General features: G+C 42.3%; 5 protein-coding genes and 1 long non-coding RNA gene across 11 annotated transcripts in view; 3 read left to right on the top strand and 3 right to left on the bottom strand.

Moving 5' to 3' along the window:
• LOC140523462 (aldehyde dehydrogenase, dimeric NADP-preferring-like) overlaps positions 1-4,258 on the bottom strand; it is a 20,074-nt gene extending 15,816 nt beyond the window's left edge. Inside the window, exons 1-2 of the mRNA XM_072638325.1 lie at positions 4,096-4,258; positions 2,764-2,995 (exon numbers count right to left, since the gene is read on the bottom strand). Coding sequence (XP_072494426.1) covers positions 2,764-2,995; positions 4,096-4,257 — 394 coding nt within the window. The 5' untranslated portion in view covers position 4,258. The remainder of the gene's footprint in view (positions 1-2,763; positions 2,996-4,095) is intronic.
• A 59,809-nt stretch (positions 4,259-64,067) lies between these two features.
• Positions 64,068-136,851, bottom strand: ULK2 (unc-51 like autophagy activating kinase 2). 2 transcript variants are annotated; one of them, XM_072639997.1, is made up of 27 exons: positions 136,646-136,851; positions 134,892-134,984; positions 133,959-134,000; positions 116,201-116,233; positions 115,865-115,901; positions 113,147-113,320; positions 111,769-111,842; positions 110,484-110,585; positions 106,826-106,884; positions 106,315-106,397; positions 104,105-104,152; positions 103,661-103,749; positions 99,387-99,558; positions 93,666-93,729; positions 88,389-88,523; positions 85,742-85,887; positions 85,404-85,484; positions 84,289-84,575; positions 83,968-84,155; positions 83,705-83,814; positions 80,230-80,379; positions 79,402-79,610; positions 77,675-77,853; positions 72,918-73,036; positions 72,444-72,601; positions 66,574-66,709; positions 64,068-65,751 (listed from the first exon to the last, which is right to left on the bottom strand). In XM_072639997.1, exons 1-27 carry the CDS (start codon positions 136,733-136,735, stop codon positions 65,684-65,686), a joined length of 3,126 nt encoding a protein of 1,041 aa, XP_072496098.1. In that variant the 5' UTR covers positions 136,736-136,851; the 3' UTR covers positions 64,068-65,683. The 2 variants fall into 2 exon arrangements, with proteins under 2 accessions (XP_072496098.1, XP_072496099.1); XM_072639998.1 differs by having other exon boundaries at positions 84,289-84,431.
• Positions 136,852-178,693: 41,842 nt separating this feature from the next.
• Positions 178,694-185,585, top strand: LOC140525030 (uncharacterized). Its single transcript, XR_011973899.1, has 2 exons — positions 178,694-182,338; positions 182,431-185,585. It is a non-coding gene; the product is annotated as an uncharacterized lncRNA (long non-coding RNA).
• Positions 181,393-250,250, bottom strand: AKAP10 (A-kinase anchoring protein 10). 4 transcript variants are annotated; one of them, XR_011973897.1, is made up of 16 exons: positions 250,098-250,250; positions 238,784-238,831; positions 231,449-231,631; positions 229,488-230,042; positions 224,603-224,701; positions 222,618-222,702; positions 221,934-222,057; positions 220,517-220,653; positions 214,644-214,788; positions 214,380-214,553; positions 209,804-209,913; positions 208,225-208,307; positions 204,028-204,080; positions 203,034-203,129; positions 199,070-199,724; positions 181,393-183,304 (listed from the first exon to the last, which is right to left on the bottom strand). XR_011973897.1 is itself a non-coding variant. In XM_072639999.1 (15 exons), exons 1-15 carry the CDS (start codon positions 250,240-250,242, stop codon positions 199,719-199,721), a joined length of 2,043 nt encoding a protein of 680 aa, XP_072496100.1. In that variant the 5' UTR covers positions 250,243-250,250; the 3' UTR covers positions 198,166-199,718. The 4 variants fall into 4 exon arrangements, 1 of the variants encoding a protein (XP_072496100.1); XR_011973896.1 differs by lacking the exon at positions 181,393-183,304 and adding an exon at positions 196,051-196,333; XR_011973898.1 differs by lacking the exon at positions 181,393-183,304 and adding an exon at positions 196,051-196,333 and having other exon boundaries at positions 249,946-250,214.
• Positions 250,251-255,040: 4,790 nt separating this feature from the next.
• On the top strand, positions 255,041-274,502 carry EXO5 (exonuclease 5). Its single transcript, XM_072639996.1, has 6 exons — positions 255,041-255,202; positions 259,877-260,145; positions 262,743-262,847; positions 265,292-265,464; positions 271,024-271,314; positions 273,846-274,502. Exons 1-6 carry the CDS (start codon positions 255,111-255,113, stop codon positions 274,026-274,028), a joined length of 1,113 nt encoding a protein of 370 aa, XP_072496097.1. The 5' UTR covers positions 255,041-255,110; the 3' UTR covers positions 274,029-274,502.
• Positions 274,503-274,608: 106 nt separating this feature from the next.
• Positions 274,609-287,328, top strand: LOC140525024 (tapasin-related protein-like). 2 transcript variants are annotated; one of them, XM_072639995.1, is made up of 8 exons: positions 274,609-274,827; positions 278,594-278,810; positions 279,629-279,871; positions 280,104-280,442; positions 282,030-282,362; positions 284,603-284,689; positions 285,869-285,885; positions 285,978-287,328. In XM_072639995.1, exons 2-8 carry the CDS (start codon positions 278,705-278,707, stop codon positions 285,990-285,992), a joined length of 1,140 nt encoding a protein of 379 aa, XP_072496096.1. In that variant the 5' UTR covers positions 274,609-274,827; positions 278,594-278,704; the 3' UTR covers positions 285,993-287,328. The 2 variants fall into 2 exon arrangements, with proteins under 2 accessions (XP_072496096.1, XP_072496095.1); XM_072639994.1 differs by lacking the exon at positions 274,609-274,827 and adding an exon at positions 276,263-276,652.
• The last annotated feature ends 1,030 nt before the right edge of the window (positions 287,329-288,358 follow it).

The raw sequence follows: 288,358 nt of genomic DNA, 5'->3' as shown, positions 1-288,358 counted from the left end.
CCATGGTGAACACCATTCTATTCCCCAGGTTTCTGGTTTTCTCCTGACCTGAGCCTGCTGGCTCAGAGATCAGAGACCATACCAGACCACACAGACATCAGCATGTCTGTATGCATGTGCACAGACACTCACAAGCTTGTGCCACATCCATCTAATGCTTGGCTATGGTTTGCTCAGACCTAGATCTTGTCCTCCAACCCTGACCAAACCCCTATTCTGACCACAATCTCCCAACTCAGACCATGAGCCCCAATCTTTTCCCTATATCTCATTTCTTTTGAAAGATAAAGGGATAGTTAAAATTGTTGGAGGTGTAAGCTCAGTTCCATGTGGACAGTCTCGGGCGGGTAAAGGTGAGGACTTCTAAACCTTAGAGTTCTCATGAGGCCCCCCAGGGAACAGCAGGGAATTGAGGTGTGAAACCAGGCTATCTCGTGCATTTCCACCTCTTCCCCATGGGAAACGTGCTGGGAGAGAGCATCCCCGCCCTCGAGATTGGCCCGGATCTGAGCACACCTATTGTTGTCTAACAGGCACGGTATTCAGGTGCAAACTATGCGGCAGGAGAGCTTAAGTAGGGTCAGGAAAGCCTGAAGGTGCTCTTAGCGCTGAGGGGCCCTTAGAGGACAGAAGGCCCCTCTTCCTTCTCTCCTCTCTTCGCTCTTCCCTCTCCCCTCTCTCCCCCTCTTCCATTCTCCCATTCTCCCATTCTCCCACTTCCAGTCTCTTACTGAAAGATATTTGCCTCCTTGTGAGATTCCTCGCTCCCCAGGAAGAGTTCCCCCTGCACATGTAACCAAGACCCTGAATAAAGCCTAACCCTTGTTCGACTCTGGAAAGTCTCTTCTCTCATACGTTTATCCGGTTTGGCCAGCCGAAGACCTGCGATAGGTAAGGTAAGACTCGGGTAGCCCTCAGGCCTCTAGGCCTGGCATAAAATAATTTCTATACTCCCTACTAAGTGCCAGGCACTGTGCTAAGCCCTTTACAATCGTTATCTCATCTCATTGGTCATCACGACATCCCTAACAGCTAGGTTTCATTATTATTATATCCATATTATAGAAGAGCAAGCTGAAGCCAACAGGGGTCATTACTTGTCCAGGGTCACACAGCTAGTAAGTGTCTGAGGCCAGATTTGAATTCAAGGCTTCCTGACTCCAGGCCCTTCACTCTAACCACTGAATCACCTCAATAGTTGGGGATGAAAGAAAGGGGTCACAGTCTAAATGAGAGAAGACAAAGCTAACAGGGTGATATAGAATGTGGTTAATAATAATAATGTTGACCCTTTGGTCATAAGTTTAAATCGTGTCTCTCCTTCTCTACCTGTAAAACGGGAGACTTAGAAAGAATTGAAAGGTGCAGACCATCCTCCTTTGAGAGCCTAACAAACAGACCTAGAAGGCTCAAACCACTTGTCCAAGGACATATTTCTAATAACCAGATTTGAAATCAGATTCTAGAATCCAACTCTGGCTCAGCTACTTAAAGTCTGAGTGACTTAAACCAACCACTGTCTTATCTGAGATTCAGTCTCCTTATCTTCAAAATAAGGGGCTGGACAGTCATGGTGACCTAGGAGGTCCTTTCCAATTTTAAATCTTTGCTCTTAAAACTGCTGAGCAAGTGATCAGCCAGTAACCAAGCTGGATGGTCTCCTAAAACATTTAGGATGCTAGATAAGACTACAGATGAATTCGAACCCAAGAACTGAGTTACAGCATCCAGCTTGACCATGAAGCTTATGGCAGTTTGACTGATCTGGCCAGTTCTCTTAGTGAAGGAATCCAGTGAACTATCCTGAGGTTATTTCTAGAGAACATTACTAAAATCCACTATTAAGAGTCCCTCTTCCTTCCAGGACAAAACACAAGATATGGAGTGTAAGACCAGGATCTTTTGCTGGTTTTCTGGATTGAGTTTTAGCCAATCAGATGCACACATGTGGGCTCTAGTCAATCAGATGCTGAGTAGAACTGTACATAAAGAGAGTTGGCATTGAGAAAGCAGATGTGAAGAGAGCCAGTGATAAAGTGGTAAGAAGAAAACTGAGGAGACATCTCAGAACTGGGAGGAGACCTCTGATGGCAGAGACTTGTTGAAGGAGCCTCCTAACTTGAAAAGCGAAATAGAGTTGTGGGGCAGAAACCTGCCCATGGGAAGGAGGCTTAAGCCCCTTATGAGAGCTGTTATCACAGAACCTCGGAACTGTGGAGGTGAATTGAGATGATGGCCCTGATGGTGTCTGTCAATATTGTCACTGCCCTGTTGAGCTTTGTTTTCCCAGAGGTAGAAGCTACAGAGTGGAGCAGTCCCTATGAGCTGAGACATGGAGCAGGAGCTGCCTACATGTGAATCCAGGTGAGAGGCAGGAGGGGTCAGCCAACAGAGGATGAGTCAGGGGACCTGGAAGTCAACCTCAAGTTATGGTGAAAGAGAATTTCACTTGGACACTCGGTATTGATTAGAGATCCTGCTATAAATGTTATGTTTTACTTTTTGGAACAATGTTTAGTTTATTGCTGAACAGAGAGTTCATTGTACTATGCAATTAGATCCTTGAAATAATTCACAGCAGCAGTCCTCAAGCATGCTGCCCTGATTGGCTTTACATGGACTCACAGGACTTGAGTTCAAATCACTCAACCTCTCTGGTCCTCAGTTCCTCCTTTGTAAAATTGGCTAGATGGACTCTGAGAGCCTTTCCAGCTGTAAAACTGAAAGCCTCCCTATCATCCAGAAGAAAAACGTTTTCCTCACCTGCAGCAATGGCGCCCACCAATGGCTGGACCATCAGAATGAAGGGGTAATTCCAGGCCCCTATGATCAGAACCACACCCAGAGGTTCTGAGTGGATGTAGGGCTGTTCATCCTTTGTGTTATCATTCTTCTCCACAGGCTCATCTGGGATCCACTGGGGAAGATGGGTGAGTGCATACTTGACCTCTTCCAAGGCATAGATGCACTCTTCATAGAGTGCAGACCACTTACTCTGTAATGATAATGGTATTCTGGTTGACATCACAGTCTCTAAACCTCAGATCCCAGCTACCCCAACCTTCTTATTTTACACAATGATGGAATGGAGACCAAGGGAGGTGAAGGGATTGGCCCATCATCACACAGGGCACAATTACCAATGGCAGGGCTCAAACCCAGGTCTTCAGATTATAGACATTGTAACATTTTACCAAAAGATACCAGAATGCCCTCTCCCAAATTAGAGGCAGACAGCCAAGACAAAAACCCCTGAGAAGATTGCCTGTCTGTTGACAAGCCCCCTGAATGCCCTCTCTTTGTTAGCTAGGTCATGGCTCCTAACCACAAAGTCCCAGGAATAGATATCAACTATGTACAGCAGGTTATGAAGGGGCCTGTGAAGGTAGTGGGCTATCACTGCATGATAGGAAAACACGATTACAGTCATTGGGACAAGTCACTTGCTTTGGTCTCCTGTAAACTGGGGGCGGGGAGGGGGGCAGACTAGAGTATTCTGAAGTCTCTCCTAGCTCTACTCTTGGTTGGTTGGATGGAGGCTGGAAGACCACCCATAAGCCCAGGAAGCCAACATTTCTGAGTGCCCTCCTTGCTCCAGCTACAGTGAATCTATGCCTGCATTTGACTGCCCTCCCCTCTACAAGGTACAATCATGTCTCTCTCAAACCCTCCCCTCTGCTCAGGCCAAGCCCCAATCTGGGTTCATTCTGGTCCCCACTTCTTTGCTCTATTTCCTTTCTGTGTGGAATCCCCTTCCCACTCCTCTCCTGCCCCATTCTTTTGAGTCCTACCCTCCCTCACCCACTTCAGAGTCATCCCAAATTATTTCCCCCTACACTCTTCCCTCCATTCTGAATTTGCCCTGAAAGTCTACGCCCCTACCAGTGACAGAGCACTTTACCCCATGGCCTTGTATTTAGAGGGTCATAGGATTTCCAGCTGGAAGGGACCATTCTTTGAGTGTAAACTTTCTTTCCCTAGTTTAACACTAAGCTCTTTGAGGGCAGATGTGGCTTGCCCCTATCCCTCTGGAATATCTCATAGTCCTTCATATGAACTCCTGTTCAAGGCTGGACTCATGGACTGAATCACTACCTTGTGGAGATCAGCATACAGGGCTGCAACAATTTCATCTTCTCTCTCTTTCATCATCCTTTGGAGGTTTTCCAGCTGCTGGATCCGGAACTTCAAGGGCCGGGTTTTGCCAGAGTTGAAGGCAGCCCTGGCCCGCTTCACGGTCTCACTGATCTTACTCATGATCTCTGAGAAAACAGAAACATAATAGAGAGAGAGGGATTTTTATAAAATGAAAATGGTCATCTTTTCCATTCAGTTCAATCCAACAAACACTTCTCAGGAGGCTGTTATACACCAGGACCTGTATCAAATATTGGGATGTAAAGACAAAAACCAATAGCTAGTGCCTGACCTCAAGAGACTTATATTCTACTGAGGGTCTACAATATGTACAAAGATGGGTAAAAACAAAGTAATTTCGAGAGTGAGGAACACTAACAACTGGGAAAGGCCAGGTGTGGGAGGTGGCCACTGAGCTGTGATTTCATGGGAGCTACCCAAAGACATGGAGGTGAGGAAGGAGGGCATACTAGGGGTAAGGAAGAGCATGTGCAAATGCATGGAGGTGGGAAATAAGATAGCATGAATAGGGAACAGGTTGTAGGGGAGTTGGATTGAAACATAGAGTATAAGATGGCTTCCTGACCCCAAATCCAAAGCTCTCTCTCCTATTCCAAGGAGTATCTCAGAACAAGAAGGCAAGGCATGATCTGAACACCGATCTTGTAACTCCCAATCCAGGCTACATTCTAATATACCACATTAAAAAGAGCCAGTCCGATCTCCTTGTTTCTAGAATAAAAGACTGAAACCCAGAGAGGTGAAGCAATTTGTCCCAGATCACACAGCAAGTGTGATCTCTGCTCTCTGTCTGAGGCACTTTCTACCAGGTCATTGCCTCTTTCAGACCATCAACTAGAAAAGCTTAAGGAGAGACCCACATCCCTCCCTCAACATGTACATGCGCATGTCCATCCATGCCATCTACATGTGAAGGGAGACTCTTCAGAGAGAGGACAATGTTGAACTGAAAAGAATGCCTAATTGTGGGAATCCAGGCAAGGTGACAGTGAGTGGGGAAGAACTTTGAGGATGGGTCACCTTAGGATACTGCATCCTTGACATGGTTGCCCACTCTGATGCTTGCTGGCTGTGTGACCTTGGACAAGTCACTTCAATTCTCTATGATTCATATTTCCACATATCTAAAATGGGAACAATGTCACGCTAACATTATCTCTATCACAACATTATCGTGACACTAAAGTGCCAGAGAAATGGGACTTAATTGAAGGGCTCAATGGCAGAGGGTCAGAGATTGCTGAGAATCCCAGAACTGTGACCTCCCTTCCCAAGTTTTTCTTCCTCCTCTTTCTGTCTGCGAATCAGCAAGCACACTCTTATTCTTCAGGTGCGCAGAAGACAGTCAAGGGGTTGGGTTATCATATTATCCCACTCACTTTGGGGCCCAACAGGCCCAGCAGAAGATAGACCTTTACAAGAGTGAGAAAATGTGGTGGATGTAGGGCCAGAAGTCTTGAGTTCTAGTCCTCACCCTGAGTATAGTAACTTTTTTAAGTCCAGGAATCAAAAATTTTATCTCCTGTAAGATCAGCTTGAAGCTCAAACTGTGAAATTTTTTATTATTATTAGGAGCATAGCTTTTAAGTGAGAGGAAAACATAAGATTCTGAATTTAGAGCTAAAAGGATACTTCAAATCCATCCCTCTTATTTTATAGATAAGGAAACCAAGGCCCAGAAGAGAAGAATGACTTTCCCAAAGTTAAGCAGATAATAAGAGGCAGAGACAGGCTTTGAACCTGGGTCCTCTGATGCCAAACCCAGTTCTATACATCTCAGTGCTACACTGAGAAAACTCTGAGAAAACAAACAAAGTGGTTGGGATCAAGCTATGAGGCCGTTGCTTTCGAAACAATAAATTATTTGTAACTAAATCCAACTGTGTTTGTTTTTCAAAACTAGTTTGGTCTGGTAGAGATAAAAGCTATGTGAACGCTGGAAATTAGAGTCAACAAATGAGAAAATCAGCTAACTCAAAAGTACAGTTTCTATGTATCCCTGGAGCTAAAAAGTTCTCCATTGACTTAAATCAGAAATGCTTTTTGCACAACTTGAAGTGGACATCTCGTAGACATCTCCAACTGAGCTCATTATTAGCCATCTGCCTTGCTCCTAACTTGCCTATTCTGTGGAGAGCACCACCATCCTTCCAGTGACTTGGTATCCCAAACTTATAGTCACCCTGGACTCCTCATTCTCTCCCTCTCACCCTTCACATCCAATCAGTTGCTAAATCTGTCGATTTTATCTTTGTAATAATTTTCATAAACATCCCCTTCTTTCCTTTGACACTGCCACCACTCTTGTGTGGGCACAGACTGCACACTGGTAAGTCTTCTTTTCTCCCTATGCCAGTTCATTCTCCACTGAGCTATCAAAGAGATCTTGGAGCATCTGTCTGACCAAGTCAGCCTTTTATTCTATAAAATCCAGTGACTTTCTATTACCTTCCAAAATCTACTGTTTGGCTTTCAAAGCCCTTCCTGATCTGCCCTCTTCCTGCCTTTCTAGTCTTACACTTTAAAATACCCCCCATAGCATCTTTGATCGGGGAATCGGGCTCCCTTGTGTTCCTTACACATGGTGGATGGCTCCATCCATCCTCACTTGTCATCCCCTATGCCTGCAATTCTCTCCTTGCCTCTCTTTCTTAGCTTCCTTTGTTTGATATTTTAGTTAGAGGTTAATTGAAAAGAGATATTCCCTTTGACCCAGCAATATCGCTACTAGGACTGTATCCCCAAGAGATCATAAAAATGGGAAAGGGTCCCACATGTACAAAAATATTTATAGCAGCACTCTTTGTAGTTGCCAAAAACTGGAAATCAAGGGGATGCCCATCAGTTGAGGAATGGCTGAATAAGTTGTGGTATATGAATGTAATGGAGTACTATTGTGCTCTAAGAAATGATGAACAAGAAGACTTCAGAGAGGCCTGGAAGGACTTATATGATCTGATGCTGAGAGAAAGGAGCAGAACCAGGAGAACTTTGTGCACAACAATGACCACAGTGTGTGAGAGTTTTTTCTGGTAGACTTGGAACTTCGTAATAACGCAAGAACTTAAAAAAAAAAAATCCCAATGGTTTTCTAAGGCAAAACACCTTCCACACTCAGAGAAAGAACTATGGAATTCATTTGTAGAATGTAGCAGATCTTGTTTGTATATGTGTGTGTGTGTGTGTGTGTGTGTGTATGCGTGTATTATGTTTTGATTTGTTATATGATTTCTTCCATTTATTTTAGTTTGGGTATACAGAGTTGCTATAGTGAAAACGTATTCAATAGGAAAGTATATGTAGATCATATATAAAACTGTATGGCGTCTTGGGGAGGGAGAGGGGTGGTGGGGGTTAGGCAGGGGGGCAAAAATATAAGCTTTTTGATAGTAATTGTAGAACATTAAAAAATAAACAAATAAATTAATTTTAAAAAAGAAATATCAAAAACAAAAAAAAGAGATATTGTTTTCCATTCAATTTTTGAAACTCCCTTCAAATCTATCCACAACCATTTGGCACTCCATGGACTCTAGGTTAAGAACCCTGGAACTAAATGGTCTCCCACATACCTGCCAAAAAACGAATTGATTTCCTCAAACTTAAGATGGAAGGGGTGGTTTCCACCCATTCTTACCTTGGTGGTGTTCAGGTTTAAATATAGTTGTAATGAATCCAATACTCTCTCTGAAAGTACATCCTCAAAAGGCTGTGCATTTTTAGAGGCACTGAGTTTCAAAAGTCTCATAAAAAATGAGATACTGGGCTGGGAGGGGAGGTTAGAGCAAGAGATAAGAAAAAAAACAATAACTGCGTTCTGAGCTGGGGTGACTTCTTCTGCTTTCCAATGGCCTCTCTACAGCGGTACCCAGATGTCATTTCAAAAGAAAGCAGCAGGTCTATATTCCTACACTGATGGAAACCACAATGCTCCCTACCACACTACCACTTCCCATGCTAATACCCTGCCATGGCTGATTTGGAATATGAGAAATAAGAAATGTGGGGAAGGCAGGGCAGGGCAAAAGTGTGGCACTTTAATTTTTTGTCTTTGGCTTATCTTATTACTGTTTTAATTAAATGCCTCTTACTGATGGTTTCATATATGCAACCAATTACTTTGGTATGGGAGAAAATATATTGGATGTATCTGTTAGGGGTCTGGCTCAAAGGTACACTGTTGTATTAGAGTCCTAACAATCTTTCACATTTTCATGACACTTTTTGCTTTTAAAAGCATCTTTATATTTTTTTATCTCATTTGATTATACATAAAGCTCTAGGACATAGCCATATCAGAGATGATCGTTCCCATTTTACACTTGGGGGAAAGTGAGTCTAAGTGACAAGTAGGATAACGGCATTATGGAATCAAAGCTGAAAGAGTACTAGGAGATCACTTAATCCAACCTCATCCTTCATTTTTTACTAGAGGAAGCCAAGGCCCAGAGAGGGGAAGTTGACCCAGTGATGGACTTAGGACTAGAACCTAAAATTCCAGGGCTGTTTTTGACTAAAACATTTCTTTCTAGGGACTAGGTTGCATTCTACTAAAAAACATGAAAACAACTATAAGCACCACAACAGCAAACCAACAAGAGGGAACTTTTGCCCTCCTCATTCTCTTCTTCTCAATCATGATTCCAAAGAGGAAATATACCAGAAATATACCAACAAACCAGCCCCCCATCCATGCTTTCCACCTGGACCATTGAGACCCATCCATGATAAGAGGGATGCTAGAAGCCAGATATTCTAGCCTTCTTATTTCACATATGAAGAATCTGAGGCAGAGAAAGGGAAAGAAGTCTCCTCAAAGTCACACCTCTAGGCAGTGGCAGGATTGGGAAGAGCATCCAGGAATCCTGACCCCTGGGCCAGACTTCTTTCCATTAGAGCTCCAACCCTGGCATGTTTCTCATGGCTGTGCGTGAAGATCTTGACAACTGCGCAAATGGTGACATCCTGGGCAGTGGGGGTGGGGTGTGCCAACTTCCCACAGAAATCTTACCAATGGGCACAGAGCCAGCACAAGACCATAGTGGGGAAACACACCCTTCCCCTACTCTTCCCCCTCACTGGGGAAGGAAGCAGCCACCCATCCCAGCTCTAACCATCAATCCACTTGTATTGTAAAGCACCTACTATGTACCAGGTGGTAAAGGGGGTAGAGTACTAGGCTTGCAATCAGGAAGACTCATCTTCATGAGTTCAAGTCTGACCTCAGACACTTACTAGCTGGGTGACCTATTTGCCTCAATTTTCATCTGTAAAAATGAGCTGGAGAAGGAAATAGCAAGCCACTCCAGTATCTTTGCCAAGGAAAACGCAAATGGGGTCGCAGAGTCAGACACAACTGAAATGACTGAACAATACTATGGGCCAGGCACTTGTAATACAGAGACATAAAACAGCCCTTACCTTCAAGGGACTTACATTCTATTGGGAGACAGAATACAGACTATATAAGAATATACAAAATGAGTGCAATGTTTTTTTGGTTGTTTATTTGTTTTGGTTAGAAGACACCAGCAGCCCTGTGGACTGCTTTTCTTCATTAGCATGATTCCACCCAAGTTGGTCAGACTGCTAGGACACTACCTGAGCAGGTGAGATCAGCAAGGGATACCAACATTAGGGTACCCTGGGTGCCTCATTTGCCATACCTCTAAATCCTTCTCCTAGACCAAAATTTCCCCCTGTGGTTCTACTTTCCAGAACATACCAATAAGGTACATAAGAAAAAGAGAAATAAATCCATCTGCTGCCCACAGACCACCAAGGATCTACTAGCTCCCAGAATAAATTGTGTTCCACAAATCATAGGGTAGCTGAAAGACCTCTAGCTAAAAGAGACCTTCAAGCCACCTCGTCCAACTTCCTCATTTTACAGAGGAGGAAACTGAAGTCCAGGGAGGTTAAGCAACTTCAGAGCATGGGATCTTAGATTCAGAATTATAAGGATCCACTTAGCCTAAGCCTGTCATTTTACAGATGAGAAAACTGGAGGACACAGATGCTACACATAAGTCATAAAGGAAATTCACTCTTTCAATTCTAGTGACATTTTCCCCTCTTAAAACATAAACCATGAAATTAACACAAAATCATAGAAGCTCAGAGAGGAAAAGACTTCAGGGTCCATCTAGCCCAACCTATCCTTGAAACAAGAACCCCACTGTAACACATCGGACACATGATCCTCTCACTTTTACTTAGTAAGCTCCTGGGAGAGGAAACCCATTACATCCAGGGGTGGCCCATTCCACTTTTGGACAACTCTTGTGATGTTGTTTTTGGACCAAATACTGCTAATGTACAGCTATCTACGAGAATGACACCACACAGAAACACAGAATAAAGAACAGGGGAGACCTGAGCACTTATCTAGGCTTGAAGTTCTCAATTTTGCTACAAAGCTTCTCCAACCTACTTCTATTTCCATGGAACTTCATAGGCCAAAGGTGGTTATGGGTTTGGGCCGTAAACCAATCCCCACCTAACCAAATTAATTAGGGAAGTATCAGCTGGGGATTATGAACAGAGAGGCATCTAGTTTGGAAAATAAAGCTCCAAGGAACTTCAAGTCTAGAGAAATCTCACTTGGGAAGACAAGAAGTTGCACCATGGTCTGAGAGGTTGGCACAGAAGATACGTCTGCAAATCTCAACATCATGACATATTTGCCCCTAATTCTTTCCCCATAGTCTCAAACATTGGTTCTAGCACATGTTCATGAATTCAGTCATTCTTAATAAATTCAATTATTTGAATTATTCATTAATATATTGTAGAAACTATTAGATAAATATTTTTTAAAAAATCTACAGAACTAGAAAAACTAGAAAAATGAAGGTGAAGTGAATGAAGAAATTACCTTCTACAGCGTCTCTCAGAGACTGGGACTCCTTGAAATGGTTAGCCACTATCTCTCACTCCTCCCTATATAAAGGTTTTTCTTCCCTCCTTCCACATGACAAGTTGGCTCCAAACTCAAGAAGTTTCCCTGACAGAGCAAAACTGATATTTAAATGAAAGGGTGAAGCTTAATCCAGAACCCTACACTTTCTAAGAAGTCTTGGCTTTGAGGATTACTTGTTGGGTTGTCTCATCTGCTTTATTCTGAAATGTGGTCATGTGTCTTTAAAGGCATGGGCAGGGCTAAGATGCTGAGTTTGAAAAGGGAATTCTTGTTTGCCCATGGTGTGGTACCAACCTCTAACTGATTCAACCTGGTGGGGAAGATTTCCAGTTTTTCAAGGTACAACTTGCCAGAGCAGCGACTTTGCTTTTTTTCAAACCAGTTACATAAAATCTGAAAAATGCAAATCATGATGACTTGAAATTCAAATCACATTCCCTCTGCTCAAAACTTCATAGTCCCCAGCTAACCCATGAGGGTACATTTGTGTTTGGGGAACCTTTCAAAGTTAGGATGGACTCTGTTTTTATGCCTTGAAGATCCCAGATAATGGTCTTCTCCATGACCTCATTATCCCTTTCTTCTTCAGAACTAATGTGTTGATTAGATCTTTCCAGTTCCTGACCCAAGAGACCTTGGGGGTATCTCTCACTAACTCTACGTGACTTTTGCCAAAACCCAAAAGTTCTCGGTAGAATCATCAGAATTTTGGTTCTTATCCTCTCAAAATGGATTCTCCATTCCCCTGCAAGCATTCAGGCTTCCAAGATATGAGATATAGAATAGGTTCTATTTAGCTTGATAGAAAAATTCATGAAAGGGCTTATGCTCTGACCCGTTAACAATCAGGAAAATAGACTTCCTTCCTAGAGGACATTAGATCTTCTCTCTGCAAGATTACACCTTCTTCCTAGATTGATACAGTCCATACAATTCATAGTACCAAGGAAAAGCTAGGTTGTGCAGTGGCTAGAGTACCAGTGCAGGAGTCAAGAGGACCTGAGTTCAAATCTCACCTCAGATACTTGACACTCACTAGCTGTGTGACCTTGGGTAAGTCACTTAGCCCCAATTACCTCATCCTGGGTCATCTCCAGTCATTGTGATGAATATCTGGTCACTGGATTCAGATGGCTCTAGAGGAGAAGTGAGGCTGGTGACCTGCACAGCCCTCTCTCACTCAAAACAAAGTCAAGTGTAAGTCATGTCATTACTTCTCTGATGGCATGTTCTTCTTCAGCAACGAAGGATGAACACACACACACAATTTTGAGCTATGTCTTGGTGCATGTGATTTCCTTTGTCTTTGCATTCTCAGGGCCTGGCACATAGTTGGTGTTTAATCCATACTTCTGGATTGACTTATTGACTGAGGCTTCAAATCCCTTTCCTCTCATTGAGGTTCCATCTCTCTCCTCCATCTCCATTTGGCACCAACTCTTACATATGTTGCTATGGGAAAAACCCACGCTTTGACTGTACAGACCTTTATCAGCAAGGTGATGTCTCTGCATTTTAGTATGCTGTCCAGATTTGCCATAGCTTTCCTTCTAAGGAACAAGCATCCTTTGAAGTCATGGCTGCAGTCGCCATCTGCATTGATCTTTGAGTTTAAGAATATAAAATTTAGCAGTCCTTCTATTTCTTTTCCTCTATTTTCCAGGAGATAGTGGGGCTGGTTGCCAAGATCTGAGGGGTTTTATTTTTTTAATGTTAAGCTTCAATTCATCTTTTATACTCTCCTCTTTTACCCTCATCAAGAAGCTTCTTAACTCTTCATTTTCTGAAAACATTAATAACTACCATTTATAGAACACTTTTAGGTTTGCAAAACACATTACAAATATTTCTTCATTTGATCCCCACAACCACCCTGGGAGTAGGTGCTGCTATCATCCCCATTTTATAGATGGGGAAACTGAGGCAGATAGCGATTAATTGACTTGCCCAGGGTCACAAAGCTAGTAAGTGTCTGAGGCTAGATTTGAACTTGGTTCTTCCTAACTCCAGGTCTAGCACTTTATTGGGCCAGCTACTACTGGAAGAGACATCTAAAGGAATCTATTCTAATCCCTTTATTTTATAGATGAAAAATTTGAGATCCAGGATGAAAAAGGCAGATCTGAACTCATTTCATGACTTCAAATCTTCCATTCTTCCCACTGTGCCATGTTGTAAGCATTATGATAATAGCCCACACTATTATGTAATATACAACATAATCACATCATAACCCACATTATCTAAAAATAGTCCTTTATGGTTTGCAAAATGCTTTATATACATTAGTTCAGTTTTCACAACCTTATAAGATAGGTGCTTTATTATGCTCATCTTACAAATGTGGAAACTGAGGCTGTGTGTGGTTAAGTGCCTTGTCCATGTGACCATGGTTAGTTAATATTAGAAGATCCTCCTGGGGTGGAGCCAAGATGGTGGAGTAGAAAAACACACATACACTAGCTCCGAACCCACAGCCCATAAAATATCTGTAAAAAAGAACTCCTAACAAATTCTGGAGCAGCAGAAGCCACAGAACAATGGAGTGGACGAGATATCTCTTCCAGAGGGACCTGAAAACAGACAACAAAGGTCCGTCATGCCCCAGACTCGGAGCCAAGCCCAGCCTTGCCTTGGCCACACAGCACTGAGACGAGCAGATCCGAGCAGGTTTCAGGGACGGAATCTCCAGTGGCCGTGCGGGTCCCTCCACCCACGGGCCCCAAAGGTTGGTGAGAGGGTCTTCTCAGCTTGCCGAGAGGGGAGTGGGGTGCCCCCATAACTCAGGCCCCCTCAGGAGGCAGCAGCGGAGGTGAGAGCAGACCAGGGCTCCCCAAGCAGGCAGGAGCCTGGATCCATAGTTGAAGCCTGCATAAAGCCCCTGAGGGAACTGAGCCCCAAGTGGCAGCCCTGCCCCAACCTGAGCACCTGAACTTAATCTCACACTGAATAGCAGCCCTGCCCCTGCCAAAAGCCCTGAGGCTGGGAAGCAGCATTTGAATCTCAGGCCCCAAGCTCTGGCTGGGAGGATCTGGAGGCAAAGTAGGTGTGAAGAGAATATTCAGAAGTCAAGTCACTGGCTGGGAAAATGCCCAGAAAAGGGAAAAAAAATAAGACCATATAAGGCTACTTTCTTGGTGAACAGGTATTTCCTCCCTTCCTTTCTGATGAGGAAGAACAATGCTTACCATCAGGGAAAGACATAAAAGTCAAGGCTTCTGTATCCCAGCCCACCCAATGGCCTCAGGCCATGGAAGAGCTCAAAAAGGATTTTGAAAATCAAGTTAGAGAGGTGAAGGAAAAACTGGGAAGAGAAATGAGAGACATGCAAGTAAAGCATGAAAAGTAAGTAAACACCCTGCTAAAGGAGACCCAAAAACATGCTGAAGAAAATAACACCTTGAAAAATAGGCTAACTCAATTGGCAAAAGAGGTTCAAAAAGCCAATAAGGAGAAGAATGCTTTCAAGAGCAGAATTAACCAAATGGAAAACGAGGTTCAAAAGCTCACTGAAGAAAATAGTTCTTTCAAAATTAGAATGGAACAGATGGAGGCCAATGACTTTATGAGAAACCAAGAAATCACAAAACAAAACCAAAAGAATGAAAAAATGGAAGATAATGTGAAATATCTCATTGGAAAAACAACTGATCTGGAAAATAGATCCAGGAGAGACAATTTTAAAATTATGGGCCTACCTGAAAGCCATGATCAAAAAAAAGAGCTTAGACATCATCTTTCATGAAACTATCAAGGAAAACTGCCCTGAAATTCTAGAACCAGAGGGCAAAATAAGTATTCAAGGAATCCACAGATCACCACCTGAAAGAGATCCAAAAAGAGAAACTCCTAGGAACATTGTGGCCAAATTTCAGAATTCCCAGGTCAAGGAGAAAATATTGCAGCAGCTAGAAAGAAACAATTCAAGTATTGTGGAAATATGATCAGGATAACACAAGACCTAGCAGCTTCTATATTAAGGGATCAAAGGGCATGGAATAGGATATTCCAGAAGTCAAAGGAACTAGGACTAAAACCAAGAATCACCTACCCAGCAAAACTGAGTATAATACTTCAGGGGAAAAATTGGTCTTTCAATGAAATAGAGGACTTTCAAGCATTCTTGATGAAAAGACCAGAGCTGGAAAGAAAATTTGACTTTCTAACACAAGAATGAAGAGAAGCATGAAAAGGTAAACAACAAAGAGAAGTCATAAGAGACTTACTAAAGTTGAACTGTTTATATTCCTACATGGAAAGACAATATTTGTAACTCTTGAAACTTTTCAGTATCTGGGTATTGGGTGGGATTACACACACACACATGCACATGCACACGCTCACACATATAGAGACAGAGTGCACAGAGTGAATTGAAGAGGATGGGATCATATCTTTAAAAAATGAAATCAAGCAGTGAGAGAGAAATATATTGGGAGGAGAAAGGGAGAAATGGAATGGGGCAAATTATCTCTCATAAAAGAGGCAAGCTAAAGACTTATTAGTGGAGGGAAAAAGAGGGGAGGTGAGAGAAAAACATGAAGTTTACTCTCATCACATTCCAAAGGAAGGAATAAAATGCACACTCATTTTGGTATGAAAACCTATCTTACAATGCAGGAAAGTGGGGGATAAGGGGATAAGCAGGGTAGGGGGGATGATGGAAGGAAGAGCATGGGGAGGAGGGAGCAATTCGAGGTCAACACTCATGGGGAGGGACAGGATCAAAAGAGAGAATAGAAGTAATGGGGGACAGGATAGGATGGAGGGAAATATAGTTAGTCTTATACAACATGACTATTATGGAAGTCATTTGCAAAACTACACAGATTTGGCCCATATTGAATTGCTTGCCTTCCAAAGGGAAGGGGTGGGGAGGGAGGGAGGAAGAGAAGTTGGAACTCAAAGTTTTAGGAACCACTGTCGAGTACTGCTCTAGCCACTAGGAAATAAGAAATACAGGTAAAGGGGTATAGAAAGTTATTTGGCCCTACAGGACAAAAGAGAAGAAGGAGACAAGGGCAGAGAGGGATGATAGAAGAGAGGGAAGATTGGTGATGGGGCAATTAGAATGCTCGGTGTTTTGGGGTGGTGAGAGGGGACAAAAGGGGAGAAAATGTGGAACCCAAAATTTTGTGAAAATGAATGTTAAAAGTTAAATAAAAATAAAATTCTTCCTGTAAAAAAAAAAAAAAGATCCTCCTTACTCCATGTCCAGTGCTCTGTCCCTAAGTCACACTGCTTTTTTAATACCGAATAAGGTAAAAAAAAAAAAAAAAAAAAAAAAAAACGAGCCAGAATTCTCAGAAACTCTTCTTCCCCTTTGTCACCTAAGAATCTGGAGATGACTGGAAAGAATTTGGGAAAAGATTTTAATTTCTGTTTCTGAAGTTTCTTTGTTTGTGCCAAATCACTCCTTGGGTCACTTTCCCAATGGCAGCACCCTCCCTTCTATCTTTTCTTTGTGAAGGACTTAGCACAGAGTCTGGAACATAGTAGGTACTTAATATTTTTTCTTTCCCTGCCCTATTCTCCTAATTTTTCCCCACTTTTTAGCCCCTCTTGGACTTTGTGTTTGGACTTATCCAGACCTCTAGCATAGATCTTTGCCTTGCCAACAAGAGATCAGGCATAGTGAAGTGTTTGAAAGGCATGAAGCAAATGTACCTACATCCTAGGAGCACTCAAAAACAAAACGGTTTATTTATTTTTTTATTTTTAGGCTGCAGTTGCTCCCCAGAATACCTTCTCTATCACTGCCCCTTCTCCCTCCTACTCCACCATCACTGAACCCTCCCTTCTAACAAAGAAAAACAATTAAGCAAAACTGATCATCTTAGAAACTGTGCCTGATGGTATATGGAGAATTCCACACTTCTCTGTTCAGAGGAGGAAAGTGTATGCCATTCTCTGTTTCAAAGGACTGTGAGTAGTTATTATTACAAGGAATGTGGATCTGGCATCCTTTTCTTTTCTTCCAGTCCATTGTAATAGGCAGTCTGAATGCTGTTTTTCTGATTCCATTGCCTCCTCTCTGCATCAGTTCATACAAATCTTCCCAGGTTTCTCTGAATTCCTCATGTGTGACCTTACTTACATGACAATGCTATTTTCAAAACATATTTTATTGATGGCTTTTAGACCAGTGCCCAGTAATTAATAATTAATAAACATTAATAAATGTTTGTTGATTGACAGACTCTCCTCAAAGAATCCTCCCTAAAAAGGAAAAACAGTTAAACAATCATGTGTGAGGGCACATGTAGCATCCCACACCCATAGTCCTCCATCTCACTATTGAGAAGAGGGAAACATGTTGCAGTCCTCTGGGATCTCGCTTGATCACTTTATTAATCTAAATTTTGAAGTCTTATAGTATTGTTTGCCTTTGCATGACTGTGGTCATTATGGTTTTCTTGGTGTTGCTTCAGTTAGTTGCATCAAGCCATTAAAGTCTCCTAAGTTTCTCTAAATTCCCTATATGCATTTTTCTTATAGAATAACAAAATATATTACACTCATGTACCATAACTTGTTCAGTCATTGGGCAGCTCTGTTTCCAGTTTGGGGCTTCCCCAAAAGGTGTTGTTACAAATATTTTGTCACCCTTAAGATCTTTTCTTTTTTCTTTTTTTTTCAGTTTTTACTTCCATGAGCTGTATGCCTGGGTGTCAGATCTCTGGATCTAGGGGTCATAATTTTTCTTATATGATTCCATTTGCATTTCACAGCATCTGCACTGATCCACCACCTCTCCAGCATTGACTGCTTCCATGTGTCGCCACTTTTATGAAGTTCATGAGTATGAGTTGAAACCTCAGTCGTTTTCATTGTATTTCTCTTTTTACTAGGAATTTGGAGAATTTTGTGTATTTGTTGGTAGTTGACCTTTCTATGGATACATTAATGTGCTGTTAGTGGAGTCCACTCATTCTGGAAAACAATTTGGAACTTGTTAAATGGTGCATACCTGTTGACATGGGTTATCCTGACTTTTGTCTAGCCACTGGACTATGATGACTCTGGAGGAGACAGTGAGGCTGACAACTTTGTGCACTCCTTCACTTAAATTCAACAATACACCCTCATGATGTCACAGTCCTCTTTGAGAATGAAGAATGAACAACAAATGATTCTGCATGAGGCCTCTACCCATAGAGAAGGACTTCCAGAGCAGGTGTAGCAAGTTAAACCTTTGTCACACTTTTTTTCTTTCTTCCTTTCTTTCTTTCTATCAGGGTTAAGTGACTTGCCCAGGATCACACAGCTAGTAAGAGTCTGAGGCTGGATCTGAACACAGATCCTCTTTACTACAGGGCCAGTGCTCCATCACACATATTTCTAGCACTTTATTGGGTCAACTACTACTGGAAGAGACCTCCAAAAGAATCTATTCTAATTCCCTTATTTTATAGATGAAAAATTTGAGATCCAGGATGAAAAAGTGAGTCCCTCACTACTATTATGTAAGTTTAAACTTACTCTTCCCTTAGATGTTTTGTGTATTTGTGGGAAGGAATGAGCCAGGTTTTTAGGAGAACATTTTGTATTAACTGTCTTGACCATGTTATCTGTGTACAGCCACTCTCTGGGAACCCGACCTCCTAATTGGAGCAGAAGTGGGGGAATGCTGCCATTTTCTTCCTGCAATTGTCTTCTGTTCTGACTAGAAATTCTGAGGGCCTTCCACTCCCAGATTATTACTCTTGTGATGTTAAATTGCCATCTTTTGTCTCAATTCTTTCTCAACCCTTAATCATGGAATGGGTGTTGTCTCAGACATACTGAGACCTGGGAAAGATTGGTCCCTTTGACCTAGTGATACCACAACTAGGCCTATACTGCAAAGCAATCAAAAGAAGAGAGAAAGGTTCAAAACTATTTACAACAGCCCTTTTCATGGTATCAAAGAATTGGAAATGGAGGGGATGCCCATTGACTGGGGAATGGTTGAACAAGTTACAGCATATGAATGTGAGGAAACACTATTGTGTTGGAAGAAATAGTCAATAACCTCCATTGTTGCTGAAAACATAGGGAAGGGTGAGACTGGAGAAAAGATTGAGATTTGGCAGTTCAAGATCACTGGGAACTTTTCAGATAGCCATTTCATTTGAGTGAGAAAGTCAGTAACCAGATCTCAAATGTCTGAGAAGTGACTGCCTTCTTTCTCTTCCAATTGCCATGCTTATACTTACCAGAGAGAGAGAAAATAGAGAGAGAGAGAGAGAGAGAGAGAGAGAGAGAGAGAGAGAGAGAGAGAGAGAGAGAGAGAGAGAAGAAGAAGAAGGAGAAGAAGAAGAAGAAGAAGAAGAAGAAGAAGAAGAAGAAAAGAGAAGAGAAGAGAAGAGAAGAGAAAAGAAAGAAAGGAAGGTAGCATCTGAGCTCAGAGTCTCTGACTTCTGAACCAGTACTGTTAGAAACAAACTTGACACACAAAAAAGGATCAAGAAAAATTTATTAAAAATGGAGTTCAGAGTGAGGAAGGGCTTTTATGTTCCTTCCCCTGAAGGAACAAGTAGCTTCCAGCATGGCCACCAGAAGGACTATGACCAGGTCAGGATGAGGTAGGACCCTTATAGAATTCTGAACTTTGGATTTCCCTCATTACTGTCCCCTGGCCATGTGACTTCATGTTCTCCTGTGATAGGCTTTTCCTCAGACAACTTATTGAGCATGCGCAGCAGTCTTCTGATCTTCATCTCACTGTACTAGGTTATACCCCCCCCCCCCATCAAAGTGTGGAAATAAAACTTACTTTCTGTTTTCCCACAGTACTCTTCATCTTTGACTTCCATGAGGCATATGTGTGTGTGTGTGTGTGTGTGTGTGTGTGTGTGTGTGTGTGTGTGAAATCTCTGGATCAAGGGGTATGAACTAGTTAGTGATTTTTCTTGTATGACTTCAAAGTGCATTTCAGAGTGGCTTCAGTGATCTACCAGCATATTGGTGTGCCTAGCTTCCCACAACCTCTTCAGCATTGACTAATTCCTTGTATTCCACCTTGCCTCAGTCATTCATTAGAAGAGGAGGATGAGGGAGCCAAGATGGCAGAGTAGAAAGACACACATACGCAGGGTCTCCCTACATAGCCCATAAAATACCTGTAGAGAGGGACTCTCAACAAACTGTGGAGCAGCAGAAATGGAGAACAACAGAGTGGAGATTTCCAGCCCAGGGTGACCTGAAAGACCCACGGGAAACATCTGTTGCACTGGATATGGAGCAGAGCCCAGTCCAATCTTGGCCTCGTGGGGCGGTTCACAAACAGCCCTCAGGGGCAGAATCTCCAGTTGCAGAATCTCCACTCCCAGCAGCAGCAGGTTCAAAGATCCCTCAACCCACAGGCACCAAAGATCTGTGAGGGGTTTTTTCAGCTTGCCAGGTAGGGAGAAGGGCTTTCCATAGCTCTGGCAGCAGGCAGCCACCTCAGAGGCTACATGGCAGGCACAGCAGCTGCATACATTGTTGGAGCGTAAAAACCCTGGGGGCACTGAGGAGCTGATCCTTGCCTCCGCCCTGTGTGGAGGCCCTGGGGGAGTTGATCTTTGTCTCACACTGAATGATGGCCCTGTCCATCCAGCTTATCTGAAAATCAGCCCCCAGTGCTGACTTGGGAACTGGAGGCCAGGTGGCTGTGGAGAGGTAACTGCTAAGATTCTGGGCACAAAAATTCCTTTCTGCGCCCAGACCAGTACACACTTGATTGTGCCACCTTGGAGGAACTGAGATCTTACAGATTCCCAGAGTATACCCTACTCTTGACAAAGGACACAAAAGTCAAGTAACTGGTTGGGGGAAATGCCCAAAAAAGGGGAAAAAAAATAAGACTACAGAAGATTACTTTCTTGGTGAAGAGATAACTTCTCCCATCCTTTCAGATGAGGAAGAACAATGCTTACCATCAGGGAAAGACATAAAAGTCAAGGCTTCTATATCCCAAATATCTAAAATAAATATCCAGGGGGCTCAGGCCATGGAAGAGCTCAAAAAAGATTTTGAAAATAAAGTAAGAGAGGTGGAGGAAAAATTGGGAAGAGAAATGAGAGAGATGAAATAAAAACATGAAAAGTGGATCAACACCTTGCTAAAGGAGACCCAAAAACATGCTGAAGAAAATAACACCTTGAAAAATAGGCTAACTCAATTGGCAAAAGAGGTTCAAAAAGCCAATGAGGAGAAGAATGCTTTCAAAAGCAGAATTAGCCAAATGGAAAACGAGGTTGAAAAGCTCACTGAAGAAAATAGTTCTTTCAAAATTAGAATGGAACAGATGGAGGCTAATGACTTTATGAGAAACCAAGAAATCACAAAACAAAACCTAAAGAATGAAAAAATGGAAGATAATGTGAAATATCTCATTGGAAAAACAACTGACCTGGAAAATAGATCCAGGAGAGACAATTTAAAAATTATGGAACTGCCTGAAAGCCATGATCAAAAAAAGAGCTTAGACATCATCTTTCATGAAATTATCAAGGAAAACTACCCTGATATTCTAGAACCAGAGGGCAAAAATAAGTATCCAAGGAATCCACCAATCACCGCCTAAAAGAGATCCAAAAAGAGAAATTCCTAGGAACATTGTGGCCAAATTCCAGAGTTCCCTGGTCAAGGAAAAAATATTTCAAGCAGCTAGAGTATTGTGGAAATACAATCAGGATAACACAAGATCTAGCAGCTTCTACATTAAGGGATCAAAGGGCATGGAATATGATATTCCAGAAGTCAAAGGAACTAGGACTAAAACCAAGAATCACCTACCCAGCAAAACTGAGTATAATACTTCAGGGGAAAAAATGGTCTTTCAATGAAATAGAGGACTTTTTCAAGCATTCTTGGTGAAAAGACCAGAGCTGAAAAGAAAATTTGACTTTCAAACACAAGAATGAAGAGAAGCATGGAAAGGTAAACAGCAAAGAGAAGTCATAAGGGACTTTACTAAAGTTGAACTGTTTATATTCCTACATGGAAAGACAATATTTGTAACTCTTGAAACTTTTCAGTATCTGGGTAGTTGGTGGGATTACATACACACACACACGCGCGCGTGTGCACACGCATACACACACAGAGACAGAGAGCACAGAGTGAATTGAAGAGGATGGGATCATATCTTTAAAAAAAATGAAATTAAGTGGTGAGAGAAATATATTGGGAGGAAAAGGGAGAAATGGAATGGAGCAAATTATCTCTCATAAAAGAGGCAAGCAAAAGACTTTTTGGTGGAGGGAAAAAGAGGGGAGGTGAGAGAAAAACATGAAATTTACTCTCATCACATTCCACTAAAGGAAGGAATAAAATGCACACTCATTTTGGTATGAAAACCTATCTTACAATACAGGAAAGTGGGGGAGAAGCGGATAAGAAGGGTGGGGGGGATGATGGAAGGGAGGGCAATGGGAGGAGGGAGCAATCTGAAGTCAACACTCTTGGGGAGGGACAGGATCAAAAGACAGAATAGAAGCAATGGGGGGCAGGATAGGATGGAGGGATATATAGTTAGTCTTATACAACATGACTATTATGGAAGTCATTTGCAAAACTACACAGATATGGCCTATATTGAATTGCTTGCCTTCCCAAAGAGAATGGGTGGGGAGGGAGGGATGAAGAGAAGTTGGAACTCAAAGTTATAGGAACAACTTTCGAGTACTGTTCTTGCTACTAGGAAATAAGAAATACAGGTAATGGGGTACAGAAAATTATCTGGCCCTACAGGACAAAAGAGAAGATGGGGACAAGGGAAGGGAGGGATGATAGAAGAGAGGGCAGATTGGTGATAGGGGCAATCAGAATGCTCGGTGTTTTGGGGTGGGGGAAGGGGAGAAATGGGGAGAAAATTTGGAACCCAAAATTTTGTGAAAATGAATGTTAAAAGTTAAATAAATTTTAAAAAAATAAAAAATGAAAAAAAAGAAAAGGAGTGATGTCTGATGAGATTGGAAAGCAACATGGTTAGGGCCAATTATTTTAAAAGCTAAACAAAAGAATTTACATTTTATATGACAGTCAATAAGAAGACTTTGGTACTGATTGAGTAGGACAGCATCCTGGTCAGATCTGAGCTGTGGCAGCAAGGGGAGAGACCTGAGGCAGGAAGATTCATTAAAAGGCTGTTGAAAGAATCTAGGAAAGAGGTGATGAAAATAGGTGCTGCTTTTGACCGAAATAAGGAAGTTTGGAAGAGGAGAAGGTTTAAGGGGAAAGATAATGAGTTCATTTATGGCCATGTTGATGTTGAGATGTCTCATCTAGGTAAGCTAGATGATGCAGCCACTAGAGCATGAGGTCTGGAATTAGGAAGTCTCATCTTCCTGAGATCAAATCCAGCTTCAAAGACTTACTAGCTCTGTGACCCTGGGCAAGTCTGTTTGCCTCACTTTCCTCATCCGTAAAAAGAGCTGAAGAAGGAAATGGCAAACCACTCCAGTACATTTGCCAAGATGTTCCAAAATGGAGTCATGAAGAGTCAAACAGGACTGGAAAACAATTAAATAACAACTTGGGCATCTAGTTTGGAATGGCTAGTAGTCTGTGGGATTAAAGTTCTACATCCATCACTCTAGCTCCAGGTTGGCTTCAAAAAGACCAGCAGGACAGATCCATTCGCTGTAAAGGCAACTAGTCCCCCATTGTTCCATGGATCCAGGATAGAGATATCATTGTATTATAACCAATTGTATTATCAGTGGTAGTCTTGATGACTGTGCTTATCTTAAGTAGAACGTTAATTACCAGATCCCTCAGGAATAATTTAGTCCATCTCCCTCATTTTGTAGGCATTGAAACTGAAATCCAGAAAAGAGGAACAACTTGTCTAAGATTCCATTCAAATCAACAAATAAATATTAGCTGTGCCACCTATTTGTTAAGTGCCTGGCAGTGTGGTAGCATTGGACATACAAGGACAAAAACCCAAACAGCCCCTGCTTTCAGGGAGCTTCCAGTCTACTCACATAAGTAAATATAAAATTTATTAAAAAGGAAGATGAGAAGAAGAATGTGATCATCTTCTGGAGATGTGGGGTGTGGAGGAGCATCACAAAAAACTTTGGGGTGATCTGTGCTTTGTAAGAGGCTAGAAATTCTCTGACACAGAAGTGAGAAACTAGTATTCTCCCTCCTCAAGAAACTCCCATGGCTCTCTATTTCCTCCAAGATCAAATCCCTCTGCTTGACTTTCAACCCAGCTTCATAACCCAGCTTCTTCCCACTTTTGCAGTTTCCTTATAACTTATATACTTTATAAGGCAGTAATGCCCACTTCCCTGCCTTTGCTCCCATGAGACACCTCATGCCCCGAAATCTTGCATCTTCACTCACTGCCCCTCCTGTCTGGATCTCTCTCCCTCCTCACCCTGGCTCCCTGGTGTCCTTTAAATCTCAGCTAAAATCCCACTTTCTTCAAGAAGCCTTTCCTGGTCTTCCTTCATCTTAGGGCCTTCTCTCTGAGACCACCCCCAGTTTATCCTGTACATAAAGCACTCTCGTCTGCATTGTGTTTGTACACAGTTCTTTGCTTATTGTCTCCCCCATCAGACTGTGGGTTCCTTAGTGCAGGACACTTAGCTGGCTTTAATTAATTAACATTAATTAATTAACATTAATAAACGCTTGTTGACTAACAGCTCTTCAGATACTTGAAGACAACTCTCTTAGGGCAAAAGTGCTCTCCCTTTTTTGATCCTCCTTTCTTCTATTATAGGCTTTTAAAAATTCACTTTATTGTCCTTAACTTCTCTCACCAGCTAAATATCCCTCAACCTTTCAATCAAATCTCATACAGTATGGATTCAAGACCCTTCACAGTACTGATTGACCACTCTCCAACTTAACAATGTCCTTCCCAAACTGCAGAGCCCAGAATGAACACAGTACCCTGACGTGGGCAGGGCAGGACTGAGGACAGCAGCCTGATTATCTCCTCGTTGCCAGGAGGTTTGTTGTGTCATTTCAGTCGTATCTAACCCTTGATGATCCTATTTGGGGTTTTTTGGCAAAGATACCAGAGTGGTTTGCCATTTCCTTCTCCAGTTTATTTGACAGAAGAGGAAACTGAGGCAAACAGGGTCACAGCTAGGAGGTGTCTGAGGTCAGATTAGAACTTGGGAAGAGGAGTCTTCCTAACTTTTGGCCCCACGTTCCCTGCTCTATGGCACCACCTAGTTGCCCCTATTTTCCAAGGTTATTGCTAGAACCTGGGCCATAATAACATACATAATAACATATCAGCAACCAGAGATTCAGTTCATTAGTTTCTGACTGCCTTGTCACAGTCAAAATACTGACTCAAATTCACCTTGCAACCTCAATGAAGTAGACTTTAAATTGCCAGATCTTTTCCCTTTTTTCAGAACAGCCACTCTTTAAGCACGCCTCTCCAATTCTTTGTATGTCAGTGGAAGACTTGGCATTCACCCCTATTGAGTTTCATCTCATTAAGTTCAACTCAGTGCTCCAGCCTGTCAATATCTTCTTGGATGCTGATTCATCATCCAGTGTTTTCACTATCTTTCCTAGTTATTAACTTATTATCTTCCCCATTAGACTATAAAATTCTTGAGGGCAGGGGGTTTTTTTACCCTTCTTTGAATTCCTCATCTTAGTACCTGCCTGGCACAGTGCCATCATCCTCAGCCTTGGTAAGGAGACTTACTCTGATGAAAATGTTAAACAGAACAGACCAAACACAAAGCCCTGGGGTCACTGGTCCCATTGATATTGAACCATTAACAACTACATGTTAAATTCAACCAACTCTAAATCTGTCCAATTTTATTATCATCTAGCCCCCATCTCTCTATTTTTGCCCCAAGAATCATGAGGGAGACTTTATCCAATGCTTCACTAAAGTCCTAGCTAAAAGCATTCTGTTGATGTGCTAGGTTGGTATTAGCTCAGACTGGCACGGCTTGTTCTGGGTGGAGCAACACTGTATAATCCCTGCTACTTTTCTGTGTGTTTGCTATTAATCTTTTGGAGAATTCTAAAGAATTCTAAGAAAGCAGCATGATGTAGCATGTTATACTTAAAGTCAGAGGATCTGGGTTCACATTAGAGGTAGCTAGGGGGATTGGTCACTGGACCTGGAGTCAGGAAGACCAGAGTTCAAATCCAGCCTTAGAAACTTACTAGCTGTGTGTCCCTAACAGAGTCACTTTCTATCTGTCTCAGTTTCCTCCTCTGTAAAATGGGAGTGATAATATTCCCTATCTCCCAGGGTTATTGTGAGGATCAAAAGAGCTAATATTTGTAGAGTGCTTTGCAAACCTTAGCTTTGTTAGCTTTAACTATTATTATTATCATCATTATTAATTATAGGTCTGCTACTTTTTTCCTGTGTCACTTTGGGTAAATGCACCACTCATCTCTAGGGGTCAGTTTCCTTCTCCATCCTATGTGAGGATCCTATCTGTGTGACCTTGGACAAGTCACTTAATTCCTTTGGGCCTCAGTTTCCTCAATTATAAAATGAAGAGTTGAACTAGATGTCCAATCAACCAAAAGTCCCCTCTACTTCTAAGTCTATGATCCAATTATTTTCTCAAGAATCAGAGCCAAGCTCACTGCCTCGTAGTTTGTAGAGTCTTTGGAAAATCTAGGCAGCATTTGCCATTCTCTAGACCTATGATCCCCCTCCATTCCCCATGGACTTTCAAATGGTACTGATTTCTCTGTATTTATCAAAGGCAACTTTCCCTCTCTCTCTACCTCTCTACTTCTCTCTCTCTCTCTCTTTCTCTCTCTCTCTCTCTCCCTCTCTCTCTCCCTCCTCCTTCTTCTTCTTCTTCTTCTCCTTCTTCTCCTTCGTCTCCTTCTTCCTCTCCTTCTTCTTCTTCCTCTTCTTCTTCCTCTTCTTCTTCTTCTTCTTCTCCTCCTCCTCCTTCTTCTCCTTCCTTCTCCTTCCTTCTCCTTCTCCTTCTTCTCCTTCTCCTTCTCCTCCTTCTCCTTCTCCTCCTTCTCCTTCTCCTCCTTCTCCTCCTCCTCCTCCTCCTCCTCTTCTTCTTCTTCTTCTTCTTCTTCTTCTTCTTCTTCTTCTTCTTCTTCTTCTTCTTCTTCTCTTTCCCTTTCTCCATTTATCTTGAGTACCCACTCCCTGTTCTGTCATTTCCAGTGCAAAGTTCACTCTCATTGGCCAAGAGAAGCCATTTAAGACCTGAGCATCTCTGCTTCTTCTCTCTTTCAGTTGTCCTCACCCCACCCATCTCATGCCCCAGTGCCCTCCCTTCTTTAATCCTCCTTTCTCACATAATAGCTTTTTAAAAATTCGCTTTTTTGTCCTTAGCTTCCCTCACCAGCTTCAGCTCATTCAAATCTTTAGTCTTCTTGACCCTGTTTTTACAGGGCTTTCCCTACTCTGATCCAGCTTTTTTGCCCTGTCCTCATTTCTATCTCTTGTACATTTCTCTTTAAAATCAAAGTTGATTAGTGAGTTCCCTATGCATCCACATCAATCTCTAGACAATTCTCATTTTTCCTCTTTGCTGATGTGGCTTCCTTTTGTGTCTTCAAAATTTTATCTTTGAGAGTCATTCATGACTTCCCCTAGAAAGAGTTTTCATCTATGGGATCCTACCTGTCCTTCTTCTGAACCCTTTGAAATCTGCTTTCCCTGGATCTAGAGTAAACATCAGGCGATATTTGGCTTTCCTCTTATCCATCATGTTTCAGGAGGCAGAGGTCACTTTCCTCTAATGTTGCCATCATTTCAAACCCTTTGGTGATAACCAGTAGGGAGAATTTCACATCATTGGCTGCTCTGACTTTTGAAGGATGAAATTATTCTTAAGGCAATTCAAAAACAAATTAGCTGCTCTACTTTTGGGAAGGAGAGGCTGAGACGGGTACAGAGAGAGAGAGAGACAGAGAGAGAGGAGGAGGAGGTGGCAGACAGAGCTCCAGCAGGTATTTGGAAAATTAAAGTTTCCCATCACTACTACACATTTATATATCAATATACACAGCTGTAGAAAGAAGATACCTAACACTGGCCAGGTATATTACATTTCACCTTTATCCCCATGGTTCTCCAGTACCCTTAAGAAATTTGGGGATAGTTAGGTTCTGTGCATATGGTTCCAGCCCACAGCAATGGTATTCTCCCAACTATAGGGGGGTAGATCCCCTGTACTCCAATTCCATTTAGCCACTAAAAGTCAGATTAGCTTTTACAAAGAAATATTTACTTCAAAAGCATAATTACAAATATATAGACTTACTTCTCAACATATGGGGCTTAGTTCTCCCAACCTCTACCCTTTTGCAACACTTCAAAATTTGGGAGGGGAAAGGAAAGACTCATAACTTCCTGTAGAGCATAGACCTACGTTCCAAGTTCAAACCTTCACTTTGATCAAGTCCACAGCTCCCTGTCTGCTCTGGGCTTCCCTACTCAGCTGGTTGCACCATCTCACTTCAATTCTGGTTCCAAGATTGGCATGGCCTCAATTGTAGGATCAGGAGAGGTCACTCTGGCACCTGAAACCAACCAACAAAGAACAGAAATGAATACCTCCAGACTCATTTCTCAGGATAAAAAAGAAAGGAGGGGTTTAGTTCATAGTGTCACTATTGTGAGTGAACTGTGGGTGATCCTCAGCCCCCTGGAAAAAGCAGGAAAGAGAGATTATATGAGTCTGGCAGTTTTTAAAGAAACAACCAGTTCTAACTATCCAGCCAATCAAAGGAGGCCACTTCTGCCCATGTGGTAAGAGGTCCAGTTGGGACAGGACTCCCTCCAAGGAGCAGGGTTTCTCCAGGTTAAGAGATCAGGACATGTGCATACAAGTCATATGTTTTCCCTGGAAAGGATATCACAGCCTTCTCATGCTCAGGAACACTAGACAATATTTCAGCACAATGTGTGGGAGCCATTTTAAACAATAAAATTACCAAGAAAAAGAAAAAAATGCTCCAAAGCAGCACTAAATGGGTATTTGCTTAGGGTGAGAGAGCTGAAATAAGAAGGCAGAGGGCAGCCTCATTCATCCTCAGCTGGAAACGTAGGTGTCAGGCAACTCAAATGTCTTGCTTCTCTGAGCATGTCCAAGAGGACTGGACAAGAGTGGTGAATATTGGTTCAAGGGTTACAAACAAACTTTAATGAGTAAGCAAATTCTCAAATATGAAATCCATGAATAATTAGGATCAATCATATATATGATGTGTGGATGTGGGTATATATGTATGTATACACACACATGCACACATACACATACACACACGCACACACACATACACACACACATCTCTTACCAGCTGTGATCTATTTCCCAAACTCTTTATCTTTTCCCTCTCTCTGGGTGGTCTGCAGTATACTTCAATGCCTAAATCACTTCTGTTTCTCCCTCCATTCTCCTTCCTTTGATCTTTGCCCCACTGTTTTCCACCATGCTTTTCTCCTTTGATTCCTGGATTTTCTCATTGGAATATAACTTCTTAATATACAATGCTACCCCACCACCACCATCACATGCACACACACTCACACATATGCTTACACTGTTTGTTGTTGTATTTAGTCTAGTATGACCCCATTTGGGGGTTTTCTTGGCAAAGATACAGGAGTGGCTTGCCATTTCCTTCTCCAGATTATTTGACAGATGAAGAAACTGAGGCAAACAGTATTAAGTGACTTACCCAGGGTCACACAACTAGTAAGTATCTGAGGGCTGATTTGAACTCCTGACTCCAGCCAGGTCTGACTTCCTCTCTATTGCTCCACCTAGCTGCTCCTACAGTATGAACCACATCTTCATCATGAGTTTCGCTTCCACCAAGTCTTGGTGATACTTTCTTGTTGCCCTAAATTTTAGGCATTTGTGTACAGACATTTGAGGGCCTAGATTTTACTACTGGTTTCTTACTTGGGTGTTTTTCCCCTCATAAACTTCTCAGCATCTCACTGCTGTTCTTTCTCAAAACCAGGGAATTCCTCCCTTTTTATGTGTACCGTGGACTCTTTGATGTTGGTGAAGCTTATGGAACTCTTCTGAGAATAATGCTTTTGGGAAAGGAGGAAGAAAAGGGAATTCACATTTATTAAGTTCCTACTATGCGCCAAGAACTGTGATCCTCAAATGCATAAAATAAAATACATAGGATTATAAAGGACACCAATATTAAAACACTAATATTAAACATTACCACTAATATTAAAAGTTATATTTTTTTCAGTGTACAGATCCCAGATTAAGAAGCCTCATTTGGGGTATCACTTGTTAGTTTTACAGAGGTCATTTTTCCCTCTTCTATCCTTTTAAATCTAAAATGCTTTTGATAAGATTTACACGGCACCTGACAGATACATTCTGACCAGTCTTTGTTAGATGTGTTCTGTGCCTGGACAGGAATCTATCCTGAGATACTATGTTCTTAGCCAGCTGTTTACTTCCCAAATCCAGTTCTCTCTTTGGCATCCTTTACTTTCAATAGGGAAGAGAGCAGTAAACACTGTGTTTCTTTTGTCTTCAGTTTCTTGCACAAGACATTGTCATCTTTGGAAAATGCTTTTAAGGTTTCTTTTTTGATGTCATTTGTGTGCAGATGAATCATCAGAACTGGGTGGTAGCCAGCCTTTTTGATAAGTTTTGGGATGTTCTCAGGTACCTTTTGGATACTTGCCCTGGCAAGATGCTACACCTCTTTGTTGTTGTGAGAACAAATTATAAAGAGCAAGGCAGCCTGGGGAGGAGAGGTGGGCATTGAATGAATGAATGAATGAATGAAAAAAATCATATTAAGTACTTACCAAGCTTGATGCTAAATGCTAGGATGAAAATTTTTTTAAAAGAGAGGAAAAGAGATCTTTACCTCAAGAAACTTACAGTCTAGTAGGAAGAAGGAATACCCATGAGAGAGGGTGTTTTGGCTTGGAAATTCCCAGGGATAGTGAGTAGAACCATAGAGAAGTTGGTTGACATGGCTTTTCCAGTAGCAATGGCAGTATTGATTTGATTCCAGTTCTAAAGCTAGAAAGTTAGAAGTGAGGGACATGTGGAGGGTGACTGGAAAGAAGAAGGTCAGGGTGAAATGAGAAGCATGGCTGGGGTAAATGTATTAGGTCCTATGACACTCTCACCAGTGACAATTTAGCCCCTCCCAGAGGAGAGTTCCAGAGATGAAAAGGTTAAGTCCACTAGTGTAAAGTCTCTAGAGGTCCAGCGATTCAGAATAGTGGGTAGCAAGGCCCAGTGGTACAAAGGATGCTGTGCCAGGAAGAGTGTGGGGTAAGAAGATAGCTAAGGTAGAATCTACAGCACAGAGGAGGTAATGCAAGATACCACCAAAGCAGAGTGGCATATGGGAAAGAGTCCTAGACTTTGAATCAAGAGATCTGGGGTCAAATACCAACTTCACACCTCTGTAGCCATGTGGGAAAGTCAATGCTCCTTTGTGAACCTCAATTTCATCATATCCAATTCAGTTCATGACTTAGAACTTTACTGATTAGTAAGAGGTCTTTGAGACTATATCTGAACACTTGATCATTCCTAATCCAGTGATAGCATCTCTGGAAAATTAACTAGACTGGCTCTTGGAAAATGGGCTCACCCTCAAAGCCTTTCTAACTTGGTAACACCTGCAAAGAGTGCCCTGTGGGTACAACCTTCAGGAATTCAGCATTGCCTTCTCATCATGATGAGACACGGAATGGAGTTCCCAGGGGATTTATACTTAACCCTGTGATGTTTAACACTTTTCCTAGTGACCTGGATAAAGTTATAGGTACTTATCAAATTACTTATCAAATTTGTCAGTGACATTGAGGTGGGTTGGAGTAGTACACATACTGGATGATGGAGTCAGGACCCATAAAAAGTCTTGACAGACTGGAGCACTGGGCTGAATTGATAAGACAAATTCAAAAGGAATAAATACAAAGTCTTATGCCAGGATACATTTTATTAAAAACATCCTCACAAATATAGAATGGAAGAGGCATGGTTAGACAATTGTCTTAGAAAGGATTTGAGGGTCTTGGTGAACCACAAACTCAATATGAGTCAGAAGTGTGATATGGCAGCCAAAAATGCTCATATATCTTGGTCTGCATTAAGAGGACCATGATCTCCAGGAATCATGAGATGATAGTTCCACTATACTCTGCCCTCATCAGGTCTCATCTAATTATGCTTGGTTCTGGGGACCAGAGTCTAAGAAGGATGTTGATAAGCGTAAGAGTGTACAGAGGAGAGCAAGCCAACATGATGAAGGGTACTGAGTCTATGACATATGAGGGTCAATTGAAAGAACTAGGTGTGTTAACTCTGGAGAAAAGAATCGGAGTAGGGTAGCTAGGGGATGGTAACTGTCTACAATTATTTGAACGACTTGTCATATGCAAGAGGCATCAAACCCATTCTGTTTGGTCCTAGAAGACAGACCTAGAAGTAAACAGTGGACATTGCAAATGGGAAATGGGAAAGGTAGGTTTGGTTTTAGTAAATACTTCCCAACAAGTGGAGCTGTGCATGAGTGGAATGGGCCGCCAGAGAGAGGGAAGTAGGGGAACTCCTGCCTTCTTAGGGAGTCCATTTGTCAAGTATGTTAAAATGTTCATTCATCTCATGTGTGGGTTGGTTGAGATGGATGAAGAGATGTCTTTCAACTCTCAAATGCTGTGAGGAGGACTTCAGTGAAAATTTATCTTTCTTCCTTCCTTTTTCTTTCATTTACTAATTCATGCTTTTTCCCTTTCATCCTTTCCTTTCTTTCTCTCTTCTCTCCCTTCTTCCTCCTCCTCCTCCTCCTCCTCCTCCTTCTCCTTCTCCTTCTTCTTCTTCTTCTTCTTCTTCTTCTTCTTCTTCTTCCTTCCTTCCTTCCTTCCCTTCCTGCTTCTCTTATTTCTTTCTTTCCTTCCTTCCTTCCTTCTTTCCTTTCTTTCCTTATTTCCTTCCTTCCTTTCTTCTTGATACTGACCTTTTCTGGAGTTTCCACACTTCTTTGAACAGGCCTTCTCTGAGGGGCTAACAGCCCTGGGACAGGAAAGGGCACAACCCCAGATCTGATAGCACTCTGTGGCAAGTACTTAATCTTCAAGTAGGGCAGAAGACAAATGAAAATTGGAGCTGGTACTAGAGCTAGGCTATTTCTCCTGCCAGCCAAGGTAAACACCCTTCTCTGAAGGTATCCTACATGCCTGAGGAAGGCAGTCAGGAAGTGCCAAGTGAAGTAAGCTCAGAGAGCCTGAGGTTCCTCACCAGTGCCAACTGTTCACCATCTCCACCCCTCCTTTAGTTACCATTAGCCTGAATCATCACTCCCCTGGCAGGTTCTCCCTCTGCCAGAATATCCTCTGCTCCCTGCAGCCCCACCTCACTTGGGCGTTCAAGGTTCTATATACCTGGCTCTACCCTGACACTTGGGACTCCTGCCCAAAGACAAAGCAGAAATCAGCTTCTCAGCTCCAAGTGTCCTCTCCTTACCACTTTACCCTAGATTTTAAAGATGTCTCAGTCAATGTAGCTCCCTCCCAAATTCCTTTCCATTAGACTCCCTTGAACTCAGTCAATCCAGCAAATATTTATTTGGCAATTACTGTTTAGAAGGCTGCTGGCCAGGTTCTGTGGGGGGTAGGAGAGAAGGAGGAAAGGTCCCTGCTGGCCAGAACCTTCTAACAGACAAAGTTTAACTTCATGGGAAAGAAGGGGGTAGAGTATGGAAAAATACTGCTGGATTTGGAACCAAAGGAACTGAGTACAAGCCTTGTCCCCTACCCCTTACTTCTTATGTGACTTTAGATGGGTCACATGATCTCTTGGCCTCCACTTCCTCATCTGTAAAATGTGAGAGTTGGACCAGATGACCTCTGAGGATCCTTCCAACTCTGAAAGGGAGAAGAATCTACACCTGCACCTCAGTCAATCAATAGACAAGATTAAGACTATTAAATGTATAATCAAAATTGTCTATATCCAAAGATCCTTATTAGGCTAAGCAGGAAACAGAGTAATTAGCAAACCAAATAAGCTAAGTATGGCTCTGGCACTATTACATTGGCTGTTAGGTCAAGCAATGAATAAGTCTGATGGTGGAAGACCATTGGTTCAGAAGATTTGAGCCAAATCCCTAAGAGGAAAAAGAGGAAATAGTTTTTTCCTCTCTCTCTCTCTCTCTCTCTCTCTCTCTCTCTCTCTCTCTCTCTCTCTCTCTCTCCCCTCCTTCTCCCTCCCTCTCCCCCTAATACTATGAAAACAGTGGGGTAGCTAGGTGGTGCAGTGGAGTCAGGAGGACCTGAGTTCAAATCTCACCTCAGACACTTGACACTCACTAGCTGTGCGACCTTGAGCAAGTCACTTAACCCCAATTGCCTCAGGAAGGTTGCAGGATATAAAATAAACTCACATAAGTCCACAGCATTTCTATATATTACCAACAAAGTCCAGTAGCAAGTAGTAGAGAAATTTCATTTAAAACAACTACAGACAACAAAAAATACCTGGGGCCCTACCTGCCAAGACAAACCAAGTTGTTATATGAACACAATTACAAGGTACTTTTCATATAAATGAATACAAATCTAAACAATTTGAGAAATATTCATTGCTTGTGGATACAGTGAGTCAATATTACTAAAAATGACAATTCTACCTAAGTTAACTTACTTATTCAATGCCATACCAATCAAACTACCAAAGAATTATTTTATATTATTATCAAAAATAATAACAAAGTTCATCTGGAAGAACAAAATGTTAAGAATATCAAAGGAATCAACGAAAAAAATGTGAAGGAAAGTGACTTATCAGTAGCAGATCTCAAACTGTTTTACAAAGTGGTAAGCATGTAAACCATCTGGAACTGAGCTAGGAAATAGAGTGATAAATCAATGGAATAAGTTAGGTACACAACACATAGTCATAGATGGCCATAGTAACATAATGTTTGATAGACTCAAAGACCCAAGCTTTTGGAGATAAGAATTCATAATTTGACAAAAATTGCTTGGAAAACTGGAAATCAGTTTGACAGAAACTAGTATAGAGCAACATCTCATGTGACACCAGGATAAGGACAAAGTGGGTACATGATTTAGAAATAAAGGGTAAATCAGGGAAGCACAGAATATTTTACCTGTCAGATCTATGTTTAAGGAAAGAATTTATGACCAAACAAGAGAGAGATAATTACAGGATGTAAAAATAGAAATTTTTGATTACATTACATTAAAAAGGTTTCACGAAAATGGCGGAGTAGAAAGACGCACATACACATAGCTCCGAACCCACAACCCATAGAATATCTTTAAAAAAGAACTCCTGGCGAATTCTGGAGCAGCAGAAGCCACAGAACGGTGGAGCAGAGGAGATTTCTGTTCCAGAGAGCCCTGCAAACCTCTCACAAAAGGTCCGTGGCGCTACAGATGCAGAGTCGAGCCCAGCCCTGCCGTGGCCACGCAGGCGCCAAGAGGAGCAGATCAGAGCGGGCTTCAGGGACGGAATGCGTGGGTCCCTCCACCCACAGGTGACGGGGGTCGGTGGGAGGGTCTCTTTGGCGGGTCGAGAGGGGAGTGGGGTGCCTCCATAACTCAGGCCCCCTCGGGAGGCAGCAGCAGAGGCGGGAGCAGTCCACGGCTCCCCAAGCAGGCAGGAGCCTGGATCCATTGTTGAAGGTCCCTGCAAAAACCCCCTGAGGGAACTGAGCCCCAAGCGCCGGCCCTGCCCCCACCTGAGCACCTGAACTTGATCTCACACTGACTAGCAGTCCTGCCCCCGCCCAAAGCCCTGAGGCTGGGAAGCAGCATTTGAATCTCAGACCCCAAGTGCTGGCTGGGAGGACCTGGAGGTGGGTGTGAAGAGAATATTCAGAAGTCAAGTCACTGGCTGGGAAAATGCCCAGAAAAGGGAAAAGAAATAAGACTATAGAAGGTTACTTTCTTGGTGAACAGGCATTTCCTCCCTTCCTTTCTGATGAGGAGGTACAATGCTTACCATCAGGGAAAGATGCAGAAGTCAAGGCTTCCGTATCCCAGCCCACTCAATGGGCTCAGGCCATGGAAGAGCTCAAAAAGGATTTTGAAAATCAAGTTAGAGAGGTGGAGGAAAAGCTGGGAAGAGCAATGAAAGACATACAAGAGAAGCATGAACAGCAGGTCAGCACCCTGCTAAAGGAGACCCAAAAACATGCTGAAGAAAATAACACCTTGAAAAATAGGCTAACTCAATTGGCAAAAGAGGTTCAAAAAGCCAATGAGGAGAAGAATGCTTTCAAAAGCAGAATTAGCCAAATGGAAAAGGAGGTTCAAAAGCTCACTGAAGAAAATAGTTCTTTCAAAATTAGAATGGAACAGATGGAGGCTAATGACTTTATGAGAAACCAAGAAATCACAAAACAAAACCAAAAGAATGAAAAAATGGAAGATAATGTGAAATATCTCATTGGAAAAACAACTGATCTGGAAAATAGATCCAGGAGAGACAATTTTAAAATTATGGGCCTACCTGAAAGCCATGATCAAAAAAAGAGCCTAGACATCATCTTTCATGAAATTATCAAGGAAAACTGCCCTGAGATTCGAGAACCAGAGGGCAAAATAAATATTCAAGGAATCCACAGAACACTGCCTGAAAGAGATCCAAAAAGAGAAACTCCTAGGAACATTGTGGCCAAATTCCAGAGTTCCCTGGTCAAGGAGAAAATATTGCAAGCAGCTAGAAAGAAACAATTCAAGTATTGTGGAAATACAATCAGGATAACACAGGACCTAGCAGCTTCTATATTAAGGGATCAAAGGGCATGGAATAGGATATTCCAGAAGTCAAAGGAACTAGGACTAAAACCAAGAATCACCTACCCAGCAAAACTGAGTATAATACTTCAGGGGAAAAATTGGTCTTTCAATGAAATAGAGGACTTTCAAGCATTCTTGATGAAAAGAACAGAGCTGAAAAGAAAATTTGACTTACAAACACAAGAATGAAGAGAAGCATGAAAAGGTAAACAGCAAAGAGAAGTCCTAAAGGACTTTACTAAAGTTGAGCTGCTTACATTCCTACATGGAAAGACAGTATTTGTAACTCTTGAAACTTTTCAGTATCTGGGTACTGGGTGGGATTACACACGCACACATGCACACGCACACACACATAGAGACAGAGTGCACAGAGTGAATTGAAGAGGATGGGATCATATCTTCAAAAAAAATGAAATCAAGCAGTGAGAGAGAAATACATGGGAGGAGAAAGGGAGAAATGGAATGGGGCAAATTATCTCTCATAAAAGAGGTAAGCAAAAGACTTATTAGTGGAGGGATAAAGAGGGGAGGTAAGAGAAAAACATTCAAATTGACTTCTTCCACCCTGGGGCATGGGGTTAATATTAAACAGCTCATTAGGCATGAGTAGAAGCTTCTGACCTTTTATTTGATCAGAAGCCTGGTTCTGCTAGGTCACAGCTGTAGTTGGAACTTACATCTTGTTATCTTGGAATAGTATACTGGGAATGTATATGAGTCACTTCTATGGAAACAGAACTCCTTCCTCTGTTTCTCACATTTGGAACTCAAAAATCATTTTTAAAAATGTGAAAAGTTATTTTTATTTGTAATTGAGAAAAAATAAAAACATTCTTTAAAAAAAATTTTTTAATGATCACTAATAATGACATGTATGATTTCATCCAGAAATAAATTAATTTTATTTCCTTTTTCTGATGGATTAATAGATTGGCAGATCAGAGAAATGTCATAGAACAGTGATTATCAACCTTTTTGAGCATTCCAATCCCTCACTGACATATGTAATGGGGGGACAGACCAATGAAAGCCTAGCCCTTGTGATCATGTGCTGATATAATCCTCTATATGGACCAACATTGGGTAGGGAGGGTCCAAGTTGGCTACCAGAGAAACATCTTTTGTTTGTGAAGGTATTCTGTGAAGGTATTCTGTGACTTTTATTACAAAGAAAGGAAAGGTTTTTCAATGATCTTCTGAGCAGGATCTGAGCATACATACAAAAGGTTGAATTTTTTTTTTCTTTCTTCCCTGGCTGCATCAGTGAGGAGGTGGGAATTGCTAAGAGCAGGGGATAGTGTTGGCAAATGTTTAACAACTAACTCTTCCAAAATTTATGTATGGCACACACTTTAATCTGCATTATTAACATTTTTCCTTTACTTAAGTCTAGACAACCTACAAACAGTATTTGTTTTGTAACATTTGTTGATTTGCAAGGTGTAAATGGTCTCCCTGAAATGTTAATGATTAACTGATAAGAATGAGTTGGCAGCAGCACACCCCTGGGCTTGACTGCAATTAATGCTGAACATTCTAAGACTTGTCACAGGAAGGAAGGATAGGCTATTTTCCTTGGGTCAGAGGGAAGAACTCTAGCAAATGGGACAGAGGGAGAAAGCTAGCACCAGAAGCTGCCTCCCCCATGTGAAGTGATGAACACATAGCTCTGATGCTGATTCAGATTATACTGTGTCTGTAGATGAACAGTGGAGATAAACCCGACTTCTCTTGTGACTTTGTGAGATGCAGGAGGACAGCAGAGTAAGCTGTCAGAGGTCTAGTAATTGGCATACATGTCAGTGTTTATAGAGAGCCAAGACTAGTGAGGAGCAAAGCCCACTAATGACCAGCTTGACTCCATGTAGCAGTGAATGAAGGGCTGCCAAAAGAGAGTAACTCATCCTTCAGCTAGGCAGCATACAAGAATAACTGGGGAAGGTGGGGTGTGAATGCCTTGTGGCAGCTAATGGCTTAGTTGGGGTCCACTCTCCCAGTCAATTTTTCTTTTTGTAGCAAATGACCTCTTTGTTGTTCAGTTATTTCAGTCATGTCCACTCTTTGTGACCCCATTTGGGGTTTTCTTGACAAAGATACCGGAGTGGCTATCTGTATCCCAAAGAGATCATAAAAAATGGAAAAGGATGTACATGTACAAAAATATTTGTAGCAACACTTTTTGTGGTGGCAAAATATTGAAAACTGGAGGAATGTCCAACAATTGGAGGATGGCTGAACAAGCTGTGGTATATGTACGTAATGGAATTCTATTGTGTATTAAGAAATGATGAGCAGGCAGATTTCAGAAAAATCTGGAAAGACTTTTGCAAACTGATGAAAAATGAAATGAGTAGAACCAGGAAAACATTGTTGTACACAGTATCAGCAACACTATCTGATGATCAACTATGAAGGACTTATCTCCACAGCAGCATAATGATCCAAGACAAGTACAAAGGACTCGACAGAAAATGCTCTCCACATCCAGACAAAGAACTGACGGACTCAATGTAAATTGAAGCATATTTTTCTCACTTATTTTAGTTTTTCATGTTTTTGTACCTTTTGAACTGTTTCTTCTTTTACAACTGTGAGTAATAGGGAAATTTGTTTTACGGAATTGCACATACATAACCTATATCAAATTGCCTATCACTTTAGGAAGAAAGGGGGTGAGGGAGAAAAATTTGGAACTCAAAATCTTGTAAAAATGGATGCTTAAAAATTGTCTTGCTATGTAATTGGGGGTAAAATAAAGTACAATTTTTCAAAAGATACCGGAATGGTTTGCCATTTCCTTCTTCATTCTACAGATGAGGAAACTGAAGCAAACACAGTTAAGTAACTTGTCCAGGATCACTCAGCTAGTCAATGTGAGACCAGATTTGAACCCAGTCTTCCTGACTCCAAACCTGGTGCTCTATCCACTGCACAATTGAGTGGGGATTGTAGAATAATAAGATCCCCTGTGGTTTTGTTGTTTGTTGATTTTTTTTTTAATACGCTAAGTAGGACAAAAGTCCTTCTCCAAAGCCTTCCTCTAGCAGAGTGTCTCTGGTGCACATGATAGGATCATGCAAGAAGAGATCTTAACAAAAGGGGTTTTAAAAATTATCAATTGAACAGCAATATCACTGGTTCAGTCTCTAGGAACAAAATGAACAAACTGTAAAATGATTGATATGAACCACAAATGACTACTTTGAAAGCATGTTGTAGAGAAAAATCCATATTCAGGTCCACGTGGGACAACATGACCTCTGAGGTGCCGTCCAACACTGGAATTCTGTGGTGAGGGGCATAAAACAGAGAGTTGATGCTCACCAAAGGTACTAATCAGTGTCATGGAAGATTTTCTCACTCTACATAGTCTAAATAAAGAGAACCTAGTTAAATAGAGGGGGGTTCTTCAGATGGTGAGGTCTTCCAGAGGGTCTTGCTTGCAGATTGATATTAATGGAAAGCATTTTAATGGGAGCTCACAAGAGACAATGCTAGAATTTCAAGTTCTTAGGGTTAGCCAAAAGAGTCTGAGGAATAGTCAGAAACCCTCTGGGAACCCAATTTGCCAGTGTGAGTTCAGGTTAGGTAAGTTACCCCAGAGGATGAATAATGCTACAAAGGATTCACACACATTAAATTTATTCCTGAATGTTGCCTAGCATTTGTACCATGGAGACAATAATAAAATGCATCCTCAGTGAAATCTACATCTACACAAAAAACATGGGTCCAACAATCTACACAGGAAAAGCCAAGTGAATGAATGAACGAGCATTTATTAAGTACTTACTATTGAGCCATGGACTAAACACTAGCATACTGATAAAATCATTTAATATAAATTTTGGACTTTAATAAGGGCCAGAGCTTGAATTAAGAGGAGCCTGGACCTAATAATCTCTTTGTTCTCTGAAGTAAACTCAGAGAATTCCTCTTCCTAAGTCAACAAAGTTAGATGGGACTCACTTAGCATTCCTTATGAGACCCTTAACCCAAGACACTATCTTGAATAATGAGACTTTTTCCATATCTTAATATCTTGTGGACATATACTATGTTATGGTATGTTAATGGTAAAGAAAACACAGATATCCTGGGTCATAATTTCAATTGAAACTTTGTCAACTCTGTTATCTTATTGTATTTACAGCCTATGTAATTAAGAAACTCCTTTCTCATGATCTAGTTAATCACTCATGGAGATCATAAATCTGAAGGACACAGACCACCTTAGATTGTCCTAAACAGATTTAAGCCTGGTCATTCTTGTATTAGTCAGTCAGAATTTTATTCTGGCTCCATGATCATGTAACTGCTGGCTTTAAGGGAATAAACTGTATGCATTTAGCTTGTTACCTTTTCTTAACCAAACTTTCAGGTCAAAAACACAAACACATAAAGTAATGACTGTCCCTGCCATCATTCCAGTGGAGGAGCCAACGCACAAAGAGGAGTAGTGGCCAAGAAGGAGCACTTTGGTCTAAAAAGTTACATGGATGGTGAGCGAGCCATAGGAAAGTGGATTGACACAAGCCGTCCAAGAACAATGGGAGAGCTGATTTAATTATGGTTTGTAGTTCAGGGTTCAAGAGTAGAAAGTGGATGGAGAGGGAAGATTCAAAATGTAGACACTCTAAGAAAGGTAGCTGGCAAGACAGAGATGGCCAGATAGCATGGAATGAAGTGAGTAAAAAATGAGTATGATACAGCTTACAACATTTAGTGCAAGGTAGTTAGGTGGAGCAATAGATAGTGTGCCAAGCCTAGAATCAGGAAGACTCAAGTTCCCGAATTCAAATTTTGCCTCAGACACTTACTAGCTATGGAATCCTGGACAAGTCATTTAACCCTGTGTGCCTTAGTTTCCTCACTTGTAAAATGAGCTGGAGAAGGAAATAGCAAACCATTCCAGTATCTTTGCCAAGAAAACCCCAAAAGGCAGTAATGAAAAGTCAGACTTGTTTGAAACTATGTTTTACAAATAGCTGAGGAAAAAGGTAAAGGAGAAAGGGGAAGATATACCCAACTGAATGCAGAATTCCTGAGAAGAGCAAGGAGAGATAAGAAAGCTTTCTTAAATGAGTAATGCAAAGAAATAGAAGAAAACAATAGAATGGGAAAGACAAAATCTCAAAAAAAATTAGAGATATCAAGGGAACATTTCATGCAAAAATGGGTATGATAATGGTAGAGACTTAACAGAAGCAGAAGAAATTAAGAAAAAAGAAGAACTATGGAAGAAAGATCTTAACATCCCTGATAACCACGATGGCACAGTTACTGATCTAGAACTAGATATCCTGGAGAATGAACTCAGCTAGTGAAGGTGATGGAATTCTAATCCATTTATTGAAAATCCTAAAACATGATGCTGTTAAAGTGCTCCTCTCAAAATACCAGCAAATTTGGAAAACTCACAATGGTCACTGGATTTTAAAAGGTCAGTTTACATCCCAATCCTAAAGAAGGGCAATGTCAAAGAATGTCCAAATTACTCAACAATGGCACTCATTTCACAGGCCAGCAAAGTTATGCTTAAGTTTCTGCAAGCCAGGCTTCCACAATATGTGAACTGAAAATTACCAGAAGAGCAGGTTGGTCTTTGAAGAGGCAGAGGAACTAGAGACCAAATTGCCAACATTTAGGGTTAGGGTTAGGCTTCCAGAAAAAACATCTATTTCTGCTTCATTGACTATACTAAAACCTTCAACTGTGTGGATTGCAATAAAATGTAGCAAGTCCTCAAAGACAGGAGAATAGTAGATCACCTTACTTGTCTCCTGAGGATTCTGTATGTGTGCCAAGAAGCAACATGGAACAACTAATTAGTTTAAGATTGGAAAAGGAGTACAAGGCTACATGACATCACCTTATTTACCTTGTGTGCAGAATACATTTTGCAAAATGTCAAGCAGAATGAATCAATCAAAAGGCAGAATTAAGGTTGCCAGAGAAATGTCAGCGATCTCAGATATGCAACTGATATCACTGTGATGGCAGAAAGTGAAGAGGAATTAAAAAACCTCTTGATTAGGGTGAATAAGGAGGGTGTAAAAGCCGACTTGAAGCTTAACTTCAAAAAACCTAAGATCTTGGAAACTGGCAAACAGAAGAAGAAATGGAAATGATGTTGGATTTTATACTTTTGGGCTGAAAGATCACTGCAGACAGTGACTGCAGCCTTGAAATTAGAAGACTCTTGCTCCTTGGAAGGAGAGTTATGGCGAATCTGGACATCATTCTAAAAAGCAGAGACATTCCCTTGCCGACAAAGGTCTGTATAGTCAGACCTATGACTTTTTCCAGTAGCAGTATGCGACTATGAGAGTTGGGCAATAAGGAAAGCTGAGCACCACAGAATCAATGCTTTCAAATAGTGATGCTGGAGAAGACTTTTGATAGCTTGGACAGCTAAGAGGTCAGATCAGTCGATACTTAAATTAATTCTGAATATTCATTGGAAGGCCAAATACTAAACCTTAAATACTTTGGTCACATAATGAGAAAATGGGACTCATTGGAAAAGACCTGGATGTTGGGAGAGATTGAAGGCAAAAGGAAAAGGGGACATCAGATGATGAGACGCATAGATAATGTCATGGAAGCAACAAATGTGAGTTTGGATATACTTTGGGAGATAGTGAAGGATAGAAAGGCCTGGCGTGCTGTGATCCATGGGGTCACAAAGAATTGGACACAACTGTACAACTGAATAACAACAATGATATTCATTTGGATGTTTTCTCATAAAGACCTTCTTAAGCGGCAAAGGAAGGGGAATTATTCACATTTTGTAGATGAGGAAACTGACCCCAAACAGATGTAGTGGAGAAAGGGAAAAAGAGAGGGAGGAGACCCAAACTTCCTTACTCCTTCCCACCCCTTTCTTTTCCCTTTTTCCCCTTTTTCCTTAGAAAAGGAGAGCCAGAACTCGGGCAGTTGGAGCTTTAGAAGTTGCTGGTACCACCGAATTCAGCCCTTGGGAGCTCCGAGAGAACAGAATTCTCCTCCCCACCCATTTCTTTGCAGAGGTGAGGGATACACATACGCTGCATACTCTCAGGACCTTTTTTAATGTGTTGGCTAATTTTGCTAATTTTATTCTTTGTTCTAAGGGATGGCTCTTTGAGTGGAGGAAAGGGAGGGAAATATCAGGAAATGTAGGTGCTGTAAAAAAAAAACTGCTATCAATTAACATTTATTTTAGGAGGAAAAATTGTGGCCCCAGTTGAAGAGTTCCAAGAGTCAAAATAACCTTGACCTTGTAATGGCCAGTTCCCAAAATGCCTCAGTCGCTTCCCTTATAAAATTGGGATTTGGACAAGACAGTCCCTGTCAGCATAGGTATTTAGTCATGTCCATCTCTTTGTGTCCCCAGTTGGGGTTTTCTTGGCAGAGATACTGGAGTGCTTTGCCATTTTCTCCTCCAGTTCATTTTACAAATGAGGAGACTGAGGAAACAGTAAAGTGACTTGCCCAAGGTCACACATTTGAACTCAGGAAGATGTGTGCTCAGTGTACTATGGCTCCACCTAGTGGTCTTTCAACTTTAGTTATTATTATTAACATTGTATCTATGTAACAGTCACCATGCACACACACAGTCAGCAGGGTTTTGGAGCCCCCTTGTGGTTACTCCTAAACCAAAAACAGCAGACGCTGAGATAGCCAGAAGATCTTAACCCTGGACTCAACGACTCTAGCTAATGGCAAAGCCTATGGCAGCTGAACAGAAAAGGGCCTTCAGCCTCCAATCCCTTCATTTTAGGGAGTCAGAAACCAAGAGCCAAAGAGAAGTAATTTTCCTGGTCTCCTAACTCCCAGATCCAATATTCTTTCCCATGCATAGCCATACTCCCCACTCAGGGCACATTTAAATTCCAGGCCCCCAAGCCCGACTTTGCAAATGACACACCCATCCCAGGTCACCATTTCCTGGACTGCTCAGGTCTGGGACCCTGAATTCGTAGCCTGCCTCTTATGTTTCGTCCCCAGGGTGACTTCACCTCCCTGAGCCTCAGTTTACTCATCTGTAAAATGAAAGGGCTAGATTAGATGGTCTCTGAGGTCCCTTCCAGCTCTCAAGCAACAATCCTGACACAATAACCTGATAGCACCGAACTGTAGAGGCCCCTCAGCTGCCCACATCTCCTTTTCTCCACCTTCCTCTTGGTCCTTCTTAACCTATTAGTCCAGCTTCTGACTCATTATGGTCCTATGAGCCTGTGTCTGTCTTCTCCAAAGTTTCTTGGGCAGCAGTAGCCCTGTGATGCCCACACTTCCTCCCCCCAAGTCCTCCACCCTCCTTGTATACCCAGACTATTGCAATAGCTGCTGCTTGGACTCCGTACCCCAAACCTCCCCCTTCAGTCCAACCTACATTCAGCAGCCAAAGTGATTTTCCTAAAGCAGCTTCCTATCATCTCCAGGATCAAATATAAAATCTTGCTTGGCTTTCAGAGCCCTTCATAACAAACACACACACCATACACACCACATACCCATACAAAACACACACATACATACCCATACACATATGCACACCCCATACACACACATAGTCACACACCAACACACACCACATACACACATACTACGCATACATACACATACACATACCCATACACACATATACACACCAACACACATGCATACTCCACACATACCACACATACGTACACCCACACTCAAACACACACATACCATATACATACACAAACACATACAACACACCTACACATACCACATACATACCCATACACACACATACACACTTACACTATATACACACCAACACACATACATACACACCCCCCCACATACACACATATACAAACACACCCCTTTCCAATTTTCCTACCCTCTCTCCCCTCCCCCATAATCACACATTCTTCGATGCAGTCCCTGACTCCAGGCATTTTTCTCCATTCATGGAATGCTCCCCATCTCCATTTCTTGGCTTCCTTCAAGTCCCACTAAACTCCCACCTTCTCCAGAGAGCCTTCCCTGATCCCCTTTAATTCTTAGACCTTCCCTCTGTTGATTATTTCCAATATATCCCATACATTTCTTGTCTGTACATAATTATTTATATGATGTCTCCCCCTCTAGTCTATAAGCCCCTGAGAGCAGGGACTGTCTTGCCTTTCTTCCTATCCCCAGCACTTAGCACAGAATCTAGCACATAGTAGGTGCTTGGTGAATATTCATTGATTGACCCTCCAGGTAAATGACCTACCCTCCTTCCTCAACAAAAAGGTTGTGACTATTCATCCTCTACCCCTTCATCTGCTCTCCTCTACACCTAAAAACCTCCTGTACTGTCCCTCATGCTCACCTCCTTTTCGTGGTAAAAGGTGGCCCTCCTCCTTGCTGAGGCCAAGCCTCCACTGAAGGTGCCCCTGGTCCCCTTCCCTCCCATCTCCTCTGGCTGCTTGCCCTCCTGGATCATTCTCTATCTCCCATCATTCAACTCTCTTTATTGACTCTTTCTTCAATGCCTACAAACACACTCAGGTCTCTACTATCCTTAAAAACCATTTCCCCTGGGTCTTAGTATCTCACAAATTGTCTTCCTATCTTTTTTTCTTGTTTAAATTCATCATAAAAATCTCACTGTGACCCAGCTCTCTCACCACCCTCTCCCCAGTTTTTTGGTAGCCTAGCTTCTGACTGCACCAGTGGACTGACAAAGCTCTCTCAGAGGTAGGCAGTGGCTCCCTTACTGATGTCATGATTGGACCACCTTCCATTCTCCCCCCAATCTAGACCCCTCCCCAACCTCATTAGGCTCCCGCCAACCAACTTCAATCCTTCAGGATCTGACCCTTTCCAGAGGGTTGGTGTCTCTCTTTCTGACTTTGTCCCCAACACCCCTGCTCCCCAAAATCTCCCCATACACGGAGGTGCATTAGAAGGAAGTCCTATCCTGGGCACTCATGGGAGTGCCCATCTGGTGCCATGGGAAGCTTTGGACTTGAGCCTTTCGACACCATTTCATGACCTATAATCTCCTTGAGTTAAGGGGCTGGGGGGTAGCTAGAAAGACTCAGCAGAATGGCCAGAGACTCCCATGACCAATGCCCGTGACATGCCTAAATCTGAGAGTCTGCCTTATTCTCCTTGATGAGAGCATTTGACACCGTTACTGCCCCAGCGTATCCCATCTCTCGTTCCCTGGCTCCTCTCTCTCCTGGTTTTCCTTTCTGTCTAGTTCCCTAAGTGTGAATGTGCCCCAAGACCCTGTCCTTGTCTCCCTCCTCCTCTCTCCTCTCTTCCTTTCTCTTCTCCCTTCTCTCTTCTCCATTTCCCTTTTCTCCATTCCCCTGCCCTCTTCCCTTCCCTCTCCTCTCCCTCTTTTTCCACACCCTCTCCTTCCCTCTGACCTCCTTTTCCCTTTCCTCTGTCCTTTCTTCCCTCTCTTCTCTGTACCTTTCCTCCTCTTCCCTGCCCTCCTTCCTATGCTCCTTCTCCCAACTCTTCCCTCCCCTCTTCCAGGAGGCAACAGTGCATTAACTTTCAATTCAGAGGATCTGGGTTCAAATCCCACCTCTGAGGTTTACTACTGGATAAATCACTCCTTTGTGTGCTTCATTTTCCTCATCTGTAAAAATGAGGCTGTTGGATGAGGTGCCTCTGAGGTTCCTTCAGCTCTATCTAGATCACAGATCTTAACCTGGAGGGGAAGGCGGTCTATGAGCTTTGATGAGGAAAAAAATAAGGTAAACTGAGGCACAAAGTTCCAAGTATAATTTACTGGTAAAGCATGAATCTACCAACAAATGGGACCGTAGCTTCCTCAGTAAGCTAAAACCCTGACTGTGGGAGACAGGTTTCTTTTAAAGGTTTTAGGGAGTACAGAACAAAGAGCAGAACAGCATAAGCAACATCATGTAATAGCTGAGAAGTGGGGGAACCATATGATTGGTTAGAAATTTGGCAAAGGAGGGGCTGGCAACAAACCCCTTCTGGCTCCCTCCACCCCCACTAAGAAGTGTTCCTCATTACTGATAATGGCCCAGACTTTGCAACAGCAAACCAGACGTCTTTGAAGGAAGACTTGATGGTGTGAAGATATCAGAATGGGCTCCCTAGAGTTTACACACAGCCTCCAACCATTCTCAGCTGAAGTCGTTGAGGCAAGACTGGTCTTTACCAGGAGAGCTGGATTTCTGCATTAACCCATTACAGCTTGGCTGAAGACTGAATGCAGACCAGAAACAAAGGACTGTGACTTACATAAGCAGTTACTGGACAAAAATCAATTAACTGTATATAAGAAAATGATACAGGATCAATACGGATCATTTCACAGTTTGTTTTCACTGACTTCTCACTGAAATTTAACATATATGGATGTAGAAACACATGATTCTGAGAAGAGCCCACAAGCTTCTGCAGACTGATGCCAAAGGGGCTCCTTTATCAATATTTTAAATCCTAGTGGATAGAGCACTGGCCCTAGAGTCAGGAGGACCTGAGTTCAAATTCAACCTCAAATACTTGACATTTATTAGCTGTGTGACCCTGGGCAAGTCATTTAGCCCTATTGCCTTGCCAAAAGAAGGGTGTGTATGTGTGTGTAGGGGGGGGAGGGGGCACGGTATTCCTGCTTGGCAAAAAATGTGTCCTCTGATGCCCAAGAAGCAGAATAACGCCCTTGGGGAAAGCTTAGGGAATGATCTCAGAACTAAAAGAGGCTAGTCTGAAATTGGGTAAAAAAAAAAAAAACAGCAGGGCCTGAAAGCCAGAGGATGTCTTCAAAGATTGCTTACCTTGTTCGCAGCAGCGGCTGTTAGCAAAATTCCTTCCTTCCAATGAGACACTTGGGTGCAGTGGAAAGAGTACCAGCCTAGCAGTCAGAAGACCTGGGTTCAAGTCCAGCCTGAGAGATGGGCAAGCCCCTTCACCTTACAAGCCTCATTTTCCTCAGCTGTAAAATGGGGAGAACAGCTCCTCTCTGAGCAGTTGTGAAGAAAGCCCTCTTTAAAGTTTAAATATTCATAGAAATGTGCATAATTCATATTAAACATTTAATACAAAAGAGACACATGATGTTGTGGGCATGGGTCCCTCCTTCCATCAACACACATCCTCCACAGCCAGGCAAATGATTTTCAAGAGTCCAAAGTTTTCTCACCCAAATTCATGATGAATTTCTGGAGACTTACTTGGGCTGCTCCTTGAATGACCCATGAAGTATTCATCACTGGACACATACATTGTAACCAGGTGGTGCAATGGATAGAATGCTGAGTCTGGAATCAGGTAGACCTGAGATCAAATCTGGCCTCAGACACTTGCTAGCTGTGTGACCCTGGGCAAGTCACTTGACCTCTGCCTGCCTCAGTTTTCTCAGCTATAAAATAGGGATGATCATAATACCCACCTCACAGGGTTGTTTGAGGATGAAATAAGAATATCTATAATGCTCTTAGCATAGTGCCTGGCACATAGTAAATGTGTATAAATGTTTATTCCCTTCGTTCTCACCATAATCCAGTCCAAAATAAAACATGATTAGGGCACGGGACAAGTGGGAACAAAGTGCTGTGTGAGGCCCGAGGGGACAATCTGGGGAGGCTTCTTACCATGGCTCTCACATAGTAGGTCCTTGCCAATGATAATCGACTTGGTAGTATGAGTGAGACTCTGGAGGATGAACAGAATGTAAATAGGTTGGTACAGAGGATGCTTCCCATAGAGATCAGACAGAAGGGCAGGAAAGGATAGGCCATGGATTCAGCTCAGTTCAGTAAGAATGAAGCCCCTGCTATGTCCCAGACACTCTCTGGGGAAACTAAAGCAAAAATGAAGCCATGCCCACCCTCAAGGAGCTTACACACTATTGGGGGATACAACAGAGATGCAGAAAATAAGTGTATAAACAAAGTCAGTAGAGTCATTTAAGGTGGGGGAAGTGTTCATCCTGGGGGAATGGGGAGATCTTGGAGGAGCAGCCCTTGAGCTAAGCCTTGAAGGGAGGTAGGGGCTCCAGCAGACGTGAGGAAGGAGAGCACAGGGACAGCCTTCACAAAGGCTTGGAAGTCATGTATGCAGGACTTGAAGCCGGGAAATTTTGGCCAGAACGTAAAGTATGAGGAGAGAGAATAACGTGGAAAGTCTGTCAGGCTAGGCTGGAGCCACGCTGAGAAGGACTTTAAGCATCAAATGGAGGAGTTTATAGTTTATCTTAGAGACAAGCTGCTTGAGCAGAGCATGGACATCCTTGGACCCATGTTGAAGAAAAAACAGTATTTAAAAGGGCAAGTAAGAGATCAGTTTGGGAAATCAGGCTGGCGCCTCAAGGACGTGTAAGGGGTTTAAACTTGGTTCAGTAGGTTCTAGTACATCCTATATGTACTTAATCCATCTGCATTCCTTTGGCTCTTACATTTTATAGGTCTTGGGCTCTGGGTTTACAGGATGAGTTAGAGGGAATGGGAGGCAGAAAGGACAGTGGGGTACTTCCTTCTCATCCTTTCCTCCTCACCTAACAGCTCAGATTTCTAAGCATAGATGTTCCCTAAAGTCTAAGGCTTAGAACCAGTAGCCTCGAGGCCACAGGTGGACCTCTAGGTCCTCGAGTGCAGCATCCTTGGATTTTGTGGCTTCCAAGAGCCACACTTGAGAGAGGCCACAGCTTCCCCACCCCTGGTCTAAGCTTTAGGTGCTCATCAGTCTATAGTCCTCACAAGTCTAGTAGGATGCAAGTTCCTCAGGCGCGGGGACTGCTTCATTTTTGTCTTTGCACAATGCCTTAAGTAAAGGAGACCGATAATTAATACTTGTTTATTGAATTAGGCCTGGGATCACAGTAGGGAACTAAACAACATGGTGGGTGGCTGAGGGACTTCTTCCTTTCTTACATGGTTCCAGGGAACCAAAATGGGCTAGTCTAAGACTTGCAAAGTAGTTATCAAAGTGAGAGCCTTGGGCAAAAATTGTTGTGTTTGTCCTTCTTTCTTGAAGAGGACCATGACATCAAGATGATAACATGACTTTCAGTTGACTTTGATTTGAGTGAGGGAGGGGTGGGCAAGGTCACCAGTCTCACTTTCTTCTCCTGAGCCATCTGGATCCAGTGGCATGATATTCATCAGGACAACTGGAGATGGCCCTGGATGCAATATAGGCAAAAATACTTGAAAGGGAAATAGACAATATGTAGTCATTGGGCTGATTCCTGGCCCACCCACCAGCTGGGAATTTCCGACTCTCTAGCCGGAAGGTGGTGGAAGATCTCCAGTGCTATCTCGCCACCTAGTGGCCTGCTGGGGTACCAGATTCCATCCTTCCTTTGACTTTTCCTGATCAATGCAGACAAATCCCCTCCTCCTCCAGTCTTGACATTAGCAGGGATGAGCTGAAACGAGAAGGTATCAGGTTCATAAGAGCCACAGCATATTGTTAAATTTTCACTGTAAGTATTTACACCTCAAAAACTGGCAAACAGTTCAAAGTAAGATCTGATTTATTTTGTTGACTGTCCAGATTTAAGAAAGTGATGGAGAAAATGTTAGTGCAGATTAAATTTAAAAGTGTGTCATGCTTATGTTACATTTTTTCCCAGGAGAGCTGGTTGTTAAACATTTACCAACACATCCTTGGACACAGGGCTGGGGTTAGTGTATTTTTCCCCCAAAGGCAGATATCTCATCCCTAAGTAAAAATAGATTAAAATGTAAAAATGTAATAAAAGGGAATCTAACTTGGCTGAAGCAGTTGCAAAGCCCAAGAATCTTGCCCAGACATCACTTGGCTGGTACAATCTCTGTCCCTAATGGGTCCAATTCAAGTGAATTCCAAAAGGATTTATTAGGGACCTACTATGTATCAGATACACAGACCAAAATAAAAGTTTGTACTCTCAAAGAGCTTCCATTCTTTTGGCCCCATTCCTATTTGGGCTAGGAAGGATTATAGATTGGAGCTGGAAGAAATTTTAGACCAATCCCTTTATTTCATAGATGAAAAAACATGCCAAGAATTTCTACAGGGTCACACAGGTAGTATCTGAGTCAGGATTTGAACTCACATCTCAACCCAATGCTCTAGCTACTGTAACAGCAGAACAAATCAGCTGGAGATGCAGACGATCAAACCTAGAGACTTATGTGTGAGTAATTATTTCACTGAACACAATCCTTCTCCTCCTTCATTTCTTAAAATCTCTAGTTTCCTTCTAAACTCAACTCAAGCACAGCCTTTGGCAGGAGACCTACCCTGGCCCCTCTATATCCGTTCCCCAGGTAATAGTGTCTATTACCTAAGGTACCCTCCCTTCAGCTTAACTTGTTATCCTTCAGTATGTGATGTGTGTGTGTGTGTGTGTGTGTGTGTGTGTGTGTATCCCTCTCTCCTTCCCCTTCTCCCTCTCCTTCTCTGAGACAATAAGCAATCTGACATAGGTTATGCATTTGCAATCATATAAAACATTTCCATATTAGTCATTTTGTGCAAGAAAACTAAGAAGGAAGGAAGGAGGGAGGGAGGGAGGGGAGAAGGGAGGGAGAGAAGGAAGGAAGGAGGGAAGGAAGGAAGGAAGAAGGGAAGGAGGGAAGGAAGGAAGAGAAAAATAGGATGTTTCACTCTTTTCAGACAACATCAGTTATTTCTGTGGATGCAGACAGCGTTTTTCATCATGAGTCCTTTGGGATCGTCTTGGATCACTGTATTACTAAGAATAACTAAGTCATTCACAGTTGATACAATGTTGCTGTTGCTGTATACAATGTTCTCCTGCTTCTGCTCACTTCCCTTTGTATCAGTTCATGTACATTTTCCCAGGTTTTTCTGAAACCATTTCCCTCATTTCTTTTAGTACAATAATATTCCATTACAATCATACACCACAACTTCTTCAGCCATTCCCCAATTAATGAGCATTCCTTCAATTTCTAATTCTTAGCTATCATAAAAAGAAATGCCATTCTATCTCTTCTTTCAGGGAAAATTTGGTCATTTTAAATTTGCCACATTTAGTTTTAATTGACGCTGTAGTTTCTCATTTGTATCATTATAGTCATTGCATATTTTGTTTGCCTGGTTCTGCTAACTTCACTTTGCATCAGGTTATATGAATCTTACTGTGCTTCTCTGTAGTCTTGTATGCCTTATTTCCAACAGCACGGTAACAGTATTACAACCATGTTACACAACTTACTTAGCCTTCCTCTAATCAGTAGCAAGTCTCCTCTCTTTACAGAAGAATTTGAGGTTCAGACAAAGAAGAAATTGAGGTTCAGAAAAAGAAAATTGTGAGCACTTGTATGTCTGCTTGAGAGAGAGGGATGGGGGCAGGGGTCCTTGTCTCTGAACTCCCTCTGAACATCCCATTATGGGATGACATGGTTAATGTTATATGCTTAATGTATGTTATGTGTTTATATGTTATATGTTATGTCATGTGTTAATAATATGTTATATGCTTAATATAGGACCAATTTAGCATAGTAGAAAATACTGTATTAGGAATCAGGATATCTGGATGAGAATCCTAGAATCTTGAGTCCAAAGGCACTTTCAGGGCATCTTCAAGGTCAAATCTATTTTCATAATAATGCTAACATGTCTTAATTTTTAATATGGTAGGCCTCAATACATAAACAAAGCTCTTAGCAGGGGAGTCTTCAATAATTTTTAAAAGGTTATGAGAATAGTATAGTATGGTATAGTAGAAAAAGGATTGATGGGAGTCAGAGGACCTGAATTCAAATTCTTCATTTAACACTTACTACCCTCGCAACCTTGGGCAAGTCATTTAAATTCACTGAGCCTGTTTCTCAGTCCTTAAAATGGAACAGACTAGATGACCTCTGAAGTCCCCTCTAATCCTATCATAGTTTGGGTCATACAAAGCATACATAGATATTCCCTGTCTGCTTCTGGACAATTACATATTCTTGACTCAGTCCTGAAGGACTCGTCACTTATATAGGCTTTTGGTAGAGGTCCCTTAGTCCTCCCCCACGGCTGCATCTATTAAAAGAACAGACAGACAGTTTCTAGTTCAATCTCTTCTTTCAATTCTTTAGGTAGTATCTTGTCACTACGAGACTTCCTGTGTGGGGTTAGGCAGGTCTGGCCCTTCCCCACCCACACATCATGGCGACCATATTCAACATGGCAGCTTGAATAGGAAATTCAAGTAGACCAGCTTCTTCTAGTCCTTTGACTGTTTTCTTCCAATTTGTGGTTCCTTTTCTGACAGTACAGGTAACTGTTCAATAGGCTTGAGATAGATGTGTCAAGGCCTGAAGGTGATCTTGTGAGTCTGAGAGATCTAGAGGCTCGTAGGGCAAGCCAATTGATTGGAGAAGTTGTTTGGACAGCACCAAGTAGGGTGAAATAAGGACCTTCCTTTCTAGTCATCCTGAAAATTGCTTCATATTTAGATGTGTAAATATCAGCCTCTTAAGTAATAGTAGTAATAAGTTACTTAATCGATTTTCAGTTACTGTGTCCTGTCTTTCAGCATTTCTCATACCTGCCATCTCTGCTTTATATCTTACACTGCATACTTCTTTTAGAGAAACTCTCAATGTGAGCCAAAACCTAAGGCTTGAGCAGTTTTGTCCTGGGACACGAGGGTGGAGGACTTGGGAGGGGGAAGGGAGCCTAGACCACTTCTCACTAGAGGCCAGTCTTTCCCAGGACTAAACCTGTCTGGAGCAGTTGCCTGGTTTGTAGTTCAGAAGGAATGGATTCAGTGCAACCCTTCTGGCCCATCAGCTGTTATTAATGGGAAGCTAGAGATTAAGCTGACTGAGGGCAGAGAACCTTGGAGGGGGGGAGGGAAGAGGAGGAATCTCTCATTTCCTCCAGATGGCAAACTCCATTCAAGAAAACTTCATGGGGGCTGGTGGGTCCAAACATTGTCTGGGTGCATGGATGCTAAGCTTATCCTCAGCCAGCCTTCCTGACGGACTAAAAACAGCCTCATGCATGAAGTATCATGGGCTTACATTCAGCACAGAGTGCCAGGCCTGGAGTCAAGAAGACCTGAGTTCAGTTCAACCTCAGACACTTGCTAGCTATGTGACCCTGGTCACAAGTCTGAAAACCTGCTTGGCTCAGTTTCCCCATATGTAAAATGGGAATCATGATAGCACCTACCTCCCAGGGTTGTTGTGAGAATCAAGTGCTTAGCACAGTGCCTGAAACATAGGAAGCCCTATATAACTGTTAGCTATTATTATTGTTAGGTTATCATCCTATGAACCCCAGTCTTCTTGACTTCAGGGCCAGTTCCCTACTAGTGTGCACTGCCACCCTCTTTCAGCTCAAACACTCTATATGAATGTCAGTCACTCAAGGCTAGCTTTAGCAAATGTGTGCATGCAAGAGGGATTTCTAGGACTAAGGGTGGAATTATATTACATTAAAAAGTCCATTGAAGCCTGTAGTAAAAGGCTCCAGGAAATTAGGCAGATATCAGAGGCAGTGTGGCTCAGTGGAAAAAGCACTAGTTCTGGAGTAAGGTCCCAGGTTCAAATTCTACCTGTGTGAAATCTGGCAAGTCACAATCTCCCAGTTTCCTTATATTGAAATGAGGGGGCAGCTTAGGTGGCCTCTGGGGTCCCTTTCAGCTCTAAATCTATTCTCATCAAGGTTAGCACTTCAGAATGTTCCATCCCAGTACTCCCACCCCACTCAATGGGAAGACCTGGGTCAATCCAGAACCAGAATGAATTTGTCCTTCGCACAAAACAGGGACTAGCTTCTGGGCCAGGGCAGGGGATCATGCTGCAGCCACAGCCAGGGACAGTCCTTCATTGATAACATTTGCTGAGATATTCTAAGGACGCTCGGCTCTCCATGATGAGACTCTGAACCATACCAATCCACCAAGAAATAAATTAGCTTGTGGCTAATTTCAGCTGCTCCAGAAAAGAGGATGTAGACAGCTGAGCAGGTGTGAAAAGACCTTAAATTTAGAGCGAGTGGAAAGCAGATCTGTAATTTTCATATGCTGAATGTAAACCTGTGATGCTTTAGGCATGAGGCAGCCGGGCTGTTTTTAGACCATCAGGAAGGCTGGCTGAGGATAACCTCAGCATCCTGGCACCCAAACAGTGTATGGGGCCCGCCAGTCTTCCCAGAGTCTGTGCCAGAAAGGCAGCCTTTCTCCTAGAAGACTGATTTTCTAGTTCTTTTCCTGTTTTCGTGGGATGGAATTTGCCATCTTGAGGAAATGAAAAGATTTTTAAAAATCTTCAGTTTCTTTGCCCTCAGTTCAATTCAACAAACACTTAATCACTCAGCACTGGGGGTATAGAGATATGCATGAAATAGTCCCTGCCTATGTAGGGGCCTAGATTCCACTGGGAAGAAAGCAGGAGAAGAGGCTCTTAATTTTTTTTACATCATGGTCCCCTTGGGCATTCTGGTGCAGCCTATAATCCCCTTCTCAGAATGTTTTTAAATGAATAAACTATAGTTATTCAAAAATTTTTCAAAACTATTATTTCAAAATTATTCAAATTTTTTTTAAAAAGTTCTTAAGTTCTTCCCTAAAGGAAGGTAATTTGAGGGAGAGAATGCTAATAACCTCCACGAGATAAAGAAAGGTTTCCCATAGAAAGCAGCACCTGAGTTGAACCTTGCAAGAAATTAAAGATTCCAGGAGGCAGAGCTGAGGAAGGGAAGCCTTTCTGGGTGTAGGGAACAGCCTGGGCAAAGGCATGGAGGCAAGAAATGGGGTGACAAGTTCAGGGAGTGGCATGTAGTAGGCCAAGTTAGCTGGAATGTCAAGTGTGTGAAGGGGAGTGATGTGAGATAAATTTGGAAAGGTAGGTAGGTAGGAGGCAGACTGTGAAGTGCCTTAAATGCTATGCCGAGGAGTTTGTGGTTTATCCAACAGGGAGCCACTGAAGATTTTTGAGTAGGGGAGTGACATGGCCAAAAAGCAGTTGCCTTGGAAACACTGTAAGGACAGCAGTGTGGAGGACAGTTTAGACTGGAATCAGAAAAACCATGCCCCAGTGAGAGGTGAGAAGGATTTGGATTGGGAACACCCAGAAGGGAGAAGGGTGTCATCTCAAAGTAGGAACAGGGAAGATAAGTCTAAATAACTATGATACAAAATGAGGGTGGGGATTGTGGGAAGATGTCAGTGTGTTGGGATCTTGAAGAGCCCAGATCCCCTATAAACACTCCAGTAACACTCTTTAAAAAAATGGACCAGAATGAACAATAACGAAGAAAACCATAGAAAATCAGTTACAAACTCTTCTGTCCTGTCCAGGACTGCACACAAGTATGACCAGAATCTTGCAGAAGTGCACAGCAGAGACAAGCTGCATTAGCTGAAAGAAGAAAGTGAGACACATACAGACACATACCTACATAGCAAGAGACAGGGCCAGACCAATGTCCTGTGTAGAGCAACCCAGTGAATGGGGCAAACTAGTGACCCCATCCTCTGGAGCAGATGGAGCCTGAACAGTACCCAGCATGGGATGGGGCCTCTCCCATGGCAGGAGACAGGGCCAGACCAATGTCCTGTGTAGAGCAACCCAGTGAATGGGGCAAACTAGTGACCCCATCCTCTGGAGCAGATGGAGCCTGAACAGTACCCAGCATGGGATGGGGCCTCTCCCATGGCAGGAGACAGGGCCAGACCAATGTCTAATGTAGGGCAACCCAGTGAATGGGGCAAACTAGTGACTCCATCCTCTGCCAGGACATGGCAGGAGACAAGGTCAAACCAGCACCTGAGCAACCTGGATTAATGAGGGAGATATGGAAGAGGAGCTTTAAGATACCCCAAGTCCCACATCCAAGAATATGATAAATGCGTATGAAAGGTTATATAAGGTCTAAGGAAGGAAAGATCACTTTTAAGAATGATGGAATTGGGGGAGACTTCATAGAGAAGGTGGCAGTTGAGCAGGATGAAAATAAGACATTTATCTTATCTGTTAAAATTTGCAAAGCTCTTTAAAATATTCTCTCTCTTGATTCTCACAATAACCCTGTGAATTAAGTACTACAGGGATTATTGTCCCCATTTTACAAATGAGGAAGCTGAGATTCCGAAGCTCAGTGCAGTGGAAGGACTTAGATTTAAGTCCTGGGTCTGACACTTAGCATTTTTGTGACTGTGAGCAAGTTGGTTCCCATCTCCTGGGCCTCAGTCTCCCTCTCTGTAAAATGAGATGATCTATAAAATCCTTTTAATTCTAAATCTACATGTACAGGGTCACATGGGAACAAAGAGGCAGTGGTGGGAAAGAACCTCTCTCTCCAGATGCAAAGTTCTCACCCTCCACACTGGGAGGGTGAGGCAAGGAAGGGACAGCCCTACAGGGACTGGAAGGAGAGAGCAGGAGCTCCTTTTCCTGGGTATGGACCAAGATAATTTGTCTCTCTGAATTCTTGTCTTCCCCTAGAAAACTGGGACGGCCTGAGGAGATGATTCACGGACAAAGAGAGTGGCAGAATTTCTTTACCAATGGATTCTAATGAACCAGCATGCATTCTTCTTTCCTCCTCTGGGCTCTCATTTTGCAACAGGTGCAGAAATCATGGCACAAGAGAAAGGGACACTCTCAGGTTTCATATGGTAGCATCCTGGGCTATATTCCATTTTGTCATTTTGCTCAGGGGGTCTTCAACTTTTTGAGTCCTGGACTCTCTGTTCAAGCCTATGATCTTCTCAGAATCAGGTTTTGGACTGCACAAAATAAAACACCCCAGATTACAAACGAAACCAAAAGCTAGTGAAAGTGAAGATAGAATTGTCCCCCATCTCCCACCCCCCAGGTTCTGCATTAGATTAATTTTGGGCTTGGTCAGTGATAGGGTCAGTCAAAGCCAAGAGGATCTTGACAGCCTGGAAGTTTGCAGGCCGAGAACCCTCTGGTGACTATGGGCGCAGGACAGTCCCTTATAAAGCCAAAGAAAGAAATTGGAAAAGAGCTCTACTTATTTTGTATTTATTCTCATATATTTCTAGGTTCGTATTCCCTCTGTTTGTCTAACAAGCCTCCAATAAGCACCTCCCAGGTGCTAAGTTCTGGGAAGTCAAAGGCAAAAAAAAAGTCCCTGTTCCCATGTTCTAGAGTAGGAATTTTTTTCATTTTTTTGGTCTCTATATCCCCAGGTCCTAAAACACAGGACCTAGCTCTTAGTGAGCACTGACAGGCTTGATGATTGACTCTAATGGAGATAAGAATGATGTGGAGGGGGAGAAACGTCACTGTAGGCTACAGAGCAAAGAGAACCAAGGAAAGGATATACTTTCCATATTTCTTCTCAAAATTGCACAAGAGAACAGCCTCATTTCATGTCTGCTTAATCCTGTTGGGACCATCTGGCAGAAGGACTAGAGCTGGAATTCTGAGTTGGGAGACAATTAAGTTTTAAGGGAGACCTGTATCCTAGGCCCTTCCCATTGCCTGGGAGGAAGCCTCCTCTCTCTGATCTGGCAACACTCCGGCAGCCCCTGAGTCTCTGCTTCCTTCTCTCTGCTGTTTCCTGTTTCATCTTTGACTAATCCTCCTGGGCCTCTGCCTCTGCAGATGCTGAATATATCTAGCAGGAAGCAAAACAAGCCCTTCTCTGCAAATCCCTCTTGGCTGGGAAGAGGCAGCTGGGGGTTACCGGGAAATCAACATTTAGACCACATCCTTATCTGACTCTCTTGGAAATATCTGACTAATGAACCAAACTCAAGTACCATCAAGGGGCCAAATACCCTGGGGAATGGTTAGTCTGTACCCAGATTCTCAGGGGGAGGCCATGCTCCTGTAGAACACAAGTGTTTTGAGGAGTATAAGCAAGACTGGATACTTGGCCTGAAGATCTCAGGTAGTATCTAGTTACAGCTGCCCTTATTAGGATAGATTGGGAGTGTGTGTTTGGGGGGTGGGGTAGTACAGATAAGGAACCCTATAAGGAAAGGCCCTTAAACTGTCCCACACATTTCAAGAACCCAGTCCCTTGTGTTTGCCTGGGACATCTGGCCCACCCCAGCCCACACCTTGATTTAGTGTCAAATTTACTTACACTCCTTAATCCTATCCAGATATTCCTAGTCTCTTTGCACAAAGGCTTAGATCTCTCCCCCATTAAATCGTGCAGATCCCTAAAATCTGACTCTTGTATTGGCCACACAGCCTTTTCTGTGACTCAAAAAAGGCATGAGTGGTTGAATTCTTTCTAGGCAGACCCCTGACCTGTACCCTTGAATTTAAGAGGTTCCCAGCACCCCTAAACCATAAAAGGACAAGGGAAACCAAGGAGAACATAATGAAGGAAGCACAGCCTACAGGGAGAAGGGAAGGGCTCTTTGCAATAGTTAATCCAAAATACAATTACTGCCACCAAAGGCTGTGAGTCCCTCCTGGTGTTGCTGCTGAATAATTTAAACCTCTCTCTGGGTAGAGCTTAAGTTTTCCAATCTGAAGTAGGGTCTGGTCATCTCTGAAGGGGACAGCATAGTTAATGAAAGAATTGGACATGATCCCTGAGATGAGGTTGGGAGGGAAGAACCTAATGAATAGCTTTGTACTTGGGCCTTCAGGGAACGTCACTACCTCACTGTGGTAGCTTGCCACGTGAGAGTAATGCCTGGAGGCCAAGAGACCCAATTTCCAGTATCCATTCTTGTCAAATCTTGCTACATGACCCTAGGAAGACCTCCAAATTTCCCCAAACTTCAGGCTCTTTACACAAAGTCACGGAAACACTGAAAATGAGCAACTGTCAAAAAGACAAAAATTATTGTGAGAACTGAAGTTTAGTATTTAGCACTTAAGTACTCTAGTATTAAATGAATTAATTATGTGTTATTGGTTGAGTTTTTCAGGTTGTGTCTAACTCTTTGTGACCCCATTTTGGGATTTTCTTGACAAAAATACTGGAATCGTTTGCCATTTCCTTCTCCAGCTCATTTGACAGATAAAGTAAGGAACTGAGGTGGAAAGGATTAAAGTGATTAGCCCAAGATCACACAGCTAGTAAGACTCTGAGGCTGGATTTGAACTCGGGAAGATGAGTCTTGCTGGTTCCAAGCTGAGTTCTCTATCTACTGAGCCACTTAGCTGAGGGTCAAATAAATAAGATACAGGTTTTCTGGGACAGGGCTTAAGAAATTAAGGAAAACAGAAGGGTACACTCTAGGGAATGGCCCAGGTTGGGAACACTGGCAACACTGTGCCAGTACAAGTGGTACTTCTCCATTAGGAATGTGGCCTGGAGCAGATGCCACAGGGTGCTATCTAGTAGTTAACCACTAAGTGGTGCTTGAGGCTGGAGCTCTGCCAACTCATTTCAAATATGTATGCATGAAACACTCATAGGCCTTTCCTAGTGTACAACCTTCAGTTTTCCAGTATAGAAGTATGGATTAATTCCATCCCCCCCCAATTTTGTTTTCCTTCTTAGTAAAAGTCCAAAGAATTCACTCAACATTTAGACTAAATGGGATTCGCTAAAGTGAACTTAGAATATTATAAATCTACAATAACTTCCGTAAATCAGAGATGCTATGATACAAGTCTGAATCTAATCCCCTCACTTTTCTCTCTTCCATTCTCTGTCCCCTCCTCACAGTGTGGGACCAGAAGCACCCAAAAGCCTTTTCTTCTCCTTTTTTTTGGTAGATGGACACTCCCAAATATTCTTTATCTCAACCACAGTACAATTCACGTAGAGTGTAGGTCAAACCCCTGACCACTTAGGTGACTTACTCAGTACAATTCACTTGTGTTCCCTTGCTACATGTAGAGGCTGCAGGCCAAACACCTGACCAGGTGACTCCAGATGAATAATTCAGCAGTCTGGCCTTGGTCCTGGCTTCCCTTGAAGAGACACAACACCCCCAACCAGAGAGAGGCTGCCTGGACTTACAGCACCAACCCCTGGTGACTGTCCTTCATGGCAGGGTTCAAACCCTCCCTCCGCCTTATATTCATTTGTGTTTCTCTTTGGTGCTTAGAGATCTGGAAAAGGAGAAAAGGATAGGCACATACTATGAAGCAAAAGGCTGCTTCTGAAGACGCTACAAATGTAACTGAATGCTATTACACTCCAGCAAATATAAGGAATTCAGAGAAACATGGACAGACTTGTAAGAACCGATGCAGAAGGAAAGAGCTCAACTAGAAAACTGTACACAATGAGAATATTAATGAAAACATCACTAAAAGACATTCAAACGTAAATAATAATAGCTACCATTCATATAGTGCCTGCTAATGTTCCAGGCAGCGTGCTGAGTACTTTATAATTATCTCCTTTGATTCTTACAGTGATGATGGGGGGGGGGGGGGAGCCACAAGGAGAAGGAGAGACAGGGGAAGGGGGGAAAGGAGGGGAAGAGACTGGGGAGGGGGAGACTCTATTATTATTCCCATTTTACAGATGAGGAAATGAGGCAGTGAGGGGAAGTGACTTGCCCAAAGTTCCATAGCTAGTGAGAATCTGAGATCCGATGACTTCAGGCCAGGTGCTGTTCTACCCACTAGGTCACCAAGATTCCTAAAACACCTAAGAATTCCTTGGCACTTCAGGTGCCACTTTGATCAAGCTGCAAGAATAATTGATCCTCTTTAAAATCAGCAGGGTCTGTTTTAAGTGGAAAATGGGTCAAGGGCCCATCAATTTCCATTTTCTGGACTAGGGAGTCCACCAGGAAATAAAGTTTTCCATCTCCAAAAGAGATCTTTCCCAAATATCTGCCCATTCTGATCTAGACTGCACACAGCTGGCCCCAGCACAGATGTGACCTTGAATGAATGAGAAATTATCAAACATCTTCTACATGCTCAGCACTGGGGCTAAGTAACCACGTCACCCCACTACTCAAACTCCGCAGCTGCTCTTACCTCTAGAAGCAAATATAAAGTTCCACTGCGCATTTGAGCCCATCACAACCTGACCTCTCCCATCATTCCAGCCTCATTTCTACATGACTCTCCTCTTCATACACTCAATCCAGACCATCTTCTTACTGTTTTTATCAGCAATTGGCTTGCTAAGCAGATAAAAACACAAAAAACCAAAATCTCCACTATCAATGAGAGGAAGGATTCTTAACCCTTTTGCTATGTCGCAGACCCCTTCGGCAGCCTAGCGAAGCCTCTGAAAACCCTTCTCAGAATGCTTTTAAATGCATAAAATGAGATGGCAAAGGAAACTAAATAGATTGAAACATTATTGCTAAACTCTTTTTAAAAGCAACTTAACAAACCTAAGGTAAGATCTACCCCTCTCCCTAAAGGATGGATGAGACATTAAAGGATGTTAGGGGCAATAATCCAAGCCAGAGAGAAGGAAGGACTTAGAAGGATAAAAGAGGAGAGGTTCAAGGTAGAATTAGCAAAGCCTGTCAACTATTCAACCTCTTTTTCCCAGGTTTTCAGACAAAGACACTGGGGAGGGAAGTCATGTTATTACTATATTATTATAAGAAAAATAGGAAAGAGAGAATGGAGGGGGCGGGGAGGGAGAGGATACAGTGAGGAAGAAGAGTCTGATCTAAATCTACTGAGTTTTAAGGGGTGATGCTGAGAGATCAAAGTGGGTATGTTCACAAAGCAACTGGAAACATGGACCTCTGAGGAGCCATTAGGGCTGACAAAATAAATGTGAGAATCCCTATATGTGGCATTCGGCCATGTAGGAGCGGATGACAGTTTTCAATCAAGGGAGAGCTGGAGGAGGACCATTTGGGTTGTGGATCACCTCTAGATGCCCATGATGCAGGGCCATATCTACTATATTCATAGCATGTTCCCAGAAGGGGAGTAGTTAAGGGAACTGAGAAGGGATGAGACTGATTGACCCAAACAGGAGCTGAGGGAAGCCACCCAACTACCCAATCAAGCATTGGGAAGGGGACTCCCAGGAGTTACACTAGCCTTTGAATAAATGGCTAAGAACTTCTTTGAACTGTTACATCAATGATTTTAATCCTTCTATTATCCTAATATTTATAACAGAAAAGTGCAGGGCATCTGGACAGACAGCAAAGTGCACACCGGACTTGGAGTCAGGAAGATTTGAATTCACATCTGAGCTCACTTAACTAGCCATGTGGCAACCTCTGTCTCAGTTTCCTCATCTGTCAAAATGATACCTACCTCACAGGGTGGTTGTGAGGATCAAATGATATCATATTTAAAGTGTTTTGCAAACCTTAAAGATACAGGTTATCCAGGATGAAAAAGTAAAAAAAAAAAAGGCTGCCTGCCTGTCAGGAATCAAAGTTTTGGAAGAGATCAAACTGCACCTAGAAACCGTTGTCAGTTTTATTTTACCGTAATATACATTTATACAGGCGATAGTAAAAAGGCTCTCACACAACAGTTCAGTGAGTTATTCCCTAGTTTCCAGAAGAATGCATGCTGTTACAAATGAGAGGTAGAAACACTGTATTAAAGACCTAAAAATACAAACATTATATAAATAAACGTTCAAATTAACTGTTGGAATTTCATACAGATAAATAAGGTAAAAATTACATTACTTTGTCAAAGTAAAGAGAAACTCATGGTTTTCATCAGTACACTAAAACGCTATCGATGTCAGAGCTACTGTACAACTTTGTCAAAGAGTTCAGACCACGTTATCTAAAAGGATTAAAATAATTTTGTTCTGGAGAATGGTTTATTCAAGTATTCAAGCAGGTAAGTAACCAAAACAAAATAAAAATACAATATTGGAACCATTTCCAGAGGAGTCTTCAGGTAACTTGCCTAAACACTCCAGGCCTTACTATTTGGTAAGCTGCAAGAATTGAGCTTGAAATGAAAAGTGCCCACCCAGGTGGGGGAGTCCCCACCCCCTTAAGAAAAAACAAACCTGATTTTTCATAAACTTGATGTAGAAAGCCCACATCACTAACAAGCATCTAGATGACCAACCTTGGTTGCGGCCCCAACTATTTGGGAGAGCCCCTCTCAATTTCCAGCACTGGTTCTAATACTGCCCAAGAAGCTGTGGACAGAGAGCGCTTTAAACACACCCCTTGAGATCACAGGCGCTAATTAATGCACATTCTGCATGCACAACAAAAAATGCAACCAAGCCTTATGTAGGAAAAGAAAAAACAAACCAGGAACTCAAAACATTTTCATTACTGAAAAAACTGGTAGCTGTAGACAAATAGGTAAAAAAAGGCAAAGGTCACATGAATATAAGTTTTTACAGTCTGTTTAAAATTCTCCTAGAAGTTACACTGGAAATTCCGCAAAGGATTTATTTACAATAAAATGAAACTTTTGGAAGTCAGTTCATTGTGCCTTATCTGGTGTTAAATTAATAGTTCTTCAAAGTCCAATATAATTGCTTGAGTAAATTAGTGCAACGTGAAATCTGTTGGAAGGAGATCAAGCATGTAGCCACATCAGATCAAACCCAGGACTCCAGATAGAGGGGGGTCCAACTTGTCATCCCTTTAAAAGGTGTCTGTCCCCTTCTGGATGCACACGGCCTGGGGCAACCTCACCCCAGGAGTCAGACCTGCCCTTTCCTACTGTGTGCCTCGGGCATTTCCTGGCAGTCTGAGAGGCAAACTTTGAAGGAGACTCCACCTCCAGCAGCATCTCCCCTACTGCTGGGGCTGGGGGAGCATCCTCAAGATGACCCATCGATTCAGTCCAAGGCACACTTACCAAGTTGAGAATGAAACCCAGGGAGAGTCTTTCACTCCTACTTCTAAGAGAGAAAAAGGAAAGGGGGGCTTCTCCATTCGGTATACCATCCCTACAAATAACAGCAGTAGTTTGAGGGCCACTGTTCTTCTCTGCATCAATGGTATTTCTCTTTGGTAGTCACCGATTCTCCCTGGAGGAGGGTCCTGGCCCCCACCCCCCTAATGTCACTGCTGCATGCTGCATCCATGGGAGAGGCTATGGCTCATAGACAGTCACCGCACCATAGCAGAGTGCAGACAGCCTTCTTTCAATACTAGATTTATCTGCAAGCAAAATCAGAAAATTCCCTTTAGGACAGACACTATGAACCATGGATAATTGAACTAACTGAAATTTAAAAGAAGACCATCACTCCCCATCTGCCCTTGCATTGCCTTCTCCAGGGAACCAGATACTTACTCAAAGCTGTCTAGACAAACCCAGGTTCCAGACAAAAGCAGGTTCAAGCTGGAGGAGGGGCATGATAGGCCATCCCTCCCAACCTTTTCATCTTATAGACAGGGAGACTTTGCAAACCTTGAGACTTTTATTTGTAACTGCTAAGTTGTTCAAATGGGCAAACCCTGAGAATGGAAGACTTCCAGACGCTAAAATCAAGACCAAATCCTGAGGAATCTACTACTCGCTAGGGTGTGTGGCCCCAGTCATTTAATCTCTGAGCACTGGTTTTCACTCATCCAACCTGGACCATTTGCTGGGGTCACTAAGAAGGTTCTGTTCAGTGCATAGCCCCTGGTCCAGGGCTGTAAGGCAACTGTGAGCACTCCCTTTCATCTCATTTTGCACCCACAGCACTTAGGGCAGCACCTGGCAGATAGCAGGAGCTTCATAAATGCTGACTGACTAGATCTATCGAGGTGGCCATGAGCAAAGCGCTTGTGCAGGCTCTGAGCGGGATGTTATTCCCCTCCCCTCCCACTTTCACAGAGTCTGGTTGGTCCTCTGAAGATATGTACAATATTTTTCCCATTAATAACCTCTTAAAGAGTGAGATGGTTGTCAGGTTGGGGTCAGAAAGGATGACGATTTTATCCGCACTGCCCTTTTTTTTTTTACAGGATGGCAAGCTACAGACACAAACTCACATTTGTGTACGTTTTCAATGTCTGCTGGGTCCTGCAAAATTTTTGTTAAGCCTTCCAAAAGAAGAGCAGCTTTGTGATAACGATACACAATATCCTCCGTCTGCTGAAACATCTCATCAAGGGCTGCTGACTGAACCTGGGGATACAGGAGAAAATCAGAACTTTCTAAAGCATCCCAAGCAAATAAAATGCATTTGAACAAGGCAGTCATAAATCTTGGAATTTAAAAAAAAGGCATTTTGCATTTCGATGAAACTATTAAGTTGAGTTAGTATGTAACTAACCAAATAATTAGCATGCTAGCATTCCACAAAAGTAAAATGCTACAAGATATGTAGATAAACACTATCACAATCTGATTTAGCCTCTTCTCCTAACCAAGGACTCATTTCTGGGGTTTGACACAATTCTGGCATTTCAAGATGCTGAAATATAAGGCCTGTGTAGTGGTCCAACACCAAAGTAGAGAGGCAGTGACAGGGAGACCCGCCCTGCCATTAACTTGCTGTGTGACTCTGGGCAAGTCCCTCAGCTGCTTCATCTGTCAAGTCAGACTAGATGACCTCTTTCTTCAGAAAAGCAAATCACGAATCATCAGCCCCGCTCTGCCTGTTGCCTCAGAACAGATGAGCCACAAGATCTGACAAAATTCATCCAAAGGGGGTGGCGGGGGTGGCAGTGGATCCTGTGAGATCCTTGAAAACAGGGACTGTCCAGCACTTCACACAGTGCCTGGCACACAGCTACTGGTGCTCAATAAAGGCGTGTTGACTGACTGAAACTAGAAAAAGAGATAAAACGGGCCATTTCACCTGCATGAAATGCAGTTTTTCACACAAAGTGAATGCTGATGTGATGAGAAGGGAATTGGACAAAAACCACTTCCCTCAACTACTTGACAAAGCTTTGCTCCCCAGGTACAAATTCACAGAAACACACAAGGCCCAAGTCATCTGACAGGACAGAAGCAGCCCAAGGGCTCGATGGTTCTCAGCTCCAGAGAGGAGGTTCCTCACCGCTGAGAAGACAAACATCCATCAAAGCAACTCTGAGCTCCCACATCACACTCGGCCAATGGGCAATGGTGACCAAGGCAAGGCGGGAGGGGTTGTGAAAAGCCAGACCAGGCTTGTCCCAACATTGTTAAAGCTATGACTCGGTCCAAGTGCTCTGGGAAGCCACTGACAATAAGTGACAAAAGAAAAGTGACTCTAGTCTCTAACCACCATAGCCTCTCCATCACACAGCTCAGAGAGCAGAACCAACTCCCAGTTTATGAGTAGAATGGAGTCCAGTTGGACCAGGAGGAACACAGAAAGCCTAGCTTGGAGGGACTCGTGTAGAATGGACTCCAGAAAACAGTACACCCAAGGATGAGGACAGACCCTGAAGCTGTGTGTGAACAGAATGGCCAAGTCCCACCCCCCCCTACCCCCCAGCCCTTTCCTGACAAAGGTATCAGAGCCTATGACTATGGCACACTGCAGAGGGCAGCAAAATTATTCAGTGTTGGTCAATTTTGCTCAACTGGTTTTTTCCCCTTTTTATCCTTTGTTATAAAGGCTGGATCTTTGGAAGAGGATGGGAAGGGGGTACTTTGATAAATGTAAGTGATGTGGAAACAAATGATGTCAATAAAATGTATTTTTAAAAATTAATCTAAGGGATATACTCATATAGAAATATTATCCCTTTGCCTTTAAATTATGAAACAGGTTCTAAACATATCTGTGAGCAGTTAATAAGCCCATTATGATTTAGATATCTAAATTAGAGATCTCTAAGCTAATTAAGTTTAGATCTTTAAATATAATGAATCAAGGCGTGTTCTGTAAAATTAGTCTTTCATGTTGTAAAGAGGCAAAGATTACCTGAAACTGCCTGGAGAACAGGTAATGTTCTCCTAATTCTCCTAATGGTGAAAATTTTAGATAAAATATCACATTTAAGCTTTGTTCAAGCTTTTCTTCCCCCCTCTCTATTTCTGATTTTTCACTGTCCACTTCTCCATTTCAATAGATACATTCTTGGTTCCATACGATCATATGATCAGTTTCTCGTTCATATCAAAACCTGGCAATTGGTAAAAGAAGTGGCTTATTTTGTTTCTATGCTGCTGCAACATGAAAACAAAACCTGAGTGTGAATTTCCGTTAGGTAAGTCATGGCACGCATTTTTATAATGACTTTATCACAGCCAAACTGCTTAACAGGCAGAAAATATTTTTTATAAAAATAACAGGCAGTTTCTACAAGTAAACCCTGAATAGTCAGGTCAACAAGAAACTACTAAGTGCCTAGTACGTGTTAGGAACTGTCCTAAGTTCTAGGGATACAGACAAAGAAAAAGACAATCTGCTCTCCAGGAACTCAGATCGGTAAGAGAAGAGGCTGCTGTTTGTCCTTCACTCTCGAGAAGAGGACAGTGACATTATGAGGGTGATGTCTTGACTTGCAAATAAACTGGATTTGAGTGGAGCAGCTGAACAAAGTCATTAGCCTCACTCTCTCCTCCAGTCATCAGAGATGACAGATAAAGGCAGACAGCTATAATCAAACAAGCTATGGGCAGGATAACCAGGAGAAAGCACTGAGGGTAAAGAGGACTAAAAAGCAGAGCTTTAGCTGAGACTTGGAAGAAGCCAGAGGAAGGATATGAGAGTGCTCCATCCGCTTGGGACAGGCAGTGAAAATGCAGTCAAGATAAAGAGGCCAGTACTGTTGGATCACCGAGTATGTACATGGAGGTCAATAGGGCTGAAAAAAGACTAAAAAGATTGGAAGGGACCAGATCATGGAGCATTCTACAAGCCAAACAGATCCTGGAGGTAACAGGAAGCCGCTGTGGTTTGCTGAGTAGGGAGTGAGAGAGGGGTGTGTGTGTGTGTGTGTGTGTGTGTGTGTGACATAGTCAGATCTGTACTTAAGGAAGATCACTCTGACATCTGAGGAGAGGATGGACCAGAACGGAGACAGCATTATAGCAAGAAGACCAACCAAAAGGTTAGTGCAATAGTCAGTGTGTTCACCAATGTCAAAAGAAAGAAAGCACGTGAGGAGTGGAGAATGAGGACACCTGTGACAGTAACAGGCAAGTTAGGCAAAGGTGAGGGTTCGTGGGAAAGCTACCACAGGCACCTTATAGCTATGCAGAGTTTAAGACATCTACAAGATATTAAGGGTTGGAGATGTCAGACTGGAGGTTAGGGCTATACAAATGAAAATGAGAATCCCGGGCAGGGAGATGACCATAAATCTGTGGTAGCTGATGAGATCATGAAGGAAATATCATAAAGGGAGAGCAGAAGAGGGTCCTGGGCCTTCATCTGTGAAAATGAACAATATCTTTTGGGGACACTCACAGTGAGTGGTCACAACCTGGACAACATTCCAGAAAAGGAGACTGAGGAGTGACCAGGGAGGTCTGAGAAACAGGAGGACCATGCCATCAGACGAGCAGCAAGACGACAGAGAACAGGCTTCAGGGAGGTCCAGAAGGACAAGCCTTGAGAAAAGTCCATTAAATCTGGCCACTAAGAATATAGGTAATTGTGGGGAGAGAGGTTTCAATTGAATGATGTAGCTGAAGTGAGAGCGGAGATGCGAACAGAAAGGCTGGGGTGGGGCAGGGCACGGATAGGAGACAGCCTTCATGGAGTTTAGCCACAAAAGTGGGGAGACGCAAAGAAAAGAGGGTGGGGGGAGAGACAGGGAAGGGGTGGAAAATCTAGTGAAGGTTTTCTGAGGACTGTGGAGACATACCTATAAGCAATCTGGGAAGCAACCAGTAGATGAGGAGACTAAAGATAAACGAGTGGTGGAAAGAGATGACAGGATGGTTCAATCATCTGTGCACATAGAAGGGCTACCTCTTCACGTGAGACAGGGGTGAAGGAGATGAGAGGAAGAAGTTGTTCTCTGTTAAGTGCCTGAATTTGTTCTCAGCTGAGAGGGTTTGGGAGGGGGAGCCATGGGATGTAGAAAAGGATGGCCCTGACACCGTGAGGACCCAATCAGCAGGATTTCCTGATTTTTCTCTGGCTTCATTCAGCAGCACATGAACAGGAATGATCCAAGGCTAAATTGGTGCCTTCCTCATGCCCTGCATGTACCCCTTCTGTGGTCTGTGCATGGAAGGCTTGTGGGAGGAGACCATAAAATTCACTTCACAGGGGTGGCTGGGCTGTGACACCCCTTGTGAAGAGAGGCTCCCATGGATGAGCTCATGGATCCACTGAAGGATCTCTAAAACATGGTGCATCTTTCTTAAGGGCAGGGCTGAGCACCTCATTTCTCTGTTCCAGTTTCCCACCCCAGTCTGTTTCCAACATTCCTTCCAAAAACTCTCTGCACTCCTTTCCACATACACTAGAACCACATCTTGACTGTCCCCCTTTACAGCGACCTTGCTAGCCCACCTCAGGGCCTTTGGTTTATGCCTTTATCATTCTGCCTGTGAAAATATTATCCATCCTCTAAGCCCCACTTTTCAGATGCCACCACCTCCATGATGCCTTCCCTGATTCCAATAGATGCAAAGGATTTCTCCTACCATGGACCACATAGCACTGTATAGTCAGGGCAGCACTCTATTAGACCAAGTACCATTAAAGCAGAGGGATTGCCTTCTTCGCTGGGTGACTCCTAATGTCAGGAATAAAACCTTGCACATGGCAAGCACATTTCTTGAATTCAATATGCAAATTATATCAGTCAAAAGAAGCTTTTAGATTTACTCCATTACAAAGTAATTACAGACATGAGGTGAAGACAATCCTGTACATTCTTTTGGAAGGAAGAGATGATGTGCCCTTTAAAGGCAGAAGCCTTCCCAATGGATAAATGGTCAAAGGATATGAACAGGCAATTTTCAGAGGAAGAAATTAAAGATACCTATAATCATATGAAAAAATACTCTAAATCACTTTTGATTAGAGAGATGCAAATCAAAACAACTCTGAGGTACCACATCACATCTACCAGACTGGCTAACATGACAAAACAGGAAAATGATAAATGTTGGAGAGGATGTGGGAGAGTTGGAACACTAATTCATTGGTGGTGGAGCTGTGAGCTCATCCAGCCATTCTGGAGAACAGTTTGGAACTATGCCCAAAGGGCTACAAAACCATGCATACCCTTTGACCCAGCAATATCACTTCTAGGACTGTATCCCCAAGAGATCATAAAAATGGGAAAAGGTCCCACATGTACAAAAATATTTATAGCAGCGCTCTTTGTGGTGGCCAAAAACTGGAAATCATGGGGATGCCCATCAATTGGGGAATGGCTGAATAAATTATGGTATAAGAATGTAATGGAATACTGTTGTGCTATAAGAAATGATGAGCAGGAAGACTTCAGAGAGGCCTGGAAGGACTTATATGATCTGATGCTGAGCAAAAGGAACAAAACCAGGAGAACTTTGTGCACAGCAACAGACACAGTGTGTGAGTTTTTTCTGGTAGACTCAGAACTTCATAACAATGCAAGAACTTAAAAGAAAAAGTTCCCAATGGTTTTCTCTAAGGCAAAATGCCTTCCACGCTCAGAGAAAGAACTATGGAATTCATTCGCAGAATGCAGCAGATCACGTGTGTGTGTGTGTATTATGTTTTGATTTCTTATATGATTTCTTCCATTTATTTTAGTTCGTCTACACAGCATGACTATAGTGAAAACGTATTCAATAGGAAAGTATATGCAGATCCTATATAGGATTGTGTGCCGTCTTGGGGGGGGGGGGGAATCTAAGTTTTATGGTAGTGATTACAGAACATTAAAAAAATAAATAAATACATACAAAGACAGAAGCCATCCCATCCAGACAGCCTCTACCACTCCCACTTCAACCACACAAAGAGGATTACCATTTCTACAGCACAGTTGTAGATGAGCTTTTCTGCAGTCACACTATTGATTTCATCAATGAATCTTTGCTTGTCGGAGAAGAAGCGATTCAGCTTTTCTGTAAGTTTTTTGCATACGGCGATACAGAATTTATACCTCTCATTCAGATTTTTGACAACTGGAAAAATTAAGATACGGCACAAATTTATCAATTTTAGAAGCAGAAAAGATCCCCAATTTGTTTCTTCCTACTTCACTACTTTAGCCACACAATTAGGATTGATCTTAGAAATGTGATTAAAAAATCCATTTTACCCCCTAAGGCTTTCTTTTGATTAAAACAACATTAATGAAGAAATCCTTTTGACACCTTTTTCTCCATCTGCTGCATAGTGCAAATACTTCTTTTTATTTCTTAAATAACTCCTATAAACTCTTACTTGAATAAGTAGTCACTGAAACTAGACAATAATTATTGTTGCTGAGTTCCATACCTTGTTTAACAGCCGTTGACGGGTTCAGTTTCCCTGATTTGATCTGGGCTTTGGCAAGATGCAAAGACGATGCAAGCAGCTGGGCTGCTTTCATGTACAAGACCAGTTGTTCTACTTGTCTAGAGAGCAAACACAAGGATTCAGCCTTTAAACATTAGACTTGACTTGCATCAGGCTAGCTCATTATCAGACTACTAAAATACACCTCACCATGCTCAGGTCAAAAAAAGAGAGACTTCTGAAGGTGAAATGGAACATGTTAGTCCCCAAGCCTGAATAACTATGCTCTAGCAAAAGAGGAAAATTAAAAGAAACACAAAGGATAGATAAGTCCACAGAAAATATAACACCATCATCGGATACCTCACATTCTAACCTAGAAATGTTGTGTGAGTGGCTGTCCAGCTCTGCTGTGATGCTAACATGACCCCTTCATGACTGTCTATAGGCACAGCAGCTACAGAAACATGAACAGGGGTCCAACCCCCTCTCCCCAACAATAGTAACCATATATGGCATCCTCTCCAGCTGATCAACACTGTCAAGAAAGAGAAACAAGCAAATGTGACCATCAACCATTTAAGTATGTCCTAAAGATAGTGGAGGCCTGGATCAGGCAACACTTATCCAAGTCATATTCTAACACAAAGAACTCACCATAATTCTTAAAAAAACGACACATGGGCAAAGTGTTTATTTTACTACTAAATGTTTGACAATGATTTGTAAACTGTTAAAAGTTATATAAACTTCAAGCTGAGACTTACACAAATGGAAAGAAGGCAGAATCATCCATGGGACATAAAGAAAATTGGGAGAAGAGTATTTGGTGGAAAAGAGCCTGGAGAGGAGGGGGTGACTTCCAAACTGGAGCACTGTCATCTGAATTTTAGCTTAAACCAATCTTTCATCAGCATTTTTTCTTTGAATTTTAATTTGGCTGTTTCCCTTTCAAATTGGGGCAAATGACTGCATTATCTACCTTTCATTCTCTGGGGTCAGTGACAAAGAGGACTGCATCCTCACTATCTCTGAAGACCCAATGCAGTTAAAGGCACCCAAGTTCAGTTTCAGGGACTCTGTAGAGGCAAGTTTCAGTCCCGTAGATGCCAGCACCTTCCCTCTCACATCAGTTTTCATCCACTTTCCTTGAGACCTTTCCTCTCCTGAAGTCCACTTAATCAAAAGTTCCTTTCTCTTTTTCCAAGGAGTCCAGCACGTGCCCCCACCACCTTCCCCTCCTCCTCCCTTTCTACTACCAGGGCCTTTACTGTCGAGAGATGCTCCCCTCCCTCCTTCCGACACTTTGTCTCAGCCAAAGAAGGGATGGTCAAGTCCTTAGCAAGGATGGGGTGTAAAGTCCAACATGCCTGTCTAACAGTGGCTTCCAAACCTTCTTCTACCCTCATACTGTCTAACCATGATCCTCATTCAGGCTTCATCTCCTTTGCTTTCTAATCTCACCTTTTCTTCTCCACACTATGCCAACTCCCCCAGCCTACCCAGAGACCACTGAACACCACCGGAGGTTTCCAAGTATCACAGCCATGTCATGTGGGTGTCCTACAAAATCTTGGGATCCAACCTTGACAAGGCCCACACTGCAGCAGAGCATTCCTCCCTAACCCACCCCCTATTTCGCTCCCCACAGAAGCTACTCTAAAACTTCTCCTTCCTTCAAACATCTTGTATCCTTTCTTGCCCACCATGAAGGAACCTGCAACTTACTGAGAGAAATGAGGCTGTATGATGGGGGTTCCCTCTTCATAAATAGCTAACAAGACCTAGCATTTATATAGGGCTGTAAGGTTTGCAAAGTACTTTATAAACATTTCATTTGATTTTCTCAACTGTGAGAAGGAGGTGCTATCAGGATCCCCAGGTTACAGTCAAAGAAACTGAGGCAAAAGTGAAGGAGCTTGCTCTTGGTCACCCAGCTACTGAGTGTAGATTTGAATTCAAACCTTCTGGATGCCAAAGCCTGGCTGGAGCATCTAACTGCCTCTCTTACATTCTCTTCCTTCTTAAAACACCATTCATTGACACCACCTACTTTCTGGCCTTGGATCCATCCATTCCCATTCATCTCCAGCAGTCTGAATTCTCATTCAACTTCCCTCTCAAATCCTCAATCTTCCTTTGTCACCAAAGGATGCCCAATTCTCCCTGACTCTTAAACAGTTTTTTTAAAAGCCTCAACTTCACTACACCACGCCTTCAATTTAGTATTGTCTTACATCCCCTTCACAAACTGCTTGAAAAAGCTGTTTACTCACACTGCCTCCAATCTCCTAATTGCTGTATTTGGTCTTTGCTCATCTTTGTCAACCTGCCTGTTGAATCAGACAGTGCTGACCATTCTCTCCTCCTCCTCTGACCTTTCTGACCATGCCTTCTCCATTTACTTGGCCGACCTGCCATATCCATCCTGCCCTCTCACTGTGAGTGTTCCCCAGGTCCTATGTTAGCCCTTCTTCCCTTCTCCATCTTCACTCTCTCTCACTTAGTCAGCTGATTAGGTTACTATTATCTCTATGCTGGTAGGTCATGGACAGTTCTGGTTCTATTCTCTAACACTCAGTTCAGCACCAATAATAGTCTACTAAACATTTCAAACTGGATATCCCAGAGACCTCTTGAGTTTGACACGTCCAAAACAGAATTCTGCTTTCCCCGATTTCTGTTGTGGGTACCACTGTCCTCCTCCTAGGGCCTCAGTTCCTCATCTTGGCATTCCCCTCTATTCCTCATCCTCCCTTGCCCCTATGTGAAATCAGTAAAGTCTGTCTGGGATCTAGGTCCTCCCCTGCAGTCATGTCTGCAGCTCTTGCTTAGATTATCACAAGAACCTCCTCACTTGTCTTATCACAAGAATCTCCTAACTTGTCTCCCGTTCCCCCAGCTCCAAGCTATCCTAGACCCAGCTGCCAAAATATTTGTCCTTAAATGCACATCAAAGCTGTCCACAATGTCCTCCTAAGCTCAATGGACACGACTTTCTTTGCTGTATTCTATGATCCAACCCCATGGCCTTTCTTCTTTTCCTACACATGATGTTCTATCTGCACTGGCCATCCCACATGGCACAAACACTCTCCCTTTTTCCCCTTCCCCTCACAGGGTCTTTCTCTTCCATGACAATGGTTTGAGCACCACCTTCTGCCTGAAGCCCCTCCCCCAACCACCTTGTATGTTTGCTTTCATTCACTTTAAAGTTACGGTTTATTTTTAGGCATACTTCTCTTGTGCCACATCTACGATGATGTCTGGCATAGAGCAGACATTTAAGAAATAACTGCTGACTGAGTGATGTATACCCACATTTGCACATGTCTATTTTATGATGTAAGCATCTTCCAAGCAAGGACTATTACTGCTGTTTCCTCTGTCTTCAGTCCTTAGCACAGGGTCTGGCACATAGTAGGCACTAAAAAGCACTTGGTGATTGAGAGACTTTTCCATCCTTAGAAACACCAGTCAAGTACCACGTGTATAATGTCAAAGATAAACATCTAGAGAAATTCTCTCACAGATAACAATTTAAAAGCTATGGAAAAGCCATTTCCAAAAAAAAAGCTAAGCTACCAGCAGTCATAAGAATGCTACAAACAAATTACAAAAAAATTCCAATGAACACAACTGAACTTTTTGCTTCATGCTCTTACACTGGCAAAAGTGAAAAGGGTAGATACTGGAGGGGGCTGGAGGAAGATGGCCACACCAGGGAACTGTTGGTAGAGCTGTACGCTGGTCTAACTGTTCTGGAAAACAGTTTGGAATGATGACAAAATGATACCACTACTCCAAGGAGGTCTGAGAGTGAGAGAAAGGTTCCATATATATTGAAATAATTGTAGCACTTGTGATAACAACAAAGTGGAAGGAAGATGTGGACCCGCAGACTGGAGACTGGTGGACAAGCATTTATTAGTTAGGAGCTTTGCTCCATGCCAGGCCCCATATTGGGCAATAAAAATGCAAAGAAAGGCCCTGCCCTCACAAAGCTCACATGGGAGACAGAAAATGCCATCTCAGAAGGAAGGCTCTGGGCTGGGGTTGGGGGGAAAGGCTCCTGCCCAGGGGGAATTGGAACAGTCTTGCAGGAAGCCAGGGGATGGAATGTAAGATTATTGTATCCTAAGAAACTAATGGAAATGGGAGAAACTTAAAAAGCCTGGGCACAGAGGACTGCACGTGTGTTTCAGACCAGCCAGTGTGCTCTGCTTGGCTGGACTTATTTGTTACAAAGGAAGGGGGAGTGGGGACTGTAAAGCAGCATGGTCATAAGAGGGAGAAAAGAGAGAGGCAGAGGACTCTAAGTCTTTCAATACATCAAAAATTGCTCCCATACATTCGGATGCTCAAGGAAAACATGGGGGGTAATACAAACCTCACAACTTCTGGCTTTCTCACCTGACCACAGACAAACAGGAGCAGTTTTTACTCTTGTATTGAAATTAATAAAGCTTCTTAAAACAATATGGAACAGCTTCAAGTTTCAAATATTTCCTCTCTGATGCTTTTTGTTTGCTGATGGCGTTGTTCAAAATAAAAAAAAGTTTTTGAAATAAGAAAAGACATGGCAGGACATGCTGCCTAGGGAGGGCCACCTGTAGCACTAGGGTCATAAATACACATTCCCAAGTTCCACCTAGAGGTCTTAGCACAATGAAGTTACAACAGAACAAAGCATTCTGGGTCTCCTCCCCCTCCCCTTCTGAAGTTTGCTTTGATGGGACTGGACAGAAGGCACCTACCCCCAGTCTTTGCTTAGCTGGCTTATCTGATCCACCACCACGCTCTCCTGGATCTGATACAGTGACACAGCCGACGTGCACAGCTCGGGGCTCCCTCCCCTGATGGCTGTCAGATCCAGTACGCACTCAGTGAACGTCAACATCGTATTCAGATGGCGCAATGTATCTGTGTGCTCCCTCTGTGGGGAAGAGGAGGATCCCTTAACTTCAATCCCCAAGACAGAGTCACCACCTGCCTAGGTAAGCTATGCACAGAGAGTCACGTATTCACTAGCAGATAAAAGATTCCAGTTTTAACTTCTGGATGGTAAAGAACAAAAAAAGGTGAAGTGTAATGGCACACGCGTATCTCAACCACTCCCTACAACAGTGGCAGAGCAAAGTTCACAGTTTCTGAGTAAACTCACTTCTCATCTAAGTCCTGGGAAGCCAGCTGTAAATAAGTATTCATTCAAACCAATTCAATGAGGCTTTGGGTCAGGCATGGTGCTAGGGGTCAGAGATAAAAGACAAAGACCAAACAATCTCTACACTCGGGAACCTTACATTCTCTTTAGAGAGAGGACAGGCACAGCTTCAGGAAAGAATACTGAAAAGCTCAGCTGTCCAGGACTTTATGCTGACAACACAATGTCACACAAAGGTTAATTTCATCTTTTTGTCAGAGCGCTCTTCAGGGAGCGCCACATTCCTCTCCCATGATACACAGAAATGTGTTTGTGTGACTTAACTGTCTTCAATATTGTTAAACTACCCAAAGGGCAGAAGAGATCTGGACAGGCCAACTGCATCTGAGTAAAGGTCTGATGTATTAAATACCTTTTTGCTTAGTTTTCCCCTAAATCTGGGTTGGCAGGGAAGGAAAGCATACAAGAAGGTGGGCATGATAAAAAGGGACATATGATGGGGAGGAAAGAATAGGCCTTAAAGGCAAAAAAGAAACCCAGCTGACCCAGTGGCCCTAAGCTGCCTCCAGGATCAGTATCAAATGCTGATCATAGTGATCAGCCTACCTGCTCCTTCTCCACTGGGGATAAGAGAAGACTGCTCTGAGCAGGGCTTTAATGAGACAAAAAGAAAACATCCTGGGGTGGGAGAGAAGCCCATAAACTTCCCACCCTCCCTCTATCTTCCTTGGGGCCACCAGAGGGCTTGGTTTCCCAAGGCAGGAAGAGAGGGAATGATGCTGATGTCCTCATTGAGTCTGGGGAGAGAAGTAAGCTGAAAGCTCTGGGGTCTGATGGGCCTTACTGAGTTTGGAGAACAGAATTCCTAAAACCCTAAAAGTCTCATCCAGAAAGGACAGCGTATTATTTCAGGATGCCCTTTAGAGCACCAGAACACATATAAAAGTTCTCATTTGGCATAAAACCCTTTGCTTAGTCTGTTGTAGACAACAGGCATTCTGGAAGGGGTGGCATGAGTAAGCTGGTCTTCTCCGATTTTTAACAATCCCTAAATGTGTGTGTGAGTTTTCCCTCTTTTACAGAGAAGAACAAGCCATAAAAATACTAAATTTTTTGGTGCTGGGCTTCCTTGGGTATCCAGTAGGTCAGCACTTCTTAAACTGTGGCTTGAGATGGTTACATCTACTTTATTTGGAAAATAATTCAATAGCATTTTTTTGGATGAAAAAGACAAGGAAAAAAGCCTCCAAGTGTGATTTAGTGGTGCCTTTTGTCATTTGTATTAAACATGACATTAAATGCCCAAGTCTCTTTCACTACCTCCATGAGAGTTTCTTCTGGAAGTTCTGGAGCCTCGAAAGTGATAAAGCCCTCCAAGCTGGGAGGAGACGCCCCATACGGTGCATACTTCAGGCTGGGTGCTGCCTCTGCTCCCGGTGGAGAAGAACCCATATAAATGCCAGGAGGGGAGCCCATGTAGACACGGCCACTAGTGGAGCAGAGAGACCCTCCAGAACTGTTTGATCCAACTACATAAAAACAGAAAACACAGAGGAATCTCCTAGGGGTTATTCATCAATTCCTCTACTTATTTAACATTATAGGACTTATTTAACTACATAGGACTACAAGGACATACAAGGACCAATAAGGTGATATCAAATGAGAAAGGAGAGGGAAAATACGGGAACATATTCATAAAATTGGAATTCTGACTTAATCCTAGGCACAATGGTAAGAAAAACTATTTCCCCAAAAGGAGAAAATCACTTTTGAAAACTGTTTGGGTCGATCGTCACAGGCCTTCCAAGTAAGATCGAAAGCACCAAAAATTGCTCATTTATCCTTAAAACTACTCCATCAATTGATGATTGACATTTTAAAAATAGAATACCTTTACCCCATCTGCTCATTTTTCACTTTTAAAATGCTGTGAGATGCTGACTACAGATACTAGTTTGGCCAACTGTAAAATGAGAGAATAGGTCCTGAGAGGTTCTGGCCGGCCTGCATGGCCGACAGCGAGCCAGCAAACAGCACTGTTCGTATCGGGTCCAAGTTGAAATCATCTACAGTTATCAATCCAGACAGTACTTCCAGCCACCAGTCCACCTATCCCTGTCCAAAGCCAAGAAAGCAACACCTCACCTGAAGTTGTCCTTGTACGAAGAACCATCTGGGTGCAAGCAGGAGGTGTGGTGCTATTGGGAGGAGATCCTACCGTGAACATCACAGCCCTAGAACTGGCCCCGGTGGCCACAGGAGGTCCCAGAACAACTCCACAGGCCGCTGCAGGAGCTAAAAGAGGAGGGCACAAGGTATGATTTCTAGAAACACAAACCACCCCCAATATTATCTTGCTCTCCCAGGGTAATCTCTAGTACAATGGCAGGAGGTGTGCTGGTAGGGGAGTCCCATCTCCCACCTATGATCACTTGGACTCTTTAGCTCCATGATGGAAGAAGTCAAGTTAAGAGTAAGATGAGATGATGCCCCACGAGGACTTTATCCCCAGGGAGCAGCACAAGCCCGAGTCACTGCTATTGGAAAATAATCAGAGAACAGAATCTGGACACAACCAGACAACTGCTGAGGTCTGATGATGGCTCTCTTGGGCTACTGAATAAATATACTTGCTAAACACTGGATGTAAGTGAAATTCCATCAAACCAGCTCCATTTTCCTCGTTGACTTAATTATTAGAATCACACATTCATTCCTCAGAAGAAACTTTCATCCCTCAAACAATCCAGCATTTTCCCATCCACTGTCCTGCTCAGCCTCAAGCATCAGAATGTCGAAGGAAGCAGAACCACTCGACCCTGATGCTCACCCTGAGCTGCAGGCAGGTTCATTGGATGATTATCCTCAAAGCATCCTTTCTCTTCTCTACCAAACTCTTTCATAGCTGTCCTGCACACTAAAAATGGGGGCAGGAAGGACATTTTTTCCCCCAAGGTCCACACAGAAGCTACAGGATTTGGCATCTTGTAGTGATGCCCACACAAGTTCTAGGATATTCTCTCCCCTTTTCCCATTCTATTCCCAAAATAAAAGTGACTTATGGTAAAAATATGGCCTGCTGAAGAGCCAGAACAAAGTCTTTTTTCAGACTCTCCCCTTCAGAAAGAATTCTGTCAATATAAATTTAAGGAATCTTCACTGAACTAGCTCCAAGGTACATTACAGTTAAATTTCACATGAGTTGTCAAGGACAGCTAGCTAGAGCTAAGCCTACTCTGTATCTGAGGTACAAACTGTCTTTTCCGATCTGTAATCTCAAAAATTAGGTGCCTGTATAAACATGGAATCATCTACAAGAGAACCAAAAACCATTAGTGTAAAAACTAACTCCAAAACTAATCCTTGCCAACCACAGCTATTTTACCAACAGATTTCCATCATGGACACAAATACTACACACAGAAATACGTAGAAGAGTGCTCTGACTCATCTTGGAGGAAATCAGAGTCAACAGACTAAAAGCATGACTTCTGGTTAATTATTAGGATGAGTATAAAGAGGCCAGAAATGGCATTGTTTTTGCCTTGGTATATATCATCTTAAAACATTAGAGAGAGTGTATAAAGAACATGATATATACCTACATTTAGATATCTATATTGTTCTTAATTTACATGAAATTGGAAAACATCTTACTGGAAAATTTTTTAAATCTCACCAATTATCACAAATAAATATGCAGAGATGAGGACAAAAGAGTCAAAGGAAAAATAAGACTTACACAAAAATTGAGAGTTATTGCTTTAACAGCTGTGGAGAAAAGCAGCCAGGAGATTTGGGTTGTAGTTCCAAAGCAGTGTTTGCAACATGAATTTATTAAAGGAAAAAAAAAATTCAGCAGAATGATGTAGCTACCAAAATAGATTCTCTAAATTCATTAAAATCAAGAATTTATTCCCTACTTTTTACTTTTGTAGACTCATCACCATAATCACCACAAATTTCCAATACAATAAGGGCTTCCAGAAAGAATACTTTCCTTACTACAACCCTATGCACACACACATGGTTCACACTATTTAGGCTCCAGAGATAAGAGGCAGCGAAATGGCCCTGTACAGTTAATAAGTTTGGAACCTGACTTGGAATCCAGGTGCCCTGACTCCAAGTGCAGCCCTCTACTATATCACACTATATCTCGAAACAAAACTGAATTCAATTTCCATAATTTGCATTTTTTTAGGGGCAGGATATGAGTGGACTGGAAATAACAAGTCCCTAGGACAAGAGAGCCAGCACTAAGTAAGGGTCAAGATGGACTGGGTGACTTGAAGCAATCAATGAACCAATGAGTTAAATCAGCATGCATTAAGTCCTTACTACGTACCAAGGCATTGGCCAAGAACACAATCTTATAGACAAAAAGACAAGATGAGGGCGAAGAACACACTGAGTATAAGAAGGCTCAGAGAAGGACGAGAGGAAATTGGAATATCTTGGAAATGTTAATGGCCTAAGAGGATGAGGCAGGCTTACCTGTGGGCGATTAAGAAATGAAGGAGATAACTGCTGCGGAGGAACGGTGTAGTCAAGGTGTTAGGGAAGTGATCGATGTAAATACTGATGTCCAATCAAGGACAAAAGAAGGGGAATGAGAGTGAGGAGGAAGGCTATTGGGAATACTCAGACATATGTAAGCAAAAGATATCAAAAAGGATAGAGGGAACATCATGTAGACAGAGTACAAGGATTCAGAATTAAGAGTATTAAAGATCAATGGAAGAGAAATGGCCTGGAAGTTTATAGAAAATAATCAGGGCCTAGGACACAATGAACTCAGAGTTTCCAAAATCACCACACTCACAGCCACTAGCAGTCCCAGTCAGGTGTGTCAAGCAATACACACAGAAAACATTAAAGCAGACTTTTTTAAAAGGACAAAAATAGCACAAAAGAATGGTATCCTCTATGGGCAGGGAAAGAGCCATGTGAAGGTCAGTTCCTTCCTAAGAGCGACTATGTCACTGAGGTCTCTGTACTCCTAGGGTCTGAGTCAGGGCAGGATGGTCAGCATGCTTTTGGTAGAGCTTAAAGTGTATGGTGGAGACATTTTGGAAAGTATTACAAAACTGAACAAACCATCTGGCTCAGTGATTCTGTTAGAATGTTATTTTAAGGAACCATAAAAAGGACTTATTTATACAAAAAAAAAAATTCACAAGTGCTTTACTTGTAACAAATGCTTATTTATTAGTCTTTGCTGATGATTACATGCAAATATTTTTAAGGGAACATTTACCTACTGAGAAATACAAGGTTGAATTCAAAATGTCAGGTACCAAAGAAAATTGTTTTCTCTTTTCTATGGTGCCAAGTACTTTTAAGGTTTAATATGCTATTAGCAATGCTCAAGATTTCAGCAGGACCACTGTTGGATAAGAAAGTGTAAGTTTTACTCTTAATCTAAGTCAAAGACTTGCCATCTTCTTACCAACGGTTTTGATTATGAGTTAGACTTAGCTTTTTTCTCCCAGTGCTACAACCACCACCCAAAACATGGACTGATACTTGGGTAGGCAGGCAGTAGAAAGATGACCAAATGAAAATAAGCTAGTATTGCTTAACTTCTATGTTTAAAAAGAAACCTGATCCTCCTTACCTGTATCCATGGGTCGTTCTGTGTTGAGACTGTCTGTACTGCCCTGATACAGCTGCCCACCCAAGGGCATCTTCGCTTGTTGATCTGACAGTTTCCCAGTACTTACAGATCTATAAAAGGACAGTAATGTTGTCAATGGAAAAGACAATACTTGACCTTAAAAAAGCTGTTTTTAGAATCATAACTTTTAGAAGGGAAAATGTCCATGCTATTACTTTTTTATATAAGCTTATAAATAAAAATTGGTAAATGGAATATTTTACCTGCCAAATGTGGCTTTGCTGTGCTGCTCAGCTACCTGCCTTTCACTTCCTTGGGCTGAGAGAAAATGTGAGAACTCTCGTGGGTCACTCACATCTTTAGCTGGCACATCTGTTGGTCCCTGACGAGTAACCAAGGCGAGCAGATTGGAAGATGCTTGGGTTTTAGGAATCTTGGAAGGAGCTGTGGCCTAGGTAAATACATTTAAGGTGATTTTTAATAAAATGCCTACATATTTTCCATTTATGACACTCTAAAAGATGGAAACTCTGGGTGGAGTACTACCATGTTTCTCAACTTATAACATGGCTTAATAAACCAACCTTAGTGGGAGAGCCAATGATTGTTGGTAAAGGCGTTTTAAATAGCCAGTCAGAGCTCCTAGGAGAAGATCCCATGTGCTTGGTGGGGGAGGTCCCAAGGCTGACCGGTCTACTTGGCTGTGGTGAGTAGCTATATCCAAACCCTGCATGGGATGGACACACAGGGTCAGAATGCTGCTTTCGAAGCTTCTGTTTGTTCTGGTAGATGTCGGTGAGCGTAGGAGCGCTCTGCAGTCTAGCACCCAACAAAAGAGACTGTGGTGACTGGGACTGTGGTACTGGAGAACCTATGAACAAGAAAAGTGCAGAACACACATAACCAACATCTTATAGTGCTCCAAGTATGAGACACACAAGGCTCAGTCTAAGAACTAAAATGACAAGGATGCAAATGTCTCGTCTTTCCATGAGGCGCTGCTCTGAGCACGCTCTGGCCTCACCACAACATCCAGCTAACGCACACTGTGCTCGCTGCTCTCAGAGGACAGGATTTTATGGGGACAACTCCATCTACTGCCTCTCCCAGCAGCTAGCAAAAGGAAATAACCGGTTAACTAAGAGAGGAAAATAGAGTTAGAGAAATGGAATCAAACCATCCAAAAGTCTAGACCAGGGGTGTGAAACTATGGCCTTGAGGCTACATGTGACCCTCTTTGGTCCTCAAGTGCAGTCCTGTGACTAAATGCAAACTTCACAGAACAAATCCCCTTAGAAAAAGGATTTGTTCTATAAACTCTGGACTCAGTCAGAAGGCCACATCCAAGGACCTAGAAGGCCCCAAGTTCCCCACCCCTGGTCTAGACTGCCATGCTACATTTTTAACAAGAGTAAGAGTACTATGAAGACCCATAGTTCATTTTCTGCATCATTTATCACTGTTTGAATGAGATAATGATGTTTATTCATGATTGTTTGGTACCTAGGAGATAAGTTCCTGAAGCAATAATGACACCCACAGTGAAATAATGAAATAACTAAGAAGTAAACCAAAGATGGCACACAAAAATGCAGAAAAACTGAAGGGTCAAAAAAGTATCTCATTTCTACTCAGAGATCAGAGTAGGAAAAAATTAACCTGTAGAATTCCACTTAATCCCTTGGCTAACGTAACCCACCTGAAGAATTTCTACTCCTCGAGTCATGACCCTGCGGCTGTCCACAACAGCAATGGCCAAGCTGTTCAGGGATAGTACCAACTATAAGAGAAGGACAACAAATTGGATGCTTGACTGTTCTCTCACCATAACAACAGAAACACACAGCACACACTCAAAACAACATGGCAAATTAGGTTTTCAAAAACATCTAACAATATGCAATTTAGTTAGCAATCATTGTTAGAAATCACATTAAACAAACATGCCCACAACAGTTCTTTCAGTTATCCACAAAATGATTCTCTAAGCACACTTCTATCAGTGAACTACAGACTGATCTCTGATGCCTTCCTTACCTAATGGAGAAGGAGAATACGGTCTGGAGGACCCTGTGGACAGCCTACGCCCAGCAGTCTGTACTGTGTCTGCAGGGACTGGAGAGCAAGAGCCCATCTTCAGAAAGCCCAGGGGGCTGGTATTAGACCTTCGTACCACTGCAGATCTGAAAAGTTTGCAATTTTGTTTTAAAGGTGGAATTTCAAGAAAAAGCTCTTTAACCTAGTGCACTAAAAACTTGAGTTAAGCAATAAGCATTTAGTAAGCACTTACTGTGTGCCAGTCATTGTGCTGAATGCTGGAGATACATAACAAGGTCCAGCCCAGGCCCGGACCTTGAGAAGCTCCCAATCCCCTGGAGAGGACAACATGAAGAACTACACACAAACAAGCATACACAATCAACAAAGGGAAGGCACCACGATGAAAAGGAATCAGGAAAGGTTTCCTGCAGAAGGTGAGATTTTAATTGAAACTTGAAAATAAGCCAGGAGGCAAAGGAGGGAGAACATTCCAGGAGTAAGGGACACTCAGTAAGAATGTCCAGAGCCAAGAGATGGTATTGTCTCATTCCAGAAAGACCCAGGAGCCCTACGGCACTGAATGGGGAGGAAGGTGTAAGAAGACTGAAGGCAGGGTAGGGAGTCTTGCTTATGAAGGGCTTTGAACAGCAAATATAGGATCTTCTATTTGACGCTGGAGTTGAAAGGGGGCCACTAAAGTTTATGGAGTAGCAAGATTGGCATGGTCAGACCTGTGCCTTAGAAAAATCAATTCAGTAGTTGAATGGAGGCTGGACTGGAGTGGGGAGAGACCTGAGGCAGGCAGAGCCACCATCAGCCTATGACAATAATCCAGCATGGGGCAATGAGGGTTTGCACCAGGGTGAAGGCAGGGGGAGAGGAGGTGTATTCTAGGGTGCTACAAAAGTGAAATTAACAAGCCTTGGCAACAGCTTGGATGTGGGAGTAAGAGACAGGGAAGAGTTCAGAATGACTCCTAGGTTGAAAGCTTATAAGACTGAAAGGATGGTGCCCTCAACAGTAATACAAAAGTTTGCAAGGGCAAGGTTTTAGATTGGAGGAGAAGAAATGAGCTCAGTATTGGATGTGATGAGATGGAATATCTATGGGGCATTCATGTCAAGATGACTAATGGGAAGTTGAGGATGACTGGAGGTCAAGAAAGAGATCAGGGCTAGGTAAGCACATTTCAGAGTTATCAATAGAGAGATCACTGAATCCATGGGAGTGGAAGAGTGAAGTAGCACAGAGGGCCCAGGGCAAAGCTCATAGTTAGCAGGTATGCCTGGATAAGGATTCAGCAAAGGAGACTGAGAAGGAGCAGTCAAATAAGAGGGAGGAAACCCACAGGAACCCAAAAACCCAGAGGGAGGAAGCATCAACAGAAGAGAGTGATCCAGCATCAAAGGCTGCACAGAGGTCAAGGAAGATGAGGATGGAAAAAAGGCTGCTGGATTTGGCAACTACCTAGCTATCAACACACAAATGAAGCCAATTTCTATTCTTGTGTTGTCGTTGTACTAAGCCCAGAGAAGTGAAGAACCACCAACATGTAAAATTTTGCTTACCCATGGAACAAAAAACTTTAAAAGGAGCAAACCCCTGATGATACATGTGGCAATAATACAAGATCTATTTAGAAGGGGTAAAACAAAGCCAATCTGTTGATCATTTGGGATCAATTTTCTAGAAAAAACCAATAAACTTCTATGACCATTATATTATGCACTTTCTTACATGCCCACCAACTCTTAGGAAACATATATACTGGGAATCCATTCCCCATTAATATGTTTCCCCAGAGGGCTAAGAACTGAAGGGGGGCTTAGAAGTGCTCTAGTCCAAGCCTTTGATTTTACAAATGAAGAAACTGAGGCTCAAAGAAGGGAGTGATTTATCCACAGGCTGGAAGTGAGATTTCATCTGAAGTCTTATAACCAAGCCTTGGCCTGGGGAGGAACTCTAGCCCACTGCTCTGGCCACTGCATCAAACAGCTTTGAACTCACAGGTGCATTGACGGCCTTCTCTGTGGCCAGATTTGTGGAAGGTGCCATGGGAAATATGCTAGTGGCAGTCAAGTGTCATTATCATTAGTAAGGGCAGGGTGGGAGCCTAGAGGGTACTTAGTTTAGAAAGAACAAGACAAGTACCTGAACAGAATGAATGTGTGAGGATTAAACACCTCTTTTTTGGGCTAACAGCTCCTGCTCTGGAGTGTCTGTCTCAAGACCACAGGCCACAGAACTGAGGCTGATAATTTCCTCACTGGAAGTTCTCTCTACCAATATTACAGGACCAGGACAAAAACGAAAATGAAAAACAACCCAGACCCACACAGCAAACACCAGCTGAGTTAAGAACAGAAATTTATTTAAGACAGAAGCAGCTAATTGCTCATCATTCACTGGCAGACAATCAGCTGGCTGATGAAAATGCAGTAGATGTAGAAGACAGCGTGGAGGATGGTCTGCTAGGGCTGTTGAAACACTGTTACAAACAAAAGGAGGTTCCCATAAATGGACCCTGAACACTTCATTTGGGAACACTTTGTTCATATTAACAAGATAAACTAAAAGGTGCAGCTTGCAACAAAGACCAACCCAACTTTAATTGCACAACTAGCCACCAAAACAACTCACTCACCTTGGAGAACCATGGGGATTTGTCCCAGGGCTGGCTGAGGAGAGGTTTTGTTCAATCCTCTGATAATTCCTTAACTGAGTAGGCACTGGAATAGGTGCTGTCTCACTGTGAGGTGATGGGGAAGGCTGACATGGTCTGCAACCACAATGTTAACAAAGGTAAGAAAAATGCTGACAAGGCAGCTTCTCTCACCTGAACTATCACTGGCATATAGGGATTTTAACATTCTATATGTGCATGTGAAAATGACTTGAGAAGTTTTTCTGGGATCAAGTGAAACACAATGACTTTAAAACTTACTTATCTGAATCAGGTTCTTCTCATTTTAAAATGTTCTTCCCAACCCCCACTTAAGACCAAGAACCACGAAATGAACTGACAAAATCCAAACACACAACGTAATGGAGAAAGTTCCCATGAGTCCCACTGGCAGACCTCTGCACATTAAGGGAGCAAAATAGGTCTAAGAGAATCTATTGCATGTAAGAAAAGGATGTCCAAAAGCCAAGAGGAGTGGAATGTTTGTTTACAAAAGCTGTTAATAAGTAAGATGGCCCAAGGACCTCAGAATTTCCCAAGATTAAAAACATGTTGTATGATTCCTCTCTTTAAACACCCACATACTGTCTGTTGTATAATTATATGAACTACGTATAAATAGGCCCAAGGATTTTACCTCCTTCCTCAGTTTTAATAAACATAGAAAAGTCTATCAAAGGGGTATCAAAGTGATCACTATCAGAAATGCATGTAATATTATAATTTCACACTTCTACTTTAATTTCTAATCCCAAACCAAGTTTTAAAAACTCCTCATGGCTCAGGAGCAACCCCATGTGTGAACAGGAAAGCATGCTGAGCTGTTTCCTTTCCTAACAAAGCTTTGTGAATTCCCTCTTCCCAAAAGAATCAACTATAACAAGACCACACATTCAAATGCCCCAAACAAATGGCATTTATATACTAAAATATGACAAGGAGATTAATATTTAATCTAACCATTAGAACGTTTTAACACTCTAAATTTAAAAAAAAAACCACCAATACATTTCAAACATCAGAGAAATATTCTTTACCTTTTAAGTATTCAGATTAAATTCAATACAATTATTCATGCTTTTGGTAAATGTAGACCTAATGTACACCTGAATTTTGCTGTAAACTAGAAAACAGAAAGGATTCATTTTTATTTCAAGTAAGATGGACTTCTCCGAAGCCAGCTACAGGGTGCCTACCTTCATTATGGTCCCCTGTGATAAGTGTGCAAATGACCCAGCACTGTCCAGAAGGTTACAAGTCAGTGACTGAGCATGGCATGTGTGACAACTATGTCTGTTGTCAGAGGGAAATTCATCAATAGATGCCTTTGTATTTTTCTTACCATGACCACTTACTAAAAGGTGTAGAGTGTATGATCTCCAGAATGCCAGGAGGACTCCCACCAATGATTCCATAGACATCTGAAGTATTCCCATAAAGTGTTTCCCCCCAGCAATAGGGCACATGCTTGAAGGCATTCCAAGAGCCTACCACAAAGCAACCAAGAACAAAGACTGCACTAGGGGCTTCTTTTTCCCCTGTGGTTTTACTGTAATGGGCAGAATCACAGGATTGTTGCTGCAGAGCTGGGAAGAACATCAGGTCATCCAACCTAACATCCTCATTTTGCACATGAGAAAACAGGCACTGGGAGTTAAGTGACCTGTCCAAGGTTGTCACAGGTACTGGATTGTCAAGAGGTGGGACCTGAACCCAGGCCTTCTGGTTCCAAGCTCTTTTCATTGTGCCATGATGTCCTCTTGGATGGAAAAACAGAAAGTGTTACGAAAATATTTGCAGAAACTCTTTTTGTGGTAGCCAAGAACTGGAAATTGAGGGAATGTCCATCAACTGATGAATGGCTAAACAAGTTGTGGTATATGAATGCAATGGAATACTATTGTGCTATAAGAAATGATGAGCAGGCAGACTTCAGAAAAACCTGGAAAGACTTGAATGAACTGATGCTGAGTGAAGTGAGCAGAATACAGGAGAACATTGTGCACAGTGACAGCAACACTGGGTGATGACCAACACTGACAGACTTAGCTCTTCTCAGCAATGCAAGGACCTAAACAGCTCTAAAAGACTCATGATGGAAAATGCTATCCACATCCAGAGAAGAAATATGGAGTCTGAATACAGAGCAAAGCATGCTGTTTTCTCTTTTTGTTTTGTTTTTTTCTTTCTCATGGTTCCTCCCATTCATTCTAATTCTTCTATACAACATGACTGATGTGAAAAATATATTTAGCAAGAATGTAGAGCCTACATCAGATTGCATGCCATCTTAGGGGGTAGGGGAGGGAGGCAGAGAAAATCTAAAACTTATAGAAGTGAATGTTGAAAACTAAAAATAAATTAATTTATTAAAAAAAAAGAAAAATAGAAAGTGTTTGAAACTAGATTTGTTACAATAAAAAATCTGACACTATCCAATTATGATACTGCCCCAACCATTGTCGATCCCCAGCACTAGCAAGTTAGACACGTTCAAGTGTACAAGCAATGTACACCTCCCTACGAATATCCTAAAAGAATTAATGTGACTGACCAAGGGCTTAGAGTTTGGCCCTTTTTCTAATTTAATGAATCATACTTCTTTGATACCGACAGTCAGCAGCTGCTCATGCCAAAGCGCTGAACCTAAGCTTGGTTCCACTATCACAGGAAAATCTACTTGTTGGGGCAACTTCATGGAAAAAGGCCTAAACAAATGTTATGTCTATAGAAGGGACGAGTTACAGCTCTGAAAAGCTTATTACAAATAGTACAAGTGTGGTACAAACTCTCTTCCTACTGAGAAAATCAGAAATAGTTGGTAATTGATTCTGTTATATATCACCAACATTTTGTAAAACTGCCAAAGTCACCTTTCTTTGTCTTTGAATTAAATTCGGAAGTTCATAAAGTCAGTCTTCCTCTCAGAGGTAAGTTTAAAGGTTCGTTTTCCCCATATATCACTTTAATTAAAAGAAACCTGTTATCTCTATACCATTAGCTGTCCTTGTGCAATTAGAGGAAGTCGGTTAACTATATAGCATTAGTTACTCTTGCAGATTAACTAAATCAATCAGAATTCCCTAGCAAGATGGAAGGCAGGGTCGGTCCCACATCCCTGATTTCCATCCAATCATATTTCTCCCCAAGCCTCAGTCGTATTGTTCTCCCCAACTACAGTACTGCATTCTGTTTTTTGGATGCTTCTTCTTTTGTCTATAAAAAAAGATATGTCTGCCCTCACATGGGGTCTTAGCTGAGGAGGCTGAGAATTTGCTTACTGGCAAATTCACACATCGTTGATAAACTGTGCTTAGAGCTTGTGCCTCAGTTTACCTTCATTTCAACTGCAACATAACTGCTTCATGACTGACATAGGGATATATATTCCTCTAGGAAACCATCTAACTCAAAACATTAATTAAAAAAAAAAACCACTTTGTATTGCCAAAACTCACTTAAAAGAATTTCAAGATTTTTCTTAAGTGAAATAAAAGCAAATACTACAGTAATCCACCAAACATTCTGACATTGAAGACATTAGACTTTATGGAGACTGTCAAGATGTTGAAAAGTTGGATGGAGAACCCACAAATTTAACTTAAATATTACTTTCTAATATTATCTTAAACATTAGTTAAATAATAATAATTAAATAATATCTTCAATATTGCTTTCTAATCACTTGCCATTAGTACCAACACTCCTAGTGCTAATCTACTGTAAAAGTTTTAACTTTGGGGCAGGGGGAAGGCAGCAGGGGCGTGATTTCACTGGCGTAAGGGCTCCCGATGCAGCCAGTTCAACGCCTGTTTGATCACTTCTAGGGTTAGTACTGAGGCACTCAGAGGCATGACATGACCTACTAGACACTGTGTCCAGAGGGTGCCAGCGGAGGATAAGCTTGAAACTACAAGTTCCTGAGTTCATAGGTAGTGTCCACTATTCTAAAACCCTCCTGATGTGAAGGGCTTACTTTATTAGCGAGAGGCACTAGGCACATCAACACACCCACAGGCAGCATGCATGGGAGAGTGAAATGATACTGGACTAGGAATCAAGAGGGTTCAAGGAAAAAAATCTCAATTAATCATCCCCAGTGCCTGCAGGGAGGTCGCCTCACATGCAACATCGGGAGCCAAGACCAGACCGTCTCCAGCCATTATCACAGTTCTGAGTCTGTAATCTCGTAACTTAAATCTGAGGAGCAGCAGGTGCTCCTTTAGAAGACTTTACTGTATCTCCTCAAGGTTAGGAATCAATAAATAAAATCTTGCCCAGATCACACTAAAATATGAGCATTCTCAAATCTATGACCTAGCAGTCAATATAGTATACATCATAAGTTTTATGAGAAGTAAGGTTTTTTTAAGTTACGAATAAGACTGAGAAGCAAATAAAAATAAACCACATGATTTTTTACCCTAAGTAAATTTCAGTAATCTCACTTTAGTCATTTAGTAAAGTTTCATAGTAAAGTCTCAATTTAGTATTGTCTGAAATTCTATCACAATGAAAATGGTGATAACTGAGAAGTTTATAATCATTTTACATATAGACTCAACTAGGTGGTGCAGAGGCCAGAGCAGTGGACTTGAAATCAGAAAGATTGTGTTAGAACCCTGCTTCAAACACTTACTAGCTGTGTGACCCCAAGCAAGTCACAACCTCTGTCTGCCTCAGTTTCCTCATAGTGACTATAATCAAACCGGCCTCCCAGTTATAGTGAGGATCAGATGTGACAACAAGCATAGCGCTTTGAAAACCTTAAAGCACTACGCTAATGCCAACTATTATTTTTATTGTGACTAGGCAGTTACTATATGAAAAATACTTGGAATGACCAAATATTTAAACTCTAGATTTTTCTTAAGACCAGGCGCCCAACATACACCTACCCACCTGGTGCCTGAGCTAGAAGGGCTCTATCGAGTAGAGTTGGAAGAAGGATTTTGTGATGTTTCTGAGCTCCCAGAAACAGTTAAAAGACTGTTTTTTTAAAAAAGAGGCAAATGCACTGATAAAAAGGTGAGAAAGATAACTGGGAGAAAAAAAAACATTGTTAATTCATTTAAAATATTCACATTGCTGTTCTGATGTGAATATTAGTTTCCAGTTTAAAATTAAAAAAAAAGAAATAACCCAGCACCTTGGCAACATGACTGTTCCCAAAAAACAGAGCCTGGGCCACAAATGTGAAAATGTTCAGAATATTCTGGTAATGATGTTGAAACATACCCTCCTCCACACACCAAGAACTCGCTTGAAGCCCTTCTGCCAGCAGTTCCCATTGGCATATCATCTAAAAAAAGAAAAAAACAGTTAAGCCTAAAAAGTAGTCCCATCTTACAGATGTCCCCTACTGGGACCAAATGTTCCTCACAGTGGCCAATGGTCAATGTGGCTCTGTTCCTCCATATACCTCACCAGGTCCCTCCCAACTCCCACCCCCAAGCACATTCTCAGGTTCCTACATGTTTGTCACTACAAGCTTCTTTGAGGACAGAAACATGTGTGGAACCCCTCCTGAATAGGTCTAAATAACAAAAACACCCCACCCAGGCAATATCCCTGTGAATAAAAAATATATATTTTTAAAATAAAACCATACCACATCATATAAAAAGGGGAAAAAATCAAGAGAATCCTCTTAATATTGGCAAATGGCTTTTAGCAGAATGAAAATCCAGTAGAAGAGAAGTTCCTTAAGGGAAGGTCTATCTCTGCCCAGCATCCCCATAGGATCCTAGCTTAGGCACTGGAAGGGGCCACGCCCCTCATTTACAGATAAGTCAAGTGAGGTTCCTGCCCAAGCCTTTCTTGGCAGTAGTTTGGGAATGAGTGTAAATAGCAACTGTTTCTGTTTTGGACAAAAACCCTGAGGTTCTTCCCCTCCCAGACTGATTTTTTTTTTGGACTAGGTGAAATAGGCCATTCTTAGCCTCATTTCTTACCTAGCCTTAATCACTGAATGGGCGTTGCCTCAGACAGGCTCAGACCTGTGGAGATCTTAACTTAAAAAAGCCCGGGTGAGGCTGGTGACTCTGCACAGCCCTCCCTCACTTACATCCACTTCACTTGCATGTCATGGCATCACATCCCTGATGTCATAGTCCTCTTCAAGATCAAAGCACAAACAATGAGCAAGTGAGGCCCAGAGAGGGTCCCGTGGCAGTATCAAAGAAACTGGCATCCTCTAACTCCAGAGCCTGGGCTCTTTCCAATATGCCATACTGCCTTAGTGCTTAGCACAGTATAGAAGCTGACTAAGTACTTGTTGATTAAATTTACCATATAAAGCAAAAAGGGAATTTGAAATTGGAAGCAAAAAGAGACCAGCACACTTTTTAAAAAAACCAATCTTATCCACACTTTGTCTACGTCACATCAAATTTGTCTATGTCACATGTGCCTTCCCATCCTCTTACTCCTGGTATTTTTTAAAGATTTCAGAAATCTTTCAGAAATCAAAAAACATTAAATTTTAAAACACAGAAGAAAGCTGGAGTAAAGCAGTACAAATGAAGTGTCAATAAAAGTGCACCACATACCTACCATTATCTACCTAAATGAAGCAGTCATTCCTCACTCCTCCCCTTAACAAATCCAGAACCTACAGTCTTGTTGCCCTTCAGCTCCTCCCCATTCCCCAACAATATCTTTTACCTTAATCTTTTTAACAAACAGTGATGACCTTGCTGGGACAAATTAAAATCTACAGTAATACAGAAGAGTTTGAGGATGCAGCTCTTCATGGGAATCAGCTATGGAACACTCTGGCAAAACCCTTAAGAACCCATCTTAAACTCTCAGTTCCTCATGGACTTCTAGAAACCTGTACTTCCAGAAAGCTAGAATGCCCACCTCCAACCTGAGTTCATGTCCTCAGTCCCTGTGTCTATCCCACAACTCTCCCTACTGGCCTTTGCCACTCACTGGAGTCCAAAGCCCTCCTAAGCCACACTCAACTCAGCTGTCACAGCAGTTTGAGATCAGCAGCACTGATGAGAACACTAAGGTGAGGACCTTATAATGGACTAGGTGGGTCTGAAGGCCCTCAATCCGGGAAAATCATTAACATGCCAGCATACATGCATCAGGCTATCTGACCAGGGAATCCTGTCACACTGTGCTGGAGTCACTAACACTGGGAGGCAATGGTTCATTTTCTCAGGCATTTCAGGAGCCCCATTTGGAGGTTTCTTCCCTCCAACATCAGGGCTATAAAGTACATTTGTGTGTGCCCCAAGAGCACACACCAATTATTCATATCCTTTATAAATAGTTCATACCCTTTAACAAAGACATCTCTCTGCTGGGCATAAACCCCAAGGAAGCCAAAGACAGAAGAAAAGTCCCGTATATAGACCAAAAAAAGCCACAGCATCATTCATTGTGGTAGCATAAAAACTGGAAACAAAGCAGACGCTTATCAATTAGGAATTCATAAATTACAGTATGTGACGCTAATATATTACTGCAACGTAATAAACCATGAATATAAGAAACTCAGAAACATGGAAAAACCTATCTGTACTTAGATAAAATGAAGTAAGCAGAACCAGGAAAACCACGTACCGTATGTACAGGACAACCAAATAACGTAAATGAAAAGAAAACAAAAATGAAAGATTCCTTTTCCTCCCTGGAGGATTATATTCAGGTTTGCTAAATGAGTTATTCTGGGTTGCACAGCAGGGCAACACTGGTCACAGGATCTGAAAAAGCCTGACAAGTTTCAATATGTAACAAAATGAATGGAAATAAATGAAACTGGCTTATAAGATTAAAAGGGTAGAGTAGGGTAAGGCTGAAGTTTATAAGCCACCAACCCATCTATATATCATTATGAATACAAGTACGCTGAAAGAAAACATACAGTCAATTACACTAACGTGGTTTGTGATTGACTTTAACCTCTGCTATTTTCCAACCTTACTTGGGTCTGGTCAGCGTCCACCTTTGCTGTATTTTGACTGGTCTTCTGCTCCTAAAACACACTGCTTGTACCTGTCCTACTAATCTCACCTGATCTCCAATTTTCCAAATTTCCCATTCTAAATTTTATTTTTGTCTTCCAAATCACTAGCAAATTCCTTCATTTAATTAATCGATAAAATGGTCCTCAGAAACTATTTGATAAGAACTGCTAGAAAATGTGGAAAACAGTCTGATATAAATTAGGCTTAGATCAACAACATCTTATACTGTATTACACAATAAATTCAAAAAGGATTCATAAACTGAATAGTAAAAATCATACAATTAAAAAAATTAAAAGAGAAGCTAATCATATACCTTTTGTTGCAAAGGATAGAAGAGGAATTCTTAACCAAGCAAGGGATAGAGGTAATTATTTAAAAAAAAAAAAAAAGGAACAAGTGTAATTACATTAAACTGAAAAGCTTCTGAAAAACAAAATTAATCCAACTAGGATAGTAAAGGAAGCGATTAAATGGGGGAAAAAAATCTTTGTATCAAATTTGTCAGGGATTTGGTATCCAAGACATACAGACAATAGACACACACACAGACACACACATACCAGCAGACACACACACACAGACACACACACACACACACACCCCACACACACACAGAGCTACTCTTCAAGAGATCAGCAGCCAAAGGATAGGAACAGTTCCCCAAAAAATTACTATTAACTATGAGAAATGCTCCAATTCATTAATAAGGCCATTGCAAATCAAACTAACCCCAAGGTTTTACCTTATATTCAGCAAACCAGAAAAAAATGACAAAATATGGGTATTGTGGGAAAATAGAAGCACCATTGCCTTGGTGGTGGAGATGTGAATGAGTACAACCATTTTGGAAAGTGAAGTGACCAAAAGGTCCCTACTCTTTGAGGTAGAGATTCCACGACTAGGCATATGCCCCAAGGAGGTCACTGGCACGGCAAGACTTAGATGAACTGATGCAAAATGAAGCAAGCACAGCCAAGAAAACAGTGCAGGACAAGGTCTGAAACAAAGTCATGGGGAAAGAACAAGCCTGACCCCTTAAGAAGTGCTAGGAGAACATGGCCCCACCCATTCCTTAGTGGAGGTAGGAGTTAACTTGGCCATGGAACAATGCCAACATTGCCTTCAATCCTTTTTTCCAATTTATTGATTGATTCTGCAGATTGCTTCTCCCTTTTTTTTAAAATACTCTATATTATATGGGATGACTGTCAGAGAGCAGGAAGAAGGCAATATAAAAGAAGACATTTAGGTGATATAAAAACAGAACATAGCACTAAAACTTATTTTACAAAAGGATCCCAGGACCATTACATGTGAGACATCAGACAATGTGTCTACCCAAGCTCATGCCATGACAACCACCCCTCACACGAAATCTTTGCTTCGTTCGCAATTATCACCGTAGTATAACCAAAACCATGCCTTCCTTAGCTTATCCATGAGAATTCTGCAGATAATGGGTCGGATGTTTTCCTGAACAGATTGTGTTTGAGATCCCTTCCTTGATATCACATTATCATGGAAAGATACTTCATTGGTCTGGCCTAATTCGCACTAACAAAGCCATGCTCGTTGGCTCCCAGTAGCTTTTGCTATCCTTAGCAGTTGCTAAGTTGTTTAACAGTTGGTTCCTGTATCTTACCAATCAAATATTCAGCTGACCACACTAATTAGTCTCCTTAAAAACAAGCACATTTACCCTTACATGGGTCTTCCGTTCTCATTTCTCACATCTAATGGGGAAAATAACATTTGCCAATTCTCTAAACAATCCAGGACATACATGTTTTTAGACACTAGCAATTTGATTATTCACTTTTAGGTTAAACCTTTACTGATGTAGCTTAGTTTCTTTCTTTATGGTTTCCCAGTCACCTTTAAGGGGGGGATGTGCCCAATTTAGTTGAAAATCCCTTCTGTCCTTCCTGTAGCTCAACAAACTCCCCAAAGTCCTTGGATGCTTTGCTGTGAAAGGGAAGCAGCCAGGTCAACCAAAGGTCAGCTGAGTCAAGCTGAAGAGGGCCAGACTTTATTGACAATGGTCCCATGACCCAAGGACCAGCCTCTGCACGATGGGAAGGGCTGCTGACCCGTGGCATATTATGCCATGGTGATAATGGAGGAGACCTAGTCCAAGTTAGTGAAAGGTACGAGTACAGTGAATTAGTGGAAGTTTCAAAAGGTACAACACGTACCTTGTTTCCAAAAGCACAGGTTTTTTCTTGTCACCTTTAATGTTCTTTTTCCAATGCATCCTTCCTCATGATATACTAATCCTGGTTCACTGGTTTTCCTAAATTTCACTTGCCTTTTCAGGCAAATTTCATTGGCAGAAATGCACAGATCTCAGGGCTTGGAGTCAGGAGATCTGAGTTCAAATCCAGCTCTCAGACACTTACTAGCTGTGTGATCCTGAGCAAGACATTTAACCTATTTGCCTCAGTTTCCACATCAGTGAAACAGAGATCATAATAGTGCCAATTTCCCAGGGTTGTGGTGAAGATCAAATAGAATAGTATTGGTAAAAACTTAGCCCAGTGTCTGGGACATGGAGACCGTTACATAAATGTTAATTATTCCTTTCCTTTCCTTTATTATTATATTATACCCTTCCTTCTTTTCCCTTTCCTATTCCTTTATCTTAGAACAAAGAATAAAATCAATTTGTAATCATTTCTTCTAAAGTTTCCTTCTACCTTTAGATCCCAAACACTTCCTTGTGAGAAAGTTAACATAAGTCTGGCATGATAAAGGAGTAATTCTGGAGAGTTAAAAATCCATTAATAAATTGACAAATGGTACCCTGCAAGAAGATACAATATCTTAAGAGTTCTAAGAAATTTCAGAGACCATCTAGTAAGTTCATTCTATAGATGAGGAGGCCGATTTGACATAAAGCACAAGAAATATTCAGATACAAAAACTATTTTAAAAAACAAAATATTCCTCGGTGCACAATAGAAAGAATACTCACATGAGTGCTCTGATGAAATGTTATGGGGAACCAAAACAAAGTCATCGGTGTCACAAGAAGAGTTCTTACTACTGGTGCTGGCAGAATCTTTAGACACCTGTAGATAGTTGGGAGGACCCAAGGGCGGGGAAGATAAGTTGTCTTCCTGAATGTGCTGCATATCTGGAAGGGACTGAAGATGACAAAATTAAAAACTAGCCCAATGCCTAAATTCAAGCAACAGCAAACAATAAAACCATGAATACTCTAAAACTTGTCACAAAAAAGGGACCAAAGCAAAATTGTAATACAAGTGAGATTTCACAAATGCCTATTTTTAAAAGTTTTCCATTTAGAAAGAAAAAAAATGAAGTTATCTTTGCCCATATATCCTATTTAAAGGGTTCTAAAAATATAATGACCAAGCTGGCCCCCAAAGAAAAGATATGGAATGGGACCGCCTGCAATTCTTTGTGGAGGTGAGGAAACAGGAGTGTGGAACACTGCTGAGAATGGGAGACTTTCAAGGTGTTGGCTACTTTTGTTGAACTAGTTTTTGTTCTTTATTATAAGGGACAACAAAGGGAGTTGGAAGAAGGGCAGGAAAAAGATATATTGGGAAATACAGGTGATGGGGGAAAAAAACTACACATATATTAAAGTTGGGAAGACATCTTCAGAAAATTTCATGTAGTTGGTAGGAAGTAGCCAAAGATTTAAAACTTATGACATTTCAGAGAATTGTTTCACCATAAAAGAACTAAACTAAAAGAAACATTCAGAATGACAATGTTTCCATATATAAAATGAAATGGAAATTCATAACCTTGGGTTGTTTCGAAGACTGGGCAGAATACAAGGAATAAGGACATTTAAAATTTCAAGTTTCATCTATAGTAACAGAATCAAAGTTTTGGAAAAATCTTTTCAGTTTTGTTTTGTATGGGGGAGTGAAGAAAAGTTTGGAAATAGCACCCAGAGAGAGATCCCAACACAAAGCAATCCAGCCCAGGTTCTGTGTGTCATTAGGGCCAAACCGGGATTTACCTGATTCAAGGATCCCAACTCTAATGGGTAGTTTATAATCTACTGACAATCTCAATTAAACAGTTTTAGTAACTTGTTTATTGCCCAAAGTGCCAATGACTGAGCTAACCCTAACCCTAATCCTAGAGGTAAAAATACTAGAGTTGTTTTAACTATCTTCCAGTCTAAAATTAGACTGTAGATCTTCACTGATCAGTTGGATTTTCCGCCCACCCCAGTCACGTCTGTGTAAAACTTGTGTTGGTCACATACTACAGACACAGCTTATATCTGGATGATCTCTCCAAGGGCTGCAGCATCATTCCCCCTAGCCCAGTCCACAGATAATGGAAGTTTCCTATGTTAAAAGCTCTATGCAGTCATTTGGCCTTGCACAGACTCTTGAGTCCCTCAAAACTGGAACCTACACAAAGCCTAAGCCTCTCCCTTCCTAGCATATCTGCTCCCTCTAGGAGGCCCCTTTCCCATAGAATTTACTGAAAATCTACTGAAATTTCTCCTTTGGGCACAAACGAGCTCCAGATTTAGACGACCCTGGGCTTCTTTGAGGAGCTCAATGTCATTGAAAATTCAGCCAGAGAGATTGTCAAGGGATGGAACCCAAAGAGCACCTAGATTCAGTAGGGTCACCAAGCTTTACAATTCAGTTAGGGACTGCCTTAGCAGTAAAGAAAAGGGGATGGGACAGAGGTATTCAAGGTGAACCTTTGGTCCAATCGAGTTGTTATTCTACATTTCCCAATTTCTCAGGGTGCCCTTTAATTTAACGTGTCTTTCATTTTACACAGCAGCAATTCATTTGCTTATAGGAAAATAGGTTTCTCAGAACTTGTGTTTTATTTAATACAGTAATTTTGTAGAATTGTTTCAGAGCAAACCTTTCAAAGAGGTCTTATTTTAGGAAGTCAAGTGAAATTAGGACTAATTTCACTAACAGCAATTGTTTGACTAAGGAATTTTCATCAAGCTTTAATCTACTTATCACTTCCTGAACGCCCTTTTCCATTAGACCCAGCTCTGCTTCTCCAAAAGGGTCTGGAGAAGCGAAGGGAACCTCTCAAATACTATCAATGGTGGCAGCGGTCACAACCTATCCCCTTTACATTTGCATGGGGGCTTTCATGGAATGTTAACAATTTTCATCAAGGTAAAATGGGAGGAAATAGCACATCAAGCATCTGAAAATGCTAAACTAGAGATGAGCTCCTAGCTTACTCCTTGTCAAGGGTGACTTTTGGTACCTCTTATAAAAATACTGGGCCCATTAATCCAATCTAACTAACATTTATGATCAGAGTATATATAAGGTACGGACAAAAACCCAGCCCACATCTTCAGAGAGCTTACATTCTAATGGGGGAGGACAGATAAAACATACATTCAGGGAAGTATATAACAGTGTAATTTGAGGAAACAAAGAGCACAATACTCCTGGAGGCTGGGCAAGAAGGAAGGAGAGCTGGGGAAAGGTTTCCCAATGCAAGGAAGCAGAGAATTCCCTGAGGTACAAAGAGAGAGGGCACTCCAGGCCCAGAGAACACCAAAGCTGGCTACAGACAGGCTCGGAAGGAGAGTTTATAGGGGATGGAGGCTGGAAGGAGATGGGAACAGGCTGAGGGGTTTGTCTTAATGGCACTGAAGACTTCTAAGCATTGTAGTGAGTGCCATGCCTAGGCTTGTGATTTAGGAAGGCCATGCTGGCAGCTCGGTAGAGGATGCACAAGAGAGGAGAGAAAATGGAAGCAGGAAAGGCCATCATTATACTCCAGGCAAGAGGCAACGGTCACATGAGGAGAGAGAAGGGATGGGGACAAGAGACTGGGGAGACTGGGATAAGGAGCATTTCTGGGCACCTGCCTACATACGGGGAGGACAGAACCAAGGAAAGATTTTAAGGATAAGCCAAGAGAGCTGGAAGGACAGCAACACCTTCAGCAGAAATGGGGAAATTTGGGGGTCAGTGCTGGGAATGGGCCCCTATCATCCCACTCCCTATTTTCTCCTCTAACTTCAGGCTCTAGTGTTTAATACTTTCTGATAGAGATTTCTTACCCAAAGTCACCAAGCATCTCAGCTACTATTAGACAACCAGGGAGGAAATCCATCACAATTAATGTCAACCGGTATTCAAATAAAGTTCCCCTCATTTCTTCCTCCACACTCCACTGCCAGTCTCGCTTTTTACTCCACTTAGTCATACCCCAAAACCTGGCTGCAGGCGAGGCACTTTGGGGCTCTGACATCATCCCTACTCCTCTGCTGACACTCATGTCTCTTTCAAACCAAATGGGGTCTGCCTCCTCCCCTCCATCTTCATCATATTCTCTCCCAGCCATGCCCTGCCACTGCGCCTCTCGATCTAACAGAACCCCACCTCCCACTTGGCTTCCCTTTCTGCTCCCTGCCTACCGGGCTCTTTTATGACCTTAGCATGTACCCCTACCATCTATCCCTGCCACACTAAAATGGGACCTGACTTCCTACCCAGCCATATGTGTCCCAGGATGCCATGGACTACATTTTTCTTTCTTCTTCCCTTTTTTTTTAAATTCAGAAGTGTCAAGCCTTGGCACAACTACTGCTGTTGGCCTTGTAGTTTTCCTAGAGGAGTACGGGGAAACAGAAGGCACTGCACTGGTTTCAGAAGCAGGTTATGTATTTTCTTCAGCAGTACAACTATAACACCACCAACCCAGTGTGCTGGGTGGGTTTTCTGGGAAAGGTCCCTGCTGGAGCAGAAACCCTGCTCCCCCGCCCCCAGTCTCTCTTTCTGGCTCGAGTTTGGCAAATAAAACTAAAAATCAAGACCTACATAATGTTGATTTGGGGTAGACTCAGAGTCCTTTGGTCACAGAGAGTTCTGAAAAACCAAAAGATGACCACAACTGCCAGCAGTGTGAAAAAAAGTGCCAGGCTGGGGAGAAACAGAGGAAGAGCAGGTTATGAGCCACAGCAACTAGAAATCCAAAGACAAGAAAGAGGATTTGGTCATGATATTGGGGTGATAACAGCCAGGAAGATGGAAATGACTTAAAGCTGCAGAACAAGGGAGACAAGTTTGGGCAGAAGCAATTTTATGGGGACCAGAAAATGTTAAGATGTTGACTCAAAGGCTGTTCCTGAACCACTAAGAATCTTGTATAACACAGATGGTTAAATCCAAATTTACAATAGATCTTATAGATAGACAACAGTCACGTGTGTCTACAGACTCTATAAAATTATTTTAAAGGTAAACCAGAACTCACTGGTGGAGAAGCAAAGCGGCAAGATGGAGAACTACCGCAAGAACTGCCAGAAACTGAACCTGCGTAGATGGGTACTGGCACTGGGCAGGCTGGAGGAGAAAACAGAGGAGAGACGTCACTCATTTTCAAATTCAGCATCTGAATTCTCTGATGGAAAAACTCTGAAAACTGTCCCAATGTAATGCTGAGCTTGTCTCTCAAGAACAGCGTTCACCCATTAAAATTCATGGGAAATTCATTTAGAATGGGGTAAATTTTTCAGTTCCCCGAGACAAAATATTCAATTGGGGTGGAAGGGGAAGGGAAAGAAAACCTTCTACTAACAAAGCTTAACTTCTATTGCAATGCAGAAGAATCACTTCTGGCACCTAAAGAGAAGTTTCAGCAAGATTACATGAGCATGTGAGTTTCCCTTGGGTAAACTGAATAAATGCAGGTACTTACACTTTTTAACTGGAACTTGTTCAAGAAAAGGATGACTAAAAAACGTTTCTGTAAGATAAAAAAAAAGTTTTCTCAGGCAAGCCCATAAGTATAGTCCCATAAAGCAGGTAAGCTGTACAACAAGTTGCTTCTGAATCCTTCAGGTATGATGGCTTGATTTCCTAACCAAAAATCTTTTTTTTTTAAAAAAAATAATCAGATTATGAGAATATCCTTGCTATAAATTTTTAAAACAAATATATCATGGATTTGCAAAAGCAGTTTTTTCCATCACAAACAAAATTTTTAATTCTAAGATTCCTTGAACACATAATTTTTCTGCTGTCCATTTTCAAAACACTTGTTTCTATGGAAATCTTGCAGAAGACCTTAAGTTAGAGACATTTCTGTAAGCTTTTTCCAAGCACTAGATCAGAATATCACTGCTGTTTTTCACTGTCTAAATGAAAAGGGAATCTGGCAGGTGAATTATACAATATATTCTCTTCTATTCCAGCTGAGTTGTTTTTGCAGCTGGTTTCACAATTTAAGCAATATTAATTCTCCTTAATTTTGTTGATCCAATTAAATGGTTTATAATTTCTATTAAAAAAATTTGCATTTGTTAATCAACATACATACACCGTAGCATCCACTGAGTGTCTGAGAACAGATCCGAAATAAAAATCTTTAGTTATTAAACTGAGATGATCTCCCACGTAATAAAGCACTTTTTAAACCTCTTCCTAGATTTACTACCTTCCATCTTGCATGAATTTCTTGCCTTATCTCCTCTGCTTGTCCATTTATACATTTCTCTCTCATACTTTTCACTACCCTCACAGCATCTAGATAGCAGTGAAAATAATATAGATTTTTAAGACAAAAAAGAAACTGCAAGCTGAAATCAGAGTTTCACGATATTTACTACTTAACAAAAGTCTTTCAATCCTTTGGTTTATGGGCAGGCAGGGTTTGGACAGATCCTGTGATTTCACTGTGTGGTGGATAATTAATAACTGAGGAAACAATCTGAGCTGTAAGATTTATTAGCAAAACAGGCATCATAAACAGGTCAATGAACTCCCTAGTCAGTCCAAAGGCCCTGAATACAGAGTGAGACAGATTTTTATGCATTAAAAACAATTAATCAAATGCCAGCTGATTAAAATAAAACAATTAATCAGGATTAAAAATAAGGCGATCTGATTTCTAATTGGAGGAAAGATTATGGACTTTCCAAGCTGATGGGAGGGGCACCGCAGAAAATGAGGTGTCCTACTGTCCTCCCAACCTCAGTCAAAGGAACATGGGAAACAATAATTGATTGACCAGTACAGGTCAGTCGTCTGATAAGACATATAGGTGGCTTGAGATTTATAATTGTGAGAAAACTCCTTGTATTGATCTTCAGATTTGGCATAATCTAGGTCCTTAGTTAAGGTTATCTGAGCACAGGGAGAGGTGGTCCAGTCTCCCAGACATGCAAACAATGTAATGAAGTTATCTCAAAGTTCCCATGACTGAATCAATTTTCCCACAAGCTAAAAATTGGACTAGACCATAACTAAACAGAAAGAGAACTTACCTAGCTCCAAAATTGAGTTACAAGATGGAGTCATGGGTTCACTCAATGCCCACAAATGGTAGAGAATACTGTTTCTCAAGCTGTGCTACGCAAGGAATTCTGAAACATCCTAAGTTGTTTTTTTAATAAACCACGCATAAATAGGCATTAAAAATAATAATTAGAGGATTTTACTACAAGGATTCTGCCAAAGTTCTGTTTAAACTGTGGAAAGGCTTGAGATCCCCTGGTAAGAGGAATTCCCAGGAAAGACATTTCCTCTGGGGTTGCAGATTAGCATCTCATCTCAGAACAGTGGGAGGTTCCATATCTCTCACAGTCACAGAGCTAATGTGTGTTGGAGACGGGACTAAAATTCAAGTTCTCCTGTATGTGCCATCCACTCCCCCCAGGCTCCTTCTCCACAAGGCTTCATTATGATGCTTTAATCAACAACACAGATTTTGCTTAACTTTTTCGGTTTTAAGGAAGAATTTTATGGGGAAAGGGAGATTGTTGGGAAGCAAATGGTATAACAAAAAGCATCCACAAAATAATTTCTAAAAACTCACTAGAAAATATATTGGTCATTATGAGTAGACAACCCTGATGCTGTCACTTCATTCTGAACACTGGAAAGCTTAAAGAAATGTACTTTACTCACCAAAATCCATTCTGTCCTTCTGATTTCTCTGAAGCAAACCCAAGAGAAGATTAGCCAGATATGGTGATGTTTCTCTGGGGATACTATGAGAAAGGGGGGGAAAGACATTAATTGAGGACGTTGGTTAATTGTAGGGGAGAAAGGCCTCATTGGCAACAGGGAGGCTGGAAAACGCTGGGGGTTTGGGGCTGGATGGGAAGGGCAGAATCAGGTAATCAGTTGTGTCAGGCATGTTGAATTCAAGACATCTACAGGGCATCCCATCTGAAATGTCCAAAAGGCAGTCAGTGATGTGAGACCAGAGCTCAGACGAGAGATGAGGGCTAAATCTGGGAGTCATCTAAACAGATATGATACTCAAACTCATCAAAATTGATTAACTGAATTTCTTAAGCAAATGAAATTATGGGTCCAAATGGCAATACTTAAAATTAATCTGAAAATATGCAGCAAAAATAAAATTCTCCATTTTCAGATATCCTAAAACTTTCAGTTTAACAAACATACATACCTAGGAATCAAACTTCTGTTCTTTTCATAGAACATCCTCAAGTCTTGTGGACTATTGGCCTATAGAAAAAAAAAGGGAGGAAATAGTTAATGTCAGTCTCATCAGACAAAAGGCTTAAAAGGCTTTTCCACATCTTGGGATCAATACTAATCTTCCTACAAAGGCTGCCCAGTCTGCCTTCTAACAGATGGTCCCATTGTATACAAGCTTCCTTGCAAGGATCCCTGTGGGACCATGACCACATCCCAATCTTTCCTTTGCCCACTAATTTCACCAAGATAAATCCTCTTCAAATAGTGAGTATGGAATAAATGTTGGTGACAATTAAGAGGTTTTAATCTCTACCTTCAATATAGACTGCCAGTATGATCTTTGCCATCAGAAAACTGGAGCAAAATGATCATCCTCCCCAAGAAATATATTACATGAACAATTCAGAATCAAGATTATGACAGTCATATTTTAAAAGTATTTCTGGGTATTCTTTAGCAAGACTTTAAATGGGAACAGAGAGAAATCAGAACAATTCTACTTACGCTTAATGCCTGACCAAATCTACCCTACCTCATATGCAGTCTTTTCCAAGGAGGAACCCAACCTAAGCCACTTCTTGGTCAAAAGTAAAATGAAGCAGGTTCTACTACCTCTACTTCTCAGCACCTGGCTACGCTTCTAACCCAGGTCAACATCAGCCCTGATTTAATTTGAGCACAATTACTGGTCTCCACTTTTTAGAGATGCATAACAAATATTTTTTAAAAGAGCATTTCCATATACAAAGCAGAACACAAAAGGAGACCATCATGAAAACAGCAACTCTCCACCTGCTTCTTTCAAAAAATAGGTAATATATTCACATATTGCTTCTAGGCAGCTATGGAGAAGCTTCAAAATGTTTCAATGGCCTTCCCTCCTCCAAATTCTCCCAATCAAAGACCAAACGGAAAAAAAATATTTACAACTTAATAACAATCAAACAAAACAAATGCACAAAGCAGTCACGTTGGAAAAGGTGTTTCTTTCTATACCATAAGTCCACCACCTCTCTGTCAGGATGTGGGTAACATCATCTTTCATCCAAGGTCCCTCTGAAAACATGGATGGGCATTACACTGGTCAGAGTTCCCAGGCCGTTCCAAAATGCTTTTCTTTACAATGTGTTGTCTTAGTATAAGGATATCAGAAAGTTTCCACTACATTTTTTGTGAGCCACCAGGAAATCCTTTGGCGGACCACAGGATGAGCAGGCCTGGTATAAACTTTCTTCCTGGTTTTGTTTGCTTCATTCTGCGTTAGTTCAAGGATGCTCTGAAATTCCCTCATCATTTCTTATCTATTACACTCATACAACATGATTGATAGGTACCCTTCCCCTCTATCCCCCAGATTCCAGTTCTTTGCTTTTCTTTTTTCCCTTTTTGATTTCCCCTTCAAGCACGGGAATTTTGTTTTGCTTGTGACTATTATTAATTCCCAGTATTATCCCACCCTCAACCCCCACCCCTTCCTATTTTCACTTGTTTCTCTATTACACTGATCTATTTTTACACCATCTCCATGTGTTCAATAGTCCTTTCAGAGACTGGTGAGGTTCATTTGATGCCCCCTCTCCCACTCCTTTCCTCCACATTTGTTTATTTTTCTTCTCACTCATTTCAACACCAAGAAATTCCAAGTCCACCTCTTTGTTCTTCCTTTCTACATGAGTTCCTTCTTTTGCTCTCCCTTCTCTTTTTCCCCCTGAAGCCCTCAGAAAAGAATCAATCCCCAGCCCAAGCACTGCTTCCCTTATTCAGAACCCTTAACCCAGGAAGCCAGGAAGGTTCTGAGGGAACACTTGTTCCTCCTGTCCCCCCATTAGAATATTACCCTGACATCCTTCTAGTCGCACCAGTTACTCTTCACTGGTCAGGGTTTGTATCTCAAAGACCCTACTCAGCTCTGGCCTATTCGTGAGAAAGGTATGAAAGTCTTACATTCCACTGAAAGGTCCATGATTCCCCCTCTGTCATCATACTCTGCTTTGCAGAGCAAGTCACTCCTCTAGGTCATAAACTTTACTCTTCTGCCTTTGGCCCAACACTGTGTTCCAAGGTCTCTCATTTATGAAAGAAGCTGCCAAGTCTTGGGTCCTTGCTACTTCCTAGATGGCTGCAATCTTTTTTCTTTGCCACAGAAGCTCCAGATGTTATAATATGATGTTCCTGATACTTTTCCTTTGGGGGTTTCTTTCAGGAGGCGATCAGAGGATTCTTTCTTTGCCCTCTAATTCGAATAGATCTGGACAGTTTTCACTTATGAATTCTTGAAATACAGTGTCCAGACTTTTTCTTTTAATCATGGTTTTAGGGAGTCTAATGATTCTCAGATGACCTCTCCTTGACCTGTTACCCGTTTTCCACATCAGATCTCACATTTTCTTCTATTTTTTTTTGCCTTTTGATTTTGTTCTAAAATTTCTTCTCTCACAGTTACTGACTTCTCTTTAGTCTATTCCAGTTTTCAGACAGTCCATTACTTGCATACAGTTTACCATGTTTTCTTCTATGAAGAGCCCCATGCTCTTCTTCCAATTCTTTCTTCTTTGTTTCAACTTTTAAATCTCTTACTTCATTTCTGGGTCATATGGTACTTGTGAAAAGTCCATATTTCTTTGAGTCTATGGCTATTACAAATTAAGTCTCTCCTTTTGGAGGTATCTTTAGATCTACAATAATTTTAATGCTAATTGGTGTCTTCTTCATTTATGCCAACTTTAATTCTGGAATGGGGGGGTTTTTTGACTGAGCAAGGTTCAGCCCCCACAGCATTCTTGGGCAGGGTGCTCATCCCTGTCTAGTTAGCCCTGAATCACCTGCATACTTGCACTTTCCTCCATCTCCCCAGCTGGATACTTCTACATCTTTTGAGGTGGAGAATGCTACATCTTCAGAATTTTCTATAATGCATCAGGCTGAGTAATGGGGGCCCTGGAGTCCCTGGATGCTTGAGTTCTCTAGATATAAGCACTACCATCCTAGACATCAGAGCCAAGGCTTCCAAAGTGTCCCATCCTACATTTTCTCTGTCTCTGGACACAGTTCTCCAGGCTATCTGTGTCTCTAGACTGTCTATTTGCACAAGGGGACTGTTGGCTTATCTACCTGTGCTGTTGACTTTGCTGGCGGATCCCACCGTTGGTGCCTACAGACTTCAGGTTGACTGATGTTATGTGCACTTCTGGAACAGAAGTCATACACTGTAATTTCTCACTGGGTTTCTTAACAATTATTTGGTCCAGTGAGAATGTCAGATTTTTGCTGAAGGAGAGATGTAGGACATGGTCATTCTGCTTCCACTCAGGTAGTCCTCTTGTTTGGAAATCCTGTATGCTTCTTTGTAACTCCAGTCTAAAAAACATGCTAGCTTCATTTGTGAAGAGCCCAGCTGGAAGAGGTAGGAGGAAGGGCAGAAGAAAGTTCTGATGAGGCTCAAGTTGTTTCGACCCACTCAACAGTAACCAAGAGTAAGAACTAATCTGGCTCCTCCTTCTAACCTCTCTGAGTCAAGGGAACACTACAACCTTCAGAACAGAAGGAGAAGAGCTTGGGAATAAGATGAAAGGATCCACCAGAACAAAAGGACAATCCAAAGCCAAGCATTAGAGAAACTGTGCTACCTGAAAAGGGGGCTTTCCAACCAGGCATTGATAGATCACAGTTCCTATGCTCCACAGGTCAGCCTTGGCATCATAGTGTTGAGACATAATAACTTCAGGAGCCTATAGAAAGGACAGAAAAATCCAGAAGGCATGGTTATTACTGGAACAATACTTATCTCTGCTACCCATAACCAACTAAATTACAAAAATGATAACACTTTCTAAGAATGTCATCAAGAATTGCCTTTCCATCTGTGAATTATTTGTCTATTTTCCCTGGAAAACTTCAAATTCAGAGTCAGTTTTCCCATGCTACTTGACACAAGTTGAAATGTTCTGTCCTGATGGCACAGTTGGTTTATGGTTAGAAAATTTGAACAAATTTTTAAAATTATCTTCAGTAAAATTAAAATTAAAATTTTTTTAAATTAAAAAATTAAAATATAATTAGGAAGGTAAAACTGTCCCAAAAAGAAAACAAGTTTTGTCATTACACTAAAAATAAATTACTGTTGGATAATCCAGCTTTCAATCAACCCAATTCTGGGTTCCCTTCATCAGCACAAGTAGCAAGCTGGCTGCCAGGTTGCAATCCACTGTGATAGAGCTGATCAAGAGGAACATCAAATTCATTTCACAAGCCTGGGAAGCTTGACATTGCAAGGGAAGAGTGAGGTATTGTAGGATGCAGTCTATGATGTGCTGTAAGGATCTTGTAATCCAGTCCTCTCAAACATAGTAAATCAGATCTCCAAACGTGGCAGTAGGGGACTCAACCAATAGAGAAGTCGTGGACTCCAAGAGAGCCTTTAAGTCCAAGCATATTTTCCACATCTATAGTGGATGTATCTTCTAACTGCCTCTGTGACCAATGTTCTAATATTACCCACAAATAAAATGAAGCTACATGAAAAGAACATAGGGAGATGGAGAAGAAAACCTGCTCTGATGCCAAGAAAGTGCTTAGGAGTAGCATCAACCACGCCTTCACGAAGTTTTCATCGCAGAAAACTGGGGCGATCATTCTATGGCAACATTTCCTACTGACTCCATTATAAAGGCTTGCTCTATAGGGATTCGCTTTACAATCAACTTTGCTGGAAGTCATCTACTTACTGACATGTGAAATGTCCACAGAGCACTACCAGTTTGTGTTGTTACCTTCATCCTACTAGAGCCTATTATAAAACCAGAGCCTCTCTCTATATAAAATCACATCCTTTCTGAAAACAGCGAGGCTTTATTTCTAGCTCACACTATCCAAGAATCTACAGTTTTCAATAGACAAGGCTACAAGACTCACCATATACATAGGAGATCCACACAGGGTGGCAGCCATCATGTTACTATGCAGATAACGAGCAAAACCAAAGTCCGCTATGTCAAGAAATGAAAGGAAAATGATAAATATTTTTCACATTTACCAAAACTCTGTGTTTCAAACTCTAACAGGCAAAATATCTAAACTCCTCTCTACCATCTACATAGAGTCTGAAAGCTGGGAAAATACAGGAATGGGAGGGTATAAGGGAAAGAGGGGAACAAGGATTCAGATTGGAAAATGTGTAAGTATATTTAACAAAAAGTCTAGACTAATAATATATTGAGATGGACTGGCAGTTGGAGATTGACCTTTCGAATTTTTAAGAAAACAAAAACAAGTTGGCAAAAAACTTCTTACTGAAAAGGGTTGATCAGAGGCCTAACACTAAAAGGAACAACAATGCAGTCCCTACATCAGCAAACCAAGAAACAGCATTGGCATCAGTTGTACAAGCCATGGCTCTGCCAGCTACGCCTGATACCAAGAGAAAAAGGACTCTAAATCATTCATTTAAAATGTCAAATGCCATATTTCTTGTTAAAATGCCATCAACATTTGTTAGGAAATTCACACTTTTTATTTTTTCCTGAATTCCTCTTACCAGCAGGAATGAATAACCCTGCTCTACAGCTAATCACTTCTGGCAGGACTAAGTGCTCCAGAAACATATGATATCTACCTCATGATTTTACATCAAGGACCCTAAAAACCCAGTCATCTGCCAAACAGAAGGACTGGACCAAAAATAAATGAAAGGCCCTTCTGGCTCTGTCCTTGTATCATCGCCATAATTAGTCTTGATGGGCACCCAGAAAATGTAATTTATTCTGATCTAGGCCATACACTCAACATCTAGAACTCGAGCCTGCAGAAGGAAGAGGAGGCAATCTTCATGTAGCACTTTGGAAAGTCTGCCAACGAGTTGACGCACTTTATCTCTCTGAGTTCTCGTAGCAACAACCCAGGGCTCAAATACTTTAGTTGGTATTATTTTGTTTACAGATAAAGAAACTGAGGTTAAAAGACAGGAACTGACTAACCCACACTCAGACAATGAATAAAGGTCAGGGGCAAGATCTGAACGCAGGTCTCTCCTAAATGCCAGACCTAGTCCTCTTGTCACTACTCTCCAAAGCTTTTTAAAGTAGAACATTGGTTCCCTGGAGAAAAATTTGTCCCTTTTCTATTTCTATCCCAAGGGCCTGGAAAAGTGCTTGAAACCTAAAAGTAGGCTAATAAATGCTTGGTTAAGATTTCAACACAATTATCAACGTTATCACTTGTTCAAATTTGATCAAAATCATAGAATACTAATTTTCACAAGGGATCACTTCTTCAAGGAAATATTTTCATTTACCTATTTTGATACGAATGCCACTGACACTTGATTTTCTGCGACTAGCATAAGACAGTAAGATGTTCTGGGGCTTGAGATCCCTGTGAATGATTCCTTTACTATGTAGAATTCGCATGGCAGCTGCAATCTGATGCAGAAACACTCTGATGGTGTCTTCACTGAGAGTTCCTTTAGCTGTTGGAAAAGCAGTTACATAAATATTTGTACATACTTACACATACAAAGCCAAAACACCATCTGCATACACCCATAATTCAATTATCAGTGGTAATAAGGGGAAAGGATGATGTAGCAGAGCCACAGATGCTAATTTTATTTAGTAGATTCATATCATAATTCCTCCAAAGAAATGTTTTCAACTACTAAGGCCGACCAGGTCAAGTTTTCATCTCTTGTTTTAACTACCCATCTCTGGTGAAGAGCGTGGGGGGAAGGGGAGGACATATGATCAAGTGGGTTAATCAAAAGCCCTGGTTAATCATCCAAATAGAACTGACTTATTGCAAGAGAAATCTTATTATATATGTATATTAAGTATATTCAAATATATTTACATTTTTTAGCTAGATGTTTTCTTGACATTTCTAATTAAAGTTGAATTATATTTTAAAGACAAATTACATCCACTGACCACACCAGGAAAAAAAAAATCCATTCTAGATTAACAGACATTTTAAGCAAATAGTGTTTTATGTTAGTTTACCCACATGTGTTACTACATGAAAAGCAAACCGTAGTCTAAGGGACCAAACCAAGGAAGAACACCAATCACCATGGACTTTATATGAGTCAGGCTCTATCTGACTTTTCCTCAAGTGTAAACTTTAAGTTCTCTGGAACCAACTGTTAAAATTTCAGAGTAAACATATATACCTCAGTATTCAACAATTACTACAAATCAGGATTCAGGTTTTATTGATTGTCTGGACTTAAGAAAGTGATGAAGAAAATGTTAATAATGTAAATTAAACTCTAAGCATGTACATATATTCCCACCCCTCCCTAGTGTCCCCCTCACCCCCACCCAGACAGCATGTTTCTTAAACATTTACATCCTTGGGCTGCTCTAAAAATACTCAACAGAAAGCTCAAAGAATGAAGCCAATCAGCACACTGGAGGCTGATAAAAACAATGACCAGCAGTCATACAGCACTCTCAGGGCTGCCAATACTCATCTCTCATCTAAGCCTCAACACCCCTGCCTGCATCTATGTCTTCAGGTATGTGCCTGCCCCATGGGGATGCAAGCTCCTTGACAGATGTGTTTTTGCTGTCTCTGCGTCCCAGTACTTAGCACAGGGCTGGGCATACAGTAGATGCTTAATTAACACTTCCTGATTAATATCTTATTGTAGACACCACCTGTCATGATCTTAGGGGCTAACAGAGGCTGCTGAGTACATCTACCGACACCTGTCTGAAGCCGTTCACTAAGAATCTGTGGAAAATGAGGGAACCCATAACATGACGGAGGAAGTAGAGACTGGGATAATCTCACAATGGGGTGCTCAGGTGCTGTGCTTCAGAGGAAGTGGGGATTCTATGAAACAGAGGTGGTGCAAAGTAGAAATATTTGAATGAGGCCCCCCTAGGAAAATAGAAAGGCATGGGAAGGGGAGGTGCAGTGGAAACAGGTATGATTGCCAAGGCAGAGAAACTTGCAGATCTGCAGAGAAGCACGTCCCTGGACCCTTTGTGGCTAGGGCAGTTGGCAGTAAGAGCAAGAATCAAGATGGAGATCCACAGACTCACTGAAGCAACTCTACCCTTGGGGGGGTACTTGGGATCTCTTTGAACTAACAAGCTAGATCCCCAAGTTCAATTGTTTCTGCTCAACTGGAGTGAAAATATTGTCAGAGGGGAACACAAGGGTCTCCCTAAGACCATGTTCTGGTCTCCTTATAGCTCTGTCCGTTCTGTCCCAACCCTCTGACTGGCTTTTTAACAGATACCAGAGAAGAGGATAACTTCCATGGCCTGGACATCAGGCCTCTCTGATGGGCACCTGTACAAGATTTTTGGCAAAGTCTCAGGACTTTTTAACTTGATGTCAAGCAAGAATGTACATCTTCATACACTTAGGCTTCTGTACCCCAACCCCTGCATGCCGCTCCCCTTTCCAATCCATGGCAATCTGGCCCCTCAGACCTCATGTCACTTTGCCATCACTAGCACAACAACACAACTTTCTATGAGAGTTCTCTGTAGGGGTATCTTATCACCCTCTTGCCCTGAGGGCTATGTTTCATCCAAGTTTTACCTCCTCTTTCTCAACATGAATTACAATATTCGGTACCCAGAAAGTACTTAATGTTTGTTGAATGAATTTGTAACAATGTTTGTTGAGTGAATTTGTAAAGTGTTTTTAATGATGTATTTAATTTTATAAAGCATTTTTACATCTATAACTTCTTTAATAAATTCTTCTGTCTTAGAAAGTTTTTTCTAATGGTTGTGTGAGGTCGTTTCTGAGAAACTGAAGAAAATATAACTCATAGAGAACATTACTAAGCATTACTTCAACAGAAACATATTCATATGGAGTCATATAAACACTATCAAATATTAACATATATAGACACATTTATAAAATCCAAAATCAAAGCCTTGCAATCACCCAAATCATAATTTGTTGCTATTAATTTAAAAAAAAAACAGGTAAAGTAAATATGAAAAAATAGCTGAATATTTACTGATCTCAAGCAAAATAAAATTACCTTGTAAGTAATCTGCCAAGTCTCCACCGTTGCAATACTGATTTTCAAAGACAAAAAGATAATTAAAATCCAGAATGTTTATTCAATTCATTACCAGGTAATAATTTTTCATTAGACTGTCATCCTATAAAAATGTAATAAATATCATCTGAAGTAGATCCATTCTGAGAACTATAGTATCAAAAATTAAAACATTACTTATGACAATTTAGCTATGCTTTACTGAATGTTTTAGCACCAGTTTTCAACACTATATTATTTGGCAGCATATTCTTAAGGTACTTCTCAAAGAAATTTCAAATCCAATTAAACAGACATTATCAGACTACAACCTACCTCCATCACCAGAAAAACAGAGTTGGGCAATTCCTAAAATAAAACACAATAAATCTTATTTAGACTGATGATCAAAGCCTAAAGTAACATGAATATTGTTCTCAAAATAAATTTCAGAGATTGCTTAAAGATTTTAAGACCAAATCCTAATAGGAAACACTAATTCAGACTAAGGGAGAACACTATAGTAACATAAAATACTAAATGTCACCAATGGCTAAAGTTATAAGTACCCCAAAGCCCAGTAAAACTTCTGCTTTAATCACAAAAAGGAGAACCAATTTTATGTAGAGGGCAGTAAAGTTAGAATTTAAGATCTAAGCCTACACAAAGTTCAAAATGGAGAGGAAAAAACAAAGAGCGTTAAGATTCTCTTGAATCACAATTTCCCAGCAGTTAAGTGGTCACACGATAGGAACATTTCTCAAGTGAAGAACTGCAAAAGTATTGGGGGGGAGGGGGAGGGCCAGAGGAGGCTGAGCCAAGATGGCAGAGTAGAAAGATGGACCTGTAGAAGTTCCCCCACCCATAGCCCATAAAATACCTGTAAAAAATTACTCTAAACAAATCCTACAGCAGCAGAAGCCACAAAACAACAGAGTGAAAGAGAGTTCCAGCCCAAGACAGCCTGGAAGGTGGACAGGAAAGGTCTATTACACCAGGCTCAGGACGGAGCACAGCCCAGCATGGGCCACACAGGGCAGCAGGGACAAGACCAGAGCCGGCTTCAGGGTGCCACCTGCAACAGCTGTTCCCAGATTGCTCAACCCACAAACAACAAAGACAGTTTCAAAAGTCAGTGAGAAAGCTCTTTCCCCTGGGTGAGAAGGGAACAGATCTGAACCCACTAGCAGCAGCCACTGCAGTGACAGCATCCATTTTTGGAGTCCTCGGCTTAAAGACCCTGGGGGAACTGAGTTGCTGATCTGGATCTCAACCCTGAGTGGCAGTCCTGGGGTGAGGAAGAGCACTGGCTGGTGGAGCTCAGGGAGGCTCTGGAGAGGGAATCTTACTTGCAGATCCTGGGCAGAAGAAAATTTGTGGTTTCTCCCAGACCGGAGCACAGGCCAAGAGAGAAGTAAACTTCACTCCTTTGACTGTGCCACCATGGAAGAACTGAGAACTTACAGGTCCCCAGAGTATACCCTCCTCTTGACAAAGGACTCAAAAGTCAAGTAACTGGGTGGGAAAATGCCCAAAAAAGGGGAAAAAAGTAAGACTATAGAAGGCCACTTTCTTGGTGAACAAATATTTTCTTCCATCCTTTCAGATGAGGAAGAACAATGCTTACTATCAGAGGAAGACACCAAAGTCAAGGCTTCTGCATCCAAAACCTCCAAGATGAATATGCAATGGTCTCAGGCCATGGAAGAGCCCAGAAAGCATTTTGAAAATCAATTAAGAGAGGAGGAGGAAAAATTGGGAAGAGAAATGAGAGTGATGCAAGAAAATCATGAAAGCAAGTCAATAGCTTGCTAAAGGAAACTCAATAAAATGCTGAAGAAAATAACACCTTTAAAAATAGGCTAACTCAATTGGCAAGAGAGGTCCAAAAAGCCAATAAAAAGAAGAATGCTCTAAAAAGCAGAACTAGCCAAAAATAAAAGGAACTTCAAAAGTTCACTGAAGAAAATAGTTCTTTAAAAATTAGAATGGAGCAGATAGAAGCTAATGACTTTATAAGAAACCAAGAAATTACAAAATAAAACCAAAAGAATGAAAAAATAGAACATAATGTGAAATATTTCATTGGAAAAACAAATGACCTCGAAAATAGATCCAGGAAAGATAATTTAAAAATTATGAGACTATCTGAAAGTCATGATCAAAAAAAGAATCTAGACATCATTAGAAAACTGCCCTGATATTCTAGAACCAGAGGGTAAAATAAATATTGAAAGAATCCAACAATCACTTCCTGAAAGAGATCCAAAAAGAGAAACTCCTAGGAATATTGTAGCCAAATTTCAGAGTTCTAGGTCAAGGAGAAAATATTGCAAGCAGCTAGAAAAAAAAACAATTCAAGCATTATGGACATACAATCAGAATAACACAAGATCTAGTAGCTTCTACATTAAGGGATCAAAGGCCTTAGAATATGATATTCCAGAAGTCAAAGGAACTAGGATTAAAACCAAGAATCACCTACCCAGTAAAATTGAGCATAATACTTCAGGGAAAAAATTATCATTCAATGAAATAGAGGACTTTCAAGCATTCTTGATGAAAAGACCAGCGCTGAATAAAAAATCTGACTTTCAAACACAAGAATCAAGAGAAGCATGAAATAGTACACAGGAAAGAGAAATCATAAGGGACTTACTAAAGTTGAACTCTTTACATTCCTACATGGAAAGATAATATTTGTAACTCTTGAAAGTTTTCTCAGTATTTGGCTAGCTGGAGGGATTATACACACATATATGTGGAGAAAGAGAGAGCACAGGGTGAGGTTGAATAGGATGGAATGATATCTAAAAAAATAAAATTAAGGAGTGAAAGAGGAACATATTGGGAGGAGAAAGGGAGAAATGGAATGGGGCAAATTATCTCTCATAAAAGAGACAAGAAAAAGCTTTTTCAATGGACGGGAGAAAAGGGGAGAGATGAGGGAAAAAGTGAAACTTACTCTCATCACATTTGGCTTAAGGAGGGAATAATATGCACACTCACTTTGGTATGAAAATCTATCTTACACTATAAGAAAGTAGGGGATAAGTGGGGTGGGGAGAATGATAGAAGGGAGGGCAAATGGGAGGGAGTAATTAGAAGCAAATGCTTTGGGGGAGGGGCAAAGTCAAAAGAGAGAATAGAATAAATGAATGGCAGGATAGGATGGAGGGAAATATAGTTAGTCTTACACAACACGACTATTACGGAAGTCTTTTGCAAAACTACACATAGCCTATACCAAATTGCTTGCCCTCTCAGTGGAGATGGCTGGGAAAGAAGGAAGGGAGAGAAGTTTGAACTCAAAAGTTTTAGGAATAAATGTTGAGAACTGTTTGTGCATGCAAGTGGGAAGAAATACAGGTAATGGGGTATAGAAATCTATCTTGCCCTATAAGAAAAGAGAGAAGATGGAGATAAGGGAAGGGAGGGGTGTGATAGAAGGGAGGGTAAACTGGGGGAAGGGGTAATTCGAATGCAAGGCGTTTTGGAGTAGGGGGAGGAGAGAGATGGGAAAAAATTTGGAACTCAAAATTTTGTGGAAATGAATGTTGAAAACTAAAAATAAATAAATAAACATTTAAAAAAATATATCTACAACCACATGAAAAAATGCTTAAAACACTAATAAGAGAAATGCAAATTAAAACTCTAAGTTTTCCCCTCACACCTTGCAAACTGGAAAAGCTGGGAATGGGCAATGTTGCGGGTACTATAGGAAAACAAATATGCTGGCACATTATGGGGTGGGGGACAAATCTGTGAATCAATACAACCAATAAGGAAAGCAATTTGAAATTATGCAAATGAAGTGACTAAAATATGCATATTTTTAACCCAGAGATTCCATGTACTAAACTTATAGCCCAAAGAGTTTATGGATAAAAAGAAAACTCCTCATATACATCAAAATGTTTACAATCTTTTTGCGGTAGTAAAAAATTGAAACAAAGTTGATGCCCACTGACTGGGGAAATGTCTAAACAAATTGTGGCACATGAATGTAATCGAGCATTACTGAGCAATGAGAAACAGAAATGTGATGAATATGAATGCTTCCCTAGAAACACGCAAAGATTTATGTGGTCTGATGCAGACTAATTAAGCAGAGCCAAGAAAAAATTACACACAACGAATAAAACAATGTATATATAAAGAACCACAAAGCATTCAAGAGTAAAGGCTACAAAATTATAAAAAACAAGCATGGTCTTAAACAGACATGAGAAGACACTCCTCCTTCACCCCTCATTGCTTTGCAGAGGTGAGAGGGTCATGGATACGTAACATTTGCATGTATTTTCAGACATTTTGTTTTGCTGGTCCCAGAGTTAGGAAGTATTTGAGGTGACATCAGAACTCAGGACGTGCTGACACTAAGTCCAGAAATCTGCATAATGGGTCACATAGCTGCTTCTAATAATAGTATTCTAGGAACAGAGTATGTAAGCAACTTATTACAAAGAGAAGAAAAAGGATTGGAAATTAATGGACAAATGGGAAATGGGATAACTAAAAAATTGTATTTTATACATCAAAAATAGCCCATTCAAATGTTGCAAAGCAAGTTGTACCCTTTGACATTATTTATAATAGCTGGAATCTCAGCTCTAACACTGACTCCCCCACCCCCATGCGCTCCTCAAATGGCTCTGTATTCTCTCTGTGAGCTTACTTTGGGCACTTCCAGTACAGGACTAGCTAGCTCTCTGAAGGCAGACAAGGTGAGTGCCTTCAGCCTCCCATCCAAACAAGGATCTTCTCAAATACACCACAACCATCTTTAATTGACCTTAATAAGCTCATGACCTTCAGCAAGCCCCTTAACTCTCTTCACCTGATTCCTTTTCTATAAAATAAGAATTCAGACCATGACTCACTCAGTAGGCAAGATGCAAAGATGGCAGAGAAGCAGTCTCTGATGAAGAGGCTGCAGAAATGAGGCACAATTGAAGTTGGTAGAAAGATTTTTTTTCCCAACCATCATTGGAAATAATTTGAAATTATGCTTAATTTTTTCTTTTTTAAGAAAATGACTGAAATGTCACCCTCTGACCCAAAGGTCCAATGTATGCCAGAACATTCATAGCAACACTTCTGGAGCACCAAATCAATCGAAACAAATAATTTTAACTATTAATGGAATTTAAATTTAATCCTAATTATTCAAATGAAGTTAGTTTTAATTATTTTAATTGAAATCAATTGAGTAAAGGGCTAAAGAGCTGTTTTACATGAATGTAAAGGTACATTGCCTGTGCTCTAAGAAATGATGAACATTAAGAACTGAGAAGCACGGAAAGCCCTAAGAACTGATGCCTAGTGAAAGAGTAGGCTGAGTATCACAGGAACACATTTACAGCTGAAGGGAACCTAAGGTCCTTGCACCTTCATTGTTTATACTTGAAAAAACTGAGGCCCAGAGAGGTTAGGTCACTTGTCCAAGGTCACACAGACAGTGGACAGTGTAGCTGAGGGGAGTCAAAGCTGATTCTGACTAAAGTAAGCACTCTGGTGACCCTCCTACCTCCATCCACACAAGGACTACCAAGTTTGCTCCAAGAAAAAGGAAGCCAAAATGAAGGCCATGGAATGGTACCCAAGCAATCCTGAGGAAGAGCCAAGAACACCTTTCACTCTCTTTACTGAAGAGGTGGGGGGACAGCAGAAATGGAGCACTGCATGTCTGCAAGACATCATTAATGTTCTAGTGGGTTCTGCTGAACTGTCTTTTTCTCCTCTTTTTGAATTCTTTCTTACAAGTGATGACTTGCTGGGCAAGATCTATCTGGGAAATCTCTCTTCCTTCCAGGTCCACACAATTCATACCTACAGACTACAAGTCACTCTGTTTCCCTCCTCCCCCAAGGCCCTTTGGGTACTTGCTCACATTTCTCTCCTCCCTAATTCCCCCCCTCATACTAGGGGACTCCAATATACATACATACTGACCCTCCCTCAAACATCACAATCACTTACAGTTCCTCAACCTACTCACTTCTCATGACATGAGTTATCCCTCCACCCACCTCAGCCACACACAAAGCTGCTCAAATCCTTGATCCTGTCATCACCTACAATTTGGCACACAGTTTACTTTTTATGTGTGTTTGGATGTTATCTCCCCCATTAAATCATAACCTTCTTGGGAACAGGACTGTCATTTGCCTCTTTCTGTATTTGTAGCACAGTGCCTGGAATATATTAGACACTTAATAAATATTTACTGATTGAATTAATGTGATTGGGGGGAAATGGCATCAAGGTAAAGAAGACAAGTTTCTTGAGGGCGGTGGCCATCTTCCAATAGGGAGCTTACTCAAGGTTTCCTGGATGGAAGAAGTCAGATGAAGTTAAACCTGGCCAAAAAACTTACAGTGGCTACGTCAAGTCCTGTGCTCTTTTGGTCTGTCTCACCATCACTCCCTGGGACTCCCCCATCACCACCAGAATCCTCCCCCACTAACAAATGACTCCAATCAAAGGAATGTTCCTTTTCATTCTGCATCTTTCATCTCCATCATCCTCTGTGCCTTGTCCCCCAGACTCTCTCTCCCTCCCCATCATGCTGATCCAGGTCTAGAAGAATCTTCCACAAACCCCTCTGAAAAGCTTCTCAACGGGTGGACAGATTATCAGTGCCACTGACTTGTCCTGTTAGCACAAACAACTAAGAGGTGAATTCTATTGTCCCTCACTGCTGAGTCATTTCAGTCATATCCAACTCTTTGAAACATCATTTGGGGTTTTCTTGGCAAAGATACTGTAGTGGTTTGCCATTTCCTTCTCCAGTTCATTTGACAGATAAGGAAACTGAGGCGAACAGCTAAGTGATATGTCCAGGAAATTCCAAATGGAATTTTAGGTGAAATGTGTGAGTTGCAGTTGGTCTATTCATTGAAAACAGTTTTTGAATGTCTCACCAACTACAATTCCAGAACAGATGCTGTACCCATTTTCTCACAGAAATAAGTGGATGGACAAATAAACTGAAGAATGACACAGCCAACTTAGAAATCTGTTTTGTTCGACTATGCCTTTTGTGACAAAGGTTTCTTTTTCTTTTTTCTTAATTGGTGGGGGAGGGAGTGAGGAGCTAGAGAACAGGATGCTAAAATGAAAGAGACAAAAGAAAGAAGGTCATCAAAACATGTTTCTGAAATGCAAAGAAGGAAGGCCAGAAGGAATCACCAACAGGACATCTTTGAAGGTAACATGAATGTGCTATATATTTAAGAAATAAATGCAAGCTGTCCATAACAGAGCTACAGTTTCACATGCAATCCCCTTTCTGCTAAAATTAGAGAAAAAAAATCAAAATTCTTTCCTTCCTCCTTTGAACATCTCAATCCTACATATTTTAACATTCAGCTCAAGTGGTGCCACCTCCACTCCAGGTCTTGATCTCCCCTTTCACTGAACTTATTGTCCTTCACATTAACCTTTATATCATATTTTATTGCAGTTATTTCCACCTGATTTATGTATGTATTTTGTGTTCTGCAACAGATATTATGATCATGGAAAAATAGGGAGCACCCATGGTACTGTATTTCTTTTGATGTGCTACACACAAAGTAGATATTCAAAAAGTTTTTCAATAAAAAAAACTGCAATTCACAAATCCCACTTGAAATCCCAATTAATAATATGAGCTAACTCTCAATTACTTCTGCTAATAATCCACAAACTTAGGGAATGTAATTATTTATATTTAAAAGGCTTTTCCAAGGAGCTGAGGAGAATTTGGGCTTGAAAACTCAAAATGAAAGTCATCTAAATATCTGAAAACAAAACCATGCAACCTGTATCTCCTCTAACAGCCCCTTGCTGAATGCTTTAAAATTTGTCATTGATAACTGCCACTCCTGGATAATTGTGAGTAAATTACTGTTTGCTAAATATGATCCTTTTATAAATACTTTTTTTTTATACCTATAATATTTCCCATTTGTATCCATCCCCTAACCCTTCCCAGAGATCAGTCCCTTAAAATAAAGAATAAAAAGAGAAGGGAAAAAGAGCAGCAAAACTAACCAGCATATCAAAAGTCTGACACTTTATGCAATGTTCTACATCCAGTCCCCCTACCCCTGCAAAAAAGCAGAGGGAGTTATCTTCTCAAATATGATCCTTTTAGAAAATTAAGTATTGGACTCATTTTACAATGCTCAGTTTTTAAAAATCAATCTCCTTATTCTGTCCAAAAGTACTTTTTATTTTCTTACGTGTAAATACTTTCACAAACACCAACATAAAAGGATTAAAAATTTACTAGCAGGTAAATGTCTGCTGCCATCTGACCACATGATCAGATAGCCCGCATGCTGCCAATTATTCATATAAAAAAAGAATCTAGACTAGCAATCTACTACACAAAGCAAGGTGAGCCACTTTCTGGCAAATAAAAGGATGTACAGCCAGTTCTTGCTTAATGTGAAGTGGACCATTCCAAAAACGGTCACCTCCCCTCATGGGGCTCTGTATGGCCCCACTTCTGTAGCCCCCAAAACCAGGAGGCGAGAGGGGATTCAGTGCCTGGAGGCCTCTGTTACTGCCCCTAACTGTCCATACTGAAAGGTACATGAAATTTAGCAAGTTTTCAGAGTAATCTTAATTTTCCAACTAGCATGACATGATTGCCTTGAAAAAGTAGAAATAATCTTCCCGTCACACACAAAATGAAGGGTACACAAACAGAAAGTGAGACATTTTCATAAAAGAGCAGACTACAGGGTGAGTTAAGGACAAAAAAAAAAACAACTTCAATTTCCTCTTGGGGACAAGTAGATCTCTGTGATCTTGAGAATCTCTGTCCTCAACTGATCCTTTGAAGTCCTTCCCAAATGGCAGAAGAAGCCTTCAGCCTACTTCTATCCAATGCAATCTATCTCCAACATCAGTTGTGCACTGAGAAATCTGTAGACTGCTCTGAATAATCATAAGAGAAGTTCAGGCCTCTTTATGCTGTCCATTTTATTCAGTTTGAAGTGTACAAGCACCTCCTTTCAGTAAGAAAAGATACAGACTGCATTGTGATCTGGAGGTGGAAAAGGTGACTTAACACTATCACCCAGAGCACCCAGTAAAAGAGCAGAAGGAGTCGATAGAATGCAAAGAGCACTGGATTTGAGGACAGGAAACACAGGTTTGAATCTCATCTTTGGTACAAACATCCTCATCCATAAAATTAGGGAGTCAAGAATGACTTGATGCCCCTTTTAACATGAAGGATTAAAATTCCATGAAAAAGAGAACTTGGTATTCTTGTAGTACAGACCATATGAACTAGCAAAGGAGAAATCTCAGAAAAAAAAAGTCATCATTTCTAGAGATAACCAATAATTAGCTGTAAAAGTAATCAAGCCTAGCCCTACCAGATCTCAAATTGTATTACAAAGCAGCAATCATCAAAACCACTTAATACTGGCTAAGAAACAGAGAGATAGACCAGTGGAATAGGTTAGGTACCCAAGACACAGTAGTTAATGAATATAGCAATCTATTGTTTGATAAACCCAAGGACCCCAGCTTTTGGGATAAGAACTTAACCATTTGACAAAAATTGCTGGGAAAACTGGATAACAGTGTGGCAGAAACTGGGCATAGAACAATGCCTGACACCGTACACAAGAATAAAGTACAAATGGATACGTGATCTAGGTATAGAGATTAATACTACAAACAAATTAGGGGAGCAAGGAAGTGTATTTGTCAGATTTATGGAGAATGGAGAAATGTACAAGAATACAAGTCATTCCCCAATTGATTAATGGTCAAAGGATATGAACAGGAAGAAATTAAAGCTATCTATAATCATATGAAAAAATGCTCTAAATCACTATTGATTAGAGAGATGCAAATCAAAACAACTGAGGTACCCCATCACACCTAACAGATTGGTTAACATGACAAAATAGGAAGATGATAAATGTTGGAGAAGATATGGGAGAGTTGGAACACTAATTCGTTGTTGGTGGAGCTGTGAGTTGATCCAACTATTCTGGATTTGTAGCCCAAAAGGCTACAAAAATGTGCATACCCTTTAACCCAGCAATATCACTTCTAGGACTGTATTCCCAAGAGATCGTAAAAATGGAAAAGGGTCCCACATGTACAAAAACATTTATAGCAGCTCTCTTTGTGGTGGCCAAAAACTGGAAATCAAGGAGATGCCCATCAATTGGGGAATGGCTGAACAAGTTGTGGTATATGAATGTAATGGAATATTATTGTGCTATAAGAAATGATGAACAGAAAGACTTCTATGATCTGATGCTGAGTGAAAGGAGCAGAACCAGGGGAACTTTGTACATAGGAACAACCACAGTGTGTGAGGAATTTTTCTGGTAGACTTGGAACTTCATTGAAATGCATGGACTTAAAAAATTTCCAATGAACTCTTGAGGCAAAATGCCTTCCACATCCAGAGAAAGAACTATGGAATTGGATCGCAGATAGAAACAGACCATTTTCTTTTGTATTATGTTTTGTTTTGTTTTATGGTTTCTCTCAATCATTTTAATTCTTCTATGCAACATGCATTTAATAGGAATGTACATGTAGAACCTACATAAGGGAGGGAGTAGGGGGGAGGGGAGAATGAGGGGAGGGAGTAGAAAAAAATCTAAGATATATGAAAGTGATTGTCAAACACTGAAAACAAATAACACAATTCAATTAAAAAATGAAAGTAATCTAAATAGTATGAAAGACAATAATTCTTCTGTTCATTTCTTCAGACCTAGGATCCACAGAAGTCTCCAATTGCTGCTGTTATTGCTGTTCAGTCATTTCAGTTACGTTCAATTCTTCATAGACTCCATTTGGGGTTTTCTTGACAAAGATAATGGAATGGCTTGTCATTTCTTTCTTCACCTCATTTCACAGATGAGGAAACTGAGGCAAACAAAGGGTAAGTGACTTACTCAAGGTCACACAGTTACTAAGTGTCTGAGGCCAGATTTGGACTCAGGAAGATTAGTTTTCCTGACTCCAGGCTCAGTGCTTTATTCACTGGGCCACCCAGCTGCCCAGCTTCTCTAATAGCAGCCCTTATTTCTCACAGCACCTTGTAGCAGGCGCTAAAGAATGAATCTACACAGATGCTGTTAACTCAGGGTGACAGGAAGGGGCCATTAAGACAATGGTTTTCAGCTATATGACTCAGAGCTAAATTTGTAAGCATCACTAGCCAGGAAAGCCAGATGACTAAATGTAGTGCATAATAATGCACTGTAGAGTATAATATAGCAAACATGGAAGGGAGTTATCATCAACTCAGATGAGAAAAACAAACCCTAATCAGGATCAAGTTCACTCCAGATCACTCATCCTTGCTTCTTTCCTATCCCCAACTAACATCACAAGTGAACTGAATTCTTCTGTGGTTATGCGATCATATTTGGCATGTGAACCTAGAAGTAGAGCTTGGTTTCTAAAAGAAGTTCTTAATAATAATGCCTAAATTCAAGTTGAGAAGTCTAAATATTCTTGGTCCCAGTGGTGAGTGGGTATCACTATTACCTTTTTACCCCTCTCTTTTCTTATTCTGCCCTTTCCTGGCATGGACAACATAGTGGCAAAACACAGAGAAGAAGGGATGCTAAAGGGTGACAGTGAGGACTGGCACACAACTCCTTGTCCATCCTTCTCCCTCCCCCTAACACACACACTCATGAATGACTGGCAGAAAACTGGAAAAACATAAGTCTTCACCTCTATGGTTCTAGGTCAGATTTCCAATTTTGTTAGTCACCATTACTGTGGTAGCAGATATAGTCATGCAGAAGATTCTGAGAAGTGCTCACCCTGGTTTTTAAACGTCAGCTTAGATAAACTTTTCCCTGCCCCCACAGCATAGTATATGAAGGTAAAAAAAAAAAAACTTACATAGAGATTCTTAAACTGGAGTGTGTGGAAAGATTTCAAGGGGTCCATAAGCACAGATGGGGGAAAAAAATTTACACCTCTATTTTTACTAACTTCTAAGGGAAATTTAGCATTTCCTTAAATTACTTACTTGAATATAAACTTTACTAAAGACGGCTAAGTATCACCATTTGACTTAATGCAACAAGTCTTTATATGCTTCATACTATGTGCAAAGATCACACAGGAAAAACAAAATAGAAATTATTTTGCTGATGTACCACACCAAAGGATTCATGCCAAAATTCACACACATTTGAGGTTTGCAAAAATCATATTTTCCTGATATTTTCACTTGGTACTTAAGAAAAGAAATAACTACAAGTATAGATAAGAAGCACAGACACAAATTTTAGTATTTTTTAATGATACTTTCTACAAATCATTCATTAATGCGAACGCTAAAAATAGACAACTAGGAATAAGCAAATGTGCAAGTTCAAGTACCAATACTGTAGGTCCCAACCCGATCTCTCCAGTAAGCAGAGAATAGGAGAGAAATCTAAATCCCATTCAGTGCATAAACTGACAAGTTATTGTCAACATAAAAGCACTTCAGCTTAAAGCTGCAGACTCCAAAATAGCTAAATATATTTAACATATTTACCCAATTCTTCTGCTTCATATGTGCACAGTCTCCTACTAGAAACCTAACATCCAAGAGTTGGGAAAGACATCAGATGTAGCTGGTCCAAACTCTTGCCCAACATCAGTCTTTTCTACAATATCCATCCCTGATACGCACGTATAAACCCTCTCTCAACCTGATTACTTCCAGTGATGAATAACATTAACCTCACAATGCAACCCATTCCAACTTACAGAGTTCCCATATAAGATACAAAAAAAAAAAAAAATTCATGCCCTTGAGGAGCTAACCAATAGGGAGCCAAAATGTATATGCAGGAGGCAGCTCAGTATGACAGCAAGCAAAGTAGGATCTTTTGCTGTTTTTGTTTTAGTATAATCAAGTGCCTCTGACCACATCAGGCCTTTATCAATCCTGAGAGTGTTTACTAGGAGTAAAGTACAGAAATAAAAATTTCTTTAACTAGAAACAGTGTATTGTTAATTATTTTAATGTGATTAAAGATCTGCTCTAAAAAAATGTATAACTACTCTGAGGGTAAGGTTTTACTTTGGGGCTTACTGACAGCAGATGAGATTTGGGGAAGTCACTAAGGGCCCCCCAACCCCTTTTGAAAACCCAGATGTTGGTGCTTCCTTCTCTGGCAACTACGGTCAGACAGTTGGATCTGTCTGTTGATCTATGACGTATGTATTGCTTATGTCAGACATTTGCAAGTATGTCTGTTGATCTTTAATTTCTCTATATTTCTCTGAAGTTCAGGGTGCTGACTTTTTCCCCTGAACATGTGCATGATTAAAGTAATTGCTGACCCCCTAAAAAGTTGCCTTTCCTTTTATAAATACAGATCTAAGAACCTATGATAGCAGACCCCTCTGTGTATATCAGGGTGCTTACTGATACACTCAGTTTACACACACAAGCACCCCAGGCATCCCTCTCCAATCAACCTGCTTCTTTCCCTGTGATCTGTGCCACCCTCTAGTCCAAATCCTCCAAAAATGGCATTTTAGTTAAACACATCCAAAGTGATTAAAGGCTTGGAGAAGAAGAAAGCAAAGCAACATCTGAGGAGATATATGCAGATGGCCCTTTTGGGGACAGAACATTGTCCAGCAATTGGGTCTGGTCAAAGCTAAGTATCTAATAACTTGAAATGTTGACTTCCAACTGAGCATTTTAATTTGACTACTGAATTCAGCATTCTCTAAAGCTCATGATTTGAAGGCAGCATGGTCTCAACAGGGTTAGGAAGGGCAGGGCACAATAGACTCAAATTAAGGAAAGTGTTTTAGAGAAATTTTGGAAGCTGGAATGATGCCTGATGCCTCTTCACTGAAAATGCTGGCACTCCACTAAATTTCAAGCAGCTAAAGAGGACCAGAGTGCCAGGCCTGGAGTCAGAAAGCCCAGAGTTCCAATCCAGCTTCAGATACTTACTAGCTGTTTGACCTTGGGCAAGTAATTTAGCCTTGGTTCACCTCAGTTTTCTCATCTATAAAATGGAGATAATAATTACACCTACCTCTCAGGGTTCCTGTGAGGCTCAAATGAAATATCTGTCAAGTAATTAGCACAGTGCCTGGCACACAGTAAGCTCTACATAAATGCTAACTATTATTACTATTATTATAATGACGCCTAATATGATCAATGGCATATTAAAAATAACACTGTTTTTAGGTGGGTGAGCTCTCAGTGCCACAGTCGCCACAATAAGACTTTCAAGACAATTGTTTTTCCATAACATCCAAATCTCCTTGCATAGACATATCCCTAATAAAGTATCACCTGGGAAGTACCCACCTGGCAGATGCTCCTCCATGGATATAACGAACTTGCAGAATCAAAAGAAGCTAATGCTACACATGCCAGCTTCCCCAGCAGACAAGTCAAAAGATGACTTGTTTAAAAACAGATCCTATAACATTGCCTTCCCAATACGAAATGGTCTAGAGGTAACAGGAGTTCAAAGCAGAGGAGGAGACAAATTAGGCCAAGAAAATCATTTCTACACTGTGGCTATTTCTTTATTTTTTCACCAAGGTGGAAAGAAATCTATGAGCAAAGATGGCAAAGAGCCTACTTCTGTTCTGTGCCACATTTCAAGTATAGATGTTAACCAAAAAAAAAAAAAAGTTAAGGACAAGATTCTCCCCCACCCCAAACTTAGGTGCACTTAGAAGAAACCAAAGGAAACCATAGGAAAACGAGATACTAGCTCACCACCACAGACCTTTCCTACATCTCTCCTGGGTATGTGAGCAAAGGGCTCTATAGGAACTCATCACAAATCTTTTGGCTCTTTCTACTGAGCTAGGCAGCCTGCAAACAGCAGACAATCTGTTTCTGGGACCGTATTTGAAGCCTTACCAGCAGGGTAGAATCAGCCAAAATTTACACTCCTCAGAGGCATAGGCTTTGAGAAACCAAGGACTTGCCTCAAAAGTGGGACATATTTATAAATACAAAAGGGAAAGTTCATATCAGACAGGCTCAAATTTTTATAAATATATACAACATTAAATGGTATGTTATTATATAATACAATGTAGTAACTCTCTAAAAAGTAGCCGCACATTTGCTGGATGATACTTTTAAAGTCTATGTGAACATTAAAGTGCTATAATAAGTGAGTTATTATTATTCCTCTGTGATACAAACCTAGGGGAACATAGAAGGAACCAAGCATTTCTAGTTCCAAATGAGCTTTCTCACTACTCCATTCTGTTTGAAAATAGTCCAGCCTGCTCTCCTCCAACTCCCAACACAATCCCATTCCCAAGAATATTTCAGTTTATAGCCAGCCTTAAGAAGGGAAGTCATGAGTTTGCATGTACGTTTGCTGAATAGGTCTTCACGGTCAATATTTAAGTATGTGACCATTTGGAAATGAAATACAAAAATCTCTGTGTAGCTCTTATCTTACCAAATACATTTCAGAAAAGCTAGAAGACAATGACAGAAATAGGTATTTCACTTCTGCAGTTTCCTCTTTCCCTCAAAACACCTGCAAGTGCTCCCTGAACTTTTTTCCACTATTACTTTTCACTGAAAGATGATAAGGAGAAATTTGGCAGTATGTCACTGCACAAATCACATACATTTTTGATGATGGCATCTTTCTGGGTATAGTAGCCTGAAAAGCATTAAGTCACATGTAAAGAGAAACTTTTACCAATTCCATATTTATCCAAAATAAGGTCAGTGATTAATATGGGGAATCTAATACCTTCAGGTGAAAAAAAATGAGCCCCTCATTTTTTACAGAGGATAAGAAATGATTTGCATTTATTCTGATGAAATTTCCTAGACTGTCAAACCTTAGAAATTCTAATTAAAGAACAATCTCCATAAAAACCATGACTTAAATGTTCATTCCTCTATCTTAGAGGAACATAACATTTTATGGCAATCCTTATTACAGATACTCTCTCATAGAATAAGAGAAGCATAAAGTTAACTATGTAGCGCAGGCATTTTCTTCCTATTTTCTCTATGAGGAAGAGCAAAGAAGTTAGGCCAGATGCCCAGAGCTAGCCTGGGGCAAAGCAACAGCCCAGAGGGCGAGCTTGGTGACTAGGCCACTGACAAAACATCCAGATAGGAGATGGCTCTGTATTTACCTACCCCACTGCGCATGTTCAAGGAGTATAAAGACTTTGCCCAAATCTCTCTCCCAATAATGCCATCAGTTTAGAGTCTCAAGAAAATTCATCATCTTTATCATTAATCATGTACAAATTACCTAAATTACATTCCAATCTATTCCCAATCTAACTTATCTCCTGGTCTTATCACCACAGTTTTATGAAGTATCATCTAGTTGTCATAAAGTCACCATCTTATTTCAAAGCCTCCAAACACAGGTAAGGGATGAAATAACCACCCCAAACTGAAAACCTCATTGGCCACAGTACATCTTTTGGTCAATGGGAAACTTTTGACCTACCAGAGCAGAAGGCATAAGCCAGAGCTCTAACTCACTAGTCCCTAGCTCCCCTGGATAGAACAGCCCCAGCCTATAAGCCTCCTTCCAAAGCCTCAAGGGATAGAGATGTGAAAGAATTTCCCCAAAGGCACCTGTGCCCATGGAGCTGAGTGTCCACATAAGGTAGTTCTTGAGGGGCCAAAGCTTAGCTTAGACAGGAGAAAGGCTGGAAAAGTGCCTAGAGAATAGAGGGGGGAAAGTAGGAGAATGATAGAAATGGGCATGGTTGTATTAGAGACAAGTCCTATGGGTGGATATTTCAAGAAAGTGTGTAACCCATCTTCCCACTCTCAACTGCTTCAATGGATCATAGAGCTAGAAAGGACTTTAAGACATCTAAGCAAACTCCCTAATTTTACAGATGAGGTTGATCACATATCCCTAAAGGTCAGGACAAGGTCTCTACTTTGCTGACCACTGATTTAGCATGCTGTACTCAAGAATAATTGCTATGGCCAGAACAGGTCACCTGGTGACCAAATCTACCCCAGAATCTCACAAAATCATTCAATTGCTAATCCAACCACCTTAAAGATATGTTCTAAGATTCTGAGTTTTAATTACCCGAACACCATTTCCTCCAACAACCAAAGAATGATCCCCAAAGAGGGGACTGCCAGAAATCCCTGCCAGAAGAAAAAAAATCTAATGGCACACGGTATACACTCCCAACCTGCCATGTTAGTACCTACCCTGAATTTAGTAGGATTTTCTGTAAGCCATTGAAATCAGGAAATTAAGAGTTAATACTACTCTACAATTCTCATACTGGATAATGACATGGCAGCTGATGTTTTGTCCACAGAGACTAAGTCAGACTACACCAAAAACCTCTGAAGAGAAATAAATTCAGCCCATTTTCAACAAGGGATTTCTAGACTAGCCCTGTTTTCTTATTTTTCCTTCTATAATCCTCAATTTCACAAAGAAGGTTCAACTTACGCTTTTGTAGATCAGGTAGTAAAAAAAAAAATCAGACCACCAAATTCCCCATAATCTGTTATATGCTTATTAGTAACAGAAAAATTATGTATTTCATGTTAAAAAGCATCATTAGCCTGAAGTACAAGGCCAGGGCAACAATATACATCCTCAGTGTTTACTAATTTACTTTTCCACTGCCTCATTTAAGGTCAAAAATTCACATAATTTAAATGGTCTCTTTAACTAGGACACAGGATCTTAAGATGCATGAAATTTTACATATTGTCTAGTCCAATCTCCTCATTTTACAGGAGGAAACTAAGGCTAAAGGGGCAAAACAAGTTCCCATATCCAGTTAGAGAAAACTAATTCTACACACATCAGTGTGTGTATATATATATATATATATATATATATATATATATATATATATATATATATATATATATATACATATACACATATATATATATATATACACAAACACAGACATACATGTATATTAGATAATCCAGTCATACTTAGTAAGAATTTAAATGTTATTTTCTGCATTTCAATTTCCAAGATTTCCTAGGTATAATATGAATTTTCAGTGAAACATACTTTAAAAAACAGACATCACAATAAGAAAAAAGGAATCCAAATTAACATACCTGAACATCATAGAGAGCCACAATATTTTCATGCTGAAGTTCCTATAAAACAAAAATCATAAATATTTATTTTAACAAAAGTTAAGTGAAAATGAGACTAGTGGATTAAAGCAAAGCATAATTTTTGTATATTAATTAAATATTACCAGGTTATGAATAGGCAAATAAAACACAAATTTGTCTGATAAGCCTTGTTCTGGGAAAATATAAAGATTCTACCACCTACATGTCAATTAAATATAAAAAGAACTCTAATAAGATAAAAATAATTGATTCAATTCTAAAAAACAAACTGATGTGGCTGAAAGGGTCACAGAAGGTATAACTGGCTAACTAAAAACAACATATAGTTTCTAAATAGCAACAGAATCACTGATATAATTAAAAAGTACTTTAAAGGACATGTTATCTGCCTGAGAGGTGACAGCTAAACTAGTCTAAGCAAACATTTCATTTCTGGAATGAATATGAAAGGCCACATGCCAGGAACAAAATTTAATAGAAAGTTCCTCAATTTAGCAGAGATAGAGCTAAAAGCTGAATTTATACTATAAGTGCCCAACTGAAACTACAAAAACTGTGTAAGATCAAGACAATGCTTCCTCCTCCATTGGGAAGTGCATACCTTCTCAATTAATAACATAACTAGGAAAAAAGAAAAAACTCAGAAATCAGATTTAATATATTATCAGTTTCCACTAACTTCTAAATCTAATGAAAGAAAACAAGACATGCTATCTAGTCCCAAATTAATTTAATCTCCTAAATTATTTTAAAGCACCAAATATTCCAAAGGACTGAGCTCCCTCCTATAAGAAAAGAGCAGTAGTGAACGTTCCCATTGAATGACAGGCCTCTGCCTGTCAAGGCTACTAAGGATCATCTGTGAACTTTGGGTGAAGAAACACAAAGTAAGAAGATATAACCACATACCTTTAAGATCTTAATTTCCTTTCCAAGAAGTATCTGTGATTTTGACAAATTTTTTTTATTAATGCTTTTTATAGCTACTTCCCAATCAGTTTTCTGAAAAGGAAAAAAAAGAGATTTCACTAAATTGGCACTGAAATCAACTCAAATTTTAGCACACTGCCATTAGTAATCTAGGACTCTTAGCAAGAAAGAATAGCCACACCTTTCCCAATGAGTTCTACTCCTGACATGCCTTTACATTAAATAGACTCAGAAACCTGACACAACCGTTTTTCAAAAGCACGGGGCTTCTAAGTTGACAAAAAAGAAACAAAAAAGGTCTTGAGCATGCTCATTTGTTTTTTAAAAGTCCAGTTAAATCATTTTTTCCACTCATACTCTATGATACCCAAAGGGGGTGGGGTGGAGGAGAGAGGTTGCTATGCTTGCCTGGGGTATATAGGAAGCAATGCTAGGAAACGTGACACCTTTGAGTTTTAGAAAACCTCAGCCAATGGGAGGGCAGCCAATTTTCCACTGGATCTGCAATTATCAACATTAATATGACAAACATTGGAACTACTGGACTCCCCAAAGATCACAAGGCCCCTCGCCTCAACGTTGTTTAAAATGTCTGAAATGAACAATATTTTGGAGTCTCAGGAAAAACAAAATAAAACTTTTCTTGCGTTGTAAACAAAAGAATATATTTAACCACTTGAAACAAGAAAAACACTACAGTTGTCGGTAGATGGAGCTCTGACTGTGGAATAAGGTTTAAACCCTCAAAACAATCGAGACAATACAAACAACCAAAAAAAAAATGCAGACAACTGGAGACAAATAGGTCTTCCAAGAGGGCTAAGCCTAATGTCTAAAAAAGGACGGATTTCCTTCAAGTAACCAACACAGACCCTCTACAAAGTAACCAAAAAAAAACCCAACCTTAACAATTATACTATGTTGCCTATCTAGTTAAAAGTTTTGTTTTTTTTTTAAATTGATGGTGTCAAAGCAACTTCACCCAAGACTAACTGCACTAACTGCTAACAGTATCTCATCAAAATGTAAAAGTTAAAGAAATGTATCGGAGAGGCTACAATCCCCCAGTTCCTGAAGGAAGTCTTATTGGCTTTTGTTTTTGTTTGGTTTGGTTTTTAAGGAAGGAGGGCAGGAAGCAGTAAGAAGGTCAAGTGCAGTGGGGAAGCTATGGGAAGGGGGTCAGTGTATCTATCTATTCCTTTGTGGTTTAGTTGGGAGCAGGGTCGAATCTGGGCAAGCTCATGGAGAGGAGAAGGAGGGGAGATGAGGGCACCAGGAACACTTTGGTGTGGTCAATTCTAGGGGAAGGAGGAGCGTGGAAAGGGGGGGCAGGGACACATTGGCACTGTCAATCATGGGGGATGGAGAGGGATAGGAGATGGAGGGAGGTTATCAGAGAATGGAAGGGGGTGGGCGGGGGGCTGCAGACGGATGGAGTGGGGGCCAGGGGCACATCGGGGCTGTCATCCTGGGGCGCGCTCGGTCCTTCCACTCGGCACCCGCGGCACACCGAGAAAACCCACAACAACAACGCGGCACCGTGTCAGTGGGTGTGTTGGAGAAGGGCTGGGAACAGCGGGGCTGCCCCCACACGCCCCCCCGGAGTCACAAGTTGGCTCAGAGAGGACAAAGTACTGGAGGTGGGAGACAAGCCGGGAAAGGAGTTTGGGGGTCTGGCTCGGCATTGGGGTCCGGGCTCCCCGCCTTGGGGAGGGGGCTCGCGCAGCCGCTACCTTGCGATGCCGGCCTTTGAAGACCACGGCGAAGGCTCCGTGCCCGACGAGGTCCTTCTTGCTGTACTCGAAGTCCCCCACCACCTCCATGCTGGGCGTGCTGGGCGGGGGGCATGAAGCCCGGCGGGGGGCGGGCGGCGGGCTGGAGGCCGGTCAGTCCCGCAGGGCCCCCAGGCCCGGCCGCGGCGTCTCCCTGGCCGCACGAGTGGCGGCTGCGGGTCCGGGCCCCGGCCGGGCGGCGGGGGCGCTCATGCCTCCCTCGGAGCCCCAACGAGCGCGGGCGGGCCTGGGCGGCGGCGGCGGCGAGAAAGCTGCGGCCCCGGCAGAGGGAGCAGGACGCCCGGCGACCGGGACTCAGCCAGGCCTCGGGGGCCGCCCGCCGCCGCCGCCGCTGCTCCGCATGGTCCGGCCCCGGCTGGGGGAGCTCCAGCCGCGCCGCTCGCGTCCCGTCCCGTCCCCTCCCGGCCCTGCCCTTCGTCCGGTGCCTCGGCTCCCCGCGCCGCTGCGCCTCGCTGGGCCCAGGCCCGCCGGCGGCCGCTGTCACTAAGAGCCCCCGGAGCCGCTCGCGCCCCCGGGGCAGGGCGCCGGCCGCGCTCTCGCCATTCCTCGCCCAGCCCCCCCGCCCCGGCTCCCCGGCTCCCCGGCTCCCCGGCCCTCCTTTCCCGCCCGAGGCGAGCTGGGACAACTCCCCGGCTCCGGTCAACGCGCTGTGGCAGCAACCTCCGCACCCCACCCGGAGAACACCGAGCTCAGTCGGCGACTGCGCCGACTGCCTGCTCCTCCGCGACGCCCCGCACGCTTTAAATGGCGAAGCGCTCGGCGCAGCGCCGGCTCCTTCCGCCTGGGAAAGAAGTGCGCCCCCCACCGACGCCCGGCAGGGGAGGCTGCTCTGGCTTTCCCGCGCCCACCCTGTCTCCTTAGGGGCATCTGCCTCCTGGGAGGGGGACTAGGAAGCTGACACCGGCTTGGGGGAGGGGTGAAGGTCAGGAGCAAAGCGAGGCCGAAAGGGGCTTGGAGGAGACCCTAACCTAGAGCCCGGGAGCCGGGCTCCGCCCCTCCACCCTACCCCCACCCCCTGGCTCGGGCTCAGTTTCCGGATGGTGTCAACCCAGGACAGTGGGCTGAGCCGCCGGGGGGATGCAGCCGGCCGGTCTGGACTCGCAGCTGACTCCCCCGGGGGTGGGACGGGACGGGACGGGACTGGTCCGGAGCTGATCCTGGGAAGGATGCTGGGGACTCTCCGAGGTAGGGGAGGCTCGCGCGGGTCCAGCCAGCCTAGGGGAGAAGCGGAGGACCTGACAGAATAGGACCGTTATGCAATACCTCCCCCCCACTCCAGGTCAGCCCCCAAGGAGGAGCAAACTCCCGGGACCAGGAATTTCTGTGCCCTCGGGAAGTTCCAAGAACTGACTCCAGCACAGAAGCCGACCTCTGAGAAAGAGTGGGCCGTACCCGCTCTGACCCGAAGCGGGGAACATCGACCTTAGAGCTGGGAGATAACAGCAGAGATGGACAGCTGGAAAGGACCTCGGAGCCACTGGTCCAACTCCCTCATTTTACAGAAGAGGAAACTGAGGCCCAGGGAGGGCCCAAGGTCACACAGGTATTGTCAGAGGCAGCGTCCTCCGACATCAGACTTTCCTACATAATCTCAATACCTGGCTCGGACATGGATCATAGGATTCAGAGCTGTGGAGATCCAACCCAGAGCCATAACTATGGATGGAGGATTGGAAAAAGTTGGTCTTCGAGCCTTTCCTGGTCCCTCCCCCTCCCCGCTACTAATGCCTTTTCCTTTCAGATTAACTTCACATGCTCTGAATAAATATTATCTGTACCTAAGGATTTGAAAATGTCTCCCCCATTAGTATGCAGCCTCCTTTTTTTTTTATTTTTGCCCATTTTTTAATATCCCCAGTGTTTAGTACAGCTCTGAGTAAGGACTTACTAGATCTTTGTTGACTGACTAATTGACTGATTCGAACTCACTTTGACTGCCACCTAATAGCGTGGGTAGTCACTGAACTTCCCTGGGGCTCCGCTTCCTCACCTGTAAAAGGAAGGGAGTTTGGATCAGGTGATCCCTGAGGTCCCCTCCAGCTTTGGCTTTTCAGTCCCTGATCTTGTATTGTGCCTCACCAGATTATGGAGGTGCTAGGTACAACCATATACAGTCTTCTTCCCAGCATCCCTTTAAGAATGCACCCCCTCCTTCAAGACCTATCTCCCCTCCATCCCCAGCAAAGTTTTCTCTCATTTGCACCACATTTGCACCACAGCCATTAGTTCTCTCTATGCCCCACCACCAGAAATTTAACACAGGACCCAATTTGGGCTGGTTACAGTCCTGATCCAACCCCATCCATTTGGAGATGGGGCTCTTCCACCTCACAAAAATAGGACCAAATTTCCAATGAACAACTTGTGGACTCACTGTGTGGAGATGCCTGTGTTATATGTTGGGGGGGAGGGGGTCGATGGGGAGCAAAAGTCATCCCTGTCTTCTAGCTAGAATGAAAGAGGGAGGATAGAGAACAGGGACACATGTAAGAGTGTCATGCCCCCTTCCCCTCATCCTACTTAGGCTAATTAATATAGTCCAGTTTTGCTCCTTCCTACATTTGGGACATCATGTTGTTGAATCTTTCTGGGTCTTGTTTTACCTCACCTATGAAATGAGAGGGTTGGACTCCTTCTAGCTTTAGAGAAATGATGTCCCTGCCTTTGATATAGCTAGTAAGTGCCTGAGTCAGGATTTGAACACAGGTCTCCCCTGCTCCAACAGGGGAGCACTCTATCCACCATGCACACTGCTGGTCTCCAAGGGCCATACCAGCTTTAGTATTCTGTGAGACATCAGAAATCCTCAGCCCACTCAGTGGAGGCAGGATAAGGCAGCTTAGTCAGGGCATACAGGAGAATATACCTTGTGCTCCATCTATATGAATATGAATGTGTCCTTTCAGGTATACCATCAAAATCAGACATCGCACTCCCATACTGCTCCTGTCTTGCCCCAAACACATGTAACAGCATGAATGGGAACACCCACCACCCACATGAAGAAAGAGGCAGAGGAGGGGAATAGGGAGAAAAGTGACTCAGTGGAGTGGAGAGAGGGCCAACCAACCTTGGAGACAAAGAGCTGGATTCCCTGCTACCTGTGACCCACAGGGCCTGCCTCATTCATTCTTGAACCAAGGAAATCATCAGTCCAAAACAAAAGATTATAAGGTATTTACATACCCCGTTAAGGGTTGCAAAGGACTCTGCATGAATAAATTAAAAAGTATTAATTACTTACCCAGTTACTTACTGTGTGCTAAGTATTGAGGATACAACATAGAAAAGAAAGACTGTCCCAGCTTTCAAGGAGTTCACACCATGATTGAGGGATGACACATAGAGGAAGGCTCTACTATAAGGCAGATGAAAAGGCCCAGGTGTCTGTGCAATACTGAGGCAGACATAAGGCCCAAGAGCCCTTGAAGTGCATCAGAGGTACAGAGGGAAAGGCCTAAATGACCTTAGAAAGCAGAGCACCAAGTAGTATAGACAGCCATATCTGGAAGACCCAGAGGGGTCAGGCCTACCACCACTGAGAGAAGTCAGTCCAAGGGTCTGAGTGGAACAGTGGTTCTGGGGTCCATCTTACAGGAATGTGTCTAGGGGTCAGAGGCTAGTCAGAAAAGTGAAGGAAGGCCTGGAAGGAGGCTACTGGTTCCAGGAGGTTCTCAGGCTACCTGCTGGACAGTAACTAGCCTGGGACAGAGGAAGAAGGAGGAATGAACCTCCCACGCTCAACTGGCCAAGTATCCATAAAATGACTTGATCCTAACAATCCTTTGAGGTAGACAGTACGGGAGTTATTATATATTCCCATTTTACAGATTATGTGTATACAAGGGTTTGAGAGGTTGTACATAATGAGACACAAATTTTCCCATTATTGAAATGTGTTTGCTCGGTTCAATAATAAACATAGAACAATTATTATATCCCATAAGGATTCCCTTCCAGTGGGGATAGTGCTGCTAGCACCGACATTGCGGCTCCAAGCATCTCTCTTCAAAGGTGCTGTTGCTTCCAAGAATTCTGTGTGTCAGCAAATCGCCAGAATGCAAAAGGTTACAAGAGGTAAGAAGATCACTCACATTTCTATAGGGCTCTGAAGCTTGAGCAACAGCCCATGAGGTAGCTAGTGGTGAGTATTCTCCCCACTTTACAGATGAAACTGAGGCTCTGAGTTGTTTGATGATTTGTAAAGGAAACTCCCAGGGCAGGCTTGGCCCCTGGCAGCTTGGAATCAAGAGAGGCCTGGCCTCCAATTTGCCTTTGTCACTTGATCATAGATATGTCATTTCATTTCCATGAAGTGAAGCTTCCTCCTCTAGGGGAAGAAAAAGACAATAAAAATGAGTGTCCTACAGCGGAAAGAAGTCCAAGTTTGGATCCCAAGTTCAAATCCTGATGTTTCCACTTCCCATGACCTTGAACATCTCTGGGCTTCAGTTTCCTCAACTGCAGAATGAGGAGGTTGGACTAAGGTCACTTGGAGCTCTAGCCCTATGAGCTATGATCAGACTGCCCTTTACAAATGAGGTTTATCTATCCATAAAGCAGACGCAGCAGAACCTCCCTGGAGGAACATTTGCACATTGCAATATGCAACAGCATTAAAAAAAAAAAGTCTATAATTCAATCTTTTACCCATTCAAAGTTACTTCCCATATTTTAGGGACAGCCCCTCTCCCTACCCCAACTCAGTCTCTCTTCTCAAGGCTTACAGGACTTTTAAGTCTGAGTCACACAGTTTATCAAATTCCATGACTGAATAGTGTGTGTGTATGTCATGTCTTTTCTCACTATACTATGAACTCACTGAGGGCAGGAATGAAGCCCATACTTCCCACAATGCATCATAGGACTGGGCACATTTTTCGATAATTCTAGAATCCAGTGATGGAATGTTATCACAAAATGTACAGAGCTCAAATACTCTTAGAACCCATCCATACATTATTAGAGCTGAAAGGGACTTTCACGGACAGCTAACTCACCCCAGCTCTACCCCCATGTCTCCATTTTACAGAGAAGGAAACTAAGGTCAGTTGAACCAAATTAAGTTTGATGATCATGGTAAGTCAGCTGTACTCCCTTCTGCAGGTTCCGCAGCTGATGGTCAAGGCCCCTATGCAGCAAAGTTGCCATAGCCCTCGTGGGTGGGACTGGTATGGAGTGCTGGCCAGTGCCCAGCACTAAATTTAGCCTCAGCACAAAACATGTGCAGAAGTGAAGGAAAGCAAAGGTAATCAATAGTGTTAACCACAGCTGATAAGTCCCAAGGTGTACCTGGGGGGGGGGGGGGGCGCCAAAGCCTGGGTTGTCCTGTTTGCCTCATTTGCCCTCATCTGTAAAACAGGTAAAAACACTGCTGTGCTTCATTTGGGGAGAACTGACTTCAATTCAACTAATATTGTTGAACATAAACTCTCCAGCTCATCAGAGAGCTAGGTGTTATAGTGACTAGAATCTGAGCCTAGAGTCAAGATGACCTGAATGCAAATCTGGCCTCAGATATGCACTTGCTACGTGACCCTGGACAAGTCATTTATCTTCAGTTTGCCTCAGTTTCCCCATCTGTAAAATGAGAATCATCATAGTACCTACCTTCCAGGGTTGTAGTCAAAGTCAAAGGAGGTAATGTTTATAAAGCACTTTACACATGGTAGGCACTATGTAAACATGAGATATTATTATATTTGTTAGTATTATATTTATTATTATTATGAAGATGAGGATGTGGCTTGCCCCATGTAACTTAATCTCTGTTGTATGCCTCAGTTTCCTTACCCCTAAAATGGGGATAATAATAGCACCTATTTCCCAGAGTCGTGAAGATCAAATGAAATAATTGTACAATGCTTAACACAGTGCCTAGTTAGTACATAGAAGGTATTTAATAAATGCTGATTTTCTTCATGTGCACATGTGCACACGCATGCATGCACACATACACACATACACGTACACACAGATCACTGTCCTTAAATTATGGAGTCTAAAACTCCACACTGCACCAGATGTGGCTGACCAGAGCAGAGTTAAGAGGTCTGCCCTATAAGCCCTCCCTCTCTAAATAGACATTATATTAGCTTTTTGACCACTACCTGGACTAAAAAGCTTATGGTCCACTAAAACCAGCAGATCTTTTTCAGAAAAGCAACTGTTTAACCACCCAGGCTATACTTGTGACAATTTTTTTGAACCCAGGTGTAAAACTGTACATATATCTCCATCTCATTTTATCACCTTACATTCAGTTGAATGTTCTCACCTGTTAAGATGTTTTTATGTTGTTCCTGGCTGTCATCCAGAGTTTTAGTTTTCTCTCTCAACTTGGTATCAACTACCCATTTAATAAGCAAACTGCCTGTTCTTTTATCCTAGCCACCAATTGTGATGGCAAGCAAAGTAGGATCTTTTACTGTTTTTATTCTAATCTAATCAAGTACCTCTGAATCTTGCCTTTATCAACCTAGAGTCTTTACTAGGAGTAAAGTGGAGAACTAGAAGCAGTATATGTATTTGTATTATTAATTATTTTAATGTGATTAAAGATCTTCTCCACCCATTAATGGGCTTGCCCATTAAGGGGAGTTTGATTAGGGAAGATTTATGGGAAGGCCCACACCTTTTGTTAATGAGGCACTGGTTCTAAAGGGTTGTGATGCCCTCTGGCTCTAAAAAGTGTATAAAGACTCTGAGAAGAGGTTTTACTTTGGAGCTTACAGATTGAAAGTGTTTGTTTGGCCAGAAGAGACTCTGGGCAGCCCCTAAGGAGCCCCCTCCACCCCCTTTTGAAAATTCAGATGTTGGTGCTTCCTTCTCTAGTAACTATGTATGTATGGTCAGACAGCTGCATTTTTCTGTTGATTTGTGATGTATGTATTGCTTACTGTCAGACAGTTTGGAAGCTTTGTCTGTTGATTTAGATTTCTCTGTATTTTCTCTAAAGTTCAGGGTGCTGACTTTTTCCCCTGAACTAAGTGAATGATACATGTGCTTGATTAAAGGAGATTGTTAACCCCTCAAAAGTTGCTTTCTGTCTAGAAATGCGAATCTAAGAACCTGTGATAGCAGGCCCTTCTGTGTTTGTCAGAGTGCTTGCTTTCACACCAATGACAAGGAAAACGTTAAGAACGGGTGGACTTCAAAAAAACCTAGAAAGACTTATGTGAACTGATGCTGAGTAAAGTGAGCAGAACCGGGAGAATATTATACACAGTAACAGCCACAGTGTTAGAGGACTATTTAGACTTAGCCCTTCTTAGCAAACCAAGGACCTAAAGCATTTTCAAAGGACACATGATGCAAAATGCCATCCACATCCAGAGAAAGAACTATGGAGTCAGAAGGCAGAATAAAGCAGACTATTTTTCTCCTTTGTTATGTTTTGTTTTTCTTGTGGTTTCTCCTATTCGTTATAATTCTATACAACGTGACTAATGTGAAAATGTGTTTAATAGGAATGTATGTGTAGAGCCCATATAAGATTGCATGCTGTCTTGGGGCAGGAGGGGGAGGGAGAAAAAATTTAGAATTTATGAAAGTGATTATTGAAAACTGAAAACAAATAAATCAATAAATTTGGGGGTGGGGGGAAGCACCAAGCCAAGCTCAGATTCTCCAACCCTAACCATCTTTCTGCCCCACCACCCCTGATAAGTTCTGCTGTGCTCACAGTTCAAAGAGAGGGACAAGGCCTGGCCACAGATCACTATCCTTCAAGGCACAGTGAGTGAGGTGGTACAGAGAGGGGTGATAGAGGTAAAATGATCACAGTAGTTCATATTCTTGGACCCCATTAAAGTTTCCAAAGCATTTCCTTCACAATGGCCCAAATGGGTAGTGTCAGTATCATTGTATCCATTTTACAGATGATTAAGGATCAGTGTTGAGCCTCTCACCAAAGTACATGTCAGAAATGGAATTTGATCCCAGACCTAGTAAAAGAGTTCTTCAATTGTGTCTGATTCTTGGGGTTTCCTATACTAAGAAACTGGGGTGGTTTGCCATTTCCTTCTCCACCTCATTTCACTGAGGCAAACAGGGTGAAGTGACTTGCCCAGGGTCACACAGCTAGTAACTATCTGAAGCCAGATTTGAATTCACAAACTTAAGTCTTTCTAACTTTTGTTAGACATTCTGGGCACTGTGACACCACCTAACTGCCCCAGTAAAAAGAAATAGCCAGCGTTTCAATCAGAGAACTTAGGTTCAAATCCTGGCTTTGGTAATATTGACAGCTAGGTGGCATAGGAGATAGAGCACTAGACTTGGAGGTAGGAAGACCTGAGTCCCAATCTATTAACTGTGTGTAACCTCTCTCAGCCTCAGTTTCCTCATCTGTAAAATGAGAATAATGTTGCAAGGATCAACGACAATATTTATAAAAACACTTGACAAACTTTAATATCAATCAATAAACATTGGTTAAACACCTACTAAGTGCCAGGGATACAAAAGGTGCTATGTAAATGCTAGCTATTATCACATCTGTATTAAGAAAGTCAGTTTCTTCCTCTGCATAGTGACATTAGACTATGTGGTCCACCAGGGTTCTTTCTAACTATTGAACATGACTTTTAGAGGAGGAAGAGACTGATGTGGCCTAGAAATAAAAGGAAAGAGTTCAAGACATGGGTGAGACAAGCTAAAGAGAGGAGGGACAGTCTAGGCTGGACAACACAAGCAGGAACATTAGGGACCATGCCCTGCCTGATGAAGAAACAGATTAGCCTGACCCAAGTAGAAGGGGGGGTGGAGGGGGTGGTGGTTGTTGTTCATCTTTCTGGGCCCATGACATGAGGTTCTGAGTCACTGATGGCCATAAAGTAGTAACAGTCAGTTGGGACAAACCCATCCATAGGTGGCCTTGCACATCAGAGTAACCCAATAAATGTTTAATGGAAAAATGTGACTAGATTATTGGAAAACTCAATGCCCAGGCAGCAGAGGTTAGACTTCTTCCAGCCTAATGTAAATGGAATAGGGGCCTAGTTTCTAGAATGTGCCTCAATTTGCCTCTCCTGGTGGGTACAAGGCATGTACTGCATTCCCTTCTTGCTTCAAAAACTAGCATTGTGCTGACAGGTTTTTTGGGGGGAGGAGGGGTCCCCCTATCTCACACAGGCTGGAAGTACAGTAACCATTTCTGGTAGCTCCTGGGCCCAATCTCCCTACTATAGAAGCTTTGGAAAAGCACAGAAGCTTTGATCTGCTCTGTTTCTGACCTGGGTTTTCAGCAGCATGGCAGGCCTCTGTTCCTGGGGGCTCATCACACTGGCACCAAACTCAGGGTCAAACAAATATCTACCTAGAGCCTTGGAAGGAGGAGGACTGCTCTGAGTGTCTGGGGAAGAGGAGGAGGGAGAGGAGTTGCCTATTTCCCCATGGACCACCATGTGTGTCCCTGAAAACCCAAACCCTGTTTCTTTGGTGATTTTTCTCTTCTGATGTTAGAATAAGTATCTGGAGACAGAATGGACCAGGTTACAACCCTATGGACTTTTGAAAGTCAGCAGAGTCATCTGAAGTGCCCTCAGCAGGTAGCAGTTGGTAGCAGAGAACAATAGTTGAATCTGGTGAGTAACCAGCAGTGAAAAACCTAGTCCTCCTGACCCAACCTCCTAGTGCAGGGATGGGGAGCCTGCAACCTCCAGGGCACATGTGGCTCCTTAGAACCAGGAGTTCGGCCCTTTGACTAAATCCAAACATCACAGAATACTCTGGTCAAAGGGCCACACCCAGAGGGTCACATACAGCCTAGAGGACATAGGTTCCCCACCCCTGTAAATATTGACCAGTCTGCCCTAGTCCTGCAAAGAGCTAGCCCAACTGATCAAGAGAAGGCTTCCCCATCAGAGATGCCCCTCCCAGAAGGAAGCATCCTGGGTGGAGACTCCTAGAAAGGAGGAAGGCAGTGAGTTACTCTTTACCTTATGTGTGTACTTCATACAGTAGGGACTTATACCCTATATTTATTATACACAGACAACAAACCCTCATGCAAATCCAACCCTGCACACCCAGATTTAAGTGTGGGGAGTGTTTACAGAAGACCTGAGAAACTCTAACCCCCTCAGGGTTACCCAGGTACCCTCTGGGAACTGTCAAGAGAGAGAGTCCAGAGGGGGCTACACAGATTATTAGAAACAAGAAAGCCCTCCAGAAAAGAATCTATTCCAGCCCTTTAGAAAAGCTATTTTCTAGATGAAGCCAAAATGATCTCAGGGCACAAAGCCTTGTGGATCAGCAGAGATGGGAACAAAGGAGCCACGTTCAGAGGCAGGTCTCCCTCAGCTCTGGGCACAATAATGGCAGCAGGACAAGCACAAATCCAGGGGAGGGGGAGAAATTTGTTCCTGGCTCTGGGCCTCTGACTCAAGAGAAACTATAACAGCAGCGTAGAGAGACTGAGACAGGCAGAGAAACAAAGGCAGAGAGAGAAGGAGGGAGGGAGGAAGAGAAAGAAAAAGGAGGGGAGAGAGAGACAGAGACAGAGACAGAGACAGAGAGAGGGGTGGGGAGAGGGGAAGGTGTAGTGGTGGAGCAGATCGTCTAACAGGACAGAGGCAAACCACCCACCCTATACATAACTAAGTCTTGGTTTTTGTGATTTAGGTATTTCTAAAGAGCCTTACGTCTAAGCACTATGATAGGATCATGGGATTTTGAGTTTGGGAGAGACCATTTGGATCACCCAGATCAACCTCCTCCTTTTACAGATGAGGAAACTGAGGTCTACAGCTGGAAAGAAACTTATACATTGTCATCAGGTAGTAATTAACAGAGACAGGATTTGAACCCAGGTCTTTTAACTCTACAGTCAGAGCTCTTCTCTACCCTTCCCCTCCATATATTACCATAAACCATTACCACAAATGAAATATATCTGTAAATGTAATGAAGGGACTGGAAGAAAGAAAGAAAGAAAGAAAGAACAGAAAGAAGAAGAAAGAAAGAAAAGAAAGAAAGAAAGAAAGAAAGAAAGAAAGAAAGAAAGAAAAGGAAGGAATGGAAGGAAGGAAGGAAGGAAGGAAGGAAGGAAGTAAGGAAGGAAGGAAGGAAGGAAAGAAGGAAGGAAGGAAGGAAGAAAGAAAGAAAGGAAAGAAGGAAGGAAGGGAGGGAGGAAGGAAAGAAAGAAAGAGAAAGAAAGAAAGAAAGAAAGGAAAGAAAAGAAAGAAGAAGAAAGAAAGAAAAGAAAGAAAGAAAGAAAGAAAGAAAGAAAGAAGAAAGAAAGAAAGGGCAAGGGTGGCAGGAGGGAGGGAAGGAAGGAAGGACAGGAAGGAAGGAAGGAAGGAAGGAAGGAAGGAAGGAAAGGAAGGAAGGAAGGAAGGAAGGAAGGAGGAAGGTCGACTTGCAGTTGACTTGGACTTTCGAGGAAGAGGTCTGTGCAAGGTCCACCCAGCCTCACATTCTCCTCCAGTGCCCTCTAGGTCCCAGTGGCCAGATATTCCTTAGGATGACTGGAGATGGCTCAGGATGCAGTGTGGGAGACCCCTGGCCCGTTTTAGGCTAAGGTCTTTTCATATTCTCTCTTTGAGTGATATACACCCATTCAATTGAACTAGGCCCTCTTAAGAAGTGAATCCAAGGGATGACACCCTTAATAAAAAAATAAAAAAAAAAAAAAACTGGGGAGGGAAAGACCCTCAGGGTTGCTGGCCAAAAGAGAAGCAGTTACTACAGTTACTATTTACGTTCACTCTGATCTAGGAGGGTCCAAAAAAGGAAGAAAGCAATTGTAGAAACTGGAAATCCTGATAGCCTTGTTACTAGACTTCACTTCCACCAATCCTGAGGAATCTGAGTCCCAAAATGGTCCAGTGATTTGCTCAAGGTTACAGAGATCATAAATAGAAGACCCAGGTTCTGAGTGCTAAAATATTGAATTAAGTATATTCCCATTAGAAAAATGTTTTTGTGTGATATGGCTAATATGGAAATATCTTTTGCATGATTTCACATGTATAATTAAACAGAACAATACTTTCATTTGTAATATTCAGACTCCTTCACTTCCATCTGCAGATAGGATGCCTTTGATTGTGAGGAGTCCATCCAGCGAGGCTGCCTCTGAGTGTAGGCCCTCTGGGCACCTGGCTGCCCTTCCTCCCTAAGTTCTGGGCCTCTGAAGCAGAAAGACGCTATCAGGACTCAGGAGAATATAGGAGATACCTACCCCCCCATCTCCACCTTCACCCCTCCCCCCCACTCTCCTAAATAAATATATTTTAATAAATAATAAGTTAACTAAAAATAATAAATAAATAAACAGTTCCTCAGATAAATATCTTTCTTAATAGAAAGAAAAATTCATTAAGTGAACTGCTGCCCAAGTCACACAGCGAGCCTTGAGCTGTTCAATGCTAGTTCATCTCTGTCTGGGCCTCAATCAGGATCATAGATTTAGATCTTGAAAGGACCTTTGAGGCCATCTAGTTTAACCCCCTTCATTTTATGGATGGGAAATTAAGCCTAAAGAAGATAAGTGACTTGCCCAAGGTCACACAGCTAGTAAGTAGAAGAGTTGGAATTTACAACCCAAATCCTCAGACATCCAGTGTCCATGCTACTGCTCCAAAACCAGACAAATATGTATTAGGCACCTACAAGGTACAGTGTTAGGTGGCAAAAATCCAAGGATTAAAAAATGAGATTGTCCCTGCCCTCATTCATTCATTCATCTGTTCAACTGACTTTCAGGAGCGCATAGGTCATTCACATCCTTTGGGACTGGGAACCTGCCTTTTCCAGGCTTACTGCACATAACCTACATTCTTCATTCCAGCCAAACTGGGTTATTTGTTACATATTCTTCTATCTCCAGTGCCTGGGAATGCATTCCTCCCATCACATCTGCCTCTTAGGATCCCAAATATCCTTCAAGACTCAGATCTAGAGACCTTTCCTGATACTTCCAATTTTTAGCACACTCTTGATCCCTGAAATGTTCCTGTATTCGCTAATTTGTGTACATGTTGCTACCTATCCACAATACAATTTAAGCTTCTTGAGGGCAGAAATAATGTCATATTTTTGTGGTTGTAACTCTAGCATCTAAGCATTGTGCCTGGCATACAGTAGTTGTTTAATAAATGCTTGTTGAATAAACTTTGCTTGCTAATGTCATTTTTGCAGACTAATTTCCTGGACTCTAGATCCTGCCTGCTTTTCAGAGCTGACTTCCCTGAACTTGACACTTTGTGGCCTGGGTTAGGCGGGGAGTTGGTATTGACTTCTAGACAGTACTGCTCTATTGCCATGTTTCCCCCCCAAAGTAAATCACTTTCTCTTTTATCTGCCTCGGTTTCTACTTTTGTTAAAAAAAAAAAAAGGTCCCATCTCCTCCTTCTGCCCCCCTTTATGGATTGTGAAGCTCGATTGTCATTCTAATCAATGATGCCCTGTTGCTCCTGATGGAAAGAGCAAACACCATGCATTCTCAGCTGTCAGTCCCTAAAGTTGGATCAGATGGCCTCTGAAGTCCCTTCCAACTCTGATCTATGACCAGTCATTGACATCAACAGAAAACCTGTTAAGGCCAAGCCTTGTGTCAGTACTGTAGCAGCATACAAAGGAGTAATAATGAGTTAATATTTATATAGCACTTTTAAGGTCCACAAAACATTTTCCAAATATTTCCTTTAATCATCACAATATCCCTGGAAGGTAAATATTATTATTCTCTCCATTTTATAGATGAGGAAACAAGGGCTGAGAGGAGTTGCGTAGCACCAGGCAAGTAGACTCTTTATAGGACTCACTGATTGACAAACATTAATTATTCTCATCTTCAACTTATAATTAGCATATAGCTTACCGCTAGTTCTATACGTAGGCAAAGTAAATAGCTGCCTATATGATATTAGATGCCTTGTGTAAGACTGCCCTCCTGCCCAAGGAATGTATTTCCTCACCACTATCTATCACTAAGTTTGAAATTCTTCTCTTCAAGATTCATTCATTCATTCCTGTTTGTGTTTTGTTTTGCCTTTTTAAAAAATAGCTTCAGCACTTAGTGCCTGGAATACATTAAGTGCTTAATAAATGTTTGACTTGATACTGACTTCCTTTTCAGCTTTGTTGTCTATTACCATGCAGGCCCTCGGAGACTTGAATTCCTGGGAAAATTCTAGGACAATCATCAAAGAGATGGTTGCTGTTTCTAGAAAGGGAAGCAAGTGATAAATAGCCAGCATAGCTTCTTCTAGAATTGGTCATGCCAGAAGGAAAAATTGTTTTTATATTTTACCTAGATTTTAGCAAAGTTTTTGTGAAGTATCTCATCCTAAGCTAGAGGAGAAGACAGTGAGATGTGGACTAGAAGGTTATACGATTAGATAAGAACATAATGGAACTCAAAGAGTGATAAGTAGTTAACAGTTTAACTTTTTCATCAATGACTTGAATTCAGGCACAAAACTGTGAGTGCTGGTTAACACACTGGGTGACATAGACAGGATCCAAAGGGGTCTTGACAGGCTAGAGCACTGGATTGAATTTCAAAGGATGAAATTCAGTAAGGATAAATGTAAAGTGTTGTACAAAAAATCAGCTCCACAAGTATTAGATCAGGAAGGCATGCCTGGCTAGCAGCTGTTCTGAAGATCTGGGGGTTTTTAATGTGTGCAGGCTCAAGATGAGTCAGAACTATCACGTAGCAGACAAAAAATTCAATGCATTAAAAGGACCATGAATTCCAAAATTACAAAGGTGTACTCTGCCTCCACATCTGGAGTAGTGTTCTTAGTCCAGGTACCACAGTTTAAGGACACTGTCATAGCGAAATGGTAAAGCTCTTTGAGTCAACTTCAGAGGTTTTGCTCAAGGAACTGGGGATGTGTAGTGTGCAGAAAAGAAGACTTTAGGAGGTAATAATAGCTGTTTTCAGATATTTGAATGTGGAAAGGGACACTTGTCCTTTTTGGCCCCAGAGAGCAGAACCAGGATCAATGGATAAAAATTGTAAGTAGGAAAATTTGGACTGGAGGGGAAAAAACCCTCCCACCAGAGTTCTCCAAAAGTGGATGACTGCCTTGAGAGTTGGTGGGTTTTGCCTCCTTGGAGGTCTTTAAGCAGAAAGTGGAGATCACCTTCACATACATGGTTGGAGTAGATGGTCACTCAGTTCCCTTAAAGCTCATGACTTATGTGATTTGATCATTTCCTTGGGGCACTGGAGCAGTCTTAAAGACTCTAAGTTGCACAAGTGAATTCTCAGGTTCCTCCCTGGGGAAAAAAAAAATGAAAAACTGAAATGACATGAGGAGGGCTTTCTCCAGGAGAACCAAATTTAGAGAGCACCACCTATGTATGATCTGTACTCCTTTCAACCAAATAAGGAGTTTGGACTAGATGCTGTTGCTGTTAGTAGCAGCAGCCTCACCCAAAGGTGTCCTTCTTCTCAACCCCACAGCTTCTGGTCCCCCTTCCATCCCCTCTAGTGCCTATCTTTCAGGAGCAAAGAAACCTCAGTGTTCCTAGGCATTCTTTAGTCCCCAGAAAGCTCCACTCCCAATCCTACCCCCCAACCCTTAGCTTGCCCCCTCCTTCCCCAAGCACAAAAATTCATGGTTAATGTTCTGCTCATTCTCACCCTGTATGTCGGAGCCAGCTGTGGGAGGCACCATTAAGTAGTCTCAGGCTAAGATGGGGGTGATTATAGGGCACTTCCTGAGGCTGGTGGCTAAAATGCCTTATTATTACATCTGAGGCATCAATGATAGAGTCTGATAATGGGAGTGTAGAGTGAGTTGGTCAATGCCTAATGGAGTCAGTGAGCATATCCCTGGTACTCCAAAAGCATCTCCACCTTAGAGTGAATGAATAACTCATTTCTTCCCCTGGGGGATTGATCCAAAGCAACCTGAGGTTAAAGTCAGCAGGGCTTCTAGCACACTGACAAGGAGGAAACCTTGTCCTGGGAAGCAAGACACATAGGTTCCCATCCTGCTTCTGACAAATACTGGCTGTGTGACCCTGGAGTCACAACCTCTCTGAACCTCAGTCACTTCCTCTATAGAATGTGGCTAATACATGACCTGACTAAAGCCTTGGGGCTGCACAAGAGGATCTCTTGGGATCCCTTTCAGCTCTAAGACTCACGATTCCATTATCCTTTTTCCAAAGGTGGAAGAAAGCAGGGGGAAAAAGATATATAAATGAGTGTCCAACAATATACTCAAGGACATCCTAGAGGAGACAGTGGAAAAAACCCTGGTTTTCAAATCAAAGGGACCTGGGTTCAGATCCCACCAATGACACTCCTTTGGATGACCACGGACACAACACTAAGCCTCTGAGAACATTGGATTCCTTTGGGTCACAGGATCATGAATTTAAAGCTGGAAGGAAGCTTAAAGGCCATCTGGTCCAATCCTCTCATTTTACAGGTGAGGGAACTAAGGCCCAAAAAGGTTGGGTGACTTGTCCAAGGTCACACGGGTAGGAGACGATAGAGACAGGATTAGAAGCCAGAATGCTGAACTCAAAGTCAGTGCACTTTTCATTGTACCTGAGGAAAATCATTAAGTGCTCTGTCATTTTCCAAGCTATAAAGTGTTTTATTATGTTATGGTTATCGTGGTTATTGCAGAATTGAGACACAGGATAGATGTGGTAGCTTTTGGGGATACCAGAAGAGAGGATCCATAACTTCCTACTCAGTTATTTGGGTGGGAGGGAGATAATGAAGACAGCTATAATGACAGACAGTAGGGCAACCAGGTGATGAAGTGGGCAGAGTGTTGGGTTTGAAGTCAGGAAGACTCATCTTCCTGAGTTCAAATCCAGTCTCAGACACTTACTAGCTGTGTGACCCTGCACAAGTCACTTCACCCTGTTTGCCTCAGTTTCCTCATTTGTAAAATGAGTTGGAGAAGGAAATAGCAAAGCACTCCAGTATCTTGGTAAGAACACCCCGAATGGGATCACTTAAAAAATGAATCAACCACAAGAAAAAGATGCCAGTAGCTCTCCAGCTAAAATGAATTGGGAGACTGGAAGGCAGGACTTGGTCTTATGGACCAGGTATATAAGCTTTTCAATATACTACTACTACTCACTCTGAACTCTACTGCTGGAATTAGATTTGCTTTGCATGGCCCCAGAGGGCAAAATTAGAAACCATGAAAAAATATTGCAAATCGATGGATAAACAAAACTAAGTACTTGTTAGTACTACACTGAATTACACTGGGTATTGAGGACATAAAGGCAATGAATGAAGTAATCCCTACTCACAAAGAGTTTATAGTCTAATGGGAAAGATAGCTAGAGCATACATATCTATGTGTATATGTGCATGTGTGTATGGATGTCTATCTAAATGCATGTATGTACATGCACATATATGTGTATATATGCACATGTATGTATATACACGCATGAAAACACATGTATACATTCATATTTTGCTACATATATACACACATGCATAAACATACACATATATATGTCTTTTGTCCTTCATTTTCAAAGAGGACCAATGATGTCATGGGGTGATATCTGGACTTGCACATGAATTGGATTTAAGTGAGGCAGAGTTGTGCAAAGTTGTCAGCCTAACTCTCTCTTCCAGAGTCATCGAAGTCCGGTGGCAAGACCAAAGTCACGATGATTGATGATGGCCCAGGAGGCAGTGGATGATCTTGGCATCTTTGATGTTTGACCAAGCTCTAAGATCTCCATGGTGCCTGCCTCAGCTGCCTTAATGGCCATTGGAACAAATTGTTCTTATCCATCCATTCTGCAGGTGGGGGGTGAGATGGGAGTGGAGTCTTCATATGCTTGGGGTAGCACTCTCCCAAATTACCAATTAGTCTGATGCCCATTGGTTACCCTGCACCTGGTTTAGCCCATCTGCCAGGACTGTTTACCACAGTATGGCTGCTGTGCATGCTATAGCTTCTTGGAGTTACAGGTGAGGATTGGGTGAAGAGGTGGATGAGCAGCCCTAAAAAGGGATTAACAAGTCCTTATAATAGAGGCACTAGTCTTCTTCCTTGAACCTCCCCCCCCCCCCATACTTTGCCATGTATATGCAACATAAATTGTAAGATCCAGAATTCCCCTGGCTGGGGAAGCCTGTACCTCCCACACACAGTGGGATGAGTTCAATACCAAAGGAAGAGGCCAAGTAGCTCCAGACTGATTATAGGAGTTTAATCAATCATTATGATTACTTGTAAATAGTAGCAACCTGGGGTGGCAGCCATATAATTCAGCAGATTCTCAAAAATACCCCAGGAAAGCCTAGTGGTAATTACAGGAGTCAAAGGGAGGTGGAGCTATAATGCACGTCACTACTGATTGGTGGATATTTTGGGTTTCTGCTTAGTATGAGCTTGGCTATCAAGCCAATGTCATTAGGTAAAATGCCCAGACACAGGTTTGTGTATTGATCATATGCAGATCATAAATGTGTCACTGTGTCCATGTTATTGACTTTCATTGGTCACAGTATCTAAGTTATGACTCAGTGTCTGAATTATGATTTTTTAACAGGTTACCATGTCTGTGCTTCCACCTTTCACAGAGTTTAAGTTAATGGCTTTCACTTCTTCTTCTTTTTTTTTTTTATGGCTTTTCCCTAATTGGGACCCCACAAAATACCAAGTCATTAAACACAAGGTAGCTTAGGACAGAAGGCACCAGCAGTCAAGAAGATCCAAAAAGTCTTCATGCTACTGGTTCTTAAAGATAGAGATAAATTCTATGAGATTGAGATGAGGTCAGAGTGAATTCCAGGCATGGGGGGCTTCCAGTAGAAAGGTATGGCAATGGGAAATGGGATATTATGTATAAGGAACCAAGAAAAGGCCAGTTTGAATTAAACAGTGCAAGAGGGGGTGTGATGATACTCCATAAAGTTAGAAAGAGAGGTTGGGGCTGGTTTGTGATGGGCTTTGAAAGCTAAACAAAGTATATACTGTATAGCTATAGCCTGGATGTAAAAGGAACATGAGTACCCCAATAATTACAGATGTTCCAAAGTAGGATGAGAGGGCTATGTTCTCCTTCATCAGAGGGTCTTCACACAAAAGTTTGCAGGGGGGGGGCACTTATTGGGTAGAATAAAGAGGGAATTTTTTTTTAGAGATAGGTTGGACTAGAGGGCCACTGAGGTTTCCAACAATTCCATGGACTCTAGACCTTCTTTTTGGCAGCCAAGAAAGCTAGTGCTATATTAGGCTATGCTAAGGGAACCATGGTGTTTTGAACCAAGAGGTCATGGTCCCCCTGTACTGTGCCTTGGTCAGATCATGGTGCTCAATTCTGGGAAACATGTTGTAGGAAGAGTATTTACAAGCTGGGATGAGTCCCAAAGAGGTCAGCTGGGATTCGAAACTGTCTCATGAGGGTCAGGTGAAAGAACCAGGGATGTTTACCCCAGAGAACAGGGAAAGAGGGATCACCCTGGTTCCACATGGTCCTGGGGACAGAACATGGAAGTCCCAGGATCTAACTGGGAATAGGATTTAGGAACAGAAATCAGGAGCCAGAAGGGAACTCAGAGGCCATCATTCCACAAAAGAAGAAACAGAAGCCCAGGAAGGCTTAGGAATTTGCCAACAGTCATAAAAGTAGTAAGTGACAAAGCATTTGAACCCAGCTCCATAGAAGGAAAATTTTCTCATAATTAGAGCAGGGCAAGAGGAGGATGGATGGGCCACCCCAGGAGGTAATGAATTTCTTTTTTCTAAAGGTTTCTGAGCTGAAGCCATAGAACTTCTTGATTGGGGTGGGAGGAATTTTTCTTCAGGAACAGATGAGTCTGGAAGCCATCTGGGATCCCTTCCAATTCCATCCCGTAGTTATTCTGAGATCTTACCTGCTACAAGGACCCTGGGACTTGGAGTTTGGCTTTGACCCAGCTTTAGACAATGCTATTATTGTCCAGTTCTTTCTGCTGTGAAATCTTTAATCAATTCTTCACAGACTTGGTATCTGCTCCAGACGCTGCTCTGGCCTTTTCAGTTCCAAGACCTGCATCTTAGGCTGCTGACCTCTGCTTGTTTGCTCAGGACCTTTGTCCCCTCCCTTGTCCCACTACCCAACTCTCCTGGTTCCTAAAGGCTTTCATCAGCCCCATGAAAGGCTCTTGGGAGGATGGGAGAACAGTATAGGGAAAAGCTTAATAAGAGAGAGGTGTGGCAAAGGCTCGCATGTTGCCTTGGGTTGACCATTGTAGCTACCTCCTCCCCCTCAATCAATACTGTTGCCATGTTCTCAAAGGCAGCTTACATGTCATGTTGGGCACATGTGCCATAGGTCAACCACCTGATGACATCAAGCCCTAAAATTCTGCTCCAGCTCAACTCTCTTTGGTTTGGCTGAAAAGCCTGGATGATGCCTGGATATCTGGTGGGATATGTGCCCAAAGGACCTGTGATGATCTCTATAGAGGAGACACCCTTCACAGTCACTTGTCCTGGAACAGCTTAAGAACTAGGGATGTTGGGTCTAGAGAACAGGGTTGTCATCTGGAAGAAGGATCCCTCTTGTCCTATTTGACTACAGAAGAGTGAACAAGGAGTAATGAATGGGTGGAAGTCATTCAGGCTAGTTGGGAATGACATTTCAGACCATAGCCAGAGCTGGATGTGTCTTTCTATCTAGGCTTTTCATTTAGGTCTGGTATCAAACTCAGGACTTGAGGAAACAATGATTTCCCCCTCTCTGCTCCCACACTACCCTGTCACCTGTGCTGGCCCCAGTTATCACTGCTCTGATGCTTCTCAGTTTTCCCTGTATTTTACTCTTGTATCTATATCCTTCCCCTACTACATATACTCCAGTAGCCTGTTGTATCAGTAAGCACCTCAACATATACAAGGGGGCCTGCTATTATAGGCTCTTAGATTTGTATTCATAAAAGGAAAGGCAACTTTTGAGGGGTTAACAATCATTTTAATCAAGTACATGTATCATTCCTTTAGCCAAGCACATATATCATTCACCTACTTCAGGGGAGTCAACACCCTAAGCCTTAAACAAAATACAAAGAAATTAAAAGTCAACAGACATGGCTTCCTCTGCCTGAATTCAACAGACAGTTGGACCCCAACTGCCTGACCATAGTTACTAATGAGGGAAGCACAACATCTGGGTTCTCAAAGCCAGGGGGCTTCTTTAGCAGCTTCCCAGAGTCCTTCATCTGGCCAAACAAACACTTCCAGTTAGTAAGCCCCAAAATAAAATCCCCCACCTCAGAGTCTTTATACCCTTTTTAGAACCAGATGGCATCACCTCCCTTGAGAACCAGTGCCTCATTAACAAAACAAAAAGTACTTGGGACCCTCCTACAAAACAACTCCCCTAATCAAGCTTCCCACAATGGGCAGGCTCATCAATGGATGGGAAAGATCTTCTTTAATCACTTTATTCAATCAGAGGTATTATACTTCTTGATTATGCTAAAACAAAAACAGCAAAAGATCTTACTTTAATTGCCATTATACTTGTAAATTCCTTGAAGACAAAATTGTTTTATTTTTTTCTTGGCTTTTCCAGTCCAGTGTATACCTAGGGGCCACCAAATGAATGTTTACCAAATACACTTGAATCTAATTGGAATCTCTGCTGCCCTTACTGGACCAGGTAGGGCTTAGATAAGTTCATGAGTGTCAGGGCGATGGTTGGGTAAACCCCCAACCTGGGAGGTCTATTTAGGATCATAGAGCCAGAAATGACCCTAGAGACTGCCTAGGACCCTTTCCTCCTCTAGTCTTTCTATGATTCTAGTCTAGCCTCAGTTTCACAGAGGAAAAAACTCGAGTACAGAGAAGTAAAAAGATTTGTGTGCATCTTATGACATCATCATCATCATCAAAGCTAACATTTCTGTAGCAGTTACTGTGTGCCAGGCATTGTGCTAAGTGCTTCCAGTTATTTCACTTGATACTCAAAATAACCCTGGGAGGTAGGTGCTGTTATTATCCCCATTTTACAGTTGGGAAAACTGAGGCAAAGTTTACCAGTGTCACATAGCTAGTGTCTACGGTTGTGTTTGAACTCAAATCTTTCTGACTCCAGACCTGGCACTCTAGCCACTGAACCACCCAGCCCTCCACGTAATAGAAAGAACACTGGATTTGAAGCTTAGAGGACTCAGGTTCAAAGTAGAGCTTTGTTGATTACTACCCATGGGACTTGGGTCAAGTCCTTCCCCACTTTGGGCCTCAGTTTCCTCATCTGACAAAGGAAGGAGTTATACTTGACTATTAGATTCCTTTCCATCTCTAAATCCAATGGTGTCAAGGTCACACCTACAGTAAATAGTAAATGTGGAATTTGAACCCAGGACCCTTCCTTCCAATACCTGAGCCTCCTCCTAATGGTACAGCCTTCCCACATGTGGAAGGCCAACACCACCTTCTTCTTCGAGGCTTGTTGTTCAGTTGTTTTTTCAGTCAAGTCCAACTCTTTATGCTGCATTTTGGGGATTTCTTGGCAAAGATACTGGAGGGCTTTGCCATTTCCTTCTCCAACTCATTTTCCAGATGAAAAAACTGAGTCAAACAGGGGGAAGTGACTTGCCTGAGGTCACAAAGGTAGTAAGTGTCTGAGGCCAGATTGGAACTCAGGTCTTCCTGACTCCAGCCCCAGTACATCTGTAAAATGGTAATGATAAAGCCTCTGATATGTGCAATGTGTTGAGGATAAAGATGGAACTGCTGTAAGGCTTAAATGAGGTCACATCTGTAAGGTGCTTTGCAATCCTTAAATTATAATCTGCATGTCTGTTGTTATTATAATCACCTCATAAGTCATAAGGCTGAGGTCAGAAGTTAAGGACAAATGGGGAGGGGAAAGTGTATTGAATTTGGAAACTTTGCTCACCCAGTCCCCTTTAGCTAAGCTGCTTTGTGCCAACTAGAGAAAAAGTCTTGCCCAGAAGGTGAGTGACTGAGCCAAGGTCACCTGATGAGTCAGAAGCAGGAATAGAATTAGGGATTTTATCTGCCCTTTGTCACCTGATCCAACTCTTGGGTAATCATTCCAAGAATCTCTAAGTAGGGGACAAGCACCACTGGAGAGCCCTGCTAAGAAAGTGTCCTTAGGTGCCCAGGTTATAGGTCAGATGGTTTTATAAAAACAGTTTTGGAAACCCTCCAAGACACTTTGTTGGAGGAGCTTCAGAGTGGATCTGCTTTCCTCTGAATTCTGCTAGCACCCCACAGAATGCCCTCCGGCCCTCCCACAGGTTGTTTCAGAGTAAAAACTCTGGGCTCACAAGAAGCCAGGTCCAATCCTGACTCTCCCACTCCCTGCCCCAGAGGATCATGGTCTCTTTTTGGCTCATTGTCCACATCCCAGAACAAAACTCAGGGGAAATAGAATGATATATGACTTGTGTCTTGTTTACCCCAAAAGAGGGAACATCATCCCCATGCCTGCATAAGTTCTCAGTCTGCAAGATGAGTGTCAGATATGAGACAGCCTTCTTTTCACCCACCACAAAACCCACCTTGGATGCAAACGATTCCCCAAAGCCTGTGAACTAATAGGTAACTATAAAGCACTCAGCCCACTAGATGTAGCTGAGAGAATACTCCTCCATCCATCTCAGGTCTATACCATCCAAGCAATCCAAAGCAATGCTATAGAAGATTTGCAAAGTCCAGAACTCCTGCCCTCAAGTGGCATGGTTTTAGTCCTGCTCAGGTGCAGGGAGAGGAAGAAGAAGAGGAGGAGGAGATGAAAGAGAACTAAGAGAAGAAGGAGGGGGAGTATTTAGTTTTAGGGCTTGCAAGATGCTTTACAAATATTACTTCATTTTAATCCTCACAACAACCCATTTTACAGATGAGAGAACAGATGAGTTCTTATTTAACATCCTCTTCCTTCTCCAATAGGTTCATGGTTAAGGAAATCTCTTCTGAGAGCCTGAACCTAACATTCCAACTCAAGGTCTTTACATCTCTTGGAAATTCTCAAAGTCAAGATTCTCTGTGAGGTAATTTGCCAAGCTGGAAATATCTGTCCTCCTGCTACCTAATCTCTACCTAATGTTCCGAAAAGGAAATAGAAAGAAGATGCCAGGAACTGGAGGTACAGAAACTCCCTCTAATGAAGCACAGACCATCAGCTTCACCTATGTATTGCTATTTTATGCTGGGCTGAGGTAGGTGGTGGCTCAAGAAATCTCTTTACTCCTCTCCATCCCCTTGCTATAGTCCAAGAGAGACAAAGCATGGAGAAAAGAAAAGGGAGGAGGAATGGGACATTTCACAGCTCACTCTTATGGATCACAGTGAACAGAAGGTCACACACTTCTCTGACATAAGTCCATCCTCCTGAGCTGGAGTCAACTCTAAAGTCCCAGACTTATGCAGCAAGGTCCACAGCTTGTAATGGCATCAAGTTGACTCAGTGAAAACTCAGGGAATTGGTGAGGACCTCCCTTGGTGAGCCTCTTACACTAATCTAGGGTAGGCTGTTTTGTTCATTCATTCTACAACTCCCTATCACTCAGCTAGTGGCTTTATATAAAAAATGGTATGTATGTGTGGGTGGAGGAGATACAGAGGAATGATACATAGTCTCTGGCATAGGGGAAATAATAGATGGAATAATAGCTAATGTTATAAAGCCTGAAGGTTTGCAAAGCATTTTATGTGTATTATCTCATTTTATCCTAACAACCCTGTGAGGTAGGTGCTATTGTTGAGATCAGGGAATCATAATGTTGATGTTTGGGGTGCTTAGGACCCCAAAATTGTGTTCATCCTTTGTTGCTGAAAAAGACCATGCCATCAGAGAAATGATGACATGACTTGCACTTGACTTTGTTTTGAGTGAGGAAGGGCTGTGAAAGGTCATCAGCCTCACTTCTCTAGAGCCATATGGATCCAGTGACCAGATACTCATCAGAATGACTGGAGATGGCCCAGGATGCAATGGGAAACCTTGGTTCCTTCAGGACAAGACCTACTCCCTACTCACTTGGGGTGAGGTAACGCCCAAAATACCCCGGGTCCTGCCTGAATGAATTCAACCCAAGCCTTCTTAGAGCCAAAGAAAAACAAAGTTTATTAAAGATTCACCATTTTGGACTGACTCTTAAGAAACCTCAATATCTGTGATACTTGTATTGACAAGTGGGCCAGAAAGAAACTGAGCCAGATTGAATCTGAGCACCTTCATGTAAGGGAGTCGTCCTGGCTCCAAGTCTAATACTCAGTCCCCTCTAAGGGCACTAGCTTTGAAGTCAGAAGAACTTAGTTAAAATCCCAGCTCTAACCACTCATGAAAGTAACCAGTCCCTTCCCCTTTATGGCCTTCAGTTTCCCCTGAAAAAACTAACAAAAAGTTCGGGTTCCATGACTTCTGAAGTCTCTTCTAGCTTTAAATCTTATGATGCTCCTCCCATGGAGTTTAAGGTTTTGAGGGAGTAGTCTCTCTGCACCTTGCCCTAGATGAATCATAATTGTGTTGTGGGATGAGGGGAATTGATAGGGAGATTCATGATGGATGTCCCAGGATGAGATTCAGATGGAGTGGTCAGTGAGAAGCCCATTATCTCAGGTACCACTTAAAGCCATTTTAGGAGACAATGAGATTCGGGTAGGCTGGTCAAGTAATGCTGAAACTAATTGGGACCCCAGCCCCTCCACCCAGGGATCGATAATGAGATGATAATAATAGATAAGGCCCCAAACTCTGAACTACTGTCCCTGGTTACCTTATCTCCCCATCCACAGCAGGAGAAAAGTCAGGAGCAAAATGAAAGTCTGTACACAATATTTATAGAGCTAACTAAGGTCTTTGTTAGTGTCAGCCATGAGGGTTTATGGAAATTGTGTTAAAATTGGGTTGCCTGGAGAAGTTCATCAGCATTGTATGTCAGTTTCATGATGGCATGTTTGCCCAGGTTCTGGATAGTGGACAGTGCTCTTGTGCCTTCCCAGTCACCAATGGAGTGAAACAAGGCTGTGTGCTTGCTCCCATGCTTTTTAGGGTGTATCTCTATTAATGTAACTCTGTGCATATGCTAACTCTTCCTTTATGCTGTGTGTGATTGTGGAAGAGTCTGCCCTGGGTTTATGGGGAGAACATCTGCTTACTATACTAAAGAAGCTATTTCAGCAAATTTTTTTTTGTTTTGAGCTAATTGTGTCTCATGTCTGATGATTAAAGGGAAGCAGTCACTGAAGATTCACAAGCTATAGTTTTAGGACTGTGGAACCTATAGAGATCTTCTGACCAAAGCTAGCCACCTTCTGGAGAGCCCAATCTATAACAGGTACAAAGATAAGATACAAGATCCACATGTGAGAAATGATTATAACTACCAATATCTTGTAGATTTAGAGCTCCCCCCTTACAAAGTCCGGACTTTAAGTTCAATTTTTCTTCAGATATTGATTATCATTATCATTACTGATAATGAGGTTGCACTGACTCTCTCTGATCTGGGTGAGACACAATCCAATTTTGCAAGGAATTTAATCTAGGATGGGGTAGCCCATTGTGCTCCCCTCAGGCTTGGATGGAGTATACATTCTTTGAATTGATAACCTTAAAGCTATGGGTGATCTGGTATGGAGATACTTTCCCTATCTAAGAGATACTCAGCCCTTATTTTAATATAACCCACCTCTAATCACAGGTGGAGTCAATTAAAATTAATGGCTATTTGATGGACCACCTACTGTTTTGAAGGTATATAAGCTGTTAGTCTGTCATGATTGTCTTTGGTCTAAGAGAGATGGCCCACTGACCATGTTTTTGTTAATAACCTACTGGCCTTCTTAATAAAATTATTAAATTATCCATTAACTATATCTCTCAAACCTTTTTAAACATCACAGAAGAAAAGGATGACTATGGGATGGTGAGAGGACCTAGGAACATGCCACATGATGACTGGTTGAATGACTTGTAACTTGGAGAAGGCATATGCATGCATACACACGCATGTGTGACATGTGCATGTCTTTAAATATTTGAAAGGCTGTCAAAGGACAGGAGATTAGACTTGTCTTCAAAGGGCAGACAGGGCAAACGTTGTAGAGCCCCTGATCCATATGAATGCCAGCTGTTACTATCCTTATAACGACTACCATCATCCTATATGTGCTGAAGGTCATAATCAGTCAATTAACAAGCATTTATTAGGTACTTACTACATTCCAAGCACTTTGCAAGTGCTGGGGATGGGATGCTAAAGAGAAGGAAAATCAGACCTGTCTTTAAAGGAGGTTGAGTTCTACAGAAGAAATTCTGTCCCCAATAAAGTTTCAAGTCCTTCCAGGTTGACCTCAAGCCTGAAGGAATTAGCCTTGACTCTGAAAAAGTCCTGTAATTTGTACAGGTTTCTGGACAGAGCCAGTGTAGGGAGGAGATCAAGTCAGCATAAACCATGGCACAGAAGCAATCCTGGAAAAAATTGGCTGCTTTCCCAAACCTTCAAGGATGGGAAGGGACCTCAGTTATTGAGTAAGTGAGCTGTTGCATGAAGAAAGGGTCACAGGCAAGAACTGACCCGAAGGCATCTGAGGATTTCCCAAGCAGAAGCAGCTAGGCCATTGTGCTGTGGTAGAAATATCGTTAATGTGGAAGAAGGAAAGGAGTGCCATTCTCAGTTCCCCCTGTTTGTCTGCTCTCTGCCCTTGGCCCTGTAAAGTCTCTCCTTCGGGAACTGGGAAAGTCATTCTTTCTTCCTCTTCCTCTCTTGTTCTCCCTCCCTCTCTTTTTTCTCTCTCTCACTCCCCCTTGCTCTTTCTCCTCTTCCTCTCTTCCTCTTCTTCTCAGTCTGTCTGTCTCTGTCTTTTTCTGTCTCTGTCTGTCTCTCCCTCTCTCTCTGTCATAATCAAACCTGTACCCGATAGGAAACCCCTCCCTGACAATTAGTCACCTCACCTAGCCTTGGCTTGAAGACAGAGGAACTGTCTATCTGAGGCCACCAACCATCTCTTAGGTATTTTTGGCTGTATCTAATGCCTTTTCTCAGTTCTCATCCTCCTGAAGCTCTCAGCTGTATCCAGCCAACACCGTTACCCATCCCCTCCTCCCAGTTATTTTGAGACACTGTTCAGGAACACAGAGGGACTCCTTGTCTCACTTTAATTCCATTCAGTTTGACAAGCACTTATTAGGTCCCTACTGTGAGCTCCAGGCACTGTGCTGGGTATTTGAGACACAATGACACAAGTGACCATTCCCAGCCTCAGGAAGATTACATACTCCTGGAATGGGGGTGGGGGAGGAAAATATGACTTACTTATACTTAGTGTATGTTGTGTTACTAAGTGGAGTGTACAGACCAAGTGACACCAAATAAGGTCTAGTGATGCCAAGAGCAGCCTGGTGGCTTCACATAAAAGGCAGCAGCTGTGCTGTACTTTGAAGGATGCTGGGGATTCTCAGGGGCAGAGGGGAAGAGGCATTCTAGACATGCAAAAACACAGAGATGGACCATCCTACATCTTAGATACAGAACTGGGAGAGACTTCAGAGATCACTGGTCCTACATTTTACAGATGAGGAGCTGAGGCCCAAGGGCATGTGGGAGTGAACAGCTGAGGATTTCTGAATCCAGGAGAAATGTCCAGTAGACCAGTTTGACTGGAATTCATAGGATTAGGGATTTAGAGCTGAATGAGAGCTCTCAAACCATTTAGTTCAATCAATCCAACCATTTCACATACAACAGAAATGAGGTCCAAGGAGTTTAAGTGATTTGTCCAAGAATTTGAACCAGATACCCTGACTTCAGAGGCTGTTTTTTACATGGTACCAGTTCTGCCAAAGCAAAGGCGTCCCCTCCCCCCACTCCTCCAGCCACTGTCCTGGGAATTCACCCAACCTCATTGTCCCTCTGAAGGAAGTGCCCCAGGACAGGAGACACAAGCTTCCCAGTCTGCTAACCCGGTGGGAGGATGTTTAGGTGGTGAGCATCACACCACATGTTGATATCCTATGGCGACCAGACTGTTGGTGGTGCGCCCAGGGCCTCCAAAGCCGCCTTTCCTCCAGGGTGAGGCTCCTTCACAAACAGGAACATTCTCCCAGGCCAAATGTCTGGAGTTGCCACTTTGGGGAACAGGTCAGCAGCTGCCAGCAGCCCTCAATGTGCTGAGCCACATCCCTAATTGCCGAATGGAAAGTCAGAGCTGCTCTAGAATGGCCTTAGTGGAGGCTGGGGGAGGGAGAAATCAGGAGCAGGCTGCGCTCCCTTTCTTTCACTTTTTTTCTTCAATCAGTGACCAAAGTCTCCCTGGAGTCAGTCCGCCTCCCCGGGGGCATCTTGCATCAGACCCCTTCTCTCCATCCCCACAGCCAGCAGCCCTCCTCCCCACCCCATTGGGATGACGACAATAACCTGACCGGTGTTCCGCCTGCCTCCCCGCCTCCCATGCCTCCACTCGCTCTTCTCTAATCCGTCCTTTCTACTGTTGCCAGACTAAACGTTCTCCTACGCACGTTTGGTTATATCCTCCTCTGCCAGCCAGCAAGGTACAGAGGAAGCCGTGCTGGAGCCAAGGGGTCAAGTGCAAATTCCTGCCAGGCTACTTCTCACAATCGACCTTGGACAAATCTCTCCTCTCTAGGTATCAGTCCCTCATCTGTTTAAAAAAAAAAAAAAGTGGAGGATTGGTGGAAGAGATGAAGATCTTTAGAGACTGAATGGCAATGAAATTTCTCCTTCCTCACAGAAGGAGGTGGGGAACACCTAGGACAGAATAGTGTATACTTTGTCATTGAATGAAACCTATGCCCTTGCTCACAGCAGAGACAAGGCAATACTAGGACAGACAATGAGAAACAGTGGAAGAAAGCATGCTGATTTGGAGTCCAAGGTCCTGGGTTCAAATTTTGCTCCTTCATTATATTACCTATATGACTTTGGGAAGGTCATTTCACTTTTCTGGGATTTCAGTTTCCTTATCTGTAAAATGGTGAACCTAATGACTTCTTAGGTTTATTTCAGCCCCAGATTTATAATGCTGGGATTCCACGTCTCCCATGTCATGGCAAAGGGATGGAACTAAGAAGACAGGATATCGGGTGCATTGTCTGAGGCTATTACTTCATCAGTTGATTTTGCTGAATGACTGCTTTGTGATGGGGGGAGAAAGGGGGCAGTGAGTGTTCCATGTGCTAAGGGGGAGAATTGAAATGATAGTGATATAAAAACAAAAGGCTTCCATAAGTATATTTAGAAATAAAAATTAAAAGAGGGGGGTTGAGTAGCAACCTGGAAGGTCCTAGTATTTCCTGGTCATTTACACCTCACCCCATCTCACTCCTCCACCTGGCCAATCACAACTTTCCTTTACGTGCTCTCTTCCCTCATTATAATGAAAGTTCCTTGAGGAAATTTGGTTTGAATCCAAATAATCTTCCTCCCACCAGTCCATTCCCATCCATAGAGAAGGCAAGCAATAGCTATCACCTGTACATGTAAAGTCATGCGAAATGTATTAGTCACGTTGCAAAAACAAAAGCAAAAAATAAAAATAAAAAGTCTGCTTCAATTTGCACTTAGATTGCTTCAGTTCTTTTCTCTGGAGGAGGATAGCATTTTTCATCATGAGTCCTTCAGAAGTGCTTTGGACCATTCAGATTAGCTAAATCTCACTTTGTTACATCATCGTTACAAGGTTGTTGTTACTGTGTGCAATGTTCTCCTGGTTCTGCTCGCTTCACTTTGCATCAGTTCATATAAGTCTTTCAAGATTTTTCTGAGAGCATCCTACTTGTCATTTCCCATATCACAATAGTATTCCATTACAATCCTATGCCACAACTTGTTCAGCTATTTCCCAATTGAGAGGCATCCCCTCAATTTCCAATTCTTTGCCACCACAGAAAGAGCTGCTATATTTCTGTACATATACACAAAAACTTACTGTAGAACCTCCCTCCCCGCCTCCATTCCTGCTTTCCTTCTAATTCTGGCTGCATTGGCTTTATTTGCACAAAACCTTTTTAATTTCATATAATCAAAATTATCCATTTTACCTCCCATGATACTCTCTATCTCTTGTTTGGTCACAAATTCTTCCCTTATCCATAGATCTAATAGGTAATTTTTTCCATGCTACATTAATTTACTTATGCTATCACCCTTTATGTCTAAATCATGTACCTATTTTGACCTTATCTTGGTATGTGGTGTGACATGTTGGTTTATGCCTAGTTTCTGCCAAACTGATTTCTAGTTTTCCCAGTGATTTTTGTTAAAGAGTAACAAAAATGGTTACTTGTCAGGAGTGATTTGCCATTTTACAGATGAGGAACTGAAGCAAACAGGCTTAAGCGACCTGCCTAAGGTTACACAGTAAGTATCTGAGGCCAGATTTGAACTTGGGAAAATGAGTCTTCCTGACTCCAGGCCCTGTGTTTTATCCACTGCTGAGCTCTCTATTTCTCAGCCAGTACCAGATTGTTCTGACAATTACTACTTAGTAATATAGTTTGATATTTGTTACTTTCACGTTGAAAAAGAAATCGATTCCCTTGATATTCTTGACTTTTTGCTCTTCCAGATGAATTTTGTCCATTTTTTTTAGGTCTATAAAATATTTTTTGGTAGTTTGCCCTGTGTAGCTATCTATTGTAGAGGAAATTATTATAAGGCCTATGTGTTGTGAGTTATTGGGTAAACAACTCCCTAGAAAAAGTAACCTTAGAGGTCAAAGAAATGGATAGGGTGTTTGGGTTTTTTTATAAGGAGAGTTTTTTATAAGTAGAGACCCTCAGGCTAACAACTACAGAAAGGAGCCTAACTGATTTCTAACTAGGAGAAAGTCACCATCATAGAGATTTTTTGACAGAATATCTGATAAGATTAAATACAAAGAAAACATCCCCCGGGAAGAAGCCGGATCTTTAGCAATTCCTGAGACCTCAAGGTTAACAGTTTTATCTCCAAGGTTAACGTGTTCTCCCTAAATCACCTGATATCCTGTCCCTACTCAACCTCCCCAAATAGGAAAGTGGCTGAACAACCTCAGCTAGAAGGCTCCTTTTGCCACAAGTAACATAGCCCTAACATTGTATAAATCCATATGTGTGTATGTGTACATGTAAAATGTATACGTATCATCCTTTCTTCAACAAGTTCACCTGAAACCAGGAAGAATAAATACAGAGGCAAGGAGCAGAGGGCCATCTTCCCAGGCCACATGTCAATCTTAGATAGGGAGGACCCAAGGCCTCTCTCCTAACATTATCTTTCTTCTCTCACCAGAATTTGGTCAGGAAGGAAGGAGTCAGACCAAAAGAACTCAAGTCAACAAGCTTTTATCATGTGCGTACTACTTGCCAAGACCTGGAAATATACATACAAGACAGTTCCTACCCTCAAGGAACTTACCATTCTAATGGGGGAAGCTGGTACATAGCAGGAAGCTAAAAGTAGAAACAGGGACACAGGGGTCCTAAGGACATGGTGGAGAAAGTCTGGAAGGTTAGGATGAGAACCTGGAAAGGAATGAAGATATGAGGAGCCTGGGCATCTTCCTCAAAATTGAGGTTCTGGGAAAAAGCAGCTAATCTAAGGAAGAGAGCAAAGCAGAGGAGAAAATAGTTCACAGGCAGAATGAGCTTCCAGGGTGAGGAGATTTCTATGGCATGGTAAAGAAAGTCTGGAGAGTCAGGAGTATAGACAGGAAAAAGTATTGTGGGGCCAACCAGTGCCTTTTGAAAGGAACCCAGGTCTGGTTACCGGACCAGTCAGCAGATTACAGGACAGGAGCAGATTACAGAAAGTCTGGGAATGCTCCAAGTCTTTGAGGGGATTGCATCAACCAAGTCCTGGGTTCAGGCTTTTAGGACTGGGAGTTAGATTCAAATGAGTGTACAAGAGAATACAAATTAAGAACTGTGTGAGGTATGTGGTTGGGAAGGGATCTAACTCCCTATGTGACTTCAGGCAAATCCCTCAGACTCTAGGGGCCTCAGTTTCCTCCTCTGTAGAAGTGAAGGGGGGTGGACCACATGTGATCCAGAGATCCTATGTTATTCTGTTATAGTTATCTGTATGTCATCTCTATGTTCTTGCCCCCAGGCCCATCCCTAGGGTGGAGACCCATCAAAAACTGCACTTGAGAAAGGTCAATTTAAGGAGCTGGTGGCATGACTGAAGTGTCCCAGGCTTGGGGATCACTGTAGGGGTTGGAAGAGATCCCAGCAGACTGGGGTTACAGTGTTTGTTGCAAACCAGCCAGGAACAACAACTGGGAAGAGGAAAGGCCAAAGGAGGGTAACAGTTCTCTTCCAGTAGAAGCAGGGTCCAAGCCAGGAACGACAATACTGCCTGAGAGGAGGCTGGCCAGGGGTGAGGGCCCTGGGTGTTTGGGCTGCAGGCCTGGGTTATTGGGCAATTCACCAGGAGCCAGGCTGGACCAAAGAATGATCTGAATTTGCAGCACTCAGGCCAGGCTGAGGGAGTGTTTGTTTGGATGTCATGCGGGGCAAAGGCCTGCCTGCCAGCTTCTTTTAAAGTGCCTTCAGCTGGAGAATTCTCTCTGCCACTGCTTCTATTTACAAGGGCAAGTCTGGTCAGGTTCAGGCACTAGACAATGTGCACCCTCATAGACACCACCTCCTGGTGGTGGCCAACCTGCGCATCTCTCCCATTATCTCCTAATGGCATTGACTGGACACACCAGCTTCTGTGGGAAGCCCTTTCTGGTCTCCCCAACCTCTCTAACTACCTTGTGTTGAACTGCTTTCTATCTGATGGTATATATTCACCTCATGCTTATCTTGTATATATTTCCTGGTTTCCCCATTGGAATGTAACTCACCCTGTTGTGAGCACAGTAAATTTTTTTATATTTGTATCCTCAGTATAGTGCTTGCTACATAGTAGGTACTTCAGAAATACTTACTGACTGGCTATCTGACAGCAGGTATACTAAGCATTTATTAAGGTTAATGGAAACCAAGTAATTAGCCAGTGGAAGCCAATTTGGCTTTCACATGCCTGAATCCTCTTAATAAAAGGAGGGAAATGGGCTCGTGATTTCAGAAGAAGTCACAGACTATAATGAAAAGGAATTCCAAGGCCTTCATTTCACAGATAAAAACTCCTTAATGAAATGAAGGGATGGGATTCAAACTTGGGTCCTCTAACTTAAAAGCCAGAGAGAGTTTTCCACTAAGCCATACTGCCTCCCCATGGTGGAAGGAATTCTTAGAAAGAAAATGGCCTGCCCACCTTCTCTGAAACTTGGAGCCTTAGGAGTCTAGGGTACTAAGAGGTTAAGCAACTCATCCAAGGTTATACAACTTAGAAAGTTATAATAGTTTACAACATACAATAATAGATCATAAATTTAATCATCTGTAAGAGAACCTAGAGCCCACTGAGTTCAAATGAGGAAACCAGAGGCTAGATAGCTTAAGTGACAGCTATATAATAATGGTTAATAGTTATATGTGTATGTATGTACACATACATATGTGTACAATGTATGTAATATATTACTCATAGAAAATGAATAATTTATATACAAGGCTTACAAAGCATTTTGTATATACTTAAATCTTCATAACCACCCATGAGGTAGGTGCTGTTATTATCCCTATTATACAGATGAGGAAACTGAGGCTGAGAGGGGTGATTTAGCCAGGGTCAGACAGCTTAGTAAATATGTAAAGTGCCCTCCAAACTCAGGTCTCCTGTACTCTCTCCACTACCCTAGTCCAACTGCCTCTAATAGATCCAGAGTAGGAAGAAACCTCGAGGTCAGTTATTTCTAGTTCAGAGTCTTGTTTTACAATTGAGCTTAGACTTATAGAGATTGAGTGCCACACCCAAGGTCACCCAGGTAAGGAGAGGTGGAGCTAGGATTTGAACTTAGGTCCCGGAACTTCAAGGTCAATGTTATTTTCACAAATGTCCAACTGTGTACATCTGTCTGTGCTGACTGGTTGTACCCTGCATTTTGTGTGATCTGTGATCATCTGATGACTGTCAGCTTTTCTCTTGTTCCTTCCTTTGATTTCCTATTTGTGAGTTTCCTTCAATGTATTATGGATACATAATTTAAAAATTTTCTGAATCCAGTTTTTCTTTTCTAAACTTTCAAATCCTTACTGTGTTCTGAAAGCAAAAATAGAGCAGTAATGAAATGACTTGTTTTTATATTTCAAATCTCAAAGTACAGATGAACACTTTTAAAAATAACTTGTAAATAAAATGATAGAACATTTTTCATTTTTTCCTACTTGTTTAAAGGTGGTAAAATTGTTTTTTAAACCCACTTTTCTATATGATTTCACAGTTTCTGATTGGTTTTTAAGGCTTCCAAGGTCATGGTCCCAGTGACCCCAACAAATTCCCTCCTCAGTAAAATTAGGGGATTGGGCTCTGGGATCCTTTCCAAGCCCAACTTGGTGGCTTTTAAACCTTCATCAAGGCCAAGGGAACTCAGAGGTCAAAGGGGCAAAAAACTAGGTGGGAGGAAGCCCAATACAAAATGTACCTGCATGAACGACCTTCAACTCTGGACTTATTTGCCCAACTAAACAAGAAGATTGACCTAGATGACCTCTGGGGTCCTCCTAGCTCTACTAGGATTCTGTTTCAAAGTTTTAACTAGGCCTGGCCCAGGGCCCAGAAAACATTCCTCCTTGTCTTCCTCCTTCCTCTTTCTTCCCCTCTTCTTTCTCCTCTCTGCTCTTTGAGAATTCTCTGGTTCACCCTCACCCCTCTTCTTCCTCTTCCTTCTTTACATGCCCCTGACTCCCAGAACTCTGGATTTTGGATGGCATCATTCTGAACACTAAGATCACAGGCAGCAAAGAACCACAGAGAACATCTGGTCCAGACCCCTCCTTTGACAAATGAGAAGGCTGAGGCTCCAATAGTTAAGGTCACAGAGCTGGGATGCATTAGCAGCAGAATTTGAACTTGGGTCATAGGGACATAGATTTAGAACCAGAAAGACTCAGAGGTGATATAATCTTAGCATTCCCCACCCCCCACCCTGCTTTTTTTTACAGCTGAGGAAACCAAGGCCTAGGGAAATGAAGTCACCTACCTAAGGTCACACAAGGAATAAGCACTGGTGGTGGAATGTGAACCCAAATCTTCAGTGTCCTTTTCACTGGGCCACTCTATGTTCTAGGGCAAAGCTTGAGCCAAAGTCTTCCTTAGATGCCTCACTGGGGCTTGAAGGTGGCCCTGGATTTTCGTGGGTTACCCCTAGACTGCCAACTCTGGTAGGTCCTGACCATGGACTGTGCATTTGCCATCTGAGGACCCACCCAGCCAAGCTGATGGAGGCCAAAGGAGGGAGGGATTCTTTTGACCACAGCAACCCATGAAGATCTTCTATGAAAGCACGGAAAGGTCACCATCTACATCACTGGCAGTGCCCAAAGGGATGAAATCACAGATCCTTGAGTTACTAAAGTAAATATGAACTAAATAGGATTTGTGGGCTCACCTGGAAACCCAACTCCTTTTTATAACAGGAAAATGCCTTCTAAGTTTCAGAGAATAGACAACATTCTTAAATCAAAGGCAGATGGGGCTTACTACCGTGGGGGCTCCCTTTTTACAACAATGGGGATTAGTTTTCCCTAGGCAACAAAGCTGTTCCTGGGACTCGGTTGGTCCCTGCGTCTCACCTATGAGCAGTTGGGGATTTGAAGAATTTCTGAAGAATAGGAGAGTCGCCATATCTCTCACCCTCTCCCTGCTCTGCCAACCTAGCGTTTGCTGCTGTGTTGTGTCTGACTCTTTGTGACCCCATTTGAGATTTTCTTGGCTAAGATACTGGAGTGATTTGCCATTTCTTTCTTCAGCTTATTTTACAGATGAAGAAATTGAGGCACATAAGTGGTCAAGTGACTTACCCAGGGTCACATTGTTAGTAAGTGTCTGAGGCCAGATTTGAACTCAGGAAGATGTCTTCCTGATATCAGGCTCAGTGCACCACGGCACCACCCAACTATCCCATGTCTATCCACTGTACCATCCAGCTGCCCTCTATACGACTGCCCCTAAGCCAGGTCTGCACAACATCTGGCCTGCCAAAGGATTTCAGGTGGCCCATGAAACGCGTAGAGGATGTTGTGCAGGCCTTCCCTAAGCAATCAAGAGGACAGTTTCTGACCTCTGCAGTGCTGGATAGGTTCTCAAGTGCTAGCTGCCTAACTGGTATTTATTAAGCACCTACTATGTGTTAGGCACTGTCCTAAACATAAAGAAACCAAAAAACAGTCCCTACTCCCAAGGAGTTCCAAGTCTAATGGGGCAGATACCCTGCAAACAGTCATGGGCAAACAAAATACACACAGGATAAATTGGGGGGCAGAGGAGGGGGTAGTTTCAGAGGGATGAAGGGGGGCTGTGAAAGACTTCCTGCAGAGGTGGGGCTTTAGCTGAGGCTTGAAAGAAGCCAGGAGAGTGGGGAGATGGAGAGGAGCAGAGAGGGAATTCCAAGCTTGGGGAGTGTCAATCAAGGAACAGCAAGGAAGCCAGTGTCACAGAGGTCTGAGTCAGAAGGAGAGTGGGAAAAGTGGAAAAGGCAGGAAGGAGCCAGGTTAAGAAGGGTTTTTAAAAGCCACTGCTGTTTATCGGGGCTGTGTTAGGCCAAAGTCAACCGTTCCTTGTTCCTTGTTTCACGGCTCTCTTGTCCTAACATTGAACCTGAACAGGCACCTGCCCCTAACAGAGACCCCTGAAGTCCCTTCTAGACCCAGCCTCAGGCTGGCACTAGCCTGGCTGCCGGGACACCACGCAGAAGGCCTACAGAGCAGCACGATCACGTCACCAAGCCTCCCCATAAGGGCTGATGCTGCACAGCTGGGCTGAACTCTTAACGCCTTTGCCCACAGCTTCTACTCCTCCAGGACCGATGAAGACAAACAGAAGCCAGGGAGAGAAAATACGGGGTGCAGCTTGGGGTGGGCGGGCTCAGGGCAGGACAGGCTTGGAGCCAGGGAGGCTGGGTCAGAACCCTGGATCTGTTTACTACCTGCGGGGCGCTGGGGGAACTGATTGGTCGCTCACAAAACAAGAGGACTCCACTGGAAAGACTTCAAAGGCTTCTGGGACCCCATAAAGTGTCTGGTCTCCAGCCTCCTCCGTCCTTCCTGCTTCTCCAGGCACCTGTTCCCTGCCCTCGCCATCCTCTCCCCACAACGGGACTAGGGCAGAGACTGAATTCCCAACTGGACCCCAATGTTTTCACTCCTCCACTCTCTCTCCTTCTGGAATTCCTCATTAAAGAATTTCTGGCAATAGCATGTGGATGGGTGGAGTGTGGAGAAATTTATGTGGCCCTGGAGCCTCCTCCCCAAGGACTGGCCTTGAAAGGAAGATACTCCACTTATTTTAGGGTGCTATTGAAGGGGTTCTGTGTTAGAGCCTTGCTTAACTCCAGCACTGAATCCCAGAATCATAAGATCCTGTGTCCAGAACTGGAAGAGACTCAGAGGCTCACAGATGTAGACCTGGAAGGGACCTTGGAAGTCACTGAGTCCCTTTTTACAAATGAAGAAACTGAGGCCCCAAGAAATCAACTGACTTGCTCAAGGTCACACAGATGATAAGTTGAAACCAGGTCCTCAGGGCCAAATCTAGCAGTCTTTTCACTGCTACCTTTCCAAAGCCCTCATTTTGTAGAGATGAGGGAACTGAGCACTGGGATGGCTCAAGGTCAAACAACAAGCCTCAGAGGCAGGCCTGGAAGCCCAGAATTGCAAGAGATGCCCACTCCCACAGGAAACCCCTCTATAGCACATCTCATCCCTCCCATCCCTCTGTCCCCCAAAGGCTAGGTTGTACCCCCTAGCCCCCTGGCAGAATATAAGCTCCTTGAGGGCTGGACTGACATTATTTTTGTCTTTGTGTGCTCAGGGCTTAGCTTAGTGCCTTGTATATAGTTGGTGCTTAATAAATGCTTGTTGCTTTTTTTTTTGGTTGAACTATGGTGCCTGCTTCACCAGGTTGTTATAAGGCCAAATGAAATAATGTATAAAAAAGTTTCCTCAACAGTGGAATGCTTCAGAAAACTAATTATTATTATCACCAATATTATTATTTCCCCCGCCCCACCCCCCCATACACTCTATCTCCCTGACCCTCAACCACACAGATCAGGCTGGTCCCCTGGAGGTCCCTATGCCCAGGGCATCTAGCCAGTGCTCCTGCAGGGCCTGTGATGTTATGGAACGGGGCTGGCCCGACGTGGAGGTGGCATACAAGGGAACTAGGATGCAGAAGGAGGAGGATCCACATAAAACAATGGGGAAAAACCCCATAGATGGAATGCTTTTGACGATCAGTTTGAGCATTTATTAAGCACCTGTTATATACTGGGTACTATGCTAAGCACTTAGGATACAAGCCAAAAATAAAATACTTCCTGCCCTTAAGAAACTAACCTTGTAAGGGGAGTGGGGAACAACATATACACAGGTAAGTAAATACCAAAGGGTCTATCAGTTTACAATCATTTATTAAATGCCTGCTATGTGCCAGTCAGGCACTGTGCTAATGGATGAGAACGCAAAGCAAGGTAAAAGACAGTCCCTGCTCTCAAGGAGCTCATCCTCTAACAGGGAGACAACTTGAAAGCAATTACATGTAAAAAAACTGTATACAGGATAAATTTTAAATCATCAGCATAACGTATATACCAAATGATTGCACAGGTGAGGAAGGAAAAGCACAAACTTCTGGGAGGAGCAGGGAAACAAGAAGGGCTCTGTGCAGGACACTTGAGTAGCCTTGAAGGTAGCTAGGGATTCCAAGAGATGGACTTGGCCTCTGGAGCACTGGGTTCAAATCCCACACATTCTAAGTGAGCAAGACCTGTCCCTCTTGGCATCTATAAAGTGGGAATAATAATATTTCCTTTACCTACCTCCTTAGCTAGTGGGGGGTGGAGGGATGAGAAAGCAGTTGGTAAATCTTAAACCACTAGACAAATATTCCTGTATATTAGAGTTATTGTTATGAGGACACCTGGCCCCCAAGGCGCCTGCTAATCTTAACTGTACACAGAGTTTTCTGTTGTAACTCCATTCCAGCGACAAGATTCTGGGAAAGTAATTTGGTACCAAGAAGGTGAGGGAGAGGGGAGGCATTTACAGGAATCAAAGACGACCTAGGGAAGAAGGTGGAGCTGGTAATCCGAGACAGCAAAGGAAAAGAGCAGAAAACTGCTGTCCATCCACCAAAGAGACACCAGTCAGTCGGTGAACATCTACAAGCCTCCTATGTGCCAGACCCTGTGCTAAGCTCTGGGGGTACAAAGGGAGGCAAAAGACAGGGGCTAACAGTCTAATGGGGGAGACATCATGCAAACGGTTTTGTGCAGAAGAGATGCTCCAGGATAATAGAGAGAAAGCACTAGAACTGAGAGACATCACCAGAGACGGTAGTGACAATGATGTAGGAAAAGCAGGTGAGACGCAGAAATTCCCAGGAGACAAAACAGAAGAAATGAGCTGGTGATGTGCCAGCCTCCCATTTTGAAACTCAGATGAATCCAAAGCGTATGTGAGTCACAAACAAAAAGGCAAGAGAAAGCCCGACTGCCAGGAAGGAGGTGGGCACACCTGGCTCTGCAGCAGATGGCGCAGGTACTTTGGGGGCCCTTGATGAAGGCTTAGATGACACAGAAACAAATCGGTCCCTTGGTCTCTGTGCCAGTACCTGTGGGAGACTTGGCTTCAGAACCAGGAGCCAGATACTGGCAGACTTCAGGAGGAAAAGAAGAATTTTCTTTCTTTCTTTCCCTCTTGTCAGTAATATGAGGAGGGGGAGAGAAATGGGACTTCTCTCTCCCCTCCCCCTCCTCCAAAAGCCATGGCAGTTGTGAACCCAGGGCAGTGAGAAACATGTGCCAGTCCCTTGGGAACCTTATCTAGTGCCTGGCACATAGCGAACATGTAATAAATGCTTTGGGATTGATTGATGGCCCCGACAAAGCTCAGGCTGGATTTCAAGTCTTTGGAGAAGCTGTTTCTTCTTCTGGCTTTCTCTCCCTTAGCACAGGTCACAGAAGAGACAGCAGGAGAGTTTCTGGGTTCCTGAGTAAGTTATCAGTTGCCCTGTGGGAGGTACTTCCTGAATCTCTGCAGTATCCTACAGGAGAAAACATACCACTACCTGGAGAAACCACCTGCAGCCTAAAGGCCTAAGAAAGCTGAGCCATGCCCCTAGTAGGGCGAATATCAACCATCAGAAGAGGGCCGAGCCAGGATGACTTCAAAGATCTTTTCCTTCTAGGAATCATACCATCAGCCAAACAACTAAATAGCATTTATTTAAGTACCAACTAGGTACCAGTCACATTATCACACTTAAGCACACCAAACAATCTAGTGTCCAATTACTGTACTGGTCTAGGATCATTGTCTATTTCACATACGTACAGCTTGTGTACTTTACTTGGATCAAAATTACCTGGAATTATTATTCAACTATAAAGTATTATTAGTACAGAACCAATATATAATTAAATATTGTTAATTATTATATTAAGAAGAGGAAGGTTGATAGTATCATAGACTGGAGAGGTCAATAAAAGCTGATAATATTAATAATAATAAAAATAACATTTCTAAAACTCTTTACAGCTTGCAGAATGCTCTCCTCCCAACTCCCAGGTAAGAGAAACACTGGGGAGTTTTATTACTAATTATTAATAAATCTTAATAATTAACAAATATTAATTGCTATCATTAACAATCAAAACCTTTTCCCTGTTCTAAATTTGACAAACAAAAACATTTCTCTATATAAAGAAAGAGGATTACATACATTCTGCTTTTTTATAAAAGTACTGAATCCAGCCCATTCATTCCAGTTATCTCACTCATCTATTTCCCTCTAAATTTTCTTCTATTCTTTTTGTACTTTTAAAAAAAATGCTTCACTCACACTGTTATTTTTAAAAATTATCCTTAACCTCCTTCTCCTCAAATCTCCCCATCCCTCACAAAATTAAAAAACCACCAAAACTCTCTCTTGTAACATAGCATAGCCATGCAAAATAAATTCACACAGCAACCACATCTGAAAAAGTATCATTCTTTACCTTCAGTCCATCACTTCTCTGTCAGATGGCAGAGCAGCCTTCATCACTGGCCTTGTGGAGCCTTGGGGAAGTCATCATATTGATCATCGTTAATAGTAATAACAGTTAGCACTTTGATGTCTGCAAGTTACTTCACATTTACTCAATTGATCCTTCCAGCAAACCTGGGAGGTGAGTGCTATTATTATCTCTGGTCTGTAGATGAGGAACTTGAGGCAAACAGGTTAAGTGACTTGCCCAGGGTCACCAGTTAGTAAGCGTCCAAGAGTTAGGATTCAAACTCAGGTCTTCCTGACTCTCAGCCCAATGCTCTAACCAGTTGAAGCTTTGGGAGGGAATACAATTAGTGGGCAAGGGAGAGAGAGCTTGTGCACTGGGGTCCCCTGTTGCCTCCCTTCCAAACCCAAAACCCCCTTACTGAGAGGATCCACCCTGTAGCTCTTTCTTGAGTTCCTGTGGTTGATAGAAAGTGCTAGGTCATAGGGAGTGTGTTCAGGTAGAGCTCGGAGCAGAGGCTGTCTGACTGCGTGACCAGAGTATTACTTGGGGGAAACAATTGAGAAGTCAGTTAAGTACTTAGGTTTTCTCTTATAGCATTTTCCACATAGGTTCAGATTTAATCGAGGCTGTGTGTGCATGTGTTTCATCTAAACGAATCTTTTCTTTTTTTCTTTCAAAGGACACTCCATCTCCATGTCTGAAGTGCATTCCATCCTCACCTCCACCTCTTAGAATACCTGGTTTCCTTTAAAGGTTAATGAAAATGCCACCTTCCACACAAGGCATTTCTTGATCCCCCAGCTGTTAGTGCCCTCTGTGCTTTCCCATTCCTTTGTACAGAATTTGTATCTACTCACAGAGGCAACTAGGTGGTGCAGGGGATAGAGCACCAGTGCAGGAGTTAGGAGGACCTGAGTTCAAATCTCACCTCAGACACTTGACACTCACCAGCTGTGTGACCTTGGGCAAGTCACTTAACCCCAACTGCCTCATTCTGGGTCATCTCCAGTCACCCTGATGAATATATGGTCACTGGATTCAGATGGCTCTGCAGGAGAAGTGAGGCTGGTGACCTGCACAGCCCTTCCTCACTCAAAACAAAGTCAAGGGTAAGTCATATCATCATTTCACTGATGGCATGGTCTTCTTCGGGCAATGAAGGATGAACACATATCTACTCACAGGTATATATGTTGTCTTTCTTGACAGATTGTAACCCACCTAGGGCCAGCGACTATTTAATTTTTGTTGCTGTGGGAGGTGCTGATCAAAGTGCCTGGCCCATACTATGTGTTTAATAACAATTGCTTGCTAATGATAACAATAAATGCTTGCTGATTTCTTGGTGCAATAGAAAGCCTGCTTGACTTAGAGACTGAAGACCTGGATTTGAGTCCTGGTTATGTATCTTGTTACTGTGTGACTTTAGGCAAGTCACTTAACCTTCATGGGCCCCAGTTTCCTTTTCTGTAAAATGAGGGGGCCAGGACTAGGTAGCCTCTGAGGTCTCCTCCACCTCTACATCTGTGACCCCAAGAGTGTAGAGAGATAAAAGAAGAGGATGCCTGCTGGCTGTTTTTCTTTGCCCTTGAAGAAGGAGCTGGCAGTCTAGGGTGCCGCCCAAGTCTTCCTGCCAATCAATGCCCCCTTAAGGATATCTGTGTGCAGGGCTGACCTACTGGTCTCCACCAGGACTGCTAACTCCACAGCCCCACAAAAGAGAGGAAATGGGTGGTGGGCCAGGACGTTCACTTCCTGCTGACTTTGGGGAAGATATCAGAGGAGTTCCTCTCAACAGCAGGAGACAATGGAAAGAGGAACACTGATTTCCCAGGGTGGGCAATTTACATAAATTCAGTAAAACCTGAATCCATACAGGCTCCACTAAGGAGAAATGTAGAGTTTTTTATGAAAAAAAAAAACAAAACCTTAAAACATCAACTTTTTTAAAAAAGCTGAAAAAAATGCCCTTAAAATCTGAGCAACTCAACTCAAATTTGTTGTGCTTGATTATACTGATTTGTCATAAAGACAAGCTTTACTTTGGAAGTGGTAATGAGGGAAAAAGGGAAAACAGAAAAGAGCATCGATGAAATATTTTAAAAATACACAGAGATGCAGACTGGCAGGGAAATGACTGCCATGCTATATGTAACATATATTTAAAAGCAGTCTGCATGTTTCAGACATAATCCTCTTGCTTCTATCTATATAACTAGGATTTCTATAACACTTTAAGGCTTCTAGAGAGCTTTGCATAAGTTATCTAGTGTGAGCCTTATAGTAACCCTGGGAGATAGATTCTTTTATGATCTACATTTTGCAAAAAATTTGCAAAAAAAAAATTTCAGTGATTTGCACACAGCCAAAAATCTTTTGAGGCAGGATCTGAACTCTACCTCCCCAGCTCGGAGTCCAACAGGCTACCCTAGCTATCTGTGTATGGAAATATTCATGTTTATGATTTTTTAGCTCAATAAAACACGTTTTAAGAAATTAAAAACTTTATAGTCCCCTCAACAAGCATTAATCATGCCCATACTATGGAACAGGTAAAAAAAAAATCCTATCAACAAGCATTTATTAAACACCTAGTGAGTGCAAGGTATTGGTATTAAGCACTGTGGTTACAAAGAAAGGTAAAAAACAAACCAATCCAGTCCATGTCAATCAATAAGTATTTATTAAGTGTTGTCTGTATGCCAGGCCCTGTACTAGATAAGACTACTTCTCTCAAGGAGTCTGCAGTCTCAAAGCAACAAACCAGTTGGCTATGCAAATGAAAAAGCTAAGCAGATCTGCATGAGTGAGGGAGGGGGACAGGATGCTCCTCTGGAGTCATTCAAACAGGCTCCGCAGGGCCCCTATTTGGAAATATGCACTAGAACTTAGTTGGCAATCACATCTTGTACTAGATCTCAGGCTGCCTTTCTTCAAAAATATTCCTGGCCCTGACTGGTTGGGAAGAAGCATGAGAATGGGTGGGGCATGTTGTGCAAGGAGAAGCAGATTTATCTGTGCCTAGCATTCCTGGACACTCCCACTGCCCCTGGAACTGGGTCTTCGCTTCCCTCCATCTCCCAACCCCCCAGCCCAGAAGCAGACAGCACAGCTCAAGCATATTCCTCTGCTGGCTGGCTGGGGGAGGATCCTATTGTCCTATCCAAATCTGTGTGACCCGCCCCGTGAATGCCCAGGCTGCTTCTGGGTTAGAAGAATCCTTCACCCTGGTGAGGATTAAAGAATAACCAGAGACAGCGAGAGACAGTGAGGTCAATGGGGACAAAATCAGCCCCTCCCAGAGGGTCCCAAGCCTCAGTTTATATGGGCTTCTCTAAGGATCCTAACCAGGAGATCTGTCCAGCTCAGAAGGGGCTACCCTGAGCAGGATGAAGGGAGCCAGCCACAGAGAACGAAGGCTTGGCGATATAGAGAAACCATGGAGCAGCCCACCCCCCACCTCAGATACCAACAAGCTTCCTCCTGCCCCTGTGACATGACAATCCCAGAAATCACCCAGAAGAGCTGCCAGAGACCAGTGGGTGGGCAGGATGCAGAAAGCCAACGGAAACAAGAGGAGAAAGGAAAGGGGAGGGAAGAGGTAATTTAGTAGAGAATATTAATAACTAAGATTTATGTGATGTTTACAGAGAAGCCTGCAACATAATGACTATTATTGACCCCATTTTACAGATGACAAAACTAAGTCCCACAGCAGTGAAGCAATTGGTCCACCATCACAGAGTTAATGTCAGAATTTGAACTCAGGTCTCTCCCGTGTCTAAGCCCAGTTCTTTTGATGAAGCCTGGAAGCCATAGGTAAGGAATGGGTCCATGCCAGGATCAGGGAATGGGCAGGGTGAGTCAGTAGTAGATCGGGAGTCTGAGTACCTGGGTTGAGATACCTGCTTTGGGAATCTGGGTAATCTGGGCAGCACCTCTGTCCTCAGTCCCCACCTCTGAAAATGAAGAAGTTGGACCAGATGACCTCCAAAGTCCTTTCCCTGCTCTAAAGCTGATGCTATGAATCCCCTCAGAGCCAGGAAGTTCCCATGGAAAGAAGGATCTGCCCAAGTGGACCAGCTGACAGAGGCCTGGACAGAATGGACCAGGACAGCCCAAGGGGCCTCGCCAGGCTTTCATCTGCACCTGAACTCCTCAGCCCCAAAGCAGCAGGGAGTCCTTGTAGGTATGGAGCTTTCTCTGTCCTCTCCAAGCCTCCCAGCCCTTCCAGAATTCACCTTCGTTTCACTGTCTGCTGGGCTAAGCTCCCAAAGCTCTAGTGAAGGACAGGCTCTTTCTCAACCATGTAGTTAAGGAACAGACCAGGAGCCACCCACGGCAGAGGGGACTGGTGGGGAGCAGCAGCCCAGTAGGGAGAGAGATGCTGCTGTCAAGCAATCATTGGCCCCCAAGCTGGTGCCACAAAGTTCTCCTCCAGCCTCTGATGCTCCCTGCCTTCCTTCAAGGCTGGTGCCACCTCCTCCAGGAAGCCCTTTCTGGTCCTTCTTCAGGTACCTTCTGTCCTCATGTTATATCATAGGGGTGGAACAGTGCAGTCACATCCCTGTGGAGGAGGGAGGGGTTAGGTTCTAAACTCAAGACAAAATAATTGCACCTGATGAAAGATGGAAGTTTCTATCAGGAGCCGATGGACCGGAGTTGATTACTATGGAAACGACTGAATATAAATTTTATTATTCAATATACAAAACTAAACTGTAGGTGAGGAGGATGGGGGTGGGAGAAAGAGAAAATAGATCTGTTCATTACATTTTGTTTTAAAGAAAGAAAAGAAAGCTAGAAACCAGGATTTCAGATAGAAGAAAATAGAAACAAGTAAAGACTTAGCTGGCAGAAAAACTGATTACAGTGAAAAAAAAAAAACAACTCAACTCTTAAAAAGGCTTCACACATAAGCATGATTATATTAGAGGGATGATCTCACCGCCACAGAACTGTTTCTTCTTCTTCTTGCTTCAGCATGAGGCAAGAGAGGAGACAAAGAAGGCAAAGGGAACAAGACAGCGGGGGCCTGCTGACCAACTATCGATGTTAGGAAGGCCAGCTAAAGGTTTCCCTTTCATAACCTCTACCAGCCTAAGCAGAAGAGGGCATGTTGTTTTTCAGTTGTGTCTCTGTGACTCCATTTGGGCTTTACTAGGCAAAGTCACTAGAATGGGTTGCCATTTTCTTCTCCAGCTCATTTTACAGATAAGAAAACTGAGGCAAATAGGGTTAAATAACTTGTCCAGGGTCATACAGCTAGGAAGTACCTGAAGTGTTGGGTCTTCCTGTTGACTCCAGACCCAGTGATCTATCCACTGCTCCATCTAGCTGCCCATGTGAGTATGAGGAAGAGATTACTGAAAGACACTCAGTGTGGTGGGATACCTTTGCTCTGGCAGGGCCAGGGACCTGGACCCTTCCTGGCTAAGGAGACAACAGATTCCCATCTTTCATTTCATGCCTACCCTGGGACAACCCCTTAAGGAAATCAGCATGCTATGGAGGAAAGACCCCTGCCTCTGGACACAAAGGACCTACATTCAAATCCCACCTTGGATGCTTACTATCTGTGAGACCTTGGGCATGTCAATGACTCTCCCTAGGTTTCAGTTTCCCCAACTGTAAAATGAGGAGACTGGAAGAGATCAGTAGAGTCAAATTCAAAAAGAAATGGGGCTGCTAAAGTGCACAAAAACTGGGAAAATTTTTACAGCAGGTTTCTCAGGTAAAGGCCTCAGATATATAGAGTACTGACTCAAGTTAATAAGAATACAAGACATTACCCCATTGATAAATGCTCAAAGGATATGAACAGGCAATTTTCAGACAAAGAAATCAAAGCTATCTATTGTATGAAAAAATGCTCTAAATCACTATTGATTAGAGAAATGTAAATTATTACAACTTTGAGGTACCAGCCCACATCTATCAGACTGGTTATTATGACAGAAAAGGAAAACAATAAATGTTGGAAGGGATGTGGGAAAACTGGGATACTAATGCACTTATTGGTGGAGTTATAAAGTGATCCAACCATTCTGGAGAGCAATTTGGAACTACGTTCAAAGGGCTATCAAACTGTGTATACCCTTTGACCTGGCAACATTACCACTAGATCTGTATCCCAAAGACATTAAAAAAAAAAATGCAAAGGCACCTCTATGTACAAAAATACTTACAGCAGCTCTCTTTGTGGTGGCCAAAAACTGGAAATTGAGGGGATGCCCATATATTGGGGAAAGGCTGAACAAGTTGTGGTACATGAATGTAATGGAATGCTATTGTGCTATAAGAAATGACAAGATGATCTCAGAAAAACCTGGATTTACATGAACTGATGCAAAGTGAAGAAGCAGAACCAGAACACTGGACAACAGTAACAGCAATATTATATGATGACCAGCTGTGAATGCCTTAGCTATTCTCAGTAATATAATGACCCAAGAACATTCCAAAGGATTCATGAAAAATGCTTATCCACCTCCAGATAAAGAACCAATGGAGTCTGAATGAAGATCAAAGCATCCTATTTTTTACTTTGTTTTTTCATGTGGGTTTTTTTTTTGAGGGGGAGTGTGGGTGTTGTCTGTGTTTTCTTTCACAACATGACTAATATGCAAATATGTTTTGCATGACTGCACATGTGTAACCCTATATCAAATTGCCCACTGTCTTAGGGAGTAAGGAGAAGTGGGAGGGAAGGAAAGAATTTGGCATTAAAAAATTTTTAAATGTTAAAAACTGTTTTTATGTGTTATTGGAAAAAGTATTATTTTAAACTGCACAAAAGGATCCTGTAGGCATCATATTGACTTATAAAACCACACATTTTAACATTATCTCTGTTCTATTGTATTTTCATTTTGCTAAATATTTCTCAATTACATTTTAATCTGCTTTGTGATGAGGAGTGTTGTAGGTGCTGGGTCTGTGTTTGACACCTCAAGACTAACTGGCCTCTGAGCTCTCTTCCAACCTTCAATCAGGGATCATAGACTTGGTATCCACGACATTCTTTTTAAAAAAATATTTTGATAGCTGTTTTTCAATATAATTAAAGGCAGCTAGGTGGTACAGTGGATAGAACTCTGGGCCTGGAGTCAGGAGGACTTGAATTCAAATTCAGTCTCAAGATGATTATTAGTTGTGTAATACTGAACAAGTTACTTAACCTTTATCTGCCTCAGTTCTCTCCACTGTAAAATGGGTATAATATAGCACCTTCCTCCCAGGGTTGTTGTGAGGATCAAAGCAGATACTTGTAAAGTGCTTTGCAAACCTTAAAGCACTCTCTATATGTTATCATTATTACTGATTTTGTGATTCCATGCATTTACAAACATGGTTCTGACAAGAGGTCCATAGGCTTCATCAGACTCATTCAAAGGGGACCATACCACCAAAAAAGGGGAAGAACCTCCAGCTCTGAAGTCATGATCGAAAGACATTTAAGCTCTCTGCCCTTTCTGCGAGTCGAGTCACTCAGTTCCTTTAACAGTCTCCAAACTTAACCTTGATCATCACCTCAAGACTCCACTCCTACCCCCATGGACACCAATCTACAGTGGTATTAATATCAAGTTGCATTTTCTTCCACAGGGGCTCATCTTAAACACACAACCTGCACACTTCCATCTCTCTGCCCGTGCTCAAACTTTTCTTTCCTGTCCTCCCTGCCTATCCTTTCCAAGAATCCTCTTTCCTTTGAAGCTCAACTCAATTTGATGCAGTGGGAGATAGCTAGAAGTAGAAGCTGGGTCTGTCACAGAAGTAGAAAGGATTCTGGCAGGAGGTGAAAGGTTGGAGGTGACTTCTTTTTCCTCACCTCCCTCTATGGTCCCCTAAGGTGCTCGGTTTGTGAAACAGGAGCTGGAAAGCCATTTAGTTCACCACCCTCATTTTTGAGATGAGGGAACTGAGGTGGAGATGAAGTGATCGATCCAAGTTCTCTCTTGTTCTCACTCTCCTTCCTCAAATTAACTTGTGTTTACTTACTTAGCTTACATAGCTTAGCACAGTGCCTGGTACATAACAGGTACTTAATAAATGTTGATTTATCATCTTTGAAAAGTAATTGATCTTAGTCTAAGAATACTTTCAAGAAGTTCAGCTCCTTGAGAGCAAGAACTGGTTTACTGGGTCTAGCACAGAGTCCTGCATACAGTGAGTGTTTAATAAATGTTTGTTCAACTGTTAAATTGAAATTAAGAAGTTGCAAAGTACAGTGATGTCTGAATTACTTGGCACAAAGAAATAACCTAATTATTGACATACAATAAATCTCACAACTTCTTTTTTTTTAAAAAAACATAAAATGCCCAAGGGTTTCCTTTCACTGCAGTAACTTTTTTTTGGATGGTAGGGTACTGAGTTCCTAAGATTTTGACATGTATTCATCATGAAACCACACTTTCATCCCAGGGGGTATTAATTGTTCTTCTGAGGAGCTGACCATTTTCCCAAATCTGGCCTTGATTATAGCCCCTGGGTTTTCTTTTTTTGCTCTTAATTTTTGGTAACTTTACTGGCATCATGTGACATATATCACACAGGGGAAGTAGGTGGTGCAATGATTAGAATGCCAAGCTTAGAGTTAGAAAGTCTTGAGTTCAAATCCAGTCACAGACATTTATTATTAGCTGTGTGATCCTGGGCAAGTCACTTAACTATTTGCCTCAATTTTCTGATCTGCAAAACAGGGGTCATAAAAGCACCAACTTTCCAGGGCTGTTGTAAGGATCAAATAAGATAATAATTGCAAAGTATTTAGCATAAGACTTGAGACTTAGTAAGTGCCATATAAATGTTAGCTAATATTAAAATTATTATACACATGTTCAAACTTATTGTCTGTTACAGGTCCTGCTTCTCATTTGCTCTGTGAAATGAGGCAGTTTCACTAGATTGAACTGGTTAACAAGCCAGAGAAGAAAGTATACTTGATTTGGAGTTCAGATCCCACTCTGCCATCTTGGGCAAGCTAATTCACCTCTCTGGGCCTGCTTCCTCATCTGGAGGAAGTGACTGGACTGAGTTGTCCTTCTAGAAGTCCCTTCAACACTAAATCTCTGAATCTTTCAACTAAAGGTTTATCTCTTAAATCCTTCCTTCAACTAGTCTGGGTAAACCATGGTGGCATCTACCTTCTGCCATCAGGGGAGGGGCTGAGGTGGAGCCACAGCGGCCTCTGCTGGCCAATAACTAGAATGACTCTAGTTGAAGGCAAAGACTATCTGGTCTGAGCTGCCCCTCCCACTCAGTCCAGTGGCAATGCATTCTTGACAAGAGATCATCTAGCCTCCCTTGGAAGACCTGATGAAGCCAAGAACCCACTCCTTCCTGACACAGCCCACTGCACTTCTAGTTTAATTGTTGGGAAGGTCTTCCTTACATCAAAGCAAAATATACCTCTAATTTCCATGCATTTCTGCAGGGCAGAGGTTCTTTGCCTTGTTTGTGTTATGGACTCCTCAGAATAAAGTTCTGAAATGCACGAAGTAAATACACAGAATTACAAAGTAAACCAATTAGATTGAAATATACACAGAATTACAAAGTAAACCAATTAGATTGAAATACAGCAATCAAAATATTTTTAAAAAATAAGTTTACTGACAACAACACTGTACGATCACTGACTTTGTTAGACTTAGCTCTTCTCAGCAATTCAATGATCTAAGACAATTCCAACGACTCGACAGAAAATGCCATTCACACCCAGAGAAGGAACTATGGGGTCTGAATGCAGATCGAAACATACGGTTTTCTTTTTTTGGTTTTTTCTTTCTCCTGGTTTTTCCCTTTTGTTCTGATTCTTCTTTTCCAACATAACTAACGTAGAAATATGTTTAATATGATTGTACATGTAGAGCCTATATCAATTTCATGTCATCCTGGGGAAGGGGTAAAGGAACTTAGAACTCAAAATCTTACAAAAGTGAATGTTGAAAACTAATAATAAATTAATTAAAAAATAAGTTTGCTGACCCCTCAGCTTAAGGACCAATGTTCAAAGGTCAAGCAGTCTTCCAGAAACTTGAGGAGAGCTATCCCTGAAACTTCTCTTCTCCAATCTGGACAGTCCCCATAAAGCATTCCCTCCTGTGCCCTAATCATCCTTGTTACCCTCATCTGGACCCTTACCAGCTCCTCAACATCTTTCCTAAAATACGGTGCCCAGAACTGAACCCAGGAGGGTCTTGTGTATTTGATGATGGCAGAAAGCATGCAAATTTGGGGGACCTGGGTTGGAGACCCAACCTCGTGGCAACCCTGGGTAAGTCAGAAGACTGTAAGAAGCAGAACAGGTGCTGACCTGCATTAGTAGAGGGAGTTTCCTACAGGACAGGTAAAAATAAATTAGCTTTGTTCTCTAAATAACACACTTATTTAACACAAACCAGACCAACTCCTTGGAGCCTATAAAAAGTACAAGCGCTGCTCTTAGGGAATGTTGGGCTAGCTCAAGAGGAGCTACAAGGACTGTGGCTTAAATTGAACCACTTTCTGCAAGATGCACACATCGGACATGAAATCCCAGGGCAGGAAGAGTCCACCAGAGCCTGGCTGGAAGTGGAAGAGGGGAGGGCCTACAGTGGGCTCCCAGGTAGAGGCTTTTGGCTGATCAGGGATTAGACCACGGGTTCCTTGTCTTTTTTTCATGCTACTGGACCCTTTGGCAGCCTGGTAAAAGCCCCTTCTCAAATCTGCGGCTTCAAAAAATGCCGAAGATTTCAAAGGAAACCATTTACACTGAAATAATTATCAAAAACCTTTAAAAAGCTCATGGATCCCAGGTTACGAACCTCCTGGTCTGAGATGCATAAAATGACATTTTCCCCACCCCACCCAGATCTCAATCTCCTCAAGCCTTCCCTCACCACATCAAGTTGGAGAAACCTCTCTCTCTCTTCTCCAAATCTGGATAAAAGCAGAGAACAAGCTAGCTTTAGCATAGAAGTCACAGAATGTTAGACCTGGGAGGGCCTTCAGGGCTCTAGTCATCCATCAGTTTACAGAGCAGGAAGCTGGAGGCCAAGGGAGGTTAACTAACTTGGACAAGTCTCCATAGGGAACCAAGTGGAGAAGTGAAGATTCTCTCAGGTCCTTTGACCAAGAAGCATTCCTCTGGAGGATTAGAAGCCAGAAGAAAAAGATTATTACAAATAAACCCAAACCTATTAAACCACACTGTCTGTTGTAGGTTTCCAATAAAATCGTAAGTTCCCAATAAAATTTAGGCAGTTCAATAGGTTTTGTTTTTAAAAAACTTTTTTCTTCTGGCTTCTAATCCTCCACACAAACTTTATGTGGCCAAATGCTTGGCCCAGCTCCTCCCATCACCCTTGAAGAAGGCAGTTTCACTGGGCTTCCCTACCACAGAATACATCCTCTAATTTGCCATGTGCTCTTGCCACGCTTCCTCCAATGAGATGGCAGTGCTTTGGGGAGAGACATAAGCTTATCCAGGGCAGGGCCCTCTCTCTACTTGGACAGTCATGAGCCTGGTTCACCTTCTGCCTAAGACCTCTGGCCGTCCTCTCCTCCACCACAGCCGCCCAAATGATGTTACCAAGGTAGAGGCCTCATCATGCCATGAAAATCTTCACTGGTTCCCTGCCTCTAAGATAGTCCTCCATAATATGGCTCCAGTTCACCTTTCCATGTTCATTTTATATGGTTCCCCCCTTCACACATACTCCATTCCAAAGAAATGGAGTCTGACTAACTTTGTACCAGACTGGTTTTAACAGGACTGTACTCTGCTGAAAAAACAGAAAAAATGTTTACCCAAGAAAAATTTCCTATATCCTGTATAAACATGTTTCTTAACTATCGCTAATTGCCTATTCACAGGTTATGTCTGTCCTTCGTTTTCGAAAAGGACCGTGACATCAGGAAAATGATGACATGATTTAGAGTTGACTTTGATTTGAGTGGAGGAGGTCTGTGTAAGGTCACCTGTCTCACTTTCTACTTCAAAGTTTTGTGGGTCCAGTGGCCAGATATTCATCAGGATGACTGGAGATGGCCCAGGATGCAATGGGAGACCCTGCGCCTTTTAGGCTAAGGCCTTTTCAGGTTCTCAGTTAGAGTGAGGTAATGCCCATTCAGTGAATAGGTCTCTTTAAGAAGTGAGTCAAAAGATGGCCCCTTTAATTAGGAAAAAAAAATGAAGCTGGGAGGGGAAAACCCTCAGGGTTGTTGTTCCAAAGAAAAACAGTTACCATTAACATTCACTGCAAGCCAGGAGGGCCCAAAATATGGTCATTAAGTGGAGCTTGGACAGGGACCTATTGTGGTCCAGTCTATGAGCTTCAGAGTGAACTGGGTTTAAGGTTTTGTGAAAGATGAAAGAAAGAAAAGAGAGAAAGGAAAGAAAGAAGTATCTTCTTCCCTCCCTTCCTTGCTTTGTCTTTCACAAAACCCTGTCCAAGCTCCACTTAATGGCCATATTTTGGGCCCTCCTGGCTTACAGTGAATGTTAATGGTAACTGTTTTTCTTTGGAACAGCAACCCTGAGGGTCTTCTTCTCCCAGCTTGATTTTTTTTTCCTAATTGGGACCATCCCTTGATTCACTTCTTAAAGAAGAGTGAGAACCTGAAAAGGCCAGGGTCTCCCATTGCATCCTGGGCCATCTCCAGTCATCCTGATGAATATCTGGCCACTGGACCCAGATGGCTCTGGAGTAGAAAGTGAGGCTGGTGGCCTTGCACAGCCCTCCCTCCCTCAAATCAAAGTCAACTGCAAGTCATGTTTTCATTTCCCTGATGTCATGGTCCTTTTCAAAAACGAAGGACAAGCACAACTGCCTATATCATTTATATCTTAAACAAAGTCCAGTGGCTCCCCATCAACTCTAGGATCAAATATAAAATGCAGTTTGGCATTTAAAGCCCTTTAAAGCCTACCCCCCTCTTACCTTTCCAGTCTTCTCACATCTTTCTCCTCCCACCAGGTACTCTTATCCAGTGACACTGGCTAACTCTCCCACTGTGCTGTGCAGAGAGCAGGTTGTTTACAGATCTGGTTAGTGATTTAATTCGACAAGCATTTATTAGGCACCTACTGTTTTCAGGCACTGGAAATAGATAAAAATGAGAAAATGAAGATAGTTCCTCCCCTAAGAAGCTTACATTCTGGATTATAAGATGCTCCTTACATTAGAATCTTATAGGAAAGCCACTGATTGAACTGAGGTAAGATGGGATGTGGGATAACACTTTTCCCAGTGTCCATGGGGTGGGGGATAGAGGGGTTATGTAGTTTTATCATTAGAAATACTGCTGAGAGAAAGGAGTCCTCTAAGATAACCTAAATTGTGCTGGGTCTCTTGGAGCATTTGTCCCAGAGTTTTCAGTGATCTAAATGGACAGAGATCCACCTCATGCCTGAACCAGAATCTCTTCTATGATAACACCAACCTCTGCCCAAAGCAGCCTATTTCAAAGCTCTAATCATGGAGGGCATTTTTTCCTTATGCAAAGCCTAAACTGGCCTTTTATGGATGTTCTTAGTCCTGGGATCTTCCCCTACTTTCTCTAGATATCACCTATGTACCTAGTTATTAATAGGTTGTTTCTTCTAGTAAAGGTGAGTTGCTTGAGGGCAGGGACTATTTTAGCCTTTCTTTGTAGCTCCAGCATTTAGCACAATGCTTGGTATATGGCAGGTGCTCAATCAATGTGTGCTGACTGCCTCAGATGGAGCGGAACAATGCTGATCCTTTTCTCTCAAATTAGAATTGTACAAGTACTCAAAGATTCTTACCATGTCCCCAAGTTCTTTTTCAGCCTCAGCTCCTTCACCCAGTCCTGATACAACATCTCTAGTCCCTTCACCTTCTCCAACATGGCCCATGGACCTTCCTAAACGCACATGTACTTTGCTGAAACATGATTCGCTCATTTAACAAAAGTCAAGCCAACTCCTATCAATAATGGGGCTGCTTCTTCTGGGGAGGAAAGTGGTTTTTCTGAGGAGGGGCAATGGCACAAGAAAGATAGAACCATTTCTGGTCTTACAACTGTGTGATCTTTGGGGCTATAAAACCAGCCAAGTTCAGACTTGGCTGAAAAGCTTAACAACCATTCTCAGAAAGAGATGCTGAACATCAGACACTGAATTTCAGTGCTGATAAATATGGAAGACTCCACACAGAGCAGGGAGACTGGGGATGGCTTGGTGGGGCACTAGGGAGCATAGGACCTTCACAAAATGTGTCACAAAGGCCTATGAAATTAAGACATCTTCTGGAGCTCCAGATAGTCTTCTACCTCTAAGCACTGTGCCATGTCAAATGTCATAGCATTTGCCAAATGCTTAAGGTGAGGCAGGTAATCAGGCTCTGTCTCCACAAGTTGTAAGCTCTGCAGGGCAGGGACTATATCCAAACTTCACTGAATGTCTGGGGCATGCCTAGTGCCTTATGCACATAAAAGATCCCATGGCAGCACTGATCTGAATAGGACATCATATTTTACCAGCAGATAAGGAACAGAATAATCTCTATCTCAGGAAGAACTAATTTTTCATTTATCAGAAAGTCTTTTCTCCAATTATAGGAAATTAGCTTGGTTTAACTACATGCCTAACCAAATGTAGAATATTTTTACAACTGAACCTTGGGTGGATTCAGTTCTAATGACCAATTTTCACACACCCTAAAAGTATAAACTTCATAGACACAAAGGCATGCAGGTGCAGCTTGCTCTGTGTGAAAGACAGGTTCTTGAAAACTTAAGTCTACCCTAGATTGTACAAATCATATCACTCAAGGAACTGGAGACTTAATAATGCTCTGTGAATTCTTTTCTAAGTAACAGTACAACTCACAAAGAACTCTAAGGTTTGTGAAGTCCTTAGCAGACAATTTCTTCGTTGAGTCCCACCACCCAGGGTGCAACACTGATGACAGGTATTATCACAGTTTTACAGATGAGAAAGTCAAAGCATAGGAAAGTGAAGGTCTTTTACTTCCAGGTGGTCACACAGATCACATCCTCTGACCCCCAAGTCCAGCACTCTACCCCAAACATGGTCCTGAAAACAAGAAAATTTCTATAAAACAAATAGTCACCTCCCACTTTATTTTGCAAACCAGGCAAAAAACATGACAGGTTTTCCTTAAGAGTACATGTATGACTGCTTTTAGTTGATTTGATTTCTTTTGCAGTTCTAAATTTACAGAAGTATCTCCAGGAAATAGCATTTATGTGCAAACTCCCCTGCCTGCCTCCCACTCCCCCCAACTATTCTATTACTTTATCAGTGTTTCTACTTTAGTCAGTAGCTGCATGCTTATGTTTTGGACATGAGACCCTCACTCAAATCAGTTCTGGAACATTTCCTGAAGGTTGCAATGAGGATAGTTTAGGGTAAGGGCATTGTCAGGGTATAAATGGAAATAATCATTTTCATATGGCTGGAAGAAATAATTGTCTCTTTTACTTTATTTGTACTCTGCCATCACATTTTTAAGTGGCTCCTGTAGCATCAGCTTAAGTCGTGTGGGTATTCACAGGAATTGTGAAGCTAACCTTTCCACTATCCTAAGGGGAGGTGCGGGGAATGGGGTACTTCCTTCATAACTTCACAGTGTAAAAATTCGTAAAGGTCATGTAGAAGTTCTACTGGGGTGTGTGTGTGTGTACAAGACCACAGCATAGAAGGAAGCTGTACAGCTGAGCTCCTGTCCATAACACCTCCAAAAACATCTATAAAATGCACCACATTGAAACCCAATGGAGAGGATGACACAGTGTGTCTTTTGTCTGGTCTAAGTCAGCAGACCCATGGAGTGCTCCAGCATCCAAGGAGATGCTGCACTGCTACAAGAGGTCTCAGACTCACCGTGGAACAATCCTAGACCCACATCAGGGCACTGCCATGGAGAGAGATGCCAATATGCAATTTTGTCACTCATTACCCAATCCTGCGTCAAAGATGCAGGGCAGGGTAAGAGGGGTACCTGCACACAAAAGCCCTGGGTGGAGATCACAGGCCAACAACAGCAGCAGCAGTATGGCTTGGACCCAAGCTCAGAGTGGGGTCTCACTTCCAGCATCTCGTCTGCAGAGGAATAACCAAAGCAGGAATCCCAGACCAAAGGGGAGATGATGATTCTGCCATTCTGAACCCAACAGAGCTTTCTAGCTGGCTAACAGGGCTGGGAGTCTAGTAGAACTCTACACTTGTACAAACTCAACCTTGCCTAGCTCTGACCAGCGGGGCAGTAATCAGAATTTGCCTTGGATCACTTAGGGAGCACTGCAAGCTGCCAAGTCCTCAGCTCATCCCTGAGATCCCTGAATAACATAACAGTCAATACCCCAAGAAAGCAGCAACAGACCTTCCCTCCAGAAGTGCTGCAGGGCCTGACCCTAACACTGAATCTGAAGTCAGGAAGTACTATGGAAGAATGGGCAAACAAAAAAAGGGGCACACTACAATGAATTATCATGGTGGCAGGAACACTCAAGACACAAATGCAAAGGAAGACAATGACTCCAAAACGTCTGCAAGCAAAGCCTCAGAGAAAAACACAGCCTAGGCACAAACAATTAGAATTCTTAGAAGGAATGAAGAATCAAAAAATCTTTCTATAAATGGAATGAGAGAGAGCTTGAGGAATAAACTGAAAAAGAAATGAGAGCTATGGAAGAAAGAACTGGAAAGGGAATTAACAGCTCATTAAGGGATATTCAAAACTTTGTCCAAGCAACAAACTCCTTGAAAATTCAAATGGACCTAATGGAAGTCAAAGACTTCACAAGGCAACATAAAATCAGGTCAAAAGAATAGTAAAAAAAAAAAAAAAAAAAAAAACCAAAACCAAAACCAAAACAACCCCAAAAAAACCCCAAAACAGAAGAAAATGTAAAGTCTCTCTCAGCAAAAACAAAATGACCTGAAAAAGAGACTGAGGAGAGGTAATTTAAGAATCACTGGACTGCCTCAAAGCCATGACCAAAAAAAGAGCCTAGACATTCTATTTCAAGATATCTTAAAAGAAAACTGCCAAGACCTTAGATCAAGAGGACAAATTGGAAATAGAAAGAATTCACCTTCCCCTCCTGAAAGTAACTCCAAAATGAAAACTCCTATGAGCACAACAGCCACAATCCAGAGCTTCCAGGCCAAATGAAAAATACTGCAAGCATTCAAAAAGAAGCCACAGTCTGGCCCACCCATGATTCAGCAGCCCTCACTATAAAGAGGCAAGGAACTTAGAATATGATGTTCCAGAATGCAATGGATATGGACTCACAGCTAAGAATAAGCAAAAACTGAGTGTAATCCTATAAGGGAAATAAATGAACCTTTAATAAAATGAAGGATTCCCAAGCATTCCTGATGAAGACCAGAGCTGCTTAGAAACACAGCAGTTCAAACACAGATGTGAAGAGAAACATAAAAAATAAACAAGAATGAACAATGATAAAGGACCAAACAAGGATAAACTGCTTTCATTCCAGTATGGGGAGATGACATGTGTTTCTTCTCTGAATCCATCATCATCAGGGTTCACAAGAGGGAGTTCCAATTAGACGAGGCCTGGAAGTGGTTCTGCTATGTCCTGATGATCTTAAGAATGGAAAGAAAGAAAACGAATATACTAAGGGGAAAGGCAAAATTATCCCACAGAATCAGGGTATAAAAGTAAACATTTACACTAACAACCAAAAGGGAGAGAGGGAAAGCAGCTAACACCTGAACCTTATTCTCATCTAAACTGGTAAAGACAGACACACAGTTGGGTAAAGTCCATTTCACTCTATAGGAAAACAGGAAGGAAAAGGGAGAAGGGGGAAAAGAATTAAAGGGAAGGTAGATTAAGAGGGGGATGGGACCTAAGCAAAACAAACTATCAGGATCTACAAAAGTATTTAAAGTTATTTTGAGGTGGCAAAAGATCAGAATCTGAGGGAATACCCAAAACTGGGGAGCAGAGGAATAAATGATGGTATATACATGTGATGGAATACCATTATGCTGAACCCTTTTCAGCAAAATGAGCAACCAAGATTTCAGAGGCCTAATGATGCAACATGCTACTGCCTCCTGACAGAGAGATGAAGGTGCCAGCAGGCAGAATGAGACAGATTTTTTAGGACATGGTCAATGTAGAAAATTGCTTTGACTGCATACATGTTTGCAATCGGTTGGCTTTTTTTTCCCTCATGTTTCTAACTGAAGGTGGGAGGAGAACTAGCCCTTGGTTGATTAAAACAAATTAAAAAAATAACTGAATGAAAAGAACTTTCCCTTGGAGAACATTTCCTTAAGCAAACGAACTTTTCAAAGGCAAAACAGGGAAATGATCTGGATCATACAGGAAACAAGTGCTTTAACCTTGGCTGTTGCACTAACAATTGTGCAGCCCTGGGCCGGCTGATGCCCCTTTCTGGGGCTCTATTTCTTCCACTCTAAATGAAAGAAGTGCTCCAATCATTGCTCCAAGGTCTGCTGGGCTAGGGTTCTGTGACTCACTCAAGCAGGAGGACTTACACATAAACATGCTAATTATGAATTCTCTTTATTTTAAAGTGGCTCTGACAGGGCCCCAGGTAAATCGTTGTTGATCACTGGTTTGAGTTACTGTATGTATTGAAAATAAGACAGTATTTCTTTAAAGTAGCCTATTTGAATTTCCCACTGAAATAAATAGGTTTGTTCAATAGTTAATCCAAATGAATTTAATACATTGAGAGTGTCTATTATGAAAGTTAAATAAGCTCCTCCCACAAATTATCAACAATAAATGTTCTTGAATAACCTGATCTTTATTCACAAGATTTGAATTCTACACCGTTTCTAGAACTGGCCAGCCTAACCTGCTTACTATGCAGATGGGCTGGCAGAGACTGCAGTGAAGGGGTTTGTCTAAGGTCCTGCAACCAGTTAAAGGCAGAGTCAGGATCCTAACCCTAACTTCCCATTCTGGCACTCTTGCAATTAATTATGCCATGGGGAGACACAAATCTCCTGACAAATGTGAAGAAAAATGTACTCAACTTTTAAAAAGCTGAAATAACCAGAATCTTCTCATGCAAGTACTCACTCCAAAATATGCACGGGCATGAGGGTCACCCCAAACCATATTTGATTCTATATTCTTTATATAGTTTTCTATGAAGACTAAAGAAATCTCAAACGGGCTAAAAATTAAAAGGACAATGTCTACCAAACCAAACCAGTTAAAACATATCACTTGCACCTAGTGGCCAAGAGCGCCATCAGAGTGGCCAAGAATTCATACAACAGTTATGGTCAATTATGACTCATATTTATACATACATCCTAGTTCTATTGTCTGTTTTTTTCTTTTTAAATAAGGCAAATGAAAACATTCAGAGGCTTCAACATATAAATTAAAAAGGCCATAAAAGCTCCTCCAAGCAGAAAACGGACACATCTTTTAATATATTTTATAGATATTTATATATATTTTAAATCAAACACAATTAAATAGAATATGGTTTAGGTACATGAATACTTGGGCATCAGAGGAGTAATAGAGGTGGTACATAGTACCAAAAACCTATACACAGCCTTTCTGTTTCTTCTTGTTGACAATACACAGTGTGCCTTTATACAATCACATATTGCAATGGAATAACATTCTGTATTCATTCAAAGACTCTCAAGAACGGAGATGATTGATAATCTTTATAAAGTGATTTTTTTTCCAAGTCCTTTGACAAAAAGCAGTAACAGGAAAAAAAAAAAAACAAAACCCTCCCCACCCCATCAGAGAAACATGTCACAAGGAAATATGGGCAAAAACATAATGGAGTGATACCCAAATGCTGTGCTGCCCTGCTGAACTGCTGAACTGCTTCCTGGGTCTGAGCAGAAACCCAGCAGTCTGCTTTTTGTCTTAATGACAGTAAAAGAAACAAACGTCACAAGTGGCAAAATTCCAAACGACCAGCAGAAGCAAGAGGTGGGAGAAACTGCCAAACAGAATTGATTGATTTAAAAAAATTTTTTTTCTTCTTTAAAAAAAAATAGTCCTATCTGGGAACAGACATTCTAGTTTGAGGACAGCACAAAATGAAAAACTGGAGTGAATCATTATGATATAATCAACAAACCAATTGATATTTTTAAAAATGTTGCTGCTTCTAAATGTATTTTGGACAAGGAGTAGTAACTGGAGAGCAGAGTCCAGGGAGAGCAGGGAGACTTTGATGCTCACACATGGCATTCTTAATTGCACCTTCGGCCTTGTGTTAGCAACACAAAGTTACACCAGTGAAACACTGGTTTTTAAATATTCTGTATCTCAGAAGCTAGTAAAAATGCAAAATTATATACCTCTACCAAAGGCAAGGAGAGTGCAGTCACTTCACTCATGGCCTGTTACTTTCCTTCAAAATTAATGCTTCTGCAAAGGAAGGAAATACATTTAGTCTGTAATTAATACTCACCTAGTTTTGGTAAGGAAAGCAAACCAACAGAGCTCCCAGCCCACATGCCTTCCCAAGGAACATTTTAAGGATAGGGCAGGATCTTTTTAGACACTTGCTCTGCAGTCTTCAGAATGTGTGATTATTACTGTAAGTGACATTAGCAAGAGAACTAGTGCTAAGCTTCCTCTCACACCTCCTTGGCACGAGTGGCCCCAGACTATTCCCGAGAGTTTAACAATCTCTCAAAAATGGCTTCCTGTTGTTGTGAAGTCCATCAATCACATTCTTCTTGCAACAACGTGCAGAACCCCCTCTGTCTCTTTAAAAATCTTCCCTATGTGTGCTACATGTGCAGTGATAGGCAGATTTCTGTATGTGACTCTGCACTTGGTGTGGGAGGCCCTCGATGGCTCCCAATTCTTCCTTAGGAAAAGATGGTGGTCTCAGTGATAAAAGTACAGTGCTTATTTTCATCAGCTGTGTTAAAGAATACAACCAAAGGAAAAAAGTTCACTTATCTTCAAAAGCAGACTTCCTTGATCTCACATTTAAAATCATAGCTGGAAAAAGAACAGAAAGAATGAGTCAAACTTAGTGTGGATGATTCTCATTCATTAATATTTATTGATCATGTCACTAGGTGCTGAGAGAAATGCCAAGCTACAGCGGCCCCTGCTGTTCATGAGATAACACTCTGGCTGGGAGGAAAAAAAGGAGGAGAGTGAAAGAAGAACCCAGCTGCTTTGCAGCAGCCAGTCAAGGTTTCAATGAAAGGGGCTGGACTTCCCAGAATCAAACCATTCAAACTGCTTGTCCACTGAGGGAGAAGCTTGCCCAACATCACAGAGCCAGAACCCAAGGTTTCCTGGTCCTCTGTCTGGGTCTCCTTCCATCATAGCAATCCTGGGCCCTGAAAGATAACTAGACAACTTGACAAGCAAACCAAACCAGAAAGCTGGGCTCTGAAGAGAGGGATGCACGGTGACAAGATATACTGGTATGTCCTAAAATAACATGTAAGACCATTTGGACATACTGCACATAAATCTTCTTTCAAAAGGTCTGATCTCCAAAATCTATCTCTTCTGTAGGACCTTTACATTTCTCCCCATTAAAGATATTATTGTCAGCATAATATGAGGCAGTCACCACAAAAAGTAGGCCTCTATTTTTATCTTATGACTATATCTCACCTTCACACCGTGGCCTGAATAACTAGAGCACTGTAGATAAAAACCATCTCAACAAAAGCTGCCCTCCCAGCAGAGAAGCACATTCTGCACATGGAACAGAGTATGTTTCTGGTGGAAATACGCCCCCACTGCCATTTAAAGATGCTCAGAAACAGCTTCAAATGAAGGCTCAAAGCAGAAAACCCCAAAGCTTAAAGAAATGAAGAAGGAAGGTGGGATGGAGGCCAATCTGGATCCCAAGCCCCCAAACTCATCCGACAGATGCCTTTCTCTGTCTTTCCAGCTACTGCTTATGTGAATCACACCAGAACTAGTTGATAGCCTTTCAAAGTATCAAAGCTGGGCCTATTTTGTCACAGCTAATTTCCAACTTGGAAGTGCTGGCTGAGTTGGGGGTGTCTGTTTTGGCCACAATAATGACCCTGGGTCATGGGAGACTTGACTTGAGGGTTAACACACTATCTTCCTTACTTATACTCTTCGCTTAAGTGGAGGGCTGAGCTTGAAACTGGGTTTGAATGTTCTCCAAATATTCTCAGAGGACTTTATCTAGAAATAGATTTCAACAGAAAGCAGATTCAATCAGCCACATGAAATGACTAAGGAACAATGAAAGAGCACCAGGTGGTTGGCTGGATGGCCTTGGCATCCACTGTTCCCTCAACCACTCTAGCTGACTTCCTTAGATGGGGTTTGTGAATTCACTATGCTCCTTTTGCCTCTCTCTCATGCCTTCTGACCTGTGCTGTTTTGGTCCTTGTCTTTCAATATATGATCAACAAAGAGCCCACCAAGTTGGCAGCCTCTTCTGCTTTTAATATCCCAGTCAAGGGGATGCTGGGGTGGGGTGTCAACGGAGGGCTCCAGCTGCCCACCTGTCCTCATCATTCTCAGCCACACCTGGCCCCCTTACCCCTTGCATCTTTGTATTGCTCTTGGGGCCACTTCTGATGCCAGGGTGTTTGTTGATGTACAGCCACATTAAAAAAAAATCAATAAACTGATATGTTTAAGCACCTACTATCTATAAGTACTGAGAATCACAAAGACAAAAATGAAATAGGAGTTTAAGAGATATCTATCAATGGCCTAACTAGACTATCTATCAGAAGGCAGGTCAGACTGGGCTGGATGCATTTTTCATGTGCTTAATTTCTGTACTGTGGTTGGTTAGTCCAATCTCCATTCTATTACTATGGATTTTTAGTGAAGCTCTAGAATGTTTTGGAGTGTGGTACAATTTAAATTATTATTATCTACATATTATCTAATAAGAACATTTAAAGAGTATCACCATCAATAAATAACTCCTTCATCTGGACTAAGATCCCTAAACAAATTTTATTTTTGGTCATCCCTCTTCCCTCCCCCGCCCCTCCGCTGTTTATTTGGCATGACTCGTAAGTACTGATGTTCGAACATGCTACCTCCCCCTGCAGATGATATCCTCCTTGAGGGCAAGGATTATTCTTTTAGCTTTGTATACCCAGCATTTAAACAGTGTTTTGTCACACAGCCTAAAAATAAATAAATAAGTGTTTGTGTCTATATCCATGTTCTCTACAAATCTCCTTCAGTTATGTAAAAATCTGGCTGGCTGCACAAAGTCATCCCAGAATGTCTATCGTGTGTTTTTGCATTGCTTGAATACTTGTCAAGGTTTTACAGGCATAACAAAGCAGGCTTCTTCTTTTCTTAGGGGCAGAAGGAACAGCTGTGTTTTTTTCCATCCTTTGTACAAGTACTACTTGCTAACCACAGTGTCAGGGGCACCGATGTGAAAGACTACAACTGTGGCTGTCCCACTAGCACCAGGTCACTAAGAATCAATTGCAGATGCTTCCTTTCATATCAAGTTCCTTTGCTACTAGTTTCATCTACAGATTTTCTTGGGATGATTTCACATGCAGTCCCCTGCGACTTTGTGAGGTGACAGAATCCACAGCATTCATCCTCCTCTCCAGCTACTAAAGAATACCTTTTTGTTTGGCAAAAAGAGCCAAAATCTGCTGGCTAGCATGGCTTCTATGACCATGCAATATTTTTAAATTTTCATTTTGTTAACTTTTCTATTACATTTTCTTTTTTGGGGGGTTACTTAATAGAATTCATTATCCTTCAACCCAAACTCTTCCTAAATTCCCTATTTTTACCCACAGCACCATCCTTCCACTCATCCAGATTTTACAATCTCAGAATCAACCTCAATTCTTAGCTCTCCTTCACTCCCCATCATATCCAATCAGATGCTAAATCCCATAGATTCTACATCCATCTCTTTCTCCTCCATTCCCTTTCTGTCCACCCATTCACAATGCCACTAACACTACCCTATTGCATTTCAATCATCATTTTAAAAAATGTACTAAGCAACTAGAAAGTGTCTATTAGGGACTCTGAGAGGTTGAGGTGAGAAGGAACAGAACTGATTAATAGTCTAGGATAGAAAGGGATAAGGGCCTGAACCAGGATGGGAGACAAGTGAGTGGAAAGAAGGGGATGGATGGGAGCATGAAAGAAAAGCAAAACATGACAAGAGATAGGGTGTGGTGAGAGTTGAGAAGTGTCATATCCAAATGGACACAGTAGGAACTTCATAAATGCTGGTTATTAATGGTCTGAACCAGGCTGAATGTGCCCAGTTTACAGGAGTCTAGTGAGAACGTGAATCTTTACCTTGGTCGACTTCTCTAATGGTGAGTCACACTGTGCCTGCTGCATCACATCATTGACTATCATCTTTGCGATCTTCCAAGCCATCTCTTCTTGGGCCTAAAGCAAAGCATTCAGCAAGTGGTTCAAAGGCAGTTAATACAATGTTCCAGTCACACATTTACTGGGTCTCAAAACACAAGCCCACTTGGTGTGGATGGCCTCTGGGAAACCTGAGAGCCTCTGCTGCCATCCACCTTAGAGGCCCTTTGCTTATTTCATGGGATTCTCCCAGGCATCCTGTGAGACAGGCAGGGATACAAGGCTTCTAGTCCCCAAGTTACATGAGGAACCCAAAGTCCAGAGTTCAGTGACAGTGACTGAGCCCAAGTTCTCTGGCACCTTGACCAGAACACTTTCCATTAATCACAGTTAGGGGAGGAGTTAGGCTGCCACTCTGGCACTAGCAGGTTAAAATGCCACTGAGAAACAACTATTCAGCACTGATATTAGGAACAATTTTGTGGTGCTTATTCAAGACAAAAAAATGCTCCTTTCAGAGTCCCCATTCTCCGGAATACTCTTAGAGGGCTAAAAGCAAATTTTGAGTTCCACAAAGAGACTGACCTGAGGGAGTCAAAGAAGCCATTTTCCCCAACCTGTGCCCCAAGGCAATGAGCTCAGTTTTAGGGCTTTTATTTACCAGGTAGGCAAGGCTATTTCTTACAGTTGTTAAATAAGATACATAGTAGATGACAGAACATTAACACCTACTCTTTGGCCACAAATTATCTGCAGCTAGACTGAATACAACAATCAGAAAGGAGACCAGGGGGCCATAAAGGTACTACTCTTCCTAATAGTGCCCTGGGCAAGGGGAGCCCTTTGATTTCACCAAACTGCTGAAATCCTGGTGGTCTCATTTAAAGGGAGTCAAAGTGAGAGGAGAAACAGCACCCTACCCAGAGGGAATGATATTTATAACTAGGTATCTATTCCTACTTGGAAAAAAAATTACCTCATCAGTATTTCCTTGCACCCATTTCTTCATGGCTTGCGAGAACATAGATCCTATTAAAAAAAAAAAACAAACCCAAAATTGAGTATAGCTTTCCAAGTCAGATTTCATATTTTCATGAAGTGCCTGAACCTCTCTTTAAATAAACCCCACACCCAGGGTTAGGCATAATAAGATGGTTTTATTTTTTAACTTCTTCCTAAGACTAGTAAATCAGCACAGAAGCACCAATAAAATATTTTTCTTCAGGAAAATCTACTACATTTGCCTTGCAGAGACAGAACATAAAATTCATTTAGTAGGTCTTTTCAGTTATGCAGAAATGCTTTTGGTTTGGGGCCTTTTTCCCTCTATATTCTTTCTTGCTAAGTGTCTTACGACAAATATAGTAGGAACCCCCTAGAAAGTGGTCCCAGCAACCCTGACTCCACTTTGCCCCTGGGGCACCCTCTTTTATTAGTAGAGAGATAAAAAAAAGCACGATCCCAAGTTATGATGAGGCAACAACAACCACAAAAGTACCTGCTGCCTAAATGTGTGGGCTTCCTTCAGTCTGTGCCAGAAGCACTCAGCTGGATCCATGGATCTCACCCACTTGGCTAGCAGAAAGGCTCTCTGAAACTCCATGCAGCACCATGCCCAGCCCCAAAGCCTAGCTGACTCCTCCAAGAGCAACCAGCTCCTTTAGAAAATTCAACCCTCTCCTCCACCTCAATGCGAGAGACAGTTAGGCCTCTGCTCACCATATCCCATTATTATACCACTCCTCCAACCTCCCCAGCGAGCCATCCTCAGTGAAAAGCTGTAATCACTATTTAAAAACAAAACAACAAAACCGTACCAGCTGGACGTCTCTTTTGTGTACTAGAACTAGTCTGAAGCCAAAGATAGTAAGTAACCTTATCAGCTGCCATGGGTTTAACTATCATCTGTGTGCAGATGACTTAGATCTGCATAAGGGTTATGTATAGTTATAGATAAGAGACAGATTGATCTCCCCTGAACTTCAGTTATGCACCACCAATGGCCTATTAGACATTTCAAACTGGATGTCCCAGCCATCACATGCAAAAATGAATTCATCTTTCTTCCAAAATTTCTTAATCCTGTCAAAGGCATAACCACTGTCCCAGGCTCCTAGGTTCATAACCTTGGCATTACCCTCTCCTCTCATTCTCCTCAGCTCACACATCCACTGGCAGCTAAATCTTGCCTAACCTCACACCTCTCACCTTTGACCTGTCTCTCCACTCATATACACAGCTACCCTTTAGTTAACCTTAACACCAGCTGCTTAATGGGTCTCCCTGGCTCAAGTCTCTCAACACTCGTCTATTCTACACATGGTTATGTGCAGACCTAACCATGTGACTCTCCTATTCAATCCATTTCTGTGGTTCCCTACTGGCTATTGGATCAAATATAAACTAGTGGGTTTAGATTTTGAAGCCTATGCAATCTGGCCCCAGCCTACATTCCTAGGCTTCACTGAACATCATTGCTCTTCTGGTCTCTGTGATCTGGCTACACTGCCCTTTCCCCAGCTCTTCCCATGTGACTCTCCATCTCCTGCACCCACAGAATTCTCCTTTTCCTTCAAGACTCAACTTGAGCCCCACCTTCTACCAGAAGGCTTTCCTAATCCTCCCCACCACCAGTGTTCTCCCTCCCAAACTATGTCGTAATGTAATATTTTCGAATTGATTCTGTCTATACTCAAGTATGCACTTGTCTCCCCCAACAGAATGTAATCTTGTGAACAGGGACTGCATTCCTGGTATCTAGACCTCAAGTGCCTAGCTAGTGCTCTTGGTCTTAAACTATCTTCTATGTCGCTACTTTTCGTGTGTATTCATCTGGTGTTACACTTTATATTTATGTCCTATACACGGTTACATACACCTGTTATCTCCACCATTAGAATGAGCTCATTGCAAGTAGGAATTGTGTCATTTTGTGTACTTGTATCCTGAGTGCCTAGTACAATATCAGGCATATAGCAGGTGCTTAATAAATACTTTATTGGGTGATTATTAATCTTAACAAGTTAAAGCTATACAAATCTTTAGCCTTTGCAAAAATGAACTTCCTTGTCTTTATTTTTGAATCCACATAAATTAATTTCTTTATCTAAAGTCATTCAATCAAATTTCTAATTATCCTCTTAATGGCTACACATTGGCTTCTGAAATCTTCATTTATCAGTGGAAACCAAAAACTGTGAAAATCAAGTCAGTTTCTAAGATGTGTAGGAAGCAAAAAGCACTCTGCATTCAATTCTTGAATAAAATCAGTGATATTTACCCAACTTAGCTTTTATTGACTGAACAAAGTGAGTCTGTTTCCACTTAACTGTCTGATAGTTCCCATTTGTTCACTGAACATTTTTATGTGCTTGTGATACATTTACAACATCTCAAGACACCTCATAAATCCAACTTTGATTTAGAGCACAGACTCCCAAACTTATCTGCCTACTGCCCCCTTAAAAAAAAGTTCCTCAGCACCCCACTGGAAATCTACTTAGTTTAACCCTTCAACAGTTTGAAACCTGTGTCATTTCAATAAAATAAAAATTTTTTTAAAAGTTTCATCTTAAATTCAATAATTTATTGTAAATTTGTGGGGTTTTTCCTGCACTGAAATTTTGATGATGCAATATTGTGTCATGTAACCGTATCGTATCATATTATAGACAAGTCATTACACCCACATATTCCTGCCGATGCATGCTGGACTTCCCAACAATGTGCGATGTGCATCTGTCAGAGGACTTGACCACTGATCAGTTCTAACTTGCATTTTGTGTGTTTATTTGGAAAATAATGCAATCACCATGACTTTTAACTGTTACACAACAGATGAAACATGCACAAATGAAATGGTTTTTCAAAGCTTTCTTATCTTCTTTTCTTTCCTTATGCTTCCTGCACCCCCTCATTTTAACTCGATGCCCTCCAATTGCACTCAAGGCTACTAAGATCCCCCTGGATTGTTCCAGTGCCCCCAAGGGGGTGGTATCACCCACCTGATTTAGAGTGCCAACCTGAAACAAAATATTACTCTATCTCAAATATTTTTACGAGATTTCAATTAAATGTTTCATGGGCAGGAGTCACAAAAATGACTGCACTAAAAAAAGTTTAGACTTACCAAAACCATCAGTCCTTAACATTCATGCATTTAACTTTCATGACTACAAGCTTTTGCATGATTTTTATTGGAAACCTCTTTTTTACTTTCATGTTGGCACTTGTGCACATTTGCAACTACTCACAATAGAGAAAAAATGATAGGTGTTGTGTGCAAGTTTGTGGAGCGGCTGGTGCCCCCCCAGGAGCTTTACCGTGCCTGCTCACCTTGCCACTGTAGAGAGCAGCCCCACCTCTGCTCCCCACCCCTCGCATTCAGGGCATATTTTCATTGTTTATCTTAAAACACAACTTTTGTATTGCAGTGATGCCCTCAAAGTGTGGGGCGAGTCCTTTGGGCTCTAAGCCAGGCATGCAGTCAGTGCTGTAAGCTCTATGTGGGAGTGTCTACTGAAGCTGGCTGCGAGCTTGGTGTTAATAAAACGATAATTTGTTCTATCCACAAAAGGAGGAAAGTATTTATAGTACTGTGGACTCCAGGTATTGTGAAAAGTGAATATGATCTGAAATCAATTTTTTACAAAGGATACGTTAGCATAAAAGGTCACAGAATTCTAGGGAATTATTAGTGAGAAAAGCTGTTTTGCAAATTACCAACTTTATTTTGTATACTGTACTTTATGGGTAATTTCATAGCTACCGTTAGGAAAAGTGCATATTATCAGAATTAATGTTTTACTATAAAGAAATATATGCAGAAGGTACATTATTTCGGAAATCTCTAGTGAGAAGGAACCGTTTTGGGGAGATGCAAGAACCTAACCCCCTATTTCCCAAAGGTTCAATGTATCAACATACTGTGTTTTTTTTACTTTTGCACTGTTTTTTTAGGAACATTATTCTTACAAGAGTTAAAGACTGACTGTACTGTTTCTAAGTGTATAGCTCAGTGGGTTAATAGACAGCTTTGTGAAGTACATGCCAGGCATGAGTTGAATAAGGAAATGAGAGCTTACTTCATAAAATCTACTGAAGCTACCTTAACGACTGTCACTGCACCAACATAAAGGAAGACACAGTCTTAAGTGTAAACAATACCACAAACCTCTGGATTTCTTTACATCAGGCTCAGGCTCAGATTCCCGGATGAACTGCCCTAGGTCACTGACTCTCCCAAAGGTCATCTTCCTGAAGGGAAAAGAAAAAGGAAATGACAAACCACAAGAGTTAGCTCTAATCTTCATGGGGAAAATGTTATTACTACTCATCTCTACATAGCTGTCTAGAAAAATGGCAGCTATCGTGTGGCCCATTTGGAGCAGTCTTATTTCATTTAAAGTGGGCTTGCTTAACCAGAACACACATAAAAAAGCTGAGACTACTAGTTAATAAACTGTGCAACCAATCAAAATTTCAAACAATGGAAATGATCTTTTTCACAGATTTTCAGGAGGGCATTAGAACCACAGAGCTGCAAAGCACTTTAGAAATCCCTATATTTTGACCCCATTACTTTACAGTTAAGAAACATCAAAATTTCCCTATGTCTAATCCTATATTTCATACAACAAAACGTGGAAATGAAGCTACAGGTTAGTAGATTTATTCCTAAAAAACCCAAGTCACATCTCTGGTGAAGAATTAATTCTTTTGGACCCCGAGGATACTATTTGCTAAATGACTATTATAAAGAACTAAAAGAGTACCTAAGAGATTATAAAAAATGGAAAGACTCAAAGTTCCTAAGTTTTCCTTTGGCTCAATCCACAACTAATTCTTATTGCCCAAAGGATGCCCATTTAAAACCACAAAAAGGCTGGGTGTGATAGTGCACACCATTGTCATAGACAGCTGGTGGATCACTTGGAGCTGCAGAGGGCTAAGGCGATTGAGTATCAACACTAATGAAGTGAGTCCCAAGAGCAGGGGGCCACAGGTTATCTTGGGAGGAGTGGATCAGCCCAGGTTAGAGATGGAGCAGATCAAATATATGTGCTTATGGGCAATGGGATTAGGTCCATAAGTGGTCTCTGCACTTCCAGCCTGGACTGGATAGGGAAACTTTCCATCAAGGAACTCAGTAAAAGGTTTTGTTCCATTCTGCGTGATTTTTAAGGATTTTCCATCTGACATAACTAAGACTAACCACCAAGGAATCTCTTTTTTAAGGCTGTGTAAGAGGGTAGCAATAATCAGTTGGGAAGATAACCTCCCTTTTAGAGGCTGCAGGCTGCATTGGACTCATATAGTTATTTTGAGTGGGACATGACAGACCTGCGAATGTTATTTCACAATGTTATAGGAGCTACGTTATAGGAGGATTCTAGTGTCCAAATGACAGCTGTTCTTTAAGGATAAAATTATGCAACCAATTTCCTAAGCAGAGAAGAACGATGTGGCAAGTTTTAGTTCTCCAACTTATAATGCTGATATTGGCTTTTTGCCTTTAAAATAAACAAACAAACAAACAAACAAATAAATATGTAGACACACACACATACATATCTTATATATCTGAATCAATGATGATCAAAGACTTGCTGTAACACATGATTTTACTAGAAAGTAAAATCTGCTAAGCACTTCATATACATTTGGAATTTCTCAATATAAGAAAACTGAATGGGCATAAAGTAGATGTAAACTCATGACAGCGGCAAAAATCTGCCACCAGCTCACTTTACCCTGCGTATGTCCGCTGATACAAAGATTCTGGATCCAGACTTGCAGCATCTACAATTATTGCTTCATCAAAGTTTTTCAGGATTTTAACATTGGCCTTCTTCACACTGAACTACAACAGAAATTCTACATGTTAGTGCCAAATGCACGAAACAAATCCACCCGGGGTTTTCTGAGTCACACAGGTTACAGTATTAATAACTGCTGTCTCTACTGTCAGGGCTATTAAGCTGAAATCACAGGGGCAAAGCTACTCAGCCATGCAAAAAATGATCCACCATGTATCCCAAGGCAACTTAATGTTTGCAAAATATTACAAAGCAATAAATCCAAAATAAAAAGAAATTCAAAAAGAAAAACAGTACGGCAACTTTTTTTAGTCTAAGAACATTCTGATAAAAAATTGGATATCCAAAATCTACATGTTGTTGCAAATTTGTAAGATTCATACTCAATGGCTAAGTGGTCAACACTGATAGTCAATAGCTATTTGAAAAATCATCCACAACACCCAGTAATCTAGGAAATGAAAATCTGTTTAAAAAGTCAGACATATTATACCCATTATTTTGGCGAAGATAACTAAACAGTTAAAGCTCATAGGCTATGAAAAAAGGTCTATTCTACTGGTGGAGCTAGTTGAAAAATAGAATAATCTTTCTGGAAAGTAATATGGCAATATACAATAAGAACTATCAAATTCTTCCCATTTTTTGACCCAATGGTCCCAAACTACTACTACGGCCTAAAGAGGCTACTCTAAGAATAAAAAGATCTATTTGTACAAATATACTCCAACACTATTTGTAATAACAAAACATAAAAAACAAAACTTGGAAAAACCCCTGTGTATGAACATGAAGCAATAATACTATATCATAAGAAATGACAAATTTATATAAAGCATACAAAGAAACATGGTAAGACATATTAAAAAATATAATATGAAGACAGAATTTGAATATACATTCTTATGTGAAAATATAATTGCATCAAGAAAATAAAATATATTGAAATTAAAGGCTATAAAAGGGAAGCAAAAGGCCATGCTTTACTAGGCAGTTAAACCTAATATACACTTATTAATTATAAGTAATGAAGTGCATCATTTGATGGATAATTTTTTTTGTGTTTAGGGTTATCAAGTTTAAATTTAAAAAAAAAATACATCTTAAAACATACAACTGAAAGGCAGCATACAGATTCAAACATACAATACGTAACACTAGTATGCTAAAATAGCTACAACTGTTTTAATGCCCTAGTACAATAGCCAACACGATGGACTGTTGTTCAGTCATTCAGTCTTGTTGAACTCTATGTGATCCCATGGCCATGTTTTCTTGGCAAAGATCCTGGAGTGGTTTGCTGTTTCCTTCTTCAGTTCATTTTACAGATGAGGAACTGAGGCAAATGGAGTTAAGTGACTTGCTCAGGGTCTGAGGCTAGATTTGAGCTCAGGTCTTCCTGATTCCCAGGCCCAGTGCTCAATCCACTGCATCACCTAGCTGCCTCACAGGACGGATGACATAGCTCTAACTTCCTTTGAATCTATTCGTATAACTGCTTTAGCTTAATATCTGCAATGTCGTTGATATTTATGCAGAACAGTTCTTTCCTCCTATTTTGGGGGTCTTTTAGACAATAAATGTAGAAAACAATTCCTACAGAAAAAGAAAGTGTTGTGCACTGCTTGATCAATCTTGTCACTGTCCATCATAACCTTTTCCCAAAATGACTGGTGAGGCTAAGGTAGTAAGTTTCCCCCAAAGCAATTCACTAAGACCCCAAATGCAAAGCTAAGATTTTTCTAATGTGAAAAGCCCACAGAACAACTCAGAGAAAAAATGTATATTGATCACATTTCTGGCAATTTCAGTTTTATGCATGACCACCAGCTTCAGAGCTCATGCTGTTGCTACCTCCTCAGTTCAATTGATATCCAGGCTTGTAACAAGCCAAGGCTTCCAACCTTACCCCACCAAACCCTTTGGCACCAGATTGATTTGAATCCCATCTCTACTAAGTGTCAAAGAATTAAACCTCTGAGTTGATGGACCAAGATTAAAAGATCTATTTTCTTCCAGAGACCACCGTGACTTTTAGAAGCAGGCTTTTGCTTCACAGAGATTCCAGTCTAGCTGGCTAGTATCTCTCAAGCTGGGAACAGCCTACAGAAATGAAATTGCCCAAGAAATAGTACTGGAAACAAAGGAACATCAGTGCTGTACATTTACTTAGGAAATGGAAAAGAAGCCATCAGGGAAAAGAGGAAACTGATCCGAGGGTTGATCCTACATAAAACTGAACTGTCTCCTGACTGAAATGGAAACACTGGCTCCAGTGACCTCCTACAGTTAGAAGATAATGAGAGCAAATCTGACTCAGGCTGGGCTCTGTAATTCTTTCAAGATAATAGCTGGAAAGTACTCCCAGGAAATATTATTCACTTTCACTGTTTAACCTCAAAGCCCAAGGCAAAACAGTCATTTGCAACATTTGACAGCCCATAAAGCTTTGGAGGACCCAAGTGCATCTGTCAGGCCGCACCAACTACTTCATAAGCCCCGCTGACAGCACTTCTCATCTGCAGAGCTCGACTAAAAAGACAAGCTAGCTTGACAAGGTGAAGAGTAAGAACTGAGAATAACCCAGTCCAAAAGGTTAAAGTTGGAGATGATGGGCACATTCCTATTTTTTTAAATAGCATTTTCTCCAGGTCTTTATACTTTATATTCAGAAAACAAAAAGTGCCCAGATTCTAAAGTCCCAGGGGCTGAGCTGGCACTCCTCAGTTCAGCAGAGTCAGGGAAAAACTAGCCTGGAAGTAGGAAGGTTCAAGGCGGGTAGAGGGTGAAGTCACAGTTCTGTTACCTACTGACTGGCTAACCTGAGACAAACCATTAACCCTGCCCTTTAACCTAAATGTGAGCTCACTATCCTTCTTCTCATCAACAGCATCCAAACCATCATTACTCTCTCCATGCCATTTCAACTGGTCTGGCTGTCTCCAGATTCTCCCCTCTCTAATCCATCCCAAGTTAGTATGACGGAATCTTTCTATATCACAAATCTAATCATATCATCCTAGGCTCAAAAATATCATGCTCCCTTATCACTCACCAAGTAAAATCAAATCCCTTCTCTTCTCTTTAAAGATCTCTAGCCTTGGTCCCAGCCTTTGGTCCACCTTTCCAGCCTGATAGCCAACCATTCTCTACAGGCAGCCAGTGCTCTTGCCAACATGGCCTAGTGTGCCATTCCACCTTCCTGCCTTTATTCATGTTTTTTCTTCCACCAAGAACTGCCTCCAGCCCCTGATTCCAAATCCTACCCTGTCTCCAGGTCAAGCCCAAGTGCTACCTCCTTCCTCAAGTCGTCTCTGATTCCCCGCCCTCAGAAGCCATCTCTTCTCCTCTTTTGCCCTCTGATAGCAAAGTGCCCTCTTGTCACATTCTGCTTTGTGTTCAGTTATTTAGGGACATGTCTCACCTCTCCTAACAGAAGACAGATGCTTTTTATTCACCTCTACTCCCTTGCTCCATAGAAAGCACCTAGCAGATGCTTGATAAATGCTTTCTGACTGGATAAATAATATGTGAAAGTAGTTCTAAAACCAAAGTATTCTCTCTACATAAAGTATTGTTACCAGTCAAAATTATATAAAAAGCTACAAAACAGTTTCTCACATAACAAAAATAAATTAAAAAGACACCAAGTTTCAAGCCACCCCAGCATTTCTTTTTCTTTATTCTACAAAGGAAGCATCTTAACAATAGTCGTCTAATATGACTAATGTGGAAATATGTTTTACATTATCGCACATGTATAACCTATATCAGAATGCTTGCCATCTTGGGGAGAGAAGAGGGGAGGGAGAAAAATCTGGAACTCAAAATCTTTTAAAAAATGAATGATGAAAATTGTCTTTACTTATAGTTGGAAAAAATAAAATTTTAAAAATTTTAGAAAATAGTTATTTAACTTCACATGTATAGCCAATATAAAACTGCTTGCCTTCTCAATGAGAAGGTGGGAAGAGAGGGAGAGAATCTGGAATTCAAAATTTTAAAAATGCCAAAAATTGCTTTTACATGTAATTAGAAAAAAAAATTATAAAAATAGTCACTTAAATTTTTAGTTTATCCCATGCAGAGCTACCTGCATCAAAACAGATGAATTTCTGGACAGGTTCATAACTAGCTATTCAAGCCAAGTTAGGATGATATCATGAAAGGTAACTACCATTGCCTTCCAAACACAGCAACAGTGCCCACAGAACAATGGACTAGACTGACCCCTGGTCTGACTCAGTGTGGATTCCTTAGGATTTTAATGGTGTCACAAAGAAAAGCTCAACATAAGAAATAAGAAAGAACCCCTCTGGGGTAGCCAATATGTTACTGTGCTGATACCCCTGAATACTCAATTTAAAGTATATGTGGACTAGAAGGTAGGTATATTTCACTTCTCTGTTCACTTCAAACTCAAAAGTGAGCTCCTCAGCAGCTTTTGATTCAAAAGTCTGGGGGATTTTTACGTATAAACTCTTAGTTGCAGAAGATGATCAGTTTGTACCTGAGCAGAACCATCAGAGCTACTCGAATGAGACTCGTGATCAGGAGGGCCCCCAGAGCCAGCAATCGTCAGTGCAATATTTCCTCCTGGGAATTCATCTCCTCGTACTGAATGGATAAGGTCGTTCAAGTATTTATAATAAAGATTGCTGGACAGGAAGCCAGGTAAAAAGACCTACAAAAAAGCACAAGTATTCTTTTTTAACGAATGAGCAGAAATGGGACAAAACGTGGGCTGGAGACCACTCCTGAGACCCTTGGTTACCTTCTCCATAGTTGTCCAGGCCTGACGCAGTGGAGTAGTGAAACAGCTTGGGAGGGGCCCTCCTTCCCTGCAGATGTTGGATTCAATTTCTAATCTTACAAAGTCATCAAATCCAAGAGGATGTGTAGCTTGAAGGGAGAAGTACCTGTAGCAAGAAAAGAGAAAGACAGGTCATAAAAGCACAAGTAGACTCAATTCTAAATAAGAAGCCGGCTCACAGGCCAGACATGGACAAAGAAGGTCACCCATCTGTCCGGTGGCGATAACAACATGCCACTTGCTGCTGTCATTTGATTCCCCTCAGCTTTTTAGCAAACCCAGGTCCCCCAGTGCTGAACATTTAACTGAAACCCTGGAAGGACACACAGTACTCATCCTAGAGTCACAACTCCTGGGTAAAAGTTCCAGCCCTGACACTTTTGACCAAAGAGGTCATTTACCGGTCTGAGCCTCAATTTCCTCCTCTGTACAAACTGGAAAATAATATCTGCACAAACTACAGTTTGTGGTGAGAAAAATGCTTTGTAAACCATAATGCTCTCCATAAATGTAAGTTCTTCTCATTCTCATCATCATGATAACTTAAAATGACTCGACACCAGAGAGAGGCATTTAGCCCCACGTAGTAATGAAGGGTTTCTCAGCTGAAGGCCTTGCTGCAGCTTTATTCCCTGCACAAACTTATTGGGAGAGTAGTGATGAGTCAGGAGCAGCTAGCCATGAAGGATTTCTAACAGGCAGGTCTATGCTCCAGCCAAACACTACACTCAGGCCTTCTAAGTCCTTTCCAAAGAATCCTTCTAGGGTCTTTGCAGACTCCAAAAGACTAATTTGGGAACTGTTTCAAGGACCCAATTAAGCTGGTGTGGGCACTTCTTCCACCAGCAAAGATTAAAATTTCTCTAGCTTATCTCTTACCTAATAAACAATGACAAACAATGGAAAGTTTCTCAATAAGAAAGTGATATGATCAGACCAGCACTTCAGAAAGACTAGTGGGAACTGAATTAGAAAAGACTTAACTAGGGTAGCAGTGGCTGGAGAAGGGATGTTTGCAAGAGATGATACAGATGTACAATCCATAAGCCTGCCAATGGATACGGGAAGTAAGGGACCTGGAAGAGTCAAAAATCATCTTGAAACTAAAAACCTAGGTGACTGGAAATACGATGATACCTTTAAGAGAAAAAGAAATTGTAAGGATTGGCAGGTTGCAGGGGAAAGAGAGTGCCTTGCACTTTGAATGTGGTAGGTTGAGATACTAATGAGACATAACAGGAGGACAGACCTAACATGTAACTAGAATTAGGCACAAGGCCAGGCACATAACTGTCACTTAAGAATGCTTGTTGACTGACTGGCTGAAGAGACAAATCAATAGTGGATTTACAAATCAGGGAGTCATCTGAATGGATATGGTCATTGAACTAATGAGATCCAAGATGCTGAGAGAAAACAGAGCCCAGGACAGCATCCTTAGCACTCAAGATACATGAGGAGAAGCAAAAGAACAGCATCGTAAAAGCTAAGGAGGTCATCAATATCCAAGGTTTCAGGAAAGTCAAGTGACAAAAAAAAGTCACTTGATTTATCCACCATAAGATACCCCAGAACTCTGAAGAGCACAGAGTCGTCAGGTGAGACGGTGTGAACAAGGGGCAGGTTGTGGAGGGCCATGAGGAGGTAAAGACAACCCCTGCAGACAACCATTTTCTAGGATCTGGCAGTAAAAGGGAAAAGGGACTATTAACTAAATGGGAGGTGTCAAAGTCAAGTGACAGTTTTTAAGGAAGAGAGTAGAGCATGTCTGTAAGTGGTAGGAAAATGAGTAAGTGGGAAGGATGGCTAGTCAGGGGACAAAGGAGAAGGTCCCAGAAGGAGCAGTGAAGAGGACCCAGGGAGAGGAGTTAGCTTTGCCCCCATCTTGAAGATGGGAATAAAGGAGGCCAGGAAGATGTGTTTAGGACATGAGGGAATCACCACTGATTGTTAAGCAAAGTGACTGTCCGAGGAAGACAAATCCTGCAGACCAATACAGAATACATCACGGGAGAGAATAAAGGAAGGGAGACCATTACATGCTCTGTCTTATGACCTTGCAGCCTCTATGCAGTCTAAGTCAGAAACACAAATGATCACCAATCTATGAATATAATTTTTCCAGGTATGCAGAGGTGTCAAAAGCTAAATTCTATGCATGAAATCCTCTCCATTCCTTGTTAAAATCAGAGCAGGGTGTTAGAAAGCATCAGCCTTCTGGATCTACCTACCTGTGTCCTGTGTGGGCACCCCCAGGCCAGACCACATCCTGCTCCTGCCAGCTATGAGGTGGGCTTCTAGAGCCTCGCACAGAACACAACATCAGGGTCTCGAACCACTGAATCACCTATCTTCCTCCACAGATCTTGCTCCAATCACTGACATTTTGCCTGGACTCCTTTGGCTCCCATCCATCCCATGCCTTGCTCCCTAACCCTCTTCCTCTCTCCATCCCTGGCTGCCACTGTCCAAACTTGATTTGCTGCTGCCCTCTCCTTCATCACTGCTTTATTCCTATTCCTCAAACCTAACCCCTACCAACAATGTCCCACAGCAGACTTGCTGTCCCCTTCTGTTATGCTCTCCAGAATTCCTTCGCTATAATTAGCAAACTGCTTTCATCTTAAAACTTGGCCTGGTTCTCTACTGCTGACACTGCCTGCCTGGCCTCCCTCTCCAGGACTAGACCACTTTCACAACAGCCTGAGCTGGAATACTCAGCCTCCCATTGTCCCTTCCAGACTCTCCCTCTACCACTATCAGTCAGGAACCTTTCCTCACTTGAGGTTCATTCAATCCAAATCTATCACCCAGTCAGGATTCTGTTATTTGTTACTTACCCAGCCCCAAGGCATTCTCCTTCCTTCTTCAATGAGTTCAGGGCTTGGCTCACAGGCTTTCTCTCCACCACTCCAATTTCTGCCCTCATTCTACGGGACTCCAGCACACACACTTATGGTCCCTCAAATACATTAACTTCCCAATTCCTCAGTCACCTCAATTTCCACCACCTGCTCTTCCACTGGCCCTCAGCAACACAAAGAGATGACCATCCCTTGGCTCTGGCCATCACCCACAAATGTTCCACTCTGCTATTCTTGACCTAAATTTCTGTATCTGATCACAAGCTTTCCCTTTGCCTTCAAATGCCTCACTCTGTCCTCATCCTCACTGTAACCTCTAACCCTCAGTCCTTCCCAACCCCTCTTCCCTTCCCTGTTCTGATCTCTTGCTGAATCAGTCCAATCTTACATTAGAAGCCCCTGTCCCACCTTACAGAGCCAATCACACCTGGCCAGACCCCAACACTCAATATTCCTGCTATTCTTTGCTCCTATTCACCTGCTACTGAACATGGCTTGAGAAAATCATAAAACAGTGCTGAACTCTCTACAGATATGTCATGTGATCTCCCCTGGACCTTTTCTGCAGCAAGGAGATGATGCCTCCCTAACTGATTCATTATCCTACTCAGCACAGCAGCTAGTCCAAACCTTTTCATTGCTCCTCAAGCCTTACATGGTAGTCTCCTTTCCCATCCACTCAAGAACCTCACTGAAAAAGACAAGGCTTCAGATACTTCTGTCACTATCTCCTCCTTTATTCATGTCTCAGGTCTCTGCCTTTTAATGTACCTTCAGCACTTGGCACTGTGCTAGCATACAGTAAGCATATAATAAATGCCTGCTGACTGACAGGAAGAGATGGCCATTCTCCTTGTTAAGGCAAACCCTCTCTCTACATGCACCTCAGAACGACAAATTTCAAGCCCTATCTGCCCTGATCTTTCCTCTCTACTGTGGCCATACTGCTGGAGAAAGCCATTTGCTTTCTTCTCCTCCTCTTAACTCTTTGCAGTCTGACTTCCAACCTCATCATTCAACCCAAACTGCCCTCTCCAAAGCTACCAGTCATCTTTTAACTGCCCAGTCCAATGGCCCAGTCTCATTCCATCCTTCTCGACCTCTCTTTGGCCACTGATGCTGTCAATAACTCTCTTCTCCTTTCTAGGTTTTGGTGACACTGCTCTCTCTCGTTTCTCCTCTAAGTGTTCTCACCTAGCCTCCTTTGCTGTATTCTTCAACAAGGCCATGGCCATTCCCCAAGACACCATTTTGGGGCTCTTCTCTCTCTTGACTATTTTGCTTTAGAATCTCCATTGCACCCTTGAGTCTATCGTTATATCTACACAAATGGTTCCCTGAAGACAGATCCAGCCCTAACCTTTACCCTGAGTCCCAAATGCTCCTTGTATCACCAACTGCCTCTTAGACACTTCAAACTAGACGACCCATACACATCCCAAATACAACACATCCAAAAGAGAATTCACCCTCTGAAACCCTCCCCTCTTCCTAATTTTATTATTACTACCAAAGGCACAACAGTCTCCCAGTCACCCAGGCTCACAAGCCAATTCATTCTCAACTCTCACTCAAATTCACCCCAATATCTAATGTGCTGCCAAATCTTATCCTTCCTACTTTTGCAGTATCCCTCATCTACATCCCTTCTCTCCTCTGGCACTGCTAACACCCTGGTTTAGATCCTAATCACCTCACACTTGGACTACTGCAATAGCTTGCTGGTGGGTCTGCCTGCCTCAAGTCACCTTCTCCACCCTAATTCAACCTCCCGGATTAAATATAAAACCCTTTGTTTGGCTTTTAAAGTCTTTCACAAACTGAGCTCTTCCTGCTTCCTTTCTAAGTCTTCTGGTACTTGACTCCTCCTACATGTACTCTAGGAGTCAGTGAGGTTAGCCTTCATTGGCCTCCTTTTGTACTTTCTCTTGACTTCTGGACTTTTCACTGGCTATCCCTCTTGTGCCTCTGTCTCCCTGCCTTCCTTCAAGTCTCATCTCAAATCCCCCCTTCAAAAAGAGGCCTTTCTTAGTTCCTCTGAAATTAGTGCTCTCCTGCTGACTTTCCATTTACACTGTCTATCTCTTATCTGCATAATTTTTAAACTTTATTTTCTAAAATTTTGAGCTCCAAATTCTCCCCTCTCCACTCACTGAAAAGGCAAGCAATTTGCTGTAGGTTACTCGTGACATGCATAACTTTTTGCTCATTATCTCCCCATTAGAAGGTGAGCTCCTTGAGAGCAGCGAAAATGTTTTTGCCTTCTTTTGTATCCCCAGAATTTAGCAGTAACCCAGAACACAGAATGCACATAAATACTTTTTCAAAAGTAACACCAAAGGGAAAATGGCGCTTCTTCCTGTGTGTTTGCCATGGTTCAGAAACAGCTTGGATTCAGCAGAGTCAAAGCCTCCACTGCTGCTAAAACTACTGTGTGGTTCAGTCAGGTGGGAATGAAATGGAAAAAATATACTTCTTGCTCCTGCAGATAATGCAGAGGTCCTGTATGCCTGAAAGCAGCCAGAATGTGGATCTTGTTCTAATTCATCAATTACTTATGCTCTAATTCATCAATCTTGCGATGATAAATGTTTGCTATTTGTAGCATTTCTGCCTGAGATCCCCACATATTTCCAAAGGACCCCAATTCTACCACACACAAGAACTCTAAGGAATTCTGTCACAAGGTGGCGCTACCTGCATACAATTTATCACAAAACTGGGAAAAAGTTCCAAAAATAATAAAGGAAAACTGGGCAGGGCAACAGCACTCTATACTCTGTGAAACTGGGTATGACCTGAACATCTCCCTTACTAACAGCTTTCACCTCTTGACTCAGGACTTTTTTTGTGGGAACAAGCCTCCCAGCTGGATAGACATCACTGAACAAACAGGTTTCACTAGAAGTCCACTCTTCTCAATGCATCTATGCATAAGGTCAGGTGGAATTGTGCAACAATCCAACTCACTTGTCATACAAGATCATGGCATCATTCTGTGCTTCTTGACCATCATACTGGCCTTTTTTGGCAGCAAGTTGGGACTGGAAGTTATCAGCTGCCAACCAAAACTGTAAGATATTCACTGCATCTTCCTTCTCCATGTACTGAGAAAGAAAAAGAAAATAAAGAAAGTTAGGGGAGGAAAGGCCTCCCTTAGTACTGCTAAGACACTCATTATATTACACAATCTTGCAGTCAAAAAGCAAGATACATTCAGTGCAGTTATAGCCAGACAGCATCTCAGGTTGAAAATTATCATATTCTCATTACAAAGGATCTACATCGATCACACTAAAAGCAAGATTAAATCTGCTGGTTCTACTTTCATTACATTAACAAAATTAAACATTCCAATTCTTTACTAGCAAACATATAAAGAGGACAACAAAACCCTTTCACACATGACCATTTTTCATTATCATACATTGCGCCATAGCAGTCTGAATAAATGCTCCAGGCTTAAACTTGCAGCAGGTGAAGTAATAAAGAATACAGCCAGATAGCTTAGCACCACAGATGGTGCACGTTACCAATGCAGCTGAAGACAGAACCCAAGTTTGGTCTTTGAAAGCCACTGCTTTGGAAGATGCGCTGTCTCAGCTTGCAGTACTTGTTAGATGAGTGAAATGTGTCTTTTGCTAAAGCCAGCTGAGAGCTGCCACATAAAAATGCCCCAACAAGGCTCACTTACTCACTGCTTCTAGCAAATGCTTCATAGAACACTGATATTGCTCAACAGGCTAAAATTAAAAGAATGGTAGCATGAAAGGGTATTTACTAATAAGTCGCCTCCTCTGTTGTTTAATCTGCAAATATTATTTCATGAGACCTAGCGATGAGAGAGCATGTTGACAAGACATCTCTAAAACAACTATAACCAAATGTGTTTCCTCATTTTACTGATGAGGAAGGAGACTCAGCCATGCCCAGGGATCACCTAACTCTTAAGTCAGAGTTGGGGCTCTGCCGCCGAAGGAACAGCAACACAATCAGGGTTGGTGAAGAAGCCAAAAATTTGGCTCAAAATGTCCCCCAATATTCTAGAGCTACAATGGTTATTTTAATTAAGTTACTTTTACATTGAACTTTGGTTTTCTCTTTCATTTAACCATTAAACCAGCCTGCTCAGCACTCAGCCTGCCAAAGCAGGCAGGATATCGTGCAGATCTGCTTTATGTGCTCTACATTTTTCGAGGGCTGCAAGGGGTACATGCAGGCCTGCATGAAACTGTTCGAATATTCATACCATAAAACAGAATGTATATCTGAAAGAGAAAATATTTTCATTTAATTAATTCTACCTTTCACATTCTTTTCTATTGGGAATAACTTAATATTCATGGCACAAATGCTATTATAGGGTGGAAGGAAATGTAGATTTTACCTCCGAGAAATAAAAGAGGGCTGATTCACAGAAGAGAATGTCAGCCAGGTAAACAGTTCCACTGGTCAGCACTTCAATCTGGTATTTACAAAAATGGTGACTTCGCAAAAACTCACTAAAATGCCTGCACACAGACAAAATGGGAAAGATCTGAAGGAACCGCAACCAAGTACAATTTAAGCAGGAATAGCCTACACTCTCCCCATCACTGATCACGGTACATATAGGCTCTGTTAATTTAAGAACTCTAACTCGGAAGACAATTTCCCCAAAACTGTGGGGTTTGCCTGCTGTTAAAATACATGGTAGACATTAAATAAGCACAGGCCACACAATAATGGAGAACTAGGGAGCCTAATCTTAGACTTTTATCACTTAATGAAGAAGCCAGTGACTATTCTAGTCACACTCACTTGAACCTTTGGAATTGAAAATTAGTATTTGAAACTCAGGTAGAAAAAAGAGATCAAGCAAAGTGCAACTTAAAAATGAACATTAATATTTCTGTGTTTCTCTTTCATAGGAACCAAAACCAAGAGTCATTCTCAAGCTACATGGACCTGGTTTTCTTGAAGAACTTTTGCATCAGCGTTGTCTACTGCCAAGCATTACCCTGAGCAACGACCTGTAACAAGAAACCAAACCCAAGTGTCCCAAATGTAGAAAACCTCCAAGTCAACTTACTCTTGTTCCATTGCATTGAATACTATGGATTGCGCCATAATAAAGCAGTTGGGATCCACCTGTCCATCCTCCCCACAAATCTTGGCTGTAAAAGAGATCGTAAAGAAGTTAGCTTTCAGGGAAATCCGAGCTATATATAAGCATAGTGGCTGGCACACAGAGGGCACTTAATAAAGGTTCATTGATTGAATTCATTTAGTCATCTTAAATGAAAACGTGAAACTGAGGTACAGAATTAGATGATTTTCTTTGCAAATGACCCTTTCCCCAACACCACACCACTATATAAACTACTCTCTCTCTATAAACCAACACCAGTCAGGATAATGAGTAAATTCTAATCTCCTAGGATGATGACATCTGGTGGGGCTAAGTGGGGCTCCAGTTATCACTCTGGGTGCCAGCGAGTTCTGGGCCACCTCCTGTGACTGAGGTCACTGTTTGAGCCTATCCTGTAGAGTCCAAGTTCACCCAGAGGAGAGGCCTCAATTACAAAAGCATCTATTTTTTGAAGCAGGAATCAACTTTTCCTATCTTAGCAGCTGGGCTGAATATAAATACTCTCTCTTCTCAGATCCAATCCTGACTTGAAGAAAGGGAGTAGAAGGGAGGAGGAGAAAACCTTGGCTATCAAATCCTTAGAGGAGAAAGAAAGTTAAAAATAACCAGAAATAAAGTTTTTGAAATGAGAGGTATTCCATGAAGGAAAAAAAAGACCTGACATAGCGTCCAATGCCTGAGTTGATGGATGTAAATTCTAAGTTTAATACAAAGCCTTTTCATGAACACCTTTATAAAGTGAGAGGCAAGTTCATTATACAGTACCTATCAAGACAATGTATTTATTCCTGAGGTGATCACTTAGGGAAGTACCTTTCACTGGCTTGGATATCTTTTTGCATGTTCTGTACAGGTAAAATCTGGTCAGAATGAAGATGGAGAAGAGCCGTGAGGATGTGTGTGAATGAGGAGAGGCAGAAGTGCTAGGGGCTCAGCCTCAGAGATGAGGGAGAGGCGGCTTTGGAGGGAGTGGATGAGAGAGAGTGCCTCAGTGCTTCCCTTTTAAAGCCTCTGTTGGTGGCATCCTGCTTCTCTCTAAGTTACTCCCCTTCTCTGTGAAACCTGCAACAGACCAAGATTCCTCATCTGACTCACCACACCTGGAGTACCTCTTGGTAGCACTGTGCTTTTTCTCCCAATTACTGGGGCCTTCCCCTGCTCTCATGGAAAATGTCCAGCTAGCACACACTGTCCCTCGCCACTTCTGCCAGTAACCAGGAAGGAGGTTCAAGGGAGTTGAGAGCTACTAATAATAACGGGGCACATGCCAGAGTAGGCAGGCTTTTGTGAAGTAAGCTGGAAATCTCCGTTTCATTTGTAGTATTTTTATGAGACAAGGCCTTCTGTGTTCTAAAAAACTGACTTAGATAGAAATAAAGCTTTAAAGCACAACTCCTCCCTAAATCTGGAGACTACCCACCCCCACCTTCACCAAGGCCATCTTCCTGATGATGGTGGTGCGGACATTTCAGGCCATCATCTAGGCCTACAGAAGACTGGTGGTTCCTCCAGCTCACCCAAACCCTCAAAGCACCTTAAGGAAGTGAGTTGGGGTTGGACCATGACCCTGTGAGCTGAAAGGACAACAGTGCCAATAACTTGTACATCCTGACTACAAGTTCAAGGTTCTTTCCACTCCATCGTGTGCAGCTTTTAGAGATTTACTTCTCAAAATAACAGTACTTGTGATCACCACAGCTCAGAACATGTGGAGGGAAAATGGAAGGACATCTTTTTGATGCAGGTTAAGAAAACTGGGTCCAATAAATACGATAGGTATTTCAAACGCGATACACTAACACACCAGAGAATATCCCAAACATACCAAGTAGAGACAATGTAGCCTAAATTCTTTAGTGATTGCTTTGGAATTCTGATAGTAAAGATCAGTACTTTGTAGATTGGGAACATTGAAACAGGCTTACCTACTATGTCATTTCTCATTGCCTCCGTTATGGGTATTGGTTTAGCAGCATCCGGAGATATATATTTGGTAAAAGTATTCACTGCATCACGTTCTATACCTGAGGAGAAAAACAAGATGGCGGCTTTAGGAAGTCCTGCACTGGCTGGAATTTAATGACTCCTGACCTTCTGCACAATTCCCTCCTTATTCTTGAAAGGCTCTTTCTGGAGTATGCTGGTTCATCACTCTTCCCAGACTCTAAATGGTGGATGGTCTATTTTTTTGATTCATGTTAGTCTTGTCTACTCTACCCCTACTTAGTGCCTAGCACAGTGTGCCACACATAGTGCTCAGGCTCACTAAAAAAATTCAGAAAGCTCTGCTGAGGGGAGGAAGCAGCAGAAGTCTACATCCTGTCATCTGTGACTTCCTCCTATGGACCTGGGTGTTCAACTGCTAAGTGAGCTCTAGGTAATGTACTGATCTGCCACCAGTGTTGGGGAAAGCTGCAGTCAGAAGATTCTGCTGACTACCGTCTCAAAGCGACCAAGAACAAATCAAGAACAAAAGCTAAATACAATTCTTATTCACCCAAGTATTTTCTGGGAACCTCCTCTGTGACAAAGTTTTGTGGTCAGTGTAAGCATAGTGACCAATGACCTCCCAAAGAGAACCTGAAGGGGACCTGTGGAAAACATCCCAAGGAGCTTCTGACGCAGGACTTCAAAGGAAACTCCAACCAAACGCTAACAGCAGAGAAGTCTATTCAACATAATAACAGGAACCAGTGGGGCTGATCATAACTGTACTGGAGCTGAAATGCAGACAGCCCCTGCCTTTTTGGGGACAGAAGTTGCCAAAGCTGAGAAGAGCTGGGTTATGAGTAGCATATTTTGGTGACAGAGATCCCCCAAAGTTCAATTTTTCATCTATTCTATTTGGTGACTTAAGAATTAAATAAAGTGAAGCAGATGCTTTTTCACTATTACAAACAAAAAAACTCAAGCCAAAAAATACTTTGGAGCAACTTCTTTAAAAAAAAAAAAAGGAACATGAAAGAAAAAGCTTTAACATCCTTATTTTTACTTTAAAAAGCTACCCTTTGGGAAGCTGCTAGAAAGGGAAGTTCACTGTGAGCATCTGAGAATGCTAAGATCAAGTGGTTTGGGTTCCTGCACTGTAACTCTCAGCTCTTCTTCCTTCCTCTTTAAATGCAAAAACCTTCAGTGCAAAAAAAAAAAAATCCAAAAAACTGTCTGATCACATGAAATCGCTCAAAAAGGGTTTCATTTAGTTATTTGGTGTTTAATTCAAAATAAACTTATTTCCACTAAAAGGAATACAAAAAAAACAAGCATGTTAACCTGAAGCCTCACTTGGTTTTCCAATGTTTTCATCATACTTTATATATTCCAATATATACACCTGATTTAAAACTGTTTAAACCTTAAGAATTGTAGCTGTCTCGTGCAACCAAGCTATGACATTTCATTCTAAATGGATATATTTTAGATTGTTTCAGAAAAGCTCGAAGTGGTTCAATCCCATTTAGAACATCAAAAGTGAAAACAAAATGGAAAGGCTACGCTCTGAGTATCATGCTGTATAGGGGCAGTTCAGCATAGTGGATGTAGCTGGCCTCAAAACAAGAAGAACTAGGTTCAAGTCCCACTCCTTATACATTCTCACTGTGTGACTCTGGGCAAGTCATTTTACCTTTTAGCCAGTACCCTAGGCCAGAGGTGTCAAACTGACTGCCCTCAAGCTGCAAGCTTGTCAGGCAAATCCAGATTAAAATGTAACTGGGAAATGTTCCAAAAAAAAAAAAAAAAACTGAGTCTAGAAAATGTTCATTTATGGTGTTCTAAGTCAATATGCAGCCTACAGGATCCCTTCCTATTTGAGTTAGACACCACTGTCCTGAGCAACTATTTAAGATGGAATCTCCAAGTTACCAAGAAGGTGTTGACCTTAGTGGACTTCTTAGTGGAAGGTATTTCCTCACTTGGAAGTTTATTTACAGGTCCAGTGCCACATCTCTGATATGTTATAGCTTATAGCTTACATCTTCTCTTAATCAAAGTTTGCAATATCTTTATTTTACAACACATCACTTAAAAAATTTCATTTAGTATGTATAGCATGTATAGTTGAGGAAAAGGTCCTTAAACATGAACCTGGCTTCCCCAATAAGCAAATTTCAAATGTATTAATGTACATATGAGGGATTTTTAAAGGTGCAAACCAAGAGGCATATAGATAAGTGTGAGTGGGGGGGGTGGGGTTCAAGGGAGAGAAACAGTCAGAGGAAGCTGTGTCAGACTTACTAGCTATGTAACATTGAGAAAGTGGTCACTTGAGTCTCAGTTTTCTTACCTGTAAAATGAAGACAATTATATTTGTACTGCCTGATTCACAGGGTTGTTGTAAAGAAAGTTGGCTAGAAACCGTATAAATGTGAGCTGTTTTTACTTATCCCAGTCATTTCTAACTACTCTAATATACTGATACCTTCCTTGGAGAGAGCAGTTCTTATTTCTATTAGCCTTTGATTATCTTCTTCCTCAGTGAAAATGAGGGCTGAGACTATCTTATGCTTTACTCTTTATTGAGAAGAAATACAATCATCTCTATTCCTATGTACAGCTGACCAGAGGTAAAATGATGATGAGAGCTGACATTATCAGTGTATCTTTTATTGTTCAGTGGTTTCAGTCACGTCTGACTCTTCATGACCTCATTCATGGTTTTCTTTGCAAAGATACTGGAGTGGTTTGCCGTCACTTTCTCCAGCTCATTTTATAGGTGAGGAAACTGAAGTAAACAGGGTGAAGTGATTTGCCCAGGGTCACACAGGTTAGTGAGTATCTGAGGCTGGATTTGAACTCGAATATTCCTGACTCCGGGCCCAGTACTCTAGCCACTATGCCACCTAGCTGCTCCAATAGTGCACCTTAAGGTTTTTAAAACATTTATAAACAACACTGCATGGTAACTTCACAACCCTGCAAGGTAGGTCCTATCAGTATTATTAGATTCATCTCATAAATGCAGAAACTGAGGCTCAGAAGTTCCGTGCTGTTCCCCACCATGAATGTGGGGGGGTGGGGTGGGGACTGAAGCCCAGGTCTCTCTTGCCTCAGAAACTTCCTGCTCTGTCTGAGTTACAACCAAAATTAGCATTCAAAAGATATTAACTTTTGGCAATTCTTTGTCTGCTCCACTATTTGCACAAAGTGAGATTCCAGCTGAAAATAGAAAAATGAAGTTTCAAAACATTGGGAGTTAATGATTCTTTTTTGAAGGAAGTTGTGGAAAAGTCATTGTACTGCTATGAACTCTCCTCTCTCAACAGTCATTTTTAGTTAACTAATGAAGTAGCTAAACTGCCCTGGAACACTCCCTATGGCAGCAGCCCTCAGGTGATGATAAAAATTACAGAGACACAAGAGGACTGGTGCCCGATGAGGAGCATCAAAACAAATAAAACAAGGAAATATTCTTCTAGTTGGTCCAAAGAGACTTTTCCTTCTTCCTCCACAACAGAACCTGAACTTTGGGAGAAGGTCAAATGAGAATTACGGGTGAAAAAGAATTTTCCTTTGTGTCCCAGTGAGACGTTAGTGGCTAACGCAAAAAGATTTTATGGGGCAGGCCAACTGAACAGACATTTGGGGAGCATTAATGAACAATATTTCTGCTATTTAATGTTTCAGGTTTACCAAAAAAAAGTCTATCAAAGTAACTGCTATAAGCAAGCAAATATTAAAATAAAATCTTCCCAATGTTCTCAGAATCAAAGAATTTTAGATATGGAAGGGATCCTAGTCGAATCATTTACTTTCACACTTTCCTTTTATCAAGGAACAGAAACTGAACGACTTGTCCAAGGGCACACAACTAGGACCAACAATCAAAAGCTGCCTGCCTTAAGGAAGGTCTGGGTTCAAATCTTACCTCAGATATCTACCATGTGAATCTAGCCAAGTCACTTAATTTCTCTATGACTATTTCATTTTCTCAATTGCAGACTCAATGACTTCTGTTCCCACTCTAAATTAATGATCCTATGACTCCCAGGGCTATATTCTCACTATCAATGTTCTAAATCTAAACCATCCATTCATTCGTTTATATTTCTTTTTGGAGAAAAAGACAGACTCCAACCAAAAACAACCTTATGTATTTTTCTGACTGAAAATCTTAAGCGGTGTTGCTTTTAACCACTCAATAAAACTAAAGATTGCTGTTGCCATATTACATTAAACCACCGAAGTGCATAAGGCTTTTTAAAAAGATTAATTAGATCCACTAAGTGCTACGAAGATAATAAAAGAGACATATTTGCTTACCTTACCCCACCCTCAATGCTGAAAAGGGGTAAGATAATTGCTGGAAAAGGGGAAGCAGATGAGGTGCAGTGGAGGTGAAGCCAGAGGTCCTGGGTTTGAGTCCCAGTGCTGCCACTTAACTAGCTGTGTGACTCTGGTCAAGTCATAACTTCTTTGAGCCTCAGTTTCCTCCTCCACAAAGCAGGGAGAATCCCCTGCATGGCCTCCCTCACAAAGTTGTTGTGAAGACTAAATAAGACCATGTAGATCAAGCGCTTTAGAGTAAAACCATGCATAAATTTATTCAACTATTATTTTCCAATTATTGAAGTCAAGGAAAGAGTGATATCTTTATATGTAGGCTTCCGTTCTGCTGTTGTGCTTCTCAGGTGCTAGAAACCACTACGAAGACATCCTTGTTTCTCCCCACACCCTTCAGAAAGGATGGAAGCAGCAACAGGCACAGTCTGGGATGAGGAAGAGAAGCATTCCAGTCCTCCTCTTCTAGCCTGAATTCTGATTTGGGTTAAAAATAAAGCCAAATAAAAAAATACCAACACATTACCTACTTACTTCTCATTAGTTTTCCCGACAGTTCCTTTAGTGTGGAAGAAGGACTATTTCTATTTGATACTGTAAGTCTGGAAGAGTCTTCATGTTCCACAGAAACGTGAGCCCCTTCCTTGGACATTTCAAGACGGAGAGAATGGATATCTTCTCTATCCTGGGAAGGCAGCAAGTGATTGGGAGCATTGCAAGTTCTATTATCCATCTCTGTTCCTTTTGACATGGTCTTGAACAGCTGGACTGTGCTGGAACTCTCCAACTTCTGGTCAAGAAACTCAGATGGAAAAGAGACTGTGGTTTCATGCCTTTTAGATGAAGGAGAGAGAGGCTCAGCCAATGAGCTCTGTTTAACTGTATTCAGACTGTGTGCTCTTATTCGGGACCAGGTAGTAGAACGAAAACTTTCAGCCTCTAACCAGAATTTAACCAAATGTTCCATTCTCCGAAGTTCCATAAACTGAATAAAATAAGGAAGGGCAATACTGTCCTGCAGGACTTGCTCAAGGGTCTTCGAAAGACTTGATTTGGTCTCTTGAGTCTGATAGTCCAAACAAGATCTGCCTAAAAGACAAAGAGCAGCAAAGGAATTAGAAAAAAACTGAGTAATTTAAAATTCAGAGACCAGGCTAACAACAGATGCACTGACTACGTACAATAAAATTTATGCTCAACTCAAACAGTTAGAAAAGAACACATGGGCTAATTTGCTATAAAATAAGGAGGATGGGAACTTCATAGAAAACAGTTTTTCGGTCATCAGAGGGGAAAGAAAAGAACAAATGTTCTGGGAGTGCATTCAATACTTTTATCTGAGTGGCTCCTTGTTGGCTGGCTAATCCTCATTACTTGTCTCCTAGAAAGTGAGCTCCCGTGATACAGAACTGAGAGAAAAAGCCTCAAGATTAGCTAAACAGACTTTGTCTAAATTTCCAAAACAGTCAATTCTCAAACACTGACAGTGTGTTGGCCTTTCCATATTCCTAGGAATCAAAGGTAACTCCCACTTATAAAATATCTGCTCCCTTCCCTCCTTTATGGTCATCATTACTCTTCTAGAGTATATGTACTGTCAACAAAGTGTGAGGAGAGGATGTGGAGTAACTAAAGAACTCTCCAGTTCCCCACAAGTTGGTCCCAAACAAATGAAGGCAGAAAGAACATAACAATGTGAAAAGAGGTGAACTTTGGAAGTGCCAGATGGCAGCACACAGAAATGAGGGCTCACAAAGGCATTTTACAAGGTGACCTCAGAGCGATGGACCAACTAGTTCGTGAAGGTCCTGAAGAACAAAACAGAGCCCCTCTTCTTCCTTCTCCTCTCCTCCTTATGGCAGTCAGTGCAAATCTATGAGCTCACACCAAAGTACACTTGTCAGAAGAGCTCTGTGCGTCAGAGGTTTTGGCTTAATTCTTTGTCACAAGGAAGGGTTCAACAGGAGAGGGGGGTGAGGGGGTAGGGTAGGAAACAACTGTGATTTGCATACAAAGACTTCTATAAAACGTTTTTAAAAACACAAATGTGTTCTCTGTTAGCATTAGGGGCATTTCTTGTCTCCTAAAGGTGCAAACAGCTGACATTTCTTCCTGATACTCTCTCAAAAACTGGATGTCACATCCTAAAAAACTAAGCTGCTAGCAAATTCTATGTGCTAGACCTCACCTGACTGTGGCTGCAGAGAAGAAAGACAGGAGAGTCTATGATTCATCTTTTTATTTAAAACAGATTATTTAAAACAAACATTTGCTTGCTCATTAGGGTACCTGAAAGACTAGAAAAGCTGCATTTTTTACTTAACTCAGCTGACACACTGTTAACGCCATCTCTGATACAGAATCAGCACACTCTCTTACCCATCACATTTAGAGATGCTACTTTGGCACAAATTGATTTCCAATCATTTTTCTAAGTGCCCTGAAGTATCATAGCACTCTAAGAAAATCCAGAATCAACAATGAAATTCACTTACCGAGGTCACCAAAATGAGCAGCTTCCATGTGACTGGGCTGTTTCTTAAGAGCAGCTGTTCTGCTACTGGAAAAAGAGTCCATGTTGGCAGAAATGGCATTGATTGCCACATGGCTTGGTCCGGCAGCCTCCAGTAAGGCATGATTTCTAGGGCTCTTTTGTGGGGAATGTACTGGTATTGCAGCTGTAATATATAAAAAAAAAAAAGGAAGGTTGACCAGAAAACCCTCGATTTGGACTAGAAACCTAACACCTCTCCTAAGAGAATATAGTCATTTTACTAATTAAAAAAATAAGTACACAACTCTTTCTTATCAGGTAAAATTACATTTAAATTTGCAATAATATTTTAAACACTGATTTTTAAAACTGTCCTACATTCTAAGAATGAAAGGCAACACAGACCTGACCTCTAGGTCAGGAAGACCTGGTTCAAGTTGAATAAATCTGACCCATTCTGACTGTGTGACCCTGGGCAACTGATTTAATCTCTCTGAACTATAGGCATCTCTCTCAAACTTTAAGATGCAGAGAAGATGCCAATCAGCACTGATAGAGGGAGTTTCTTCACTTGGGAGAGAGATCTCTATTCAGGAGGTCTCAACGTATAGTCTAGGGACCCCGGTATATTCTTTCAGAGGATCTTAAGGTCAAAATTATTTTCACAGTAATACTAAGATGTTTTAATTTCAAATGTAATCACATAAACAAAAGCTCTTTAAAGGGTCCCAGGACCAATATCAATTCTGTTCCTATCTTTTATTCCATGTACTAAGAATATCAGTTGTAATACTGCTTTGACCTAATTACAAATGTAATAGGCCATCTTCATTTTCCTTGTCCACAGGTCAATAAATTTGAACATGGGACTAAATAATATGTACACTTGCATTCCTCTCTCCCATAGCCAATAAGCATATTCCCAAAGGCCAGCAGGTTGATTTTGTGTGCTGTTTACATTCATGGTAAAGAAATTCCTGAGGGTAACTAAGTTCAGTCATTTTCCAACCATGTTTCAACTCTTCATGACTACTTTTGGGGTTTTCTTGACAAAGAGCCTGAAGGGGTTTGCCATTTCCTTCTCCAGTTCATTTGGCAGATGAGGAAACTGAGGCAAACAAGGCTAAGTGGCTTGCCCGAGCTCACACAACTATTAAGGATCTAAGGCCAGAATTAAACTCACAAAGATGAGTCTTTCTGACTCCAGGTCTGGCACCTTATCCACTATGCCACCTAGTTGTTCCAGTAACTAAATTAATAGTCCACAAACTGCTAGCCAAGAAAAAGAGAAACAGCCAAAAATTGGGGCTAAGTAAAACAGGATGTGCCCAGATTTTCTGTGTCTGTAATTTTCCAGGTGTCAACTTTACTTAAATTGACTTTCCTCCCTGAAGCTAAAGCAAATGAGGACTAAGAAATCTGTAAGATCTTTTTAAGATTCACTGATGTCTATGCAGAAGAACAGGCAAGAATGAACACACTTCTGAATCAGGGAGAATGAGAAGGACTTTTCTATTCAGATGCAGGACAGGTGATAATGAATATTAAAAACCATTCTTCAGCCTTTTCTCTGTCCCCTTCCTCAATCTCTCCTTGAGAGCCCGCTCCACCCTTCCTGGCCTGCCCTATCCTGCTCCTGTTCCTCCTTTCTAGTCCTGGACAGTTCCTGGCACACCCAAACACTCATTCCTTTCTTGTTCTCTTGATAGTCTTTTCCTTGGGGAATGTGTCCACTCTCGTGGCTTCAACTGTTACCTTCAGCTGTTGGCTCTCTAATACATGTTTCCAGTGCCATCCGCCAGGGCCAAACCTTCTTAAGTACCAGCCCAAGTCACTCCCCCCAACTTGGAGGACCTTGCTCGTTGCTGTGACTCTGCTTTGCTCGCAGGAAATATGCTGGGCAGTCCTGTGCCAGCATCTCCCATGTTTTACAACTGATACTAAAGTTCTTCAAAGAGACCTAGAATATTCTTGCATAGCTTCTTCTGACCTCCACGTGAGGGTTTGCCATGTGTGAATTCTCCATAAAATAGTCTTTCAGGCAAATATACATTTGGCATTCGAACAACATGGCTAGCTCATCAGCAATGTGCCCTCTGAAGCAGAGTTGGAATATGCTTGGCAGTTTAGCTCTAGAAAGGACCTCAGTTTCTAGTACTTGCCATGCGATCTTCAGAATTTTCCTAAGACAATTCAAGTGCAAGTACTTCAGTTTTCTGGCATGACACTGATATACTGTCCAGGTTTCACAGGCATACAATGAGGTCAGCACAACGGCTCTGTAAACCTTCAGTTTGGTAGGCAGCCTAATATCTCTTTGCTCGCACACTTTCCTTCAGACTCCCAAACACAGAGCTAGCTGTAGCAATGAGTACATCAATGTCATCATCCCAGGAAAGTATACTGTCAAATTAAGTGAATTTATCCACAGCATTCAAAATTTTTCCATTTACTGTGACCAACAGTTCAATGTATGGATAGTGTGGTGCTAACTGGTGAAGAACCTGTTTTGGTTTTTTTTTTGGGGGGGGGGGGGGATTGTCAGGCCAAAAGTAGCACAAGCAGCAGAGAATCGATCCATATTGTTTCATCTCAGCCTCAGAGGCTGCATGGAGTACACAATCATCTGCAGAGGAAGTTATCTTGCCTCCTACTTTACTGAGAAAACAGGCTATCTGTTATGTGTAGCTCCTCGATTTGGGCTATAATTCTCTGTAGTTTCCTAAGAAAATTATCATGCCTTCTGCAAATAGGAATACTTCTGTCTCCCCTGCCAATGCTTGTGCCTTGATTTCCCTTGTCTAGAATTTCTAGATCTAGTCAATGTAGTTGGGGTTTGGGAGGTCCGGGGGTGTGTGTGGAAATCTTTGCTTTACCTTTGCTTGTTAGGAAAGATCTAATGCTTCTCCATTGCAAACAATATTAATTTCAGTTATCAGTCAATAAGCATTTATTACCTACCAAGTGCCAGGCACTTGGCTTGACCCTGGGAATACAGATACAAAAAATTAAACAATCCCTACTCTCACAGAGCTTACATCCTACCAAAGAAAATAATAAGTACATTGTATAGGTGTGGAAAAAAAATACACAGGGTAGTTAAATATAAGGCAACTGGGGAAAGAGGCAGAATATAAGCTGTTGTGGGGAGGAAAAATTCAAGAAAGGTTTTGTGTAGAAGATACTGCTTGAGCTGCATCTTGAAAGGAGGATCTTTATGAAGCCAAGGGGAGAGTAAATACACTCCAGACATGAGAGAGGGCTCGTGTGAAAGCATAATGCTGGATGATGGAGCATGTGAAGAATGGAGAAGGCAGTCCAAGCAGCCCTCTTCCAACGCCTCTGCTGCCCTTTATTCATGCCACAGGCTCCGTCCTGGTTCTTTTAACTTGTACTTGGCATCATCATCTCTATAAGGATGATTCCTGTGTACATGTCCACGTGTGCACACATGCATGTTTACGTCCAGGTTGTCTTAGGAGGCTAGTCCCTCGTCACCTACTACCCATCATCTCATCCTAAACCCTCTCCACCTTTTCAGAAGGCGCCCCCTCCATCCAACATCTCAGGACTGTAATTTCTTGTCACTGGGCTCAAGAGAGTGAGGCTGATGACTCAGAGCACCTGCCTCACTGAAATCCAATTTGGTCTCTGAGCACAAAGGACAAACAACAATGACTACAAGTTCGGCATTCTCCTTTATCTCAATGATCCAGTCAGTTATCCAATCTTGCCTTTCTGCCTTTCCCTCTCATCTAACCCCTTCTCTCTACTTACACAGCTACTGATGCAGAAAGTTCCTCTCCTCTTTTAAGATGCAGTTCAAGTACTTCCTCCTCTTCATGACGCCTTTCTGATCTCTCCCTAGCACATTCTTTCCCAAACGACTTTGAATATATTTGAATCTATTAACTTTATGTTGTTTATCTCTTTATAAGTACTTGTTATCTCCCCCATAAGCATGTAAGCTCATAGTGAGTGGGCATGGTTTCATTCTTTACACTTGTATGCCCAGCCCTAACACAGCACCTGGCACACTGTAAGTCCCTTTTTGCTTATATGGGTTTTTTGTTTTTAAAAAGTTTCCCTTTCTTTCTTTTTAAATATCACCATAACGTTCCTTAGTATCCCTCCCCTTCCCCGAGAGCCATTCCATATAACAAGTGACCTGTCAGTCAACAAGAACTTAGTAAGCACCTACTATGTGCTAGGCACTCTGCTATGAGCTTTAATACAAAGAAAGACAAAAAAAAAAAGACCTTACTCTCAAGGAGCTCACAGTCTAATGAAAGAGATAATGTGTAAACAACAATGCAGAGACAAGATTTATATAGGATAAATTAGAAATAATCTAAGTTGAACCCAATTAGTTTTAAATTAAAGGTACTCTTTATTTTTATTTATTTTTAAATTTTATTTTTTCCAATTACATGTAAAAACAATTTTAACATGGTTTTTTTTAAACTTTGAGTTCTAAATTTGCTCCCTTCCTCCCCCCTCCTTGAGAAGGCAAAAAATTTGATATAGATTATACATTTACAATTCTGCAAAATATTTCCATATTAACCATGAGTCAAAAGAAAACACACACACACACACACACACACACACACACACACACACACACAAAACACTCCAAGAAAAATAAAGAAAGTAAAACAAAGTATGCTTCAATCTGCATTCATACTCCATCAGTTCTTTCTCTGGAGATGGATAGCATCATGAGTCCTTTGGAATTGTCTTGGATTCTTGTATTGCTGAGAACAGCTAAGTCATTCACAGTTGCTCATCATCTAACACTGCTGTTACTGTCTACAATGTTTTCCTGACTCTGCTCACTTCACTGCATCAGCTCATCTAAGTCTTCCCAGGTGTTTCTGAGAGCATCCTACTCCTCATTTCTTACAGCACAACAGTATCCTATCATAATCATACACCACAACTTGTTCAGCCATTCCCTAATTGATAGGCATTTTATCAACTTCCATTCTTTGCCACCATAAAAAGAGTTACTATAAGTTTTTTGTACATATAGGTCCTTTTCCTTTTATTTCTTTGGAAGTACTAGTAGTAGTATTGCTGGGTCAATGGGTATGCACAGTTTTATAGCTCTTTGGGTATAATTTCAAATTGTCCTCTAGAATAGTTAGTCCAGTTCACAATACATTAGCGTCCCTGTTTTCTACATCCCTTCCAGCATTCATCATTTTCCTTGTCTGTCATGGTAGCCAATCTTATGGGTGTAATATATTTCCTTAGAATTGTTTCACTTTGCATTTCTTTAATCAATAGTGATTTAGAGCATTGTTTTCACATGACTATAGATAGCTTTGATTTCCTCTTCTGAAAACTAGCTGTTCATATCTTTTGACAATTTATCAACTGGGAAATGACTCATATTCTTATAGATTTGACTTAGTTCTCTATATATGTGAGAATGAGGCCTTTATCAGAGAAATCTGCTGTAAAATTATGCCCCCTATCCCATTTTCTGCTTTGCTTCTAATCTTGGCTGTATTGAATTTGTTTCTGCAAAACTTTTTAACTGATTTATTTTTCCCCTTGGAGGCAACTGAGGTTAAATGACTTGCCCGTGGTCATACAGCTAGTCTGTCTGAGGCAGAATCTGAACTCAGGTCCTCCTGATCATAGGGCTAGTGCTATGTGCATTGTACCACTTAGTTGCCCCTATCTTTTTAATTTAATGTAATCAAAATAATCCATTTTACTAACGCTGTCTCTTGTTTTGTCATAAATTCTTCCCTTATCCATAAATCTAACTGGTAAAATATTCCATTCCAAATATTCTCCTACTTTGCTTATGCTATCACCTTTATGTCTAAATTATGCACTCATTTTGAATCTGTCTTGGTATATGGTGTGAGATGTTGGTCTATAGCTATTGTTGTTCACTTGTCTCAGTCCTGCCCAACTCTTCACGACCCCATTTCGGGTTTTCTTAGCAAAGACACTGGAGTAGTTTGCCATTTCCTTCTCCAGCTCATTTTACAAATGAGGAAACCAAGGCCATTAGAGTTTTGTGGCTTGCCCAGGGTCACACAGCTTGTAAGTGTTTGATGCCAGATGTGAACTTTGGTCTTCCTGACTCTAAGCCTAGCTGCCCTAGGTATAGAAACTGTTCTATACTAGTTTCTGACAAACTACTTTCCACTTTTCCCAGAATTCTTTGTCAAATAGTGAGTCCTAAATATCTTTTTCAATACTATTTTACATTTAAAATAATAATATTCAACATTCCTCCATAAAAGTCCTAATCAGACACCTCAGTTTAGTATGAAGGCATCTTGTTTTCTCCAAGACTACACAGTGCAGCCTACCTTCTGGCAGGCCCACACCCAAACATCATCTAAAGACTAACCTAGCTAAATTTAAAAGAAATTATCCTAAGAATGGTTATCTAAGATTTTCTGGCCACAGAAAATAAGCAATCATTATTTAAGGTCATAAGAGTTTCAACTGGCATTATATGGAAGTATATACATAGTAATAAAAATCATAGCTCTTTGCAAAGTGAACTTTTTTTTTTTAAGACAACAATTAAAACAGCTCTAAAATAATCATCTCAAGTCCAGCAAATTATGAAGGATGACAAAAAAAGGAACTAATCAATACTGGAGGGAATTACAGGCACACCAAAACACTGTTGGTAGAACTGTGAATTGGTTCGACTATTCTGGAAAGCAAACTAGAATTAGGTTAAGAGAGATTAAAACATCCATACCCTCTGAATCAGAGATCCCACTGCTAAACACATTATTGTCTGCATCCCTTCTCCCCCAAACAAGAGATCAGAGACAGAAAGATCCCAATGTGCCAAAACATTCATAGCAACATCTTTTGTGTTAATAAAAAACAAATAACAAAGTAGAAGCACGTTCATTGGGAAATGTCTAAGCAAACTGTAACAGAATATTACTGTACCACATGAAATGATGACTACGAAAACTTCAGGGGTATGGGGAGACCTGAATGAGCTGCCAGAATGAAATAAACAGAATGACAACTCTACAACTGTCTCTAATTATAATGACCAAGCTTGTCCCAGGAGACATTTCACAAATTTGAACTGTGATTGGCTGTTGAATTTTGCTCAATTCTTTTACTTCCTCGTCCTCTTCTTTGTTACAAGGAATGGTTCTCTGGAGAGGGGGAGGGGAGGGACATATTTGGAAATCAAAGTGATGTGATAGCAATACATTTTTTAAAAAAAGACAAACTGACTTGTATGGAGCAATGAAACAAGGTAGAAAATGTTCTATGTGACCAATGTATTACATACAATTTTTTTAAAACAGTGAAACTTCACTGAACTTACCTTTAATTGCCTTTACATCTGTGGCCTTGTCTTGTTCTTTGCCTTTCACTATTGAAAAATAAAATCATTATTAAAAGCTGAAGTAAAACAGAATTCAAACGCTGTACTAAATGGATGGACCACAAACTATCTGCCATTTCAAATAAATGGAACCCTTTAATTTTCAGAGACAAAAATATATGCATAACTACTTTAATAGTTCATGTGCCTTCCTCTGCTGTAAAGTTTCAAATTTTACAGTTACTTCATCTATGAGAGAGAGACAGAAGGAGGGAGGGAAAGAGAGAAAGAGAGGGAGGAAGGGAGAAAGAGAGAGGGAGGGAGGGAGAGAGAGAGAGAGAGAAGACCAAGTTCTCCTCTGGCTCTTTATCCTATTATCACATAAGCACAAAAGTCTTCCTCATTTCTTATCTGGTTGCATTTACTCTAGGACTTCAATGACTTTTTCCACTTTGCCCTTTTGCTGGACCCTCCCCACCCCCTTTCACAGGCTGCCTTCCCCATTAGAATGTAAGCTCCTTGAGGGCAAAGGATTTTTTGTTTATTGTATCCCAGTCATTTAGCAGGCACTTAATAAAACTAAAGAAAGTGAGAAAAAAAATGAGAGTGAAAGAGAGATAGAAAGAAGAGAAAAGAAAGGAAGAAGGAAGGAGGGAAAAAAGAGGGAGGCAGGGAGGGAGGGAGAGAAAGAAGGAAAGAAAATATATGATTCTCATGTGTTCATTCATATTTTAGAACAGAATTACAGAATCTCAAGAGCTGGCAGAGACCTAAGAAGGCATCTAATCCAATCTATCCATGAACCAAGAATCTCCTTTACAACATTCTTGACTACTGTCTAGCATCAAGGAGTACATCAACTTGAATCAGGCTTTTCCACTTCGGGACAGCCCAGCCTTGCCATTTTCCCCTCCCTATAAAATCATTTTATATAAAAGTTATACGTTTATATAACTCTATCCCTATTGATTAAGAAGAAATTTTCATATGATTTACCAGGACAACAGCAATACAAGTTTAATTCAATGACTCAAATATTTGAAGATCAAGTCATTAAAGTTCAATAGCATGAATTTATAATATACCAAGAGCACAGTTCTATGACTTTACCAGCAATGTTCAGCAGAACAGAGAAAATGCACAATGTTTCAAACATATCTAAAAAGCCCCATACTCCTAGGGTGGCTAGAAAATAATACAAAAATACACACTTCATTCAAAAATAGCTCTGGAAAGGAAAATATCACTCCTGGGCAGATGTATGCATTTGATTAAAACTCAAGGTACTAAACCAGAAGTGATCCTAACTCAAAAATAAGAATTTACCTCCCAGTTTCTCCTTCATCCAATCTTCTTTCTAGCTTCCCAACAAAGGGCTAAGATTCCATCCTTCAATGGGAAAAGTTTCTGACCTCCCCCAGATCTCCCAACCAATGAGTGGGAATTAAATAGTAGAATGAATCTACTGCTGAGAACAGATTAGGTGAGGCAGGAAATGTGACCAGCAGTAGAGCTGGGCAGGTTGGGTTCAAAGGAGAGACAGGTGGGCTGAAGGAGTTATAGTGAGACGGAAAAGTAAAGAGTCTGGAAATGGGCACCGATATGGCCATTTATATGGGAACTGAGTGTCCATGTGACCAAAGTCAGATAAGTTTAGGTAACTCTAGGTAAAGCACTAACAGAAAGAAGGGAAGCACCACAGCCTAAGTTCCCTGAAAAACCACCCTAAATCCATTATTTATACCAGAATCCAATTTCTGAGGATGAATACTACACAAGATTTGTGATCTCATCAATGTGGGTTATTTCCTCCAACAATGCAAATCATACAGTCCATCCATGCCTATCCATGTCCTTCCATAGTTTCAACATATGGAGTTCATCCAAAAAGCTAGACAGAAATCTCTCTCATGTTCCTCTGACATCACAAGGATACCAAAAGAATTACACAGGCTGTTCAAGTTAAAAGTTTATAGACTCTAAACACTGGGTGTTCTTAGCACCCTCTATCCACTTTTTTGTCCCTCTTCTGATCCCTGCAGAATCCAAACCCCATCCTCTATCTTGCCAGGGTTGAGGGCCACTTTTCAGTTGTACCTGTTAGTGGGTTGCCATAAAGAATCTATCACCAACTAGTCAGCTCCTCTGTGTTTTGCAATCTGTTTTATGGACCATAATTGAAGCCTTTTCAGCATAACAGATATGGAGCTAGAGAAACTTAAAGGTCATTTAGACCAGATAGTTTCTGGGAGCAGCGAGGTGGCACAGACATTTATTACTGTGTGACCCTGGATAAGTCACTTAATCTTGTTTGCTTTAGTTTTCTCATTTGTAAAATGAACTGGAGAAAAAAAATGACAAAACACCTTTGCCAAAAAATCCCAAACGGGGTCATGAAGAGTCAGACATGACTGAAACAACTGAACAACGAAGTCCAACATACTGAGGACTGAGAAGTAATGCATATTAAAGAAATGAAATATACACACAGAAAACATTAGCTCCTGCCACGTGCTAGATGGCATATATAAAAAAAAAAATGACAATTCCCCATAGCAGCACACAAATCTTACATGTGATCTCTGAAAAGAAAAATTGTTCTGCCAAAATTCATCAGAAATACATAGTTCTTGATGACCTGAGTGTTTGCTGTTAAGGAAGCAGCCTAAATTAAGCGAGGCTCATAGTCATGTTAGCCACAGTGACAAATTTTTGGTCCTCAACAATTCTCAAAGAACACCAAAGTCACAGAGGAACTGCAATCTGCATAAGTGTAAAGACCATTCATACCAATGAAATCAGACATCCATGAAGTAGTGAAATAGCAAAACATGTTTACCTTCATTCCCCAAACTGCAAAGCCAGATCAACGGTATTATACCTTCCCCAGTGGAGGTGGGTTGAACAGCCTTTTGGTCTAAGGATACACCAAAATGAAGCATAAAGCATCACAGAACTCCACTGACATGGCATCTTTGGTTTCAAACTTTTTTGAAAACCAAGGTTATAAAAACATCACTTTCCACTTCTGTTGGAGGCATACTAGGTAGAATGAATGCTGAAAGGAATGTCAAACATCCTAAGCAGCAGATGTGTGGTCACAGGATTCTCACATAAAAGACTGAAAGGTTACCGTTTAAATGAAGCTCATGAATACATGGGATCCACTACAATGAAGTTAAATAGGGCAAACACTTAATTGGTTGGAATCTCTCTGGGAAAGGGCAAAATTAATTTTCATTCCCATGTGCACAAAATGCATAAATTCACAGGGCAACTAGAGAATAGTGTAGTTTGAGCTAGAAGGAAGCTTAGAAGTCACCCAGTCCATCCAACCTCCAATTTTATGAAAAAGAAAACAGGATCAGAAAATGACCTGTCCAAAATTAAACACATAAGAAGTAGTGGAGCCAGAACCATCAGACAAGTTCAACTCTCTTCTCTCTATACCCTATTGCACATGGCATATCCTACCAAAAGAATATAAGGTCCTTGAGAACTAGACATTGTCATTTTAAAAAATCTTGTACCTTAATGCCCTGGGCAATACTTTGAACATAGTAGGCACTTAATAAATGTTAAGTTGATAAAATGAAAATACTGGCAGTCTGGGGAAGAAGGTTGCAGCAAAAAATGTGCCAGGATCTTAAATGACACAGATAACCAACAGGCATTTATTAAACCTTTATACGCCAATGGACAATATGTACATATATAAATGAGACATACATACTCAAAGGATGAAATATATGTGTGTAGATAAGATTTTCTTTCTAATTACTATGTTAATTACTTTTAAATTTCAAAAGTTGAACTATTTAAATATAGGTTAAGTTGGCTAAGGGCGTGAATAGCTCAAATTTTTCCATTAATAGTAAGAGTACTTAAAAATAAATCCTGTGATTACAATTTTGCTATGGTTTTTTTCTGAATATTTTAATGAAAGGGAGGGAAGTGGGAAGATGTCAAAGCTACTGACAAATCCATTGCAGGATTCAGGGCCTCAACAGAGGGCAAGACCCCCTGAACACAACACTGTCACTTCAGAGAGGGTTAAGAGTCAGAATGCATCTGCAGTCACTCTCTCCAAATCACTAGAGTATTTAAAGGCTTTTATATTTTCCCAACTCACTCATCCTTACCCATCTCTATAATCAACATCCTAGTTCTCATTACACAGTGCCTGGATGCCTTCCTAGTTTCTCTGCCTCTCTTCATTCACTCAACAAATACTGAGTATAGTCAGTTCTGCTTTAATTTGTTGTTGTTTTTTTTAAAAGTGAAATTGTCCCATTGCTATTGGCTTATCAGGGAATATTTTGAGTATAACCTGAATTTCAAGTTTGCTTCTTTGCAATTTCTTCCTTGTAGGTAACTGCCCTACTTCACAGAAACTCCTGAGCCCCAACCCTTCCCAAGACCACTTGCACAAGCAAACTTCAGGTCTTTATCAAAGTGCCACATTCCCTATTCTGGGGCAGTAGGAGCTGCGATGGGAGAAGGGCTAGTATGAACCCAGACTGCTCCCACCCACTTCCAACAGGCCTGCCCAACCTGTTTTTGAAGCCCAGTGTGGGGAGAGGGGGACCCCACCATTTATTGTATTTTTTATGTATTTAAGTATTTAACTTGTATAAAAAGATGTTATTGTTTGTATTAGCTTCTATCTTTTCTATGTGTCACTGATGAAGTTTTTCAGCGTTATGCCTCTAACCCCAATTTCCCCATAAGCTCTGAGGTTTTCACTACTCAATGTACTTTGGAGATGCCGATGTCAGGTTAGAGACGAACTAACAGCACCTGTCCGTGTGAGGAACTATGACAGAAAGAACACTCTGGGAGTCACATGAAAAAGTCAGGCATGTTCTCTGGACTCACGGAACTGAAAGCCTGACTCTGACACTTACCCCATACCAACACCAGCTATTTTAAGCAGCATTTTCATGACATCACTCCTCTGCACAAAGAGGGACAAGGGCTTCCTACAGTCTATCAACTCCAATCCCAATTCCTCTGCCAACTTTCAAGTCCTCTATTCCAGGTAACAACAATTCAACTACAAGCTTTCTTATTTGCTAAAATTTCTTCTCTCAGTTTCAGCCAAAATAATTTACTTATCATCTCCCAGGAACAATGAACTGGCTCACAGACATTCATACTTTGCATAAGCCACTCTTCCCCTCAAATCCTTTCTAATTGTGGTCTATTTACAAACTTCACTTTCTCCTAAAAGCCTCCTCTAAATGCACACCCCCAAGGTGAATTCTGCCTGGTTCATTTCACCAGTCTTTGGTCACTCCAATATTCAGAAGCCACCTCAGCACATTCTAATGCCCTCCTATGTTGCAAAATAGCGATTAACATCTGGTGATAGGCTGACTTGTTCTCAGGCTCTCCCACTCTTTAATGTGTGAAGGGCCATCTCTTCACACATCTAAATTCCTCTGTATCCCCTCTACAGCATTTAGTACAATGCTCAGAACATAAGAGACCCTCAAATACTTATTGGCTAGGAGACAATATAAAGACTAATTTAGTAATATAACCTCAATTTCGTCACTGCATTCTGTTACACAGAAGCTAAAAGTATGGCATCCTAAAGAGGAATTTCACAAGATGGTAGTTTGATTGGAAGACATTCTAACCCTAAATGCCTACTAGGATATGACAGGATGTAATAGATCCCCCTCCCTCATCCTCTAGCCAAAACTCACCGCCTATTTAACCATACTCCAAAAGTTTTAAAAGGGCCAGAATCCAGCAGAAAATGAGCTATCAGGTGGAGCATTTTGTGTTTAAGCATTAAAAAACAACCAAAAAACCCCAAACCCACACACTTAACTAAGAGGCAGAGATAAGCAACAGCACCAGGATTGTAAAGGAGGTGAGTCCACATTACTTCCCCTAAGATATCTAGTACCCCTTGGGACAATGTTCACAGTGCTTCTCCATACAGCCTCCTATTCTCACAAGCCTATGAAAAAGCCAAAACAGGGATTCTGAACCCTATTTTACAACCAGAGAAACAGGCTCAAAGATTGTAACCGCCATTCAAAGCTACATGCTTAGTAATGAATGAATAGGCCTAAGCCCTTGACCATCCTCCTCTTCTTCCATACCAGACACTGGAATCCCTTCACCTCATGCTGAAAGACCTACACCACCGCGGCAGAAAAACAGACACAAGGTGGAGAAGCTTGAGAGGACTGATATCCATACCCTTGGCCATGAGAGTGACAGAAGAACTGGATCCCAGTTCCATGCACTATCCTTAGCAATCCCTGTTTTAAGGCTGCTGGGCTTTGCTTTCAGGGTTTTAAAAATGTTTTGTTTGTTACTGTTGTTTGGTTTGCATGCACCTCCTTTCACTGGTTCTTATTCATGAATCTTGTTTTATCTTGCATTTAGAATTTTTAAAAAAGTTATGACAAACCTTATTTTAAAAGACATCATCAAGTCATTACTAAAAGCTGCCAAAATTTGTGACCAACAGAGGACCAAGGATGAAAAACCTAGAATGTGTTTTCCCTCCTGCCTGGTGATTGATTGCAGCACCAAAAATCAGCACAGCAGCAAGGCCCAGGAGGACCATCAATCACTATTTCCTCAAGGATTCATTTGTTACATGGTGTCCCAAACATGAGGGAACTCTGATTTTCCTATCTGAGTTATACTCTTAGGTTAAAAGTAAAGTAAAAGCCAGTATAATTCTAACAGCAATGAACACGGCCATCCATTGAAAGCTTCCCCAGGTTTACGAGAATTATGGCATCTAAACGAAACTGACTCATATGATTTAAAGTATTAAAACATGTTAAAAGATTCAATAATACATTAAGTGTCACAATTCTACCTTATTCTCATTTTGCTTTGGCATTTAGACCTTGTTTGTAATCATAACTACATTCCTTAGCAGCCAGATCAAAGATTGGAAGAATATACACTGTGACTAAATGAATCATCAAACAATTGGTATGATTCTTAGAAGTGAAGAAAATGTATTTATAGATTTTATAATAACAGTTCAATTGTCATAATATAGTTGCTTCAAGTACACAGGAAGCAAACTTTTATACACCTATTAAAGCAACACAATTACAAACAAACCTCTGAAAGCAACTTCATCTTTTTAGATGAATGAATATATTTAAAGATCTACTTGCAGCACAATTTCTGAATAAGCAATGATGCAGCCAAATCCAAAACAGCAGTTTCAACTTTGGTCAATATTAAATTCAAACCATTTCCTGGATTTAGCGGGGCAAAATAACTCATTGACACAGAGCAGGGATGAGGAACCTGCGACCTCAAGGCCACATGTGGCCTTCTAGGTGTTTGGGTACAGCCTTTTGACTGAGTTCAAGTTTTACGAAACAAATCCTTTTATTAAGGGGATTTGCTCTGTGAAATTTGGATTCCAAGGGCCACATATGGCCTTGAGGCTGTAGGTTATCCACTGATGATACAGACAAACTATTTTCTAGCCTCCTTGTGTACATACTACTACTACTCATAGGACAGAAAATAAATTTCATGTATAATGTTCTTTCATTTCCTTTATACAATACCTTATTTCCATCTTATCTGATGATTCAACATAAAACAAATTAATTCTGCTTGGTTAGAAAAATTATATTAACTCTATTTGATCCCTTGCCTTCTCCCAGCAAAAACAAAATGTAAAATGCATCCAGTGCAATCATCTCTAACTTAATTCAAAATACTACAAGCAGGTCATTCATGAACCACTGGCCTGGGAAACCTTCCAAATCCCATCAACAAAACAAGATCAGTCCTTAGAATGAGATCTTTACACTGCAAAGCAAGAAAGTATATTTTATTTTTCACAACTATCTAAAAGGTATGCAGGCCTCCACATTTATACAATTAACATAATACTGTCTGAAATACTAGTCTGTCAGCTATTCCAAGAAGAAGCAAAAATGGAAAAAGACAATTAGAATGAGCAACTCAGCTTTTTGTACTTAGGCAACAATTTGCATTTGGTTTTAAATCATGCTATATATAGCTGGCAGTACAATTTCCTAGGCCATTTACCTTCTAAAACTTGAAAATTTAGTTTGTAAACTAAAACAAAACACCCTTTAGGATATAAAGTCCCTCCTTCTAAACACAAGATGAGACTATCACTTCAGAAATGAGTGGATGGGTAAGAAGAGAAACATACAAAGAAATTGGGACAATTCAGTTATTTTCTAGGTGGAGAATAAAAGAGATACTCATTCACTTCCCTTTGGTTTTGTCCCTGCAGAAGTATTAATAACAGCAGACTACAACCATTTGGTCTTTCAAGTGACAGTGGTTTGTCAATTTCTTCCAAAGCTTGGTTCCCTGCTTCCCTTTGTTCCTAACACCACTAAGAAATGAGTTGAACTTTTCTAAGGGAAGTTTTTGATTAAAAGAGAAATATGAACACTGTTCATGTTGCCATTACCCACATTTAACTGCAACTAGCACCTCAAATAAAAACTTTGTAGACTCACAATCCTTTGATCCAGAGACCCCAACACTAATGATATAGTTCTAGGATGTTATTAAAAGATAAATAAGACCTATCTGCACAAAAATATCCATGGCAGCTTAATAATAGCAAAAACTAAAAATGACCTAACTCATCTGGGAATGTCGGAGTAACCTGCAGTAGGATATAACTGTAACTCAGTACTAGTACAAATAAAAAATGACAACTAAGAAATGTAGAAAGCCTTGTAACCAAGTGAAGTGATAACAGCAGAATTAGAACACACATACCATACTAAGAACACATTTTTAAAAAACCTTCTAAAAATAAGTTATAAGTATACAGATGGAGAATGAAAAGAAAGACAACGCAAATAAACTATTTTGTTAGAAAAAAAAAATACTGCCTTAAGTCCAAAGAGTACGCTGGGCTTCATCAAGAGTAAAAAAATAAATAAAAGAAATGAATTCAATTTTAAATGATAAAACAAATTTTAAACTCATTTTAACTGCTTCATGTTAATTCTAAGCAACAATAATACACCACACAAGAAACCTCAGTATTTCCATCTTTTCACTTGTGAGCACAAGATCTGCCTATTTTCTATGACACGAAACAAGGCTTGAGGGAAAAAAAACAACTTCACAGAACATTTCTCTTTGAACACATTTTGTCATCTTTGCTTCAGTTATGAACAATTACCATATTTAAGGATGCTGACAACTTCCTTTCAAAATATACATTTAACATGGCTTTGCCTAAAAAAAGGCATTAAACAATAACTGCTGACATAGAAAGATGGCTAAATTAACAGTCATCTGGATTCTAATTTCTGATCTGCCATCTCAGTTAAATGGAAACACTTCAAGCATTTTGAAAAAGGATAAAAAACCCTCTACAAACATTAAGGCATTGGGACTGTTGCTAATAAAGGCAGCTAAATGAATTTGCACATATTGCAAACTTTTGGGGAAAAGGATATTTCCACAATAAGAAAGTGTACCCAGCACACAGCTCACCAAAGTTGTATCTCATTTTTACTACTACTATGTGTATTTATTCATGTCTCCAATAAAGCACTATGCTAGGTTTTAGGGATACAGAATCAAAGCAAAAAGCAGTCTCTATACACAGGCAGAGTTTACACTTCACCAAGGATGTGGAGAGAAATTAACAATTACAGACATAGCCAATGGCTTCCCAGCAGAGGTAGTGAGTGATCGGTGCCTTCCAACCCTGTGCTTTTGGGGAATAACCAGCGCAAAAGCAGAAGGAAGAACAGGGAATGCTAAATTCAAGGAACAGTAAGTTGGCCATTGGCTGGAACTCAGCTTGAGAAGGGGATAATGTCAAATAACCCTGGAAAAGTAGGTTGGGGCCAGATGGTGATAGGTCGTAAATGCCAAGCTAATGAGTTTGTGTTGTATCCTTGAGGTAACAGGAAACCACTGGAGATTTTCAAACAGAAGGATTATATGGCCAAACCTGTGTTTTCTGGAAGATTACTTTAGCAGCTGTGCAGAGAATGGATTGGAGGAAAGAAAAGAAAAGTCAAGGGTTCAATCTGTAGCCTGTTGCAATAGTTTCAGGTGAGAGATAAAGAGGGTCTTAACCAAGGGGATGGCTCTGGAGACAAGGGGACAGAAGTGAGACAAGCTATGGTGACAGAACTGGTAAGACTGTGCAAATGACTGGATAAGGAAGAGGACAAAGAAACTGGGTTAGGTGAATAATTTTTTTAATGGGTTATCCAGCTTCCTTATTACATTTAAATGGCTCGCTGTTAGGGTGACCAACCTCTTCATTCATTCGTAAAAGACTGACACTACCTACCTCACAGGACCGAAAGGCGGAGGGGCATAGATGCGTTATTTTTAGCATTCCTAGGCTAGTATAACTTTGTCACTCACACCATCACTGCATCCGCTAACCGCTGAAGCAAAAACTTACTTTAGGAGATTAGGAGAAATCCTTTATTTCTGAACAAGAACAAGGACTTGATAGAAAAATACTACCGAAGGGGGAGGTGGGTCTCCAGCGGTTCATTCTAGTGGTCCGCTCATGGGGATGGCGGGGACCGGAGCCGGGCTCTCGCTGGGCCGTGGGAGGAGGAGCCCTCCTGGGCCAAGCAGGTCGGCTTCTCCCCCCAGGGGAGCGTTCATCCCGGACCTCGCTGGGCCCCAGACCCCGAGTCCAGCCTCCTCTAAAGTGACTTGTAACAAAGTTCGGTATCCGAAGCTCGGCTTCCCTGGGTGCCTCCGGGGCACTCGGGGGCCGGAGCCGAGGCCAAGAAGCGCCGAGGAGGCGCCTACTACGTGCCGGGCGCTGCGCGAAGGTCACTCGTGGTCTGTCTCCGAGCGCACCCACGGGCCAACGCCACGGGCTCCGGGACCAAGAGCCAGGCACCCCGGGGCGACCTTGGGCGGGCGGCCTGCCCTCAGCTTCCTCCCCGGGACAGGGAAGGGCAGGATGGGCGCCCCTCGGGGAGTCCTCCAAGTTCTAGGGGCCCAGGCGGCTCCAAGGGTCAAGTGCAAGGCCGGGGTCAGCGCGGCGGGGGGCCCGCGCGCGCTCCCGAGCCCGGCCCGGCGCAGAACTGCGCGGGAGTCCGGCCCCGCTCCCGGAGCCGGGAGCCCGGAGCCCGGAGCCCGGCCCCGCTCCCCGCCCCGGCCCCGTCGCCTACCTTTCCGCCGGAAGAAGGCCATGGCGGGGCCCGGGTCGGGGCGGAGGGCGCGGGGGGACTCGCGCGGGGCAGCCCCGGCTCCCCTCATTCAGTGACCGGTCCCCCCGCCGGAGCGAGCGCCGGCGGCTCCCGCAGAGGCCTGCCCAACTAACCCGAGAGAGGCTCCTTCCTCCCGGCGCCGCCGGCGCCGCCGGCGCCTCCCGCCGCCCGGGCGGCCGCCACAGCCGCCACCGCAGCCGCCATGTTGTCAACAAGCCGCCCGCCCCGGAGTTCCGGCCCCTTCCCGGCGCGGGGCATCACGGGAGGCGAACGCTTCCCCACCCCCTCCCCGCCAGAGCTCCGCCCCCTCGGCTCCGCAGCCCTCTCAGCACACGTGATCCGCCGGGGAGCCTCAAGCTCCGCGGGTCGGGGGCGGGGCGTTTCCTCCTCCCCCTCCCTGCCCCGCCCCATAGGCGGGGCTCTTCTGCTTTGACCTGGTTCTCCCAGCCAGAGGCTCTCTTCTTGGCAGCTTTTCTCTAATGTCAGGGATTATTCACCGTGCTTTTAAAAAATATTTTGACAACTGTATTTGAAGATAATAGGTCCCCTTTGTAATCCTCTGTATCTTATTTAATGCATTTAAAAAGATTCCTCTGATTGCCCAAGGGGTCTAGGACACCCCAAAAAGTCAAGAACCTCTGACAACGTGCTGCTCCTACTCCTTGGGGGCTTTGTACCTAAAACTTCCAAAGAGGATACAGTATAGCTAATTAATTAATAGTTAGCACTACAATAATAAAACCCTGAAAAGCCAAAGGCACCAGCTAACAAGGTGGGCAACCTACTGGGTGCCAGGCGCTGGCATGAAGGTCAAGGATGCAGTTTGCACGCACGCGGCAGGACTCCGTTATCGGTGGAGCTGGGAACATTACAACAATTTGGAATTATACTAAAAATAATTCAGTGAATTGTGGGTGCCCTTGGAACCAGTGATAGCACTGGTAGACATTCCCCAATCAATCAATAAACATTTATTAAGTGCCTGCTATGTACAGGCACTGTGCTAAGCACTGAGAATACAAGTACAAAAAAAGAAAAGCAGCCCCTTCCCTCAAGGAACTTACCATCTAATAGGGGAAGAAAGGGGAAGAGGAGGAGAATGTACCAGATGGTAAAGAAGGCATAGAAGTCCCAAAATGGTCCTGCCAGGTGAGAAATGTTCTGTCACCCTGGAGTCAGGAGGACCCAAGTTCAAATCTGGCCTCAGACATTTACTAGCTGTGTGATCCTCAGCAAGTCATTTAATCCTGATTGCCAGGAAGGAAGGAAGGAAGGAAGGAAGGAAGGAAGGAAGGAAGGAAGGAAGGAAGGAAGGAAGGAAGGAAGGAAGGAAGGAAGGAAGGAAGGAAGGAAGGAAGGAAGGAAGGAGGGAAGGAAGGAGGGAAGGAGGGAGGGAAGGAGGGAGAAAGGAAGGAAGGAGGGAGGGAAGGAGGGAGGGAGGGAAGGAGGGAGGGAGAAAGAAAAAAGAAAGAAAGAAAGAAAGAAAGAAAGGAAGAAAGAAGAAAGATGAAAGAAAGAAAGGATGTTTGGAGTTTATGACCCCACCTTCCAGTTAGTAATGAGGTGAAATGCTAAGTAAGCTTAATGGGATCTAACAGGATGATGAGGTGAGCCCAGGTTCCAGGAGCCTGGAGGTTCTGTTTCAGTCAGGTGAGAAATGAGATCTAAGTCATAGGGAAAGTCTTTGCTGTACAAAACTAAAGGGCATCCCAAAAGTCTTAGTGTGGAAACTGCACCATCTTTATATCATCATTTAAAAAATGACTATTATGGAAATCTTCTGTTTTTACGTCACCTACATTTTCCAATGTATGACTCTCCTCTAACATTCCTAGAACCCTTATAAGGGTTTTTTTTTAGAAGAAAAAACAGTTCAGTAAAACTAACCAACATATAGAAAAGGTTTAACATAAGAAGCAGTGTTCTACACTCAACCCATTCCCCCTCCTCTTTGAAGAAAAAGAAGTGCTTTCTCCTGTCTCTTCCTTGGAGCCAAGGTTAGTGGTTCTGATTTTACAAGATGACCTGGGTGGATGGCTGAAGCATGGTCTGGTGGCAAGTCAGCCAGTAGATATAGTGGGTGAAGTTTGCAGTCACCTAAATGGGTTGGGAATTCCCAAAATGAGTATCCATAATCATTGACTGACTGACTGACTTCCCCAGGATCTGGGGCCTAGATTCCAGAACATATGGTGTATAAATCCAGGTATTAGGTCTGGTGTGGAGGATGCAGGTCAGCATCTCTGACAGCAGGTGAAGTAGCCTGCCTGGATGGCTGGATGGGGTGTGGAGATGAAGCATAAAGTCTTGCTGTTTTCCTGGTTGTATTTAGTTCACTGTAAAAGGTGGGAGTGTGGGAGTGGGTCAGGGGGAGAGGAAGAGAAACAGAGGGAGGAAAAGAAAAAGAGAGGGAGAGATATAGGACAGACAGAGATAGGCGAGAAAGACAGAGAGAGGGAGGAAAGGAAGGAGAGAGGGATAGAGAGAGACATAGATGAGAGATAGAGAGGAGGTGAGGGAAAGAAGGAGAGAGGTGGGAGAGAAAGAGATACTGAGAGAGGAGAAAGAGAGAGAGGGATGGAGAGTTGGGGGGTATGAAAGAGAGAAGAGACAAAGATAGAGAAGAGGGGAGGAGAGGGACACAGGATCCAAAAGGATTCTGTCTTCCCTACCTCACATTTATTTAAAATTTCTCTTTCCAAGTCATTTTGACTTCCATTTTTGTAATAAGAGTGAAAAAGACAAAATTCCACAGAGATAAAATGAAGATACAAAGTTCAATTTGTTGTTTTTTAATTTGCTTAAATGGATCACTAATAAAATAATGAGAGAATAATTTTCCTGAAACCATTTAAACCATGCAAGATTAGAGAAAGAGGAACTTTTATTGACTGGATAAATCAAAAAATATTTATGTTCCTATTTTTGTCAGTCAATCAACAAGCATTATTTATTAAGTACCAACTGGGTGCCAGGTACTGTGCTAAGAACCAGGGATACACAGAGAGGCAAAAGACAGTCCCTGCCCTCATGGAACTCCCAGACCAATGGGGGATACCACATGTGAACAACTCTGTAAAAGCTACATATATGCCCAGTAAATTGGGGGGGGGGTGTGGAATGGCATTAAAGGGAAGACATTCAGATTAAGGAGGACTAGGAAAGACTTCCTGCATTAGGTGGGACTTGAGTTGAGACCTGAGGGGGAGATGAGGAAGAGAAATGCAGGTACTGGGGAATTTATTTTCAGAAAGTTCTGGTTCTTTCCTGAATTTGGATTAGGTTTCCCTTTAGAAACTGGTCAGACCTATCTTAAGGATGAACCCATAGAATTTCAATTTATTGCCCCTCTGGAATTTAAGTACTGATAAGGCTGTTTCAATCAGGTGAATCTGAAAGGACTTTAGACTGAAATTGTCTTCTTTCTCAGTATTTCCTTTAAGAAGAGGAGGCCAGTCTTAGGGGCACCCTTCCACACTATTATCTTGGCTCTGTGTTTTCTTATTTGGGTTGCCTTGGGTAAGTGAAGCACACACATGAGTATCTGGGATCCAGTTCCTTTCTTTCTCAAACTTCTCCGTATCATCCATATCTGTATCCCTGGGAACCCTCCAATATGTTGGGTAGGTCTTAACTGGGAGATTTATTGGAAGATATAGAGAAGAATATTGCAAGATGAGAGGGCATGCACCTCTGAGGGAGAGGTATGCTCATTGATTAGCCTCCAGATTCATTCAAGTAGAGGAATGTCTATTGCCTACTTTTTCCTGGAAAGTGAACTCCTTCAAGGCAAGGACTGTTTCATATTAGTCTTGGTATCTATCCACTGACACCTAGCATGGTGCCTTATCTATAGACTCAATGATCTTGAGTTGGAAGGGAACTGAGAGACCATCTATCACATTTTTACAGATGAGGAAACTGAAGGTGGGAGAAGTTAAGTGATTTACCCAAGATTACACAGGTAGTAAGTAAATAAGACTTTCTTTGTCCACATTGGGGGAGAGGGGGGCAAGGAGGTCACAAATTTTCCCGAGGTACTTAACATCTTTCATGTGGTAAAATAATCCTCCAGCCCCAAGATCAGGCAAGTTTTTGTTTTGGAGTTTTTATTTTATTTTTAAAATTAATTTTTTCCTCTGTATCTCAGATTTGTATTGAGTGCCAACTATCATAGACCTAGAGCTTGAAGAGACCTCAGGAGTCACCTAATTCATCCTCCCACTCCTCCACCCCCCATTTTACAGAGAAGAAAACTGAGTCAAGGAGCTTAATTGACTTTTCCAAGGTAATAGGATCATTCTGTGGTCAGTGTACACAGCTTGTTTGTTTGCACTTACAACTTTATGAAGGTTGGAGAGAAGAAAGGAGGAAAGAGTAAACACACTGAATCCCATGCAGGCACATAGCACTGCAATACAGGACTTTGCCAAGACTCACATGAAGAGACTTGCCTCAGGTTCCCTAGTGGCTCTGGAGCATTGAAGAAAGTCACAAACCCTGGCCCTCAGTTTCCTTCTCTGTAAAATGAAAGGGTTGGATGTCAGGACTGGTTTATAAGGTCCCCCTTCCAGTTCTGACATTCTATGAGTTGCCATCAGGGGTTGGGGGAAGAATTTCAGCAAAGAGGAGAGTGCTGGGGTTAGGGAGTTGAGATCCTTCAGTTTTCCTTAGTGGGGGTGCGGCAGGGAAAAGCCCTCTCTGTTCTGGGTCACTAAATACCCCTTGGAGCTGAAGTCCTAGCCTATGTCAGGTGGGAAGGGACAATGAGGCACTCTCCAAAACAGCGGGGCTAGGGAAGGGCAGACCAGGACCTCCTTGCCAGCGGGGAGGGAACTAGGCCTTGGGGCTGGGAGAAACAGGGCTGTAAGGAGGAGGAAGCCCTGGAAGGATGTGGAAGGGGAGGAGGAGAGAGGAGAAGCTGGCAGATGGGGTGCGGTGGGGCTGGGGAAATTTAGTCCCGGAGGTGGGAGATGGTACAGAGCTGATATTTACATAGTGCCGTAAGAGGAGGGATGGGAGGGGATGGATGATGCAGGAGGAGGGGCTCCACAGCAGAGGCAGGAGGACCAGGGGGCGGGGACCGTGCCCTAGAACCTGCCCCTTCCGCAACTCGGGGCAGAGCCATGGCAGGGACTGGGCGTGAGTCCAGCGCAGACGAGAACGCGGACTTTGGGGATTTGAGCGACTCGGAGTTCCTCGACTTTTCTGAGCTAGGGTGAGAGGTGATCTGGCCACGGTGGGGGGGAGGGAAGGGGGCAGGGATCGTGCCCTAAAACGCCCGGAGGCCGGGGAGATGAACGCAACCCTCACCTGGAGGGAGCTCACCTCCAAAGCCCGGGGACGCAGTGGGGAGAGGGAGAAAGGCGAGAGTTGCGCTAAGAAGACCAGAGAGTGGCATGGATAGATGATTCTCTCTCTCTCTCTCTCTCTCTCTCTCTCTCTCTCTTTCTCTCTTTCTCTCTCTCTCTCTCTCTCTCTCTCTCTCTCTCTCTCTCTCTCTCTCTCTCTCTCTCTCTCTCTCTCTCTCTCTCTCTCTCTCTCTCTCCTCCCCCCTTTCTCCCTCTCCCTCCCCCTCTCTCCCTCCCTTTCCCTGTCCCCATTCCTCTCCTATCACCCCATTGTTCTCGCTTCCCCTGTATCTATCTGTCTGTCTCTCTTTCCCCGCCCCCCATATCTCTGTCTGTCTTTGTCTCTGTTTCTCTCTCTAACATGTCTGTCTCTTTTTCCCTTCTCAACTTTCTCTCTCTTTGTCTCCGTCTCCCCTCATCCGTGTCTATCTTTGTTGGTTTCTCCTTCTGTATCTCTCCGTACTGTCTGTCCTCAGTCTCTTGCTCCTCCTCCACCTCTGGCTCTTGCTCTCTTGGTACACATGGGAGATGAAGGAGTAGGGTTTATATTGATCCTCAGTGGTTTGAAGTCATCAGGCTCCTGAAAGAATTGGAAAATGTACATGCTGAACCACTGGCTTAAAAGTAGTAGGGACTTCTTTCCTTTAAAAGGTGGAAAGCTACAGGTGTGGAATGTTACTTACCCTGTCAGGTGTCATGAATGCTTTGGTGGATTTTGCTGGTTTCCTGAATTTGGAGTAAGAAGACTCTGGGTTCAAACTGAAATTTTGCTACTTGGTACTGCCTGTGTGACCTTGAGCAAGTCACTTTAATTTCTCTTGACTTTACTTTCCTTATCTATAAAATGATGGGGGTGGACTAAATAATCTTTGAGGTCCCTTCTGGCTCCAGTGACTGGTGTGTGTTTAATCTTTGTTCCTAGGTAAGATTTCCTGGGGAGAGAAGTCAGAAAGATATATTTAGAAATGAATGTGTTGTGAAAGCAAAAAAAAAATTAGCAAAACTTTTTTAAAAGCAATGGCTCTGCTAAGCTAAAACCTCCAAATGTTCAAAGACAGAAGAAAAACACCCATATATATATATGCATATATCTATATCTATCTATCTATCTATATACATATAGCAGCTCTTTTTTGTGGTGGCAAAGAAATAGAATTTGAGATTATGTCCATCAACTGGGGAATGGCTTCTTAGTTATAGTATATGACTGTGATGGTATACTATTGTGCCATAAGAAATGATGAGGGGAGTGATTTCAGAAAGACATGGGAAAACTTATATGAACTGATGCAAAGTGAAATGAGCAGAACCAGAAGAACAATTTGTACAGTTAACAGCAACATTGTAAAGACAACCAACTTTAAAACACTTAGGAACTCCAATTGTCACCAAAAGTAGCCATAATTCCAGACTCAAGATGAAACAGACAACCCACTTCCTGATGGACTCAGTATAGATCGAGACAGTTTTTGGATGGGCCAATGTGAGGATTTGTTTTGCCTGACTCTGCATCTTTGTATTAGGAGTTTCATTTTTCTCGTTTTTTCAATTTTGGGGGCAGAGGTTGGAGAGAGAGAAGGCAGATCAACATTTTAAAAATTAATTTGAATATAAAACAAAACAACAAAAGTGGTGGAGGATAGAAGAGTTCTTTCAAGACAGGAGATAAGCAGATGTCCTACTTTTGAAAATAGAGAGGAAGGAAGATTGCCCAAACTGTAGTCCAGTGACGTTGGCTGGGACAGTCGACAAAAGTATATGATTTTTGAGCCCTTAAGACATAGGACTTGTTCTCAGGAAGATCCAATGTGGTTTCATCACCAATAAATAGAGCATATCCCACTAATGTAGTTTTCTAAAATGATAGATCAGGGGAATTCTGTAAAGTCTGGACCAGGAGGTAGTTAGTAATCTGAGGGCTGTGAACTTGTTTTTAAAATATTTTGGTAACCGAATTTCAATAGAATTGATTCCCTTTGTCATCCTGTGTATTTTATTTTATGCATTGAAAAACATAATTCTGAGAAGGAATCCATGGGCTTACCCAGACTGTCAAGGGTGGGAAGGGGTGTCCATGACACAGAAAAGGTTCAGGATATGACCATTGTTTAGAGATACATGAAGGGCTGTCATGGAAAAGAGAGATTAGAATTAATTTGCTTGGGCCCAGAGAAGAGAACCAGTCATATTAAGTGAAAGTTGCAGAAAGTCAGATTTCATTACCTGAAAAACTTCCCAGCAGTGAGAACTATTCCAAAGTGCAATGGATTGCCATGAAAGGTAGTGAGTTCCCTATCCTTGGAAGTTTTCAAATAGAGTTTGGATGACCACTTGTTGGGGACATTGCAATGGAGCTTCAATATTGATCAGAAAAGATGGCCTTGGAAGTCCCTTCTAATTCTGAGAGACAATCTCCTTCCTCTGAATTTCCCTATTGTTGTTGAGGGCACAACCATCCTTCTAGTCAGAGAGGTTCACAACCTCAGTGTCATCCTCAACTCTCCTCTGTTAATCAGCCATATAGTCAATCAGTTGCCAAATCTTCTCATTTCTCTACAGCACTGCTGGCATGTGTCCCTTCCTCTTGTCATACTGCTGTTGTCCTAGCATATACTCATCATTCATCATCCTTCAGTTAGACAACTGCAGTCTTTTTTATGTAATTTTTATTTTGTTTTTTCAATTAACAAACTTTTTTTTTCTATTTTCCCTCTCCCATTTAAAAAAAAAAAGAACAAGAAAACCCTTGTCACAGATATTCATAATCAAGGAAAACATATTCCCACACTGACCAGGTCCAAAAATATACATCTCATTCTTCATTTGGAATCCATCAACTCTTTATTAAAAGTTGGGTAGCATGTTTGTTCACTGGCCTCTGGTCATTTACATTTGTCAAAATTCTCAAGATTTTAAAAACATTTATCTTTACAGTGTTGTTGTTGTACAAATCTAGTGTAATTTCCCTGTTTTTTTCTTTTGAGTAAATCTATTTTAGCTTTAACTTTGTCTGAAATAATGATTACCTGCTTTTTTCTAATAAATTCTACTTCTGATCTTTATTTTAGTTTGTGTATTTCTTATTTCCTATCCCTCTCGATGCCTCTTTTATTTCTACCCATTACCTTGCCTTCTTATTACTTAACCTACCCCCCCATAGATCTGTCCCTTATCCTCCCATTTCCATTAATCTAAACACCCTTCTATACCCCACCTTATCTTATTCCCTTACCCTCTTATTTCTTTATAAATTTAGAAGACTTTTATTCCCTTCTAAATCTCTTTAACTGAGATCTGATGTAAAGATCCCTCTAAAAATCCCTCCCTCATCGTCTCCTCCTTTATCCGCTTAGCCTTTTATTTCTTTCTGAATTTAGAAGACTTTTATACCCTTCTAGATATATATGTATTGTTCCCTCTTGAACAATACATACTTGAGAGTAGGATTGCAGAACTGCCAGCCCTCCTCCCCCATCTAATTCCTCTGTGTAGCATTATTGCTTCTAAGGTTACTTTCCATCTATTCTGTGTTTATCTTGTATATTCTGATTTATACATTTTGTCTCTCCATTTAGACTGTAAGCTCCTTTGCTTTTTTCTGGATCCCCAACATCTTATACAGTGCCTGGCACATAACGATAGATCAATAAATGCTTGTTGATTGATTGATTACACTTCTTTTGTGCCCTATCATCCTGCAGTGAGGTAGGAACCAAGTAGGTACTGAATACAGACCTGTGTATTCATTACAGACCTATGTATTCATTCCTTGATTCATTCAAGCCAGCACTCATGCACAGTCAGGTCCACACAAAAATACAGTCATTCCCAGCCTCTTTCATATGGTGCAGGTCCATATCAAACCTTTCCCCAAGAAGAATCCCCTGTCCCTCCTTCACCTTTCCACCACCCCTCAAGGACAAGTACACTGAGAGTCTTGGATTTCACATTCTCTTTTAGGTCAGAAGTCAACAAATGGTTGAGTGTCTCTTCCAACACTCACTTTTATCTGGTGTCTTAACAAAGTGCTTTTCTCACAACCACTCCTTGAGGTAAATAGTGCAAGTATTTCTATCACCATTTTACAAAAAAGGAATCTGAGGCTCAGTTAAGTGTCTTGTCCATGGTCCTACAACTCGTAAATGTCAGAATCAGGATTGGAACCCGTGTTTTCCAGACTCAGCTCAGCACTGGCTATTTCAATTACACTATGCTGCAAAGCTGGGGGTGGGAGTAAGAAACTTGGATGTGTGGGAAAGGAATGAGCATTTATTAAACACCTACTGTGTGTCTTTAAGCTCTTTATAGATATTATCTCCTTTGATGCTTACAACAACTTTGAGAGAGAAGTGTTATTATTAGCCCTATTTCACAGATAAAGGAACTGAGACACATAAGAGTTAAGTGACATGCCCAAGGTGACACAGCTAAGTTTCTGAGTCCAGATTTGAACTCAAGTCTTCCTGACTCCAGGTTCAGCGCTCTATCCATTGTGACACCCAGTTACATCTGGCTGGAATTTCAATGTTGTCTATTTTCAGAGATATCGAAGACCTTGGGAGCCAATCCAGCTCCTCTTCAGGAAACCCCAGAAAAGAAGTAGACCCAGAGGGGCCATGGAAACGGAAGCGAGAGGCAGATGCTCTGACCCCAATGGAGAGGTTCCACCTTAGGTGCTTGTGGGTATCCGACCTGTCCACGCAGTGCTGGTGTGAGCAGCAAATGGTATATGGGAAGGAACTCCCAGACTTCCAGTCGACGGAGAAGGCTGCTGTGCTGGGTGCTGGAGCCAGTATCCACCTCGCCAGAGGTAGGGAAGAGAGGAAAGGCAAAGCTTTAGGGTGGGCCCCCATCCTCCAAGAAAACCCCAACTGTGGCCCTAAATGTGGATCATGGTTCTGGAGCTGGAAGGATCCTCAGGAGCCACCTAATCCAATCATCTCATTTTACAGATAATGATAATAACAAAAATGATAAAAGCTAGCGTTTATATCATGCTTTAAGGTTTAACTCCTTTACATAAATTATATCTGTCACTCCTCACCTTGTTGGGTAGATGCTGTTATGGTCCCCATTTTACAGATAAGGAAACTGAGGGAGAGACAGACAGAGAGAGACAAAGAGGGACAGAGAGATAGAGAGACATAGAGAGAGAGAATGGAAATGATTTGTCCAGGGTGGCATAGCTAGTCTTCTATTACTTTCTCTCTACCCTTGTCTATGGATGCGAATCTGAGGTCCAAAGAGTTTTTAAGTGACTTATCCAAGGTCCCACAAGTGGTAAACAGAGCAGACTCAGGTCCTCTTTGCCATGTTGAAAAACATCTCACTTTTACAGTTCATGTCTATTGATGTGGAATCTGGGTATCTTGCATTTCTCAGTCAGCACAGTGGTGGTACTGCTTATAAGACTGATCCTAGCCCTGGGAGATCCTCAGCCACCTTCCAAATCGTAATAATTCAGGAGATCTTGATGTTACTATGTACATTATGTTCTATTGGCAATCCACTCATGTAAGGAGATTATAGACCTTTATTTTATAGAGGAGGAGACTGAGGCCCAAGGAGAATGGATCACTCTCTCAAGGTTATGGAGGTAGTAGACATCAGAAGGAAGATTTGAACCCAGTGTCTTAGACTCTTTTTGCAGTTCTAGTTTGTCTTCCTGGTCCCAGTTTGTCGTAGCTGCTTTTGAGAGTTACAGATTTTTAAAGAAAAGGTAGACTGGCCAGTGATATTAAAAGCAATAGATTTGTATTACAGGAGGGTATTGGATTTGGGGGGGGGGCAGGGGTGAGCAGGACCAATAAAAGGTGACCAGAGGCAGGAGTCACCAAGGATGGGGTGATGACCCTCAGGCCATGACAGGAGGAGGGAGGAGTTCAGTGATGGGCCCACTAGAGGCTACCTCCAATAGATGACCCATGCCCTGAGCTCTCCCTTCAAGCATCAGAACTGCTCAGAAATACAAATAAGAGCCTGAGCTTTTGTGGGGGTGGAGCAGAATCCATGGTGGGTGTTTCTGATTGATTACCCCACATGTGACTCCACAGGCAGGGAGATGCTGGAGGATGTTAGCCTAGGGAAGATACCAGATAATGGAGGGATCTAGAAAAGGGTCAAGGCAGAGGTCTTGGGCAAGAGGAGTGGATAGGCCTGTTGTAGGGCAGGCTAAGCCCAGAAAATTATGGAACTTAACAGGAATGCCCTCATCTGGCCATTTTGAGTGTCTCCAGTTCACCAAGGACAATTCTCAAGGTCCAGATCCCTTGTCAAGAAACCCACTTATCTCTAAGAAGGTAGAAAATGGCCAGAAGCATTTATTCCTTCTTTGAACCACACCCCAGGACTGTGTATTACATTCTGTTTTATAACACAAGGTGTCCCAAAAGTCTTAGGGCAGTTTACAAGCTTAAAACTGCCCTAAGACTTTTGGGACATGCTGTATCAATTATGATATAATATAACTAGCATTTATCTGATTCTTTAAATTTTGCAAAGCACTTTACAAAATATTATCTCATTTGATCCTCACAGGGCCCTGGGAGGAAGGGGCCCTATTTTACAGAAGTGGAAACTGAGGCAGGCAGAGGTTCAGTGACTTGCCCAGGGTCACACAGCTAATAAGTGAGGCTGGATTTGAACCTAGGTCTTTCTGACTCCAGGTCCACTGCACCACCTAGCTTCCAGAATTCCAAGCCACTCATTTCTTGGATTATGAAGTATTATTCTGTATTCAGTGTACATCTTAAGCAGAAGAGGTCTCTGTTCACAGCAGAACTGAGTGATGATGCTTTGAGGTATGAAATGTGAAGGGCTTGCCTAACAGAAAGGGTCTTCTGGGACCTCTCAAAGATAAGCAAGTGTGTCCTTGTCCTGGGGCGGCTAGGTGGCTGGAGTCAATCTTCCTGAGTTCAAACCCAGCCTCAGACACTTACTAGCTGTGTGACCCTGGGCAAGTCACTTCACCCTGTTTGCCTCAGTTTTCTCACCTGTATAATGAGCTAGAGAAGGAAATGGCAAACCACTGCAGTATCTTCGCCAAGAAAATCCTGAATGGAGCCACAGACAGTTGGACACAACTGGAAAATGACTGTCCTCATCCCATCTGCACACTGGATGCCTCTCCTTGGGTAAACTCTCCCTGTCCAATAGATGGACCCTGGTTAGGCCCATACACCCTGGGGGAATTTCTGCTGAGACCTTCTGTGTCCTCTCCAGCCCCATCTTACCCAGGCCTATTCAGAGGACCCTGCACCTTTTCTCATTCTCAAGTCTAGAGAACTCATTTATGCGGAGAAAGAGAGACAGAGTAGTCTTTGAGACAAGGGCTGGAGCTTTGGATTCTTCCTAGTGTGAGGAGGGAGAGACAAAAAGTACCCAACACTAACCTGTTTCTCCCTTCAGAGCTGGAACTCCACGACCTTGTGAACATCCACACCTCCACTAAGGAAGATATCTGGGCAGTGAAGTTGCTGAATGTTCTATCTATGGTACCCATCCTGCAGTCAGGTAAGGGGACTTGGGAATACAGATCTAGAACTGGCAGGGGCCTCAAGGGCCAGTGAGTCTGACCCCTCGCATTGTAGATGAAGGAAGGGGTGGGCAGCAGCCTTCCCTTGAGTGGGCTGCATTAGTTTCAGCTGCTAAAGCTCTGTGGGCAAGATTGAAAAAAGACAGCATGAATATGAAGAATTCAGAGACAAATAGAAAGATATATGTGAACCAATGCAGAGCAAAGTAAGCAGAACCAGGAAAGCAATTTACATGGAAACTACGATATTGTAAGTGGAAAGAATAAAAAATGAAGCTGAGTGCCTTGTAATTTGAATGACTAAGCTTGGCCCCCAAGCAGAGTGATAAGATGCTGCTCTCTCCCTTCTTTGCAGAGGAGGTACCATAACTGTAGAACATGGCTATTATGGGCCAGGCCTGACTCTGACCAGTCCAGTGGTTCACATTTGGGGTGGGGACTAAGCTGGACATTTAAAAACCTAACATTTAATAGAAAAGACATTTACTTAACAATTGTATAAGAAAACTTCAGTAATGATGATGATGATGATGGTAGCAGTAGTAGTTAACATTTGTATGGTGCCTATGACATATCAAACTCTTTACAAATATTACCTCAACAGCCTTGGGAGATAAGTGTTACTACAGATGAGGAAACTGAGGTAGACAGAGGTTAAATGACTTGCCAGTCATACAGTTAGTGTCTGAGGTTAGATTTGAACTCAGGTCTTCCTGACTCTAGGCAAAGTGTTCTATCCACTGTGTCACCTAGCTTGCTCCAACAAGCAAGAATACAGAATTGATTTAGTTGGGCACAGCTACCCTGCCTCCAAATTACCCAAGGTGGACACCAATTAGGAGCATATGTGAAAACCAAGATGGCATTGACTCCTTATGCTTTGGGCTTTTGTAATTAAGTTCAGGAAGTCTTACAGTTGTACATAGAAATGAAAATTATCTTTCCCATCTATGGATGGGGAGATAGAGAAGATCATAGAAGATGAAATAGACAATTTTGATTACATAAAATTTAGATGTCTTTACACAGATGAAATCAGTGTAGCTAAAATGAGAAAAGAAGCAGGTAACTGGGGAAAAAATCTTTGCAATAAGTTTCTCTGAAGGTGATAGATAGGACATAGTCCTGTTTTTACCAGAGAATTTCTTTAAAGGATTGTTCTTTTGATGGGGAAAGGTAGTTTGTCTTACTGAGGCCCACTCATGAGTTGTTGCTAGGCATAGTGTCCTTGGACTGGGGAGAAAACTGTCAGAGATAGTGTTTTGACGCTAGGGAGAAATGTGATCTTGGAACTGGGGGTCCAAGCACAAGCACCCCATCATTCATATATATATATATATATATATATATATATATATATATATATATATACACACATTTAAATATATGTGTATCTGTGTATATATGTATATGTATACACACACACACAAATAATACTGCTAGGAATATTTTGGTATGAATGAGTCCCTTATTTCTGTCATTGAACTCATTGAAATTATTAGCCCAAGAGTGGGATCCCTAGGACAGATAGATCAAAGGGAATAAACAATGTAGTTACTTTCTTAATTTAGTCATCATTTTCTCCAATAATGAGGAACAAGTTTCTTAATGAAGATGCTAAATCCTTTTGACTGTTACTTGTGATTGGAAAGTACCTGCCAAGGTCCCTGTCTGCCTTTCTTTTCCCTCTTTTAATTAAAATTGTATTAATTGGGGTGGGTAGGGTAGGGTATATCTCTTTCATTTCCAGAAATATCCCTCTCCTTTCCCTACCCTGAAAGCCATCCCATTCAACAAATAATAACAAAGAAGGGGATAAAAGGTAATTGAGAAAAACTAATACCTTGACCCAGCTGACAGTGCAGTTGTGCAGTGTTCCATACCCATAGTCCCCTCTACCTCTGCAAAGAAGAGAAGGGGATGCATTTTCTTATCTTAGATGCCAGGCCTCTCATTATAATCACACAACATTTAGTTTCAATATTTTTCTCATGGTGGTTCTTTCTATTTACAGGATCATAGTCATCGTTCATGTTGCTTTCCTGGTTCTCCCTGTTTTAGTTTGCATCAGTTCATATAAATCTTCTCTTTGCTTTTCTGTATTCTTCCCATTTGTCATTCCATCATTATGCTCTATTTCATCCTAATTTACGTAACCATTCCTTAACTGATGGCTACTTAGCTTTTCGCTATAGAAATTCCCCAAGGAACCATTCCTACTTTTCTCCCATGTTTTCAAGCTATCATTTGGAAGGAAATAGGGGAGATACTATTTACATGAAGAGGTGTCAGGCTCTGAGGACACCTCCTTGTGTCTGCTTTTTTTTTCTTTGTGACCACTGTGAGAAAGCAGAGAAACCCCAGGCCAGAGGGAGAATGAATGCATTGCCTGGGAGTGATGTCACCCTCTGTTCTCTGACAGGTGGGACAATCCGGGAGTTCCCAGTCTTTGGGGAAGTAGAAGGAGTGTTCTTGGTTGGGGTAATTGATGAGCTGCATTACACTTCAAAGGGGGAACTAGAACTGGCTGAGCTGAAAACTCGCAAACGACCCATGATGCCACTCGAGGCTCAGAAGGAGAAGGACCGTTTCCAGGTGCGTGAGGGTGGCAGAATCATAGATGTTAGAGTTGTAGATTCAGAGAAGGGACCCCAGGACACATAGGATTATAGCACCCTTTATCTAGAGCTAGATTGAACCTAAGAGACCATCATGTCTTACCCCCTGTAATGGTAACTATGAGAGTTTAAAGATCTTCCCTACCTATTAATGGGCCTGCCCATTAAGGAAAGTTTGATTAGGGGAGACCCATATCTTCTGTTAATTTTCTAATGGGGCACTGGTTCTCAGGAGTTGTAAAGCCCTCTGGCTCTGAAAAATGTATAAATACTCAGAGACTGAGGTTTTACTTTGGGTATTAGTTTTTGGAAGAAGGTTTGTGTGCCATTTGAGACTCTGGGAAGCTGCTAAGCAGCCCCCTGGCATTGAACACCCAGATGTTGGTGCTTCTCTATCTGGTAGCTATGTATGTAAGATCAAACAGTTATCTGTCTATTGATCTGTGATGTATGTATTGCTTACTATCAGGCAGTTGAAAACCCTGTCTGTTGATATTGATTTCTCTGTATTTTCTCTGAAGTTCAGAGTACTGACTTTTTCCCCTGAACTAAATGAATGATACATGTCCTTGATTAATGTGATTGTCGACCCCACAAAAGTTGCTTTCTTTTTAGAAAAGCAGATCTAAGAATACTCCTATGTATGTTGGGGTCCTTGCTGTCACATTTTACAGAGGAGGAAACTGAGGCATGGGGTCATTTTTGCCCAACCCCCTAATTTTACAGATGACAAAACTGGAGCCTACATAGGTCATAGGATCAAAGACATAGAACTAGGAGTCTAAGCCAGTCACCTTCTATTACTGCAAAGGAAACATAGATCCAGAGGTGAATTGACTTGCCCAAGGTCATCCAGAAGTTAAGTGGCATAGCTGGTGTACTAACTTGACAGTCAGCCCTGTCTTCTCTATTCCACCATACCTGAGAATCCTGGAACCCAAAGGACTTCATCTAGTCTAGGTCAGTTATTTTACAGATAAGAGAATCTCAGGTCCCAGGAAGAAGACACACCTTGCCTACAGTCACATAAGAAATTAGTAGCAGAGCTGGGATTAGAACCCAGGTCACCTCTATATCTAGTATACTAGACCCTTTAGGGGGTCTTCTTTAAGGGGACTGACTCAGCCAGCTCAATTCCTATAGTTAACGATAGGGTCATAAGGCTCCCAGAATATGATTGATCAAAAACCTGAATACCATTCTGTAGGAAATGATACAAGAAAACCGCCCAGAATTTTTGAATGCAGATAAGAAACTTTTGATCAACTGATCCACAGATCATCACCAGAGGAATCACTCCACTCTTGAAACTCCAAAGCATATATACATACATACAATATATATGTATATACACACACACACACATACCTATATATACACACACACACATTATATCATATTTAGTTATTTTTAGTTTTATAGATATATATTATTTAATGTTAAATATATAGTATGCATACAGACTACATGTGTATGTAGACATAATACTCTGATGTCTGATATAATACATAATTATATATGACATGCACAATATATAACATTCACATATATACCATTTAACTATATTATAGAATTATTTAACTACGTATTTAACTATATTATAGAATTATTAGAATATAGACGCATATAAATACATATCATATATATTATATCTAGTATGCATGTTAACATAAGTGTATCTATATACTACAGGTGTAGATACACTTCCATAGTACATATATTTAACTATGTCTAATCTAATCTATGTATATGTGCTCTAGATACAAACTATCCAGATGTAGTAGTTAAATGTCATAGTTCCAGTACCCAGCTGTTTCCAAATCATGTTGCCTGTACGCTGGCCATGCTCTTCCTAATCCCTCCTTTGGAAACTAGACTCTGGCCCTAGGACCGTGGGCTCTGAGAGGGGAGCCAGGCCTCCCTCAGCCATTGCCAAACTATCCAATTGGGTGTGTTCTCCCCTCCCTCCCTTTCTAACTACCCGTCTTGTGTTGTTTTCTCCCATTGGAATATAAGCTCTTTGAGGACAAGGACCATCCTGTTTGCTTGTATTTGTGTCTTCCACTCTTAGCACTGCACCAAGTACGTATTAAGGGATTTAGAAGTGCTCTTTCATTCATCATTCCCTCCAAAACCACACATGTCTCAAATAGGCAGGATGAAAAGCTGGAGCTGTAAAGGAACACAGATTTGAATCATGCAGGTTTATTTTGGAGTCATGAAGAAATTCTAAAAGCAAAGGAACTCTAGCAACAAACCAAAATGACTTCTGCAAAGCCAAGAATAATCACCAACACAGAGAAATGGAGTTCAACGAAAGAGAGGTGGGGGGGGGCATTCTTGAAAAACCCACCCACTAAAGTGAACTGAATATCTGGTGTTCAAACAGTCTAAAAAGGCAAACGCTAGAATGATAGATGAGCAGAAGCAGAGCACCAGGCCTTGAGTATGACTCATCTTCCTGAGTTCACATCTGACCTCAGACACTTACTTAGCTGTGTGTCCCTGGTCAAGTCATTCAACCTTTTTGCCTCAGTTTCCTCACCTGTAAAATGAGTCAAAGAAGGAAATGCTAAACCACTTCAGTATCTTTGCCAAGAAAACCCCAAATGGGGTCACCATAAAACAGTCCAACAACTGGAAAATAGATTAGAACCATTATCAAGAAAAAGCTAAATTAATAAATCTTCTGTCTTATCTATGTATAGACTATTTAACCAGCTTATTGAGCTGAAAGTTAAAAGGAAGAACAAAGAGGGATCATCAAAGACAAAGGGGAACCCAGGAAATCTTAAAGAATCAGGAGGAGATAAGGAGGAAAAACTGGGTGTGTTCTAAACCTTATGACTCTCATATGTTTAGATCTGTATCTAGTGGGAGGAATAACTGGGGGGAATGGTTGGATAGGGGAATGGGAAGGTGGGAGATAAGGATGGGGGCTGGTGTTATAGATGCGCCCCCACCCCGGTCTGAGTCGAGCAGAGGAGGGAGAGACATTTCTTGAAACTCAACAAGACTGAAGGCCATGGGAGAACAGGTTAAAATCAATGGGGCTGAATAACTGCCTGAAAAGAAGGAAGGAGATTAAAAACCAATCCATAAGCCAATAATGCATAAAACCTAATACACAAGAAGGAAATGAGGGAAAACAAACCTCTGCCAAAACTTTGAATATGAATGGATTAAACAATCGGAGAAGATGAAGAAAATGACAATGCATAAGAAAACAAAACCCAACATTTCAGTGCAGGTAAGGAACAAGTCTATAAAATGAAGAAACATTTTTTGGGTTGTTTTTTTTTTTTGGAGGCAGTTTGGGTAAGTGACTTGCCTAAGGTCACACAGCTATTAAGTATCTGAGGTCAAATTTGAATTCAGGTCCTCCTGACTCCAAGGTCAGGACTCTATCCACTGTACCACCTAGCTGTACCAAGAAACAATGAAAATGAGAGTCTGGAACAAAATTTACTATGAATGAATGAATGAGTGAGTGAATGGAAGAAAATGTATTTACTAAGTGTTTACTGTGTACTAGACAGTATTGTGCTGAGTGTTGGAGATAGAAAGAGAAAAAAAGGAGGTTTACTCTTTTGTCTGAGATTTCCATCCTGGAATTAAGGGAGATGATACATAAAAGTAAAGTCACTTGAAGAGCTTATGGAAAATCATAATGATACAGTGGTAGAACTGATGGGGATACCAATAAGAAAGCAGTCTCTGCTCTTAGAAAGCTTATATTCTAATAGGGGAAACCACACATCTGGAGGAGAGCTGTTTCAGTTTAGAAAGTCACAGGGGGATGGTAAGCGGAGCCATACTTTTGATTTGGTCATTGTTCCAGAGCTGTACAGGGGAAGTAGCTAGGGAATTAGTAAGCCCACCTCGGCAAGGTGAATGGCAAGAAGAGTACTGGGGTGTAAAAAGAAGGATGACTATCGTGGGCCAAGGAAGCATTCATCAGTCAAAACAGCTTGGGCACTGAGGTGGGAGATCTAGAGCTGAACTGCTTAAGTACCCCAGGGCCTGGCCTGTAGTACTGATGAGGCAGCCAGAGGGTGTCAGGTCAGAAGATGACCAACGTGTAGGTGCCCAATAAGCATTTGTTGGATTAGTTCAAACAGGGAAGCTAGCTGGAGCCAGCAGGAATCCAACGATCAGTCAAGACGAAATACTAAGCACACAGTGAGTTAATGATAACCCAGATCAAAGTGGCAGCAATAGGGGCCCAAAGGAAAGGATGGATGAAAGAGACTTTTCAAAGCTTTCTTTGGTCATTCCGCCCCAACATCCTCCTGGAGGGGAAAATAGGCTGTTAGAGTCCAGAGTCTTTGTTCATGATAATGACTCACATTCATCGACTGCTTTACTGCTCCCAAAATAATCTTCTGAAAGCCAGATCATTCTCTTGCTGAAGAATCTCTAGGGTGTCTCTGGAGTAAAATACAAAGTCCTCTGTTTAATATTTAAAGTCCCTCAAGACCTGACTAGAGCCTGCCTTTCCAGATTTATTTCATGCCCTTGTCATTCGGTCATTTCAGTTATGGTAACCCCATTCGGGTTTTTCTTGGCACAAAAAGTGGTTTTATAGATGAGGAAACTGAGGCACATAGGGCTAAATGACTTGTCCAGGATCATACAGCTAGTGTCTGAGACTGGATTTGAATTCAGATCTTCCTCACTCCAAACCTGCTCTTTCCATCTCCTAGTTATCCCTTATTTCACATTATTCTCCCTCATACATTCTCTTTTCCAGACAATCAGTTTCCTTGCTGTTTTTGGCACAGAAAATTCCATCTTTTCTTGCCACTCCTTTGAACAGACTGCTTCCCCATATCTGGAATCTCTCTCCCTCCCCCCTCCAGTCTTTGCCTCTTAGAATCTGTACCTTCCATTCTAGGTCCAACTTATGGATTGAGGTACTACCTCCTGCTGTCATTTCTTATTTCTTCCCTGAGCACCCGAGCCACCCAGCTCCCCATTGTTAGATCTTTTCTCCTCTGGAGAGAGGACTTTACATTTCCTTGGGGTATATTGTGTATTTCCTTATCTGTCTACATGTTTAATCATCCTAGTAGACTTTTTTTTTTTGGTGATGCATTGGGGGTTAAGCGGCTTGGCTAGTACCTGAGGTCAAATTTGAACTCAGGTCCTTTTGACTCCAGGGTCAGTGCTCTATCCACTGTGCCATCTAGCTGCCCCAGGATGTTTGACTTTGACTTTGTATCTCCAACCCTAGATGCCTAGTGGGTGCTTAAATAAATGCTCAGTTTGAAGTGAATTGACACAGTTCTCTCCCCACAACAACTTTGTGAGGTAGTGTATATATTATACCCATTTTACAGGAAACTGAGGCTCAAAATATTTTAAATTCAATTTTGCAAGCTCTTAAGGAGCTATGGAAAAGGTAAGTGATTCATCTGGGGTAGATAGGTTTTTCATCGTCAGCCTGGCTCCATCCAGGTCTGATAATTACCCAACAGTGCTTTTTTGGTTAAGTCTGGTGCTGTTTGCCCTTATGATCTCCTCTCTTCCCTAGGTCAGCCTCTATAAATGTATCTTTGATGCGATGGTGCGGGGACAGGTGACGCCTGCCAGCCTGGTGCACCACATGAAGCTGTCCCCAGAGCTGCTGCTGGGCCCCCAGGTGCAGAGTCATGCCCAACAAGGGGGCTTCACTGTGAAGTCCTTTGGAGAGCTCCTGGAGCTGACTTTCTTGTCCCTGACTCTGTCTGACCTCCCAGTCATTGATGCTCTGAAGATAGAGTATAGCCACCAGGAGACAGACACTGTGCTGGGCACGGAGATGGTGGTCTTTGAGGAGAAACAGGTAAGCAGGAGGGAAGTCAGGTAGGGGAGTAGCTACCTCAGTAGAGACAGAGACCATTCATTCCTTACCCTCCAGATAGCCTGTGGGACGTGAACCCTCTGAATTGAGTGGGGCCGATTGAAAGTCCCTTCAGGTTAGACAGGAAGGTAGAGGGGAAAGGGGAGGTCCAAAGACTGGGGATGTATGAGGAGTCAGGAAGGGTTTAATACCCTCACTAGCCCATGGCACTCCATCTCCCGCCTTTGCCCTGACTGTCTCTCTCCTCACTCCTCACCCCTTCCTCTTCACTTACTCCAAAACTCAGCTCAAGCACCTCCTTCTGCAGGAAGCCTTCCCTGGTTCCCCCAATTGCTGGCCTAACTCCCTTCTGTTTATTTCACATTTATTCCGTACATTCTTGCATGTTTTTGCTTTTTTTTGGTCCACAAGTACTTCTCACAGTGCCTGGCTTAATAAGTAGGTGATTAAGAAATGCTCGTTGATTTGTTGATCGATTGATAGATATGTTACCTCCTCTAATGGAACAGAAGATTCTTGAGCATAGGAGTTGTCTCATTCTTAGTATTCGTATCCTCATTGCCTTGTAGAGTGCCTGGCACACAACAGGTGCTTAATAAATGCTCACTGATTTATTGGTTGATTGATATACATGTTGCTTCTCCTGATGGAATAGAAGCTCCCTGAGCTATGTTTCATTCTTTGTATCAGTATACCCAGTACTTAGTATAGTGCATGGAACATAGTAGGTGATTAATAGATGCTTATTGATTTATTGATTGATTGATATACATATTGCCTCTCCTGATGGAACAGAAGCACTCTGAGAGATGTTTAGTACAGTGCCTGGAACACAGTAGGTGATTAATAAATGCTTATTGATTAATTGTAGCAATACTAAGCTCAATCCAAGCTAAGAAATATTTTAAAAATTCTTGTTGTCTCTTGCTTTTACATCATCTTTATTTCTAAATAAATCCCTCTCTCTTCCCCTCCCCATTGAGCATCCCTTGTAACAAAGAGGAAAGAAAGAAGAAAAGCAGGTCAACCAGATGTGGCAACCGAGTCTGAGTGCACATACAATATTCCACACCTCTTGGCCCCTGTGTTTGCCAAAAAGGAAGAGAGATGCCTTTTTTCCTCACTTCTCTAGGCCCAAGCTTCAGCAAACATTTATTAAGTAACTACTGTATACTGAGAACTGCACTAGTCCTTATGAGAGATACTAGTGCCTGCCCTCTCTGTGAAGGTGGATATAACACATCTTGCCCACTTCTGTGTTAGATGGGGGGGTGGGGTGAGGAGAAGAAGGGGAAACAAAGGAAAGAAAATAAGGCTTGTAAAGCTCTTGCCTCTCTAGTGTACCACCATCCCTATTTTACAGATGGGGATACTGAGCCTCAGAGAGCCAGAGTTACTTATCCAAGGCCACACAGCCAGTAAGCAATCTGTGTATTCAGACCAAAGTCTTCCTGAATCCAAGTTTTCCATTTAACACCCTGGCCCTCAAACTACCCATTAATTATCTGAGGAGACAAGGCCCATGCCCACAAAATGGCACATGACATAATTTAGTAGCAAGTTGGGCAATCTGGTCTTTGTGCTTTCGCAATGAAAAGAAGGTAAAGGCCATCTCCTAGGCTGCTCCAGCTCATGTCCCTCTTCCCTCCCTGTCTTTTTTTAAAAAACAAGTTTTATGAATTCCTTTATTTTTATGTGATTTTTCCTGCATAAGTACCCCTCCACCCAAAATAAGCCTTCCTTTTTAACAAAGAAACATAGTTAAAACCAACTGATATGGTGATTGTTTCTGACTGTACATGCAACATTCTGTACATGTAACCCCCTATTCTCTTCCAAAAGGAGAAAACAGTTGATTGGGCGGGTTCAGACTTGTAATTACATATTATACATGTTTGGCATTCCTGGTGAGGCAGACTCCCTCCACTGATGCCTATTCAGAACTTACCTGGAACACATAGCTTTAGGGGTTGTCTAGGGTGAAATGAGGCTTCCCTTGTCCCTCAGCTCTTTTGTGTCAGTCCTGACTCAAACTCCAAGGCCAGCCCTCCATCCTCTGTGCTCCCCTACATCCTCCTGTCCCTCTCTCTGTCTTTGTTTCTGTCTGTCTCTGTCTCTCTTTGTATCTCTCCTTTTTTACCTGTCTCTGTTTCTATTTCTGTCTTATTCTCTCTTTCTCCTTCTTTGCCTCTCTGTCTCTCATTCCAGAAGGGGAGGTTTCTCCTTCACTAGCCATTCTGGGATGGTGGTTTCATGATGTACCATGGAAAAAGGCCTGACTTAAAATCTTGCCTCTGATACTTACTGCCTGTGTGACATTGGCCAAGTTATTTAATGTCTCTGGGACTCAGTCTCCTCCTCTGTAAAATGGAGGAGCCGAACCAGCCAGCCTCAGTGGCACCTTCCTGCTCTGTATTCGGCATCTTTGGGTCTGAATGGACTGACAAGTAGTTGGGAAAAGAGCCGTGCTGAGTCTGGCTTACCTCTTGTTTCCCTTGTTTTCGCCCCTGCAGGTAAGGGACAAGCTTCAACACCACCTCGGGTACTGGACAGGACTCAGGGAACCCCACGGAGTAGACGTGAAGGAGGCGTGGAAGTGCCAGATGTGTGACTATGCTGCCATCTGTGAATGGAGGCAGAATGGGGGAATGAGGACATTGACCCAGGAGGAGCATGCCAAGAAGATGACCAAATGAAGGGACCAGGCCAAGCCAGAGGGCTGGGAAGACCCAGTGGGGTCAGCTCTCCCCAGTCCAAGACGAGTTCTTGGCCGTCTCTCACCAAGAACCCCAGGGGAGGAGTCAACTGGGGAGAAATTGTGGGCCTGGCTCTGAGGACACATTCATTTTTGCCTCACAGAACTGCCTGATTTCTTGGGCTCTGGCTCCTTGCAGATTCACAGCAGGGGCCTCAGGGATTATGGGAAGCACAGATTCCTCCTTTTCTCAGGGATGAATGTGGAGGAAGGGTCTAGCTCCTCTACCAGAGCTCTGCTGCCCTCATCCTGGATACATCCTGGAAGGGGCTGCTCAGGGACTGCCCAGGGGGCCTCCTGGGATGGCAGGGGTAGAGGAGGCCACACTCTGGAAGGAGTTGGAGCTTCTTTTTTCCTGAAAGAAAATTCTGCTTTCCTGTTCTTCCCTAATAAAGACTTTTTTATTTTTCCCAAACAGAAGGGGCTGATGGCTCCCCAGTAACCAACTTTCCCAAGGTCACATGCCAAGTAAGCAGCAGGGCTGTGGCCATAAGCCAGCACTCCCCAAGATGATGCTGCAAATGAGGGATGTCCTCAGCCAGCCTGACCCTTCTGTGACCGTGTCTACTTTTCTTTCATAAAAACTTACTGCTCTCCTTTGGAGAGCTTCTCTCCCTTCCCCAAGAGAACTACCCTTTGTAACAGTAAAAAAGGAAGGAGAGGGATGCAAACACATCTGCCAAGTATGATGATCTGCCCCCCAGCACCTTCTCTGGAGGGGCCACATTTTCTCTTCTTTGGTATGAAACTTCAGTGTTATAGTTATATAGCCTTCAGTTTGAGCTTTTTACCTTCCTCCCTCCCACCTCCTCCCTTCCTTTCTTCCTCCCTCCCTCTTTTCCTCTCTTATCTCCCTCCCTTTTTTCCTTCCTTCTTTTCTTCCTTCTTCTCTCCCTCCTTTTCTTCTTTCCTTGACCTTTGCCTTCCTATTTCAGAACTCCTGGGCCTGATCCCTTCCTCAGCAGCCTGGTGGTCCCCCTCCTCCCGCCTCACCCAGGGGCTCACCGTAATGAATGAAATTCTTGCCCCAGAAGCTTTTTATTTTCTATACCTGTTTGTGTCAGTACCTTTGATTCTAGGAAGGAGATGAGGCAGGGGTTAATTTTCCCACTTAATAGAGGTAGAAATAGAGGGGAGGCAATAAGCATTTATTAAGTGCCTACTATGTGTCAGGCACTTAGCACTTTTCAAATATGAATTAATTCGATCCTCAGAAAATCATAGAATTATCCTAATAATAGCAAATATTTTATATGGTGCTTTTAAAGTTCATATAGCACTTTAACTAAATTATCTCATTTGATCCTCACAACAACCCTGGAAGGTAGGTACTATCATCAGCCCATTTTACAGATGAGGAAACTGAGGCAAACAGAAGTGAGGTGACTTGCCCAGGATCACACAGCTAATCAGAGTTGGAGGTGGGATTTGAACTCAGGTCTTCCTGATTCCAAGGCCAGCACCCTTATTCACAGCACTGCCTAGCCTATTGATGTGCCTCAATACACATCAAGTGCTTAGCAAACTTTAAAGTGTTTTATAAATGGTATTGTCACCATCCTATTTGCTCCTCACAGCAACCCTGGGAGATAGGTGTTTTGGGGGGTTTAGAAAGGTTCGGGGACTTGCCTTGGATTACACACAGCTAGTGACCCTCTAAAGCAGGACCCAAACCTAGGTCTTCCTGACTCCAAAACCATCCCATCTCATTTCACAACTTCATTCTAGTCATCCCAGCCTGGGCCACTATGGAATCTTACAGGAGGCAGGTCTCATTTCAGACAAGGGCTTGGGGGAGTCCTCACCTGCCTGCATGGTACCAGCACTAAGGGTACACTGTGGGGTCCTCCAGTCACAGGAGGCTGGTGGGCTAGTTTTCAAGGATCCATGGGCTGAGGTCCATGCCTTTGGGACATGAGAACATGCAACCAGTTCATTGTTTTCCCTTCCTCCCCTGCCCTGGCAGGATTCTTTATAATTTTTTGTTGCTGTGTGTCCTGGATTCTTTCAGCAGTCTAGAAAAGCCTCAGAATAACAGCCCCAAATAATTGAAGAAAATGCTAAATTTCAGTTAGAAATCTCTCTCTCTCTCTCTCTCTCTCTCTCTCTCTCTCTCTCTCTCTCTCTCTCTCTCTCTCTCTCTCTCTCTCTCTCTCTCTCTCTCTCATTTTGGTTCATATGAGTATACATATTATAGCCATATATCTACATATCTATAGGGATTCTATAGGGAATCTGGGGATTCCAAGAGAAATACTGATCTAAAGACCTGGTTCTTGGCTCCTTCTTTGCCTTCTGTGTGCCCGCACCCCCAACCCAGAGCCCTTCAGTCTCCCAGCACGGGTAGGAGGGCAAGCGTAAAGAAGCAGCAGAGAGATCCCAGCTCTGAGCTGTCCTGCCCTGCCCTGTGCTGACTCAGAAGTAAATGAAACTGAAAGTGATTCTGAGAGAGGGAAGGAAAGAAAACCTTAGAAGTGTCTGGCCTCCGGGAGGGAACCAGAAGCCCATGAGGTTCCTGGGGAATGTTGGGAAGAGAAATGCTGACCCCGTACCTGCTCTGCACTGGTGAGTCCTGGCCCTGAGGGGCTGCCTGACTCGCCTTGCCTGGGGACATGTTTGGGGCACCCTGCAGGTGCTGGAGTTGCCAGACTTCCTGGCTTCTGTCTGAAGGCAAGCAACCCTCCCCCATTCCCCTTGAGGCCTGCAATGCTCCGGGAACAGGGAAAGGGGTCCCGAGAGGGGACTGCCCAAGGAGCTGCCTCAGAGAGGGACTGTAAGGGCGCTCCCTCAGAGAGGGAACTGCCCAGAGTACTCCTTTGGAGAGGGGAACGCCCAAAGTGCTCCCTGGGAGAGGGGACTGCCCAGGGTGCTCCCTGTCCTAGGCTCATAGCTGGAGAAGTGGCCCCGGCCCTGTCATGAGGGTTACCAGGTCTCTGGGGAAGGGAGGAGCTGGGGCTAGGGCTTAGTGTTTTGTGCTGGGCTGTTCCCCCAAGCTTCCGCAGACCCTGGGGGTCCTCCAGTGAGGAGAGGGTGAAGCCCCCTGGCCACCTGGCCACAGCCCAACTCCAAAGGACCTCAGGACTTTGGTTTCTTTCCACTTCCTTCTCCTGGGAGGCTGTTGCTTGTTTGTTGTTTGTCCTTCCTCCTCAAAGAAGACCCTGACACCAGGGAGTTGATACTATGATAAGCAAATGAATTGGATGTAAGTGAGACGGGGCTGTGCAAAGTCCTCAACCTCACTTTCTCCTCCAGAGCCTTGTGGGTCCAGTGGCCAGATATGGATCAGAAGGACTGGAGAGCAGAAGGAAGAAGGATGAGGGGAAGTTTAGAGCCACTTACATTCCCTTCAATCCAGCCAAACTGCTTTCTTGCCGTTCCTCAACCAAAGTCTTCCATCTCCCACACGCCTGCCTTTGCATTAGCTGACCTCCCTGCCTGTGCTGCCCTCTCTCCTCACCGCTGCCTCTTAGAACTCCTAGCTTCCTGCAACACTAAGCTGAAACCCTGTCACTTACATGAGATCTTTCCTGATACCCCCTTGAGCTGCTAGTGCCACCCGCTAATATTGTTTTTTATTAAATTATATGTTATATATATTTTGTGCATGTTCTACATATGAGAGGCAGCATGGTACTGCAGATAGACAGCTGGCCTTAGAGTCAGGAAGGCCAGGGTTTGAGCCCTCCATCCCCACTTTGAGGAATACTGGCTATGTAATACTGGCCTAGTCACTTAACCTCCCAGTGCCCCAAGCAACTTTAATGCTGGAGGTCATTGATCTGCACCAGCGGAGGGAGTTTCCTCCTAGGGAAGTCACCACCCCATGAAAGTACAGATAAGGACAATATTTTTTGTATACATTTACATGTGTCTGTTTTCCCCCAGGAGAAACTCCATAAACTCCTTGAGTGCAGGGACTGTTTCTCTTTTGTCTTTGCATCCCTAGCACAGTCAGACGTGTCTGACAGACATATCTGTCATGTCTGACTCTCTGTGACCCCCATTTGGGGTTTTCTTGGCAAAGATACTGGAGTGGTTTGCATTTCCTTTTCTGGGTCATTTGACAGATGAGGAAACTGAGGCAACCCAGGGTGAAGTGACTTGTCCAGGGTCACATAGCTAATGCGTGTCTGAGACTAGATTTGAACTTGTGAAAATGAGCCTTCCTAATCTAAGCCCCGTGTTCTATCCTCTGCACCACCTAGCTGACCAAGTCTTGCACACAGTAGGTGCTAAATAGATGCTTACTTATTGACTGATTGATTGATTGATTGAGGTGAGGTTGACTCCAAGACCCTCAGCTCATTGGCAGGGGTCACCTTGACAACAGTGAAGCTGCTCTGTCCTTGGGCTTACAGTGTAAAAGCATCTTAATAGAATCTCAGTGTTGGAAGGGGTCATCACTCTGATCCACAACTGATCAAAAGACCTAAGGGCTCAAACACCTCCAAGGAGCCGATCTTAGGGGCAGAAGGGTCACTCTCTCCTTTCCTCTCATTATCTTAGGGCTGCTATGGATCTCAGGCTCACATATGGTGGAGGCTGGCATGAAGCTGGGCAAGGTTGGCCAGCTGCCCTGCATCTTGGAAGTCCCCCTAGATCCCTCCAAGCCCCTCGATGGAGAGCCACACCCCGCAGTGGCAGAATATCCAGCTGGTGCTGAGTGGTTCTGGGAGCCAGACCCTGCCCCACCAGGCCAACAGGGACACCTTCTTGTTGCAGGGTAAGCATCTCTTGACCGCCACAGGGAGAGGGATGGAGAGGGGCTTCCAACAAGAGTTCCCTACATCCCTGTCATGGCAGGGTGAGGGCTGGAAGAGAAACAGAGAGACACAGAGAGAGACACACTGAGAGACACAGAGACAGAGAGAGACAGAGACACAAGAGAGACAGAGACGAAGAGAAGGAGAACCTTTGTTGGGTCATCTAAGTAATGGGCAAGCCCATTAGAATAGACATTTCTAAAAGGTATCACCTGTTTAAGTTTTACCTCTGATACAGCCTGGCTGTGTGACCCTGGGCAAGTCACATATCTCAGTGCTTTGCACAGCTCTCTGTCTTCACTGCTGAGTTGTAGAGAAGGCGGTTCCCTACACAGATGAAATCTCAGGTCTAGGACCCCCAGTGACTCCCACCTAGTGTTTGGTGATTGAGTGTGAGTGGTATCTATTTCCATATCTATTTTTGGGGGGAGGGGGCGCGGCATGGCTCAAGACAGAGAGAATTCTCCCAGGTCCAAGTTCTATATCCTACCCAGATCCACAACTTCTCTGAAAAGAGTAGTCTGAGAGAACTGTCTGGAACACTTCAGGGTTAAGTGACTTGCTCAAGGTAACATGACCAGTATGTATCAGAAGCAGGATCTGAACCCAGGTCTTCCTGGCTCTGAGACCATTCTCAGTAATTGATATGCTATATTGCCTCTACCCCACAGTAGGCTATTCACAAATATTTGGAAAGGGATAAAATGGAATTGGAGTGAGTGAGCATGAGGGTGAGGAACCAGGCTCCCCCCTTCTGAGCCCTCATATGTATTTGCAGATACGGCAGGGGTCCTTCTCCCTCACGTGGACAAGGATGTGGATAAGCTGGAGTGCAGAATAAGTCACTACTTCACCCACAACACGCAGATCCTGTGGCCAGGTCTCCCTCGACTGCAGGCTCAGCTGCCCACCTGGTACATGGTGACTATCACCAACGCAGACGAGAGGTTCAGAATCACTACCTTCTGCTTCCAGCCCACCGCCCCCCCGCCCAGGGGCCCTGGGCCAGCACCCCTGTCAGGTCAGCTACCCTGTGGGAGGCCAGCTATAGCCCGTCTCTGTCCCCATTCCTGGCCACTAGCCCCAGACACCACCTCTGGATTTGTCCTGACCTCTGCCTTGTCTCTGTGACCTGATCCCTGCCTCCAATGACTCTGACCTCCTGATCACTCTCCCACTGACACTGCCCTCCTACTCTTTGCACCCCAATTCCTTCCCTGCTTGTACTAGCCTCCCAATGCCTCTTTCCCTAGGAGTGTTCTCCCTCTACACAAAGACCTCCCAAGTCCAGGTGAAGCTACAGGGGACGGTCCTCCTTACCTGTGGATTCACAGTGGACCATGCCCACGAGGCTGTGGATGTGACATGGACTTTTCGGCAGAAGGGGGGATGGCATCAGGAGGTGTTGAAGTATGCTGGGAAACAGGTGACCCACCTTCACAAGCAGGTGGAAGCCTTCCCCAGTGAGATCCCTCGTGGCAATGCCTCCATCCGGCTCACCAACATGGCAGTCAAGGATGAGGGCAGCTATTTCTGCTCTGTGAACGTGGCTGGGCTCCATGGGCAGCTCAGCGTTGAGGTGGCTGTTGTGGGTAACTCTCTCTTTCTCTTCATTCTTCTCTTTCCTGAGCCTATGAGGAGGTGATGGAGGGAACTGTCTGATGACCTCAATAGTATTTATCCCCCAAAGCCAGGTCAGGCCAGCCATTAATCCCCATTTTACAGAGGGAGAAACTGAGACCCAGAAGCAGCACATGACTCACTCAAGGTCATTCAGCTCTTATATGAAGAAGTGTGGTATAGTAGTCTTTCATCTGACCTCATAGAATTTTATACATCTCTTATAAACTTTACTTTCTAATATACCATAATTATCAATGAATATGCCTTATCTGAACACCACCCCCCAACACATCCCCTGAACTTGGCAGTACTTAGATAGCCTATGTGGGCAACCTGAGTTCTGCGGCTCCCCACAGCCTAGGGAAAATCCAATTCCATGGCTTCCAGGGTGACCTTCTCAATAGTCTCAGGGTTCTGGGAGTAGGACAAATCAACCAATCAACAGACAAGCATCTATTAAGTGCCCACTGTATGCCAGATAGTTAACAAGCATTTATTAAGCACCTACTATGTGCCAGGCACTCAGTGCTAGGGATACAAAGATGCCAGGCCTAGAGGCCTGTGTGGGCTACCCGAGTCTTCTTACCTCACCTCCGAGGTCTTCGGTTGGCCAAAACCAGATGCTCATATGAGAGAAAGGACGTTCCAGAGTCGAACAAGGGTTGAGCTTTATTTCAGGGTCTCGGTTACAAGTGCAGGAGGGTCTTCCTTAGGAGGAAGAGGGGGAGATTTCCTAAGGAGGCTAAGATCTTAAGGGATTGGAAGTAGAAGTACAAGCGGGGAGAGAGGGGGAAGGGAGAGAGGAAAGAAGAGAAGCGGAGCCTACTGTCCTCTTGGCTCCTCACGTGCTAAGAGAGCTTTCAGGCTTCCTCAATCCTACTTAACCTTCAGCCGCATAGTTTGCATCTGAATACCGTGCTGTTAGATAACAATAGTGTGCCCAGATCCGGGACAATCTCGAGGGCAGGGAGACTCCACCCATCACATATCTCCCGGGGAGAGGCGGAAATACCCGAGCTAGCCGAGCTAGCTCAGTCTGACCTTCTCGAATCCCCACTGTTCATGGAGGGCCTCGTAAGACTCTAAGATTTAGAAGTCCCACTTTTACCCGCCCGAGACCGTCCACATGGAATTGAGCTTCCAATCCCAACACAAAGACAGAAAGAAAACAAACAGTGCCTACTCTCAAGGAAGTCCCAGTCTCAAGTGTTAAGAGCCAGGGAAGCCACACAAGGATGAAACACAACATGACCTCAAGAAGCATCCATTTGAATAGGGGGATTAAGAGCAGTTTTTCTATGAGAGTTTGGGGGATGGACTGTGAATTTAGTCCTGGTTGGGAACTTCTTCTAATAAGGGAGATGGCCTCAGAATCTTAGTTTAGGGGAGTGTCCAGGGTCCCACAGCTGGGCAGTGCCAGAGGTGACAGTCCTTACTCTGAGGCCAGCTCTCTGATCCTTTCTGCGGCCCATGAGGCCCACGCCAGCACCAGTCTCCAGGAACAGCCTCTTCCTCCAATCCCCAACACCCAAGGTCCTGTTTTACTCTTTTCCCAGAGGCCCCCAAAGTGACGCTCAGCCCCCAGACCCCAGTTCTGACCTTGGAGGAAGGGGAGGAGCAAAAGTTGGCATGTGAGGTCAGCCGCTACTTCCCGTTAGAAGCCCATGTGCAATGGCTTCGTGAGCCCGTGGAAGGCCGCATGCTTCCAGAGGTGGTGAGGAATGTCATCTTCAGTAATCACCGGCAGAGCAGCGATGAAACCTACAGCTTCTCCAGCTACTTTCTCCTGAAGGCCTCACTCCAGGATGATGGTGTACGCTACACCTGCCGGGTGGAACATGAGGGCCTTCAGATGCCCATCAGGAAAAGCATCATGATCACAGTGACAGGTACTTGTGGTCAACCCAGCCCTGGGATCTCTGAGGATATCTGTCTGGGAAGGGAGGCGAGGCATTTCACTTCAGTCACATCTCCTCCAAAGTTGTTGTTTGTTCTTCAATCTCAAAGAGGACCATGGCATCAGGGAGGTGATGCCATGACATGCAGGTGGATTGGATTGAAGTGAGGCAGAGCTGTGCAGACACCAGCCTCATTTTCTCCTTTGGAGCCATTTGGGTCCAGTGGTCAGCTACAGATCAAGATGACTGGAGATGGTCCTGATGCAGTGGGTTCTTTGGTCTTTTTAAGCTAAGGTCTTTCTGAGTTCTCACCAAAGTTTTCCACCATCAAATTTGGCAAACAAGACACCAGATAGACTGGGTTCAGTCTCACCTTGACATTGAATAGATGAGCAATGGGTATAGCATTGATCAGAATAGTGAGAAATTGATTGGGGAAGGATTCATGAAAAAAGAAATATAAAGGAAAACCCCAGGTGAGAACAGGTTAAAGATCACATCCATCCTTGACCTTTCTACCTGCCCCTTCTCCACTGATCCTTCCCATCAACTGTGTGATGGTAGCCAAAGAGCTTAATCTTTCTGTGCCTCAGTTTCCTTATCTGTAAAATGAAGAGGTTGGAGTAGATGACTTTTGAGATGGGTCCCTTCTCACTCTTCCATTACAAGCTGATGGTATATGACACTCCCATACCTGGCCTAGAGGTAAAGTCAAAAGTGATATCACAGGATCTTAGCCTCAGAGGCTGACAAATACAACCTTTCTCATTTTAAAGGTAAGGAAACCAAGACCTGGGGCAATAAAGAGACTTGTATCAATGGTCACCCAAGTAGAAAGCTTCAGAGGTCAGAGGTGAGATTTGAACACAGGTCTTTGGATTTCCAAATCAGTTCTGTTTCCATTAGAAAGGAACAATTAATTTCTGTGATCGAATATCAGATGAGATGATTCATTCTTGTCCTGGTGACTGCCCCATCATTATGTTATAAAAACTCTGCCTTCTTTTCCTCTTCCATTTCTCCTCCTTCCCTCTTTCCCCTCCTCCCTTTCTTCCTCCTGCCCCTCCTTTTCCTCCCTCTCTTCCTCCTCCTCCTCCTCCTCCCCCTCCTTCTCCCTGTCCCCCTCTTTGGGATATCCTAACCTGGATGTGATTCAGCTGAGTCAAGCCTAGAATTTTTAAAAAAACAGCTTTTCACTGGGGAAAGAAATGAAACACCACAGCATAGTGACTGGGGAATTCCTGGGATTTCAGATCCAGCTGGAAGATTCCCTCAGGGAATTCAGCCCAAGGCCTTCCTTTTTTTTTTTTTTTTTTTGTCTGGCACCTTCTGCCCATCCTCCTGCTCCATCTCAGCTCTGATTTTCTCTACGGAGTAGAGGAGAATTGAGGGATGGTCTTAGAATCCAGTGACCTCAGCTGAGTTAGGGCTCTTAGCTGAATGACCTTGGGCAAGTCCCCCCCACCTTTCTCAGGGTCTCTGAGCCTCAGTTTTCTCACAAGTTTAGGGAAAGAGACTGGATCCATCATTTGGTTGGTCTATGGAATTCCTGTATAAGGAAACTCCCTCCACCAGTGCAAGTTGGCACCTTTTGTGCAACCTTGCATTTCCTTTCAAATCCAACATTCTGTAGTCTTCTATCCTTGGAACACAGAGCTAATAGGGACCTCAGAGGGCATTGGATCCAACCTTCCCATTTTACAGATCTGGAAACTGAGGTCCAGAGGGGTTAAGTGACTTGCCCAACCAAAGTCATATGGGTGCTGAAGCACATTGAGGACATTAGGAGCCAGGTCCAATGTCCAATCCAGTGTCCCAGGAAGAGCTGGGGAGCTGGAGTAGCTTGAGATGTTACAGTATTGCATCTAAAGGTTTGTGAAATGTTTTATGTATGCTATCTCTGATCCCCATTTTGTAGATAAGGAAACTGAGGCAGATAGAGATGAAGTGACTTGCCCAGGGTCACATAGCTTGTAGGTGTCTGAGACAGGATTTGAACTTGGATTTTCTTGACTCCAGGTCCAGTGCTCCAACCACTGAACCATTTAGCTGTCCAAAGAGGTGACAACCTAGGAGGGAGACCCTCAGGTGAAGGTGTGACCAGTGATCCCTTAGAGTCTGACCTCTTCCTCTCAGTTGGCTCTTCTTAACATGGGGGGGAGGGGGACTAGGGGCTGCCCTTGCTCAGTCTCCAACCAGCTGCTCATAGAGCTGTCCTTGTCTCTCTGCAGAAAGGTCTGGGACCACATGGTGGCTTCTAGTCATGTCTCTAGTTCTAATTGTTCTGCTTGTGTATCTTTTGAAGACCCTGAACCAAGGTAAAGACCAGCATTCATTTACTGGGCTGCTCTGGGGGGAGGAGGAAGGGAATCAGCAACACTCACTGCCCCCACTGTGTAGTTTCAATCTATCCAGAATGGCATGGACTAGTGGAGGGTCCATGCCCCACCTTTGTCCTCTCCTTGAGCCAACAGCCTCCCATGATGTAATATCTGGGGATCTTTGGGAAAAGTAGTAGTGTGGACCCCAAGAAAACCTTGGGTCAATCCATCCATCAGTCAATCAACAAACATTTATCAGTTGCCCACTCTATGCCAAGCACTATAACAGGCACTGGTGATACAAATTCACAAAAAGCAGATGAACCTTTTCCTTGAACTTACATTCTATTAGGGTATACATGTGCACAGAGAAGTAAGTAAGGATATGTACAAAGGAAGTACCTGATGATTTGGGAAGGGGAGTGTTAACAATTTGGGGAACAGGGAAAAGCCTTTTGGGAGAGGTAGCCCTTGAGCTGAGCCTTGAAGGGAGCTGAGGGTCCCAAGAGGCAGAGGTGAGGAGGGAGAATGGGGAGCATAGGGGAGAGCATCACTTTGGTAACTATGGGAAGGATGGATTGGAGACAGGAGATACTAGAGGCATGGACTAACACTGGGAGGACAATGCAGTCATGTGGGGGCAGGGAATGGAGGCCTGGATCTGCATGGTTGTGGGGTCAATAGAGAGATACTGAGGAAATGGAATCTATAAGACATGGGACTTGAGTGGATATGATGAGTGAGGGAAAAAGAAAAATCAAGAATGATTCTTGGGCTGAAAACCTGGAAGAATGATGGGACCTTTCAAGGGAGGGATGTATTGAGTGGAAAAGATAATGAATTCTGTTTTGGACACGTTGAAATTGAGGCGCCTATAGAACATCCAGGTGGATATCCAGCGAGCAGTTGGAAATCCTGGCCTAGAGTTCAGCAAAGAGATAAAGATTGACTATCTAGAATTGGGAGTCATCTGTATAGATGATGGCTGAATGCATGGGAACTGTTTGATCTCAGAGTATAGAGAGAATTAGGAGAGCATCCAAGACTGAACCTTAGGGTACACCTATGTAAAGGAGGCAGGACATGACTACAAAGGCAAGAAAGAAACAGTTCCAGCCTCCAAGAAGAAGGAATATTCAATCTAATTCTTTGCTTTGCTTTCTTTTTTTCTTCCAGTGAGAAGTGTGGACAAGGTAAGACCTATATCTAATTTCTATTGCCCTCTTAATGGGTTGTTGGGGGATGAGTGCTGGGCTCTCATATCCTTTCTTCTGTCCTGTTACAGAGAAAGCCTTATTAGGAATTCAAAGCAGATGCCGAGTAAAGGAGAGAGTCGCTCTTGGAAGTCAATGACTGAGAGCCATCCAGTGCCATATAACTAACACAGTCTTAGAACTTGGACTAGAAAGACCCTGAAAAGACATGGGTTCCAGTCCCATCTCTTCTAATGTGTGACAACAGACAAGTCACTAGAACTTTGTGAGCCAATTTCCTTATTTATAAAATGAGTATAATAAGACCTACATACGGTATGACTGCCTCACAGCACTGTTGTGAGAAACTGAGATAATCTGTGTAAAGCATTACATAGAGTGTTAGCTACTGTTTAGGATCATTGTTGGTAAGTTAACATTCATTCATAGAGGAAACCTTTAGTTACCAGTCTACAAAACTCTTTTCCCCATCCTGCAATGGTGTTCATCTTAGGCCAGTTTCAGACCTTATCTGCTCTGCTCTCTCGACCCTTAACATTGTCATCTGACCTATTCAATTAAGCTGCTATCCTCCCTGCTTCAATGGTCTTTGGACTCCCAGGCCTTTCCATCTACCTAGGCAGGGGACCTCAATCTTTCTATCTGTATCACCAATGTTTGGCACATAATAAGTGCTTAACAAAACTTTTTTCTTTCATTCATTCATTCTTCATGCACAGCTTAGCCTTGTGAACAAATTCATTCAATCCCATGCACATGGTCAATAGAACCTCATTTAGAGGTCATGAAATGTTGCTATGATGCTGGTCAGTGACCGATCCCCTCTGTGGCACACCTCAAGCCCAGTCAGTGCTCCCTGCCCATTTTGCCCAGCTTGGCCCTGGGACCTGCCTCCCCTCCCACCCATCTTCTAGCTTCTCAGCCCACTCCGTACTCCATGCCAATAATCACCAAAGCTTCCATTCATAACATTGTCTCTATGGCACCAACTGCTTCTACTAGCATTGTTGTTTTCCTGGACACCTTCTGTGGGTACCCTGTTGTAGGCTCTGTATTCTGAGCCCCTTTTAGCTTTTGGTAATTTAGGAATAAAGAAAGTATGCTATGTTGATGCCCTAAATCCATAGAGAATCCACCCACACAAAATAAGACCTTCTCCCCCATGCCTCATACAGTATGATCTGTTACCTTCCCTACAATATAGGGGATCAGCAGAGAGAGCCCAGCAGGGGCAACTGAAAAACTTGTGTTCAAATCCCACCTCAGATATTGACTTACTTTCTGAACCTGAGAAAGTCACTGAATTTCTCTGAGCCTCAGTTCCTCATCTATAAAATGGGAATAACATTGGTATTGTAATACCTACTTCACAGGGTTGTTGTGAGGATCAAACAAAATAGGTAAAGTGTTTTGAAAAACCTCTATGCAGACGTCGTCATCTATCTTAGCACTGCTTGGGTTCCATCCCAGCTACCTTTCCCACACCCAATGTCCTCCTACAGATGAAGGAGGTTACCTCTTGGTTCCTTTGCCCTGGGGACAGGGTTTGGGACAGTCACGTATGCATGCGGGCTGGAAAATACACAGGCATCTGTCTAGGTGCAGGAAGTGCCCTTCCAACCTCCCATCTGAGGGAACAGGGAAGGGACCCACTTTGGGAAATGCTCAGGCAAAGGCAGAGACTGTCTTTTACCTTTTTTAGTAGCCCTGGCATTTGGTACAGTGCCTGGCACATAATAGGTGCCAAATAGATTGATTGGGAGTGGTAGAGAGAGCTGCAATTCTTTCTCCTACCTGGGGTGGGATGTCCACACCCCTAGCAGGAGAGGCAGCTCTATCACTGACCCATGATTACCTGATGGGTGAGTGAGGCCAGCTTCTGGGGAGAGCTGAAACTTCAGGGGTCAGACCTGGCATAAAGTGGTTTTTGCTGTGGACACTTTCACAAAGCTGAGTGTCCTTCAGTGTACAGGGGGAAAAGGCATGCAGTCTGTGTCCTTTCTGGACATCCTGGCCACAGCCAGACTATAACCAAACAGTTATTGTTGCCTACAAACACAAGAAATAGTCCTGACCCTTGTGAAGCCTAGAGGAATGAGACATGAATAATAGAGGACCTATGGATTCTTCTGTCCTGGGAGTTGGACTAGGTAATGGGAGAAAAGAGAATAGTCAGAGACCTGAGGCTCACATGCATAATTGCCCAGTAAAGTCTCCCTCTGGCATAGTGGGAGAGAGGCCTTCCTTCCAGCTGTATGCTACTCTTCTAGGAGGGGTTACCTGCCTTAAAGGTAGTTCAAGATACTCTGTGAGTCTATACACACTTGTTTGTGAGTCCCCACTGGTGTAGTGGCCTTTCACACTCAGTCATAAGACATGATTAATTTAAAGCAAAAGGTATTTAATGAAATTTACTTATAGTAAAATATTTTTTCCCATAAACCTGGGACAT

Source organism: Notamacropus eugenii, chromosome 2 (genome assembly GCF_028372415.1).
Source record: "Notamacropus eugenii isolate mMacEug1 chromosome 2, mMacEug1.pri_v2, whole genome shotgun sequence".
Lineage (NCBI taxonomy): Eukaryota > Metazoa > Chordata > Mammalia > Diprotodontia > Macropodidae > Notamacropus > Notamacropus eugenii.
The sequence above is the reverse complement of the archived record's forward strand: the minus strand, read 5'-3'. Positions and strand labels throughout refer to the sequence as shown.

Coding starts and splice junctions, on each gene's coding strand:
- AKAP10 (XM_072639999.1), bottom strand. CDS start 250,242: ATGCCCCGCGCCGGGAAGGGGCCGGAACTCCGGGGCGGGCGGCTTGTT. Junction 214,554..214,643: donor CCTGGACAACTATGGAGAAG/GTAACCAAGGGT, acceptor GCTTTTTTGTAG/GTCTTTTTACCTGGCTTCCT. Junction 204,081..208,224: donor TGATGTAAAGAAATCCAGAG/GTTTGTGGTATT, acceptor TTTTTTTAATAG/GATCTATGTTCTCGCAAGCC.
- LOC140525024 (XM_072639995.1), top strand. CDS start 278,705: ATGGAGAGCCACACCCCGCAGTGGCAGAATATCCAGCTGGTGCTGAGT. Junction 279,872..280,103: donor TGGGCCAGCACCCCTGTCAG/GTCAGCTACCCT, acceptor CTCTTTCCCTAG/GAGTGTTCTCCCTCTACACA. Junction 282,363..284,602: donor CATCATGATCACAGTGACAG/GTACTTGTGGTC, acceptor GTCTCTCTGCAG/AAAGGTCTGGGACCACATGG.
- ULK2 (XM_072639997.1), bottom strand. CDS start 136,735: ATGGAGGTGGTGGGGGACTTCGAGTACAGCAAGAAGGACCTCGTCGGG. Junction 115,902..116,200: donor CTGTTTTTCTGGTGATGGAG/GTAGGTTGTAGT, acceptor TTTGAAAATCAG/TATTGCAACGGTGGAGACTT. Junction 104,153..106,314: donor GAAGGACAGAATGGATTTTG/GTGAGTAAAGTA, acceptor TTTATCTTACAG/AAACGTTTTTTAGTCATCCT.
- EXO5 (XM_072639996.1), top strand. CDS start 255,111: ATGGCAGGGACTGGGCGTGAGTCCAGCGCAGACGAGAACGCGGACTTT. Junction 260,146..262,742: donor CAGTATCCACCTCGCCAGAG/GTAGGGAAGAGA, acceptor TTCTCCCTTCAG/AGCTGGAACTCCACGACCTT. Junction 262,848..265,291: donor GGTACCCATCCTGCAGTCAG/GTAAGGGGACTT, acceptor GTTCTCTGACAG/GTGGGACAATCCGGGAGTTC.